Source organism: Pleurodeles waltl, chromosome 5 (assembly GCF_031143425.1).
Source record: "Pleurodeles waltl isolate 20211129_DDA chromosome 5, aPleWal1.hap1.20221129, whole genome shotgun sequence".
Taxonomy (NCBI): domain Eukaryota; kingdom Metazoa; phylum Chordata; class Amphibia; order Caudata; family Salamandridae; genus Pleurodeles; species Pleurodeles waltl.
In genome coordinates this window covers 1,101,546,852-1,101,835,209 of record NC_090444.1, presented here as the reverse complement: position 1 = coordinate 1,101,835,209, position 288,358 = coordinate 1,101,546,852, and the positions used below count along the sequence as shown (strand labels likewise).

Here is a 288,358-nt window from a genome sequence, read left to right as displayed (position 1 = left end):
GAAACAGTCCAGCCTGGAATACGAATGACCCTCCATACCTGTTTCCATCACTATTGTCACACACATAGCCTGGCATCAACGTGTACCCAGCCAGGAGGACATCCCTCCCCCTTACACAAAACCTTCACACACACCTCCATGCATTCATGCCTCATGCATTGTGCCCACAATGTACTGTTGGTCTGGAGGCCCACACAGCAGTCCATAGTGGGGTAGGACCCCATCCACCAGTCTCTCCAATTCCTCTGAAGTGAAGGCTGGGGCCCTTTCCCCGGTCACACCGGCCATGGTAGGTTCCAGACACAGGTCACAGCAGCACATGCAGTGAAGGTCCTCTCCTATGGAAAGTCAGAAAACAAGTAAGGAATCAGAAAATGGCGGTCACGTCTGTGGCGGTGCATACCGTCACCACCGGCGTAGAACACCATTGGCCACTGTACCCCATAGGGCCCAATATTAACCAATGAGGAATTGCACGGCAGTTCCTGACCGCCGCCCGCCACGGCACAAACGTCAGTGGCATTACCTCACTTCCACCTGTCCCTCCACACAGGACAGGTGGACGCCATTTCGGGGGGGGGGGAAGCAGGCCTATGGAATAATGCTGCATCACAGGATAAATAGGCACATACTTGACTAATTACACTGTCCCATAACATGTTTACAGATTGCAGACTACTGTTGTGGCTCCATTGTTCAATTTGTGACAGCCTCTTCACTCTTGTGTCCCTTAGATACCTACCACTGCGGATGAATAGGAGATGGGGACATACCCCCGTGTACAGTCCCCTGGTGGACTTGGCTACACTGAAGGACAGGCACATTATGCTCACCTACAGACTGGACAGGGCCAGAGTCACAGAGCTGTGTGCCCAATTGGAGCCTGACCTGATATCTGCTATCCGTCATACCATGGGATCCCCCCTCTTGTGCAAGTACTATCAGTTCTCCATTTCCTGGCAACTGGTTCTTTTCAAGTGACAGTGGGCTTGGCAACAGGAATGTCACAGCCAATGTTCTCAATAGTTCTGACTGCCCTGATAAAACACATGTGCAGGTACATTGCATTCACCCAGGTTGAGGATTTGGCCACTGTGTAGGCCGGGTTTTATGCAATGGGACATATCCCCAATATAATTGGGGCGATTGACGGGACACATATTGCATTTGTCCGTCCCCCTGCCAGAATAAACAAGTGTTCAGGAATCATAAGAGTTTCCACTTTATGAATGTGCAGATGGTGTGCTTGGCGGACCAGTAAAGCTCCCACGTCAATGATAAGTATCCAGGGTCGGTGCATGACGCCTTTGTCCTGAAGCATAGCAGCATCCTGAATGTGATGGACCAACTACAGAGGTGAGCTCTGATTCCCACCCAGTATATGTTGTTGTATGCCTATGTGTAGGAGGCTGGCCTGGCTTGTAGTGGGTACCAAGGGGTACTTACACTCTGTGCCAGGTCCAGTTATCCCTTATTAGTGTAGAAGAGGTGTTTCTAGCAGCTTAGGCTGATAGAAGGTAGCTATAGCAGAGCAGCTTAGGCTGAACTAGGAGACATGCAAAGCTCCTACTATACCACTGGTGTCATATGCACAATATCATAAGAAAACACAGTACGCAGATATACTAAAAATAAAGGTACTTTATTTTTATGACAATATGCCAAAAGTATCTCAGTGAGTACCCTCAGTATGAGGATGCCAAATATATACAAGATATATGTACACAATACCAAAAATATGCAGTAATAGCAAAAGGAAGTAATGCAAGCAGTGTAAAGTTACAATGTGTTGCAATAGGAGCACATAGGTATAGGGACAACACAAACCATATAGTCCAAAAGTGGAATGCGAATAACGTATGGACCCCAAACCTATGTGAGCTTGAAGAGGGTCGCTGGGACTGTAAGAAAACAGTGAGGGTTAGAAATATAGCCCGCCCCAAGACCCTGAAAAGTAGGTGTAAAGTGCACCTATATTCCCCAGAGAGCACAGAAGTCGTGATAGGGGAATTCTGCAAGGAAGACCAACACCAGCAATGCAACCAAAGTGGATTTCCGGACGAGAGTACCTATGGAACAAGGGGACCAAGTCCAAGAGTCGCGACCAAGTCGAGAGTGGGCAGATGCCCAGGAAATGCCAGCTGAGGGTGCAATGGAGCTGCCACTGGATGGTAGAAGCTGTGGATTCTGCAAGAACGAAGAGGGCTAGAAACTTCCCCTTCGGAAGCTGGATGTCCCACGTCGTGTAGAAGCTTGCAGAGGTGTTCCCATGCAGAAAGATCGCAAACAAGCCTTGCTAGCTGCAAGGGTCGCGGTTAGGGTTTTTGGATGCTGCTGTGGCCCAGGAGGGACCAGGATATCGCCACTTGGATGAGGAGACAGAGGGGGTGCCCAGCAAGTCAGGGAGCCCTCACAGAAGCAGGCAGCATCCGCAGAAGTACTGGAACAGGCACTTGGAAGAGGAGTGAACCGGAGCTCACCCGAAGACACAAAAGGGAGTCCCACGACGCCGGAGGACAACTCAGGAGGTTGTGCACTGCAGGTTAGAGTGTCGTGGACCCAGGCTTGGCTGTGCATGAAGGAAATCCTGGAAGAGTGCACAGGAGCCGGAGCAGCTGCAAATCACGCGGTACCCAGCAATGCAGTCTAGCGTGGGGAGGCAAGGACTTACCTCCACCAAACTTGGACTGAAGAGTCACTGGACTGTGGGAGTCACTTGGACAGAATTGCTGAGTTCCAGGGACCACGCTCGTTGTGCTGAGAGGGGACCCAGAGGACCGGTGATGCAGTCTTTTGTTGCCTGCGGTTGCAGGGGGAGGATTCCGTCATCCCACGGGAGATTTCTTCAGAGCTCCTGGTGCAAGAAGGAGGCAGGCTACCCCCAGAGCATGCACCACCAGGAAACAGGCTAGAAAGCGGCAGGATCAGCGATACAAGGTTGCAGTAGTCGTCTTTGCTACTTTGTTGTGGTTTTGCAGGCGTCCTGAGCAGTCAGCGGTCGATCCTTTGGCAGAAGGTGAAAAGAGAGATGCAGAGGAACTCTGATGAGCACTTGCATTAGTTATCTAAAGAATTCCCCAAAGCAGAGACCCTAAATAGCCAGAAAAGGAGGTTTGCCTACCTAGGAAGGAGGATAGGCTAGCAACACAGGTAAGAGCCTATCAGAAGGAGTCTCTGACGTCACCTGCTGGCACTGGCCACTCAGAGCAGTCCAGTGTGCCAGCAGCACCTCTGTTTCCAAGATGGCAGAGGTCTGGAGCACACTGGAGGAGCTCTGGGCACCTCCCCTGGGAGGTGCAGGTCAGGGGAGTGGTCACTCCCCTTTCCTTTGTCCAGTTTCGCGCCAGAGCAGGGCTGGGGGATCCCTGAACCGGTGTAGACTGGCTTATGCAGAGATGGGCACCATCTGTGCCCATCAAAGCATTTCCAGAGGCTGGGGGAGGCTACTCCTCCTCAGCCCTGACACCTTTTTCCAAAGGGAGAGGGTGTAACACCCTCTCTCTGAGGAAGTCCTTTGTTCTGCCTTCCTGGGCCAGGCCTGGCTGGACCCCAGGAAGGTAGAAACCTGTCTGAGGGGTTGGCAGCAGCAGCAGCTGCAGTGAAACCCCGGGAAAGGTAGTTTGGCAGTACCCGGGTCTGTGCTACAGACTTGGGGGATCATGGAATTGTCTCCCCACTGGCATTGGGGAGACAATTCCATGATCTTAGACATGTTACATGGCCATGTTCGGAGTTACCATTGTGACGCTATACATAGGTAGTGACCTATGTATAGTGCATGCTTGTAATGGTGTCCCCGCACTCACAAAGTCCGGGGAATTTGCCCTGAACGATGTGGGGGCACCTTGGCTAGTGCCAGGGTGCCCACACACTAAGTAACTTTGCACCCAACCTTCACTAGGTGAAGGTTAGACATATAGGTGACTTATAAGTTACTTAAGTGCAGTGGTAAATGGCTGTGAAATAACGTGGACGTTATTTCACTCAGGCTGCAGTGGCAGGCCTGTGTAAGAATTGTCAGAGCTCCCTATGGGTGGTAAAAGAAATGCTGCAGCCCATAGAGATCTCCTGGAACCCCAATACCCTGGGTACCTTAGTACCATATACTAGGGAATTATAAGGGTGTTCCAGTATGCCAATGTGAATTGGTGAAATTGGTCACTAGCCTGTTAGTGACAATTTAGAAAGCAGAGAGAGCATAACCACTGAGGTTCTGGTCAGCAGAGCCTCAGTGAGACAGTTAGTCATTACACAGGGAACACATACAGGGCACACTTATGAGCACTGGAGCCCTGGCTGGCAGGGTCCCAGTGACACATACACTAAAACAACATATATACAGTGAAATATGGGGGTAACATGCCAGGCAAGATGGTACTTTCCTACACTATGGTGTTGGCCACATAGGATAGTGTGTGGCTAAATGTTGTCCCTCAATATTTGCAGGTGACTCTGGTTACCCAAACCTATCATGGATGCTGACCCCGGGGAGGAATGCAAGGACAAGGGCAGAAGAACGTGATAATGAGGCACATGGGTGAACCAGAAGGATCATTGTAAGGACCTTTGGCCTCCTGAAGGTGCCTCCATCTGACAGGTGGATCCCTGTGCTACTCACCCAAGAAGGTCTGCCAGATAGTGGTGGCATGCTGCATGTTACACAACCTGGCCCTCAGACGCCATGTCCCTTTTCTGCAGGAGGAGGAGAGTGGAGATGGCTTCTGTCAGTGTGGCGGTAAGCGGAATTTACCTCCAGGGTCACAATGAGGGCCTAATTCTTTAAAAATTCACACCTCTGGTTCCCCTTATCCGATTTGATTCGTTTTGGTGTCAAATTAAAGATAAAAATATTTCTTATTTCTATAAATTGGGTTTGGATTTTTAAACTGTTTCCTGCATTTTATTTATTTACTGTTCTGTGATACTTAAATGCTTTACACACTTTGGCCCTCATTATGAAATTGGTGGTAAATCCCACTTACCGCCATGGTGACGGCCACCAACATACCGCTGCGGTGGCGAATATCCGTTTGCCATATTATGACATACACACACCAATCCGAAGAATACTGCCACATACACACATTCACCAGTCCAAAGGTCAGTGCTAAAGTGGTGGTACCAACACCCATACTGTTACGCCAACAAAACAACGCCCACTACATCATTTCCCACGAATCACCTCAGTGGATATTCAACTGCGGTAAACCATTGGCGCTACACACTGGCGGGCTCAGAATGGACAAAATTCTAAACTGCACAACATTGGCCAATACCAAAAACACAAACCTGACACTCATACACACACCACACCCACACACCCACAGCACTATAAAACACACACCCACATCACCCAAAACCCTTTACAAATACAAATCATTGCCACCAGACTGACACCAAGACCACTGCAACAACTAGATACACACACCACATACACCCATACATTCCTCATGCGCACTACTCGCACACCCAACCACTGTACTCAACACCCACACACTTACACACACCACACAATACCCATGTCCCTACAAAGGCACCCCCATTTCACAGATGAGGATTTTAGGGTCATGGTGGAGGAAATTGTCAGGGTAGAGTAACAGCTTTTGGAGCACAGGTACAGCAAATATCCATTGCAAGGAAGATGGAGCTATGGCGGAGAATCGTGGACAGGGTGAAAGCCGTGGGACAGCATCCAAGAACAAGGGACAACATCAGGAACAGGTGGAATGACCTTTGGGGGAAGGTACGTTCCATAGCAGCAAAGCACCAGCTCACCATACAGAGAACTGACGGTGGACCCCAACGTCCTCCCCCACAGCTCACAGCATGGGAGGAAGAAGTCTTGGCATTACTACATCCTGAGGGACTCACTGAAGTTGCCAGAGGACTGAACACTAGTGAGTCAATATTTATTACTTATCACCCCCAATACCTGCATGCCATCACACACCCTCTCCCTCACTCCCTCACATTTCATTATGCAGCTCGCTACTGTAGCAATGACTGAGAACTTTTTCGAATATGAGGACCTCCTTTTCCATCAGATAAGGGGTACTTCAATGGGAAATACGTTTGCTCCTAGTCTGGCCTGCCTCGACATGTTTGATTTTGAAAAACAATATATACTTCCTACTGCCAATCCTTTCAATGCCAATATCAAGTTATGGCGACGCTACATTGACGATATCTTGATTGCATGGCAGGGCTCTTCTGCAGTGGTTGATTCCTTCACCAACTGGGTCAACAGTCTCGACCCTTTTCTGAGGTTCACCTCCACTGTCTCTTTAACACACATTCCTTTCCTTGATTTGATGATCACCATTGACAAGGGTAAATTGATAACATGCACGTATCATAAAACCACAGATCGCAACAGTTTGCTTCTTTTTGACAGCCTAGAGCATTACGTGAAAATTTACCCTATGGACAATTTCTACGGTTACGACTTAACTGTAGTAGTACTCAACTGTTTGAGAATCAGGCAAATGACCTTGTAATCAAACTACGGAAAATACACTATCCTGGCCAGGTTGTAAACATTGCCCGCAAGAGGGCCAGGAACAACAGAGACGCACTTTTGACAACCATCCCGAGGGAACCTGATACCCGATTGGCATGTGTGACTACGTTTATTCCATTGTCCAGCAATATTGAGAAATTGATCAATAAGAGATGGTCGGTTCTAGAGAGTGGAGGTACATCCATTCCAAAACCTCTGTTTGCTTTTAAAAGAACTAGCAACATCAGAGACATAGTGGTGCATACTCGCCCACCCACACAATCTGTAGACACGAAACAGAAGACCTTGTGGAATCTTCCCCCCGTTTCAGGCCACTTCCCCTGTGGTAATTGTAATGTCTGTCCATTGACCCGACATTTGGATACTTTAGATCTGGATCCGTTAGGTACATGGCGACTTGTCAAACACACCAATTGTAACACAAGTAACTGTATTTATATGATTATGTGCCCTTGTGGCTTACGTTACATTGGCATGACCACAAGGTCGGTCAAGATAAGGATTAATGAACACCGTAGTCACATCACATGTGGTCGCATTACCACTAAGCTGAGTGCACATTTTTTGGAATTGCTCCACAGTCCAGATGACATGTGGTGGGTAGTCCTATACTCCCCGAGACACGTCAGTAGCGATTCGAGTTCCCTTTTCGAAACTGCGCAACGTTGGGTATTTAAATTGGGGAATCATATCCATGGGCTTAATGATGACATCTCCTGGTTGCATTTTGCCCGTTGATAACCTTCCTGCCCTCTAACACTGACGGTGTAAGAAGAGGTGACTGACACCTCCTAAGCTGGTTAAGGTTTTTGACTCAAGGGCAGCACTCACCTTTGGAGTTCTAGTAAAACTCTTTTTCATCCTCCACCCTTGCCATTTGTTTTAATTTAAACTTTTTGATTCCTGATACTTCCTTCTACATATTCTCTTTGTATCGGGGCAACCTTATTTAAGTCACGAGTGATTCCTGTGGGGCGTCTGTTAGCACTTTGTTAAACTTTAGTGAGAACGTGGGCCTTTTCACATGAAAACCGGCATCCACCTATTATGATGGTATCAACTAATGCACGAGGACAACCCCTAGTAATTGTCACCCTCTACCCGTGACATAGGCTTTAATTAAAACTTTTTGATTGCCTTATACTTACCTTCTATATATATCTATATATTCTTCTGGTGTCAGGGCAATTTTATTTAATACATTAGTGACTGCTGTGGGGTTCTGATGGCATTTTGTTAACTTTAACGAGAACAAGGGCTTCCTCACATTAAATCGGCATCTACCTAAGATGATTCTATCGACCTAAGCAAAGTACAACCCCATTGTTTGTTTTTGCAGTGGGGCACATGTGACCTTGAATGTCCAATCGGAGTGCGTGTCCCTCCATCGACGTCCGGGTCACACCGGCTTTAATTCCAAGGCCGATTGCGTCCCAGATTGTCTATTCAGGAGCACTGCCACGGGTAGGTCCCGTGCTGGGGAACGCCAACTCTTAAGTAAGTGACTCTGGATTCACAACAAGGATCTGAGCACTTGCCGTTCCGCTTGTGATCAGCATCCATGGGTTGCGCCTACTAGGGCTCCCTTTGATACGTTTTACTTCTTTATCTATGCATTGCCAGATTTGGAGATTAGGCTCATGATATATCATCCCTCTTGGCTTGTTTCTGTGGTTTATAAAACTTTATGTGTCCATTTGCATTACATAGTTGGTCGAGGGGTGTCTCCCCACACGCATAGATTAGAGTGTAAGACACTTCCCAGATTTGTTCAACATCTTGACTTGTGGTGCCAGTACAGTTTATTCTCAGGTTCCTTGTTTTCTCTGAGCGCATGGGGGTCTACACTGAGGTGGCCTGATTGATTACCTGTGCATATATCAAGAATGTTATACATCTTTAACAATGTGTTAAACAATTGTAGTGACTATGCTTTCCCCTTGGCTCGTGATTACCTATGGAGCCGGATCCTAGATGTGGGACAGTAAGCCAATGTACCTCTGTTCCGGACACTACCACTAAGCATGACAACACTGTTTGTCCACTGTGTGCCACCTTCATTACATGTGTGCACTTATAGATATGACATACAATTGATTCTAGACTAGCCTGACGTGCAGTTTATTTGTAGTAAGTGACTGAAGTTTAATTAGATTGACAGTTTGTGACACATTGAGGTCTTGAGATTGAATCAATAGGAGAAGTGTTGAGTATAGTTTTTTGGTCCTGATGAAGTGTTGATCGATCCATATGGACCGTTGAGACACGAAACATGTTGACCATGTCTTCAGGTGTTTAAGATAGTTCCTTACCCCCTGCCTTCACTTGTATTATGAGAGTGTCTGAGCATTATCTCATTCCTCACTCTCCTTTCTAGGTTTTTATTGCCTTTGCCATCACCCTTTCTTGATCATTTTGGTGTCCTGTTCTGGTTCTGAGCCAATTTTAATTCCTTTTTGTCTCTCTCCTACTTTCTGTAGTGCCTGTAGGTGGGCATTGATCTCTCTACGTTTGTTTCATCACGGCACAGTGCTACTGAGAAAAGATCTCCGGCAAAGAGCCCCCTTACAGGGGTGCCCATCAGACATTGCAGTGCTGGTCTGACGAGGAGCTTGCCCGATGATAAAGCATGACATCCAATTGGATGTGTGAGGGCACTTGCTTCTACCATAAGGGTTGCCCTGTGTTCTGGTTATTTTTTCTGGGGAACAATGTATTTGTATTAAGTAGACATACACTGACATACAGTGGGTGGGGACTCTGGCTCACCTATTAGCCACACCCTGTGAATTGGCAGTTGGCCCATCACATTTGGGATGCTGCTATTCCTCCGGACAAAGGCGTCATGCACCGACCCAGGATACTTGGCAGTGACGTGGGAGATGTACTGGTCCGCCAGGCAGACCATTTGCACATTCAGTGAGTGGAAACTCTTACGATTCTGGAACACCTGTTCATTCTGGATGGGGGGGAACTAACGCAATATGTGTCCCATCAATGGCCCCAACAATATTGGGTATATGTCCCATTGCATAGAATCCGGCCTTCACAGTGGCCAGATCTTCTACCTGGGGAAAAGCTATGTAGCTGCACATGTGTTTCACCAGGGCAGACAAAACTCTTGCCAGCACGATTGAGAACATTGGCTATGACATTCCAGTTGCCAAGCCCACTGTCATTTGGAAAGAACCAGTTGCCAGGAAATGGAGCACTGATAGCAGTTGCACAAGAGGGGGGATCCCAGTCGGATGATGGATAGCAGATATCAGGTCAGACTCCAATTGGGCACAAAGCTCTGTGATTGTGGCCCTGTCTAGTCTATAGGTAAGTATAATGGGCCTGTCCTACAGTTTAGCCAAGTCCACAAGGGGTCTGTACACGGGGTATGTCTCCTCCTCCTATTTATCCACAGCGGTAGGTGTTTAAGGGACACAAGAGTGAGTACGCTGTCACAATTTGAACAATGGAACCCAGCCTCAGTGTACATAGTGAATATATGTGATGGGACAGTGGGAATGGTGAGGTATGTGCTAATCTAGGCTGTGAACCAGTTAAGGTTGATATGACCGTTGTCTGCCACAATGAAATGGTGACCGTCTGTCCTGTAAGTAGGGACAGGTGGAAGTGAGGTAACTCCACCGACGTTGGGCGTCGTGGCGGAAAGTGGTCTTGCACCGCCATGCAGTTCCACATTGGATAATATGGGGCTCTATGGAGTACAGTGGCCAATGGGGATCTGTGCCGGCGGTGACGATGTACACCGCCGCGGACGTGACCGCCATTTTCTATATGATTCCTCACTTGTTTCCTGGCCTTCAACAGGAGAACACCTACACTGCATGTGCTGCTGTGACCTGTGTCTGGAATCTACCATGGCCCTTGTGACCGAGGAAAGGACCCCTGCCTTCACTTCGGAGGAGTTGGATTGTTTGGTGGATGGCACCCTACCCCAGTACAGACTGCTGTATGGGCACCCAGACCAACAGGTGAGTACACCTTGGGCACGATGCATGTGGGAAGGATACATGAGATTTGTGTTGGAGCATTGTGTCATCAGAGGGGGAATGTCTTGTGGTGGTGTACATGGTGTGCATCGGGCGATCTGTGTGCCAATGGTGATAAAAACAGGATTGGTGGGCCATATGTGTGACAGGCTTGATTGTATGTGTAAAGCTGTCCTCCTTTCTGTATTACCTCTGCAGGTCAGCGCCCATCAAAAGAAGGGATTATGGCATGCCATCGCCAAGGACGTACGGACCCTGGGGGTCTATGGCAGGCGGAGCACCCACTGTCAGAAACCGTGGGAGGACCTGAGACGGTGGACACAGAAGACCGCAGAGGCCCAGCTGGGGATGGCCTCCCAACGAGGAAGGGGTGCCCGTCGGAACCTGAGCCCCCCTGATGGCCCGCATACTTGTGATGGCCTACCCAGACCTGGATGGGCACTTGAGGGCAAAACAGCAGCCACAAGGGGGTGAGTACAGTGGGCATTACTACAATAATTGATAGGTGGCATGGGATCCGGGTGGTGGCTGTGACTTGGTGGGTGCCCCTAAGGCCAGGCCAGACATTACAACGTGATCCAGCTCAAGGGTAATGGGTGTATGGCAAATGCAGGTAACCTAGCTAGTCAGGGCTTTGTGGGTCCCAGGAGGGGTGCAGTTGGCGGTGTGTGGCCCTCATCTTGCTGTGGCATCTGGCCAAACCAGTGGCAGTGCAATGCAATAGTGCTCAAGCCTGATCCCTGTGTGTGACAGTGCTGTGTGTGCCAAATGTGGTGTTGGTGCAGTAATTGACCCAGTGTTTCCTTTCTCTCTCTCCCCCCTTTTTTCTTCTGTAATCCTGTCCATGTGTGCATTAGCATAATCTGGCGGAGGAGCAGGGGCACCGGTGACAGAGGGAGCTGCATGCCACAGGAGGCAGAGCCCACCAATACCGAGGGAACCAGTGGGACGGAGGGCGAGGCGACCACCACAGCGAAGGAGGTAACAACACAAACTCAGATACCTCCTCCGATGGAAGCTCCCTGGTGATGACGGACACCTCTGTGACCACCCCAGCTGCAGGTACAGCTGCCATCCCCTGTACCAGCACTGATCTCCCAGTAGCCCCTCAGCAGGAGGGTGGGCATCTCTTTTGCCCCAGGCACCTCAGGCCCTGCCCCAGTCAGCCCTGCTGCCCTTAGTGAGGAGGCTATTAACCTCCAGAGATCCATCTCTGTAGGGCAGTCAACCATTTTAAATGCCATCCAGGGGGTGGCATCCCTGATTCAGCAATGCAATGCATTCCTGGAGGGTATTCACGGTGGATTGGTGGCCCAACAGAGATCGATTCAGGCTCTAGCCTCCTCTCTGATGACAGCCATTGTTCCTGTTCCTACCGTCCCCCCTCCAACTACCACTTCCCTGTCCCAGTCTCCTCAACCCCAACCCATCCCATGCACACATACAGATGAGCATGCACACAAGACCACACACAACAGTGGCACAGTCAAACACAGGCATCACACTTCAACACACAAGCACTCACGCAAACACCAGACAGTTGCAGACACAGCCACATCAACTGCCTCCACTGTCTCCCCCTCCTCCTCCTCCTCCACCTCCCTCACAGTATCATCCATAGTCACACCTGATTGCACTGCCTCAACATTCACCACCAGCATCACCACATCAAGCAGCACACACACCTCACTAGCAGACACCTCCACAACATCCATGCACGCATCTCCTGTGTCTGTCCCCCCTCCTAAAGGACACAAATGCAAGCACTCACACACCCAACAGTCATCTACCTTAAATCAGCACACTCCCCGTGCACCTGCACCCACGTCCAGCAGACATACACCTCCTACAACCACTCCCTCAACCTCCACTCCCATCCCTACTCCCTCATCCCGCCCCACCATCCCTAAGAAGCTTTTCCTTGCCCAACCTGGCCTCTTACCTCTCCCTCCCCCATCCTGCCCGTAAGAGCATGATCCCAACGACCCAGCCCAGCACCTCAGCCAAACAGTCCACGCGGACAGTAGAGGCACCACCTAGTTGTGGTGGCAAGTCAGTGAAGGCTCCCACTCCACCAGCCAGGAAGGTTAAGGATCCCACACCTTCCTCCATGAAAGGGGAGGAGCCCGCACCTCCTGCCTTGAAGGGGAAGAAGCCCTCGACTCCTGCCCAGAAGGCTAAGGAACTCGCACATCCTGCCATGAAGGGGGAGAAGCCCTCAACCCCTGCCAGGAAGGGTAAGGATCCAACGCCTCCTGCCAAGAAGGGGAAGAAGCCCTCGACTCCAGCTGAGGCAGTCAGGGTGACACCACCACCAGTGGTCATGGGGCACCACCGCCAGCTGAGGAAGTGCATCCCTCACCTCCAGCAGAGGCTGCTCAGGAGGCACCTCCACCTGCCAACTCGGTGCATCCCTCACCTCCAGCAGAGGCTGCCCAGGAGGCACTTCCACCTGTGAATACAGTTCAGCCCTCACCTCCAGCGGAGGCTGTCAAGGTGACACCACCACCAGCGGTCGCAGGGCCACTACTGCCAGCTGATGAAGTGCATCCCTAACCTCCATCAGAGGCTGCCCAGGAGGCACCTTCACCTGCTGACACTGTGCAGCCCTAACCTCCAGATGACACAGTGCAGCCATCATCACCAGCAGAGAGCCTCCTCCAAGAGCAGTGGGTCTGTTCACCACTTGAGAGACTGTGGCCTTGCACTCCCCAGGACAGAGAAATGGGCATAGAGCCCCTCCAGAACCAGTGGGAAAGACACCCCCTCCAGAGACTGTGGCCTTGCACTCCCTGCAAAGGTAAATGGGCATGGAGCCCCCCCAGAACCAGTCGGAAAGTCACCTACTCCAGAGACTGTGGCCTTGCACTCCCCAGCAAAGGCAAATGGGCATGGAGCCCCCTCCAGAACAGGTGGGAAAGTCACCCACTCCAGAGACTGTGGCCTTACACACCCCAGGACAGAGAAATGGGCATGGAGCCCCCTCCAGAACCAGTGGGATTGTTCTCGTATTTGGCTGAGGTGCCCCCACCCCCCATTCCCATGAGGTGCCTGCCCACTTGCAAACTGATGCCCCTGCAGTGTTCTATCTGGATGAAGTCAGGATTCGAGTTGGGCCTTGGACTGTGCCCTGTAGCCATGTGGGCCCTTAGTACCTTGGAATGGGCATTGGCCCTTTGTGTACATTTGTACATATCTGTTTTTCATACAATGGGTTCATTTGTAGCTGTTTATATCAATACATTCTCATTACTGTATTCTTGTCCTTTATTCAGCCATGTATTGTGTGCCATTGTTTTTCGTCTGCAGCTGGTTTTGTGTATGGTGTGTGTGTGTCAGGTGTGTGTTGTGCGTGTGTGTGTCCCTCTTGTTTTCCTCCCTCCCTCCCTTGTGTTTAGGCGGCTGTACTCACTGTCGTCGTCTTTGTCGGCGTTGGTGTTCCAGGTGGTCCAGGTAGAGCATGACGTAGATGAGCATCGGGAAGCCTTGTAGTTCCGGTTCCATGGTGGCGTTATTATTCCCTGTGTTTCAGATGGTGAGTCTCTGCTTTTCTGTGATGTTTTTCCGCCAGGCTTTTGATGGCGTCGGTACCTCCCCTGAAATTGTGGGGGATTGAAGGGTCAAAATATGGTGGGCGGTACTTTGTCTTCCACCTGCCTGTTGTTGGCTACCGCCATGGTCAGTGGTGTTAACGCCCTGGCGGTTGGTGTGGTACATTGGCTGTCTATGGGAGTTTTCTCTGCCATGGTCATAATTTGACGGTAATTACCGCCAGCCTGTTGATGGTACTACCGTCACTTTATCACTCACAGCCAGGGTCATAATGAGGGCTTGAATCTCTTCAAGAAATTACTTGTGCTTTGAAAATCGATGCAACGCCTGCAGAAATTGATGCAAAGCCTGCATTGCAGCTGAGAAATCGGCGCACAGCCGAACGGAATTATGCAGCACCGACTTCCCAACTGGAAATTTGATGCAGCGTCTACCTTGCGATGGAAAATTCGACACATCGCCTACCAGATCAACGTATCTCCTTTTTCCAGCGCATCAAGGATTTTCAACGCATTGTCACTTGAGCATCAAAATATCCCCACATCGCAGTGAGGAACCAAGACTGCGTGCTGAAAAACAATGCAAACCCCATGCAGCATAGAAAGAAACAACACATCATCTGTGCCGCATCGGAAAATCCAATGCAACACCTTATTTTTCCACGCTTCGCCTCCTCTGCGATCTCCATGTGTCGCTATTTTTGATGTATACCAGGTACTTTGTGTAACAAAGAGACAACTGTTCATTTCTAAGGATAAAGACTCTTCTACACGTTTTACAAGTGATATTTCAACTTGTGCTTATTGGATCTTTGTCATTTTGACCTTATTTTATTCAGATAAATATTATCTAATTTTCTAAACCTGTGTGGTGTATTTTTGTGGTGTTTTCACTGTGTTACTGTATGATTTATTGCACAAATACTTTACACATTGCCTCCTAAGTTAAGCCTGACTGCTCAGTGCCAAGGTACCAGAGGATGGGCTCAGGATAATTTGGATTTTGTTGTGACTTACCCTGACTAGGATTGTGGTCCCTACTTACACAAGGGTGTATACCTCTGACAACTAGAGACCCCATTTCTAACAGTAGGGATAGAATGAAAGGAGTAGATTTGAGCAGATGAAGTAATGATTGTTTTTCTAAGGAATGGTTATGTGTGCTTGTTAGTTGGGTGGCATGGTTTAAAACGAGGGGTGAAAGACTGAGAAGGATGTTTGAGAGATCAAAGCAGTTAAACGACAGGGATGCTTTAGAGGGAGAAGGGGTAGGTACGGCAGATTTTTATTTTTTTATTACAGCAAAATGTCAATAATTTTCATATATTTATCTAAATTGTTAGGTTCAGATTTTACACACCCAAAACCATAGAACTTCACCTGTTAAGGAATGAGTTATTTCAAGTAATGATGGGCCTGATTTAAAGTTTGGCAGGCAGGTCACTTCATCACAAACATGATGGATATCCCATCTGCCATATTATGCAAACATGATGGATATCCCTTCTGCCTTATTAAGATTCCTAGAGGATTTAATGGGATCGTAATATGGCGGACGGGAATGATTGCTGTAACTTTTGTTTTTTTAGTGAATTTCTAAGATTTTGTTTTTTTTAGAAATTAAGTAAGATGCCCATTGCAACCCCAGGTGAGGTGGGAGGGAATTGGGCACAGGGCCTGGCCCCCCCGTTACGTGCCATCCATTGTCCAAGTACATGACCCTGCTCCCTTGTTATAGCTCTGTGTGGCTGTTGTTCTGTCACTGCCTTTCCCAACTGCCCTGAACAGTTAGCTTGCTGCCCCATCCATCTCCTCCCTCCCTCTGTCCGAGTCCATGCACCAGCCTCCTCCTTTCAGCCCTGCACCATCTGATTTGCTGCCACTACCCTCCATTTAGCTTGATGTCCCTGAAATCTGTCCTCTTGCCCTCCGTAGCCCAATTCTATGCACCATCATTGCCTTCCTGCTTAGTCTATGTGCTTAGCTTGCTGCCCCTGCCCTCTTTTCCCCGGTCCTACAATGTCTATGTCCATGCCCCTCCTCCCTCCTTTTTGCCCACCAGGTTCCATGGACCTATCACTGCCCATCCTATCTACTCTGAGTGTTCTGTTGAGCTGCCACTGTCCCTCCCACCTGCCTAGTATGGTCAGATGGCAGCTGCCTGTCCCTGCCACCTCCATTTTGCCTGTCCGAGTTCCATGTCCCTATCCCCTCCTTCTTGGCTTCCATAGTCCATTTTGCTGCCACTCTCTTCTGCCCTCCTTGCCCAGTTGTGCTGCAACTGCTCCTCCTGCCTGACCAGCATGGTCTGTTGCAAGGCCCCTTCCCTTGACCTCTCTTGTCTGTGTCCAGCACCTAACCCTCCCTTCTGTCTTCCATGGTCGTTTTTGTATGCCTCCGCCCCCTCCCTTCTGCCCACCATGGCTGTTGTGCTGCCACTGACCTTCCCTCTTGCTATGCATGGTCTTCTGTGCTGCCACAGCACCTCCCACCTGCCATGTGTGGTCATTTTGCTGCACCTAACCTCCTCCCACCTTCCTTCTGTTGTCTGTGTGTTGTCCATGATAGTCTCAGTGTTGCCCTCCATGGTGTGTTGTGCTTCCAGTGTCCATCCTGCTTCCCTCTGTGGTCAGCTTGCTGCTCCTGCTCTGCCTCCTTGCCCCCTGCCCTCTGTTTTCCATGAGTAGGCTCATATCCCCTGCCTCCTGCCTTGTTTGGTCCGTTGTTGTGCTCCTGCCCCCTCACTCCTTCCCTTCATGGTCGACTATGCTGCAACTGTCCTTCCCGTCTGTCCGGTATGGTCAGCTTGCTGCCCTTGCCTCTTTCTCCTCTGCTCTCTTTCCTCTTTGTGCATGGCTCTGTCCCCTTCCTATTGCTTTCCATGGTCTGTTATGCTGCACTGCTGTCCCGCATGCCCTGTGGTGTATTGTGCTGATGCCTACCCTGTAATGTGCCCATGCCCATCTCCCTCCTGCCCTCTGTTATCCTAGTCCATGTGTCTACCCCATTCCTCCTGCCCTTCTTGATCCAATGTACCATACTTGCCAACATTTTGAACTTAGTAAGAGGGAGATTTTGAAAAAAAGAACCTGGGGAATCGATTTTCCCTATTGACTTCCATTGAAAAAGAGGAGATTTTGTGCTGGATACAGATTAAATAAAGCCCCTTTTGGCTTAAAAACATCAGAATCATCCTGCCTGAATTGGGTCTGTTAGCATGTATGGTTGTATTGCCACTGCCCCTTCCTTCTGCCCTCAATGGTCTGTTATATTGCCACAGCCTCCTCCTGTCTGTCCTGCAATGCTGGTTTGTTGCACCTCTCCCCTTTCCCCTGCCTGTCATGGTCAGTTGTGCTGCCACTGCCCCACCCGCCTGCACAGCGTGGTCAACTTGTTGCTTCTGCACCCTCCTCGCTACCCTCAATTATCCCAGTCTGTGCCCCTGTCCTCTGCCTCCCTACAGTATTCTAATGAACAACTAGATTGCTAACATACTATATTTATTACAAAAGCGTGGCATGACTGATGTCATCTTGATGTAATCAAAACTGTAATATCTATCTAAAGCATTTCCTTTAGAAATGATAAAAATGAGAGGGGCTTTGTTAGAAATGGGGTTTTTGGTTGGCAGTCAGGTTGCCCTCTGTCCAAGCAAGAACCCTCACTCTAGTCAGGGTAAGTCACACACAATCCAAAATCAGCCTGTGCTCACCCTCCGGTAGCTTGGCACGAGCAGTCAGGCTTAACTTAGAAGGCAATGTGTAAAGCATTTGTGCAATAAGTCATACAACACCATAGCATAACACCAAAAAAATACACCACACAGTGTTTAGAAAAATATATAATATTTATCTGTTTATCTTCAGGTCAAAACGATCAAAGTTGCAATACAAATTTGTAAAGATATCACTGAAAAGTGATATAAAGTGTCTTAAGTCTTTAGAAAGTAAACAGAGTCTCTTTCAAACACAAAGTACCTGGTTTCTGGTGGAAAATCTCCTCAGAGGGCCACAGGAGAAGAGGTACGTGGAAAACTGGTGTGTGCGTCGATTTCTCCTCAGCACACACGGACTTGCGTCGTTATTTTCCACGCGGGGAGTCGTGCGTCATTTTCCGGCACGCGGACAGTCTCTTACTGTGGTTTGCGGGGAGTACCAGATGTCCCGGGTCTGTGCGTGGATTTTCCTGCTTGTTTTCCGGCTGCGCGTCGTTCTGCGGGGCTGCGCGTCGAAGTTTCGATCTCACGGCAGGCGTCGCGTCGATTTCTCCTGCGGAGTCAGGCGGCGTTGTCCTTGCGAGGCCGTGCGTCAAAGTTTTGATCTCACGGCAGGCGTCGCGTCGATTTCTCCTGGGAAGTCGGGCGGCGTTGTCCTTGCGAGGCCGTGCGTCAAAGTTTCGATCTCACGGCAGGCGTCGCGTCGATTTCTCCCGGGAAGTCGGGCGGCGTTGTCCTTGCGAGGCCGTGCGTCAAAGTTTCGGTCGTCCCGAAGGCGTCGCGTCGATCAGCGCCGGTGTGCGGCGTTTTTCTTGTCGCAGAACAAGCTGTGCGTCGAAAAGTTCGGCGCACGGAGCGTCCAAGAGGAAGAGAGAAGTCTTTTTGGTCCTGAGACTTCAGGGAACAGGAGGCAAGCTCTATCCAAGCCCTTGGAGAGCACTTTTACAGCCAGACAAGAGTTCAGCAAGGCAGCAGGCCAACAGCAAGGCAGCAGTCCTTTGTAGAAAAGCAGACAGGTGAGTCCTTTGAGCAGCCAGGCAGTTCAGCAAGGCAGCAGGCCAACAGCAAGGCAGCAGTCCTTTGTAGAAAAGCAGACAGGTGAGTCCTTTGAGCAGCCAGGCAGTTCCTCTTGGCAGGATGTAGTTTCTGGTTAAGGTTTCTTCTCCAGCAAGTGTCTGATGAGGTAGGGCAGAGGCCCTGTTTTATACTAAGTTGTGCCTTTGAAGTGGGGGTGACTTCAAAGAGTGTCTAAGAAATGCACCAAGCCCCCTTTCAGTTCAATCCTGTCTGCCAGAGTCCCAGTAGGGGGTGTGGCAGTCATTTGTGTGAGGGCAGGCCCTCCACCCTCCCAGCCCAGGAAGACCCATTCAAAATGCAGATGTATGCAACTGAGGTTGAGTACCCTGTGTTTGGGGTGTGTCTGAGTGAATGCACAAGGAGCTGTCAACTAAACCTAGCCAGACGTGTATTGAAGGGCACAACAAGGTTTTAGTGCAAAGAAATGCCCACTTTCTAAAAGTGGCATTTCTAGAATAGTAATATTAAATCCGACTTCACCAGTCAGCAGGATTTTATATTACCATTCTGGCCATACTAAATATGACCTTCCTGCTCCTTTCAGATTAGCAGCTGCCACTTTAACAATGTATGAGAGCAGCCCCAATGTTAGCCTATGAAGGGAGCAGGCCTCACAGTAGTGTAAAAACAAATTTAGGAGTTTTACACTACCAGGACATATAACCACACAAGTACATGTCCTGCCTTTTACCCACACAGCACCCTGCTCTAGGGGTTACCTAGGGCACACATTAGGGGTGACTTATGTATAGAAAAAGGGGAGTTCTAGGCTTGGCAAGTACCTTTAAATGCCAAGTCGAAGTGGCAGTGAAACTGCACACACAGGCCTTGCAATGGCAGGCCTGAGACAAGGTTAAGGGGCTACTGAGGTGGGTGGCACAACTAGTGCTGCAGGCCCACTAGTAGCATTTAATCTTCCTGCCCTAGGCACATGTAGTAAATTAAATAGTCAATCATGGATAAACCAATCAGTAGTACAATTTACACAGAGAGCATATGCACTTTAGCACTGGTTAGCAGTGGTAAAGTGCCCAGAGGTCAAAAGCCAACAACAACAGGTCAGAAAAAATAGGAGGAAGGAGGCAAAAAGTTTGGGGATGTCCCTGTCAAAAAGCCAGGTCCAACATGACCCCCTACCAGCCTAAAGCCAGGGGAGAACAATCACTATCCTGATGTACTTCCCTGTTTGAGGCGACAGAACAAGGACCCAGGCCCACAACAGCAGGGGCATGCTCCAGTTCTTCGCCTTCCTGACTCCCATTGGATCCCTCTGTCCATACTCTCAGGGCCCACTAAGCCAACCCATGGGGAACCTTTCTCCTTACCTGCGGATCCCATCTGTGCAGCACCTAACCTTACTTTGCTCACAGATGTATCCCAGGAGCAGGATAGTACCACCATGACCAACACAGTGGTGTTGCCCACTCTACCCCCGGGGTGTGACACTTGTCCCCTCCCCAGGGATAACTCTGTCCACCCGGACAGCAAGCCACAGTGATTACTGACAGCTGCCAGGGATGAGAGCCAGGCCCCAGGCCTCTCAAAGCTCTCCAACCACTGTGGCTGTGGAGAGTGGGGGGCGGTAGCCCCAGGTGCTGGGCACCCTTTAACCACTCTCCCTTCCACCAGGTCAGGGATGACAGCCTGAACCTGGTCCTCCCCTCTGGGGCTCTGTACCCTCCCTCCTGGAGCGGTACCCCCAGAGTCCAACATGGTCAGGGTGCTTACAGAAGTCGCCCTGTACCATTCCTCCACCAGTGCAGGGCTGTTAACCTGCAACTGGCCCTCCAACCTGGGGTCTGTACCTTCAGGTTGGACTAGGGCACGGGGTGAGGCTTCCCTCCCCCTGCCCTCCCTTCTGGGGTCCAGCACCCTCCAACTAGGAGTGGCCTCCTCAGAAGACAACATGGTAGGGGCACTGTTATCAGTAGCCCCTCCCTCCAGGTCTGGGGGGACACCCTGAACCTGGTCTTCCAGCCCAGGGTCTGTACCCTCAGACTGGATCACTGCCTGGCAAACCAGGACTTTCTGGGAGGCACACCTACCCCCCACCAGGTCAGAGTTTAACCTCTGCACCTGACCATTCAACTCAGAGTCACCACCCTGAAGTTGAACAATTGCTTGGCACATCAGGACTTCCTGGAGGGCACAATGACCCTCCACCAGGTCAGAGTTTAACCTCTGAACTTGGCCATTCAACTCAGAGTCACCACCCTGAAGTTGAACAATTGCCTGGCACGCCAGGACTTCCTGGAGGGCACACTGACCCTCCACCAGGTCAGAGTTTAACCTCTGAACCTGGTTCTCCAACCTAGGGTCACCACCCTGAGGTTGGGCAACTACCTGGCACACCAGGACTTTCTGGGAGGCACACCTACCTCCCACCAGGTCGGAGGTTAACCTCTGAACCTGGTTCTCCAACCCAGGGTCACCACCCTGAGGTTGAACAATTGCCTGGCACGCCAGGACTTTCTGGGGGGCACACCTACCCCCCACCAGGTCAGAGTTTAACCTCTGAACCTGGTCATCCAACCCAGAGTCAACACCCTGAGGTTGGACAATTGCCTGGCACAGCAGGACTTCTTGGGAGGCACATCTACCTCCCACCAGGTCAGAGTTTAACCTCTGAACCTGGGTATCCAACCCAGAGTCACCACCCTGAGGTTGAATCTTTGCCTGGCATGCCAGGACTTCCTGGGGGGCACTCTCACCCCCCACAAGGGACACACCGTCCCCAAGGGCCACACAAGAGTCTGGTTGGCGCAGGTCTCCCGACCTCTGCCCATCCGGCAGAGTCTGAGTTTCCCCCAAACCAGAAACGGTTTCACCTGGGTCATTCCTGGGGGGCTCTGCTCTCAGAGCTGTCCCCTGACTCTCAAGGTCCTCCACTGGGGTCTGCAACCCCCTCTCAACCCTATGTCTGGACTTCTGCACCCCCTCACTAGGAGGGGTACTGCCAGACACCAGAACTGTTGGGATGCTGGCTACAGTCATTCCCCCAAGTTCTTCTGACACTGCGGGGCTTCCCTCAAAAGGTGGCCCTACGGTACATGCTAGGCTTCCCTCCTGGTGTTCCCTCAAGGAACCCTCTAGGACCTGGGACCTACCTGGGACACTACAATCCTTTCCCACCTCACTCGGTTGGGAACCACCTAGACCACTCCCTTCAGGAGCACCCCCAAATGCCTCTTCAGACTCTCTGGTACTCACCCAGAAGTCTGCCTCCATTGTAAGTTCCCTGGGGTCAGAGAACTCACACTCCACCTGGTGTTGGCGTAGCTCTGGAAAATAAGGACCAGACATATGCTCTCCAGCAATTACATCATTCTGCCCTTCACATGTATTAACCACAGTACCCTTCACCCAACCACCCAGTAACTCAACCTTGGAAAAGCACTCTACCTCACCCTCCTGAGACTGGTGAGACAGTATCTGTCTGTCCCTGACACTCAACCCATACTCTTCTGGGATGTCTCTACACTCTATATCCAGGACGTCCACCGGGGGGAACCCTTTTCTCTGTCACTCTCTGCTAGAGTCAGTAAAGTGTCCCTCCCCCCAGTAGGAATATGACTCCCTGTGCCAGTTCCCCAATCCTTCTCAGGGACCCTGTGCATAACGGGAACTACCTCATACCCTTGAACCGCCTGGGGTGTGTCAACTCCCTTCTTCAAGTTGGGCACCACATCTCTGGGCTTGTGCCCTTCTTCAGCAGTACTAGATGCCAGATTTTTGCTGCCACCATCTGAACTGGACTCAGCCCTTCCGGCCTCCAGTTTCAGCTCTTTACAGCTCAGCTCTTGAGCTGCAATCTTTTCTTCTTCCAGGGCTAAGAGTCTTTTTGCCTCAACCTCTGCAAGATACTCCTCTAATTGTTGCTCCTGTCGCCTTTGACTTCGGAGCCATTCATCTATCTCTGGGTCTCTTTCCTCATCTGAGTAGTCTTCCTCCTCATGTGAGCAGTCTTCCTCCTCATGTGCGTGGTCCTCCTCCTCATCTGAGGGGTACTTAGTCATTTGGTTTCTTGCTGCCTCTCTCTCTGCCCATCTTTCCTCCTCCCAGACTATGTAGTTATGTAGCATCTCCGCCTTAGTAGATCTCCTTCCTACAGGAAGGCCCCATTTTCTGCAAAGCTTCCTTAGGTCAGCCTTAGTGAGGTGGTCAGTACGAACAAAGAATGAGTAGGTAAGCAATCCCATTCTGATAAGATCTTACCAGCAAAAACCAAAATCCAAAGTCCAAAATATCAATAGTATATCCAGGAGGACATCAGAGAATCAAAAGCCAAAAAAGATGAAAAATCAAGTTGACCTTCAACTGTGGGTAGGTAGTGAAATACTTAGCTACTGTATGTCACTGCACAAACACAAGTCCTATCCTCACCGCTGATCACCAATGTTAGAAATGGGGTTTTTGGTTGGCAGTCAGGTTGCCCTCTGTCCAAGCAAGAACCCTCACTCTAGTCAGGGTAAGTCACACACAATCCAAAATCAGCCTGTGCTCACCCTCCGGTATCTTGGCACGAGCAGTCAGGCTTAACTTAGAAGGCAATGTGTAAAGCATTTGTGCAATAAATCATACAACACCATAGCATAACACCACAAAAATACACCACACAGTGTTTAGAAAAATATATAATATTTATCTGGGTATCTTCAGGTCAAAACGATCAAAGTTGCAATACGAATTTGTAAAGATATCACTGAAAAGTCATATAAAGTGTCTTAAGTCTTTAGAAAGTAAACAGAGTCTCTTTCAAACACAAAGTACCTGGTTTCTGGTGGAAAATCTCCTCAGAGGGCCACAGGAGAAGAGGTACGTGGAAAACTGGTGTGTGCGCCGATTTCTCCTCAGCACACACGGACTTGCGTCGTTATTTTCCACGCGGGGAGTCGTGCATCGTTTTCCGGCGCGCGGACAGTCTCTTACTGTGGTTTGCGGGGAGTACCAGATGTCCCGGGTCTGTGCGTGGATTTTCCTGCTTGTTTTCCGGCTGCGCGTCGTTCTGCGGGGCTGCGCGTCGAAGTTTCGATCTCACGGCAGGCGACGCGTCGATTTCTCCTGCGGAGTCAGGCGGCGTTGTCCTTGCGAGGCCGTGCGTCAAAGTTTTGATCTCACGGCAGGCGTCGCGTCGATTTCTCCTGGGAAGTCAGGCGGCGTTGTCCTTGCGAGGCCGTGTGTCAAAGTTTCGATCTCACGGCAGGCGTCGCGTCGATTTCTCCCGGGAAGTCTGGCGGCTTTGTCCTTGCGAGGCCATGCGTCAAAGTTTCGGTCGTCCCGAAGGCGTCGCGTCGATCAGTGTCGGTGTGCGGCGTTTTTCTTGCCGCGGAACAAGCTGTGCGTCGAAAAGTTCGGCGCACGGAGCGTCCAAGAGGAAGAGAGAAGTCTTTTTGGTCCTGAGACTTCAGGGAACAGGAGGCAAGCTCTATCCAAGCCCTTGGAGAGCACTTTTACAGCCAGACAAGAGTTCAGCAAGGCAGCAGGCCAACAGCAAGGCAGCAGTCCTTTGTAGAAAAGCAGACAGGTGAGTCCTTTGAGCAGCCAGGCAGTTCAGCAAGGCAGCAGGCCAACAGCAAGGCAGCAGTCCTTTGTAGAAAAGCAGACAGATGAGTCCTTTGAGCAGCCAGGCAGTTCCTCTTGGCATGATGCAGTTTCTGGTTCAGGTTTCTTCTCCAGCAAGTGTCTGATGAGGTAGGGCAGAGGCCCTGTTTTATACTAAGTTGTGCCTTTGAAGTGGGGGTGACTTCAAAGAGTGTCTAAGAAATGCACCAAGCCCCCTTTCAGTTCAATCCTGTCTGCCAGAGTCCCAGTAGGGGGTGTGGCAGTCCTTTGTGTGAGGGCAGGCCCTCCACCCTCCCAGCCCAGGAAGACCCATTCAAAATACAGATGTATGCAAGTGAGGCTGAGTACCCTGTGTTTGGGGTGTGTCTGAGTGAATGCACAAGGAGCTGTCAACTAAACCTAGCCAGACGTGGATTGAAGGGCACAACAAGGTTTTAGTGCAAAGAAATGCTCACTTTCTAAAAGTGGCATTTCAAGAATAGTAATATTTAATCCGACTTCACCAGTCAGCAGGATTTTATATTACCATTCTGGCCATACTAAATATGACCTTCCTGCTCCTTTCAGATCAGCAGCTGCCACTTCAACAATGTATGAGAGCAGCCCCAATGTTAGCCTATGAAGGGAGCAGGCCTCACAGTAGTGTAAAAACGAATTTAGGAGTTTTACACTACCAGGACATATAACCACACAAGTACATAACCTGCCTTTTACCCACACAGCACCCTGCTCTAGGGGTTACCTAGGGCACACATTAGGGGGGACTTATGTATAGAAAAAGGGGAGTTCTAGGCTTGGCAAGTACCTTTAAATGCCAAGTCGAAGTGGCAGTGAAACTGCACACACAGGCCTTGCAATGGCAGGCCTGAGACAAGGTTAAGGGGCTACTGAGGTGGGTGGCACAACCAGTGCTGCAGGCCCACTAGTAGCATTTAATCTACCTGCCCTAGGCACATGTAGTGCACTCTACCAGGGACTTACAAGTAAATTAAATAGTCAATCATGGATAAACCAATCAGTAGTACAATTTACACAGAGAGCATATGCACTTTAGCACTGGTTAGCAGTGGTAAAGTGCCCAGAGGTCAAAAGCCAACAACAACAGGTCAGAAAAAAATAGGAGGAAGGAGGCAAAAAGTTTGGGGATGTCCCTGTCAAAAAGCCAGGTCCAACAGGCTTATTGCCATAGAAATTATGTTTAGCGCTCTATACAACTAAGATCTTTTTCAGAGTTCTCAAATAGTGACAAAGCACTTTTAAATTATTTGCTATCCTGATTTTTTTATCCACATGATCATTTGATTATATGTTACTCTTATGGGAGATAATAGCTTATGCGTTATGGCCAGATCTGCAGACTTTGCAACTGTGGAACCAGGTTCAAGTTTCAGCGTCAGCTCAACATCCTGTAATTCTGGGCAAATCACTTAGGGCCATATGTACGAACAGTTTTTCCCATAGACACAGAATGGGTAAAAACCTTTGCTACATCTGGCCCTTAATCTCCCCACGCCTTAAACCAAAATGCATGTGTCCTTGTGTAATGTAATTGGTGCTCTTGTAAAGCACTTCAGTACCTTTGGGTCAAGTCTGTACTATGTAAAACTCCAAAAAACAACAATCAGTGTTTTGTACTCTTCTGTCATTGGGATATACTTGGGTTGGACTTGGGATATATTTGTGCTACATTTGAGCTCTTTTTTCTCTAGTGACCATCTTGGGAGATTTATTTGTTATGAGTCTTCCTAATCCCCTCATTTACTGCAGTAGCCTCAATAGAAAATGCTTTCAGTTTTCCACTTTGATTCCACCAAGATGGTGTTCAGATGTGCCAAACTTTGAGGATAACTTCAGAATGTTAGCTGCTCATTGGAACACTGCAGTAAAGCTGCTGAGCACAAGTGAGCTAACTGACAGTCTGCTGTTGGTGTTGAAAGTGCATGTTTAATCTGCATGTCTGAATGCTTTAATAAAACAGAACAGGAAGATATTTGAGAACTCACTTAACACTGAAAGGCTCTTCCTGTTGGATGTACATGTTTTACTGAGAATGTCAGACTTCATTCTCATACAGCTGAGAAATATAGTGAAACTTACAGAAAACATACTCTTGCTTTAGCTTCTGGAGCACCTTCCATAACTTCTATGGGAAAATCATGAAAAAACAGTTTTCAAACATGATTCATGATCCCCAGCAGAAAGCTTTTTCACAGGGTAAAAATCACGTTAGAACACATCACATTTCCTAAAATTAGTATGGTACCATCAAATTATTTGATAATTTCATATCATCTTTTATATGTCCTCCTTTTGTGACCCTCAAAACCAAACCTGCTGCTCACTACAATACATTTCAATAGGGACCAAGCCACCCACAGAGTCCTGTAAGTGATACCACTGAATCTTATCCATGTGGCCTGACAATGAGGTGGTGGGCATTTGGAACTCCCATGTTTGCCCTTGGGGGTCAGGGAATGCTCACCCTGTCCACTTACATAATTTTTTTAATTCATTTTCAGGACACAGAGACCACTTCCCTGAGTCTTGTAATGGCTGCCAAAACATATTGTTCAGGTTGTCACCAGCCAATCAGGTCTGACTACTTTAAATTGGCCAATCAGAAACAATCTGAAAACCAACTGTCCAGATATATGAATTTCTTTTTACTTTAATATCTCAAAAATAATAAACACATTTACACCAAATCACACGAAGAGCTCTTTCTGCACCAAAAGCTACCTTTCTGCCAAATTTTGTGTAATTCCATCCAGCAGTTCGGGCTGTAGTCATGTCTGAAAATCCCCATGTAAATTGCATGGGTAAAAAGAGTTTCAGGACCTCTCCTTTTTCTCAGACCACGCTTAACGAATCACCCTAAAACCTTCAACACAGCAGCTGAACCAACTGTCGTACAGTTTTGACAGATCCATCAAACTGCGCCAATGTTATTGGCAAAACAAAAACGCTTTTCCTATGGAACCTAGATTCTAACTATTTTTCTATCTACTGAAACCGCTAGTAGGTAACATATATATATATATATATATATATATATATATAGTTAGGACCAACTTTCTATAGAAAGAGTGTTTTTAGTTTTGATAATAACTTTGGCCGTTTGATGAATCTTCACGAGATTTTCCAAGAAAATATGACGCTCACTTCAGCTGCTGTCTGGGTGATCCATCAGGCGTGGCTGAGAAAAGGGGGGGCCCAAAACACGTTTTCCCCACTCGTTTTCCATAGGGATTTTAAGCAGCAATAGCGCCAACACCACTGGACCGAATTACACCAAATTTGGAAGAAAGGTAGTTCTTGGTCCAGAAAGAACCATTTTTGTTATTTGGTGTAAACTATACCTTGTGCCCGGGCCATGCACTGCTAATTACCTCACACATTTTGGCACTCATGAAACCTTTGCTAACATCATTGATAATATCAATGTAATATTTGCAGTAGAAGCTTTGATGAAAAAACTGTGCATTGCGGGGGCGCAAATTATAGTCACCTTAGAGCACGAGCTATAGTTATTGAAGTAACTAACCATAACTGGTGAAATTCTATGATTTTGTACATTTAAAATGTGAGCCTAACTGTAACGTCTCTGTAACCTTTGGTTTTTTAAGTGAATTGTTTTTATTTATTTTTTTAAATTCTATTTCTTAACTATAACGCCCCTGTAATCTTTGTTTTTTTTCAGGCTGCATTTAAAGAAGCCCAGGGGTTTTTATTTTGGATTTTAAGTGGATCAGCGGATCTGTTGTGTCTCCCACCAAAAATAAAAAATAAATGCTTTTTTGCTCTGGGGAGGGGGGGAGGTCCCTCTGGGACCCCAGCAGCAGATCTGAGGGGTCAGGGTGTCCGTACCCTGGCCCCTTTTCTTTTTTTAAATCTTCTTTTCTGGGACTTGACTGAAGCTGAGTCCCAACATGGCTGCCAACACTTCCTTGTTGAAGTGTTGGCAGGCAATCAAATCTCAGCATGGGACCTTCATGTCCCTACATATACAAATGTGTTTTTCCTTTAATTACTCAAAAAGTAGTGAACAGATTTACACCAAATAACAAAAGGGTCACTATTTTAGACCAAAAGCTACCTTTATGCCAAATTTGGTGTAATTTCATCAAGTGGTTTAAATGCTATTCCTGTTCAAAATCCCTATGGAAAACTGCATGGGGAAAAAGCATTTTTGCACCCCTCCTTTTTCTCAGCCCCCCCTTGACGGAGTACCCAAAATTTTTCCAGACAGCTGCAGAAGTTAGCATAATTTTTTGGGGGAAATTTTCATGAAGATTCATCAAACGGCAGCCCCAACATACACTATGTTTATTGCCACAGGAAGGTGGTGTTCCCCAGGTTCTGAGGGGTCCATGATGCCCCCTCAAAAATGGACTATTCCTTGCCCCAGGGAGGAGGTGGTCCCTGGGGCAGCCGGGGACCCACGCAGCCCCTCTGCACACTTTATGTTTATAGCCGCACAAGGTGATTGTCCCCAGGGCCCAGGGGACCCCCCATTATATTTCTTCACATCTTTGCTCCTGGGATATGGTGGTTCCAGGGGCATGGGGGGATCCATAGGACCCCTGTTATATTTTTTACAACTTTGCCCGGGGGAGGTGGCGGTCCCCAAACCTTCAGTAAGCCCTAGGAGGGGGGCCTCAGTTCCCCCCTCCTTAAAATATTATGCCCCGGGACTTAGCCCACTCGGGGACAAAATAAAAAGCAAGTGCAGAAGACCATGCTTGCTTTTTTGCAGTGAAATTCATCAATATTTGTGATTTTTGCCACTTTTTTAATGCTTTTTAGCCCTGTGGGGTGCCTAGGGAACCCCTGCACCAAGGCTAGCGGGGTAAGTTAAAGGTACACTTCCCTTTTTTTTTTTTTTACATTTATTTTTGAGACTTGGCTGAAGCTGAGTCTCAAAATGGCTGGCAACACTTCCTGGTTGAAGTGTTGGCAGACAATCAGATCTCTGCACGAGATCATCAGTATTCACAAATTCGTTGCAATCCTAGATATACAAATTTGAATTTCCTTTAATTCCTCCTTAGATACTGAAAGGATTTACACCAAATAACAAAAAAAACACTCTTTATAGACCAAGAGCTACCTTCCTGCCAAATGTGGTGTAAATCCTTCCAGCAGTTCGGGCATTAGTTTTTCCAAAATCTCTATGTGAATTGAAATGGGAAATGCACTTTTTCCGCCCCGCCCCCATATTTTTCTTTGCCCCTGCTTCACTGATCACCTCAAAACATTCCATGTACCACAATATTCGAGGGGCACTTTTTGGGGAAAATTTGGTCAAGCAGTGCCAAAAAACTAGGAAACTAGTTCCTTTCTATTAGTACCTCATGGCGACCACCAGTTGGTTTTATATATCTATATCTATATGTATGGATATATATATATATATATATGTGTATATATATATATATATATACCCATATACATATTCACTGAAAATGCAAAGGTACAGGGGCGTTATGGTTAGCAAACAGAGAAATGCAGCTGTTATAGTTAGTTATTTTAAGTAACTATAACTTGCTCCCTAAGGGAGCTGTAACTTGTGCACTCGCCATGCCCTGATAACTATCCCAGATATTACATCACTCACAACATCTTCTATAACATCACTGATAATAACACTGCCACATCTGCAGTAAAATTATTGATGAGAAAACTGTGTATGGTGAGGGCCCGAGTTATAGTTTCAGTTATAGTTCTACTAAGCTGTCCTGATATAAGGTGGGAAGAAGGTGTATATCACTAATGTTTATCTTGCGGGGCCAAGGTCCTGCCACAATTGCTCCTGCATGCAGGGAGAAGCTAAAAATGTTGCTCCGTGCGATGGGGAGCAACCCTTTCATCTGTTTAACAAATCTTCTCCCAGCATTTTTTCTGCTCCCGCCCGCTGGGAGCAGACTTACAGTTTGCTCTAACTTAGTGGGAGCTGTCAAAGCTCCCACCAAGCAAAAGTAAACTGCTTTATCACTAGGGTTGGCACCTGAGGAGATAGGGAGAAGGCCCTGGGGTGTGGGGGCCTCCCTGAGCCATTAGTGGCTCTAGGAGGGGGGCCACGCGGCCCCACTCCTACTTTGCATTTAACCATGCCCCGGGGAGGTTGTGGTCCCTGTGGCAAAATGTGGCCTGGGAAGGGGGTCACATGGCCCCCACCCCTTTTATGAGTACTTTTGTGCCCATGGGAGGTGGCTATCCCCGGTGCAATTAGGAAGTAGGGGGGTCCATGAAGCCCCACTCTGTTTTTAATTCACAAGCCCCAGGGTGTGGTGGGCCCTGGAACCTTCATAGGCCTGAGGAGGGAGAGGGAAAGATGTGCCCATGTGCCCCTCCTATTATAAAAAAAAACCTTGTTTTTGGGATTCAGCTGAGTCATGTCCCAAAATGGTTGTCAATGCTTCCTGATTGAAGTGTTGGCAGGCAATCAGATTTCAGAATGAGTCCTCTTGGATCCGAAGAGGCTCAGCTTCCCTAGATATATAAATTTGCTTTTACTTTAATTACTCTAAATCTACTGAACACATTAAATGTAAATTAGCACTTGTATAGCGCACTACTCACCCGTTAGGGTCTCAAGGCGCTGTACTCATACCGCTATGGAACCCCTCCTGGCTTTTCCCTGTGAGGCACCCACTCCTGAGCACCCCCAGGGTGAAGGCAGGCATCCAAGCGCTGTTGGGGCCGTTGTGGAGATTAAGCAAGCTATTGCCTAGAGTTGCAGAGTGGGACCCATGAATTAGATTAGGCACCGAGGCGAGAATTATCTGGTCAAGGGGAATTGAGCCCAAGACCTGCCGAAGCGGGACTTGAACCCTGGTCTTGAGCCAGGTCTCTGCTTCAGGGCATGCCGCTCTAACCATTGAGCCACACTTCTCCACATTTACATCAAATTACAAAAAAGGGCTCTTTCTAGACCAAGATTTAGACCTTTCTGCTAAATTTGGTGTAATTCCGTACATCGTTCCGTCTGTAGTTGTGTGTAAAAATCCATATAGGAAATTGCATGGGGGAAAAAGTGTTTTGAGACTCCCCTTTTTCACAGCCCCAACTTGACGAATCACCCTGAAACTTTCAAAACAGCTGCTGTGCTGACTGTAATACAAATTTTGAAAAGTTTGTGAAGATCCGTCCTACGGCAAAACAAAAAATGGACTTCCTATGCAAAGTAGGTCCTAAGTATTACTACCTGCTAGTGACCGCCAGAAGGTTTTGTTTATATATATATATATATATATATATATATATATATATATATATATATATTACACACACACATACATCAATTTCTAAACTAGTTTGCCACTCACTTCTGCTGCTGTTTGGAAAGTTTTGGGGTGATTCGCTAAGCTGGGGGCTAGAAAAAGGGGAGGTCCTAAAATGCATTTTCATCATTTTCCCCATGCAATTTCACATAGGGATTTTGGACACAAATACAGACTGAATCGCTGAACAGAATTACACCAAATTTGGCAGGAAGCTAGATTTTGGTCAACAAATAGAGTTTTTGGGAATTATATGTAAATCTGTTCAGTAGTTTCAATGTTATTGAAGGGAAAAACTATAGATATCTAGGGATGAGGATCAGAGCCAAAAGCAAGCCCCTGATTGGCTGGCCGCATCATGAAAGAAAAGTTGCGGCCACCGTTTTGTTTCTTGGCTGGGCCCTTGGGGAGAAAACATAAATAAAAACACATATTGGGAGTCAGGCTAGAGGTGTCTTGACCCCATAGAACACATGGAGGGGTCTCTAAGGCGTCCCTCATGGGCAAAGAATTGTGCAATATTAATTTTTTTTGGCCAATCCATGGATCCACTGCAGCACACGGTGTGACTCCCAGTGTAAATCCATGATAGATCAGTGGATCCTAAGCCCAATTATAAAAAATATCACCCTCTCACTCACCATAACCCCCGTACATGGGCTTCAAGTGTGTGCAGCATGGGGTTGGGTGTATGCGGGGAGTTGCACGGCCATATATATATGGGGTCTCTGGTTGGCAGTCAGTTAGCATTCTGTCGAAGCAGGGACCTTTCACTGCTAAGATAACCCCTGCTCACCTCCTTGGTAGCTTGGCACCGTATATAGTATTTGCACCAATGCACACAAAAACACAGTGAAAACACCACAAAAGGACTTAACACAAGTTTAAAACATAGCCAATATTTATCTGATTAATACAAGAGCAACATGACAAAAATCCAACATACTCAAGCAAAGTTATGAATTTTCAAAGCTTAAACTTCAATATAAAGCTTAGAAACATAAATGTTTCAATTTGATGTTATCACGGCGTCATGATAGAGTCATTCCCAACATTCTGACACCAATGGCGCCAATCATGGAGCTGCACGGACCCCCAGGTACAGTACCTTGTGAAACTGAGGAAACAAGCCAGTGCACAGAGTCGGGATTCGAGGCGTAGCTGGATCCAGTGCGGCATCGGTCGCGGTGCTGTGGAGCAGAGGAGTGGAGGCATCGGTGCGAGTTGTTGGGTCCTTGCTGTGGAGCAGTGGAGATGAGGTGACATTGGTGCAAAGCATTGGTTCCTTACGCTCTGGAGGTCAAGACGCGTTGGGGTGCCCTCACAGGGTCCCAATCATGCCACAAGGCTACAGGTGCCGCAGCAGAGTCAGGTGTCAGGGACATCGATGACACATCGCTCAGGACGAAGTCACGGGACGTCAGTGGCTGCTGGGACTACAGTTCTGGGATGTCGGTTGGGGTGGTCACACTCCAGCGGGGAGCACGGCTTCAGTTGCAGACAGTGTCACGGGATCAGGCAGCGGCATCAGTCCGGGCATCATCCGAAGTTGGTGCACATGGTTTTTCTTGGTTTTTCACCAGCCTTCACTCCCAAGGGCCCAGAAACTGGAGTAGGCACCACCTGGTTAGTTAGAGTCCACAGCAAGTGAACCGAGAGGCTGGTAGGTGGCGCCTTTGATGTCCCTGAGACTTCTTAACAGGAAGCAAGCTCAATCCAAACCCTTGGAGAATATTCACAAGCAGGATACACAGCAAAGTCCAGCCTTTGCCCCCTCTAAGGCAGAAGCAGCAACTGCAAGTTAGCCCAGCAAAGCACACACAGCAAAGGGGCAGTACTCCTCCTCCAGCTCTTCAGCTCTTCTCCTTGGCAGAGGTTCCTCCTGATCCAGAAGTTTTCGGAAAATCAGGGGTTTTGGGTCCACTACTTATACTCATTTCTGCCTTTGAAGTATGCAAATGTCAATGGAAAGTCTCTTTTGTTCACAAGATCCTGCCTTGCCTAGGCTTGGCCACAGGCACACACCAGGGGGTTGGAGACTGCATTGTGTGAGGACAGGCACAGCCCTTTCAGGTGTAAGTATCAGCTCCTCCCTCCAGACTCTAGCCCAGGAAACTCATCAGGATATTCAGGCTGCACCCTAGCTCCCTTTGTGTCACTGTCTAGAGGGAATTCACAAACAGGCCAACTATCAGGCTGATCAGGCTGACCCAGACATGGATTCCACAAGCAGGCAGAGGCATAGAATGGTTATGCAAGAAAAAGATCACTATCTAAAAGTAGCATTTTCAAACTGACAATCGAAAAACCAACTTTACTCAAAGATGTATTTTTAAATTGTGAATTCAGAGACTCCAAACTCCAAATCTCTATCTGCTCCCAATGGGAAACTGCACTTAAAAGGTATTTAAAGGCAGTCCCCATGTTAACCTATGAGAGAGATAGGCCTTGCAACAGTAAAAACTGAATTTGGCAGTATTTTACTGTCAGGACATGTAAAACACATCAGTACATGTCCTGCCTTTAACATGCACTGTACTCTGCCTACGGGGCTACCGAGGGCCCACCTTAGTGGTGCCTTACATGTACAAAAAGGTAAGGTCTGCGCCTGGCAAATGGGTACCCTGGCCAAGTTGAAATGACATTTTGAAACTGCACACACAGATATTGCAGTGACAGGTTTGAGCCATGTTTTCCGGGGTACACGTGTTGGTGGCACAATCAGTGTTGCAGGCCCACTAGTAGCATTTGATTTACATTTCCTGGGGACCTCCAATGCACTTTACCAGGGACTTACTAGTAAATCAAATATGCAAGTCATGGAAAAGCCAACTACAAATACAGTTTACAAAGAGAGCACTTGCACTTTAGCACTGGTCAGCTGTGATAAAGTGCCCAGAGTATCAAAACCAGCAAAGACAAAGTCCAGCACAAGTAAAAAACACAGGAAGCAAAGGCAAAAAGATAGGGAAAACCACGCAAAGGATGGCAAGTCTAACATATTGTCGTGCCGCGGCCCGAGAAGGAAGATTGTCACGGGATGCGGTTGGGGCTGCGGTTTGTTTTTCAGGCCGCAGGGCTTGCCGCAGCCCCTTTTTCCAGCCTTATCTCGCATGAGGCCCTAGATTGTGTATCGGGCCTTGGCGAGTACAGGGCCCGGCCTGCCCTCGAAATTAGAAGTGGGCGCCCCCCCACTCCTCACTTACCTGGTGTTTACCTGTTCTTTCTCTCTGTCTACTATTCTCTTCTTTTTTCCTTTTCTTCTATTTCGTTCCTCCAGATAGGAGCCATCTTCTTCTTTCTCCCAGCATGCTTTTCTTCTACCTCTTTCCCTGCATGGATTAGGTTCCTTTTCTAAATTGGCATCTTCATCTTTTTTCTCCTGTAGTCCTTTCCCAATCCAACTTTGCGAATTTACCTTCCTGTATGTCACTTCCTTTTTTAGGGAATTTAAGGAGTGGGATTCTTGTTCTCCTTGCGCTACAACACTTCCTTTGGTGGTGATCACACTCCAGTTGTTTTACCTCCAGCTTTTTTTTCCCTTGCTTGTTCCAGTTTCTTCCAGTTATTATTGTCTTTTTATTGGAAGACTTACCTTTTTCTTGTGCTTATCCACTGATCCAGGGAGTTCCAGTCATGGAGGTTTTTTTTCCCTTTGGGGTTTTTTCCTCAGGGACTCCTTCTGGAGGGCACAGACTGCTTTTTGACGTCCCATTGTCAGCAGCACCATGGCTACCAGAAACGGCCGCCCTTACTTTGGTCAAAGCAGGACCTACAAGGATCAAGACCATCCGACAGTTCCAGTTGGATCAAGCCGTAAGCGACGAGTAAACCGTGACACATATATACACACACATACAAATATATAAACCTATATGTACACACATATGTATACATTTATATATATATATATATATATATACATATAGATAGATAGAAAGATAGATAGATAGATAGATAGATAGATAGATAGATAGATAGATAGATAGATAGATAGATAGATAGATAGATAGATAGATAGATAGATCACTGAAAAAACAAAGGTTACATGGACGTTATAGTTAGGCTCATACTTTAAACATACAAGACCATAGAAATTCACTTGTTATATTTAGAGTTATCTCAAGTAACTATAACTTGTGCCCTAAGGTAACTATAACTCACACCTGTGGCCAGGCCTTGACACCAACCCCATATAAGCACCCAACCTTACACCGTGCACAGGCTTGGCCAGTGTGCAGCAGGGGTTGCCCGCAAGGCCTGGCCTGCAACTAGACCCTGAGGCCCACCTCCCCTAACCACTCAAACCTATACTGTGCACAGCCCTCTGGCCATGCAGGGCAGGAGTTGGCCGCAGCCTTTCTCTCTGGGTGTGAGAATAGGTGTGAGAGGGTGTATCTGGGGATAAGAGTGGCTGTGAGAGTCTCTAACTGAGTGTGTGCATCAGTGTCTTAGTGGGTGTGTCAGTGTCTGCGCAGGTCTTTAAATGGGTGCATGAAGGTGTCAGTGGGTCTGTGAGCGGTTGTGTGAGTGTCTGAGTGGGTCTGTGAGTGGGTGCTTGAGGGTCTAAGTGGGTTTGTGAGTGGGAGAAAGAGATTGAAAGAGAGAAAGAGAGTGAAAGGGAGAGAGATAAGGAGGGTTTTTTAGGCTTCTATTGATAAAAAACCTATAATAAGTTATTTCTGGGCAAAATGAAAAGAAACATTTATTTCACAGACAGGACCTCAATTAAAAAAGTAAGATCAACTTTCAGTATGAACTTTTAAACTTTTGAAGTTTAAAAAATTAAAGGAGGGAAATATTCACGGACACACCTGGAGTAGAACCCTCAAGTGTCAGTGAGAGAGAGAAAGGGTGACAGGACCTCAGGGAGAGCCTCAAGGCCCGCAGTTCTAGCCAGCTTCCCGACATTGCTCCCCCAAGCAGAGCACTGCTTTTAATAGTAGCTCCCTGCTCGCAGGAGCAATGTTTTCATCTGTGTTCCCTGCATGCATATTTGCATGCAGGGAAGACAAATGAAAACTCTGCTTTCTGACAGCGGGAGCTGTTTGACAGCTCCCCTGTCGGAAAGGGGACATTGTTTGCTTTTGCTTGGTAGGAGCTGTGACCTCTCACCAAGCAAAATGCTATGTCACAGGGTGGGCACTCCAGGACATAGCAGGAGCCGACCCTAGGGGGTGGCAGTCACCAGGGGCATCATTGGCTCCTAAATGGGGGTAGCGCAGCCCTCCTCCAATGTTACACAGCCGGGGGAGGTGGTGATCCCCGGGGCTGTGGGGGGACGCGTGCCCCCCTGCACCATATTTCTGTAATGTCCCAGTGAGGTAATGGTCCCTGGGGCTGTGGGAGGGCCACAAGCCCCCGCATATTGTGTCTGCAAAGCCCTGGGGAGGTGGTGGTCCTTGGGGCTGTTCGGGGGCGGCTAGCCCCCGCATTAAATTAGCGATGCTCCTGGGACTTGGCCCACTCGGGGGCTTCAGAATAAAGAAGCATGGGAGCCCGCGATTTGTTTTTTTTAAAAAAGTTCCTGGACCCGCGGATGCGCTGCAAATCATGGCAAAAATTCAAAAGAAAATGCTTTTTAGCTCTGGAGGGTTCCCTGTGGGATCCCAGCACCAGAGCTAAGGGGTCAGGGTTACTCCACATTGGCCTGTTATTTTTTAAAAAACTTTTTTAGTGGGACTCAGCTGAGGCCGTGTCCCAAGATGGCTGCAAAACTCTTCCTAGTTTGAAGTGTTGGCAGCCATTCAGAGCTGTGCATTTTCCTGGACAAGCTTTTCTTTGTTCACAACGTCATCGCAGCAAGAGATATACAAATGTATTTGCCTTTTAATATCTCCAAAACTACTGAACGGATTTACACCAAATAATTGAAGCACAATCTGTGTACTGAAAGCTAGCTATCTGCCAAATATGGTGTAATTCTGTCCAGTGGGTCAGGCTGTGGTCGTGTCTAAAGTTCCTAGGGGAATTAACATGGGAAACACAACTTTTTTGACCACACCCTTTTTCTCTGCCCCCGCTTGGCAGATTACCACAAAACTTTCCATGCACAACTAGAATCACTTGCACACTTTTTTGTGAAAATTTTGTGAAGATTTGTCAAAAGATGCCAAAGATATAGGCAATTCAAAAAACACGTTCTCTATAGAAACATGGTACTAGCTATAACTACCTACTGGTGACTTCTACTAGATAATATACATGATGCTTGGCAAAGTTTTGATTGCTTGATTAAAACCTTCTATAATGAAAGGGTAGTCCTCCCATTGGACAGATGGCCCAGGTCGACATTAGAGGCACATCGCTACTGCGACTGGTGTGCCATCCTTCCAACTTTGGCAAATGCCGGCAGACACCACAGGGCTAGATACGGTCAGTATGCCATTTTCATACATAGGAGTAGTGAGGCTTCCTTATCAAGAGTAGTGTTTGCCCATCCTGGGTGGTCACCCCGCACTTCATCAAAGGCTGATGACCTCAGGTAATGCATCTGGGGCTATGCATCTCATCAGCGAGTGTAGTTGGCATGCTAGATAGTACAGCTGGTAGTTCGATGCCCACAGAGCCCCAGTGACGATTGGGAACAAGGTTTCTCCAAGGCCAAGAATCCACAAGAAGGTAGACCCATGAAATACTGTTGAAAGTCCTCTCCATGTCCACCAAAACCACCACTGCTCAATGGAGTTGCGCCAGCAGACCATCCATTAGTTGAAAAAATCCTCTGTATGTTTGTGGTGGTACTCCTTCCTCTGGTCGGAGTGGATGAGGGACAGCAAGTGAGGCTAGAGAGGTTTGCAATGATTTTCTCAGGATCGTACAATATCACCCACCTAACTTAACCATTAGGACACCTCTCCCCAAAGGCAACCCACGCTGCACAAGGAACCCTCCTGGTTCTATGTCAGATGCATATTGGACACTAAGGCCCTCATTACAATATTGTTGCACCACGCTGGCGGTAGCGGTAACACCGCCAATGGCGTGGCAGTGCTGGACTGCCAGATTATGCCCATGGCAGTGAACTGCCAGCAAAGCAGTCAGTTTACCGTCTGTACCACCAGGGCGATCGGATCGCTGGGGCGAAGGTGGAACACCTTCGCCCCAGCGGTCCACCATAGACCGCCAACGGTATTGGGAGCCTCCTTTCCGCCAGGTATTCCCTGGCGGCAACCCAGCTAGGAAATCCCTGGCGGAAAGGATACTGGCAACATGAATCTACATTCCTGTCGCCAGTATGTGATTCCTCCACCCCCCCACAGAGCCACAGTCCCCCCTCAGCCCCTAGGTACCCCCCATCCCCACCCCATCCATGCATGCACCACACACACATGCAATCACGCATTCACACACTCATAAAGACACACACATGCACTCACACACACCCCCACCACCCAGCATCCATTTACACACTCACACACTCATGTTCACACACATACACGCACACAAACCTCACCCCCCTCCAATCACACAAATGCACACCCCCATGCACACACACACCACTCATCACCCCTTCCCATTTCAGACAGGCACTTACCTTTACATGGTGGATGTCCGGGAGGGGACGGGATCCTGGGGCCTGTTCTGCCGGCACTGCCCCATCGCCACAACACCGCCACAACTATTACCAACTCGTAATAGGCGTGGCGGTGTTGTGATGATGTGGCGGTGCAAGCGGAGCAGCCGCCACTGCACCGCCAACCACCAGTATGGCTGCTGGAGGCTCTCCGCCCAAATTCTGGTGGAGAGCCACCAGCAGTCATAATATGGCGGTCGGATGACCACCATCCCTGGCTGTCTTGTGACTGGAGGGACTTTGGTGGTCTAGGTTTTAGACCACCGAAGTCATAACGAGGGCCTACGTGCCTAAATGGCCTGAGCAGGTTTAGGCCAACCTCTGACCTGAGGCACTCAACTCCGTGCTCACCACAATGTTCCTGCTGAGGGTTCAGTGCCCTCAGCAAAATTTGACAGTTCACACGTAGGCACATACTAGCACCTTCCACCTCACTCAGGTGAGGGTCTGCCCCCACTGGTTGAATCCTTGCTGGCAAACCAAGACTTCCAATGGAACTTATGGTCCTACTCCAAGGCTGGAAAACCTGAAGCACACCAGGCAGAAGTATGCTAAGGCAGAGGCCGCTGCAGCATACCCTTGCTACAGCTCAGTTCAAAAATCCCTAATAGATGTAGTTTCCTCCCCTCATGCACACGCTGAGGGTCCTCTTCATCTCAAGCAGGCACCACCCGGCCACCTAGATGAGTTATGGCAGGCTTACCCACCTCCTGCACCTCCATCTACAGAGTCTGCCCCTTATCCATAAGGTCTGATCCCAAAAGACACCAGGTTGAGCATCACCACAGTTGCCACCTCAGGATTTGGTGACAAAGGCTCTAGGATGACATCCTTCACTGTACTGAGGCTGTTGCCTGCCCTACCCTGCAATGAGAGTTCACCAATAACCCATCTAGGGAGCTCAAAACCCTCCGATCACTTTCTGGACCTAGGGAAGAACAGAAGAAAGACTGCACTTGCTATTTGAGATCTGTGAGGGGGGAAATTTGTGCTACGTAAAAATGCAAAAAAATATACTGCACACCAACTAAACTCAAAACAAAGCAAACTGAGCGCTGTGGCTACGTGGAGGCTGATTTTCTCCACTTAGCATGGCACTGTCACGAATAATGGAGTACTGGCTACAGACAGGCTTTTAAGGATTTATCAACAATGACTAAAACACAACTATTGCCGGACCCTTTATGCGCACTCCTGAGTTACGTGAGTGACCTCGTAAATGTATACCACATTGGCACTGTTAATGGCAAAAGTCTTCCTGTAACAAAAAAGGCATGCCACAAAGACTTCATATACTCTAGTGAAAACTGTGAACTCTAAGTACAACTGCTGTCTCATAGTTTGTAGCCGAAGGGCTTTTGGCAACCCTTACGCAATTTCTTAGCAGCTCAGATTTTCTAGTATACAATATAAGCCATGTTGTTTGTTGGCAAAAGTAAGATGAGTTTCATGCCTCTCTGGTGACAACACAAGAGGGCAGGGAGGTAACGCACCTATAGTTGTGCGCTTCAACAGGCCTGTTTTGTTTCCACTGGGCATTTCTCCAGTGAGCTGGAGGACTTGAAGGTTGGTTTTGAAAGCCCAGTGATGTTCCTGGTGCCTAGGGCACTTCCCACAGGTCCTAAGGATTCACTTACGCAGGCACAGGGAAGCTTCAGGAGAGGAAGAGAGGGAAGGAGGGGAATGGTAGAGAGAAAGTGATCAGAGAGAGAGAGAACAATTTGCTGAATTCCTTCATGCACAGCCTGGCCCAGGTCCCCAGCACTCCATCCTGCGACGCTCAACTCGTTGAGTTGTTCTCCGGCGGCGTGGGACCTTCCTTTGTTGTGTTGCACCAACTGCATTTTGCACCTCCTTTGTCCCCGTGTCCTGGGACTCCCGTGGGTGCTGCCTGGCATCCTGAGGGCTCTCTAAAGTGCTGAGATCCCCCTCTTCCTTCTCACACAGAGTTGAAGCCCCCAGGTCCCTCCTGGGTCCAGCCAGTGCCATTTTGATGCAAAACGCATATTTGTCGGTACGAAGGCTTGTAGGTAACTTCTAACACAAAATCATGTCTGCATCCATCTTCACATCGTGGGACATCTTCTGCATCATGCAGGAACCCGCTGGCATCTTCCTAGGGTGCATTCCTTCAGTCTTCGTCCTACCGCAGACTCTTGTTTTGCACCCACTTCTGGGTTGGCAGGGGCTCCTGCCCTTCTTGGAACTTCTTTCGACTTCTGGACTTGGTCCCCTTCTTTTGCAGGTCTTCAGGTCCAGGAATCCAGCAGTTGTTGTTTGCAGACTTGGTTTGTTACTGCAAAATCCCAATCATGAGGTGTAGTGTGTCCTAAGGAAACTTGCAGTACTTTACTCCTGCTTTTCTGGGCTCTAGGTTGGGGTAATTTACTTACCTTTACTGTATTCTTACTCTCCCAGTGATTCTGCATACACTACACTTGTCTAGGGGGAATTTGTGATTCACATTCCATTTTCTTAGTATATGGTTTGTGTTGCCCCTAGACCTATTTTCTCCCATTGCATTCTATAGCATTTCCTATTGTTTGCACCATCCTATGACTAATTACTTGTCTAATTTTGGTGTCTAGTGTATATATTGTGCATAATACTTACCTCCAGAAGGAGTATTTCCTCTAAGATATTTTTGGTACTGTGCCACCTAAATAAATACCTTTATTTTTGGTAACACATTAGTATTGTCTTTACTTGTGTATAAGTACTGTGTAACTATAAGTGGTATTGCAGGAGCTTTGCATGTCTCCTAGTTCAGCCTAAGCTGCTCTGCTATAGCTACCTCTATCAGCCTAAGCTGCTAGAACACTACTACATTTCACTGATAAGGGATAACTGAACCTGGTATAAGGTGTAAGTACCCAAGGTACTCACTACAAACCAGGCTAGACTCCTACAATGCATACACTTCTTAATGTTAGAATAACTAGCTCAACCTGCGTCCCTAGACCCCTCTCTTGCGTAAGATGACTTGGGTGTCTGCTTGACTGCGGTAATCAGAAAACATAGGGCCTGATTTATACTTTTTTAGCTCCGCATTTGCGTCATTTTTTTATGCAAAAGCGGCGCAAACTTACAAAATTTGATTATACTTTGTAAGTTTGCGCCACTTTTGTGTAAAAAAAGTAACGCAAATGCGGCGCTAAAAAAGTGTAAATCAGACTCTTAGTACATTAGTAACATCCTGTGATTCTTACAGTTACACAAGTATAAGTGAACTGGAATTCTAATACCTTATACAATTGGAAATGTATGACAATGCTCTTTAATGGCAGTATTGGTCCAACACAGGAACTTTAGCAGAACATATAAAAATCAGTATCTAGTGTTTAAACAAATGAGAAAAAGTAGCTCAAACTTTGAGTCCTAATCAAACAATTCTTCAGTATACTTCTTTAAGAGCCACAAAGTCTATAAGGTAATCCCTAAATATCTAGATGCACTGAGGTATGAAATCCAGCACCCATGAAGTGATGTCTGGCTTCCAGCAATATGGTAGCAGAAACTGCTTAGCAATAATGCCAAGCACCAAGAGGAAAATTCTTCATGAAGATCAAAGATGGCCACTATTTATTTAGTCACAAAAGAGGCCTTTGCTTATTGGGACATATAGTTGACTGCACTGCACTGCACAGAGCATTCAAATTGATTATGTAGCTTGAATCCTGTCAGCTCCTACACTTTGCACTGACCGTAGGCCCTTCATTTGCTGGAAGGCCTCAAGTGTAGATAACCTCTGAGACTTGGTTCCTCACAAACAAGCCTAACATGAAAGTAAGTGGCATTTCCAAACTCACATCCTGAGAATGTATTTATGCAAGTCACATTAGAATCCATCTTTTGGATATTGCTGAGGCATTTCTACATGCGCAATTGCACAACTTGGCAAAAATTCCTCTGCCTTTCTTCAATGGTATATGTATTTGTTACCTCCAGTGAAAAATATTGTCCCTTTGAAGAAACCCCTTCATTTAAAACTGCTGATGTTGGGAGGCATTTCTCTATGGATATCTCAGTGAAAATGGGCTTTTCTTTTCCCATGGTAGTAAAAGACCTTGTCACAAGTATATTTATGACCTTTTCCAATGTCGAAATGGGTCAAAGTGTAAGCTCATGAACACACATAAATGTGTACATGTGTAGTAGTGCACGATCTTACAGGGGCTATGTGTCACAATATTGGGGTTTTAATATTAATCTATATTGCATCCATGATATAGACTACTTTCAAATTGGGTGAATCAGGTCACTTCCTGTGTGCTAGACAATATGTGGAATCTAAATCCATAATAAAAACACCAGCTATAGAATTCTTAGACTGCAATTCCTTTACCATGCATCACAGACAGGACCTCAAAGATGTAAATTAGGTAGTAAAACGCTTTTTCACACAGCAGCAAAACAATGCAAAATATTAGCGTCCATGTCTTTAATAAAATGATGATTGTCCTACTATCAGGACTGTGGAAAGTCACAATTTATAGCAAGGCACTGAGGCCAACATTATGCAAATATAAAGCTTTGCCATCACATTTTTCACAGTGTAATCAATCGTTTTAAAATTTAGTTTTTAGATACAGAATCACCAGCCTAACCCCAGACTTGAGGATATCATTCAAATTGCCATCGTGCCTTACATGTGTACTTGACAAAGCACCCCGAGCAGAATGAGCTCCAAACTGTCCTATAACCTCTCCTGAATTCTTCATCACATTCTTAACCCATCTTGCTAATGTGGGTGTAGAAAACGATCAGTAGCTTTAAAATAATAGTGAGGCTCTTTTGTCCTAAGATTTTAATTCTGCTTTCATACTTGTTCAAACATCAAATAACAATTCAATTTTTATGATCTTTCAAACTTGGATAAAAATGTTTTTGACATAGTCTTAGTTCTCTCCTGGATATAAAAACATACACAATCTGGTTCACAACAGCAATAAGATACCTCCAGTCGTCTGATGTCTGACATGCCTCTAATTGGAATCAAATATAGCTAACTTTAAAGAGAGGGATTTCAAAGGTAAAGTCTAATTTCTACCCCATTTCAGAATCTTTCTTAACACTACATACACATCCCATAAGTGTTTTTATTAGAGCAGTCTGACAAGTAGATATTCCATCCTGAAAAGCGTAACTCACCGAAATAGCTGATCTATACAAGTTCACTGTACTATAAGAGCCATATCCTTCAGAACGTTCAGTTAAAACATGTACCATGGCTGAAATAGAATCCAAATCCCACTGAAAACAGCAACATACTCATCACTGCATGACAATTTATACACCTTTGTTGTTCCATGCGCCCTAGCCCATCTGATGAGCTCTCAAGATAATACTGGCATCTGCCAGACTCCCCCAAAATCTTCCAAGCCATGAATTGCATCTGCCGTTCACAACCAACTCATGCTACTGTCCCGCTACATTCTGTAAAATGACAACAGAGGATTTTACGTCAATGTATTTATAACTTACAGGAACCATGCCTGATACCGTCAAAATGATGCTACTAGATCTAGCGTTACTCTCTCTCTTCTTACTTTATTCAAACCGCATAGAATGTTAATGAATGGTTGAAATGCATAAACATGGTTGAAGTTTCAAGGTTGCAGGAATGTAATCACTCCTTTTACCTCTAGATCCAGTCCCCAACTGAAAAAGTCTGGAAATTGAGCATTCATCCTGTTTGCAAATAGTTCTATCCTGAAAGGACCCCATCGCCTCTATAATACCTTCAATATTGCCTTGTTCAGCAACCAGTCTCTTGAATCCCTCAAAGAATTATGAGTTGAGCCCTCTTTTACATTCCTTATTCCTGGAAATTACTGTGACTGAATCATAATGTTATCTTCTCCCTCACCAGATACGCCAGGGCCCTTAAACAAGCCTCCTCATCTTGTTCACACATCTTACTGCTGATATGTATGTCCATCCTCTGGAAAATACAACATTTCACTCAGTCCCTTGCTAAACTACTTATTGCAGTGGCCTGCGCATTGACCCCACATTCTCCTGGCCCCAACAAAAACCCTGCTGCCAAACATCTTTTTAAATATCTCTTTGAATCTTCTGTGTTGAATTAAAGGTTCTCACATAACTAGACATATCCCTCCTAAAGACCTTACCAAATAACATGCCATGACAAGAAGCCTATACTTCTTTGTTAGCCAATTCACACACCTCAAGGTCAGTATTCATTAAAAGACTCTTACGTCCCTTCAACCATAACGCAGCATTCACACTGCCCAAAAAATAAACTGCTCTTTAAACCCACTGGCATAATTCTCCAAAATCCAAAGTTGAATTGTTCATGGAAGCTTCTGCAATCCTATCAAAGATCTTTGTCAATGGGGCTAATATGTCTAGGGATCTATCCTGATAAACTGTAAATGTCCTATCTAGTCCCTTTGTTGAATCCCTTTCAAACTTATTTACGAAAATTATCATCTTAGGATCCAGTACCAGGGTAGAAACTACTTTGTTAGATAATGTAGCTCTTAGACACTCAAACCTCATACATGTCAGAACCTCCTTAGGCATTTCTTTCCTAATCCTATGCTCCACATATTGTGCTACATGATGGGCCTGCGCCCTTTGAATGGACAGAGGGTGCTTTATCAATAGTGGGTCAAACATGTAATCCCCACAAGGATCGTTGAGAATCTTCTTATTCTCTTTTCTATTAGTCTTCACTTTGACTCTTCCCAATCAGAGTTGGAATCAGTATCTGAAAAACAACTCAATCCTACATCTCCACTGCTCATAAATATATCATATGCCACAACCTTGTGGCCCCTTTTTTTTTTACTTTTATAGCCTTTTCCTAATTTCTTTGATCATCCATTTCCTTAACAACCTTCTTATTTGTGTAAACCTTACCAACCTGTGCCACAGATCCCCCTGCTGTCCAAAAACTCTCTTTCTGTGTACATTTACCAATATTTATAGATATTGGCTCATTTATATGAATTATTTTCTTCACACAGTCTTCCATTATTTTTCCCAGGGTCTCTGCTAAAGTCACAAAAGCTTTGTCAATCATTGAATATAACATTTCCTCAATTACTCAATTCTCCTTAGAAATTTTCTTCATGCCACCTTCCATACTGTAAAATATTTAAGTCTCTTATTAATTATAAGACTGCCTGAAATGGCAAACTCACATTCAGCCCAGCTAATGATGGGCAGGTAATAGGTAAATCTATCAGAAAGATTGTATTTTGTTCCAGAAGAACATTATTTGAATGCCTAAAATATGGCTGCTCTGCAGCATAATAGCTGAACTCAAGGTTTCCCAAACAGTCAAAATGGCCACCCGAACACCACGTCACTACACATGTGGCGGCCAAGTCAGGAAATAAATACCTAACTGAAGCACAAGCAGTTAAAGGCATGCTGTGCGGCTCTAGCACTAGGTCAAGCAAGTCAGAGCCTGCCTCGTTCTCAAGCTCTTTACTCCTGGTGTGTGCAGTTGGAACTGAAGCTATATACCCAGTTCATTACCACCATGCGCGCATTGTGTAATAGTCCCTTGACTATGAAAAAAGTGATAAAAAAGGAATTTGGGGAATAGGGGATCAGCACAGACCACTGACACCTTGTGTGAAAAAAGCTTCTTTACTGAAACAGGTGCACATCACATCATTTAACTGGCCTCAAGCCTTACAAAACTTAAGCCTCACTATACACTTGATTAGCCAGTTCCCCCTTCCCCTCTACAAATGTCCCTCCCCCCAAAACTTAAACTGCAAAGCTGTACCCCCTGCATTCGGTTAAAGTTCCTCCTTTGAGGCGTTCATCCTTCCATCCTGTTTAACTGTAACAATTAAATCTGTAACTAATTAAACATGTTACTGGACCTTAAACTGTGTGCCTCACCCAGGCATGCTCCTGCCTAAGAGTTCCCTTTCTGTTTGGATTACCGCTGCCAACAACAATAAACTTGCCTAACCCATGCCAACTTCTCGGCCAAAACACCACATAGAAAAAGTGAAGCTTTGCTTCCCCTTTTTCTTCCCCCAACACCGCTGTCACTTGCCTGAAGGATGTATAGAGTCTGTAATTTTCTTCACCTACATGTAACCTCCCCAGGGTATGTTCCACGTCTGAGGCACCACATCCCGAGTCCCAAATGTGCAAGAGGTTCAAGTCCATCCCCATAAATGATAGATGTACTCCATCAACCTGAAAAAAACGTCACTGTATCAAATGACAAATCCTTGTGTACTATTCTGCCTACATTGTTCCTCCTACAAAAAGTCCTCATCTCTTTATTTAAAGAACATCCAAACCATCAATGTGGAAAATAAACTCATCTCATCCTCATTATGACATGTCGCAGGCAAACCTTTCAGTACTGCACAAAATAACTCCCATGTAAATGATTTCCATTTCAGACCTTGGTACCCCGTCCCCGAGAACACCCCTCCAATAAGCATGCTCTGAGTTTGCCCACTGATGGAACATATCCCCTAAGTAGCTTGCCCATGAATGCAACCCGAGACTAACCCTTCTCAATTAACGTCAGGAAAAACTGGACTACATCCTCCGTTCTGTCCCACACTCCCCCCTCCATTAAGCCCCACTCTCCAAAAACTCCTGCCAAGCCTGACTGTACGCTTGTCTTGTCGACCCCGCCAAGGAATCTAGGACTAGTTGTAGCATCCTCGGTCCATCCACAGCTCGAGTGGCATCCTGGTCCTCACTTTCTCTGTAGCTGTGTCCAAACCATGGAGTCTCTCCCACTGTGAACGATACAAAGCATCTGCGATGTCATTGTCTACACCCTCTATGTGCCGTGCCCTAAATGTAATGTAATGTTTCAGGCATTGCCACACAAAAATACTCATTAATATTAAGACCTGCGGATCCCTGGCAGATTGTCTTGACTACTTGTACAACTGCCATGTTGTCAATATGAAACAGCACCCTCTTATGTGCTAGCCGATGTCCCCACAGTGTCACCACCACTACCAAAGGAAAGAATTCCAGAAAGGCAATCCTCCTCCCTCCTCACTTCCATGCCCTGGGCCACTCTTTTGCACACCATTGAACCTGCCAGTAGAGCTCAAAACCTGCCCCCAGCCGCATTCAAGTACACTTGCGGGTCCCAGGTGATCTCCATTAAAGACAATAGTGGTATTCCATTGAAAGATCCCAAAAAGACCCCCATATTCATAAATCCTCCCTAGTTCCTGCTGACAGTCGAATATGGTGGTGTGGCAAAGTCTTGCCCAACAGTGCCAACCCCAGCCTCCTTCAAAATGTCCTCTCAGCTCTGACCACCAACATTCAAAACTGAGATGCCCTAGTAGTACTTGAACTTCTTTTACCATCACCTTGTCTTTGCTCAACATGGAGTCTGGTAGCAACTGCATTGTCAGTTTTTCCTCCATCTTAAATAGAGCTTCCATAGCCTCTGAATCAACCTCAACACCCAGGAAGGACAGCACTGTGCTGGGTACTACTGTTTTCTCTGGTGCTAAAACTACTCCCAGATCCCCATTGCTATCTTGGAAGTTAGCCAACATGCCTTTCCATTCGATCATCCCTGTCTTCCCCACAAAGAAAAAGTCATCCAGATAGTTTGTCATTTGTGTCTGTCTCGTCTCCCATGTAGAGGCCCACTGCAAGAATGTGCTAAAATGTTCGAACAAACCACAAGATATAGACCATCCCACCAGAAGAACCTTATCTACGTACCACTGACCATCAAATTGTTTACCGAGCAAATTAAAATCCTCACTCTGCACTGGCAAGAGTCGAAAGGCAGACTCAATGTCACTTTTTGCCATCAAGGCACCCCTTTCAACACTCTCCACCATGGTCAATGTCACGTCAAACGAAGGATAGTTGACCGACGATAACTCCTATGCAATATAATCATTGACTGATTACCCTTCGGGCCAAGAGAGGTGTTGAATTAGGCAGAATGACCCTTTTTTCTTAGTTACCATCCCTAGGGAAGTCTGGCATTGGCCAATCATCAATCTTATCTTGCCTGACCTTCTTCATTAGTTTTTCCGTTACAACCTCCTTCAAGGGCTCTACAGACTTCAAATTATTAGCCCACCTCCTTGTTATGGGCCCCTCATGCCCCAAGTGAAAACCCCAAGTGAACCCCTGCTCCAAAATCCTACTGTCCTCAGTCCTGTCATAGTAAGCTAGCCAGATCCTCAATCTGTCCCAATTTAATGAGTGTAGGTGCTTTTTCCAGTAGTCCCCTGTGACTTCCCCAGAAACCAGAGGGTTGCTGAGACTGATGATGCATGGATGGACCCTGTGCTGGTGCCCAGTTTCCCACAGCTGTGGAATGGCATACCCCTGCTTCATAGCAGTGCACCAAGGCATGTCTACCCACGCACTTAGAGCATTTGTGCCAAAACTTGCAGTATTCCTTTGTGCAGAGACCTTTATTGAAGTCCCAGCAAGCCTTCCTTTGTCCCGCTTGACCTTTTGCTGTGTTCTCCACCCCTACCCGAGTGGGGTGCCCCTGAAAGGGTTGATATACAATGGACAACCCGCTGGCCATGAAAATGGTTTTCCTGAACTTGGCCGGATCCCTTGTGTGGTGCCAAAAATCTGAATCCATCTCCCCTCATTACAGTGGTCTCCAAACTTTCTAATGCCACGCCCCCCCAGTTGCAAAAATAAAAATCATTGGGCCCCCATCAGGATTTTTTGCAATTATCTTATAAAGATGGCAATGTTTAAATATGTCTAGACCTATTTAAACATTGCAGTTCAGTACTGTTACCTTTTAAAAAATGCAATAACTTGCTTCTGCTTAAAACAAAGGCCTGTTATCTGTGTAATGTTGCTTTTGCCCTGTCTGGCGCCCCCCCTAGGATCACTTGAAGCCCCCCAAGGGGGGCTCGTCCCCCAGTGTGAAAACCTTTGCCTCAATGTATGTCAAGATCTACCGCTATTCGCGCACGAAACTCGTCGTCATCGTCGGGCATATCCCCCATAATTAATCAGAGCTTTCCTAATAGTGTCTATCTATTTCCAAATTTCAACACACTTCTCTGGATGTTTTTTGCAATATACGCTTGCATAAATCAGAAAGGCTGCCATCCAATTATCAATCGTCAAGGGAACCTTCGGATGCTTGGTCAATTCATATTCTTCCTCCTTTGATCCTTCTTTTGCCTTAAATTCCCTGTGGAGACGTTTTAACATCTCAGCGTCTGGCCCGTTCCAGATTTTTGACTTTTGTTGCCTGCATGAGATGTGCCCCCAATGGTTTTGATACCCCCCATAAATGGCAGCTTTTTACCCTTGAGCTCTTTGTTTTCTTTAGTTGCTACCAGTTCACTCTTTCGTTCCTGCCCTCCATCGCTCTTAGCCACCTTCTCATCCGGTTTCGTTTGTCACGTCTGTGACATGTCCTTCATCTCCTTGTCCTTCGCCCCGGTCTCCCCCATCATTGGCCCTCCATCTGTTTTGTCCTCCTGCCCCTTGACCTCTTTTACTGTCTCCTGATTGCCCTGTGCCTCCGTTCCTATCCCCGTGTCTGTCACATACTTTCCACTATACAACCTCAACTTTCTTTTAGTACGACTCTGTCACATCCACCCCGATTGAGACCATGTCTGCCCTTTGGTGCACCTCTGCACCGACCTTACCTGGCATCAGACTCAGCACCCGTTCTGGAGCCCTCATCTTCACCATCTGGTTCTCTCTAGCGTTCCGTATGTGCTCCTGTGTGGATACTTCTGTCACCTGGCGATCCTGCAACATAGGAACTGAAGATCCATGAGAGTAGCCACCCCTCCCTTGTGCTCCCTGGGCCCACCGTTCTTCTTCCTCCCCTTCCTGTCCTTTATCCTCAACCAATTTACCCTCTTCCAGACTGTCTTTTTCGTAATCTAACATGATCCCTTCTCCCTCATTCTCATAAGCTGTTACTGTGGCAGTGTGTGCCGCCTGCCACTGTGGCCTTGGATATAACACACCTTCTGTACTGCCCACCTCCCGATGGGAGTGGGCCATACCATACCCTCCCTCCCTATCCCCTGACCCCTGCCAGGATCCACCGTGGTGGTCCTTGCCAGGAGCTGTATGCGCTGCCAAGGTCATGCTAGGAAAATGCTCTCCCATCCCTGCTCTGCTGTCTCCTGCATATCCCCTTGAAGGTCCTCATCCCATGTGCCTACATCCTCCCTTTCTCCTGATGTGGCAACCCCCCGCCTGCTCACTACCTATGCCTTCCTGCATGAAGCCCTCCTCCTCACTAAATATACATTTTCCCCCCTCCCTTGACCACCATCCTGGAGGCCCCTGCCATCACCCTGCCTCTGGGGGCCAAGTCCCTAATGTTACTGGTGTTCCTCCCGGCCCCTTCAGTCATGCATACGCTCTATTTCAGTGGGCAGTGAGGTATCGGCGCTGCTTGCTGCCTTTTGATGCTCTTTTCGGCAAGGAGCCATCCCAGCTGTACTGATGTCACTTGGCGCCACCCCCAAAGCCTCCATTCGCTTGCCTGCTCATCCGCTAGGCACAGAGAGGCCCAATGCATAGCGCCCAACTTTCCCTGTGGACTTCCGACCACCTCTATGCTTCATTGCTCGCATCGCCGAGGCTGATCTAAGAGCACTTACCTCCCCCCAGAGCATGAGGGCGGTGCAGCAGTGCACACACCTGCAGCGCCGCTGCTACCCCCACAGACGCCGTCCTCATCGGAAGGCCTGCATCACCGTCACCCCCAACCAACAGATCAAGACGCCTAGCCTCACGCAGCAACTCCACGGCCTGTGCCACCCGATCGTCGCCTATCAAGGCCATTGCGGTGAGTAATGCTATTCCTTTCTCCACTTTCTCTAACTGAGCTAAATTATGTCTTATAAGGAGAGCTTAAGCCTCGCAATGACAACTAAATTGATCAAAGAAAAACAGGTCCTACCGCTACAGCCAGCCTCCAAAACACTTACCCTAAAATGGCGGCTGGCACCTTAAAATGGCTAACTCCATACTACCTAGGCCAGCTTTTACCCAAATCCAGCCCAAATGCCCAAAGTGCAGCCCCGGGCTGCTCCATTCCCCAAACTAACCCAGAGGGAGACCTCCTGGTGGTCGGCTGCCCCCAAGTCCCTCTTATGAACAGTGCTGGACCCTGCAAACTGAGCACACTTTACTGTAAAGTTTAAGTGCAAAATAACACTATTTAGGTACAAATTCCTCTTAAATAAACAATATTGACAATCAAATAACTATTTTGAACAACTAAAATGTTATCTAACAAAGTAACTAAGAATAATTTTTACCTTAAAAGCTGCAGTGTGTGTGAGTGCCCGAGAATTACGAGAGAAGTGGGCAGGATACATCAGAGATTGGGAGACTTAGCAGAAAAGCACGATATTGAAATTGGAAAGACAAAACATTTGAACACAGGTTACAGGTTAGCTTTTGAGGCAAAGGATTTTGAACACATGAGGTCAGCCGGAAGAAAGCGCATATTAAAGAATTATATGGGGAGCTTTGGAAAAGTTGGAAGGCAGATGGGATAAGAAGAAGGATAAACGGAAACAGGATTCACAAGAAGAGTCCGAAAGTGTTCAGAAAGAAAATTATCCAGTGAAAATTTTACCAATGAGGGAGATTCCAGGAGGGTAGCTTGCTCACGTTCCTTGGCACAGGATGATATTCTGTCATTCACAAATGATTATCCAAAGCTGAGGGAGAAACCGGTTGAATGGTACCAGCAAACAGACAGGCTTGTGAAGCTTTCAAAATGTTTGTGGGAAGACCTGAATACTTTACTAGCAATAGTGGTTCCAGCTGATTTGTAAGTGGAATGCAAAAGAACTGTAGATTGGCCGACAAGCGAACCAGAAAGGGATAGGACTACAGGTGCACCATCTCCTGAAGTAATGAAGCATTCTTATAAGATGATTGAGTTCCTGAAGATGAGAATTTCGCCTAAAAATATTGATTGGCAAAGGATTGACAGGACAGTAAAGGAGGTAAAGAAGTCAATACACGCATAATATGAGAGATTGTTAAAGGCATTCAAGGAGTACAGTGGCAAGGAAGCGATCGAGCCAAAAGACATGTTGCATTTAGTGTTCAGGTTTGTGGAGGGATTGAGACCTGAAATAGGTCAGATGATTAAGAGTCACTTGAATTGCTGGCAAGTGAAGCCGATCGATGAGGTGTTGCAGTATTTAAAATACTGTAGTGATGAGATTGAGTGGAAGTAGAAAAAGCTGAAGGAGAAAGCAATGGTGATGCAGATTAAGGCAGCACAAACAGGAGTGCAAGGGACTTTTGTTCAGCAGATACCACAGCAGCAGGGAACTATCATGTTCCAGCCTCAGATGAAAGGTAGGGGTTGTGGAGTCAATATAAATCATGGTCCGGATTTGAGTACTGTAGTGGTTCAAAATGATGTGCAAGGGATGAAGAAGATGTTACTGTGTCACATTTGCGGAGCCGTGGGACACTGGAAGCGGGAGTGTCCGACAATGGTGCAGGAAGGTGTTGTTCAGCAAAATGGTGACATCAATACATTTCAAAATGTACGAATGCCAAAAATGAGGGGTCTTATTCCAAATTTTCAGAATAATGTGAATCAGATGCAGAATTTTCAACCCATGCAGCAGGTGCAAATGCCACATGCATAGTTGACCCAGTTGCAACCAGTGCAGCAGCAGGTTCCCATTGTACCTAGACAGCAAATGCAAATACTTCAAGCCCCGATGGAGCAGCAACAGGTGATGCTTACTCAACAGGTCACGGCTCAGACAAGACAGAAGTAATAACACCGTATATCAATTTCCATTACATAGTGAGAATTAAATAAACGGTGATTGGTTGAGTGATAGTTTGGATGAGGAGCCATGCATGCTTGCAGGGTCCCTAGAGGTAGATCAGAGAGGACCTTTCGTGAAGGGAAAAGTAATGGGTCATAAGGTACCATTTCTGGTGGACACAGGAGCTACACGTTCCACAGTGATGAGTGTGGAAGTTCCAAATTTACCTCTTTCAGGGAGAACAGTCCAGGTTGTGGGGGTAGCGAATAAGCATTTGACAAATCGATCACAGACCCAGTACAAGTTGCGATTTGCAACTTCCAGGGACTGCATGAGTTTATAGTCTGCGATTCCAGTCCAGTATCCCTACTGGGAAGGGACTTAGGGCCAGATGTAGGAAGGCATTAGCGCCTCGCAAACAGCGAAAAACGCAGTTTGCGAGGCGCTAATGCCCTCACGCGATGCTGAAACACATATTGCGAGTCGGAACCGACTCGCAAAATGTGTTTCAGACTTACAAATAGGAAGGGGCGTTCCCTACCTATTTGCGAGTCGCACTGCGATGTAGGGTTGATTTGTGACCGCGAAAGCGGTCGCAAATCAACCCGCAGTTACCATCCACTTCAAGTGGATGGTAACTCATTCGCAAACGGGAAGGGGTCCCGATGGGACCCCTTCCCCTTTGTGAATGCTCACAATAATGTTTTTTCAGAGCAGGCAGTGGTCCTATGAAACAAAAAGGTTTCGGTATTTTTTTCTATTTGCAGCTCGTTTTCCTTTAAGGAAAACGGGCTGCAAAGAGAAAAAAAAAACTGCTTTATTTAAAAGCAGTCACGGACATGGTGGTCTGCTGTCTCCAGCAGGCCACCATCCCTGTGAGTGCCTAGACTCGCTATGGGGTCGCAAACTGCGACCCACCTCATAAATATTTATGAGGTGGGTCTTTGCGACCCTATAGCGAGTCGCAGAAGGTGTCTGAGACACCTTTCTGCATACCAAATTGCGAGTCGGAAGGACTCGCAATTTGCAACTCGCGAATTGGTTTCTACCTACATCTGGCCCTTATTGTGCAAAACTAAATGTTCCATCTCTTGCTCAACTGCTGGGTTAGAGATTCAGACAACTAGTGATGATGAAGAAGAACTAACTCTAGGAAATGAAAATGACAATACCACTGAAGAGTACCCATTGATTGAGCTTTTTCCAATGTTTACAGTAAAAGAGCTTCATTCAGATTTGCAGGGAACAGTACAGGAAAATGTGTGGGATCTAACAGGCAAAGAAGTGGGTTTGATCAAGGGAGTGGAGACGATTAAGGTTACCTTGAAGCCGAATGTAGTGTTTCCGCAGCTTCCACAGTACAACATGACACAAGATGTCTTGATGAAAATAGCACAGACAATTTGAGATTTTGTGAAGCAGGGAGTCTTGAAAGATGTGCTAAGCAGCCCATGTAATTCACCGGTAATGGGTTTGAAAAAGCCGTGTGGAAAGGTGCGAATTGTGCAGAATCTGAGAAAGATAAATGACATAGTGGTCAAGTGTTGTCCCATGGTGCCAAATCCAGCAGTAATAATGTTCCAGATTCCATGTGATGCAGAATGGTTTACAGTGGTTGACTTGTCACAAGCTTTATTTTCTGTGCCTCTTCATGAGGATAGTCAGTTTCTCTTTAGTTTCAAATTCCTAGACAGAGTCTACAGCTGGTGCAGGCTTCCTCAAGGGTACACAGAGTCACCATCCTTGTTTAACAAATCCTGAAAAAGAACCTGGAGTCATTGGAATTGCCATATCAATCGACTCTGGTACAATACATTGATGACTTATTCATTGCCTCCAAAACAAGGGACGAGTGTAAGTACGACTCGATTGCCCTATTGAATCATTTGGGGAAATTTGGTCATAAAGGCCCTCATTACAACATTGGCGGTAAATCCCACTTACCGCCGTGCAGAAGACCGCCAACACACCGCCGCGGCTGCGGAATTCCACCACAGCTATTACAACCCACAGCTCGCAATCCGCCAAAATCTAGACACCCACACAAGTCCGCCACACCAAAGGTCAGTGATATACTGGCGATAACAAAACCTCCACCGTCACGCCAACAGGTATATGCCCACACTATCACGACCCACGAATCCACACAGCAGTCTTTCAACCTCAGTATTCCATTGGTGGTACACATCGCCGCGCTCAAAATACACACACATTTACAAAACACTACCACATTGGACAATTCCAAATACATACACCTGATACACATAAACACACCACTCCCACACACCCAATACAATATAAAACACCCGCCCACATCACCCACAAACCCTTACTACCAAATATTTTGATGAAGGCCAGAGAGACAGCACAGCAAAGACAACACCAGCATACAGAGGCACACAACACCATCACACATACACATCCACGCACAAAACACCACACACCCCTAAACATCACCCCACACATCACAACACACACCACCTCACACATCACCCAACCACCTCATGGCACCACAAAGACACCCCAGGTTTTCTGAGGAGGAGCTCAGGGTCATGGTGGAGGAAATCATCCAGGTAGAGCCACAGCTATTCGGATCACAGGTGCAGCACACCACCATAGCTAGGAAGATGGAGCTATGGTGCAGAATCGTGGAGAGGGTCAACGCAGTGGGACAGCACCCAAGAACACGGGATGACATCAGGAAGAGGTGGAACGACCTACGGGTAAAGGTGCGTTCCGTGGTCTCAAGACACCACATTGTGGTTCAGAGGACTGGCGGCGGCCCCCCACCTCCTCCTCCACAAGTAACAACATGGGAGGAGCAGGTCTTGGCTAAACTGCATCCTGAGGGCCTCGCAGGAGTAGCAGTAGGAATGGACTCTGGTAAGTCAAATCTTAACTATTACATCCCCCACCCTACCTGCATGCTATCACATACCCCCACCCTCGCCCTCACCCCCATCACTCAAACTCCTCATATATGTCCCACTATCACAAACCACACATCCCAACACCAAGCCCTGCATGCAACAACAAAGCATGGACACCCATCACCAATGCATGTCCACTACACATACCCACACAGACCCCTAAACAATTAGCACACAAGGTCCTACACAGAATGCAAGCACTGGGATACAGGGTCACCCACCTATTGCACACCATGGCACACACAGATGCAATAATCATGCCTTTATACCCCTGCAGGACCCCTACCCAACGTCACCGGACAGGAGGTTCCAGACATGTCCACTCCACCCACAGAAGAGGCCCACAGAGATGACAGCAGCTCTGTCCCACTGGATCTAGATGACCAGCCTGGCCCATCTGGGACCTCGGGACAGTCAGTCCCCTCACACTGGCACAAGCCACCACAGAGCCTCCCCCCTCAGGAAACACCAGCACAGCACCCACCCAGCGGGCCCATACCTCTGTCCCCCGGACACGTCAAGCAGCAGTGTGTCCACCACTACAGGGAACCCAGGCTAACCCACAAACCCAAGAACAGCAGGGACCTGGGGGCAGTGGTAGTGGGCACACGGTTCAGGGGACAGAGGCCCAGGAACACAGGGGAACTGGGAGGGCTGCTGTGCGACAGCGGGAGGACAGGCCCAGGGAACCCACTCTCCACGAGGCCCTCTCCAACATCATGGGAGCCTACCATCATTCCCAGGAGACGATGGCAACGGTGCTGGCCAACTTTTAGGAGACCCAGCGGCTGCAGGAGGACCAGTATTTGGGGTTCAGGGAGGAACTCAAATCCATCAATACCACCCTGGGCACCATTGTAGGGGTGCTGAAGGAACTCGTGAACACCAGGAGGGACACTGTGGCACAACAAGGAGCCCCTGACACTAGCCTGGACAATGAACTGCCCACCACCTCCGCCGGCGCTAGTGGACAGGAGGCACCGCCACAGGACCACTACACCAGCACCCCACCCCCTGCAGATGGAGAACCACCCCGCAAGCGGTCCCTGAGATGCAGGACAAAGATAGAGAACAATCCAAGACCCCCGCCAAGAAATGAGACCACCCTGATTGTCATCCTTCTGTCCCACTTTGTCACCCTGTCGATCCATAAACTGCCCCAGCTCCACTTCCTATGCCCCTTTGGACAATGCACCTGTGAGACTAATAGACTGGACTCTGCCATGGACATTCCTCCACCATCACCCCTGACCATTTTAGAACCCCCCCACTATTTAGCACTTAAATAAACACCCTTAAATCACAAAACAATCTGGAGTCAGTCTGTGCTTTCACAAATGTGTATTTGCAGTAACTGAGGGAAATAGCAATGTCCATTGTATTGTCAACATACCTATGTCACACAGTTCTAGTCCATGAGGAAACATAGCAGAGGTCACACAGTGGGACCCACATCTGTGAAATCGAAAGGGAAAGTGACAAATCAGGGTCCATACACTGGGTGAAAGTGACAGACAGATGAGAGGTAGAACAAGTGTATCAGATGTAAGAGCAAGTGATGTCTTCTTACATGTGTCTCACTGGAAGTATTGATGAATCACAGTGTTTCTGTTGTCAATGTCCTCTTCTTCTGCCTCCTCTTCTTCACTGTCCACAGGCTCCACAGCTGCCACAACACCTCCTTCAGGACCATCCTCCTGCAGAAAAGGCACCTGTCATCGCAAAGCCAGGTTGTGCAGCATACAGCAGGCCACGATGATCTGGCACACCTTCTTTGGAGAGTAGAATAGGGAACCACCTGTCATATGGAGGCACCTGAACCTGGCCTTCTGGAGGCCGAAGGTCCTCTCTATAACCCTCCTAGTTCGCCCATGTGCCTCATTGTAGCGTTCCTCTGCCCTTGTCCTGGGATTCCTCACTGGGGTCAGTAGCCATGACAGGTTGGGGTAGCCAGAGTCACCTGCAAATGTCGTGGGACAACTGTTAGACACACACTAACCCTTAGGGACAACCCCAGACCCAGACAAATATCCACACTGTATAGGATCCATGTCCTCACATAATAGCCACACACAGTGCCTCTGGAGTTGCCCCATCACATAAGGGATGCTGCTATTCCTCAGAATGTAAGCGTCATGCACTGAGCCAGGAAACTTGGCGTTCACATGGGAGACGTACTGGTCGGCCAAACACACCATCTGCACATTCATAGAATGGTAACTCTTCCAGTTTCTGTACACCTGTTCACTCCTGCGGGGGGACCAAGGCCACATGTGTCCCATCAATGGCACCTATGATGTTGGGGATATGTCCCAAAGTATTGAAGTCACCTTTCACTGTAGGCAAATCCTCCACCTGAGGGAAAACGATGTAGCTGCACATGTGTTTCAGCAGGGCCGACAACACTCTGGACAACACGTTGGAGAACATAGGCTGGGACATCCCTGATGCTATGGTCACTGTAGTTTGAAAAGAACCACTTGCCAGGAAATGGAGTACTGACAGGACCTGCACTGGAGGGGGGATACCTGTGGGATGGGGGATAGCTGACATCGGGTCTGGCTCCAACTGGGCACACAGTTCATGGATTGTGGCACGGTGAAGTCTGTAGGTGACAATCACATGTCGCTCTTCCATTGTCGACAAGTCCACCAGCTGTCTGTACACCAGAGGATGCCGCCATCTCCTCACCTGCCCCAGCGGACGTGCTCTATGGATGAGAACAGCGAGCAGAGGGTCAGCCAACACTGAGGTATGAAAACACAACTTTATTCCACACATTTGTCAATCTGCTATGTGCCTGTCTTAGTGTGTATGCAAGGCCTAGATATGTGTGACGCATTTAAAATTAATGCCATGTGGCCCCCTGAAATGGCCGCTGGCTGACCTGTAAGGTGGTACAATGGTTTATGAGGTAACTGCGCTGGCGTTGTACACCGTCACGGTAGGCGGTCGAAGACCGCGGTGCAATCCTGCATTGGTTAACACTGGACCCTATGGGTCCCAGGAGCCAATGACGATGTACGCCGGTGGTGACAGTACGCACCGCCGCGGACATGACCGACATTTTCTGTCTGTTCACTCACTTGATACCTGATCTTCGACAGGAGAGGTCCTACACTGCAAGTGCTGCTGTGACCTCAGTCTGGAAGCGACAATGGCTACAGTGTTTGGGAAAAGGGCCCCTGCCTTCACATCGGAGGAGTTGGACAAACTAGTGGATGGGGACCTCCCCCAGTACACTCTACTCTACGATCCTACAGACAAACAGGTGAGTACACTGTGAGCATGCTGTTTGGGGAATGCCTCTTTGGAGTGGTGTGGATGGGAGATAGGTGGGGGGGAATGAGGCGTTCATGAAACGACAGTGAGTGTATGTGCGTCAGGGCAAGGGTGGGAACGTGGGCCAATGACTGTGACGGTCAGGACGGTTATATTTTCTCCTTTTCCCCTGTACTATTCCTCTAGGTCAGCACACACCAGAAGAAGGATATTTGGCGTGCCATCGTAAAGGAAGTCCGGACCTTGGGGGTCCACCACAGACGGAGCATCCACTGCCAGAAAAGATGGGAGGACATTCGCCGCTGGAGCAAGAAGACGGCGGAGGCCCAGCTGGGGATGGCCTCCCAACGTGGGAGGAGTGCCCATCGTACCATGACCCCCCTGATGTTCCGGATCCTGGCGGTGGCGTATCCGGAGTTGGATGGGCGCTTGAGGGCATCACAGCAGCCACAAGGAGGTGAGTACACTCTCATTCAGCTGATTCAGCACGCATGGGAGGTGTCTGGGTGGGGGAGGTGGGCAGTGGGTTACCCTAGGCCAGGGCAAGTTTTGCAGGCAAGGATCCTTTGTGAGGCAGGCTCAGTGGCACCCCATCTCCACCAGTGGTAAGAGCCATCTACCCCTAGTCAGGCTCCTGTGACTTCCATATGTGCAGCAATCTGGCATAGGCCTTGTACCCCATGGCCCTGTGATTAATTGGGAACTCTAAGTGCATGGCGTAGTGCAGAGGGCTGCTGTGTCTGTAGTGTCCGCCAACGGTAGCGGTATTGCATGCACTGAACATGTCTTTCTACTTTCTTTCCCCCCCCCCCTTTTTGTGGTCTCCCTGTTCTTTTGTGCAATAGCATCATCAGGCGGAGGAGCAGTGCCACCAGAGCAGGAGGGAGCTGCATCCCACATGGCCCTGGAGGGTGAGACTACAGACTCCGAATTCACCAGTGGGACGGAGGGCGCAGAGAGCTCCATGGCGGGGACAGGAGCTGAGACCAGCGACACCGACTCCTCCTCTGATGGGAGCTCCCTTGCGGTGGCGGGCCCCTCTGTACCCACCGCATCTACAGGTACAGCCGCCACCCCCCCTACCACCACCGCCCTCCCAGCAGCCCCTCAGCGTGTGTCCCGTGGCTGCTCACCCAGGAGGGTGGGCATCTCCTTCGCCCCAGGCAACTCAGCCCCTGCACCTGTCAGCCCTGCTGCCCTCAGTGACCAGACCATTGGCCTCCTCAGATCCCTCACTGTTGGGCAGTCTACTATTCTGAATGCCATCCAGGGTGTAGAGAGGCAGTTGCAACAGACAAATGCATACCTGGCGGGCATTCATTCTGGTCAGGCAGCCCAACAGCGAGCTTTTCAGACTCTGGCCTCAGCACTGTTGGCAGCCATTGTCCCTGTGTCCAGCCTCCCCCCTCCAACTTCCTCCACCCAGATCCAAACCCCAGTACCTCAGCCTATTCCAAGCACACCATCAGACCAGCATGCACACACCTCAACACACAAGGGTAGCTCTGGCAAACATAAGCACCTCACATCCCACAGGCACTCACACAAGCATCATACCCATGCACACATGCCAAAATCCACTGCCTCCACTGTATCACATCTCCACTCACACCTGCATGCACTACATCTTCAGCCACTACGTCCATCACCAGCACGCCCATCACCACACACCGCTCACGTGCACTCACCACCCCACTACCATTCACACATCCCCTGTGTCCTCTACCAGTGTGTCTGTGAGCCCTCCTCCCAAACTACACAAACGCAGTCACACACCCTCCCAACAGCCATCCACCTCACGACAGCCTCCCACCCATGCACCTTCACCCAAAGTCAGCAAACGTACACCTCCTACAACCACTACCTCTTCCTCTACTCCCAAACCCCCTCCATCTACCCGTCCCAGTGTGTCTAAAAAACGTTTCCTATCAAACTTTGACCTCTTCCCTACACCTCCCCCACCCCTTCCATCCCCTAGGGCCCGCCTGTCCAGGTCCCTAACCCTGCACCTCAGCCACCACATCACCGGGAACAGTCGTGCCAGCAGTACCCGGCTTCTGGAGTGCGCCAAACAGCAGGGCAGCCAATGTGCCAAGGAGCCAGGCCAAGGACATTCCCCCACCTCAAAAACTAAAGAAGTTGGCCACAGCCTGGAGGGAGAAGGCCAAAACACCTGTCACCAAGGGCTCTCCCAGGACTACAGTTGTGAGTGGCAAGACAGCTGTGCCACTATCCAAGGTGGGGAAGGGCCAGAGGAAGAAAGGGAAGTCGAAGCCAACCTGCACGGCGGACAAGACCGCCACCGGCACCGCCACGGGCACCGCTGCCCAGGACACCGCCGCCAGCAACACGCTCACTGAACCACCCACCAGCACCGCTGCCCGGGACACCACCGCCAGCAACACGCTCACTGAGCCACCCACCAGCACTGCTGCCCAATGAGCGCCGCAAGCACCGCCGCCACTGAGGCCGCCACCACCACCGCCAGCGGCCACGCCACATCCTGTGCCAGTGGCACCACCGCAGACATGGCTGCCATCCCCAGTGGTCAGTCGTACGTGGCTGGTGGTCAGTTCCAGGGGCCTGGACAGCTTCCATGTTGGCCCACCATCAGTGGAGAATAACATCCACTACCTCTGTCCTTGGCGGGATAAAGCACTCTGGGCACAAAGCCCCCTCCAGAACCAGTGGGGAATGACATCCACTACCTCTGTCCTTGGCAGGATGAAGCACTCTGGGCACAAAGCCCCCTTCAGAACCAGTGGAGAATGACATCCACTACCTCTGTCCTTGGCAGGATGAAGCACTCTGAGCACAAAGCCCCCTCCAGAACCAGTGGAGAATGACATCCACTACCTCTGTCCTTGGCAGGATGAAGCACTCTTGGCACAAAGCCCCCTCCAGAACCAGTGGAGTATCACATCCACTACCTCTGTCCTAGGCAGGATGAAGCACTATGGGCACAAAGCCCCCCCCAGAACCAGTGGAGACTGACATCCACTTGACAGACTGTGGCTTTGCAGTCCCCAGGATAAAGCAGTGGGCAAACCACCCACTGGAGAGACCTGAGAGACTGTGGCTTTGCACTCCCCAGGGTAAAGCAGTGAGCAAACCACCCACTGGATGGACTTGAGAGACTGTGGCTTTGCACTCCCCAGGATAAAGCAGTGGGCAAACCACTCACTGGAAAGACTTGAGAGACTGTGGCTTTGCACTCCCCAGGATAACTCAATGGGCATGGAGCCCCCTCGTGGAGCTGGTGTCATGCACTCATCCAGCTGAGGTGCCCCCTCTTCACTTCCCCCTGAGGTGCCTGTTTTATTTTGATCTGATGCCCCAGCAGTGTTCTCTCTGTTTGGATCGGGTATCTTGTGTGGGCCTCGCCCATGCATTTTGGGCCCAGTGGTCCACAGACTATGTAGGTGCAGTAAATGGACTTGAAATCTTGGTGTACATATTTGTTAATAGTGTATATATATATTTTTGATTCATGGATTTTTACTCATTACAATCTTTCAAATCATTTCCTTTTGTCCTTGGGTTCTTCCCGGGGGGGTTGGGGGGTGTAAATGTAATGTTTCAACATGTATTTGTGTGTATGGTGTTGTGGGTGGGGGTGTCGCGTATTGCGTGTGTGTCACTCTCTTTTCCCTCCCCCCTCCCCTGTGTCGTAGGTGCAGTACTCACCGTGGTGGTCGCTGCCATCGGTCGTGCTCCTGGTCGAAGACCAGGAAGAGAATAGCAGGTAGAATTTGGGGTTCCGGCTCCATGGCGTCCTGGTTCTCCGTGGGGTGTGTAGTGGTGAGCGTTTTCCCTTCCAAGCCCTGTTTCTGCCATGTTTTTATTCGCGTTGAATCCGCCCCGGAAAAGGTGGCGGATTGGCCTCTCATAATGGTGTGGGCGGTACATTGTCTTCCGCCTGTCTTTTGACGGTGACCGCCATGCTGTTTGTTTGTACCGCCGTGGCGGTCGGAGTGTTAAAGGTGCTGTCTATGTTGGCGGTTTACTCCACGGTCATAATTCAATTTTGTTTACCGTTGGCCTGTTGGCGGTCTTACCGCTGCTTTAACACCGACCGCCTGGGTTGTAATGAGGTCCTGTATTTGACTGGTGCCAGACTGACAAGGTATGAGACGAGCACCTTAGGTGCTCCAAAAGTCACATTGAAAAGATGTACAGTGCTGAACTCGGCAACCTTACTTCCAAGGGATACTGTTGAAATTGAAAAGGAAGAAGACATTAAGCATGATTGTCTTGAGGTAACTGAGTTGTGCACAAAACCAAGACCTGACATCAGAGATGCTCGATTGGAAGAAAATGATCAAACTCTTTTTGTTGATGGTTCATGTCTCAGAGATCAGAGATGGTACTGGGACGTTGAGAGCAGGCTAGGCCATGTGCACAATTACAGGTACTTTAGAAGCTTCTTGGCTTCGAGGCGTATATTCTGCACAAGTGGCAGAACTAGTTGCTCTTACTTGAGCATGCTATGTGTCTGCAAGATTAAGAGTCCCTATCTATACAGATACCCAATACGGATTTGGAATTGTTCATGATTTTGGTCAATTGTGGTCACAAAGTGGTTTCCTGACCTCTACTGGTTCACCAGGGAGAAATGGTGAAAGAATAAAAGAGTTGTTGAATTCAATACAATTTCCTGAAGAAATTGCAGTGGTAAAATGCAGTGCACACCTGAAACCACAGGATTCTGGGAAATGGATATGTGGATCAAGTCGCAAGGATTTGTGCATTGAACTGTATACCGTTCAAAGACAAATGGTAACTGATGTCTGAAGAAGACACCACATGTACAAGTTATGCATTAAAAGCGATTGACACAATGGAAGAATTGAAACCTTTGCAGAGTAATGTTGACAATGAGGAGAAAAGAGGGCGGTTAAAGATGAAATGCACGCAGAGACAGGACGAGCTATGGGTATCAGAAGAGGGTCAAATGGTTCTGTCAAATAGTTTGTTATCAATAATAGCAAGATATTACCATGGTCAGACACACACTGGAAGGGATGCCATGGTTTGTTTGTTCAAAATCAATTGATTTAACCCTAAGTTTAGACAAGGCGCAGAAGCAGTATGTCATCGCTGTGTTGTCAGCAGTTAAATGTGGGAAAAGGGACAGTGGTAAATTTGAGCCACATTGGAAGAGCAGGAGGTCCATTCAGCAGAATGCAATTGGATTTCTCAGAGATGCCTGCGTGTGGAGGCTTGAAATACGTGTTGGTGATTTCGTGCATTTTTAGTCATTGGATTGAAGCACACCCTACAAGAAGAAATGAAAGCCTCACAGTAGCGTAGTGAGTTGATACCACGGTTCGGATTTCCGATCTCTTTAGAGTCAGATAGGGGAACGCACTTCAATAACAAGGTGATTAAACTTTTGTGTGCAGCACTAAACGTTGAGCAGAAATTGCATTGCAGCTATCGCCCTGAAGCATCAGGACTAGTGGAGCTAATGAATAGTACTCTGAAATCAAGAATTGCCAAGATGTGTGCAGTTACGAATTTGAAATGGCCAGATACATTGCCTTTGGTGTTGATGTCAATGAGAAATACACAGACAGGAAGACAGGACTGTCGGCCCACGAGATTCTTATGGGCAGGGCAATGAGATTACCAGCAGTTACAGCCAATGCACTTGTCAATATTACAGATGATATGGTGTTGGACTACTGCAAGGGTCTTGCTGATGTGGTACGCTCTTTTACTCAGCAGGTGGAGGCCGCCACACTGCCACCAACTCACAATCCTGGGCACAACCTGAGAGCTGATGATTGGGTTGTCGTCCTCAAGCATGTGCTCAAGACGTGTTTGGAGCCTCGTTGGTGGGGACCCTACCAGGTGATTCTGACAACTGCAACAGCTGTAAAGTATGCAGGACGTCCGAACAGGATTCACGCCAGTCACATGAAGAAGGTGACATGTCCACTGGATCATGAAGAAGCATTGTTGAGAGCACCTACAATTGTGAGACAAGCTGCAGCACCTGAACCAGAAAAAGAACAAAGAGAGTCTGAAATTGAACAAGAACTTGTGGAAGATGGTTCTATTACCCCTGTAAGAGACGAAAGTGTTACAGGAGGGTGCTGGAGAATCAATCTCGACGGCTACAGCAGAAGGGCCTAGCTCAGCAGGGGTTCTCCCAGAAGCAGACGGTTCTGAGAGACAAACAGAGCAAGTGCAAGACCAAGAAGGGGAGGGAGTGGAGTTGGATCAAAGTCAAGGTGATTTAACTCCTCCTGAGCCTGTTGCAGGTCCAGCAAGAGAAAACACCATAGAAAAAGAAAAGGAGAAAAGTCCAATCCGGAGAAAAATATTGACAGAAGGTTCGAGGGAAGGAGATAATTGGCCTGAGTCACGAATAGAGAAAAGAAAGGAAGTGGTCATAAATGAAACAATATAGGAAGAAGTAGATACCACAAGAAAATAAGAATTAAGTGAAGGAGAGTTGAGTGGTGATCGAAAGTTGAAAAGAAAGAGAATAGCAAGTCGAAGATACGCAGGTCCTGAATGGGCATACGCAGCTACAAACGAATGGCAGCACACGTTTATGTCTTTTTGTTTTGATAGAGAGGTTCCGAGTCAGTATTTTGATGTAACCTGAAGGTGATCAAGGACCTGAACTGTTGAACCAATCTGAAAACATTTTGAGAAAAGAGACTGTTGAAATATAACTGGAAAATACATTGATGACCTGATTTGACATTGAAAACCCGATGTGACAAACTGCTAATCGATATTGACAAGGATAAGGGTTCCTGGATGTGAATATGAACTGTTGAAGGAAGAATATTTTTATTTTTGCAGCACTTTTCTAAGTTACTTCTGCTTTCTGATTCTTTACAGATCATGGCTGAGTTCAATAATCAAGTTAGGGATGCTAAGCACTGTAAATATAAGAGCATTGGATTGGCAATTGTGTGTGGGATTTTGTTTATTGTAGTGATTGTGGGTATGTCTGTTCCTGATGGGAGCCATCCATACTACTGCTTTTGAAACTACTACACTAACATGATGTAGGAAGAATAGGAATACATCACATACAAACATAAGTTCCCAAATCCCAATACAAACATTTTAGGCTAGAGATAGTTGTAAACCAATGTAAGTAGTGAAAGGCTTAATACATGACATGTTACAAAAAGACAGACTGTGGGTTCAATAGAAAAGGCAGGTCATATTTAGGACAAACAAACACTTATTACTTAGGAAACTTATACAAATGCTGCATTGTTAAGTTAGCTGTGCTGAAACACACAAGAGGCCCAACCCACATTAGAATGAGAGTTTTTCTTTAAAGCTGCACCAACTGTTGCTTTCAAAATGTTCACTTACCACGAACAGGGTGGAACAAAAGGGTGTATCCTTCCTTAGCACAGGGGTCCTAAAAACCACAAGTCATTCATATTGTGGTAAGGGGAACTGTGTAAGGGTTAGATAAGTATTTGCAAGGCAGGGCTACCATGAGCAGCACGCAACATATAATCTCTTGTTGTGCAGAAAGATAGATATGGTGAATGACGTCAGTGTAACTTACCTACCCATGAGGCCAACAAGTGCACGTGCTTCTTTCCAGAGGCACCTCATTATCTTATCTGTTCTGCTTGTAGTTGCTTACGTCAATGGTGAACTCTTGACCACAGTTTTTTGTGGTTTTTACAGTAGAAATGCTACTGGTGTTTGTTGAGACTGCCTGTTGTTCCCAGCTGAAAATCGATTAAACCTATATTATTGTGTCAAATTGATCTGTCTTATTTTATTAACACATTTCCCTCTAACAAACAGCTTTGGAGAAGTTTAAGTCTGATGAGAAATATTTGCACAATTATACTAATGCTCAAAGAGAACTTTCTTCTAATGTCTTCTATTGGTTGTTTTGAGAGTATGTTGAGACAATGGATGCAAAGGATTGTCTCGTTTGTACACAAATTCCTTTGTCGGTAGCGGAAGGAGTTATATACCATAGTCATCCACTAACCTACGGGATAAGTAGTAGTCTGCTACTAACAAGGTTTTATGACCAATAGTCTATCCAGTATTTTTACTCTAACTATGATGTAGGGTTTTCTTTTGTTCCTATTATTAGGTATTTGAGTAGAATAGCTAAGGCTCATAACATAGTACTGGTTAGAGGATACTTTGAGCCCACATTAATGTTTGGGACGGCATATGCACATAAAAACAATCTTACATGCTTGCTTACACCTTTAGAGAAAAGCTTTTTAGGACATACTGACGATAGGAGAAAAGCATTAAAGAAGAAATTTTTAAAAAAAGCTTAGAGAAAAGGACTTACAAGAATGATTATGCTTACACTGCAATTAAGACACAAGGAAAATTAGCTTTAGATGCATTACATGTAGGGAAGCTTTGTATATATAGGCCAAAGTTGCGCACTGACACTTTATTTGTGGGAACGAGTGAATGTAGGCATGTGTTTTTGTTTCAGAGTAAATGGACTTTTATGTTGAATGGTCAGGACCCTGCAATTCCAGGTATTTACTATATTTGTGGACTTAATGCTTATTACCATCTTCAAAGAGGATGGTATGGGACATGTTATTTGGGAATGGTGTTCCCAAAGATTTACCAGATAGAGGACTTGAAAAAGTTTCAGAAATTGATTGAATTACATCATAAGAGACAGAGGAGGGAATCCTCTTCTGTGATAGTGGGAAATATAGCAGGTGCGGTGATTCCTTCATTGGGAGCCATCCTGAATTCGATCAAGATTAGAAAGTTGTCTACTATTGTGGATAACATGCTGACAAATTTTACAGGGGCAATACTCCTGATAGATACTGAATTGGCTGCAGATAGAGCTATGACTCTTTGAAATCATCTTGCTTTAGACATCCTTCAAACGAAGGACGGCAGAGTCTGTAAAATGATTAACTCTAGGCATTGCTGTTCATGCATCCCTAACAATAGTAAGGACATAAGTGACTTACTTACTAAACTGACTAACTCAAGTAGTGAATTGAAGGAATTGAAAGAACCAGGTGTGTGGGAAATGGGAGGGAAAGGATTTGCTTCAGTGAGGAACTGGCTTAGTAACATTTGGAATAGGGTATTACTAAATATCATGCAGGGAATATTGATTGTACTTGCTTGCATATTAGGAATATGGGGATTCTGTAAATTGTGCCAAAAGATTAAATTGAAAAGGTCTAAAAATAATCAGAGGAGGGAATAACGGAATAGAGAAAGAATCTATAGGGAAGATATAAGGAGAAGACAAATGCTGAAGAAACAGAATTGCGAATGATAAAAAGAAAAAGTAGTGTAATGACATATTCAGGGGGTCATTCCAACCCTGGCGGTCAGTGTTAAAGCGGCGGCCAACCCGCCAACAGGCAGGCGGTAAAAAAAATGGAATTCTGACCCTGGCGGGAACCGCCAACACAGCCCGCCACTTTAACACTCCGACCGCCACGGCGGGACAAACAAACAGCGCGGCGGTCACCGCCAACAGACAGGCGGCAGACAATGTACCGCCCACACTATCACAAACCACCAATCTGCCACCTTTTCCGGTGCGGGAGCCCCGCCGATAAAAACACGGCGGAAACAGACTACGAACAGGAAAACGCTCACCTCTATACACTCCATGAGGAATCTGGACAGCATGGAACCCGAATTAAACATCCTACCAGCTATTGTCTACCTGCTCCTCTACCAGGAGCACGAACGCCAGCGCAGACGACAACGGTGAGTACTGCACCTACGACACAGGGGAGGGGGAGGAGAAAAGGTTACGGGCACACACATACGCGACACACCCACCCCCCCACCCCCCCCCCCAAATCCCTACACACCAATGCAGAGCAACAAGTCAGAGTGACACCCCCCAAACCCCCCGGAAGAATGCAAAGACAAAATAAATTGATCCTTAAAATTGAAGTATATTATAGCATATTTGAAGTTAAGTGAAATATGAACTATCTAAATAAAATATATTACAACATGAACAATATATACATAGCCCAAAAGTCCGGCACATATTGGCTACCTTCCATTGTTCGTGGGCCAATGTGCATAAACACATGGGCAAAGCCCACACACGAGACCCGATTCCATTGGAGAGAACACTGCTGGGGCATCAGATAATAAAACTACAGGCACCTTAGACGGGAAGGGAAGGGGGGGCACCTCAGCCATATGAGTCCACGACGCCAGATCCACGAGGGTCCTCCATGCCCACTGTACCATCCTGGGGAGTGCAAAGCCACAGTCTCTCAAGTCTCTACAGTGGGTGGATTGCCCACTGTACCATCCTGGGGAGTGCAAAGCCACAGTCTCTCAAGTCTCTACAGTGGGTGGGTTGACCACTGTCACATCCTGGGAAGTGCAAAGCCACAGTCCATCAGGTGGATTACAGACTCCACTGGTTATGGAGGAGGAATGTTGGCCAGAGTGCTTCGTGAAGCCCTGCCCAACACAGATCCGGCCCTGCCAATGGGGCAGCGGTGCTTGAGATGAAGGGCCCAGCGGAGCGGTGCTTGACAGGAAGGGCCCAGCGGAGCAGTTCAGAGACGGCGGTGCCCAGCGGAGCGGTGCTTGGGATGAAGGGCCCAGCGGAGCGGTGCTTGACAGGAAGGGCCCAGCGGAGCAGTTCAGAGACGGCGGTGCCCAGCGGAGCGGTGCTTGGGATGAAGGGCCCAGCGGAGCGGTGCTTGACAGGAAGGGCCCAGCGGAGCAGTTCAGAGACGGCAGTGCCCAGCGGAGCGGTGCTTGGGATGAAGGGCCCAGCGGAGCGGTGCTTGACAGGAAGGGCCCTGTTCAGCGGTGCTTGTCACGGCGGGGCCCTGTTTCAGCGGTGCTTGTCACGGCAGGACCCTGTTCAGCGGTGCTTGTCACGACGGGGCCCTGTTCAGCAGTGCTTGTCACGGCGGGGCCCTGTTCAGCTGTGCTTGTCTTGTGTTCCTGGGGAACCGGATCTGGCCAATAATTCCCGCTCAGTCGCCATCCGACCTTTCGCTAGCGGGGCCCTCCTGTGCTGGAGTCCTGGGCCCGTGGGTGTCCTCCGCCCTGCTGCCCTTGCCCTCCTTCGCCGAATCTCTGGGGCCCTTGCCTCCCTTTGTGGATGTGCCAGGTGACGGTGCAAGGGTAGTGTCCTTGGGGGCAGCCGTCTCAGGCCTGTCGCGCCGGCCCTTCCCTTTTTTGGTTCTTTTCCCAGGAGGTGGGCTGGCTGTCCCCTTGCTGCTGGCCGATGTTCCGGCCCTAGGAGCTGGTGGACTCCAATAGCCCTGAACTATGGTCCTAGTAGGTGCAGGGCTTGTGGTGGCTGAGGTGCTGTTTGGACTCTTACGAGATGGAGGGGGTGGGTCAGGTGATGCAAAGAGGTTAAGTTTGGAGAGGAAAAACTTTTTAGGAGCAATGGGAAGGGTAGGTTCAGTGGGTATGGGAGTGGAGGAAGAGGATGTGGTTGTAGGAGAGTCAAGTGTGGTGTCTTTGGGTGCAGGTGCTTGTGACGGAGGCTGTCGTGAGGTGGATGGCTGTTGGGTGTGGTTTGGAAGAGGGGGTGACAGACACACTGGGAGAGGACACAGGGGACGTGTAAATGGCAGTGGGGGTGGTGACTGCACGTGTGCAGAGTGTTCTGGTGGGTGTGCTGGTGATGGACGTAGTGGCTGATGATGTTGTGCATGCATGTGTGAGTGGAGACGTCACAGGGAGGGAGGAGGGAGACGAGGAGGAGGGGGACACAGAGGAGGCAGTGGCTGTTGGCATGTCTGCATGTGGATGTTGCTTGTGTGAATGCTTGTGTGATCTGTGGTGCTTATGTCTGGATGAGCTGCCCTTGGGTGTTGATGTGTGTGCAGGCTGGTCTGTAGGTGTGTCTGGGATAGGCAGAGGAACAGGGGAGTGGGACTGGGTGGAGGGAGTTGGAGGAGGGAGGTTGGAGACAGGGACAATGGCTGCCATCAGTGCTGAGGCCAGAGCGTTGAACGATCGCTGATGGGCAGCCTGACCCGAATGAATGCCCTCCAGGTATGCATTGCTCCGATGCACCTCCCTTTCCACCCCCTGGATGGCATTCAAAAGGGTAGACTGCCCAACAATGAGCGTCTGGAGGAGGTCAATGATCTCCGCACTGAGGGCAGCAGGGGTAACTGGGGCAGGGCCTGAGGTGCCTGGGGCGAAGGAGATGCCCGGCTTCCTGGCCGAGCGGGCACGGGGCGAACGCTGAGGGGCTGCTGGGAGGGCGGAGCTGGTGCGCTGGGTGGCGGCTGTACCTGTTGTTGCGGTGGGCACGGATGTTGCCGCCACCACAAGGGAGCTCCCTTCCGAGGATGTGTCGGTGTCGCTGACGTCTCCACGGGGCCCCGTTGTGGTGCTCCCCTCGCCCTCCGTCTCACTGGTGAACTCGGAGTCGGTTGCAGGGCCCTCCTGGGCCATGTGAGATGCAGCTCCCTCGTGCGCCGATGCCACTTCTCCTCCGCCTGATGATGCTAATGCACACATGAACAGGAAAAACAAAAAAAAGGGGGGGAGAAGAAAGAAAGACACGTTGAGTGCATGCATTGGCGGCACCGTTGGCGGAGAGGACAGACACAGAAGCCCCCTGCACTACGCCGCGCACTCGGGGTACACTACTCAATTATTGTGACTTGGCCTACAAGTCTATGGAGGACAACTGCACACATAGGTGAGCCCGGGCCATGGATAGCTGTACTTAGCACCCTACAGAGGTGGGGGGCGGGGGCACAGGGCCATGCCTAACGGAGGGGCCTAGCCTACAGAAACTGCCCTGGCCTAGAGATAGCCACAGCCCTCCTCCACCACCCAGACACCTCCACTGTGCGCTGATATAGCAGAATGTGCTGAGACTCACCCCCTTGTGTCTGCTGTGATGTCCTCACGTGCCCATCCAAATCGGGGTAGGCCACCGCCAGGATCCGGGACATCAGGGGGGTCAATTGCCGTGTGGCACCCCTCCTAGGTTGGGAGGCCATCCCCAGCAGAGCCTCGGCGGTCTTTCTGCTCCCGCGGCGGATGTCCTCCCACCTCTTGCGGCAGTGGGTGCCCCGTCTGTTGTGGACCCCCAGGGCCCGGACGTCCTTGGCGATGGCACGCCAAATGTCGATCTTCTGATGGGCGCTGACCTATGTGACATGGACAGGGTGGGAAAAGAAATATCATCACTTTTCTGCATGGTCGATGTGAGTGGCCCCCCCTACCCAACCTTGCCATGTGGCACATGCTCTCATCTGTCGTGCGTTGCATTCCTCATTCGCTCCCCTCCCCACCATCTTACATCCACCCCACTCAACACAGGCATAGCCCATACAACGTGCTCCCTGTGTACTTACCTGTTGGTCTGGAGGACCGTAGAGTAGCGAATACTGGGGGAGGACCCCATCAACAAGTTTCTCCAATTCCTCCGATGTGAAGGCAGGGGCCCTTTCCCCAGTCGCAGCAGCCATTGTCTCTTCCAGACCCAGGTCACAGCAGCACTTGCAGTATAGGTCCTCTCCTGTGGATGATCAGGTCTCGAGTGATTAAGCAGATAGAAAATGGCGGTCACGCCCGCGGCGGTGCGTACCGCGTCCGCCGGCGCACATCGTCATTGGCTCCTGAGACCCATAGGGTTCAATCTTAACCAATGCTGCTTTGCGCCGCGGTCTTTGACCGCCTACCGCCACGGTGTGCCACGCCAGCGCATTGACCTCACATCCCATTGTCACACTTCACAGGTCAGGCAGCCGCCATTTCAAGGGCCCACATGGCTTAATTTCTACAGCGTCACACAGGCCTAGGCCTTGCATTGCCAATCATACAAGCCATTCAATGCATAGCGAATCGTGTACTGTGCAAGCTGTGGTTACGTACCTGTGGGTTGCTTGACTCTGTGCTCCATGTTGTCCTTCCTAGGCACCGTCCGCTGGGACTTGCGAGGAGATGGAGGAATCCTCCCGTGTACAGACCGCTGGTGGACCTGTCGACAATGGAAGAAAGACATGTCATACTGACATACAGACTTGACAGAGCCACTATACAGGAACTGTGTGCCCAGCTGGAGCCAGACCTGATGTCCCCCATTCGCCAACCCACAGGTGCAGGTTCTGTCAGTACTCCATTTTTTGGCAAGTGGATCATTCCAAACAACAGTGGCCATATCATCAGGGATGTCTCAGCCTATGTTTTCTAAGGTTTTGTCCAGAGTGTTGTCTGCCCTGATGAAATACATGCGGAACTACATTGTTTTCCCTGAGGTGGGCGATTTGGCTACAGTGAAGGGTGATTTCTATGCCCTTGGACATATCCCCAACATCATTGGTGCCATTGATGGGACTCATGTGGCTTTGGTTCCCCCCCAGTGAAAGTGAGCAGGTGTACAGGAACAGAAAAAGTTATAATTCGATGAATGTCCAGGTGGTCTGTTTGGCTGACCAGTACATCTCCCATGTAAATGCCAAGTTCCCTGGGTCAGTGCATGACGCGTACATCATGCGAAATAGCAGCATCCCTTATGTGATGGAACAGCTACAGAGACACCGTGTGTGGCTAATAGGTGACTCTGGTTACCCCAACCTGTCGTGGCTACTTACCCCAGTGAGGAATCCCAGGACAAGGGCAGAGGAACGCTACAATGAGGCCCATGGGTGAACTAGGAGGATTATAGAAAGAACCTTCGGCCTCCTGAAGGCCAGGTTTAGGTGCCTGCATATGACAGGTGGATCCCTAATGTACTCACCAAAGAAGGTGTGCCATATCATCGTGGCCTGCTGTATGCTTCACAACCTGGCTTTGCGACGCCAGGTGCCTTTCCTGCAGGAGGATGGTCCAGATTGTGGTGTTGTAGCAGCTGTGGAGCCTGTGGAGAGTGAAGAGGAGGAAGATGACGGGGACGACACAGACAACAGGGACACAGTGATACAACAGTATTTTCAGTAGCACACAGGTACGAATCAACCACGCCATTTTACATTTACTTAAAGTCTCCTGCCTCTCTACTGTCTGAGTTTCCCCCCAGTTCCTGTTAACTGAGTTGTGACTTTCCCTTCCGTTTTCAGAGCTGTGGGCCCCACTGCGTGACCTCTGCTTTGTTTGCCCATGGACTACAGCTGTGTGACAGTGGTATGTTGTCATCACAATGTGACTGAACATTATTGCACCGTTATGTCTAATACATTTGTTCAAAATACAAGCAGACTCCAGATTTTTTAAGTGCAATAAGTGATTTTATTAAAGTGCTACATTTAGGAACATGATTGTAAAACGGTGATGGGTGATGGTGGAGTAATGTCCATGGCAGAGTCCAGTTTTCAGTCCCACAGGTGCATTGTCCATATGCCTGTGGAAGGATGGAGCAGGGGCAGTTCAAGGTTGGACAGGGTGACAATGTGGGACAGTGGGATGACATCAGGGGGTATCCTTTGCTGGCGGGGGTCTTGGCATCCTACTCTGTCTTCTTGTGAGATCTCAGGTGCCGCTTGCGGGGTGGTTCTTCTTCTGCAGGAGGTGGGGTTCTGGTGGTCTGTCGTTGTGTGGGGGCCTCCTGTCCACTAGCGCCGGCGGAGGTGGTAGGCTGTTCCTGGTCCAGGCTAGTGACAGGGGCCCTTTGTGGTGCCACATGGTCCAGCAATGTGGTGACTATCTGGTTAAGGGCCACGACGATGGTCCCCATTGCGGAACTAATGTTCCTCAGTTCCTCTCTGAACCCCATGTACTGTTCCTCCTGCAGTACCTGGATCTCCTGGAACCTGGCCAGTACCGTAGCCATCGTCTCCTGGGAGCGGTGGTATGCTCCCATGATGGAGGAGAGGGCCTCTTGGAGAGTCGGTTCCCTGGGCCTGTCCCCCCCCTGTCGCACAGCAGCCCTCCCAGTTCCCCTGTTTCCCTGGGCCTCTGTCCCCTGGACGGTGTGCCCACTACCTCTGCCCCCAGGTCCCTGTTGTTGTTGGGGTGGGTGGTCAACCTGGGTGCCCTGTAGTGGTGGACACACTGCTGATTGACGTGTCCTGGAGACAGAGGCATGGGCCCGCTGGGTGGGAGCTGTGCTGGTGTTCCCAGAGGGGGTTAGGTCTGGTGTAGCCTGTGGCTGTCTGTGGGGAACCGACTGTCCCGAGGTCCCCGATGGGCCAGGCTGGTCATCTGGGTCCAGGGAGACAGAGCTGCTGTCATCACTGGGGGCCTCTTCTGGGGGTGGGATGGACATCTCTGGACCCTCCGTGGCGGTGTGGTGGCGTTCGGGTCCTGCAGGGGTATAAGAGTATGGTTATTGCTTCTGTGTGTGGCATTTCGTGTAATGGGTGGGTGGCCGTGTACCCCAGTGCTGGCATTCCCTTGTGGGGGCTTTTGTGACGGTGGCTTGTGGGGGTGAAGGGTGTGTGCTGTGGGCATGCTTTGGTGATGGGTGTCCATGCTTTGGGGACGCATGCAGGGCTAGATTTTGGGATGGGTGGGTTGTGATGGTGAGCCATTTGCAAGGAGTTGGTGTGTTGGGGGTGGGGGTGAGGGTGGGGTTTTATGATTTGGCATGCAGGTGGGGTGGGGGGAATGAAGTAGTGGAGATTTGCCTTACCAGAGTCCATTCCTCCGCCTACTCCTGCGAGGCCCTCAGGATGCAGGATGTGCAAGACTTCCTCCTCCCATGCTGTGAATTCTGGGGGTGTAGGTGGGGGTCCGCCGCCAGTCCGCTGTACCGCGATGTTGTGCCTTGATACCATGGAACGCACCTTCCCCCGTAGGTCGTTCCACCGCTTCCTGATGTCGTCCCGATTGCGTGGATGCTGTCCTACAGCGTTGACCCTGTCCACTATTCTGCTCCATAGCTCCATCTTCCTGGCAATGGTGGTGTGCTGCACCTGTGCACTGAAGAACTGGGGCTCTACCCGAACTATTTCCTCCACCATGACCCTGAGTTCTGCATCAGAGAACCTGGGGTGTCTTTGGGGTGCCATGGGGTGGTGTGGATGAGGTGAGGGGTGGTGTATGTGTTGTAGAGTGTGGTGAGTGTGGTGGTGTATGGTGTTTTGTGCGTGGAAATTGTGTGGGTGATGTTGTGATTTGCCTCTGTGTGATGGTCTACTCTATGCTGTGCTGTCTCTCTCTGTCCTTCAGTCGCAATTGTGGTCGTAAGGGTTTGTGGGTGATGTGGGTGTGTGTTTTATATTTAATTGGGTGTGTGGGAGTGGTGTGTGTATGTGTCTCAGGTGTGTGTATTTTGATTTGTCCAATGTGGTAGTGTTTTGTAAAGGTGTGTGTATTTTGACCGCGGCGGTGTGTACCGCCAATGGAATACCGCGGTTGAAAGACCGCTGCAGGGATTTGTGGGTCGGAATGGCATAGGCGTATTTCTGTTGGCGTGACAGTGGAGGTTTGGTCATCGCCTGTTTTGCGCTGTCTTTGGTGTGGCGGACTTTTGTGGATGTCGGGTTTTTGGCGGTTTGCCAGTTGCGGGTCAGAATGACCGTGGCGGTTTACCGCGACCGCGGTGGTGTTATGGCGGTCTTCTGACCGGCGGTAAGTGCCTTTTACCGCCGAGGTCAGAATGACCCCCTTAGTCATCAGAGGAGGGATTGTTAACGCAAATGTCTTAATTATAAATTATTAATGAATTTTTACGTATTTTGAATAATGAAAAATGTAGAAAATGACCAACGTAGAAAAATAATGTGCACGTTTGAAATTATGACCTCGGAGAGCGGTCGCCAAGATTACCGAATTATATTAAAAGAACAACTAACATATGTGAAATATTGAAAATGTATTAGAATAACTTAGTAGTATGTCATATTGAGAGATATAATTTATGTTTTGCAATATATTGTAGATCTTAACTTAGCCAAAGTCGTGGCCTAGTTTTGCCAGGCCTCGTGCAGAAGCTGAATATTAACGTTCAATGAAAAGATGCTGATAAATCAAACTAACCGTGAACTGCTCATTGTCTAATAAAATTTGCTTAGCAGAAACCTTTGCATGAACAGACAGACAGGAGAAGATGGAACTAGAATGTAGCAAATAGTGTGTAAAGTGCTCTGAGTGTACTTTCCGACGACTCGCACCATAGAGACACTGACTGGAGAAGAAAATGCAACATTTTCGATACCTGACGAGCCGGATGATGAGGACATCATACAGTGAACCAATCAACAACCTGAGAACTGTGTAATATTAGAATTAGTAGATTTGAATTATGAAAATTATCGGACAAAGTAAAATCATGTGATTAATTGACCAGTCAGGAATTGGGATATAGTCTGGGTGACTTTGATATAATGCAATGACAAAGGGAGAAAACTTCAGAGAGAGGTGAAAGATGGATGGAGACAGATGCTAGGTGCAGATGTTAGGGACCAGGAGCACAAGCATCTCTATGTTTTTCACTTACGTCAGTGCTAAACATCACTCCAGACACCGAGATTACACTACTGACGCGTGGTGTGTTTAGTTATAAATTGGATAACGTCAGTGCTAAACACCACTCCCGAAAACCACTGATGACTCGTGGTAAATTTTGTTAATACATGCGTAGCAAATACCTCTGTGTTGTAAAACCTTTCGCTGAAATGTCTTACCCATTGTTAAGACTTCGTGGTTAAAAGCATTTCGTTGTTCAGCCGTTGAGGTTAAAGATGTTTCCCATTCTGAACATACAAAAAATCAGTTCCTTCATTCATAGTACTTATCTGTGTGTGGCCAGCAACAAAAGAAACAAAAATGGCTGAGAGTTCTGTGGTTTTAGATAGGTTGGAGAATGGTCAAATAGTTTTATCGTTCTAAAGTTCTATCCTTGTTGCTGCTGTGATTTAGCAATGAAGGAGGATTGCATAAAATTGGCCTTCGTGCCTTGCCATAACAATCCAACTAAAATTACAGGGAGGCTTCTGGAAAAACCACTGACATCTTTCAGCATACAATTTGAGAATGTAAGTCACTGAGCAAAATACGATAAAACAGTAAATATGACAGAAAAATTAGGAGGGCAAGGAGAATTTTTTTTTCAGATTCCTGTGGATGAAGCACACTTTAGACGGGCACAAATGGTTCCCATCAATGCAGATTTGGAACATATGGAAAGGTGACTTTTCTATATGGCACAGCTTTGCATATGAACGGATCAGCAGCTACATCTTTTGTATTTTGGTGTGGATGACAAAAATATTCAAGAAATATACCCCTGCATATGAAAGCCTGGTTGGTCTGGAAGATGTAGCATAAGCATCATGAAGTGCCTTGTAGGGGTTTAGACTATCCAAATGTATCTGTAGTTAGTGCAGCATCTTAAGGGCTGGATTGATTGGGTCCTAGCGCCGCAGACCGAATAAAAGAAGAGTGCCCGGATCATTGTAGCACCTGGGCATATAATGGCTGTGCCGCTGGCCTAAGCTTACCTCTAATGCATCAAGGCAATATACAGTTGATAACGAAACTGCTCTGTAAGCTCCTTTTGTAACATTTTTTTTTTTTGCCAGTCTTACAGTTATTATATGTATCACTTCTTCTGACGCCACCAGGAACAAAGAACATATGCCATCACATCTGTTGGTTTTGGCAACGTTCACGTGAAGCCACATACAATACGCGGGTATTTTTGGTGAATTGAGTTACATGAATGAGTCAATACTTTGAAGTCCGAGTTCTACAACCCTAGTGATTCGTGGGTTAAATAAAGTCATGTTACATAATTGGAATCCCTATAAAGCCACAAGGAAGTGCAACATGTTTTCCTGCAGCCAATGCACTTTCACATTGCCAGAAGTGAAAATGATCCAGGAACTGCACATTTTTCATAAAGAAACGCCCAAGAAGTAAGTATTGCTAGTCAAAATATTATCACTTTCCTAATGTCACCCCTTTCATTTGTGCAAATAGGAAAATACTCCGCCCCCCACACACACATGCCCAGTTTGGGAGAAAAACAAAGCCATAATTTGGGCCCAGCGGGTCCTGCACCCATGTGGGCTCTGGGGCCCCCACACCTCTGGGGCCCCACACCTCCTGCGCTAGTGATAGCAATGTTTCACAGACCCTGATAATTTCTCTGCTTCAGCCCAATGCATTTAATCGAAGTTTTAGGGTTAGACCGGCAAATTAAAGTCAGTTTACCTTAACTTCGAAAGGTTGAGCTCTACCACTGTTTAGATATTTACCTCTCAAAATGGGTTTGGCATGGCTAATGCAATGTCTTTAAATGCTTCCATTTTGAAGAGCAAAACGCTTCTCTTAATTTGAACCCACAGCCTGTCATTTTAAGCCTTCTGCTTTCAAGAATCTGTGGTTTTCGTCTTCTTGGAGCTGTCTCATCCTCTCTGCTGTAGGTTTCTGGCTCTGTTGAAATTCAGAACACGTGTACTAGTTCCGTGATGTTGTACAACCTGTTCTTCAGCTTATGTGTAACAGGTTCCAGGTGAAGTAAAGCTTGGCTTCCCCACACCCTAGCCTCCAGCATGGCAGCGCACAAAAGAAGCTTTGGTTATCTTTGGCAAGAAGTCAATTTTCTTCCTGGGACAGCAAAGCACTATGGCCGAGATTTAAGAGGGCCTAGTCCTTTCCAACGCCACATGAGCGTCATTTTTTACGCTAATGTGGCAATGGAAGGCTCAAAACAAACCCTGTGCCATATTTACAAAGTGGCACAATGCTTACCTTGCGCCACTTTGTATCCCCTTGTGCCACATTATGCCTGTCCCAGGTATTATGTATGCAAGGGAGGCATTCCGGCACAAAGGGGGCATTAAAAATGACGCAAAGAAATCTATGAGATTTCTTTATGTCATTTGTATTGGCATTTTTAATGCCTGCTAAGAGCAGGCGTTAAAGGGAAGCTCCCATTGTTTTCAGTGGGCCTCTGAGTGCTTTGCACGATTAACGTCAACATTTTTGACACTAACCCTGTAAGGAGCCGGACTAGCGTAAAAACTATGACGCTAGTACTCCTTACTACTGTCACGGTGTGCCATATTTTAAATACATCACACACATGGTGGCATTAGGGGTACGCTAAGGGACGCAAGAAAAGTGGCGCAGCACTAAGTGCAGCGCCACTTTTCATAAATCTGCCCCCTCACCTCCTAGCGATTTTAAATGTGATTTTGTTTTCTGAAGACCTAAGGAACTAATTATTTCAAAAGTGCGTTACCAATTGATTGGAAATGTACAATAGACACTGGAATCAATAAATGTCAGTGTTGGTGCTTTTTTTGGGACATGTAGCCACAATAAAAAAAAAAGGTGGGGGCCACAGAATTGCCTTAAGGCTCAGGCAAGGGTGTGCTTACTCAATCTCTCCTACCTACATTCCACCTTGTGCTTGATGAGTGAACATGCTCATGCAAAAAGCCAATGTGCCTAACCAGCGAACTACTCACAAATGTTGATTTTCTTCAGCCTAACGGGCAGATTTGTTTGAAAGACACGGGCACTAATATTATGCATAAATCCGTTATTGCCACCAAACAAAGAAAACCCTTTAAAACACAAGAACACTGAATTCACAAACATTGCATAGCTCCACATATGTCAAGGTGACTTCTTATACTTGTACTGAAAGAAACACACATATGCAATTAAAGGACTGATATAACAAAGTGAGATAAAATCAGCCTCTGTGTCTTTAATAAAATCCAGATTTTCTGCACACCAGGCTGAGAAACATGTGCACTTTATGTCAAGTCCCAGAGGCCAATATTATACAAGTCCAAAGTCTAGCAATCAAACAACTTGCAGCAATCTCAACAGGCTTAAAATAAAAATGTCTAAACACAGAGTCTGATGACCAATCAGCAAAGAGCAAAATGTACTACAAACTTTCTCCCATCATATATGCTTTTGACACCACCCCGCCAAATGCGTATTAACCACACTGATATTCATACCAGAAAACCTCAGAACCTCCTTAACCAATCTCGCCAAAGTACAAAGAGATACAGGGCTATCTAAAAGAAATAAGCAACTACATTGCACCAAAAGTTCTTTAAAAAAAGTATTCTCTGCTCATGCTCCTTAACACATCGAACCACACACATAACCTCATTATCATCATAAAAAGGATAAAAGATAGAAGAAGAAGTTGGCACAGCTCTTTGACTTAAATGAATGCATGCAGCCTCATGAGTATAAGCTCTTCATGACACCCCCAGAGCTCAAACATCAGACACTCTATGAAAGAACACCAGGCACAAAGAAAGAACCTAATTTCTACCCCAAACATCCGGAAGTCTCAATACTCGGTTTACATCGCAAAAATAAATATATTTAGAAGAGGGAGGTTCAGAATTTCAAATATTCCTCAGCAATCTCCTAATCATCACATCTTGGCTAATGGACAAACCATTTACCAACATACGACCAGCAGAGAAAGCAGATCAGTACAAATGAATTGTTCTATATGCTAACCTCTTTTCAAACAGTTCTGAAAGGAAATTATCCACCTGCACCACATCACCTAAATTGGGATCCTGATCCCTCTCCAAACACCAGAGTGACCATTTGTCATTCTGTATGCTTTCTTAGTTCCTGGCGCCGACGATTCCTCAATATGTCTAGAAGCCTCTCTAGGAAGACCTGGTTTTCCCCAAGCCTTCCTGAAAGCTCCCATGCCACCACTCTCATGTGTCCTGGAATCCCAGCTCGTGAACCTCTTCTTGAGGTCCCCAGGACCTCCTGAAATATGGGGAGAAAAACTTGGAAATCCACGTACAGCTTCAATATTATTGGCTAATTAGTCTGTGATCTCCAAAGACAAGTTACCACTGCTACTATAGTATATTCCCATCTGCGAACTATGAATGCCACACATACTATCATTGCAAAGGATGGAAACGTGTAAGGACGAAGACCCCCTCCAATACTAAAGAAAAGTATTCACCCTCAAAGTTTCCAGACGTGGAGGCCATCATTTCTTCCAGACTGAGGGTTTCTTCCCTCAGAGACAGAGAGCTCACGGTAAAGGCACTTGCGGTGAAACACGTTCCAGCGTCTCTTCAGATAAGTGTAGACCCTTTTGCTATTCCTTCAAAAAATGGGCTGCAGACTTGCATAGTTTTGGAATTGGGTTCAGATAACAAGAGATACATGGGTTAAAGAGAAGGTTCAGGGCTCACAAGATCCACCAGTTTCAAAATTGATCTTTAGCAAAATGCTCTTCCAATACGTAATGGATAATGCTGTCTTAGCATTTCACAACAAGAATATTACCCGTTGAAACCATTGACGTAATTCCTCAACAAAAACCCTTTTATTAAAAACATATGTTACTTCAGCCATGTCAAATATTGTTGCCAATGGGCCTATCACATCTAGTAACTTAGTCCAACCTCATCTAATAACCAATCCTGGCACATTCTGAGGCCATTATCCAAACTCTTCCTCACATCACAACTTATTCTTACATCCATTGGAATCTCCAGGCTAGTCCAGTATTCCACATACTCCTCAACATACTTCAAAGGAGTGCACTTTGGAAAAAAAGGATGTGTAATAAGCAAGGAAACATATTCTGGCCCAAAGGATCGGTCAAAGCATCCTTACCCTTACCACTGTCAGATATCTTCTGAGCAATCTTCCCTGTGATATCTTCATCCTAATCAAAATCCAAGGAACAGCTGATCTCAATTCCAGTACTTTCTGATGACTCATCACAAACAACCATTTTGTGCTTTAGCCCCATCTCTTTAATCCGCTTCCTTCTCCTTGGGCCTCTATCTTTCCCACCTTGTGTGCCGTCAGCACAATCTTAGTCTGGGCAATCATCCATATCATGAGCTGCCCATGCAGATTTCTTTCTCTTCACAAAGCCACAAGAGTCATCTATCCACTTTCTTTTACGACTCCTTTTGTCCCCTTTCATCTTATTAGAATCAGCTTAATTTGCTGACCAAACGACTTCCTCTTGATCGGCTACCAATTTACTCAGTGACAAATCCAATTTCCTATCCATCCTACATGAGATGTCAGCCAAAATCTTCTCAATTGTTTTATTAAATTTAGATTCTATATCAGATTCCTGTGGGCCTACTACTGACTCCATCATTGAATGTTTTTCTAAAGATTACATTTGATGAAAATAAAATTGTATCAAAAATTCACCTTAAACACCCAATAAATCATTGAGTGTTGAAAACTGACCCAAACTTCACTGAATCAAATGCGCAATTAACAAAATGCCCGCTGATAACGTTCAAGATGTCTGCGGCAAGCCCAGACCATCAGACAAAACATCCCCAAACCAAAATGGCCACTCAAAATGCCTTATACATGTAAAATAAATTCTTCTTGAGGCTCCCTAAAATGGCTGTTCAGCTACAGTAGGTGAGGAAAACCTACTCTGTGCACGCAGATGACTCCCTCTAGTCCTTTCCACAAGTGCGAACGTAGGTTTCATCCCATGCGTGCATCAGATCAACCTCCAGCATATGTGAAGGACTGCCCCTGCCACTATGCCTCAAATGTCTGCTGTATACAAATTCCAAAACAAAATTTGATGTGCCCAAACTTCCTGTGATACTCAACAAGTCCACCCAGGGATGAACCAAAACACCAGCATAACACAGAATGCACTTCTAAATAAAGATTATAAAACTTAATACCAAACCAGTCAGCACAAGACACAATCCTCAGGTTGCAAATACCACTCTCAGATCAAACAGTTTCTATAATTAGAAAACTCAGGGAACAAATAGAAAACACTACTTTTCTGCATGATCAGCATCAACAAAAGAAGGAAGAGGACTGGTGATGCTTGGTTTTATTGTTTATTGAATGTTTCTGAATTCTATGTTCTCGAGCTTTAAAGGAGCTGCTCTTTGTGGCAGCAGTAAAGAATTCATGCATAATATTGGCCACAAGGTCTTGACATAAAATTTTCAATTTCCATTTTAAACTGTTTTGTGAGTAATGCACAATTCAATGTCCCCATAATCCACCCAAATGGCCAGGCAAGTAACCATCAGAAAGAAGGTGGACTAGCTGCACATAAGGAAATGAGGGAAGGAAGTGAACTGTATGTACCACGCTGCAGGACCTGCAGCTCCCTATACTTATGTGAAAAGAATCACTCTACTTTAGAGACCTTAGGGTCCGTTCAGTGCTTTGTCATTTGAACGGTGCCCTGACCAAACCAATAAGGGTAGTTTTACTACAGCTGGCATTTGCCCTTCCTGCAGGCAGGGTTGACAGACGGGGCTCTATATCCTGGCCCGGTGCTTTTACACAGCCCCGCTTGCATGTGGCATTCTTTTTTTAGTCTTAAAGATAGACTGTCCTGTTTATTACTAATGGCATAGCTAATGACACAAGCTTGCGACAGATGTGTCCTCTTTTTCCTGCAGGGCCCTTGTTGTTTAATCTTAGAAACAGGTATTCATCCTGCGTGAGGCCCTGCTAAAGGTATTTACCTCAGCCATGCAAAAAAACCTATGACATCCTTGCCTGCACGGGCTCTGGTTTGAAGGTCCAACATTATGAAAGTCCATTATCACCTCTTAACAACCCAACTTTATGCTTTAGAGTAAAAAAGGCCTTTATATCAGCATTAGGTCAAAGTAGTAAGTACCAGTAGAAACATCCTTTGAGAAAGCAGTTGCACAGAGAGACACAATCTTCCTTCCTTCTGTTTTTTTAGGGAGTTAGTGTCCCACCAAGAAAATTGTGGGTGATCAACAATCATGTCAATTCATTAGTATCTTTCTTCATATTTGGTTCCAGAAATGCATCACATTCTCTATTGTGGCCTTAATACAAAAATGCGGATGAGTCCTTTTTACTGCAGTGTAATTTGTAACATTCTTTGCGAGCTGAAATAATCTAAGCTATGAGCTACAGTGGACCTGTCCCCAAGAATGCACCCTGGCAAGAGCTGCAGTGAATCTGGTTGGCAAATGACAACGCTGGAAAAAACAGACGTTAGTATTTGTAAATGTTTTTTCAACAATGTTTATGCTGTTCTGCTATAACTTTGTAACCGTCTGGGGATCACTTGTATAATTGCCATGATTGAAGAAGCAGATCCCAATTTTAAAATTCTTAAAACGATACTCCTCTTCATCCCCCCATGACATGGAGATCCATGAACTTACATGATTAACTTGGTCTCTCTCATGAAACTCTGCAGTGCATGATTACAAGGCTTGGGGTCTGATATAAAGGATCATGAAATGGTTTCACCACTTTAACTACTAGGACTAGAACAGTGAAAGACAAACCTTCACCTCTATTTTGTAGGCAACATCTGGATTTGAGCCGGAACTAGGCAATACATACATCAAGGTTACCAAACAGGGACATTTCAAGTATTTCTGGAGCCCTGACTAAGACACACATCAGGGCCTACTAACTTGATCACTTTGCATTCATGAGTAAGAAATTATACAGACATAGAAGACAGACCGGAGTGTTAGCCCGCACAGATAGAAGACAGACTACAATGTCACATATGCAGGGGATTTGTTTAAATGCAATTTAATTCATTTAAGCACAACATAAGATATATTTGTGGCCATTAGAAGTATGTGAGCCCACACCTCATATGGAATTTTGTGCAGCTCCTGATACTCTGCAAAAGTGAAATGACCAACTTTTAAGTGTTGATTGTTGTAATTAAGAATCAAATATCTGGGGATTATGTCCGGCTAGTGGGAGTATAACCAATTGATGGGCAAGAGCAATATCTGTTGTCTGTAGCATTAAACAAATCCCTAAACATTTACATGTAAAGTGAACAGGGTAAAAAATGATGAATTTTTTGTATATAGTATACTTTGTTTCCATAGTATTACAAATGCATGTTTACATCGCATTGTTCTCATGGCAGCAGTTATTTCAGGGGCACAATCAGAGTTAAGAAGATTCCCATATTTTTCATATCTTTTTACCATCTGCTATACTGAATGTAAGGTATCTGCTACGAGACAGTTTCATACAAAATATACAATGTTTAGTAATACACTGCAAGGCCTTTTGTTTGTTGAAAGAGAAGATTCCATTGGGCTTAGAGTATCAGTCTATGTCTCTGGCCTCTGGTAACAGTGGCCAACTGTTTGAAGGTTCTGCCACATTTACTAGAAAAATCAGTCAATGGAAAATGTCAGTGGAAGATGACTTTTTGATCCAGTATTACTAAGAGAATTACGGCTTTACGTATGTACCAGTGTGTGCATGATGTTCTTCTCAAGGAGTGGGAGGAGAATCCCATGCCTGCGTTACCCTAAAGTATGAATAAAATTATACTCCGAGTGGATCTGAGGCATAATTTACTCGAATATTCTGGTTACTTCATGATCATAGGACTCTTCTCCTAGACATCAGGGCATTGCTGCAGTTCAGTGGAAGGGGAATGTGTCAACCAGTTCGGAGTCATGGAGTAGCAGGTCCGCTTCCTCTCATATTTGGTACTTGATGGGTTGTGTGCTTCTACTCCTGTTTCTGGTTTGCAAAAAGGATCAGGTTCTGAAAGACCAATACAGCATCTTCCTGAGTTACAAGACATTCAGTGCACTTCAGTCAATTGGAGGAAACAATGAAAAGGATGTTGGAAACAAGAAGGCCCTGCACTTCACAGGCCTACAATCAGGAGGGTGATTGATCTTGTTTTAAGAATGAAACATTCACAACTTGTTCTGTTTCAAAGCACTTAACAGCTTTTTTGATTAAACATATCTTTTTGTGAGCCCCTTCTCATCAGCCTCAGCCTCCTTATGTTCCTCCCTTTACCAAAGGATAACTATGCTTCCAGATTTCACACTACCTCTTCTCCAAACGGAGGGTGACTGCGCTTTTGAGTGTGGGAGTACTCAGCCTCCATTTTTTTCTCAACACAGCAGCCTATTACCAATGGTTGCTGCTTGGAAATCAAACTTCTTCAAGGACCCAGAGCTCATCCTATCCCACTACTGAGGTAACATGTCCAGGGGTATGTGCTACAGGATGGAATCTAAGCCTTGTTGTCGAAATATACAATTGAACAAGTGCTACAGGAAACATTAGATGACAGAGAATAGTCTATTCTTTTCCATGTATAGAAACCATGCACGAGCTTTGTACAGTCTTTGAGTTAAAGCAGTGAGCATGTTTGATCTGAGCAAAACAAAGAAAATAAACTTGGGATGTTCCCAATTCAAGCAGAGAGCATTTACAATAAAGTACAATTGTCACAAGCAATAGTCTAGAGACCTGCTCTAATGTCTATTGTCTGAATAAGTCTCCTGCCAAGCAAGCAATGGTTGGGATATTTGTACTATTACTTGAAAGTGACACACGTTTTTCATTATGTAGATGGCTTGTTGATTGAATTTCTATTTCTTCTCTCTAAAGAACAAAAGGACATCAGGGAAGTGTGGAATCTGCAAAAGCAGTGTTCCTGTCAACTGGTAGAAATTACATCTGAAGAGGGTATAGATGAACATCACAGCAACTTACTGCAGTACAGATGTGGGGCAGTTGTCCACATCTCCCTAAGCCAACTGCTCCTATCACAGGCTCAGTCTCTCTAGTATCTTTCCCTCACGGCCTAGATGTTGAAAGGCTAGGGCTGCAAATGACTGGCTATTCTACTGAGATTGCACTCTGTAGACTGCTGTCGTATTGATAAACAACTCCATGCCTTGGCATAAGAAACATTTTTCTTCTTCATGCTTCTGAAATGACTCTAAGTCAGGTCTTGCACTCCTTAAAAATTTAAAATTATGTAGAAAGGGTTTTCTATTGATATCATCAATGTTATCTCCATCTGGGAGGCTCTCAGCGACTTTCTGAAAACCTGTGAAGATCTGTCACAGATGGAACTGTTTTGTGCTCATTGCAGTGAAGCGTCAAGAACTGGCAGTTGGATGTCCATTTTCCAGTTACCGCCTCCTCCTCTGAACTCTAAAGAATTAGTGAAGAAACATGAATCTACTGGTGCTTGACTCAGTAAGTTCACCACACCAATCCTATTGAAGAATTGTTTTAGCAGGCAAACCAATGATGATAAAAACAAAGTCAGTTCTGGAGAAAGTAAAATGAACCTGATAAATAAAGGAATACAGTCTTGTAGAGGGATAGACCCTTTTTAAAAAATATCTATTAAGCCTAATTAATTTGTCAAAATAAGCTATGCAGATTTATCCATTTCATCTCTAAATCAGATTATAATGGGTTTATCTATCTGATGCTCAAAAGCTGTACTGTAATGTCCTCCAATGGCAACATTTTTACAGGCTTTCAACAATATTTCTTTACTCAGGTTGGACCATCTATAACTTGGTGTGAAGGATGTATAACTGACCATTTACTTTTCATGCTTTTTCTTTTCTGCCCTACCTTGGCACTTCGGTATTTATGATCTGGTGTACGAATGCCTGAGGAATTCATTGAATCCCTGATTTTTCCCAGGTTTCAATGTTTCCTCTTCCTTAAAAGGAAATGCCTTAAGTGTAGCAATGTTACACCATTTTTAATTAGTTAGTGTCTATAAGAAATTGGGTTATTGTTTAAGGGAGGGTGTTAATCTTCCTCAAGCAATAACCACAATCCTTGTCATGGTGAAACATTAAAGTCACTAAATTAACCTGTGCTTAACCCTTTGGTAGCTTGGCAGAAAAGGGGTCAGGCTTAATTTAGATGCAATGTTTTAAGTAGTTATACTGCACACAAACAGTAACAAAGTGAAACCAATTTAGAAAAATAGAGAAACAATAATTAGCATGACACCTAAACAAATTCTATCCAATCAGTAGAAACAGAGTTATGAGTTTTTGAAGTTTTAAGTGTAAAATAGCACATTTAAGATCAAAGTGCCGAACACAGGTATCTGGTCACATGAGACAATGGCAAAGTAAAAAGGTAAGGCCAATCGAGATGGAATAATGGGGGTCGGGCCCGCTTGGCTTACCTTTGGACATTTAAAGAATTTATGAGAAAAACTTCCTGCAAAGGTAAAGCTCAGTGGGGCAAGGCAGCCAGTGGTGTCCAAGGAGGAGGTGTCATGTTGGGGAGCTGCTGGATGAAGTCATGGTGAAGATTTCTACCTTCAGACTTTGTCACTTTTTTGGAAGTCAAGGATCTCGAGTGAGAGGAAGCTGCAGGCTGTAGCTGACAAGGGCTCCAGGAGGCCGGATACTGTTTTTTGGGAGTTCCCGCTGAGCCAGATTTTCTGCTGAGGATAAAACTGTAGACAGAGCTACCAGGGTGTCAGGCCGACCAAGGATGCAGTTCGAGCAGATCAGCAGGCAGGTAGGTCTCATTCTTCTGTTGATTCTCAGGCCATGTTTTGATGAAAAAGTTTCTAAGTCCCAACTTTTAGGTTGAGTCATGGCAGCATCTTTAGCACCACCAGGACTGGATGGGTACCAGTTGGGGGGTCAGGACTCGCTCCAGGACAGACCAGGTACAAGGTTCAAGGTCTCAGGAGTATGTTAGGTCACGGTACCTCAGAACAGAAGGACAGCCAACTAGCCCTTGAAGTCACTCTGGTAGTCCTGGGTTCAAGGAGTAAGGTAAGCCTCAAGCAGCAGGGCAGCCTTCTAGAGAACAATGCAGGCTTCAAGCAGCAGGGCAATCCTCTAGTAGCAGCACTGCAGTCCTCTGAGGTACAAAGCAGGCCTTAAGCAGCAGGGAAGGCCGTCCTCCTGGTGTCATCCACATGTCCAGGAGTGTACTAAAGAGCTCATCTGAGGGTCTAATATTCATACTTGGTGCCAGCATTTGAAGTGGGGAAAACATCTACAATATCCCCACACTTATTTGGAAAGCTTCTTGCTTCCCCTGACAAGGGTCTTGGAAATGTATGGTGAAGAAAGACTGGAGTTAGGTTTCTTTGTGTTTGCTGGAGGCAGCCCTAATAAAAGCGCAAGTAGGACAGGATACATCTCTGCCACGCCTATCCTGCCAGGATGGCTTAGCATGCCCATGCCTAAGCCCTATTGTCTCACTGTCTGGTAGGAATACACAAAGCCTAAAAACAGGGCAAGGATACTGGCAGCAGGCACCAAATGGTTAGGGCAAGAGAATGCCAACTTCCCAAAAGTGGCAATTTCTGAATTGTGACTTAAAATCCACCTTTGATATTAAAGAGGAGTTCACATCACAATTCATTTCAGAGATAACATGAGATTTCAACTTGTTCCCAATCAAAGGTTAACAGTTATACTTTAGAGGGTGGCACAGTAAGTGCTGACAGCCCACTAGTAGCATTTAATTACAATCTTTGTGTACATGTAGTACAACTTTACTATAAGCAAATTAAATGTGACTACTTGGTGTAAACCAGTTTTACCTTGTTTCAAGGAGATTGCACATGCAATTTAGCTTTGGATAGCAGTGGTAAATTGCACAGAGCCCTACTGCCCACAAAAACAAATTTCAGATAACAGCAGGAGAGAGTGCAACATGTTTGTGGAAAGACCACATCAAGGATTTGAGGTCTAACAGTGTTATACCCAGGTATCCCTGTGATGTTTCTTCCCTCATACAGTAACGATTTTCCAATAAGGAAGGTGTCTTGTACTCTGCAATGCACTTTATTTTGCATGCTCTGCTGAGTGTTTGAATTGAAAGGCATGCTATATACTTTAGTTTGTGTGTACTGTTAAAGATGCCTTTAACAAAGTGCAAATGCATGGATTTTTTATTTGAACAAATATGTAGCGCTGATTCCTGCTATCCTCAAGGTTGCCTGATATGCTTGCTTGTTGCTTGTTTGTTCAACTGCCCTGACACCTAATAAAAGGCCTCTATTTCCGGCAGACCTTCTTTCCAGCTGGAATGCTTAATTAATTTACTCAATCATCCATTTTCTGCCGAAATGTCCTTCCTTCTAATTGACAGGAAATACTCAGTAATCTCCAAAAAAGATTTAGGGCCTGATTACAACTTTGGAGGCGGTGTTAATCCGTCCCAAAAGTGACGGTAAAGTGACAGATTTACCACCAGCCGTATTACGAGTCCATTATATCCTATGGAACTCGTAATACGGCTGGTGGTATATCCGTCACATTTGGGGCAGATTAACACCTCCTCCAAAGTTGTAATCAGGCCCTTAGTGCCTAATGTGTTTGTTCACTCCCCTTTCAGTTTCTGCTCCAGTTTCCCACTGGAGGCAGCCTTTTATTCACATGAAGTATTCAGTAGTCTTCAAGAAGCCTCTAGATAAATACCTAAATAACAAGCTATGAACGCAGCTTTCAATGAAGCCCTTCGCCTGGTTTCCTTGATCTGTCTGAAGAGAGCACTGAGTCTCCCATCAGCATCGTCCTTGGGTTCTGAGTCCCATGGCCTGCGACAAGAGGAACCAGGAAACCGTTTCCTGGAGGCTGTGGGCCACTTGGAACACCATCCCTTTGAGACAGCTTTCAACAATATGGCACCTGGCCGTTCAAACGGCCCCATGGTGTCCAGATAACCTTGGATATGGCCATCTTTCTCTCACAGCCTCTTCACACTCAAGCTATTCCAACCCATTACACTGTTAGTGCACTAACTGGGTGCTCCCTGTTTTGGTATCCCCTTTTCTTCAACAATATACTAGCAATTTGAGTTTGAATAAAAAAAGCCTTGGCTAAAGGAAAAGGACTATGTGAAGTGACACAATGTTATTATTATTATTTAATTTATAAAGTGCATAGCTACCAAAATGTTTTCCCTGCGCTAACAAGAAATACAGATTACAACACTCCAGGCAACTTAAAAATGATCAGACCAGATAATTGGAACAACCAAGTTTTCAGAATGTAAAGAGAAAGTCATAGTATCTCAGATAATTCCAGAGTTTTTGCCCTAAAAAAAAAAGGCATGATTACCTTGTTGAGACTTCCTGATTGTAGGAATTACAGCCAGCTTCTGATGGGTAGATCTCAGTGGATTTCTAGGAGAATAACGGGAGACTAGTGATCTCAAATAAGTAGGTGTTACATAGGTATTTAGCAAATAGCAATATGCCTTAAATTGCACCCTCCGCTCAATGGGCATCCAGTGGAGGAACCATAACATGCTGGCAGAACTGTTGAACTTAAGGAGCCAAAGCAGAAGGTGTGCAGAAGAGTTTTTAACAATTTGGAAGTGATGATGTAGCCATCCTCAAATATAAAATATTCCCATAATCCAGCCTGGAAGTCAGTAATGCTTGGACTACTGTCCTCTGAGCCACTATTGGAAGGCAATGAAGGATCATCTTAAGCCATTTCAATATGCCAAAGCAGGTGGCAGCTATCTTAGTGATCTATTGATTCATAGTAAGTTCATGGTCTAGCCAAACTTCCAAGATTTTTTTTACAACCGGTACAGGATTGGGGGAGTTACACATAGAATCATGCCACAGATGTGCACCCCAGGGTGTAAAAGGAATGCGCACCAACAATACAAGATGTCCTTAGATGAGAGAGATACCACGATTTGTTTATCATCTGAAAATGAACAAAATGTAATGCCCCAGTTCTCCACAATATCTGCCCCCCCCCCCGGGGAGGGGGGCAGAAACCACTAGGCACGGGGATGGGGTTTTTGTGCCACTTTCACGCAAGGGGAGCGACCCCCTTAGGCAAGGGTCGCTCCCATGGATGGGCAAATTTATTTGAGGCAATTTCTGCTCCTCTTGGGGGCCAATCGGGCTATTTCTATTAGGCCGATCTGCCCCAGGGGGGCAGAAACCACTTATGCACCAGGGATTGGTGTGTATGTATGTGTGTGTTTTGTTTGGGGTGCAGCCCCTTGGGAAAGGGTCACTCCCCATGGGGGCCCATTACTGTTGGCCATACCTGCCCCCCTTGGGGGCAAATCGGCCTATTTTTGGACAGCTCACCAGAGACCAGGGAAGATTTTTTTTTCAAAATAAGAGGGTGAGGGTGAGGGTATGGCCATACCCCCACCCCAAATAAATGGGGCCAAAGTTGTTCTGCCCACCAGTGGGCAGATGGGGCAATTACCCCCGATCCACAACCCGGGGGGCAGAAAGTCTAGTAGATGCCAGGGGATTAAAAAAAACAAAAAATAGTGGGGTGGTGGCTACCAACCAGTATGGGCCTGGTTATGCCCCCACCCCAACTGAAGGGGGTAACAGTCTTTCAGCTCTCCCCCGCACACTAAACCATCTTATCCCACGGCAAGCAAGAGGGCATTTGATTATTTTGGGTTTTGGTTTTACATTTGGGCCATGAGAGCTTGGCTAACTTTCAAAATCATCCCACTAGGAATGTTGAGGGCTGCACTTTTGGACTTTGGGATGCTGCCATGTAGAAAAATCCACAAGACCTAGACACATCTGAAAAATAAACATCTGGGTGAGTCCAGGGTGGTGTGCTGCACATGCACCCTGCACCATTTTCTTACCCACAATGCCCTGCAAACCTCCAACTTTGCTGGAAATCACACATTTTTTGCACATTTTTTGTGATGGAACCCTCCGCAATCTGCAGGAATCCACAAAATTCCTACCACCCAGCATTGTCTCATCTATACCGATAAAAATTCTGCCCACTTGTCAGCCTAAGAATGTTTTTTTTCAAACTCGCCTTTTGGATCTGCTTTGGTTCCCCCTCAATTTCGACATGTTTTTGGCTCTTCCCTGTCACAGGCACTTGGCCCACCTACACAAGTGAGGTATCATTTTTACCAGGAGACTGAGGGGAACATTGGGTGGTAGGAACTTTGTCCTGGTGCAGGGATCTCACACAGAAATGTGGAGAAAATGTGATTTTTTTTTAGCTAAATTTAAGGATTGCTGAGGATTCTGGGTAAGAAAACATTGGGGGATCCACGCAAGTCACACCTCCCTGGATTCCCTCAAGTATCTAGTTTTCAGGAATGTCTGGGTTTTGTAGGTTCCCCTAGATGGCTGCTGAGCCCAGGACCAAAAACGCAGGTGCCCCCCCCTTCTGCAAATACAGGAAGTTTTGTATTTGATCATTTTGTCCAGATAGTGTTTTAGGTCATTTCCTGTTGCGAACACTAGACCTACCCACACAAGTGAGGTAACATTTTTATCGTGAGACTTGAGGGAACGCTGGATGGAAGGAAATTTGTGGCTCCTCTCAGATTCAAGAACTTTCTGGCACTGAAATGTGAGGAAAAAGTGTTTTTTTTGGCCAAATTTTGAGGTTTGCAAAGAATTCTGTGTAACAGAATCTGGTGAGAGCCCCACAAGTCACCCCATCTTAGATTCCTCGAGGTGTCTAGTTTTAAAAAATGCACAGGTTTGGTAGGTTTCCCTAGGTGCCAGCTGAGCTAGAGGCCAAAGTCCACAGGTAGGCACTTTGCAAAAACCAACTCTGTTTTCTTTGGGAAAATGTGATGTGTCCACGTTGTGTTTTGGGGCATTTCCTGTCAAGGGTACTAGGCCTACCCACACAAGTGAGGTACCATTTTTATCTGGAGACTTGGGGGAACGCAGGGTGGAAGGAAATTTGTGGCGCCTCTCAGATTCCACAACTTTCGGTCACCGAAATGTGAGGAAAAAGTGTTTTTTGGGCCAAATGTTGAGGTTTGCAAAGGATTCTGGGTAACAGAACCTGGTGAGAGCCCCACAAGTCACCCCATCTTGGATTCCTCGAGGTGTCTAATTTTCAAAAATGCGCAGGTTTGGTAGGTTTCCCTAGGTGCCGGCTGAGATAGAGGCCAAAATCCACAGGTAGGCACTTTGCAAAAACAAACTCTGTTTTCTTTGGGAAAATGTGATGTGTTCACGTTGTGTTTTGGGGCATTTCCTGTCACAGGCACTAGGGCTACCCACACAAGTGAGGTACCATTTTTATCTGGAGACTTGGGGGAACGCTGGGTGGAAAGAAATTTGTAGCTCCTCTCAGATTCCACAACTTTCTGTCACTGAAATGTGAGGAGGAAAAAGTGTTTTTTTTGGCCACATTTTGAGGTTTGCAAAGGATTCTGGGTAACAGAACCTGGTGAGAGCCCCATGAGTAACCCCATCTTGGATTCCCCTAGGTGTCTAGTTTTAAAAAATGTGCTGGTTTGGTAGGTTTCCCTAGGTGCCGGCTGAGCTAGAGGCCAAAATCCACAGCTAGGCACTTTGCAAAAAACACGTCAGATTTCAATGTAAAAATGTGATGTGTCCATGTTGTGTTTCCTGTCGCAAGCATTAGGCCTACCCATGCAAGTAAGGTACCATTTTTATCGGGAGACTTGGGGGAACACAGAATAGCAAAACAAGTGTTATTGCCCCTTGTCTTTCTCTAAAATTTTTCCTTCCAAATGAAAGACAGTGTGTAAAAAAGACGTCTATTTGAGAAATGCCATGTAATTCACATGCTAGTATGGGCACCCCGGAATTCAGAGATGTGCAAATAACCACTGCTTCTCAACACCTTATCTTGTGCCCATTTTGGAAATACAAAGGTTTTCTTGATAACTATTTTTCACTCTTTGGCCCATATTTATACTTTTTGACGCAAAACTGCGCTAACGCAGTTTTGCGCCCAAAAAATTAGCGCCGGCTAGCGCCATTCTGAAGCGACATGTGGGCGCCGTATTTATTGAATGGCGTTTGCCGGCGTTAGCCGACCGGCGCTGCCTGGTGTGCGTGAAAAAAAAACACGTACACCAGGCAGCGCCGGCATAGGGAAAAATGGCGTTAGGGCGTCTAAAAATGGGGCAAGTCAGGCTGAGGCAAAAAAAACGTCTTAACCCGATTTGCGCCATTTTTTTACGACGCCCATCCCCCATTGAAATGACTCCTGTCTTAGCAAAGACAGGAGTCATGCCCCCTTGCCCAATGGCCATGCCCAGGGGACTTCTGTCCCCTGGGCATGGTCATTGGGCATAGTGGCATGTAGGGGGGCACAAATCAGGCCCCCCTATGCCACAAAAAAAAAAAAAAAAAATACTTACCTGGACTTACCTTAATGTCCCTGGGGTGGGTCCCTCCATCCTTGGGTGTCCTCCTGGGGTGGGCAAGGGTGGCAGGGGGTGTCCCTGGGGGCAGGGGAGGGCACCTCTGGGCTCATTCTGAGCCCACAGGTCCCTTAACGCCTGCCCTGACCCAGGCGCTAAAATCCGGCGCAAATGCGGGTTTTTTAGACCCGCCCACTCTCGGGCGTCATTTTTGCCCGGGAGTATAAATACGACGCAATAGCATCGGAGTCATTTTTTAAGACGGGAACGCCTACCTTGCATATCATTAACGCAAGGAAGGTATTCACGCAAAAAAATGACGCTAATTCCAGGAACTTTGGCGCTAGGCGCGTCTAACGCCAAAGTATAAATATGGAGTTAGTTTTGCGTCGAATTTGCGTCGAAAAAAACGACGCAAATTCGGCGCAAACGGAGTATAAATATGCCCCTTTATATTTCAGCAAATGAATTGCTGTATACCCAGTGTAGAAATGAAAACCCATTGCAAGGTGCAGCTCATTTATTGGCTCTGGGTACCTAGGGTTCTTGATGAACCTACAAGCCCTATATATCCCCGCAACCAGAAGAGTCCAGCAGACGTAACGGTATATTGCTTTAAAAAATCTCACATCGCAGGAAACAGTTACAGAGTAAACCGTGGAGAAAATGGCTGTTTTTTTTTGCCTCAATTACAATATTTTTTTATTTCATCTGTTATTTTCTGTAGGAAACCCTTGTAGGATATACACAAATTACCCTTTGCTGAATTCCGAATTTTGTCTACATTTCAGAAATGTTTAGCTGTCTGGGATCCAGCATTGGTTTCACACCCATTTCTGTCACTAACTGGAAGGAGGCTGAAAGCACAAAAAATTGCAAAAATGATGTATGTCCCAGTAAAATGCCAAAATTGTGCTGAAAATTGGGTTTTCTGATTCAAGTCTGCCTGTTCCTGAAAGCTGGGAAGATGGTGATTTTAGCACCACAAGCCCTTTGTTGATGTCATTGTCAGAGAAAAAACCACAAGCCTTCTTCAGCAGCCCTTTTTTCCAATTTTTTGGGGGTCTTCCCCATATACTCTCACTCACCAACTCTCACACACACACACTCTTACTCCCCCACGCATTCACACATTTAACTTAAGAGCATTTCTTTACTTACACTCAGGTGCCCGAGTATCTAATTTCTGCCCCTCAGGTGTCAGCGCTCCATTTAGACTTTTTGTGTCAAGCATTCAAGCAAACAGCCGGGAGCTGGAGCCTGCTCAGTACATTAACATAGCCTAATGTTGTAGGATCCATGCTGAAGCACTGAGAATAGGGCCGGCTTTTAGGCAGTGCTAGCGGTGCGGCCGCACTGGGCGCTGACCTAGTGCGTTTAGCCTTCAGGATACAATAAAAATGTCAAGATACCTCTTGTGATTAATGTTTCTGCTAGGGAGAGAGATGGGAGTTTTGCCTAGGGGCAGCTTTGACTCAACATGAAGAAGCACAGAGGGTTAAAATGCCTGCTGCAAAATACAGAACTATGGGGCATAAGAAAGGTAGTGCTGCACGTAGTGCAGCGTCACTTTTCTTGCACCCCTTAGCTCCCCACTAACGCCACCATGTGTGCATCATATTTAAATTACAGCGCACCATAGTGGTAGTTAGGGGACTAACATCAGGATTTTTTAAGCTAGTCCTGCGCTTTGAAGGATTAGCGTAAAAAATGTTGACGCTAATCCTGCAAAGCACCTAGAGGCCAATTGTAACCAATGGAAGCCTCCTTTTAATGCCAGCTCCGAGCAGGCGTTAAAAGTGCTGGAAGAAAACGACGATTTTTTGGGCTACCCCTAACACGGGGATGCCCTCTTTGCATACATTATGCCTGGAGCAGGCATAATGTAGCGCAAAGGGTTACAAAGTGGCGCAATGCATGAATTGTGTAGTGAAGACACTGACAAATAAGTGTGAAGCACGACCTTTATTACAGGTAGTCGGTACACATTGGTATGCCTTCCCAGCTAACGGCAATCTGCCATTTACAATCACATTCTCCCCCACGTTCTGCCCCCACAATTCTATTACTAGTCACGTGCAGGTGTCAAGCACGCAACTATAACAAAACACATCCTTTCCCTTTATAAACAACAAATATATGTAACAAACTTAAATTCAGCTCTACAGTTATAGATCATTAAAATTACAAAATTGTCAATTATCAGTCCAACACAAAATCCTGAAATTTCTTTGGCAACTCTACTACTCTTCCACCACGCGTAGCCACTTGAGGCAATTCCTTATGGTTATTAGCACAAGACTGGTTTGGTACTCGTTGTGCAGGTGACAACTCATTTTGGGTTGCTGAGGTTGTGGAACTTGAAGAAAGCCCATATCTATCGTCCCTTCCATGGTGTTCTCGTGCTGATTGCAGGTGTTCATAATTACCCTGATAATTATTTTCCACCTCTGACACAAACAAATCTAAATCAGCACAAGGTTTTTCCCATGCACTCACACTAGAACACTTCATCCTGTCACTACACCTGGCCAATCTACTACAATGCCACATCTTCCCATCACTCAATAATGCTGAATACTTGAACATATTTTTTTACTTAGAGAGGTTCAGAGAATTTGCTGTCTCTTTTCCATGTTTTACACATTAATTTTACTTTGACTCAGTCACCCAGTTTAAGTTTGACTTCCATAGCTTTGTGATTATGATCATAATATTTCCTATTTGCTTCAAGTGCTTTCAAAATATTGCTTTTGACCATGGCAGGGGACCACTTACTCTGAATCTTAAGTTTTAACCACGCTATGTTATCTTTAGTGAACGATTCTCTGCCTCTTAATATTTTGAATGGACTATGGGGGTCATTCCAACCCTGGCGGTCGGTGTTAAAGCGGCGGTCAAACCGCCAACAGGCTGGCGGTAAAAAAAATGCAATTCCGACCCTGGTGGAAACCGCCAACAGAGACCGCCACTTTAACACACCCCCCGCCACGGCGGGACAAACAAACAGCGCGGCGGTCACCGGCAACAGACAGGCGGGAGACAATGTACCGCCCACCCTATCACAACCCACCAATCCGCCACCTTTTCCGGGGCGGTAGCCCCGCTGATAAAAACACGGCGGAAACAGCCATTACAAACGGAAAACGCTCACCTCCATACACCCCACGAGGAATCTGGACAGCATGGAACCCGAACTACACATCCTACCAGCCATTGTCTTACTGCTCCTCTACCAGGAGCACGAACGCCGGCGCAGAAGACAACGGTGAGTACTGCACCTACGACACAGGGGAGGGGGAGGCAAAAAATTACGGGGACACACATATGCGACACACCCACCCTCACCATCAACCACTACTGTACAACACACACATCAATGCATAGCAACACATCACAGTTACACTCCCAAACCCCCCGGAAGAATGCAAAGGCAAAAGGAAATTATTATAAATATAGAATTATATTGTAAGACTGAGTATAAAATATATCAAACATCTATAACTTTATATACATAAATTGTCCAGTCCGATATGTCTATCAGCCATTGTTCGTGGGCCACTGGGCCAAAACACATGGGCAAAGCCCACACAGGATACCTGCCTCCAACGGAGAGAACACTGCAGGGGCATCAGATAGGAAAACTACAGGCACCTCAGGGGGGATGGAAGGGGGGGCACCTCAGCCAGATGAGTCCACGACGCCAGATCCACGAGGGGCCTCCATGGCCACTGTGCCATCCTGGGGAGTGCAAAGCCACAGTCTCACAAGTCTCTACAGTGGGTGGGTTGCCCACTGTGCCATCCTGGGGAGTGCAAAGCCACAGTCTCTCAAGTCTCTACAGTGGGTGGGGTGCCCACTGTGCCATCCTGGGGAGTGCAAAGCCACAGTCTCACAAGTCTCTACAGTGGGTGGGTTGCCCACTGTGCCATCCTGGGGAGTGCAAAGCCACAGTCTCTCAAGTCTCTACAGTGGGTGGGGTGCCCACTGTGCCATCATGGGGAGTGCAAAGCCACAGTCTCTCAAGTGGATAACAGTCTCCACTGGTACTGGAGGGGGACTAGTGCCCAGAGTGCTTCGTGCAGCCCTGCCCGACACAGATGCGGGCCTGCCCCTTCCGCCAATGGGCCAGCCGTGCTTGAGATGAAGGGACCAGTTCAGCGGTGCTTGAGACGGCGGTGCCCAGCGGAGCAGTGCTTGAGATGAAGGGCCCAGCGGAGTGGTGCTTGAGATGAAGTGCCCTGTTCAGCGGTGCTTGAGACGGCGGTGCTCTGTTCAGCGGTGCTTGAGATGAAGGGCCCAGTTCAGCGGTGCTTGAGACGGCGGTGCCCAGCGGAGCGGTGCTTGAGATGAAGGGCCCAGCGGAGCGGTGCTTGAGATGAAGGGCCCTGTTCAGCGGTGCTTGAGACGGCGGTGCCCTGTTCAGCGGTGCTTGAGACGGCGGTGCCCAGTTCAGCGGTGCTTGAGATGAAGTGCCCAGTTCAGCGGTTCCTGAGACGGCGGTGCCCAGCGGAGCGGTGCTTGAGATGAAGGGCCCTGTTCAGCGGTGCTTGAGACGGCGTTGCCCAGCGGAGCGGTGCTTGAGATGAGTGTCCTGGTCAGCGTATCCGGCCCAGGCATGGATGTCACTCGCCACCTGACATGTGGCTGGCGGGGCCTTCCTGCCCATCTGTCTGGTGGCTTGCGGGGCCCTCCTGGGCTGCAGTTCTCGGCCTGTGGGTGTCCTCCTGCCCACCTGGGACGTGGCTTGCGGGGGCCTCCTGGGCTGCAGTACCGGGTCTGTGTGTGTCCTCCTGTACACCTGGGATGGGGCTGGTGGGGCCCTCCTGGCCAGCTGGCCTGCTGCCGGACTTGTCGGGCGTGCTGCCCTTCCCACCCTTCCCTGCACGCTTGTGGCCCTTTCCCACCTTTGGCGGTGTGCCAGGTGGCACCCGACTTCCTGCCGGAGCCAATGTAGGTATTTTTGTCCCTGGGGTCTTTGGTCGCTCGCGCCGGGCACTGGCAATCTTAGGATGCTTTTCCGGTGGTGGGCTGGCCGTGCCTTGGCTCCTAGCTGAACTGGATGCCCTTGAGGGTGGGGGACTCCACAGTCCATGGACAACAGTCTTCACAGGTCCCGGTTTTGTGGTGGCTGAGGTGCTGATTGGAGTCTTATGAGATGGACGGGGTGGGGGAGTTGTTGGAAAGAGGTTAAGGTTGGCAAGGAAAAGCAATTTGGAAAGAGAGGGACGGGTAGGTGTAGTGGGTATGGGAGTGGAGGAAGAGGATGTGGTTGTAGGAGTGTGAAGTCTGGTGTCTTTGGGTGCAGGTGCTTGGGCTGGAGGCTGTCGTGATGTGGATGGCTGTTGGGTGGGTGGCTGCCTGCGTTTGTGTAGTTTGGAAGAGGGGGTGACAGACACACTGGGAGAGGACACAGGGGACGTGTAAATGGTAGTGGGGGTGGTGACTGCACGTGCGCGGAGTGTTCTGGTGGGTGTGCTGGTGATGGACGTAGTGGCTGAAGATGTTGTGCATGCAAGTGTGAGTGGAGACGTGACAGGGAGGGAGGAGGGAGACAAGGAGGAGGGGGACACAGTGGAGGCAGTGGCTGTTGGTATGTCTGCATGTGGATGTTGCTTGTGTGAATGCTTGTGTGATGTGTGGTGCTTATGTCTGGATGAGCTTCCCTTGGGTGTTGAGGTGTGTGCAGGCTGGTCTGATGGTGTGTCTGGGATAGGCAGAGGTACAGGGGATTGGGTCTGGGTGGAGGGAGTTGGAGTGGGGAGGCTAGAGACAGGGACAATTGCTGCCGTCAGTGCTGAGGCCAGAGCGTTGAACGATCGCTGATGGGCAGCCTGACCCGAATGAATGCCCTCCAGGTATGCATTACTCTGGTGCACCTCCCTTTGTACACCCTGGATGGCTTTCAAAAGGGTAGACTGCCCAACAATGATGGTCCTCAGGAGGTCAATGACCTCCTCACTGAGGGCAGCAGGGGCGACAGGGGCAGGGCCTGAGGTGCCTGGGCCGAAGGAGATGCCCACCTTCCTGGGTGAGCGGGCACGGGGCAAACGCTGAGGGGCTGCTGGGAGGGCGGTGCTGGTGCGCTGGGTGGCAGCTGTACCTGTTGTTGCGGGGGGCACGGATGTTGCCGCCACCACAAGGGAGCTCCCTTCAGAGTCGCTGTCATTGACATCAGCATGAGTCCCCGCTGTGGAGCTCTCCTCGCCCCCCGTCTCACTGGTGAAATCCGAGTCAGTTGCATGGCCCGCCATGGCCATGTGAGATGCAGCTCCCTCGTGCTCCGATGCCACTTCTCCTCCGCCTGATAATGCTAATGCACACATGAACAGGAAGACCACAAAAAAGGGGGGGGGGGAGAAATAAAGACATGTTGAGTGCATGGATTACCGCTACCGTTGGCGGACAAGACAGACACAGAAGCCCCCTGCACTACGCTGCGCACTTGGGGTCCACTACGCAATTCGTGGGACATGGCCTACAAGCCTATGGATGACAACTGCACACATAGATGACACAGGGCCATGGATACCTGTACTTGGCACCCTACAGAGGTGGGGGGCGGGGGCACAGGGCCATGCCTTACGGAGGGGCCTAGCCTACAGAAATCGCCCTGGCCTAGGGATACCCACAGCCCTCCTCCCCCACCCAGACACCTCCACTACGCGCAAAGTCAGCAGAATGTATTTGTACTCACCCCCTTGTGTCTGCTGTGATGTCCTCACGCGCCCATCCAAATCGGGGTAGGCCACCGCCAGGATCCGGGACATCAGGAGGGTCAAATGACGACTGGCACCCCTCCTACGTTGGGAGGCCATTCCCAGCTGAGCCTCCACCGTCTTCCTGCTCCAGCGTCGGATGTCCTCCCACCTCTTCCGGCAGTGGGTGCCCTGTCTGTTGTGGACCCCCAGGGTCCGGACGTCCTTGGCGATGGCACGCCAAATCGCGAATTTCTGGTGGGCGCTGACCTATGTGACATGTACAGGGAGAGAAAAATTGTCATCACCTTCTGCATGCTCGATGTGAGTGTCCCCCCATCCCCACCCTTGCCATGTGGCGCATGCTCTCATCTGTCGTTTGATGCATGCCTCAATCGCTCCCCTCCCCACCATCTTTCATCCACCCCACTCAACCCAGGCATTGCCCACTAAGCATGGTCCCAGTGTACTTACTTGTTGGTCTGGAGGACCGTAGAGTAGCGCATACTGGGGGAGGACCCCATCCACAAGTTTCTCCAACTCCCCCGCAGTGAAGACAGGGGCCCTTTCCCCAGTCGCATGAGCCATTGTCTCTTCCAGACTGAGGTCACAGCAGCACTTGCAGTGTAGGTCCTCTCCTGTCGAAGATCAGGTATCGAGTGATTAAGCAGATAGAAAATGGTGGTCACGCCCGCGGCGGTGCGTACCGCGGCGGTGCGTACCGCGACCGCCGGCGCACCTCGTCATTGGCTCCTGAAACCCATAGGGTTCAATGTTAACCAATGCGGCTTAGCGCCGCGGTCTTCGACCGCCTACCGCCGCGGTGTGCCACGCCAGCGCATTGACCTCACATCCCACTATCGCACTTCACAGGTCAGGCAGCCGCCATTTCAAGGGCCCACATGGCCTAATTACCAACTGCGTCACACATACCTAGGCCATGCACCAACACTCATACAAGCCATTCAATGCATTGGGAATCGTGTTATGTGCAAGCTGTGGTTACGTACCTGTGGGTTGCTTGACTCTGTGCTCGCTGTTGTCCTTCATAGGCACCGTCCGCTGGGACATGCGAGGAGATGGAGGAATCTTCCCGTTTACAGACCGCTGGTGGACCTGTCGACAATGGAGGAACGACATGTCATACTGACATACAGGCTTGACCCAGCCACTATACAGGAACTGTGTGCCCAGCTGGAGCCAGACCTGATGTCACCCTTCCGCCAACCCACAGGGATCCCCCCTCTAGTGCAGGTGCTGTCAGTACTCCATTTCTTAGCAAGTGGGTCATTTCAAACAACAGTGGCCATATCATCAGGGATGTCCCAGCCTATGTTTTCCAAGGTGTTGTCCAGAGTGTTGTCTGCCCTGCTGAAACACATGCGGAGCTACATCGTTTTCCCTGAGGTGGGGGATTTGCCTACAGTGAAGAGTGATTTCTATGCCCTTGGACATATCCCCAACATCATAGGTGCCATTGATGGGACACATCTTGCTTTGGTCCCTCCCAGCAGGAGTGAACAGGTGTACAGGAACCGGAAGAGTTATCATTCCATGAATGTACAGATGGTGTGTTTGGCTGACCAGTACATCTCCCATGTTAATGCCAAGTTCCCTGGGTCAGTGCATGACGCCTACATCCTGCGGAATAGCAGCATCCCGTATGTGATGGGTCAACTCCAGAGGCACCGGTGTGGCTATTAGGGGACTCTGGTTACCCCAACATGTCCTGGCTACTGACCCCAGTGAGGAATCCCAGGACAAGGGCAGAGGAACGGTACAATGAGGCCCATGGGCGGACTAGGAGGGTGATCGAGCGAACCTTTGGCCTCCTGAAGGCCAGGTTCAGGTGCCTCCATATGACAGGTGGATCCCTAATGTACTCACCAAAGAAGGTGTGCCAGATCATCGTGGCCTGCTGTATGCTTCACAACCTGGCTTTGCGCCGCCAGGTGCCTTTTCTGCAGGAGGATGGTCCAGATGGTGGTGTTGTAGCAGCTGTGGAGCCTGTGGAGAGTGAAGAGGAGGAAGCCGAAGTGGACGACATAGAGAACAGGAACACAGTAATACAGCAGTATTTTCAGTGACACACAGGTAAGAGTAGACACCGGCATATTACATTTACTTAATGACTCCTACCTCTCTACTGTCTGACTTTTTCCCCCAGTGTATGGTAACTGTGTTGTGACTTTCCCTTCCGTTTTCAGAGATGTGGGCCCCACTGTGTGACATCTGCTTTGTTTCCCCATGGACTACAGCTGTGTGACAGCGGTTTGTTGGCATCACAATGTGAATGAACATTTTGGCACGGTCATGTCTAATACATTTGTTCTAAATCACAGCCAGACTCCAGATTGTTTTGTGCAATAAGTGTTTTTATTCAAGTGCTCTAAATTGGATGGGTGGTTGCAAATCAGTGAGGGGTGATGGTGGAGGATTGTCCATGGCAGAGTCCAGACTATCAGTTTCACAGGTGCATTGTCCAAATGCCTGTGGGAAGTGGAGCAGGGGCTGTTTAAGGTTGGATAGGGTGACAATGTGGGACAGTGAGATGACAATCAGGGCGGTATCCTTTGCTGGCAGGGGTCTTGACATCTTACTCTGTCTTCTTCCTGGATCTCAGGGCCCGCTTGCGGGGTGGTTCTCCTTCTGCAGGGGGTGGGGTTCTGGTGGCCTGTTGGTCTTGTGTCGGGGCCTCCTGTCCACTAGCGCCGGCAGAGGTGATAGGCAGTTCTTGGTGCATGCTAGTGTCAGGGGCCCTTTGAGGTGCCACAGTGTCCAGCAATGTCGTGACTACCTCATTCAGGGCCACTACGATGGTACCCATGGCGGAACTGATGTTTCTTAGTTCCTCCCTGAACCCCATATACTGTTGTTCCTGCAGAAGCTGGATCTCCTGAAACCTGGCCATGACCGTCGCCATCGTCTCCTGGGAGCGGTGGTATGCTCCCATGATGGAGGAGAGGGCCTCGTGGAGAGTGGGTTCCCTGGGCCTGTCCCCCCCCTGTCGCACAGCAGCCTTCCCAGTTCCCCTGTTTCCCTGGGCCTCTGTCCCCTGGACCGTGTGCCCACTACCACTGCCCCCAGGTCCCTGTTGTTGTTGGGGTGGTGGGTTAGCCTGGGTTCCCTGTAGTGGTGGACACACCGCTGATTGACGTGTCCTGGGGACAGAGGTAGGGGCCCGCTGGGTGGGTGCTGTGCTGATGTTCCCAGAGGGGGGAAGGTCTACTGTGGCCTGTGGCTGTGTGAGGGGAACCTACTGTCCCGAGGTCCCCGATGGACCGGGCTGGTCATCTAGATCCAGGGAGACAGAGCTGCTCTCCTCACTGTGGGCCTCTTCTGGGGGTGGAGTGGACATTTGTGGACCCTCCTGCGCGGTGATGTGGCGTTCGGGTCCTGCAGGGGTATAAAAGTATGGTTATTGCTTCTGTGTGTGTCATAGCGTGCAATGGGTGGGTGCCCGTGTACCCCAGTGCTGGCATTCCTTTGTGGGGGCTGTTGTGACGGAGGTTGGGGGGGGGGTTGTATGTGTATGTGTAGTGGGCATGCTTAGGTGATGGGTGTCCATGCTTTGTGGACGCATGCAGGGCTAGGTGTTGGGATGGGTGGGTTGTGATGGTGAGACAGTTGCAAGGAGTAGGATGTGATGGGGGTGAGGGTGAGGGTGGGGGTATGAGTTGGCATGCAGGTGGGGTGGGGGAAGAAGTAGTTAAGATTTGCCTTACCAGAGTCCATTCCTCTGCCTACTCCTGCGAGGCCCTCAGGATGCAGGATGTTCAAGACTTGCTCCTCCTATGTTGTAAATTCTGGGGGAGGAGGTGGGGGTCCGCCGCCAGTCTTCTGCACCGCGATAGTGTGCCTGGATACCATGGAACGCACCTTCCCCCGTAGGTCGTTCCACCTCTTCCTGATGTCGTCCCGATTTCTTGGGTGCTGTCCCACAGCGTTGACCCTGTCCACTATTCTGCTCCATAGCTCCATCTTCCTGGCAATGGTGGTGTGCTGCACCTGTGCCCCGAACAGCTGTGGCTCTACTCGTACAATTTCCTCCACCATGACCCTGAGTTCATCATCAGAGAACCTGGGGTGTCTTTGCGGTGGCATGGGGTGGTGTGGGTGATGTGTAGGGTGGATTGTGTGGTGCTAAGTGTGGTGATGTGTATTGTTGTGTTGTGTGAAGTGCGTGCAAATATTGCTGGGTGACAGTGAATTGGGCGTCTGGGTGCTCGGATGTCTTTTCTCGGTGCGTGTTCACGAATCTCTAGGATTGGAGGTTTGTGGGTGATGTGGGTGTGTATTTTATATTTAATTGGGTGTGTGGGAGTGGTGTGTGTATGTGTCTCAGGTGTGTGTATTTTGAATTGTCCAATGTGGTTGTATTTTGTAAGTGTGTGTGTATTTTGAGCGCGGCGGTGTGTACCGCCAATGGAATACCGCGGTTGAAAGACCGCCGCGTGGATTCGTGTGTCGTGATAGTGTGGGCGTATTTCTGTTGGCGTGACGGTGGAGGTTTGGTCATCGCCAGTTTCTCGCTGCCCTTTGGTGTGGCGGACTTTTGTGGATGTCTGTATTTTGGCGGTTTGCCTGTTGTGGGTCAGAATGACTGTGGCGGTTTACCGCGGCTGCGGCAGTGCTATGGCGGTCTTCTGAACGGCAGTAAGCGCCTTTTACCGCCGAGGTTGGAATGACCACCTATGTGTGTTGCAACCAAAGCTGATGTGTGGCCCTGGGGGGGGGGCATGGTTGTGCAGTGCATGGTAAGAGCTGGCTGAGTAGGTTGAGCTGCCACTTTGTCTAACTGGGGAGACATTGCATAGCAAGGGGGTCAGAACAGATATGTGTAGTGCAAGGTAGCCAGACCAATACACATGTACTGCTATGTCTGACAGTGACTTGTGTTGCAGCTGGGAAGGGATGATAGAGAAGAGCCCATCCGGGTACAGCATCCTACATGTGATGTGGTTCTGGGTGAAGATGTAGCATGTGGCAGGAGGGAGTTGTAGGAGGCTGGCCTGGATTGTCGGTACCTATGGTATTTACACCTTATACCAGGTCCAGTTATCCCTTATTAGTGAAATGTAGGCAGTGTCTAGAAGTCAGGCTCTCTAGAGGTAGCTGTAGCTGAGCAGCCAAGGCTTATCTAGGAGACATGCAAAGCTCATGCAATACCGCTGTAGTCACACAGTACTCACACACATGTAAGAAAATACTGAGGGTTACCAAAATAAAGGTACTTTATTGTAGTGACACAAATGCCAAAAATACCGTAGAGACTATACTCCGTTAGGAGGTAAGTAATACACAAATTATATACACTAGTATGCAGAAATAAGCATAAAAATAGTTAGAAAACAGTGCAATTAGTGAAAGTCACAATAGTTAGAAATTGGCCTGGGGGAACCCAAACCATATACTAAGAAAGTGGAATGTGAATGTTGGTTTCCCGCATAGGCAACTGTAGTGTGTAGAGGGGCGCTGGGAGTCTTAGAAAACACCAAAGGTAAGTAATAGAACCCACCCCTAAGCAAAGGAAAGCAGGACTAAAACACAGTAACCAGAAGAGACTGCAAGACACCAACAGTGGATTCCTGGACCTAAAGACCTGTGGAAGAAGGGGATCAAGTCCAAGAGGCACAGAGGAGTCCATGGACAAGCGGAGCCCCTGCAAACCAGGATGAAGGTGCAAAAGAAGAGCCACCGGTGAAGAACAACAGTCCAAGAAGACAGATTCGGGATCCTGGTTGGTGCAGATGATGTCCCACACCAGAAGGAAGATTGCAGTCTGGTTTGTGTCGCTGGCGTCTGCCAACAAGCCTTGGCACATGCAAAGCTCATGGCAAGCTGATAATGGCGCTGCCTGGGACGAGGAGGGAGATGGTGGATCCACTCTGGAGGGGGAGTCAGAGGGGGCTCTCAGCAACTCAGAGAGCCCACAGAAGACCAGGCAGCATACACAGGAGTCCTACAGCCCGGGGACAAAGAAGGTGCGAAAGGGGGCCCATGCAGCACTACGACAAGGGCTCCCACATCGCCAGAGAAACACTCAGGAAGATGTGCATTGCAGGATAGAGTGTTGGGGGCTGGAGTTGCATGGTGCATGAAGAACTTTGTGGAAGGATGACAACAAGCCTTGGCATCTGCAAAACATGTGATGCATGGGGGTACTGTCTCGCTCGTGATGAAAGCTCTTACCTCCACCAAAGTTGGACAGTAGGATGTCAGAACCATCAGGACCTCTTCAGTCCACCACCCGTGATGCAGGTTCCATGCAGCTTGTCAGGAGAGGGGATCCACGCAACCAGTCGTCAAAGCAGAGAGGTGCCTGCTGAAGCAGGGGAGTGACTACTTCATTCCCAGGCAGATTTCTTTGCTCTTCTGGTGCAGGCGGAAGACAGGCTGTCCTCTGAGGATTCACGACTGAAAAACAGATGCAGTTGCTGGCTGGAGCTGAGGTTGCAGGGTCACAGTAGCCTTTCTGAATACTTTGTTGCAGTTACAGTAGTTCCTGGAGCAGTCTGCGGTTGATCCGATGGAGGAAACTTGCAAGCTGAATGTGAAGAGGAACCCACAGGAGAGACCCTAAATAGCCCTTAGAGGGGGATTGGCTACCTAACCAGGTATGCACCTATCAGGATGGGTCTCTGACGTCACCTGCTGGCACGGGCTACTCAGAGGTCTGCAGAATGTCCCCACACCTTGGCAAACAAGATGGCTAACACCAGGGACACACTGGAGGAGCTCTGGGCACCACCCTTGGGGTGGTGATAGACAGGGGAGTGGTCACTCCCCTTTCCGTTGTCCAGTTTTGTGCCAGAGCAGGGACCGGGGGTCCCTGAACCAGTGTAGACTGGCTTATGCAAGGAGGGCACCATCTGTGCCCTTTAAAGCATTCCCAGAGGCTCTGGGAGGCTACCCCTCCCAAGCAGGTAACACCTATTTACAAAGGGAGAGGGTGTAACACCCTCCTCCCAAGGGAAATGCTTTGTTCTGCCTTCCTGGGACTGAGCTGCTCAAACCCCAGGAGGGCAGAACCCTGTCTGTGAGGTGGCAGCAGCTGTAGCTGCAGTGCAAGCCTCAGAGAGCTGGTTTGGCAGTACTGGGGGTCCATGGTGGAGCCCCCAGGATCCATGATCTTAGACACCTTAAATGGCCATATTCAGAGTTACCATTGTGAAGCTACATTTAGGTATTGACCTATATGTAGTGCACACGTGTAATGGTGTCCCCACACTCATGAAGTCCGGGTCAGGAATTGGCCCTGGACAGTGTGGGGGCACCTTTGCTAGTGCAAGGGTGCCCTCACAATTAGTAACTTTACACCTAGCCTTCAGTAAATGAGGGTTAGACATATAGGTGACTTATGAGTTACTTAAGTGCAGTGAAAATGGCTGTGAAATAGTGTGTGCACTATTTCACGCAGGCTGCAGTGGCAGTCCTGTGAAAGGGTTTGTCTGAGCTCCTTATGGGCTGCAAAAGAAATGCTGCAGCCCATAAGGATCTCCTGGAACCCCAATGCCCTGGGTACCTAGGTATCATATACTAGGGACTTATAAGGGGGGTCCAGTGTGCTAATTGGAATTGGTAAATGGAGTTACTAAACTATAGTGACTAATTTGGAAGCAGAGAGAGCATAAGCACTGAAGTTCTGGTTATCAGGACTTCAGTGGCACAGTTAAGCAGTACTGACAACACACACATTAGGCCACAAACTGTGAGCACTGGGGTCCTGACCCACAGGATCCCAGTGAGACAGGCAAAACATACTGACAAACAGGCAGAATTTGTGGGTAACATGCCAAGAAAGATGGTACTTTCCTACAGTGGATATGTGTATAGGTGTGGTATATGGGGTTTTGTTTTGGTTGATGAGACGTTGCAATCTGTATGAAGTCAGTTTGTGATGCAAGAGTTGGATGTCATTGCTGATAATGTTTGCATGTTGATGGATGTGTAGGGAGTAAAGTCCTTTCTGGTAAATGGAAAACTGGGCAGGATTTCTGGTCCTAGGCCTGACCAGTCCCGAACAGGCCCAAACAGGCAAATGCCCTTGTCCTCTCTGCCCTTAGCCTTGACACCCAGGCTGAAACGACCTGAGCCCTAGGCTTAAATAGCCATATTGGCCAATAGAAACCTAGACCTAACCCTAACCAATCAGATTTTTAACCCTAAAACCAATGGGAGACACAGCCATATTAACCAATCACACCCCTAGTCCTGATAAACAATCACAACACTAACCCTAAAACCACAAACCAATAGGAATCCCAACCCTAGTACCAATCACAACACCAACCCTAAAATCATGACCAATAGGAATCTCCACCCTAGTAACAATCACAACACCAACCCTAATCCCTAAGCCAACAGAAATACTAATCCCTGCAACCAATCACAACAACATATACAACAACCAATAGAAACTTATATAAGGGCCAAGTTAACTGAAACCCAAGCCCCTCTGGGAAGGGAGGAGGGAGCTGCTGCTCTATTCAGAATCTCCTTGAATACAGACAGGCTGAATCCACACTCCCAAGCTACAGAGTCTACTTTCCAGGTAAGGGAGAGATTGTAAAAACACTGAGATACTGCTTATCGCGCACTCAGATATTTGGCTTTTTCAAGGCAAAAACAGGTGATGCAGACACTTTCTAAACACAATTTAAATCACAGAAACAGATTAAACAGTCTCCTAAACACACACTGGTTAGCCTCTGAGGTGTTTGTAGCCTTTTTACTTAAAAACAAGGGGAGGAGGCCTTTATGCAGTCATTTGTCACAAACTAGGAGGAAACATTCAAACAGTCACCGCTAAAAAAACAGCAGTTTAAAAAGGCCAAGCTCCCTGAAACACAGGGAGCCTACAGTAAACAGGCATGAGTAACAGTACAAAACACTTTTGAACAAATAAGATTTCCCAGAGAGTCTGGAGCTCCTTACCTAGGTCTCCTAGGATTCCTTGATCCCTGGGCTGTATTAGGGTGCAGGGAAAAAGCTGGGCTCACAAAATGGAGGTGGCTGTCTTGGGGTTCCCTCGACAAACTTAAAGGCCCAGTGCAGGTGTTAGAGGAGAGCTCAGTATGCCTGGCAGTTAGAGAGCTAATCAGCAAGTCCAAGCCCCTGTGGGAAGAGAGGAGAAGCTGCCACGTATCGTACCACCCCAACCATAAAATGAGCATACCCAGATTAACCAGCGTAGGTGCTCTTTCCCAGGTCCCTGGGAACTCCCCCACCCTTCAGAGTGGAGGTGGGGTTGAATTGGTGGACCCTGATATTGCCTGTTTGTGACTGTACCTGTGGTATTATTCCCCCCATAGCAGTTGATGAGGGCATGTCGGCCTGAGCATTTTGAACACTCATGCCTGAAACAGCAATATTCTCTTGTGCAGAGACCTTTGTTAAAGTCCCAGCATGCTCTGACCTGCGCACTCCTGCTCTCTTGACTAATACTCTGTCCTTTGGCTGCAGAACACCCCCCTCATTGAGACGCTCCAGAAGGGGCCAATAGACTATGGGCAAGCCACTAGCGGTATATACCATATTGCCAAATTTTGCAGGGCCCGTGGTACTTTGCCATAAATCTGTGTCAATTTCTCCCCATTGCACCTCAGGATCCACTGCCATACGGGCCCAAAACTCTTCAGCATATTGTATCCAGGCGTAACCGCCATAATTTAACTCTGCCTTCAGAATCACATCCATGTACTTCAGCGCTACCACTGACCTCTCTGGGTACTTTTTACAGTAAACGCTGGCAAATATCAAGAAAGCCGCATCCAATTTTCTATAGTAACCGGCACTTTGGGATGCTTTGACAGCCCCACTTCTTCTTCCTTAGAACCCTCCTTTGCTCTAAGCTCCCTGTGGAGTAGTTTTAACATTTTGACATACTCCCCCTCCCATATCTTTTCTTTCGTCGATTACATCAAATGTGCCCCCAGTGGCTTTGATTCTCGAATGTATGGAAGCTTCTTAACCTTGACCTCCTTGCTGGCAACTCCCTCTGCTTTGTCCTCCTTCCCGTCCCCGTCCTTTGTCACCTATGCTCCTGCGTCTGTTACCTCGCCATTCCCATCTGTAACCACCCCGTTGTGCTTAACACAGGCTGTCTTTGCCCTGTTCTGTTTTGTCTGTCCCCACCCCCATGTCCACCAAATACTTGCCCTTCCAAAGGCGAACTGCACCATTGCTACTCTGCTCCATGGCCTCCACTGCCACCAAAATCATTGCTTTCTGACTCCCCTGTGTACCCTTACCTGGCCTCAAGGTTGGTGGCCACTCGTGACTGCCACCTTGCCAGTGACTGGGCTTTGTGTACACTCCCCCGACTGACGTTCCATCTGCGCGTGCTTTGTTCCTGAAATACATGACAAACAGCATCAGATGCACCCCTCCCCCACCTTTCCCATGTCACCATGCCACCTGGTCCAACCACTGCAGTGCTTCCTCCTCCCTCACCTCGCCTTCACCTCGTCATAATCCAGCACAGTATGACCACTACACGTACTACTCACAGCCCAAGAAGGGCCGGCTTCTCATCATCCATGCATTGTAAAGTCGCCTGCGGTGGTCCAGCTGGCGTTGGGGGGAGCTGAGAGGCCGTAACCTGCCTACTCTCCCTCCCTGCTGCCGAATGTATGAGATGTACCTGACCTGGGACATTGGAGGCTGCCTCAAATCTGCTTTCTCAAGGACCATCCATTCTTATGCTGTGTGCATACTGCTGTTCGTCCTCCAATGGTCCAGCGAGCCGTCCGGGGCCCCGCCTTCTCTTCAAAAAAGGGGCTGTAAGCCGCTCCAGGCTCCCCCAGGCTGCTCCTGCTGGTATGTGCCGTCTCTTGCAAAACATGACCTAGGTCCGGTATGCTGCCCACACCCTTACTCTCACCTCCTGTACCCTGGAGCTCATGGCCCTTCACCCCTATCCCAACCTCTGCATTGGCCGCTGCCTGTATCTCTCCCACCTGACACTGGGGCTCTTGCACTGTCTTTTAACGAATGGCTCCCTCCCCGTCCTGCTATCAACCTTGCCCTGGGGCCTGCACTGAGAACTTCTTTCTCACCTGGCTCCCCCACCAAAACCACCTGCCTCACCCCCAATTCACGTTGTCCCTCCGCTTTGCTCCACTAAAGCATGGCTGCACAAGTGCTGAAGCTGGGCCCTGTTAGAAATGGGGCCTCTGGTTGGCAGAAGTATACACCTTTGTCCAAGTAGGGACCACAATCCTAGTCAGGGTAAGTCACACACAATCCAAATTATCCTGTGCCCACCCTCTAGTAGCTTGGCACTGAGCAGTCAGGCTTAACTTAGAAGGCACTGTGTAAAGTATTTGTGCAATAAATCATGCAATAACACAGTGAAGACACCATAAAAATACACCACACAGGTTTAGAAAAATATAAGATATTTATCTAGTAAAATAAAGGTCAAAATGATAAAGATTCAATGACCACAAGTTAAAATTAAAATATCACTTTTGCAATGTTAAGCAGAGTCCTAAATCTTAAAAATCAACAGTTGCCGCTTGGGTGCACAAAATACCTGGTTTGTGTCACAATTACACGCACAGAGACCGCAGAGGAGGAGATGTGTGGAAAAATAAGGTGTGTGTTGGATTTTTCGACGTGGCACAGACGATGGGTCGTTACTTCCATGCTGCCAGGGGACTTGCGTCGATTTCCAGCATGCAGTCTTGGGTCCTCACAGCAATGTGGGGTTCTTTTGACGCCCAGGGACAATGCGTGGAAATCCTGGGGGTGGGGGATGAAGGCACAGACTTGCATTGATCTGGTAGGTATTGCGTTGAATTTTCTGTCGCTGCGACGATTCTTCACTCAGGAACTCGGGCTGCATCATTCAGGCTCGGCTGTGCGTCGATCCTGTAGGGCTGTGCACCAAATTTCCAGTTGCAACACAGGCACTGTGTCGATCTTCACATGGGAAGGTGGGCTGCATAGTTCCGGTTCAGCTGTGCAGCGATTGTCTCGTCGCAAAGCAGGCTGTGCGTAATTTCTGGCAGGCTCTGCAGCGATTTTCATCGCACAATGAGTTTCCTTGGAGAGGTGAAGTCTTTTTGGCCCTGAGACTTCAGAAAACAGGAGGCAAGCTCAATTAAAGCCCTTGGAGAACACTTTTCAGCAAAGTTAGAGGCCAGCAAGGCAGCAGTGCAACAACAAGGGAGCAGTCCTTCACAGTAAAGCAGTCCAGGTGAGTCCTTTGGGCAGGCAGGCAGTTTCTCTTGACAGATTGCAGGTTCTGGTCCATAAGAGTCTGAGTTGGTAGGCTCAGGGACCCCGTTTACATACACCAAAATGCCTTTGAAGTGTGGGAGACTTCAAAGAGTGGTTTTGAAGTGCACATGGTCCCCTTTCAGTACAGGTCTGTCTGCCAGGGTCCCTGTAGAGGGTTTGGCAGTCCATTGTGTGAGGGCAGGCCACTAGACTTTGAAATGTAAGTGTCAGGTCCTCCACCCTCCCAGCCCAGGAAGACCTATTCAGTATGCAGTTGAGTGCAGGTGTGATTGAGTATCCTGTGATTGTGGTTGTCTGGGTGAAATGCACAAGGGAGCTATCAACCAGCCCCGCCCAGATGTGGATTGGAGACAGGCTGTAAAGCACAGATGGATTTTAAGTGCAGAGAAATGTTCACTTTCTAAAGTGCCATTTCTAAAATAGTAATATAAAATCCAACTTCACCAATAAGCAGGTTTTTGTATTACCATTCAGGTCATACTAAATATGACCTTGTTATCCCTTTCTGATCAGAACCTATCACTCAAACAGTCTATGAGGGCAGCCCTAATGCTATCTTATGAAAGGGGCAGGCCTCGTAGTGGAAAACCAATTTATGGGTTTTCCACTATCAGGACATGTAAACCATACATGAACATGTCCTGTCTTTTAACTACATAGCACCCTGCCCTATGGGTTACCTAGGGCCTACCTTAGTGGTAACTTATATGTAGAAAAAGTGGAATATAGGGCTTGGAAAGTACTTTTAAATGCCAAGTCGAAGTGGCAGTGAAACTGCACACACAGGCCTAGCAATGACAGGCCTGAGACATGGTTAAGGGGCTACTTATGTGGGGGGCACAACCAGTGCTGCAGGCCCAGTAGCAGCATTAAATTTACAGGCCCTGGGTAATGTAGTGCACTTTACTAGGTACTTACAAGTAAATCAAAAATGCCAATTGGGTATGAACCAATGCTACCATGTTTGTAGGGAGAGAGCATATGCACTTTAGCACCTGTTAGCAGCGGTAAAGCATGCAGAGCCCTAAAACCAGCAAAAGCAGTGTCAGAAAAGAGGAGGGACCAGGCAAAAAGTTGGGGGATGACCATCCCAAGGCTGCCAGGTCTAACATGTGTCCCCACCAGCTGAAAGTGGGGAGAGCTACCTAACCCCTTGGGAGCTCTCATCGCTAAAGTGGATGTATCTGGAGGGACCATCAGCATTTGCGTGGTCAGTCCCCGGGCGATGCGCCACTGTTAAGTCCATCCCCGTAGGGAAATGGACCACCTCAAGAGTTTAGGATTTTCACCCCTCATCTGCATGAGCCATCTGAGGGGCATATGGTCTGTCTGAACCTGGAAGTGAGTTCCAAACAGGTATGGTCTCAGCTTCTTCAGTGCCCAGACCACAGCAAATGTTTCTCTTTCAATAGCACTCCACCTCTGTTCTCGTGGTAATAGTCTTCTGCTAATAAACACTATTGGTTGGTCTAGGCCCTCCTCATTCAGCTGTGCTAGGACCACCCCCATACCATGCTCTGAAGCGTCTGTCTGCACAATGAATTCCTTGGAGTAGTCAGGGGCCCTGAGTACAGGTGCCATGCACATGGCTTCCTTTAGAGAGTCAAAGGCTTTCTGGCAAGCCTCTGTCCGATTTACCAACCTAGGTAGTTTCTTAGATGTGAGTTTTGTTAAAGGGGCTACTATGGTGCCATAGCCCTTAACAAATCTGCGGTAGTACCCGGTCAGACCCAGGAAGGCCCTCACCTCAGTTTGGGTTCTAGGTGGTTGCCAGGCCTTGACTGTCTCAATCTTGGCCTGGAGGGGCTACACATTGCCACCACCCACTAGGTGTCCCAAGTACACCACGGAACCCTGCCCAATATGGCACTTACTGTCCTTGATGGTCAGGCCTGCCTGCTGCTGAGCCTGAAGCACCTCTTTGAGGTGGAGCAGGTGTTCCTTCCAGCTGGAACTGTAGAAGGCAATGTCGTTTAAGTAGGCTGCGCAGAACACCACCTTGCCAGCCAGGATTCCCTCAACCAACCGTTGGATGGTAGCGGGTCATTTTTAGATCAAAAGGGCATTACTCTGAACTGGTAATGTCCCTCAGGAGTAGAAAAAGCAGATTTCTCTTTAGCCCCCTCAGTCAAGGAGATCTGACAGTACCCTGATGTGAGATCAAAGGTACGGAGGAATTTGGCAGCGCCTAGCCTGTCTACGAGCTCATTAGCTTGGGGGATGGGGAGAGCATCTGTCTTTGTGACAGAGTTGAGACCCCAGTAGTCCACGCAGAACCTAAATTCTGACTTGGCCCTGGGAGCAACAGCCTTGGGAACCTGCAACACCGGGCTGGACCAGGGACTGCTGTACTTCTCAATCACCCCAAGAGCCAGCATCTTGGCAACTTGCTCCTTGATGCTAGCCCTCACCTTCTCTAGCACTCTGTAAATGTTATTCTTTACAGGGGGATTGTCCCCTGTGTCAATGTCATGGACACACAAGTGTGTGAGTCCAGGGGTGAGGGAAAACAGGGAGGAGTACTGTTCCAGTAACTGATAGCAATCCCCTCTCTGATCCAGGGTCAGAGAGTCAGAGAGGTTGACACCCTCCACTGACCCATCACCTTCCTTGGCAGAGAGGAGGTCGGGGACAGGTTCACTCTCCTATTCCATATCCTTATCTGTCACCAGAAGCATGTTTACCTCAGACCTCTCAAAATGAGGCTTCAGTCGGTTCTGATGGAGCACCCTTAGGGGGTTTCTAGGGATCTTGAGGTCCACTAAGTAACCTGCCTCCTCTTTTGCTCCTTGATTTCAAATGGGCCAATACAGTGGTCCTGGAGAGCCTTAGGCTCTACTGGCTCCATCACCCAAACTTTGTTGCCAGGATGAAATTCTACCAGGGTGGCCTTCTGGTCATACCATTGTTTCATAACCTCTTGCTTGGCCTCAAGGTTGCTCTTGGCCTTTTTCCAGAAGTGTTGCATCTGGTTGCGGAGGGCCAGCATGTAACTGACCACACCCTGTGGGGTTTCCTGGGAGCTTTCTCCCACCCCTCTTTCACTATGCTTATGGGGTCCCCTGACATGGTACCCATAAAAAAGCTCAAAGGGACTAAACCCTACCCCCTTCTGGGGCAACTCTCTATAAGCAAAGAGAAGGCATGGCAAGAGGACGTCCCACTTACGCCTCATGGCTTCAGGGAGGCCTGTGAGCATGCCTTTCAAGTTCTTGTTGAATCTCTCCACAAGAACATTCGATTAAGGATGGTAAGGGGTAGTGAAACGGTAGGTCACCCCACACGCATCTCACATGGACTTCATGTACGCAGACATGAAGTTTGTGCCTCTGTCAGACTCAATCTCCTATGGGATTCCAACATGGGTAAATATCCCCATCAGAGTTCTGGTCACCACCGGTGCAGTCACTGTCCTCACAGGGATTGCCTCTGGGCAGCGGGTGGCATGGTCCACCAAAACAAGGAAAAACTGTAGGAAAGTACCATCTTGCCTGGCATGTTACCCCCATATTTCACTGTATATATGTTGTTTTAGTGTATGTGTCACTGGGACCCTGCCAGCCAGGGCCCCAGTGCTCATAAGTGTGCCCTGTATGTGTTCCCTGTGTGATGACTAACTGTCTCACTGAGGCTCTGCTAACCAGAACCTCAGTGGTTATGCTCTCTCTGCTTTCCAAATTGTCACTAACAGGCTAGTGACCAATTTCACCAATTCACATTGGCATACTGGAACACCATTATAATTCCCTAGTATATGGTACTGAGGTACCCAGGGTATTGGGGTTCCAGGAGATCCCTATGGGCTGCAGCATTTCTTTTGCCACCCATAGGGAGCTCTGACAATTCTTACACAGGCCTGCCACTGCAGCCTGAGTAAAATAACGTCGACATTATTTCACAGCCATTTACCACTGCACTTAAGTAACTTATAAGTCACCTATATGTCTAACCTTTACCTGGTAAAGGTTGGGTGCTAAGTTACTTAGTGTGTGGGCACCCTGGCACTAGCCAAGGTGCCCCCACATCGTTCAGGGCAAATTCCCTGGACTTTGTGAGTGTGGGGACACCATTACACGCGTGCACTGTACATAGGTCACTACCTATGTACAGCGTCACAATGGTAACTCCGAACATGGCCATGTAACATGTCTAAGATCATGGAATTGTCACCCCAATGCCATTCTGGCATTGGGGAGACAATTCCATGATCCCCCGAGTCTCTAGCACAGACCCGGGTACTGCCAAACTGCCTTTCCCAGGGTTTCCCTGCAGCTGCTGCTGCTGCCAACCCCTCAGACAGGTTTCTGCCCTCCTGGGATCCAGCCAGGAAGGCAGAACAAAGGACTTCCTCAGAGAGAGGGTGTTACACCCTCTCCCTTTGGAAAAAGGGGCAGGGCTGGGGAGGAGTAGCCTCCCCCAGCCTCTGGAAATGCTTTGATGGGCACAGATGGTGCCCATCTCTGCATAAGCCAGTCTACACCGGTTCAGGGATCCCCCAGCCCTGCTCTGGCACGAAACTGGACAAAGGAAAGGGGAGTGACCACTCCCCTGACCTGCACCTCCCAGGGGAGGTGCCCAGAGCTCCTCCAGTGTGCTCCAGACCTCTGCCATCTTGGAAACAGAGGTGCTGCTGGCACACTGGACTGCTCTGAGTGGCCAGTGCCAGCAGGTGACGTCAGAGACTCCTTCTGATAGGCTCTTACCTGTGTTGCTAGCCTATTCTCCTTCCTAGGTAGCCAAACCTCCTTTTCTGGCTATTTAGGGTCTCTGCTTTGGGGAATTCTTTAGATAACGAATGCAAGTGCTCATCAGAGTTCCTCTGCATCTCTCTCTTCACCTTCTGCCAAAGGATCGACCGCTGACTGCTCAGGACGCCTGCAAAACCGCAACAAAGTAGCAAAGACGACTACTGCAACCTTGTATCGCTTCTCCTGCCGCTTTCTCGCCTGTTTCCTGGTGGTGCATGCTCTGGGGGTAGCCTGCCTCCTTCTTGCACCAGGAGCTCTGAAGAAATCTCCCGTGGGTCGACGGAATCTTCCCCCTGCAACTGCAGGCAACAAAAGACTGCATCACCGGTCCTCTGGGTCCCCTCTCAGTACGACCAGCGTGGTCCCTGGAACTCAGCAACTCTGTCCAAGTGACTCCCACAGTCCAGTGACTCTTCAGTCCAAGTTTGGTGGAGGTAAGTCCTTGCCTCCCCACGCTAGACTGCATTGCTGGGTACCGCGTGATTTGCAGCTGCTCCGGCTCCTGTGCACTCCTCCAGGATTTCCTTCGTGCACAGCCAAGCCTGGGTCCCCGACACTCTAACCTGCAGTGCACAACCTCCTGAGTTGTCCTCTGGCGTCGTGGGACTCCCTTTTGTGTCTTCGGGTGAGCTCCGGTTCACTCCTCTTCCAAGTGCCTGTTCCGGTACTTCTGTGGGTGCTGCCTGCTTCTGTGAGGGCTCCCTGACTTGCAGGGCACCCACTCTGTCTCCTCATCCAAGTGGCGACATCCTGGTCCCTCCTGGGCCACAGCAGCATGCAAAAACCCTGATCGCAACTCTTGCAGCTAGCAAGGCTTGTTTGCAGTCTTTCAATGTGGGAACACCTCTGCAAGCTTCTTCGCGACGTGGGACATCCATCCTCCAAAGGGGAAGTTTCTAGCCCTCTTCGTTCTTGCAGAATCCACAGCTTCTACCATCTGGTGGCAGCTTCTTTGCACCCTCAGCTGGCATTTCCTGGGCATCTACCCACTCTCGACTTTGTTGCGACTCTTGGACTTGGTCCCCTTGTTCCACAGGTACTCTCGTCTGGAAATCCACTTTGGTTGCATTGCTCGTGTTGGTCTTCCTTGCAGAATTCCCCTATCACGACTTCTGTGCTCTCTGGGGAATATAGGTGCACTTTACACCTACTTTTCAGGGTCTTGGGGTGGGCTATTTTTCTAACCCTCACTGTTTTCTTACAGTCCCAGCGACCCTCTCCAAGCTCACATTGGTTTGGGGTCCATTTGTGGTTCGCATTCCACTTTTGGAGTATATGGTTTGTGTTGACCCTATACCTATGTGCTCCTATTGCAATCTACTGTAACTTTACATTGCTTGCATTACTTCCTTTTGCTATTACTGCATATTTTTGGTATTGTGTACATATATCTTGTGTATATTTGGCATCCTCATACTGAGGGTACTCACTGAGATACTTTTGGCATATTGTCATAAAAATAAAGTACCTTTATTTTTAGTATATCTGTGTATTATGTTCTCTTGTGATATTGTGCATATGACACCAGTGGTATAGTAGGAGCTTTGCATGTCTCCTAGTTCAGCCTAAGCTGCTGTGCTATAGCTACCTTCTATCAGCCTAAGCTGCTAGAAACACCTCTGCTACACTAATAAGGGATAACTGGACCTGGTACAGAGTGTAAGTACCCCTTGGTACCCACTACAAGCAAGGCCAGCCTCCTACATAAACCTGTTGCCTAAGGCAGTTTTGGGGTCCAAGGGAGTGGGACTAGGGAGGCCTTGAACCTTTTCCCTGTTTTCCCACTAGACTGGCAGGTTGGACAGGACCTACAGGATGCATCTGAGGACATCCGCATTTGGGGCCAATAAAAGTGGGTGACAAGCCTGGTGAAGGTCTTGTCTTGCACCAAATGTCCCGCCAGGGGGATGTCGTGTGCCAGACCCACTAGGAAGGCCTGGTAGCACTGGGGGACCACCAGCACATGTTCTGCCCCAGCCTCTGACTCCTTAGGCTCACTGTAGAGGAGATCATTCTCCCAATATATAACAGGATTGCAAGAGGCTTCACCTGCTGCTTGGGCTGAGGCCTGTTGCCTCAGACCCTCAAGAATGGGGCATTCCTTCTGTGCCTTTCAGAATTCCTCCCTGGCTGGCCCAACCTCAACTTGCCAGCCAGCATGCTCATGCGGGTTACCCAGGGCAGCAATGTCCTCCCCAGTTGGCGCAGGGGCCTCCTCTCAGGGACCCCGTCAACCATTGTGGGAACTTCTGGGACTGGTTTCCTATGCCCTTTGCCCCTCTCTTTGGCAGCTGTCTGGGCCTTTGTTCTAGGCTCCAGACACTGTTGACACCCTTCCCTGGCAGCCATGGACCTTGTGGTCATGCAGACCCACTCAGGCAAACCTAACATCTCCAAGTGAGACCTGAGCTCTACCTCCTTCCAGGTAGTGTGCTCAAGGTCTTTGCCTAACAGATAATCTACAAGCATGGCAGGACTCACAGCCACTTTTAGAGGATCAGAGAACCCCCTCACTCAAAGGAAACCAGAGCTACCGGTAGGTGGCTCTCGCGATTGTCAGCGACTATGACATGGTGAATGTATTGGGGATGGCCTGCTCTGCTGACACTAGCTGACCCTGACAGTATTCATCCTGGCTCCTGTGTCACGCAGAGCCTCCACCCTTTGCCCATAAATGGTGACCCACTGCCTATACTTGGAAGTATTGGTAGACATATGGATTTTTGGAACCATTTCCTCATCTTCCAGGGATACTAGGGTTACCTCTGCCCACTCGCCAAAGCTAACTGGGACTACCTCCTCCCCAAGTGCTACACTAGCCAACCCAGGTGTCTGCTCTCCAGTGGGGGGGGGTGCCTTCTTGGGACACTTGGAGTCACTCTTACGGTAAACAATATCCTAGTTTCTTTGCAAAATCAGATTAGGACTGGGTACCATTATCCCCTTGGGAATTATTTTGTGGGCCTCTTGAGAACTCCTTATTTTTAAGTTTTTCTCCACCTTTGTGGGTGTCCCCCCCAGATACCTTTTTGGACACTAAGGTGCTAGCCCAGAGGTCCGCCTCCTCAGCAAGCTTCCTGGGATCAGTCAGCTTACTGTCAATCAAGTGCTGGTGCAACTCTGTAAAGCAAACACTGAGCATATGCTCTGTCAAATTAGATTATACAACCCCACATATTAATTTACTTCACTACCCTGCATCCATCCATTCAGTGCCTTGCTGGAAGAATCATAAAAGTCCATCCAAGTTTGGTTGGAGAGTTTGGTACAGCCCCTGAATTTCTGGTGATTCTTTTCAGGGGTCAGTCCAAACTTGGCAACAAAAATGGCTTTTATAGGGGCATACTTGTTCAGATCTCCAACCTCTAGAGTAAGAAGTGTGCCCCTCCCAAGTATTGGAACGTGTTTCCACAAGCCTGACTCCCCATAGCTCTTCAGGAACTCCATGAGCCCTTAGTGCAACTTCATATGCGGCAAACCATTTATCATTGTTATCTCCCACCACAGAACTTGGCACCACATCTTTGGGTATACAAACCTTTTTGTCTCCAGCATGTCCAGTATGTATACTGCCGCCATAACTGCTGGACTCAGACTGCCTAGACTTGAACTCCAGCTCCTTCAGACTCAGTTCATGAGCCAATATGAGTTTCTTTTCTGCCAAGGCCCTCTTAGCCTCAGCTTGTTTGGCTTCTCTCTCTGCCTTCCTCTCCTCTACCTCCATGTTTAATCTGGCCTATTGCAGTTGAAATTCTCTCTACTCCCTTCTTTCCTCTGCAGTCAGACAGTGGCTTGAGACACTGCTCCCTGGCTTAGCAGGGGTCAAAAATCCAGGGGTGTCAACCCCCACTGCTATTGGCGAATCTTCTGGGGAGCCATCCTCTGAATCCTTCACCTCAACATCCTCTTGTGTACTGGCTTATGCCCAGGCCCTCAGCGCCTTTTGGTACTCCTCCTTCCTGGAGACACCCCAAGTAGGTACTCCCATCCCCTTGCAGAACCCTTTTAGCTGGCTGACAGTGTACGTCTCCAGCTTGGCTAGGTCAAACTCTCCAGCTCCTCCTTGAGACCCATCCAGAGACATGTTGTTTAGGATTGGATTAAAAATTCAAGCAGGAAGAAATTGCAGCAAAAAGAAAAAAATCTAATTGACCTTTAACTGTGAGTAGGTACACATAGCTATTGTATGTCACTGCACAAACACAAGTCCTATCCTCACTGCTGATCATCAATGTTAGAAATCAGGTCTCTGGTTGGCAGAGGTATACACCTTTGTCCAAGGAGGGACCACAATCCTAGTCAAGGTAAGTCACACACAATCCAAACTATCCTGTACCCACCCTCTGGTAGCTTGACACTGAGCAGTAAGGTAACTTAGAAGGCAATGTGTAAAGTATTTGTGCAATAAATCATGCAATAACACAGTGAAGACAAAATAAAAATATACCACATAGGTTTTAGAAAAATATAAGATATTTATCTAGTTAAATTAAGGTGTAAATTTAGGACGCTGGCCTAGTTTGTAGTGGGTATCGAAAGTACACACACCTTATACCAGGTCCAGTTATCCCTTATTAGTGAAATGTAGGCAGTGTCTAGCAGCTTAGGCTATCTAGAGGTAGCTGTAGGCAGAGCAGCCAAGGCTGAACTAGGAGTAATTCAAAGCTCTTGCAATATCACTGTAGTCACACAGTACTTACACACATGAAAGACAATACTCAGTGTTACAAAAATAAAGGTACTTTATTTTAGTCATACAATGTCAAAAATACTTTGGAGACTATACTCCCTTAGGAGGTAAGTAAATCACACAATATATACACTAGTAACCTGAAAAAGGTAAGTACATAGTCAGAAAATAGTTCAAACTGAAAATTACAATAGGTTGCAATGGGCCTGGGGGGAATACAAACCATATACTAAAATAGTGGAATTCGAAAGTCGGTTTCCTACCTAGGCAAGTGTAATGTGTAGAGGGGCGCTGGGAGTGTGAGAAAACACCAAAGGTAAGTAAAATACCCCACCCTAGAGCCCAGGAAAGCAGGAGTAAAACACAGCAAGTTTCCTAACACACACTAGAAGTCGTGATAGAAGATATTGCAAGAACCAGAAGAGACTGCAAGACAAAAACGAAGAAGAGGACCAAGTAAAAAGAGCACTGAAGAGTCCTGGGAGAACAGGAGCCCCTGCTAACCCGGATGAAGGTGCAAAAGAAGAACCACCGGTGAGAAGACAAAGTCAGTATTGCACCAAGGCAGACAGATGCGGGTTCCTAGTTGGTGCAGAAGATGTCACACGCCGTATGGATGAATGCAGTCTGGTTTGCATCATTAGATTCCTCAAACAAGCCTCGGCACATGCAAAGCTCATGGTTAGTGGAAAATAGCAAGGCCTGGGACCAGGAGGGACCTGGTGGCCTCTACCCAGTAGGGGGAGACAGAGGGGGCTCTCAGCATTTCAGAGATCCCTCAGAAGACCAGGCAGCGTGTACAAGAGTCCAACAGCACAGGGACAAAGGAGATGCAAATGGAGGTAGACACAGCACGACTGTCAACATCAGGGCAGTGCACGCTCTACAGGTGATGTAAATGCAAAAACCCAGTCCTTATGCAAAGGCATATTTCAAGCATTGTGTTTCTATGCAGTATGTTAACCTTTTGCATCGCAGAGCTTTTACCTTGAAAAGTCATTAATGCTGTTTGTAATACATTGTTCATTTGCAAGGCTTGTTTGCAGGATTACAGGGTGTGGTCCTCATTCTAAGACATTCTAGAAGCCTTTCCTGCAGCATGGTTGGGTGTGGCTCATGGGCGGCGCTTGGCTCTATATAAGCCCAGCTCCATGTGCTCACTATTCAGAGGTCCCGGTGCAGAGCAGCAGCATTTTCCTGAGTTCCTGTCCCGGAGGCCTATCAAGTCATTCCCATACCTGCCCTCATTTATTTGGTGATCCTCAAGCAGGGCGATAAGGCGGAGGTCGGGTTAGGCCCCCGACTCCGTTTCCAGTGACATTCGAGTTTTGGGCCTAAACATAAAATTGCGTGTGCAATTGTTTTCCTGGCATTTGGCTCTTGGCATTCAGGTCGGCAGTGAGCGCGATTATTTTATGGCAATTGCATTGTGATGTTCGAAACGGCAACAGTGTGCACAATTCATTCCTGGCATTTGGCTCTAGGCATTCAGGTTGGCAGTGTGCGCGATCATTTCATGGCAATTGCATTGTGATGTTCGAATCAGCAACAGTGTGCGCAATTCATTCCTGGCATTAGATTCTTACCATTCAGATCCGCAGTGTGCGCAATCATTTCATGGTATTTGCATCGTGATGTGCGAATCAGCAACAGTGTGCGCGATTCATTCCTGGCAGTTAATTCTTGGCATACAGATAGGCAGTGTGCGTGATCATTTCATGGTATTTGCATCGTGAATTTCGAATCGGCAACAGTGTGCGCGATTCATTCCTGGCAGATAATTCTTAGCATTCAGATGGCAGTGTGTGCGATCATTCCTTGGCATTTGCATTGTGAAGTTTGAATCGGCAACAGTGTGCGCGATTCATTCATGGCATTTAACTCTTGAATTACAGATCGCCAGTGTGCGCGATCATTTCCTGGCCTTTGGTTCTTGATGTTCGAATCGGCAACAGTGTGCGCAATTCATTTCTGGCATTTAACTTTTGAAATGCAGATCAGCAGTGTTTGCGATCATTTTCATGGCATTTGGTTCTCGATGTTCTAATCGACAACAGAGTGCGTGCTTCATTCCAGGCATTTAACTCTTGAATTACAGATCAGCAGTGCACACGATCGTTTCATTGCATTTGAATCTAGATGTGCGAATCAGCAACAGTGTGCGTCATTCATTCCTGGCGCTTTAACTTTTGAAATACAGATCGGCAGAGTGCGCGATCATTTCTAGACATTGAAATCTTAATGTGCAGTTTGATTAATGTGCATAATAATTCCTGAACATTTGAGTCTTGGAACTCTTAATCAGAGTGTGACGTAGCAGTGTTATTCATGATTCTAGTACAGTTCATTCATGCAGAGAAAATCCAGGTGCTCTTTGATTTTTGTTGTAATTCAGTGATTATTCCAAGAACAATTTGGAGAGCGTTCATTATTCAAAATATGATATGTTAATTCAGGAATGTTCATATGAAACTTTGCATTACCTTTCTTGATTTCCAGGTATCTAGATTCCTGAGGCCTAGTTATACTGTTTTCAGTATAAGTGTTATTTGAAACAAAGCTTATTGAAAGTCATTGTGATTAATCTTGCAATTGTGTTGTTTAACTTTTGCTTTCACAGGTCTTCTTCCCTGCTGTTCCCAACCCAAAACCCATTCCCCCACTTGGCCATTCTTTAACTCTGTGTTATAATAACTAGTGGAGTTTGGAGCTGCCAAGAGGTGGCCATGTTGGGAACATGCGCATGCCCCGAGGACCTGGTCTCCTTGACAACGACACAAATGATTCCCACGCCACCGAGCAACCACTCAGGAATCTGTGCATCGCAGCATGGAGTGCTGGGGGCTTAAGCTGTGCTGTGCACGAAGAACTTCTTGGAAGGTCGCACACAAGCCTTAGTAACTGCAAGTCATGCGGTGCAGGGGGGTACTGTCTTGGACGGGGAGGCAAGCTCTTAACTCCACCAAAATGGGATAGCTGAAGGTTGGGCCTGCCGGAGTCACTTTAGTCCACCACCTGTGTTGCTGGATCCATGCCTGTAGTCTGGAGAGGGGACCCAAGCCACCGGTTGTCGCTGCGGAGAGGTGCCTGCTGAAGCAGGGAAGTGACTCTATCACTCCACGGGAGATTCCTTCAGTTCTTCTAGTGGAGGCTGAAGACAGGCAGTCCTCAGAGGATGCACAACCTGGAAACTGTTGCAGTTGCTGGCAGGAGCTGAAGATACAATGTTGCAGAAGTCATCTTAGCTTCTTTGTTGCAGTTTTGTAGAGTTCCTGGAGCAGTCAGCGGTTGATACATTGGTAGAAGATGAAGTAAAAGATGCAGAGGATTCCTGCTGGAGTCTTGCAATCCGAATCTGAAGAAACACCCAGAGAGATCCTAAATAGCCCTGAGAGGGGGATTGGTCACCTAACTAGGTAAGCACCTATCAGGAGGGGTCTCTGACGGCACCCGCTGGCACTGGCCACTCAGATGCTTCCAGAGTTCCCTGACCATCCTGAAAACAAGATGGTTAAACCCAGGGACACTCTGGAGGAGCTCTAGGCCCCCTTCCGCCGGGGTGGTGATGGACAGGGGTGTGGTCACTCCCCTTTCCTTTGTCCAGATTCGTGCCAAAACAGGGGCTGGGGGTCCCTGAAACAGTGTAGACTGGATTATGCAAGGAGGGCACCATCTGTGCCCTTCAAAGCATTTCCAAAGGCTCTGGGAGGATACCCCTTTCAAGCCTGTAACACCTATTTCCAAAGGGAGAGGGTGTAACACCCCTTTCCTAAAGGAACTGCATTGTTCTGCCTTCCTGGGATTGAGCTGCTCAAGCCCCAGGAGGGCAGAAGCCTATCTGTGAGGTGGCAGCAGCTGGGGTTGCACTGAAAACTTCAGAAGGCTGGTATGGCAGTACTGCGGGTCCATTGTGGAGCCGCCAGGGTGCATGGGATTGTGCACCCAATACTGGAATAAGTATTGGGGTAAAATTCCCAGCTGTTAGACACCTTACATGGCCATGTTCGGGGTAACCATTGTGAAGCTGTACATAGGAATTGACCTATGTACAGTGCACACTTAAAATGGCGTCCCCGCACTCACAAAGTCTGGGAAAATAGGCCTGGACATAGTGGGGGCACCGCTGCTACTGCAGGGGTGCCCTCACACATGGGTACTTTGCAACCAGCCTTCGGTGTCTAAAGGCCTGACATATAGGTGACTTATAAGTGACCTGGTGTAGTGAATATGGCTGTGAAAAAGTGCGTGTACTATTTCACACAGGTTGCAATGGCAGTCCTGTAGAAGCCTTTGTATGGGCTCCGTATGGGAGGTAAAAGAAATGCTGCAGTCCATATGGATCCCTGGAACCCCAATGCCCTGGGTACCTAGTTACCATATACTAGGGACTTATAATGGGGGTCCAGTATGCCAATCTGGAGTGAAATACTGGGTTACCAGTATGTAGTGACAAATTTGAGAGGAGAGAGAGCATAAGCACTGGGGTCCTAGTTAGCAGGAATCCAGTGGCACAGTTAAGCATACTGACAAAAACAATGAAACCGACTGACAAGTAGGCCACAAACCATGAGCACTGGGGTCCTGACTAGCAGGATCCCAGTGACACAGTTAAAACACACTGTCAAACAGGCCAAAAATGGGGGTAGCCATGCTAGAAAGAGGCCTAGAGATTCTATCTGCTATGTTCATCATCAAGTTAATGGTTCCTGCATTTTTTATACAAAAACCCAGACATTGATGTAAGGAAGCAGACTTGTTTTTCTGTTTTAATATCATCAGTGAGCCCGAGTCCAAATTTTGAAAATCCACTGGCCTGCACGTTTCAGGTGCAGCAAGGACGCTGACTTAGGTACCGTAAACTAGTCCTTATTTACTGATTACACCTCACATAGGAAAAGCGTCGGTTGTATAATTAGTTTAACATCTCTGGTTGAATGGCACAATTCCCGTTGTTCGCACCAGTACACAGTCACCGCTTTTGCCTTGAACCCACCACGCCCAGCATCCACCAACGCAAACCCGAGCATTGTGAGCTGATACGCCTCCCTGCGAGGCGGGCACACAGGGGGCGGGTCGGGAGGCATGCTAAGCTGGTATGCGGCTCTTACTTCCGCGTCGGTGTCAGGCTCCTCCCCGAAAAGGAGGGCGGTGTGGACTCTGAGCAGAAGTAGTAGATTTGGTGTCGCAGTGTCTTCCGAGGCTACCGAATATGGCTCCCCCTCCAAAGCTGCTGTGTGGCGGGCTTCTGTCGGGGTTGGCTCTGCTAGCCGCTCTGTGGTTCCGACCGGCTCCCGAGGACACCCTGCAGATCCGCATGGACATCGTTCTCTCCTCTCTGCTGCGCGCCGAAGGCAAGGTGGAGCTGGGTGGCCTGCCCCCACCACGGGTGGCTATAGGTAAGCTGAGGACGATGGGGGTGCACCAGAGGTGCAGTGGGTAGACGGGGTCGCTTCCATTAGTCAATGGATGCGAGGGTTATCACTTCATCTGGGAAGGGAAGAGGAGGAGCGGACATCTATCTGGATTGGCAACTCCAGGGCAGAGGTGGACGAACCAATAGAGAGAGCAGAACCCCTCTAAGAGTCTGCCTCGGCGCTTAGAATTCGTGGACGAGCGGAGCCCTGAAAATGTTTTCCATGCAAATTATACATACCACGTTACATGTGATAAAGTCTCTTCAAAACTCAAAAAACTCTTATTTTCTTTAACGTGTGGAAGCTTTGACATTAATGGGTCACATTATAGTTCCGCACTGCAAAGTACTTATTTTTAAACATGAACAATTAGTGAACTAAGAGGCAAGACAGTTCTAATGTAAACCCTATAGTGACCCAGATTACTATAGACCAATATTATTGTCTGTTAAATCAAACACAACGGGTTTTTGTACAGCTGTTATTGTGAACTCACATGTTTGAAAGTGCTTTTTAATAATGAGGAAAAAAGAGTTTTAATAAAATAACATATTTGCCCAAGACCAGTGCTTTAAATGGGTCTGTACTGTCCTGCCCTTTTTTTATTTTGAGAGAGAGAGTACCTGCACTCCTCAAGAAAAACGTAATACTTTTCATTGGAGAGTACCGGCACTTCTCAGAAACAAGCAGGTATTCCGATACAGAGTACCTGCACTTCTATTTTTCCATTTCAAGCACTGCCTAAGACCACACAGTTTAAGATAGGATGCAGCGATTTATCCAGGTTTTCTGGTTTCACTTTATAAGAATGAGCCAGTAAATGGGTATTTGTGTTTTCTTAGCCTCGTCAGGGTTAGTAGGTGCTATATAAATGTAAATAAAATCACAATTACATATAACGCTTTGTTTTTACCTCTGCATTTTTATGCATAGCGCAAATTTGACCCAAACATGGCCACCACTTACATTACACATGATCACATTCGTATATTTTTTTTTAGGCACAGAGAGAATAAGTGCTTTGCCCAGAATCACAGGGTGTTGAGCAGACACATATACTCAAACCTGGCAGAAACCACATTAAAACTTGGCTCGTTATGGGCTAGAGATTCCAGCAGGACTTAGCGCTGGGCCACACTTCAGGCTAGAGCCTAGCTTGAGCTTTCAGGGTCTCACCCACCTCTATTAAGAGATATAACTATGTTGCTATCAAAGTCCACCTTATTCTAGATGTTTTACATACTTTGTAATGTTTCAGCACAACTCTCAGGAAAACACAAATTGATTAGTTTGCAGCTAGATAAAAGCTTTTATAGGTCGAAAGAACCTTGTGCTATTGTCCACGCCTCAAACTGCTCACCCTTTTATTGCCCGAGTAGATCCGTATTTCTTCTGGACCAGGAGATCCATGTCACAAGTTTCTTGAGCAGTGTTGCATATGATTATGGCATGTTGCTCAGTGGTATAACTCTGGGCTCGGGTAGAGTCCTTGGGGACCACCCAGAGTGACACTACTTTTAAAATTGGTGACTACTGTTCCACTCACCAGACCATAACACTATCAACAGTTGGTGATACTGACTATAAAAGTGGGGCACGTAACATTTTATCAGAGATTTCCCCTTCCTGGCAAATATGTGTAGTATATCATGACTGGGTGCCCTCATTTCCCTCGACAGTGTGCTTATCTGTGTGTGTGTGAGTAATGTGAGGTGGGGTAGCTATGTTGAGGTCAGGTAGCATCTAAAGTTTTTGGGGGCTCCATAAAGTTATTGTCAGTCAGTCTGCTGCCTCTCTGCTCATCCCTCTGCACTGCTCCATAGATTGACCCCCTTCTTGAATCTTCATCCAAAGGAGTTGCATTGCAGTTAAAGTCGAGCCACTTCACCAGGGTAAGGTGTGATCTGAACATAGAACAACATTTGGAAAACAACTGTGGCCTTGAAGTGTGTCCTGTGCTGCCTGACCATCTTTCTCCTTATGGTGTGATTCATGATGAAAGCAGAAAAGGCGAATCTGACACTCACAAAAGAAAGGTGTCGGTCTCACCTATAGGTGGGGTCCCTGGAGCTATGACCAACTTAAAATGAAAATTCACTTTGTTGTGTCCTCCCAAATGATTGGGGCTATTTGTGAATTTAAGTGGCTAGCTGATCTTGTGTGTTGGCACACTGACATAATTTCACTGAAAACTAAAGTGAAATGAGCCAATCGGCTCATTTCACTTTCATTGTCTAGGTGCTTGCGGGTCTATCTCAACCCAGAGCAAGTAGGCTTGAGAGGTATCATTGGAAAGGTGAGAATATCCCCTTTCCAATGGTATCCTTCCGTACTGGATCCTTGCTTAGGGATCGTGCAGGAGGGCGATCTCCAAGGAAGTTTCCACTCCACTAGACACCAGGGAAGGGGGAGCGGTCCCTTGGGCGAGGGCTTTTACTCCCTTCCATTTCTTTTGGCCAATTAAGTTTTTCTGCCCCCCCCCTCACCCCCTCCCACCCTCAGGTGGCAGGTGTGGGAAAGCCCACTAGGCACCAGGGATTTATTTCATATGTGGGGGTGGGGGCTGCTCAAAATGGGCATTTCAGTGCTCCCACCCATTTCTAAACATAAATGGGAACAGTCTTTCTTCCTCCTCTGGGGGGGCAGATATGGTTTATTACCCATAGTCTGCACTAGACAGCAGGGTTTTTTTTAATACAAGAGGGGTGGGGGCTGCCCACATTGGGCAAGGCCATGCCCCTACCTTAAATAATTGGGGACCAAAGTCTTTCTGCCACCCCCCGGTGCGGATGGGGGGGCAATGGCATCAGTAGCCCCCACTCTGCCTCCTCCCCCTGGGGGGAAGTCCACTAGGCATGGGTGGGAGCTGCCCAACATGGACATGCCAGTGCCCTCAAACACAAATGGGCACAGACTTTCTGCCCCCATGGGGGCAGTTGGGGGTTATTACCCCCGATCAGCCCCCCAGGGGACCAGAAAGCCCACTAGACACCAGGGACTATAATTTTTGTTAGTGTAGGAGCGGGTCTGCCCAGAATGGGCAGGACAGTGCCTTCCCCCCTACCCCCCCCCAAAGAAATGGGGACAAAGTCTTTCTGCCCTCTGTATGCCGATGGGGGTAATTAATTACCCCTGATCTTCCCCCTCAGGGGGGGAGGGAGCAGACATCAGGTGATTTAAAAAAACAACAAAAAAAAACAGATGGGAGGGCTGCCCACCACCAACCATGGCCATGGTTCAGTTGTGTGGAATTTTATAAAATATTTACATGTCCATGGGTCAGGTTACTTCATAAATCTACTTGTCCTGTGAAAAAATCCGCTTGTCCCGTTGGTGCCATGTAGTGCAGTGGCAAATTATGGCAGCAATCTCGTTATATAAGAGCTCGGATAATAGTCTCTCTGATTATTCCAGGGCTCATACTATAGTAGGGCTTGAATACTTGCAATTTCAATCCCTACTATAGCAATTTCCTTATTTTGCCACCTTTCCACAGATCTACATACTAGGGCTAGAGGAAGCAGTAAGCAATAGTCTGCAAACCAACTAACTTGCATGTTTTAAGGATTCTTACCAGCTCTTCTTAAATCGTTTCCCATAATGAGAAAGGTTGGAAATTTACTCCCAACAATGGCAGAAGTAGAAATTATTCAAGGGTTTGGGGAAAAAAGTGGTTGGAGGGAATGTGAACTTGTAACCGCTCAACAGATTTTCACATTAGCAAATCTACGCATACATATTTGCTCGTGCTAAAATACAGTTCACAAATATTTTCTAGGAGTACGATTTCCTGGTCTACTTCTGTGAGTTCTTGTGAATTCATGAAAGCCACTAATTCAAAGACACATACCACATGGTGCACTTTTGTGACTTTCTTTACGAACTGGGTCCCTAGTTAGATCTGGCGTTAACAAAGACATTTTGTTTTTATTAAACTTTTTCTCTATATATACATCGGCTGGCTTTATTGTGAGTGATTACATTCTGCTCTTCCACAAGGTGCATATTGGAACACAAAGTAGTTTTGTTCAGTGGCAGGAACTACTGTGGCAATCAGTGGCGTAACAAAACTGGAGGGGCCACTGCAAAGAACATAGAGCCCCCCGACTCACTCGGGGCAGGTGCTGTGCTGAGGGCCCCCCCCAGAGGGAGTCTACAGGGCCAAAACCTTTCGGTCTTTTTGCCAGTGTTTGTTACAATGGTGAGGGCCTGGTAGATCCCACAACAATAAAGTGTTACGAAAGCTGTGTCAAAACAAAACACGCTTTGAGGAAACCAAAAAACTTACAAATAAATGTCAGATCGGTTGGCTTTGCCAGTGCTTGTGTATTTTCATGCTTCATATAATCATGTTGAAAATGGTTACACTGATTTTCCATTAGGAGTATGTTTTGGAAATACTAGCATGCTTCAACACGTTTTACTGAATGACTCTAAAGAAACAAGCTTCTGCAAACATTTGCATCTAATCGGAGAGCATTCTGGGAGCATTATACTTAGCCTTATATTGTTAAACGTCTACACACTTTTATTTTTTTTCTGGAACCATTGTCAATGGTGCAGTGTGACCTTTAAAACTTTTATTTACAGCAGTCACCCTAATAGTGAAGGCTTTTCGTTAATGAACCATAAATACAAGTTCAAACAGCATTAAGATATGGACACACACATATTACCTCAACTGCAGACAGTTCCATTCTCTGTAAACTGGCAGCCAAAGGGTTTGTGCTGCAGGGAGTTGGGCCTATTTGTCCCAAGGACAAAATAAACATAAAAACTTGTTGTCCTTGACCCCAAACAATATGTCCTGGGCGATAGGAATTCCATATCCCTGATGGTTATTCCCCCACCACAACTGAAGGGGGAAACAGTCTTTCTGCTCCCCCTTTGCACTACAGCATCTCATCCTAATGGCAAGCAAGAGGACATTTGACTCTTTTGGGTGTTGATTTTACATATGGGCCAGGAGAGCTTGGCTAACTCACAATATTTTTCCACTTACAATGATGAAATGCTGCACTTTTTGGGCTTGTGTAGGCTGCCACCTGGAAAAACCTACCAGACCCAGACACTTCTGAAAACTAGACGTCTGGGGGAGTCCAGGTTGATGTGCTTCACATGCACTGTTTAATATTTTTCTACCCACAATGTCCTGCAAACCTCCGACTTTGCATGGTCACTCATTTTCCCTACATGTCTATGATGGAAACTTCTGAATCCACAAAATTCCCACGGCCCAGCATTGCCTCACCTGTGCTGATAAAATCTCTGCCCCACTTGTGTGGCTGGGCTTTGCGCCAGTGACGGGAACGGATCCAACTGTGGTGAATAGGAGTCCTTGGTTTGATCCATTCCTATTGTGGTACTAGGCACAGCCAACCCAGTGGGGCAGTGGTGTTATCGGCACAGGTGGGGCAATGCTGGGTGGTAGGAATTTTGTGGATTCTTCTGGATTCCAGGAGTTTCCATCCCAAAAGTGTAAGGACAATGTGTGATTGCAGGCAAAGTTGGAGGTTTGCGGGGCATTGTGGGTTAAAAAACCTAATGGGATCCATGCAAGTCATGCCATTATGCATTCTGCAGGTGTATGTTTTTAAAAAAATGTACAGGTTGGCTAGGTTTCCCCTAGGTGCTGGCTGGCTAGCGCACAAAACCTAGAGCTACCTACATCGGAAAAATAGGGTCAGTTTTTGGTGGAAAAATGCGCTGTGTCCATGTTGTGTATTGGGACAGCTTTCTGTCACAGGCACTAGGTCTGCTCACACAAGTGAGGTATCCTTTTTATCTGTAGATTTGGGGGAATGCCGGGTGGAAGGACATCTGTGGCTCCCTGCATATTTCAGAACTTTCTATCACTGAAATGTGAGGGGGAAAAAGTGTTGTTTTAGTCAATGTTTGAGGTTTGCAGGGGATTTTGGGTAAAAATGTGGTGAGAGCCATGCAGGTTTGCCCACCCTGGATATCCCTAGGTTTCTAGTTTTCAAAAATGCACAGGTTGGCTAGGTAGTCCTAGGTGCTGGCTGAGCTAAGGTCGAAACCCTAGAGCTACCCACATCGGAAAAAGAGGGTCAGTTTTCGGTAGAAAAATGTGCTGCGTCCATGTTGTTGTTTGGGCTATTTTCTGTTGTGGGCACTAGGTATACTCACACAAGTGAGGTACCATTTGTATCGGGAGACTTGTAGGAGCATAGAATAGTAGAACATTTGTTATTATCAATTGGATTTTGCTGCAGTTTTGCCTTTAAAATTTAAGGCAGTGTATAAGAAAGATGACATTTTGAAAAATACCTTCCAAATCATACACTAGTATGGGTACCCACAAATAAAGTGCTGTAGAAATAACCACTACTCCTAAACTCTGTCTTATTCCTGTTTCAGAAATACAAGAGTATCCTTGCTACCCATTTTTCACTCTGCCTATTTTACTATAATGTTTGGTTTATACTTGGTACTTAATGAATAACCATTGTACAGTGCAGCTCAGTTTGCAATGGGTACCTTGGGTTTTTGGAGAACCTACAAACCCTATGTATCCTCACAGCCAGACGGGTCTAGTGGACATAATTGTATATCACTTTTGTCAGTGTGTATCATGATAAGAAATCTTCAGATGAAAATGTTGTCACAAATGCAAGTCTTTTTCCTACTCGTTTTCAATATTTCTTTTTTCAACAGTTATTTTCCTTGAGGAAGCTTTGAGGGAATCTACACATATGACCCATTGCTGAATTCTTAATTTTATCAACCTTTCAGAAACCCATAGCTTTTTGGGATCAGCAGTGGTTTCCACACTAGTTTCCCCTACAAACTGGAAGTAGGTTAAGAACATAAAAATAGGGAAAATAGGCTACCTCTTACAAAAATGTTGAAACTATGGTACAGATTTTGTTTTGTTTCAGCTCTGGATGTTCTTGAAAGCTGGGAAGATGGCTACTTTAGTATAGCAAACCATTAGTGGATTCCATTTTTAGGGGAAAAAACAGACACTTTTATCTGGAGCACTTTTTCCCTACTTGTCTGGAAAAAAAAGGAAAACATTTTTTTTTGCCTATTTTCTCAGTCCCCTCCAGGGGAACCCAGAAACCCTGGGCACCTTTAGAATCCCCAGGATGGTGGAAAAAAGGACACAAATTTGGCGCGGCTCTCTTATGTGCACAAAAAGGTATGGAGTCCTAGGAGGGGGGTGGGGGTGTTTATGAGTGGAAGGCCTAGCATGGAAAGGGTTACTTTATCAATATATTTAATTATATTCCAATTTGTTATTTCTGTTTTTTCTTTGATTGACTCTTCCTTCTGCATGTTTAATGATGGTTTACTTTTTATAGTGACATTTAGGTCACCAATACTTTGTTCTGTATTTGTTTTGTAAGCTTGTTGGCCCTTTCAAAGCAACAGAAAAGTTTGTAAAAGTCATGAAACACGTGTTTTCCCTTTTCCTTGTAATCATTCGACCGGAGGCTTTTTTCCATAAAATTTCACTGTCATTCCTTTTGAATTGAAGAACAAAAATATATCATGAATTTTTAGAAACAAAACTAGCCTTGTGGTGTTTCTAACATTGTGTTTAATCATTCACATTAAAGAAAGAAATCTATGGAAGCAACCGTCACCGTAATCAGTACCCTACCTTTTGGCCTCAAATATTGTCATTTTATCGTTAGTGATGCAAAAATGATAAATTAATGGTTAAGAAGCCAGGAATAGTGAAGAAAGAACACCAGGTTAGCTGCGACCTCTTTTTTTTTTTTTTTTAGAGATGAGAAGGAACTTTGTGGTAGCAGAATTGGGTAGGGTGTGGAGTACGTCATGGTTAGTGAAATTTAATAATCTTGATGCTCTAGATAGAGATGGGGAGTGAAGTCAACAGGATAGGTGAAGTTTTCTTTTTCTTATGATTAGAAGCAATAGGGCTACAACTAAATTGTATTGAATGAAAGATTTTGTAACTTGGTTAGTAGCTTAAATTACAGAGAGCCCAGAGTTTAGTAGGAGTTTGCACAGAATGGATAAAAAAATGAAAAAACACAATTGTTAAAGGGACATTATGGTTAAGTTCACATTTTACCAACATAAAACCATAGAAAATCAGCAGTTATAGTTATACTTAGGTTAAGAAATTATAACTTGTGGCCTAAAGTCTCTTTACGGGTAAAATGTGAACCTAACTATATCCTCCCTGTAACCGTAGTTTTTTTTTCATGAATTTTATGTTTTTATTTTTATTTTTTTAAGCAAAATAATATGTTATTACTTTGAGTTAATACAACCGCACATGGCCTTTGGCGTTGCGCAGTGGGGGGTGGCCAGAGCGTGCCCCACGCTGCACCCGGTCTTTGTCCATGCGTTGGGGTTGGTGGTGTGTGACTGTTTTTTTTTCCCAGTGGGTTTCAGATCCACGGATCCATCACAGATGTACTGTAGGGGTCGCAATTTATTGCCTGTGAGGGATCCCTCAGAGACCCCTCAATATGCCCTATGGGGTCAGGTTACCTCTATCCTGACCCATTATGTATGTTTTTTTTATGTTTTCTCCCGGGGATCCAGCCGAGAAACAAACTGGCAGCCACAGCTTCCTTTTACGTTGCGGCCAGTCAATCAGACCCGTGCTTTTGGATTGGGATCCGTAGGTGCCCTGCAAGTGGATCCACAAAGGTTCCTAGATAAAAACATTTTTATTTCTGTAATAACCCCAAAACTACTGACCAGATTTGCACCAAATAACAAAAAAGAGATCTTTCTGGACCAAGATCTAGCTTTCTGCCAAATTGGGTATAAAACTCCTTTCAGCAGTTCGGGCTGTAGTCGTGTTCAAAAAATGCAAAATCCCCATAGGCACTGCATGAAGGAAAGCGTTTTCAAAACTAGTACGACACTCAGTTCAGCTGCTGTCTTGAAAGTTTTTGGGGTGATTTGTGAAGGGAGGCCAAGAAAAAAGGGGGACCCAAACCACATTTCCCCCATACAAATTTGCATAGGAATGTTGACCCTTACAGCCTGAACCACTGAACAGAATTACACTAAATTTGGCAGAAAGATAGCTTTTGGTCCAGAAAGCTTGCTTTTTTTATTTGTTGTAAATCCGTTCAGTAGTTTTAGAGATTAGATGAAAAAGAAACATAGATATCTAGGGACGCAGAGGCTCCTCGGATCCCAGAGATCTCATGCTGAGATCTGATTGGCTGCCAACACTTCAACCAGGAAGTGTTGCAGCCATTTTGGGACTCTGATTCAGCCGAGTCCCCACTCCCCTAAAAGAAGAACCTTAAAAAAAATGGAAGGAATACACTGACCACCTAGCCCTTTTGCTGGGGTCCCCAGGTCAAAAAGCATTTCTCATGCGCTGGTTTACAGTTTAACCCCCCGGGGGGACCAGGTCCCAGGGGCGAGCCCCATATGGTTGTGTATTTTTATTATTGTAATTGGTGGAGTGGGGTGTGCGCGGCACCACACTGGCAATTTGACAGCCTGTATACAATGTCAGTGGCATGCAGTGCCATCTTGAGAGACTTTGTAAGTACCCGGGCATACAAGGGCAAACGCTTAAGCGGAATCTCCTGTTAGTAAACTTGAGACTGTGCCATCCGTTAGGAAAAGGGGATTGAGGGGGACGATTATTCAATACCATCATTCCATTACAGCTCAATTCCCCCCCAGTTACCAGATCTAAAGACTGATTAAATTGTACCCAATCAGGTAACAGAATCAATATTTGTAGGAGATGATGAGGAAAGTGACTGTACCTCATCACTGGCACATTTCAGCAGATGTAGCTAAATGCTATGAGTACTGTGGGTCAGTTTGGACAGGGTCGGATGCTGGTAGAGCGCAGCCCCGAATCCCCCTTCGCTTGCCATGTTCCTTTCAGGGAAGCGCGAGTAGGAATAGACTGATGTACAAAGTTATTCCCTGGTTCAATACAGTCTTTGTACTGTGGCTGAATTAAGTGCTGATCGCTGACTCTTTGCAGGCCATGAGCTTGATTTGAGGCCAGATCAGCCTGCCTTTTATCCTTCCAGTGCGAATGCTGCTTACAGCGCTTAGAAAACACAGAGGTGTGAAATGAAGCACTTTATAAAACAAAATGTTGTTAAGACTAGAAATACCCTTTTGAGATTCAGGAACGATATTTTAACAACTATTTCCATCAGGAGAGGCAGTTTTAAAACTATTTTAATTTAGGGAAAAGCCTTGAGTAAAACAGGTCCTCCTTATATACATTCAAATAGCTATAATACTATCTTAACATAGAAAACACCCTAGTAAATCAGGCCTAGTCCTAATTAAACTGTCTAATGGAATATGGGAAAACTCACCTAGGTAGCCCCTCACCATATACTTAGCCACATACTAAGCCATTGTAAAGGGCGTGAATTTTAACTTAATCTACGTTCATGCTTGTGTAATCGTACATCCATAGTAGTTTATTAACACAACTTGTGACTTCAACGTTGGATGGTGTCAAAGGGACACATGTATGCGCAACATTATGATAATAGTAGCATCTGTATAGCACACTCTCATTGAGGCAGTTTTTTATACCTTGGGTAAAAACCTTGAGTAAAACCGGTCCTTCTTTTATACATTAAAATAGCCATAAGACTGTCTTAATATGGAAAACACCCTAGTAAATTGGGCCTACTCCTTATGAGGCTGTCTATAGGAATATATCTGGAAGCTCACCTGGGTACCCCCTCACCATATACTTAACCATATAGTAAGTCATTGTAAAGGACAGGGAATTTTAACCATCTGCATTTGTGCTTGTGTAATTGTGCATGCATAGTCATTCATTAAACAACTTGTGTCTTTGACTTCAGACGGTTTGTCAAAGGGACACATGTATGCGCAACATTTATGATAATAGTGGCTTTTGCATAGCACATATGTTGAACTGAACCATCACTCTCGGTGTCGAAGGGGCACATGTATGCGCAACAGTATGATAATAGTGGCTTTTATACAGCATCCATGTCGAACTGAACTATCACTCTTGGTGTTGGTGGGACACATGTATGTGCAACATCATGATAATAGTGGCTTTTGTATAGCACACACATCAAACTGATCTATCACTCTCACTGCAGACACACTCTGTGTTATTACCGTTGCAAGCTTGCCCATTGTGTTCACACACTCATAATGGCCTTCATGGCTGCACAGATGCACGTCTGCAGGGGAAACAGCCTTTACCAAGCAGTCATTACTGTGCAATACCTTTACCATGTACCAATGCCAGACATATGCCTTCACCACACATTTTTACCACGCGTATACATTTACTGCACATGTCTTTACAATGAAAATGTAAATATATCGCAGGTAAGCGTGTGTGTGTATATTTTCACTGAAAAATCCAAAGGTTATAGGGGCGTTATAGTTTGGAAATAGAATTTTGAAAAAACTTAGAAATTTACTGAAAAAAAACGAAGTTACAGGGACATTATAGTTAGGCTCACATCTTAAACGCACAAAAACTTTGAAAATCAGCAGTTGTAGTTACCTCACTTAACTACAACTTACGCCATCGCAATGCACTGCTTATGCCCTCACGTTTCATCACTCATGACATGGTTAGTGTCCTTATTATTAAGGTTTTGTCTATTTATCTATCTAGACACACTCACAGTTTTTGCTTTCTTATTGTCTTTTGCATCTCCTTTTCAATTTTTTCTCTCTGTATCTGTAAGTCATTTTGTGCTATCATATTGATCATATTTTGTTATCTGTATTGTACATCCTCAGAAAGTGTAACGTGGGTTTTTGTGGTTGTACATAGTTCTTTATTTGTTATTAGAATTAAATTCATGTATGTCGTTCAGAATGTTACATTGAAACTCCTGAGGTACTCTTGGCTGTTGCTGGTTAGCTAATGGTGTTGTGTTTGGGTAGCTCTGTTTGGATGGTGTATCATCTGCTCTGTCCAATAAATGACACCGAACGTAGAACGTCACTAGAGCAGTAAACCACCCTTTCAAAAACAGGTGGCTATTTTTGAAAGTTTGTGTGGCTCTTATCTGCCACAGGTATAGTCAATAATTTAGAATATAACTTTAGAAAACCAATACATACCCATCCTGAACTAACAAATCTGGATGACTTACTCCCCTCTCCATCTCAACATGGAACCCGAGGATACAGTCTGTACACTGTGTTGCATATTTAATGACTAGCAACATGTCATTTCAGGCAACCTTTAGTGAATTGCTTATAGCCCCTAAATGTGTAGAATGCCAACGATTAGTCTGTCTGCCATGTAATAGAAAATCAGACAGAGAGTACCCACGTGTGTCCCATTGCTGTTTGAGTAGGTTTGAATGTATAATTGATTCTGAAATGTCGTCATTATTACACATTTACTTGCTTCAGCATCATACCACGGTGAAATAATTAATTCAATTGCTACTTGTGAAACCTGCAATCCAAATATAACCTGCTTTGAATATTTATCTTGGGCGTAGCATCACATCAGTTGTGCGGTGGGAAAAAATGCAGTGGTTGTTTATATAAGTTTATCAAGTTTGAAATGTAAGTCTACAAATGGAAAGCATAAGATTAATACGCTCTTGGTGTTTGTATTTCGTGCAAATGATTAACAATACTTAGTGTCTGTTTAGAAAGGAATATGTGGCATTAGCTGGACACTTAAGGGGATGGTAGAGAAAAGTTTGTAGGCATCCTTGGATGCCAACAACATGGCAAGCTAGAGGTACAATCTGTCTTTAATACACATCTGCCCCTTTCCTGTTTGGTTAAGTTGAGCCTTTAGCCCCGATTAATTGATTGAAATTGCACACTACTTTGATTATTGTTCATAGGCTTGACCTTGTAGTCAGCTTGAAGGCTGCTGTTCTGTGGTTTAAATGACAACTAAGAAGTCTAGAATAAGTTGTTCAGGCGTGGGATCCTTGATAGTAATTGGAGTTCATAAAGTGGGGTGTTTTAAATCCCTTTTACCCTGCTTTCCTTTCCTTCCACTGAACTGCCTGTGATTAGACCTGCTGAGACAAAGACTTTTGGTATCAAGATCCCATTAACCACAAACTGTTTTGTCACAGCTTTCAAGGACTTGAACAGGTGGATGCTCGCCCAGAACTAGCTAAATAGAAAGCGAACATCCCGCAGGGTAAACAGCGGGGATGAAAGGAGTTTATGTCAATGGGGAAAAGAATGGACGAATTTCAGGTAGTGTCCTGGGATTTGGAAACTTGGCAGGTGCCCATGGAAAATGGGAACAATGAAAGACCCTACACACAAGATGGAAGAGGAAGGTGCAGGAAATACTCTTGATTTAAAAAAAAAAAAAAAAAAAAAAACTTTTTATTTTGAAGTATACCAGCAGTACAGTCAATCAATCAACCAGTCAAGGAATTTGTAAAGCGCACTACTCACCTGTGAGGGTCTCAAGGCGCTGAGGGGGGTGGGGCGGGGTGCTGCTACTGCTTGAACAGCCAGGTCCCGAGAAGTCTCCTGAAGGTAAGGAGGTCCTTGGTCTGATGCAGGTGGTGGGAAGAGTGTTCCACATCTTGGCGGCGAGGTGCGAAAATGATCTGCCGCCGGTTGTAGTTCTGCGGATGCGTGGGACGGTTCCGAGGTCGGCGGAGCTGTCGGTTCGGGGTGTAGAAGGAGAGCTGTCTGTTGAGGTATTCTGGTCCGGTGTTGTGTAGTGCTTTGTGAATGTGGGTGAGGAGTTTGAAGGTGATTCTCTAATTGACTGGGAGCCAGTGCAGGTCTCTCAGGTGGCCTGTGTGTGGCAGTGGCGGGGGATGTCCGGGATGAGGCGTGCAGAGGCGTTCTGCAGAAAAACAGAAATCACAGAACACTAGTTCAGGACAATACACAATGCGTAATGTTGGGGAAATAGAAAAATGAGCGAACAGAAATCTGACCTCATGCTATAATGTCACTTCCCTTTCTAGTTATACTTTGTTTGCTACCCGTTCTGATTATTGCTTGGTACTGAAATGTGTGCTGGAATCAATGTACGTTTTTATTTTTCCAATAAAAAACTACAACACAAAATAGAGAATAAAAGACCCCCATGTCCGCCTTCATGCTTTTCATATACTGAGTAAGATCACTGATTTTCTCATCCATGTTAGAAGGGCAGGCCTCTATGGAAGTGTATTCTCTGAGGATAGCCGCCAGGGTCACATCAGAGGTGGGAGCAGCTGGCAGCGGTCTAGAAGGTTACTCGTTGCCCCAATTACTTCAGTTGAAAAGTTGTCTGGGTTGTTTTCCCGAAGCCATTTTGGGTCTGCATCAGGGTGACCAGGAGAGTACCTATGTCCGTCAGGGGGGACCAGGGAGACAGTACAGATTTGCCAGGAAAAGGTGGTTGGCCAAAGACATGGGACAGCAGGAGTGTGGTATGAGAAGCAGCGCGAAGACGGTCATATGGCACCGGCTGTGGTCAAAGTACAATGGATGTGCTTGCAGTGGCAGGCAAGCGGCAGACGAGATAGCTATCCGTAGTCCAACCAGGCTTGGGCTTAGGCAGCAGAGGCACCTAGCACTGGGAGCAAGCTGGAGGAGGAGGGCAGTGAGGCTCAAGCGCCCAGGATCAAGGCAGCCACAGGTCGCTGGCTCTATGGGAAGGAAGTTGATATGTCCAGAATGAGAAAAAGTGTGAAGTACCTCAAGCCTGCAGCCCAGCCATCCACATCATCTGACAGGTGCAAGGGAAGAGGCCCAGCAGGGGCTTAATGGAGGGGCTGTGCTCCTCAGCCCCATTTGAACCCACCTCAAGGGCCCATAGCAGTGCCAAAGCATAAGCCCAAAATTGTGCATTGCTGCTGTCGAAGGCATCTAGTGCAGCCCTGTTGGCAGCAGGTGCTGTGGGCCACATACCCAAGTCAAGGGAGCTGAACCGGGCCTATGAGGTGGGCCAGCATCCTGGTCTGTGAGGGGCAACTCAGGTCGGCGCAAAAGCCATCCTCAGCCACCAACAGAGCTGCAGGGGTTAGATGGAGCAGGGTGGGCTCCCCAGTCTGACTGGTACCCCCTCAGGAGTTGCCGAGGCACTGATGCATAGGCCCCAAAAATGTGCGCTCCAGCCACTGAAGGAAGGCAGCCAAGTGCAGGTTTTGTAGGCCCCATGAGTTGTGGGCCACCCACTCGATGGGGCAAGACAGGACCACTGTAGGGGCGTAGTGGGCTAGCAAACTGACTGCAGTGTCGCTGTGCTGCCCGGTAGAGGTCACAGTGTACTGGACTTGGGGTGGCAGGAGTGCTGCAGTGAGGATGGTACAGCTTCGCGGGTGCGGCCCTCAGCCTTATGTTGGAGGGGCAGGTGCTGCATGAAGAAACTGGAGTCACCAAAACTGAGCCTGTGGCGCTAAGGAACAAGACCGCCTAGATCTTGTTACCCCCTCACAACTGTGGCAGCGCAGCGCTTCTATGGGATTGGCATCACTGTTCCACCAGTGGCTGTGGAGCTTAGAGGAGAGCAGCCATCTTGAGCAGTGGCATGACTCCACCCCTCTGTATTTGTCTTTAGCAGAATAGAATTTGGTGCCAAGTGGCCAAAACAAGATAACAGTTGGTTGTGCATCTACTGATTTAGTGACCAAAGTGTTCTATAGTGTATCAGAAGCAAATTGCTCACAGCCTTTAACTTGTGCATTGATGGGAACAGTGCTGCTAGATCCCTCCACACTATTCATATGAGAGCTCCCTTAAAGAGAGAGAGTCATAACTAAAATCAAATGGCACTTGGGTATTTTCTAAAAGTGAATGCAGGTATGTGGAATTTCCGAGGCTCTGGACATATTTTTTGGGGCCAAGGGCAACACGTTTTCATGTTTATTTTGTCCTTGGGACAAGTAGGCCCAATCCCCTGCATGCACAAACCTTTTGGCTGCCAGTTTACAGAGAAGGGAACTATCTGCAGTTGAGGTAATGTGTGTGTCCATATGTTAATGCTGTTCTATCTTGTATTAATGGTTCACTAATAAAGAACGTTGTACTAAAGTGGTATCCTTTCACCCAGAATATCTGCCATTTATTGACCCAGCCATAAAACAGCATAGGGCTTAGAAGTAGATTAACAGGGAGAACTTATTGCTCTGGTTTTGTAACAGGTTATATTCCAGTTTATCAGAAATGGTAATATTATCAAGTAGTATTCTTTCAAATAAGGCTGCTGGGATAACTGGTTGACCTATTGCTTTATAAGTTGTTATAATTTCTCTTACAAGAAATAAAGGTGCAGGCTTTGAGTCATTTGAGAGAACTTCTGATAGAAACTCAGGAACTGCCCAAAGAAGAGACAGATTGTGAGGGATTTGTTATATTGTAGGGAGACTTCAATGCACAGTTAACTTGCAGTTGATGTTTGTATGAAGCAATTGAAGTTAAAGATGAAGCTCCGGAGTACCCCGCTTATATCTAGAGTTGGCTAGAAATGTCATATGACCGTCACAAACTTAGACAGAGTCAAGCCAGAGAAAACATTTCTGTTTTTCCTGTTATATTGAACCCAGTCTAGGGGATTATTACAGGTGCATCGTTCCACCTCTGGTGGCGCTGTACATGGACCATCTGCCGCCTGGGAACCAATAAGACGCATCAAGTCCGTTTCTGCCTGCTTTCCCATTTTAGTCTTCAGACACTTTAGGCAACACGTTTGCTTTCATGGACTGTGGATCCCAGAATGCCTAGCCAAGAATTCACTGTGTGATGCTATATATGGGATTAATCTTGCTGTTCCTAAGTACTGAATTCTCTATTCCAGGAATTGAGAGATAGGAATTGAACACACCTGTGAGTAGTCTAGTGTACCCGAGTATTTGACTCTTCCCTCGGTGTGCTGCTGGCTGGAACTGCTTAAAATCTTTCATCACCTGAAGCTCCACATATCTGTGTTGAAGTCTGAACCTCTGTGTACCGGAACTCTTGTTGCCTGCTTCCCTGACCAATTCCTGCTTTGCTTCAGCCACAGCATGTGTGCTGTTTCTGTGCAGCTTGCTGTAGATTTTCTCCAAGCCTTGCTTTGCTTTTTGCTTACTCCTTTTTCTGACTTTTGGCTACAATCTGCTGCAGCCCCTGGGCTGCTCCCTTTGCAATTATTCCTAGTTTGTTCCTGCTATTGATAAACATCAGTGTAGTGGTGAACCAACAAAGTACATAAATATAAAAGTCCAATCAAACTGCAGACTGTTCCATATCTTCTTTGTTTCAAAAGCAGGTGTTAAAATGTAATGCCTCCACAATGTTACAGTCAAACACACAGCCAATGTTCACCACCATGAACTTCTTCAGGGCAGCCACATTTGTTACAGACGGTAAGTCATTCATTTAGGATCATGATTGTACGTTCCCTTATCCTGGAGTATTGCCATCGACACTGTGGGTCCCAGTTGTATTCCAACCCAGTGCCCCACTTGTATTTCCAGCGAAGTGGACCCAACAGAAGACACCCGATTAGTATTGGAGCGTTACGCTCACAACTGCCAATGCCACAGTAATAATAAACCAACATTTATTGTTCCTGTTATTTACCTTTTCTTATTTTGTTTTTGTTTGCCATTTTTCTTCCACCAGAAAATCGCTACCATCCACAACAGCTTCAACACCGGCCCACCGCCAGATCCCCCCCCGACGTCTCCAACCACGACTGCCGCCTCACCGCCTGGACCCACGTGGACGACGCAGAAACCATGGCAACCATGAACACCATCCACTCAGGCTCCCCCACGGACCCATGCCCTCATCATGTTTTCAACACAGCCAACGCCACCATCGCCCCCAAACTCCGCAAGATCATCAACCTCTCCTTCACTTCCGCCACCTTCCCGGACAGCTGGAAACACGCTGAAATCCAACCCCTCCTCAAGAAACCCAAGGCCGACCCCAACGATCTCAAAAACTTCCGCCCGATCTCTCTCCTCCCTTTTCCAGCAAAAGTCATCGAAAAGATCGTCAACACACAACTCACCCACTTCCTCGAAGACAACTCCATCCTGGACCCCTCACAATCCGGATTCAGACGAAACCACAGCACGGAGACTGCTCTCCTCGCCGCCACAGATGACATCCGACATCAAATGGACAACGGCGAAACCTCGGCCCTCATCCTTCTCGACCTATCAGCCGCTTTTGACACAGTCTGCCACCGCACCCTACTGACCCGCCTCCAGGAAGCCGGCATCCAAGACAAAGCCCTCCACTGGATCTCATCCTTTCTCTCCGACAGAACTCAGAGAGTCCGACTCTCCCCCTTTCGCTCCAAAGCCACCAACCTCATCTGCGGCGTCCCCCAAGGATCCTCCCTCAGCCCTACTTTGTTCAACGTCTACATGGCCCCCCTCGCAAAACTGGCCCGCCAGCATCACCTCAGCATCATCTCCTACGCCGACGACACCCAGCTCGTCCTCTCCCTGACCAAAGACCCACTCACCGCCAAAACAAACCTCCACGAAGGACTAAAATCCATCGCCGAATGGATGAACAACAGTCGCCTGAAACTCAACTCCGACAAGACGGAAATCCTCATCCTCGGGCGCTCTCCTTCGGCCTGGAACGACTCATGGTGGCCCGCCGGCCTCGGACCCCCACCCACCCCTGCCAGCCACGCAAGAAACCTCGGCTTCATCCTGGACTCTGCACTCACCATGTCCAAACAGGTCAGCACCGTCTCCTCCTCCTGTTTCAACACCCTCCGCATGCTCCGCAGAATCTTCAAGTGGATTCCAACAGAGACCAGAAAGATGGTGACCCAAGCCCTCGTCAGCAGCAGACTTGACTACGGCAACGCACTCTACACAGGCATCCCAACCAAAGACATCAAACGACTCCAGCGTATCCAAAATGCCTCCGCCCGACTGATCCTCGACATACCCCGCCGATGTCACATCTCCCCTCACCTGAGGGAACTCCACTGGCTCCCGGTGGAGAAGAGGATCACCTTTAAACTCCTCACCCACGCTCACAAGGCACTTCACAACGCCGGACCCTCCTACTTCAACTCCAGACTCAATTTCTACGCTCCAACACGTCAACTTCGATCCGCCAACCTCGCCCTCGCCGTCGTCCCCCGAATCCAGCGCAAGACCTGCGACGGCAGATCCTTCTCCTTCCTCGCCGCCAAGTCCTGGAACTCTCTCCCCACATCTCTACGCCAGACCCAGGACCTCCTCACCTTCAGGAGACTCCTCAAAACCTGGCTCTTCGACCGCTAACTGCAGCACACCTCCACCCCCCCCCCCTTTCCCCCCAGCGCCTCGAAACCCTGACGGGTACATAGCGCGCTTTACAAATATCGTGATTGATTGATTGATTGATTGATTCATAGCACTTGTATTTTCTCCCCAGGCTCTTAGATTTTGCTCTTTGTTTATGTTCTTTTTTTGTGTTTCTCGTGTAGTCTCTAGTTTCCTTTCTATTGCACTCTCTTGCTTGCTAGAGTTCCTTGAATTCTTGTACTTGTCTTACCTTTTGTGTTCTCCAGTTTTTCCATGATTCCTTGCTCTACTATCACCCTTTTGTATTGTTAGTCCCATGCTTGCTTTACAGTCTAATGTGCTTGTATGTCCTTCTTTATGTACAGCAGTTTTCTCTCTGCTGTTCACCTTGTACTCCTCTTAGGCTCTTGGTGTCTGATAAGTGTGCTATTTTGCCATCACCTCTGTATAAGTGTATTCCTTTTGTGCGAAGTCTGACTGGTTTTAGGAGGCAATTCTTTCCCCATCTTTTGCCACGTGCTTATAGGTAGTGTTAAGTGCTTTAACTGTGACATTGTGACATTTTCGTTTTTCACTGTATCTTCAGCTGGACCCATAGGGACTTGACCTGTGTATGCACATACAATCTTTGATTATGCCCTAAGCTCCAGGTACAGCATAATTTTTGCTGCCTAGTGTTAACCCACTGTTTTTATCCATTATTGGTTCCATTCCCTATTTGTTCACATTAGGCTTGCCTTTCCTTTCCTTCTACAGTGTGTTCCTGTCCTTTACCCTGTTTTGTCTGTTGTTTCCTGGTGTATGCCTTTGCCTCCTCCTCTGCATAGGTAAACTGTCTCCATAGTCCGGTATTTATTGACCCTAAGGGGTACTCCCCTGAGCCTCATAGCAGGGATTGAATTGCAAATGAGACAGCCCCAGAGGCCATGGAGAATAGTAAAAATAGGAAGGATATTTTCTCTTTCAGGGTGAGAAAGCATAAATGAATGCACTGTAAAAAATGTAAAGTGGTTTGATAAAGAATGTAGAGACATCTGGAAGTAATTGAGCAGACAGAGTAATAAAGGCACAACTACTAGCGCGAGAAATGCTTTAAAGAGCTACTTAGTCAAAAACAGAGAGGGGCAAGATTAAAATATTACAAACCTGAAGTTGATGGGAAAGAAGCTACAAAATACATTTTGGCAGATTTTAGTGAACAGAGGTACTGGTTATCATGCTAATGAGTTCCACTTGGAGTTCAAATAAAATAAAAGAAACATTTAGAGTGACGGGGGCATGCCGTTGGTGACCAAATTAAGTCTGTCAGATATTCAGGGCCTTAAACCTATAGTTCCACCTTCACTTTATCTTGGCCTTAAAGTCTCAAAAATAGGAAAGGTCTCCGGTCCACATCAGATTACTGCAAAAATGTCTAAGTTAGACCAAAATAACTGACCACCCATCCTCAATATGGTTTCCAGAGCCATCATTACTTCGGTATCAATATCGGACACACTCCGTGGAAGAAAGACGTTGTGGTACCACTCCTTCTAGAAATGGAGTTTGTTGAGATCCTTCTTGCAATCTTATATCGTTATGGTAATCGCGCCATGTTAATCGGGGTGGTGATTCACAAAAGCCAGTACTGATTTCTGACTGAATCCATTACAATTGGCCAGCGCATAACATGTGTTTCTCATTGCAGCAAAAACAATAGGAGCCCCAAAACGAAGTATCTAAGCAGCAGTTATGAATTTCAAACCCACATTTGATGCAGTGGCTAGGCAATTTCGTTGGGGAATTTCAGTAGATCTTAACATTAAAGCTTGATTCTGAGGATGGGTTATTAAGATATGTTATAGCTCTACATGGGGATAGCAAAGCCATTGTTAGACATTCTTGTAGGTCACCTTGTAAAAGAGAAGAGAAAGAAGGAGGTGCAGCAAGTACATGCCCATGCCCCACTAATCTTCATTTTATGCATAAATAACTTTGTCAAATATTTACAAAAGTCTGGTACTAGTAAAAACCTATTCCCGGAGAGTAAGCACCACTCAGCACTGTGTTATATTCTCCTGTGCTTGTGATGCATTCTGTGCACACCTCCATTGTTCTCTGCTCTGGCAGTGTGTGGTGCCATAGAATGTTAGAGTGTGACTGGAGGTTGGTTGGGAGTAAGAGTGGGCTGAGCAGAGAGAATACTGCTCCTGGTGGGGCACTTTATTATGTACCTTGTAACTCCATCACACACCTCCCACCTTTTAACGTGAACTGGCTACCTGACTTCTGCTTAAATTGAGAGAGCATTTAATTACAACACACTTATATTGATGTAGTTTTGTAGTGACAGAAGGTTGAATATGAATGGTCAAAAGTCTAGGATAATGGTATTTGGCAAAAAAGAAAAAGCCTCGGCACACTGCAGTTGACAGATGGCCCAATGGCTACTTAAAGGTAAGATTCCCATTAATGTTATGGGAAAGGGGGTCATCTGTTGGTAATCTGACCTAATGTAATCATCTTGTGTTATAAGCATAGGGGTGGCTTCTCAATACTGACTGCAGTGAAGGAATTGTAGCCTAGTCTTTGAGGCAAAAAATGATCCTAACATGGGTATAATGCACTAAACCTCGAACATCATTTTTTAAAGCTATAGGTGTATACTGCTGAGTGCATCCAGTTAAGGTGTAAATAACAAACTTATTACAATTCTTATGAGTTAAATATTTTCCTCATGAAATACCGAATAAAATACAGAGAAAAGACACCTTCCTCACCGTTATCTGTGAAGTTGCTGGGAGAAACCATAATTCTATGTAGTTCTGTAAATTTCCCTGGCTAGCTTCATCTGCAGAAATAATTTGCTGATTTGGGCATAGGAGAGAGGTGTTAAAATTGAGTGAAATTGCCTGAAGATGCCCGGACAAAGTTGTGAAACTTTATATGGGATATAGGTCCATGCAAAGACTTACCAAAGTAAAGCTTTTGTGGAGTACTACACTCCGTTAAAGAAAACTCCCTGGATATCTATTAACAGTGGGATCATTCAGCTATTAATTGCTCTGCTTAAGAGTAAGATTGTGGAAGCTGCTCAATTGTTGCGTGCATGGCACTATGGAAAGGTATACCAATAAAAGAGTACCCATTTGCCTATTACCTTGCAGCCATAAAGAAGGCGTGACTCATTTCGACCCTGAAAGTTTTTTTTTTTTTACCACTACTACTAAAGAATTATGGGCCTGATGTACTGATATTTCTAGTAAGACAATTTAAATTGCATCAATAATGATTGAAAATTTGTGGTTTTGTACTGGGAATCTGCTAAAATCGATTTGGTCAATTTGAGTTAATTTGTATATCAATTGAGTGTTGCAGCATCCTCCAGGCACCAAATTTATGTCACTTTAATGACCACTTTGGGTGTTACTGGTGACTGCTGGTCTAGTACAAAAGCTATTTTCCAAACAAAGTAATGCATATTTTATTAAACTAAAAAATCAACTACATTAATGGTCTTTTTTTTAGCTAGTCGTACTTTCAAAGGTGCTTGCCCTCACCACTTACATGTTCACATACTCCCAGGAGATCAGTGGTCTTCAAGAAAGGAAATTAGGAAACTCGCCTTCAGACTATAGTGGCGGCATTCCTTATATTCGAGGACTGCCCTGATTTCCTGAAACGTTTAGCACTATAGAGGGTTATGTGCCGGAATCAGCATATTTTTCCTTTAATGCTTGTGTACATCTGTTAAGAAGTCCTGATTTACTGTGATGTGGTGACTGAATTAAATTTAATATCTTGGGATCCTTTTTTCCATGCAATATTAATTCATTCGCTAAATTAAGCAGTGAAATATTTCTTGCTAGGGCCATCCTTTGAATGATATCTCAGTAGGTCTCAAATTCCCAGCTGACATCACAAAACAATAGAGCATTCTAGAATGCCTGCTGTTGATGACAATAACAGATGCAAATAAAACTCCCTTTTTACCTCTCCACTGGATGGCCCCTTTAAAGGGATGACTGTAAAATGCCCTTGCAGGCATCCATATTGGTGTAGTAGGCTCGAAACAGTTAACATAATGATTTCTCAGCAGGTAGTAGGTCTTTTAAGCAGCCTTCCCCCTACCTGTGTCCAGCTCGATTTCTTTACATAAACTCCTAAAAAAAATTCCCGTGATTTGAGATACACACATCAGTGTGTGATAAAGGGCCTGATTTGGAGTTTGGTGAGCAAGTTACTCTGTCACAACGGTGATGGATATCCCATCCGCTGAAATATAAATTCCCTTTATATCCTATGGGACTTATATTTCTGCGAACAGGATATTCATCACTGTTGTTGATGAAGTAACCCCTCTGCTAATATCTAAATCAGGCTCAAAGTCTTTTTTTTAACAAATGACAAGAATTGACAAAGATAATAGGCCTAGCTTTAATGTACCAAAATCATACGGGTATCATTTGTGTGTGCCTGTTTGCATGGTTCTGCACTTTAAAGCCATACCTATTGACTTTAACAGTGCTTATTTACTTAAGCGTCCTGCTAAAATCACAGGGTAATTACCTACACACCTAGTTAACATCTTTAGTGCTGAGGACGACCTGTTAACATTCCCCAAACACAGAGATAGTCAACAGGTTGTACTGGCCACTGAGAAATAAAATCCTTCTATTTTTAAATTCAGAAGCACTTTCTGTTTCAAAATTAAAGTTGGGATGTGAGGAGTAGCTTTCCTCACATCTATAGTTTGATTTTTTTTTTTTTTTTTCTGAAACTCCAGTGTAGACCACTCTGATGTAGCAGCAAAACAAAAGTAAAAACAGACCGTGCTATGGCTCAGCCTACTTTCACTTTTGATCAGTGCTGCGGGCATAACTCTTCCCGCCCCAAAATGCTGATTGACACAGGATAGGCAGCTTTGGAAAGAGGACAGTTTCCTCTTTTCAGGGCAGTCTCTAGCTAGTGGATCCCTGCTTGGAAACCATGCTTGGACATGCAATTTCCCCAAGCACGGATCCACTTAACTATACACCAGGGGCCAGACCATTGGGGGAGGGGTTGGGGGGGTACCTCTGGGCATTTGTTTGTGCCCCCTCCCTACCGTGTACTACAGTCTTCTGGACTCCCAAGAGGGGCGGATAGAGGATATTTACCCCCAGTCTGCCACCCAAGTGGTAGAAAACCCAGGAGATACGAAGGAATTGTGTTTTGAACTTTTTTGGGGTTGGGGGGGCACATGGACCTGTGGCCGGTGGATTGACAGGGAAAGATTAGCCCCAGTATGCAACCCAGCAGTGAAAGCGCCCACTAGACATCAGTGAATCATGTTTTTACTTTATTTGTGGGTGGGGGGGGCACCCCCCACAAGCCTAGATAGGCCTGTTCTCCACACCTGAGCATGTCAGTCTTTCTGCTCCCCTGGGAACGCAGAAGAGTTACTCCCCCCAGTCTACCACTGGTTTTAGGGGTGAAAAGGGAGGTTTCTACCTCCTGAAAGACTAACATTGTTCCTAGTTTCACCCATTCCTGTAGACTCAGCCACACAAGTGGGAAAGCTTTTTTAGTGGGATAAGTGTGAGAACACCAATATTATAACATTTGTTCATTCATTATTGGCTTCCAATAATAAGCTAGTGCGAATGAAAGACTGCATTTTGCAAATTGTCTTTTGAACCACATGATAGTATGGGTAACCCCAAAATCAGAGGTGTTCAAATACTCGCTATTCCTAAACCCAGCATCTTGTGCACATTTAAAAAATGCATACGTTTCCTCCAAACCCATTTTCCATTCAATAGATATGAATTGAATATGAATTGTTGCATTATAGGTACATGGTGAAAACTCATTACAAGCTGCTGTTCATGTGTTCAGCCAAACACTTTATAATTCACAGCCACCAGCAGAGTCTGACCAACTTAATTGCATGATACTTTTGTAAATCGGTCATCGGGATAAATTACAGATGAAAACGTCACCAGTTAATATTTTTCCTATTTATTTTTGTTATTTTTTTATTTCATTGATTGTTCATGGTTTTCATAAATAAATTAATCTACTGAAAATACCTCCTGCTGAATTCAGAATATTGTCTATTTGTCAGATATATATGGGTTTCTGAGTTCAAACTTGGGTTTCACACACAAACTGCAAGTAGTTTGAAACTGCAAAAAATATGAATGTTGTAGTAGGTAAACTTCAAAGAGTAGGAAAGTGGTCTGCTAGTTAGAAAAATGCCAACAAATGTGGTAAATAAAATAGTTTTCTTTTACAACTCTGTTCTTGTTCATGAAAGCAAGGAAGATGGTGATATTAGCACAACAAACCTTTTGTTGATACCATTTTAGGTAAAAAAACAAACACATATGCTTTCTTGCCCAGCACTTTTGTCCCATTTTTTTCCAACAGAACAACAAAATGTTGCTATTTATTAGCTGCTTTCTCAGTTTTTCCCCAGAGGAATCCACAAACCATGGAAGCATTTCAAGTCCTCAAAATGTGGGGGAAAATGTTACGAAGGCTTAAGTTCAGGTCCATCCAAACATAAAAAAGGGATTCAGGACTGGGAAAAGATTCAGCAGCTAAGACGTTAAAGCAGTGCACTGTGAACTGACGTTCAGATGTTTGCAACAAATAGACATTTAGCAAGTAATATCCCCCCCTAAACAGTTGATGTCTCAGATGGGGGCCTTTAATGTAGAGTGTAATATTTCTATTTTGTGTTCTTCTTCCAGGATTTGGGGGGTGTCTGGATATTATTGTAAATGGGGTGGAACTTTTGGATGAAGCTGGCATCGAACACAGCTGCAACCCTGTCCATCATGATGTCATCCAAACGGAGAAGCAGCTGGCAGAGAGCTTTGCCTATTTCTTCCCTCCTGGTGCCGCGTCAGAGTAAATACCTTACAACATTTTCAACTTTTTTGTTTGTGTAAATGTGGAATGTCTGATTGACTCTAAAGGTGTTTGCCTTTAGGTAAAGAAATGCTAGATTGGGGTGACCTGATCCAAGTGCAGTTTGCATGGTTGCCTGTTTGATCGACAGTGCACACACATTTTGTTGCTTTTTTAAATCAAAATGTAATGGTGAAATTATTAGACAATGCAATATACTCGCAAGTTTACAAATGAAGTTAACAAGTTAGCAAATGTGTAGGGCAGGCTGAGTCAAGGATTCTAACTTGGCCCCTAAGATCCTTTAATATCACCTAGACTAGGGAAAGAATTGTCATTTAAACAACACACATATATTTATTTAACCTTTTGACCAGTGCCCCCTGTCCCCATATTGTAAAAAGTTTAATTTGGAATATAAGATTGTATTACTACATTGAATGACGCCTGCAGAGAAGGGGAGGTGTGAGTGTTGAAGGGGGAAGTGTAGGACATGGGCATTAAGAAGTTGGAGAATAAAATGAGACTTTGGCAGGTGGTACTATGGGACGCTGGCTTGAGGATGTTTGAGAGGCTAACCAGGACCCGGTAAAAGGATAAATGTGGCTATATGACTTAACACATGCGCAAGATAGTGGAATGCAGCATGGTGTGGTGCGTGAGAGGTGGCAAACACCGTGGGAGAAGTAGGCATTAAAGAAACATAAATGGCGGACGGGGCCACTGGTTTACTGTAACTGACATTTGGCATGTGGATTATCGTCTGTTCCCAGGGCACAGCCATTTAATTGGTACACAAGTTGTTTGAGTCTGCATAGGGAGGCTAATTTCCATTTAGAGTATTGTTTGAGATTAAAATCATTGTTCATACTCAGTGGAGGTCTTCAGTCCATTGATGATAGTGAGCAGGATCCTCTTGTGGTTGCGTGGTAGCCTTAATGTGGCAGGACTCTGTCACAGCTTCAGTTGCATCATTCTGCTCCAGGTACTAGCAGGCCTTTACTCAACTCACAAGTGAATATAGCCTCTTTGGCACTGCCTCCCAAGCTCCCCAGAACCCATCGGCAGTTTGTGATTGCCTCTGGGGAGGGAAAGGCTAAGGCCTATATAACTGGGTGGTGTGATGAAGGTATATGCTGGTGCCTGTGTATGCTGGTTTACCATACAACCTGGCAGTATGCAACACAGTGACCACTGATCTAACCCTAATGTCAGATCACATAAGCATTTCTAACAAGTCCCATTTGTCCACAAACCCAAACATCTTGTCTTCGACCTACCAAGTTATCACTCAGGATTCATTAGTTAACTCAACCATTCATGAAGATGTATTCATGTACCTGTGCACTAATTTCCACCTATTAATATAATCGTTCCATCCATCCATACACTTAATCTCTCAAGCTCTCACTTTCTTCTACCTATTGTCTACCTTTTGCGTTAACCCAATAGAACTTCCACAATCGTCAGTAAAGGAAGAAGCGTTTTCAGCTAAAACAAAAAGCCAGAATCATTGGCCTTGCCTGTAGTTGTTTTTTGTGTGTTCAGTTAGCGCAAGTAACTGTAGCAATTAGACTTTTCCTCCCTTTAGTCACTAACTGTATCACTGCAGAACTGGCTTTCAGTTCAAGGATGCGGCACGAGAATTTAAGTCCCTAGTGTTGCAGGGAGCGCAGACCACTAGCGGTGACTGCGAGACACCAGACGGAAGGTGACCCAGTTCCAAAGCTGTGTGCTATGATGCAAGTTACATACTCGCACTAACCAATCAACGTGCTTTCACAGTGTGCTCGTAAGGGAGGCTACAGAGTTGCCTTCCTCGGAGCACTGACACTTTATTTTAAAACAAATGTGCCGGGGGATGTTTACAGTAGCACACAAACTTGATTAAGCAATCTTAGTCATTGATTGCATTACATACGCGTGTGTAACATCGTGACAATAAAACTACATATTTTCCTTCTGTACATAATTTTTCTAAATACATTTTTGTGTGCTTTTAGAGATTCTTACTTCTTATTTATAAAAGGAAACCTTGTTCTTAAAATGGTTTATCAAGACTCTTGAGTCTTTAGAACATAAAAAGTGTTGGTATGTTATTGCAAAGTTTCGTCAGTAGATTTTAATTTAAGCGTCCTACCTAAGTTTCACTGTGGTTCTCATCCTATAATGCTTCATGTAACCTCTCATAAAAAAAAAAAAAAATGGTTCTGCCCCAGGGAGACATGCATCCCCTGCTGAATGAAGGGATGTTCGTACTGGGCGTTAAAGGAGAACTGGATTTCAGGCAAAGGCATTTATTGTCTTGTTTTTAGGTCGAGTGCGCAATCGCTTTGGCCTGTTGTAAGCATTGCAGGCTTTTAACCACACCCACCTCATGCCCATCAATTTTATTCATTCGTGTATTTACCTTTCAAAAATCACTTGATGGCATTGGTAATTGATTTATGTTTGTTCCGCCTTGGGGTGGTTTGGTTACCGCCTTGGACACCGACCCTGTTACAGGGATAATTGCACGATTACTGATATACTTCAGCGTGGGTGAACTACTTTTTAGGTTGAGTGGACAAGCGCTTTGACCTGTTGAAAGTACTTTGAGCTTTTAACCATGCTCACCTCACGACCATCACTTTCATTTGTTAGTTGGCTTGCCTTTCAAAAATCATGTTATGTCATTGGAAAATGCTTTACCTTTGTCCCACCTTCGGGCGGTTTGGTTAACGCCTTGGACACTGACCCTGTTACAGGGATAATTGCATGATTGCGGATATACTTCAGCATGGCCAAACTACTTTTTCTTTTGTCTACGCTTCGTGGCTTCCATGGTTCTCAGAGCGCAAACTTGATCGGCAGTATAATTTTTACATTGTATGCACTCTGATCCGCTTAGTACACATTCTTTGCAGCAGGCATACTAACCCTCTGCGCTACCTTATGTTGACTTCAAGCTTCCACTAGGCAAACGTACGGTCTCTTTCCAGAAAGAACATAAATCGCCAGTTATTTTGACATTTTTACATTACATGCACTTTGTAATTTGCCTAGTACACATTCTTTGCAGTAGGCACATTAACCCTGTGCACTACCTTATGATGACTCCAAGCTTCCACCAGACAAAAATATGTTCTCTCGGCTACCATGGTGCTCACAGCACTCAGAGCACAAACTTGATTGGGGGTATAATGTTTACATTATATGCCCTCTAATCTGCTTTGTACGCATGCTTTGCTGCAGGCATATCATCACCCTGTGTATTACTTTATGATGACTTCATGCTTCCACTAGACAAAAGTAGGTTCTCTCTCTAGAAAGAACATAAATCTCCAGAGTTATTTTGACATTTACATTACGTGCACTTTGTGATTTGCCTAGTACACGTTCTTTGCAGCAGGCAAATTAACCCCGTGCGCTACCTTATGATGACTTCAAGCTTCCACTAGAAAAAAGTACGTTCTCTCTCCAAAAAATCATTAATTGCCAGAGTTAGTTTGAGGTTTTGACATTACATGCACTTTGTAATCTGCCTAGTACACTTTCTTTGCAGCAGGCACATTAACTCTGTGTGCTACCTTATGATGAATCCAAGCTTCCACTAGAGAAAAGTAAGTTCTGTTTTAATTTTAGATTCAGTTGTTTTTGGATTCATTTCTCCCATGTTCTCTCGGTAGTCAGAACATGTAACTTATCTCCTTCAGTGCAGAGGGCGGCTCTGTACCATCTTCCATTCCAGTGCTCCTGTGCTGAGGACGGTTCCAGGCTGTCCTCGCACACAAGACAGGAAATGCCTCTGGTGGGAACACCAGGGGTATTTATTTTTTATTTATTTTTATTTCAGTCTTGCAAACTCGAGAAGAGCTTCCCAAGGAGCCTGAGGTGTTAATGTTTTTGTATATAATGACGATAGGCGCGCATGGCGCACTCGCATCATTGGATTGAAAGTGAAATGAGTCGATTAGCTTATTTCATTTTCACTACATCTGTGCTTGGGGGCATATCTCAGCCCTCCGAGCACCGATTCAGACAGGGAAGGTGTCATTGAAAAGGGGAATAATCTCCCTCCTTTTTTAATATAGTCTTTCTGCCCCCACCAGCATGTATGGGGGCAGTTGCCCCATCTGTCCCCTTTCCGCCCCCTCTCCTTCCCCCCAGTCGGTAGAAAACCCAGTAGACACTAGGGCTTACTTTTTGTTTTATTATTGTAGAGGTGGGGGCTGCCCAGCGTTGTCATGGCCATGTCCCCACTCCCACAAAAATAAGATAACTGTCATTCTGCCACCACCACACCCATGGGGCCAGAAAGCCCACAAGGCACCAGGGATTTTTTTGTTTTAATTGTAGGGGTTGAGACTGCCCAGCATGGCTTTCCCCCACTCCCATTAAAATGGGGAAACAGTCTTGCTGTCACGGAGGGGGCATTTAACCCATATGCCTTCACTGGGGGCGGAAAGTCCACTAGACACCAGAGATGACTTTTTATTTTTAATTGTAAGGTTGGGGGCTGCCCTTCATCAGCATGGCCATGCCCCACCACCATAAAATTGGGGAAACAGTCTTTCCGCCATGCCTGGGGGCAGATAGGATACTTTTTCCTGATCTGCCCCCCAGGGACAGACAGCCCACTGTATGGCAGCAATATATATTTTTAATCAAATAAAATAATGGGATGGGTCTTTCCCAGCATAACTACATGCCCGACACTCACCCCAAAACCTCAACTGTCTTTCTGCTCCCCGGTGGACTAAAACATCCCATCCCAGTGGCAAGCAGTAGGACATTGGATTATTTTGGTTGGTGTTTTTATTGTTTTCACAAATTGGGCAGGAGAGTTTGGCTAACTGCCAGTACCATCCCAGTTCCAAAGGTGAATGGCTGCACTTTTTGGGCTTCAGTACTTTGCCACCTAGAAAAACATACCAGATCCAGGCAGTTCTGAAAACTAGACACCTAGGGGAGTCCAGGGTGGTGTGCTTCTCATGCATCCCACACCATTGTCTTACCCACAATGCTCAGCAAACCTCAAATGTTGACTTAAAACACACATTTTCTTCACATTTCTATGAGGAAAACCTCTGGAACCTGTGGGGAGCCACAAATTACCTACCACACAGCATTCCCCCAAGTCTCCTGATAAAAATAGTACCTCAGTTGTGTAGGTGGGCCAAGAGACCTTGACACAAAAGGCCTTAAAGTGCTACATTGAAAGATCAGCAGTACGGGTAGCTGCGGGATTTGGGACCATGCTCGGCTGCCACCCATCGAAACCTACCAACCACAGAATTTTTTTTAAAACTAGATAACCATGTGATTCCAGGGTGGTGTGCCTTGTTTGAATCCCTTTACGGTTTCTTACCCTCAATGCCCTGCAAACCTCAAACTCTGCCTTTCCCATTTATACATTTCTGTGATGGAAACTTCCGGAAGCCGCAGGAATCCCCAACATTTCTACCACCTAGCATTGCCCCACTTGTGCCGATAAAAATGCTGCAATAATTGTGTGGTTGGGCCTAGTTCTAGCGTTGGGAACAGATCCAACCTAGGTCAATAGGAGTTCCCACGCAAGGGCTCCAGTTGTTCTTGGTTTGATCTGTTGCTGTAGCGGGCTATAGGCCCAGATACACAAGGAGTGAGACATCCTCCTGGAGGATGTGATGACAACAAAAAAAATAATCAGTTTATATGAAAAATGGGAAATATCTGCCTAATCCATAGGGTAAAAATATTTTTTTGTAAGTTTTCCAAGACTAAGGACAAATCCCAAGAGGGGGCCTAAAAGGCCTGAGATGCTCAGAGGCTAGGGGGAGAATATCTGACAAACTGTCTGAATGACTCCTACGTGATGTTATTGCTGCACACTGAGTTTGCTCTGGTTGAGGAAGCTAAGTCCAAAGAAAAACCTTCTCTCAAAAAATACAACATTTTAAATTGGTCAGAAGTAGTTGGATCATAGTGTAACTCCCAACCCCACCAGCAAAAAGTGGTCCAGTGTCCAGATTAGGCCTTAAGGGTGGAAGTTTTTTTAGATTATTGGATATTGCATGCTACTTCTCTTGAACATCCTGGCTGCTGTAGTCAAACCCTTTCAACTTCCATGCCATCAGTCTCAATTGACAAAATTCTTTGTGTGTCAAAAGTGGAAACTCAAGGGCCTGGAATGAAGTGGAAGAGGCAGATGGGGACCTGTTGCCAGCTGCGTTAAGAGAGAAACCATGGCATCCTTGGCCACTAAGGAGCTACCACCTTCTATCTCTGAATAATGCAGCCTCTGCAGCAGGAGAATTGGAAGAAAGTTGTACAGGAGTTCCTCAGGTCAGGGAGTTGTTAAAGCATCCACCACCATGTGCGCTACTTCAGAGCAGAAGTGTGGGAGAAGAGTGTTGTTTGGGAATGCGTAGAGATTCAGGAAGGAGAGTCCCATTTGATCTGTTTTATACTGGAATGCTTCCCAGTTGAGATTGTAATCTATTGAAGGCAAATTCCATCCTAAACTGTCTGCTTGCTGATTGTCCCTCTCTGGAATGACTTTACCCTCAGAACAGATTCTCCTCTGTCCAAGAAAAAACCTCATTGGTAAAGCTGGCTAGAGTTGAAGATTTTGTTCTTCCCTGTATGTTCACATAAGATCTCACAACCTGGTTGTCTGTCTTTATAACCGCAGGGGAACAAGAACTGTGCAAGAAGCCATGAGACCCTGAACTCTCAGCCACTGACTGGCCAACACAGACAGTGAGTGGATCAATTGTGGAAGGAGTGCCTGCTGCTTTAATTGCCTCGCCTTCAGAAGAGAGGCTTTTGCTTTGATTGTGTTGCGAAGAGTACACATGAAGGTTTTATGTGGAGTTGGTAGAAGGAGTGATTTATTTTTTCTGTTAACAAGGAAGCCCAATGATCCCAGTGTTGCACACATCAGCTTTGTTTGACCCTCTGTCTTGTAAAAAGAAGAAGCAGTGATTAGCCAAACGCCCAGGTAAGGATATAATTGCACACCAAGAGTATGCAGATTAGCCATTACTGCAGCCAATATCTTTGTGAAGACCCTTTGTGATGAAGAGAGGCCAAAGGGAAGAACTGTGATCTGGTAGTGGCAGCTTCTGACTATGAAACGTAGGAATGTCTGAGATTCCGGATGAACGGGTATATGGGAATATGCATCTTTTATGTCCAGTTTCACAAGAGGACCCCCATTCGAGATCAGAGGAATTACATTCTGGAGCTGTATCATTTTGAATCACAAGTACTTCACAAATTTGTTAAGATTCTTTAAATCCAAAATAGAGTGCAATGTCCAACAAGACTTGAGTACCAAAACCAGGGTCGAGTAAAATGCTTTTCCATGGTCTTTCTTCGGAACTGGGATCTCTGCTCCTTTATGTAACAAGGTTTGGACCCCTCAAATCAAGGCTAGTCATCTTAATTCCTCTTTCAGCAGAGGGGTTTGTTGAAAATGAGGTTTGAGAGAAGGGAGTTGAAAGTCTATTGCATACCCATTCTGTACAATGTTTACCAGCCATTTATCTGTCATTAACTCTCGTAATTTTTTTCAAATAGAGTGTTCTTCTTCCTCTCACCATAGGATATTGATTGTCATTGTTTTTGTTGACCCTGCTGCTACGGTTGGGATTTGGCTTCTGCCGCAGCTCCCAGACCTCGTGTCCGGCCTCAAAACTGACATTTGTCTTGAAACCATTGAGTTTCCTTTTTCTAAATAAACAATTTCTTCTGTGAAAAAAGCTCCACAGCTGCTTTTTTCACTGTCTTCCAGCTAAGGGGAAAGTAAAGAATCCACAGGAAAGGGTAGACCTAGGACTAGAGTCCTCTCAGAATGTTCCAGAGTCCTCAGCTGTAGCTGGAGAGCACAGTGAATTGAAGGAAATGTTCAAGAGAAACTGGAAAAAAGTTCAATATTCTTTAGAATTTCTCTATTGTCTTTCTTTTCCTGGAAGCAGTCATACAGCAGCTGAAGATCTTTTAAGAGATTTGGAGTTGCATAAGCTGCGTAGGTTGCAGCTCACATAGATAGATTGGATGTAGCGAAAGTCCTTTTGAGAGATCTATTGATTTTCTTGTCTGTAGCATCTGATAAAGAGGCTTCATTTGATACCAAAGTAGAAGAAGATGTGTTTTCTCTAAAGTTCTCTAGAGCAACTACTAGGAAAACTAGTCTTGTCACTTCTTTCCACTCCTTGTGAAAAATTGTCTCTATTACCTCATGAATCGGAATATCATCTGAGGGAGGGGTATTCTTCTTGGAGAAAAATTGAGGAGAGAACTCCCTTTGTTGAAAAGATAACATTTCTGTAATATGTTTCAGAAGCTCCTGTAGTTGAGCTGCATGAACATAGATTCCACTGGAGGGAGACTCAAAATCGTTGTCCTCGTCATGCAGTGTCTTTAGACACTTGATGTTTGACTCGGATAATGGGGAGCTGACTGCCTAATCTATTATGATCTGTAAATCAGACCTAGAGCCTATCAACATCTCTTCCAGTGTCTGAGGCCAGGTTGAGATGCTCTGCGAGGGCTCCATTATGAAATACTAGTCACACTAGAAGCAAACACTTAATGTATTTATGGGTTGCTAAGCTACCTCAATCTTGTTGCTAATGAGATTAGGGAAGTTACCCTACCTAGGCTTCTCAACTGTCACTTGGCTCGAGTCTCCCTCTTGAAATCATAGTCCAAATTTGCACAAAAGAAAAACAACCTCTATTGCTAGTCGGGAAATAACACTTACCGTACATCTCCTTTCCATGTCACCGTATACAAAATCTGGCAGACAGGAATGGAATGGAACCAGCAAGTGAGAAGGGTGAGAGGGTCTATTAAGCGCGTAGCACGTCTACTTTTATTTTCACATTTGCTTGTACCTGCGATCCCTGTCAGAGGTTGGATTGCCTCAAAGGTAATAAGTATGACGAGGAGGATCAAACATGGTTTAATAGTAGCCAAGATAGGAAAATTGTATGTTGAACTAAAGAACTATGTCCATTTTGGTGCTTTTTGACTTTTTTTTTTTATTATCACCACAAGCAGCTTGTTCTGGCTCAGACCTGCACACACAGGCCTCAGTACATATACACAAGACACGTCTCCCAAACTAGTGTGCACAAATCTCCTACACTTCTAGTAGTTCTAGACAAAACCTGAATTTCCGGCAAAGAATCCACCCACTCTCAAGCCACCCCTGTGAGGCCTGCTCTGGCATTCCAGAAATGTGCAAATCCAATTCAGGAAAGTCGCACAGACTTACCACATTAAGGTTCCACACATAAGGTGGTAAGATTTCCCTTAACTCAGCGGGCTGCCTGCGAGCATCGCGGATTGTCTTTTAAGATGGAATTTTGCTCCAAATACAGTGTATTGACATTTCAATGTTGGCCATGCTGCACTATTCATTCACTCCATTACTGAATTGTAAATTAGTTTAAACAGACTGTGTGAGAAAACTATGCAACAAAGTAACATATGTTTGAACAGCAGCCTATGAGTTTTCAGTTGTTGCCATTGTATACTCAGCAGCTTCCTTCAGGCCTCCACACAACCCAGACTGATTTAAGGAATATTAAAAGCCTGAATGGACTGCAGCTGTGTTAATCCTGATTACTGATTGTGAGACTGTTGACCCAGGAAAAAAGTGTTGGCAAAGCGGGTCTCTGCTGTAGAAGGTCGAGCTGTTAGCTTTGCCAGTGCTTATTTGAATTGGCATTACCTAACATCACAGTAGTCACCAGGAAGCTATTAAATCAGAAGCAATTAGAGAGACAGCTAGGGGATACAACCATAAATAAGGGATTGACACAAATCTCACTGTAAATATAAGGCATGTACCTATGTGCCATGTAAATATCTTGTAAGGGCACAATAATAAAAAAGGAAAAAAGGCTGCGGATAATTAAAAGTGATGTTGACTAAAGCACAATATTCCGTGATAAAGGTCTTGTAGACCGAAATGCTTCGGAAATACTGACAACCGATTTCACTTTTTCATTAAATGAGATAAATGCCAATTGGGAGTGTGTTTTCACCGGTCCCTCGTGGGGTAGACTAAGGTGGGGGAAAAAAAATCCCTGCAAAAACCAAAGGTTACAGGGAACATTGAAATTCAGCAGATATAGGGGGTCATTCTGACCTCGGCGGTAAAAGGCGCCTACCGCCGGTCAGAAATCCTCCATAATTCTGCCGCGGTCGCGGTAACCCGCCACGGTCATTCTGACCCGCAGCAGCCAAACCTCTGAAAATCCGACAGCCACAACAGACCGCCAGACCAGCGGTCGGCGGAAAAGTGGAGGTGACCAAACCTCCACCGTCACGCCAACAGAAATACGCCCATGCCATTACGACCCACGAATCCACGCGGCGGTCTTTCAAACGCGGTTTTCCATTGGCGGTACACACCGCCGCGGTCAGAATACACACAAACGAACAAAACTCAGCCACATTGGCCGATTTGAATTCCACACACCTGATACACATACACACACCACTCCCACACACACAATACAATATAAAACACACACCCACATCACCCACAAACCCCTACGACCAAAAATTCAGAAAGAAGCACTGAGAGACACATCAGCGATCACAGAATACCATCACACAGAGGCACACTACACCATCACCCACACAATATCCACACACAAAACAACACACACCACCACACTCAACACACTTAACTACACATACTCCACCCCACACATCATACACACCACTCCATGGCACCCCAAAGACACCCCCGCTTCTCAGACGAAGAACTCAGGGTCATGGTGGAGGAAATCGTTCGGGTAGAGCCCCAGCTCTTCGGCACACAGGTCCAATACACCAGCATTGCCCGGAGGACGGAGCTATGGCAGAGGATTGTCGACAGGGTCAACGCTGTGGGACAGCACCCCAGAAATCGGGAAGACATCAGGAAGCGATGGAACGACCTACGGGGGAAGGTGCGTTCCATGGTATCCAGGCACAACATCGCCGTGCAGAAGACTGGCGGAGGACCCCCACCTCAACCCCCACAATTTACAACATGGGAGGAGGAAGTCTTGAACATCCTGCATCCTGACGGCCTCGCAGGGGTCGGCGGAGGAATGGATACTGGTAAGTTGAAGCTTCAATACTGCTTCCCCCCCACCTGCATGCCAAATCATACCCCAACCCTCACCCCCATCCTCGAACCCCACCCTCACCCCCACCCCCATCCTCACCCCCACCCTCACCCCCACCACCATCCTCACCCCCACCACCATCCTCACCCCCAGCACACCTATTCCCTGCCAATGTCTCACCATCACAACCCACACATCCCAAAACCTAGGCCTGCATGCGTCCACTAAGCATGGACACCCATCACCAAAGCATGCCCAATGCATATACACATCCCCCCCACAAGCCACCCTCACCAAAGCCCCCACACACGAATGCCAACACTTGGGGACACGGGAACCCACAGATACACCCATATGCCACACATTGAAACTATAACCATACCTCTATACCCCTGCAGGACCCGACCGTCAACACACCGCCACGGAGGGCCCAGAATTCTCCACACCCCCCATCCAAGAGGCCGTCAGCGATGACAGCAGCTCTGTCGACCTGGACACTGATGACCAGCCCGGACCATCGGGGACCTCTGGACAGTCGGTTCCCCTCACACAGGCACAGGCCACTACAGACCCAAACCCCTCTGGGAACACCAGCACAGCTCCCACCCAGCGGGCCCATGCCTCTGTCTCCAGGGCGCGTCAATCTGCGGTGTGTCTACCACTACAGGGCACCCAGGATAACCCACCATCCCAACAACAACAGTGACCTGGGGGCAGTGGGCACACCGGCCAGGGGGCAGAGGCCCAGGGAAACAGGGCAACTCGGAGGGCAGCTGTGCGACGGGAGGGGACGGGCCCAGGGAACCCACTCTCCACGAGGCCCTCACCACCATCATGGGAGCATACAACCGCTCCCAGGAGACGATGGCGACGGTACTGGCCCGGTTCCAGGAGATCCAGGTACTGCAGGAGGAACACTATCGGGGGTACAGGGAGGACATCAGAGCCCTCACCTCCACCCTGGTTACCATGGTAGGGCTGCTGCAGGACCTCATCAACACCAGGACGGACACTCAACAACAACAAAGGGCCCCTGCCACTAGCCTGGACCAAGAACAGCCAACCACCTCCGCCAGCGCTAGTGGACAGGAGGCCCCCGCACAACAGCAGCCCACCAGACCCCCACCTCCTGCAGGAGAAGAACCACCCCGCAAGAGGGCCCTGAGATCTCGCAAGAAGACAGAGTAGGATGTCAAGACCCCCGCCAGAAAAGGATACCACCTGATGTCAGCCCACTGTCCCACATTGTCACCCTGTCCATCCTTGAACTGCCCATGCTCCATCTCTCCACAGGCCTCTGGACAATGCACCTGTGTGACTGTTACTCTGGACTCTGCCATGGACATTCCTTCACCATAGCCCACACCCACTTGAAACCACCCATCCCATTTTGAGCACTGAAATAAACACCTATTTTGCACAAAACTATCTGGAGTCTGGCTGTGATTTCAAAATATTGTAATTGACATGACATTGCAAATATGTCCTTGTACATAGTGAAGTCAACAAACAGCTGCCACAAAGCTGTAGTCCATGGGGAAACGAAGCACAGGACTCGTAGTGGGGACCCCAGATCTGAAATAGGGAGGGAAAAGCCACAACTCAGTCATCATACACTGGGGCAAATAGACAGGCAGCAGAGATGCAGGAGAGTAGTTCACATTTACTAAATTATGTTTGAATTGTTACCTGTGTCCTATTGGAAGTACTGTTCAATGATTCTGTCCCTGTTGTCTGTTTCAGCCCCGTCGTCTTCCTCCTCGTCACTCTCCACAGGTTCCACAGCTGCCACAACACCACCGTCTTGACCATCCTCCTGCAGGAAAGGCACCTGGCGGCGCAAAGCCAGGTTGTGAAGCATGCAGCAGGCCACGATGATGTGACACACCTTCTTAGGTGAGTACATTAGGGATCCCCCTGTCATATGCAGGCACCGAAACCTGGCCTTTAGGAGGCCAAAGGTGCGTTCGATCACCCTCCTAGTACGCCCATGGGCCTCATTGTACCGTTCCTCTGCCCTGGTCCGGGGATTCCTTACTGGGGTCAGTAGCCACGACAGGTTGGGGTACCCAGAGTCCCCCAATAGCCATACACGGTGTCTCTCTAGCTGTTCCATCACGTAAGGGATGCTGCTATTCCTCAGGATGTAGGCGTCATGCACTGACCCTGGGAATTTGGCATTTACATGCGAGATGTACTGGTCAGCCAAACACACCACCTGGATGTTCATGGAATGGTAACTTTTTCTGTTCCTGTACACCTGCTCCCTGTCTCTTGGGGGAACCAAAGCCACATGGGTCCCATCAATGGCACCAATGACGTTGGGAATATGTCCAAGGGCATAGAAATCACCCTTCACTGTAGCCAATTCGCCCACCTCAGGGAAAATGATGTAGCTCCTCACGTATTTCATCAGGGCAGACAACATTCTGGATAACACCTTCGAAAACATGGGCTGAGACATCCCAAAAGCAATTCCCACTGTTGTCTGAAATGACCCACTTGCCAAGAAATGGAGTACTGACAGGACCTGCACCAGAGGGGGAATCCCTGTGGGTTGGCGGATGGGGGACATCAGGTCGGGCTCCAGCTGGGCACACAGTTCATGTATAGTGGCACGGTCAAGCCGGTAGGTCAGGATAATGTGGCGTTCTTCCATTGTCGACAGGTCCACCAGCGGTCGGTACACGCGAGGATTCATCCGTCTCCTCGCCAAACCCAGCGGACGGTGCCTAGGAAGGACAACATGGAGCACAGAGTCAAGCAACCCACAGGTACGTACTCACAGCTTGCACAGTAAACGATTCTCTTTGCAGTGAATGGCGTGTCTGAGTGGCTATGCAAGGCCTAGGCCTGTGTGACGCAGTTGAAATTGAGCCATGTGGACCCTCGAAATGGCGGCTGCCTGACCTGTGAAGTGTGACAATGGGATGTGAGGTCAATGCGCTGGCGTGGCACACCGCGGCGGTCGAAGACCGCGGCGCGAAGCCGCATTGGTTAACATTGAAGCCTATGGGTTTCAGGAGCCAATGGCGAAGGGCGCCGGCGGTGGCGGTACGCACCGCCGCGGTACGCACCGCCGCGGACGTGACCGCCATTTCCTATCTACTTATCCACTTGCGACTTGAACTTTCACAGGAGAGGACCTATACTGCAAGTGTTGCTGTGACCTCGGTCTGGAAGGGACAATGGCTGCTGCGACTGGGGAAAGGGCCCCTGCCTTCACTAGAGAGGAGTTGGAGAAACTTGTGGATGGGGTCCTCCCCCAGTATGCGCTACTCTACGGTCCTCCAGACCAACAAGTGAGTTTAATTCTATATGGATTTGGGGCCACTGGCTGGCTTGGGGGCGGGGGGCCTGGCGGGGATGGGGGGCATGTTGGGCCTGGCGGGGGGCCTGGCGGGGATGGGGGGCATGTTGGGGCTGGCGGGGGGCCTGGCGGGGATGGGGGGCATGTTGGGGCTGGCGGGGGGCCTGGCGGGGATGGGGGGCATGAGGACCTGGCGGGGGGCCTGGCGGGGATGGGGGGCATGTTGGGCCTGGCGGGGGGCCTGGCGGGGATGGGGGGCATGTTGGGGCTGGCGGGGATGGGGGGCGTTGGGCCACTGGCAACGAAAATGCAGACAAACTTGAACGTGGTATTTCTCCCTCCCTGTACGTGTCACATAGGTCCGCGCCCATGAGAAGATCGGGATTTGGCGTGCCATCGCCAAGGAAGTCCGGACCCTGGGGGTCCACCATCGACGGGGCACCCACTGCCGCAAGAGGTGGGAGGACATCCGCCGCGGGACCAAGAAGACCGCCGAGTCTCTGCTGGGGATGGCCTCCCAACGTAGGCGGGGTGCCTGCCGTCAACTGACCCCCCTGATGTTCCGGATCCTGGCGGTGGCCTACCCTGATTTGGATGGGCGCGTGAGGGCAGCACAGCAGACACAAGGGGGTGAGTACAAGCATTATCTACTCTGTTGTCGCGCAGTGGAGGTGTCTGGGTGGGGGAGGAGGGCTGTGGGTCCCCCTAGGCCAGGGCGATATCTGTAGGCTCGGCACCCCCGTAAGCCCCTGTGTCCCCAGCCACCACCCTCAGTAGTGTGTCAGTACAGCCATCCCTGGGCCGTGTCATCCATGGGTGCAGTTGTCAACTCTAGGCGTGTAGGGCATGTTCCACGGAATGCGTAGCGGACCCCAAGTGCGCAACTTAGTGCAGGGGGCATCTGTGTCTGTCATGTCCGCTAACTGTACCGGTGATCCATGTACTCAAAATCTCTTTATTTCTCTCTCCCCCCCCCCTTTTTGTTTGTCTTTCTGTGCTTGTGTGCATCAGCATCATCAGGCGGAGGAGAAGTGGCATCGGGGCAGGAGGGAGCTGCATCTCACATGGCCCAGGAGGGCCATGCCACAGAGTCTGACTGGACCAGTGAGACGGAGGGCGAGGGGAGCTCCACAACGGGGACGACTGGACCCTGCAGCGACACAGACACGTCCTCGGAAGGGAGCTCCCTTGCGGGGGTGGCACCATCCGTGCCCCCCGCCATTACAGGTACAGCCGCCACCCAGCGCACCATCTCCGCCCTCCCAGCAGCCCCTCAGCGTTCGCCCCGTGCCCGCTCTGCCAGGAAGCCGGGCATCTCCTTCGCCCCAGGCACCTCAGGCCCTGCCCCTGTTACCCCCGCTGCCCTCAGTGAGGAGGTCATTGACCTCCTCCGAACGCTCATTGTTGGGCAGACTACCCTTTTGAATGCCATCCAGGGGGTGGAGAGGGAGGTTCATCGCAGCAATGCGTACCTGGAGGGCATTCATTCGGGTCAGGCTGCCCATCAGCGATCGTTCCAGGCTCTGGCCTCCGCACAGACGGCAGCCATTGTCCCTGTCTCCTGCCTCCCTCTACTAACTCCCTCCTCCCAGTCTCCTGTTCCTCTGCCTGTCCCCCCCACACCATCAGACCAGCCTGCACACACCTCAACACCCAAGAGCAGCTCATCCAAACATAAGCACCACAGATCACGCAGACATTCACACAAGCAACATTCCGATGCAGACATGCCAACAGTCACTACCACCTCTGTGACCCCCACCTCCTCGTCTCCCTCCTCCCTCCCTGTGACGTCTACACTCACACCTTCATTCACCTCACCATCAGCCAGTGTTTCCATCACCAGCATACCCTCCACTCCGCACACGTGCAGTCACCACCCCCACTGCCATTTACACGTCCCCTGTGTCCTCTCCCACTGTGTCTGTCACCCCCTCTTCCACACCACACAAACGCAGCCACCCACCCACCCAACAGCCATCCACCTCACGACAGCCTCCCGCTCCTGCACCTGCACCCAAAGACAGCAAACTTGTCTCGCCTACAACCACATCCTCTCCCTCCACTCCCATACCCACTGTACCTACCACTCTCCATTGTCCCAAGAAAATCTATCTCTCTACTGCTACCTTCTTTCCTGACCCTGAGCCCCCCCCCTCCTTCTCGTCGGGGTAAAAAGAGCACCTCAGCCACCACCAGCCCTGCAGCCCCCTTGACAAGGGTGCAGGGGTATTGGAGCCCACCAGCCCGCAGGTCTGGATCTTCGCCCAGCAGCAAGGGGACAGCCAGCCCACCCCCTGGGAAGAGGAGCAGAAGGCGGAAGGGCTGCCGCCGGAGCCCGGATTCGATATCCCCCCAGGACACTAGCCAGCCACCGTCAACAGCCACAGCTCCAAAGGGAGGAAAGGGCCACAGACTCCCGACTAAGGAGGGCAAGGGCAGCAAGGCGGAGAAGTCAGGCAGCAGGCCTGCTGCCCATGGAGGACCCGTCACAGCTGCCCAGGAGGAGCCCGCAACCCCCATAGCCGCTGCCCCGGGAGGAACCGGCACAGCTGCCCCGGGAGAGCCCACCACCCCCATAGCCGCTGCCCAGGGAGGACCCAGCCCAGCTGGCCAGGAGGGCCCCACCACCCACAGCCCAGGTGGGCATTGAAGGAGCACCATCCCCGCTGCCCAGGAGGGCACCACCAGGCAATGAGCAGTTGGCCATAGAATGGCCGCCGTCTCCAGCACCGCTCCGCTGGGGACCGCCGTCTCAAGAACTGCTGAACTGGGCCCTTCAAGGCAAGAACTGCTGAACTGGGCCCCGCCGTCTCCAGCACCGCTCCGCTGGGGACCGCCGTCTCAAGAACCGCTGAACTGGGCCCTTCAAGGCAAGAACCGCTGAACTGGGCCCTTCAAGGCAAGAACCGCTGAACTGGGCCCTTCAAGGCAAGAACCGCTGAACTGGGCCCGCCGTCTCCAGCACCGCTCCGCTGGGGACCGCCGTCTCAAGAACCGCTGAACTGGGCCCTTCAAGGCAAGAACCGCTGAACTGGGCCCTTCAAGGCAAGAACCGCTGAACTGGGCCCCGCCGTCTCCAGCACCGCTCTGCTGGGGACCGCCGTCTCAAGAACCGCTGAACTGGGCCCTTCAAGGCAAGAACAGCTGAACTGGGCCCTTCAAGGCAAGAACCGCTGAACTGGGCCCTTCAAGGCAAGAACCGCTGAACTGGGCCCGCCGTCTCCAGCACCGCTCCGCTGGGGACCGCCGTCTCAAGAACCGCTGAACTGGGCCCTTCAAGGCAAGAACCGCTGAACTGGGCCCTTCAAGGCAAGAACCGCTGAACTGGGCCCTTCAAGGCAAGAACCGCTGAACTGGGCCCCGCCGTCTCCAGCACCGCTCCGCTGGGGACCGCCGTCTCAAGAACCGCTGAACTGGGCCCTTCAAGGCAAGAACCGCTGAACTGGGCCCTTCAAGGCAAGAACCGCTGAACTGGGCCCTTCAAGGCAAGAACCGCTGAACTGGGCCCCGCCGTCTCCAGCACCGCTCCGCTGGGGACCGCCGTCTCCAGCACCGCTCCGCTGGGGACCGCCGTCTCCAGCACCGCTCCGCTGGGGACCGCCGTCTCAAGAACCGCTGAACTGGGCCCTTCAAGGCAAGAACCGCTGAACTGGGCCCCGCCGTCTCCAGCACCGCTCCGCTGGGGACCGCCGTCTCAAGAACCGCTGAACTGGGCCCTTCAAGGCAAGAACCGCTGAACTGGGCCCTTCCAGGCAGGAACCGCTGGCCCTTTGGCAGACGTGGCAGGGCAGGATCTGTCTCGGGCAGGGCTGCAGGATGTCCTCTGGCCAACATGCCTCCTCCAGTGGCAGTGGAGTCTGTTATGGACTGTTTGGACTGTGGCTTTGCTCTCCCCAGGATGGCCCAGTGGGCAGGTCACCCACTGTATGGACTGTTTGGACTGTGGCTTTGCTCTCCCAGGATGGCCAATGGTCATGGAGTCCCCTCGTGGATCTGGCGTCGTGTACTCAAGTGGCTGAGGTGCCCCCCCTTCCCTTCCCCCTGAGGTGCCTGTCCTTTTTTCTTTCTGATGCCCCTGCAGTGTTCTCTCCGTGGAGTTCTTGTCGTGGGACTGGGCCTTGCCCCTTTGCTCAGGACCCCTGTGGTCCACGGACAGTGGTTGGACTACATTTAGTAGCTGTATATATTTTGTACATAGTTTATTTATTTATTTGGATTACTGCTGTCCATTTTTCAATATATCTGCCCGTTTGAGATCTCTTCTTTTGGTCTTTGCATTATTTCGGAAGGGGGGGGTTTGTGGGTTGTGACAGTGATCTGTGGGAATGCATTGATGTGTGTGTTGTAGTGGGTGTGGGTGGGTGGGTGTGTGCCGGTAATCTTTTCCCTCCCCTGTGTCGTAGGTGCAGTACTCACCGATGTCTTCCGCGCCGCCGGGCGTGCTCCTGGTACAGGAGCAGGTATAGGAGTGCGGGGATGACCTGCAACTCTGGTTCCATACTGCCGGAATCTCGCGTGGAGTATGTGGAGGTGAGCGTTTTCCCGTTCGTAGTCTGTTTCCGCCGTGTTTTTATCGGCGGTGCTCCCGCCCCGGAAAAGGTGGCGGATTGGTGGGTCGTGATAGGGTGGGCGGTACATTGTCTGCCGCCTGGCTGTTGGCGGGGACCGCCGCGCTGTTTGTTTGTTCCGCCGTGGCGGGCGGAGTGTTAATGCGGCGGGCTGTGTTGGCGGTTCCCGCCAGGGTCAGAATTGCATATTTTGGACCGCCGGCCTGTTGGCGGGTTGGCCGCCGCTTTAGCACCGACCGCCAGGGTCAGAATGAGGGCCATAGTTATGGTTAACTGGATTAACTATTACTTGCGACCTGGGGTAACTATAACACGCCCCTGCTATGCACAGTTTTCTCATCAATAATTTTATTGAAAATGTTGCGATAATAATATCAGTGATACCATGGAAGGTGTCATCAATGATGTAATATGTGGAGTAGTTAGCTGCGCATAGCGAAGGCGCAAGTTATAGTTACCTTAGGGCGCGAGTTATAGTTACTTGAGTTAACCATAAATATAACTTCTGAATTTCTGTGGTTTTGTGTGAGGAAATTCAGAACCGTCCCTGTAAGCTTTGTTTTTTTTAGTGAATTTTTATGAGTTTTTTATTATTTGGTGTAACTCCGTTCAGTAGTTTAGGAGATATTTAAGGTTAAATAAATTTGTAAATCTCTGTCCGCGAATAATTTGCAAAATTCACAAATTTTCACAAATACGCGAGTGAAAAGAAGCGTTGCAATTGGCTGACCGCAACTTGACTAGAAAGTTGCGATTGTCATTTTATTTCACGAGACAAGGTCCCTGGGGGTGAACACTCAAATTGAAAGTGCCACAAGGGGTCACGGTGAAAGAACCCTGACCCCAGCGGTGTGGTATAGGTGTGTTTTATAGGCAAATTATAGGTTTAATATAATTCTGTGTCGCAGCATGCAATAGTAGTGACAATTTGTGAATTTACGCAAATTTCCACAAATTATTAACTTAATATTCACGATTATGGAAATTTTTTAAAGAAAAACCACAAACTCATGCACCCAGAGGTTCATGCGCCCATTCACGTACCCACTCAGACACTCATGCACCCACTCATAGACTCACACCCCCACTTTCAGACCCACTCGGACACTCATGCACCCACTTACACATCCACTGACAGAGACAGGCCCTATGGACAACCTGCACTGTGTACGAACAAAGGCCTTGCGTGACACGGGGTTGGGTGGTTATAAAGGTTTGGCTGCAAAGCCAGGCCTTTCGACCAAGCCCTGCGGCCGTGCGTGGTGGGGGTTGGAATAACATATAGTAATTAAAATTACTTTATGGTAAAAAAAACATAGAAATTCACTGAAAATAACAAAGGTTACAGGGATGTAATAGTTAGGTTCTGAATTTACTCGTACAAAACCATAGAAATTCAGCAGTTCTAGTTAGAGTTCTTTCAAGTAACTATAACTTGCGACATAAGTTAACTGTAACTCGCACGTCCGCCATGCAAAGCTAAATACTCCACATATTATGTCATTGATGAGATCTTGTATGGCATCTTTGATATCACTTCAATGTTTGCAGTAACATTATTGATAGGAAAACTGTGCATGGCAAGGATGTGAGTTATAGTTACTTGAAAGAACTGTAACCGCTGAATTTCTATGGTTTTGAACAAGTAAATTCAGTACCTAACTACTATAACTATCCTTTTAATTCTTTCTTTTTTTCAGTGAATATATATATATATATATGTTCGGTGGCATGTGTAGCTGCAGATACACATGCTGTGCACATCCCGCCATCTGGTGTTGGGCTCGGAGTGTTACAAGTTGTTTTTCTTCAAAGAAGTCTTTTCGAGTCACGAGATCGAGGGACTCCTCCCATTTCGGCTCAATTGCGCATGGGTGTCGACTCCATCTTAGATTGTTTTTTTTCCGCCATCGGGTTCGGACGTGTTCCTTTTCGCTCCGTATTTCGGGTCGGAAAGTTAGTTAGAATCTCAGAAAAATCGTCGGTATTGTTTGCGTTCGGTATCGGGTTAGTTATAACAGATCGACACCGACTTTTGAAGAGCTCCGGTGGCCCTTCGGGGTTTTTTCGATCCCCCCGTCGGGGCCTGGTCGGCCCGGCCACGTGTTTCTTCAAGGCTGATGGAACGGACCCCATTCCGCTTCTGCCCAAAATGTCATAACAAGTATCCATATACAGATCAGCATCTGGTCTGTAACTTGTGTCTGTCTCCAGAGCACAAGGAGGATACCTGTGAAGCCTGTCGAGCGTTTCTGTCGAGGAAGACATTAAGAGAACGAAGAGCAAGAAGACTGCAGATGGCGTCGGCACCGACAGAACAAGGGCGTTTCGAAGAGGAAGAAGAAAGCTTCTCCATCTATGAATCGGACTCGGACGAGCTCGATCCCGAATAAAAACGGCGAAAACCGTGAGTAAGACGTCGAAAGATAAAACTCACGAGAAGACAACAAAAGCCCAGGGGACGCCACCGCCAACAGGCCATGGCTTAACCCGAAAAATAGGTGACCGATCATCGGCACCGAAAAAGGGCATGCATGTGGCGAAGTCATCTGACTCCGGTCGAGATACCTCCACACAGCTATCTCGGGCCCGAGACAGCGGCTCCGAACAGATTCGGCACCGAGACAGTGGCACCGAAATGGTTCGGCACCGAGACACAACGACGCCGAAAATAAAGAAGGTTGCTTCAGAGCCCAAAAAGGCGACCGAAAAGATTTCGACTCCGAAACATCCAGCCTCGGAACCGAAAACAGGTTCCTACACAGAGGAACAGGGATTGTCCTCCCAGATGCAAGGACATAAGTTCGGAGAGGAACTTCAATCTGTTGAGCCAGACTACACTCAAAGAAGGCCCAACATTCAAAAAGACACAGGGAAGATAAGCACTCTTCCCCCAATTAAGATGAAAAGAAGACTTGCCTTTCAAGAAAAGGACAAGCAGCCACAGGCAAAGGTGGCAAGACAAACAACTCCACCACCATCTCCACCACCATCAATGCACACATCACCGGTAGCCACTCCACCACTGATGCAATCCCCGACTCATACTGCAATGAGTCAAGATGATCCTGATGCATGGGACCTTTATGATGCTCCTGTATCAGATAACAGCCCAGACTGTTACCCTACAAGGCCGTCGCCACCTGAAGACAGTACATCCTACACGCAGGTGGTCTCAAGGGCAGCTGCGTTTCATAACGTCACCTTGCATTCAGAACCAATTGAGGATGACGTTTTATTTAATACACTCTCCTCCACTCATAGCCAATACCAAAGCTTACCTATGCTCCCGGGAATGCTAAAACATTCAAAACAAATATTTCAGGATCCTGTTAAAGGCAGAGCCATAACTCCAAGGGTGGAAAAAAAGTACAAGCCACCACCAACAGACCCTGTTTATATTACACAGCAATTAACACCAGATTCTGTGGTTGTTGGGGCAGCACGCAAGAGAGCAAACTCTCATACCTCGGGAGATGCACCACCTCCAGACAAGGAGAGTCGCAAATTCGATGCTGCGGGTAAAAGAGTTGCAGCACAAGCAGCAAACCAATGGCGTATTGCCAATTCACAAGCACTTTTGGCAAGATACGATAGAGCTCATTGGGACGAAATGCAGCATTTCATAGAACACTTACCCAAAGAGTTCCAGAAAAGGGCACAACAAGTGGTAGAAGAAGGACTAAGTATCTCCAATAATCAGATACGGTCATCAATGGACGCAGCAGATACAGCTGCAAGGACAAAAAATACTGCAATAACAATAAGGAGACACGCATGGTTGCGTACGTCAGGATTCAAGCCGGAAATACAACAAGCCGTGCTGAATATGCCCTTTAATGAACAGCAGTTGTTTGGGCCGGAAGTCGACACTGCTATTGAAAAACTCAAAAAAGATACTGATACCGCAAAAGCCATGGGCGCACTCTACTCCCCACAAAGCATAGGCACATTTCGCAAGACACCATTTAGGGGAGCATTTCGAGGTCAACCTACAGAGGCCACAACCTCACAAGCAAGGCCCACTTATCAAAGCCAATACCAGCGGGGAAGTTTTCGGGGGCAATATAGAGGGGCACAATTCCAAAAAAATAGAGGGAAGTTCCAAAGCCCCAAAACCCCTCAAAACAAACAGTGACTTCCAAGTCACACATCCCCAACACATAACACCTGTGGGGGGGGAGACTAAGACTATTTTACAAACATTGGGAGGAGATAACAACAGACACTTGGGTACTGGCAATTATCCAGCATGGTTATTGCATAGAATTTCTCAAATTCCCTCCAAACGTACCACCGAAAACACACAATATGTCAAAAGAACATATAGATCTTCTAGGACTAGAAGTTCAGGCATTACTACTAAAAGAAGCAATAGAATTAGTACCAGAACACCAGAAAGGAACAGGAGTTTACTCTCTGTACTTTCTCATACCCAAAAAAGACAAAACTCTGAGACCTATATTAGATCTCCGAACATTAAATACCTACATCAAATCAGATCATTTTCACATGGTGACATTACAAGACGTAATCCCACTACTCAAACAACAAGACTACATGACAACACTAGACCTAAAGGATGCATATTTCCATATACCGATACATCCTTCACACAGAAAGTACTTAAGGTTTGTATTCCAAGGGATACATTACCAATTCAAGGTGTTGCCATTCGGAATAACAACTGCGCCAAGAGTTTTTACAAAGTGCCTAGCAGTCGTAGCTGCACATATCAGAATGCAGCAAATACATGTGTTCCCGTACCTAGACGATTGGTTAATCAAAACCAACACGCTAGAAAAGGGTTCACAACACACAGAGTATGTCATAGAAACCCTCCACAAACTAGGTTTCACAATCAACTACACAAAGTCTCACCTTCTGCCGTGTCAAACACAGCAATACTTAGGGGCGACAATCAACACAGCAAAAGGGATTGCCACTCCAAGTCCACAAAGAGTTCAGGCATTTCACAATGTAATACAGGCCATGTATCCAAATCAAAAAATACTAGTCAAAATGGTGATGAAACTCTTAGGCATGATGTCCTCATGCATAGCCATTGTCCCAAACGCAAGGTTGCACATGCGGCCCTTACAACAGTGCCTAGCATCACAGTGGTCACAGGCACAGGGTCAAATTCTAGATCTGGTGTTGGTAGACCGCCAAACATACACCTCGCTTCAATGGTGGAACAGTATAAATTTAAACCAAGGGCGGCCTTTCCAAGACCCAGTGCCACAATATGTAATAACAACAGATGCCTCCATGATAGGGTGGGGAGCACACCTCAATCAATACACCATCCAAGGACAATGGGACACTCACCAAAAACAGTTTCACATAAATCACTTAGAACTATTGGCAGTATTTCTAGCGCTGAAAGCATTTCAACCCATAATAAGCTACAAGCACATTCTTGTCAAAACAGACAACATGACAACAATGTATTACCTAAACAAATAGGGAGGCACACACTCAACACAGTTGTGTCTCCTAGCACAGAAAATATGGCATTGGGCGATTCACAACCACATTCGCCTAATAGCACAATTTATTCCAGGAATTCAGAACCAGCTAGCAGACAATCTTTCTCGGGATCACCAACAGATCCACGAATGGGAGATTCACCCCCAAATACTGAATACTTACTTCCAGAGTTGGGGAACACCACAAATAGATCTATTTGCAACAAAGGAAAACGCAAAATGCCAAAAGTTCGCATCCAGGTACCCACAAGATCAGTCTCGGGGCAATGCGTTATGGATGAGTTGGTCAGGGATATTTGCTTACGCTTTTCCCCCTCTCCCACTCCTTCCATATCTAGTAAACAAGCCGAGTCAAAACAAACTCAAACTCATACTAATAGCACCAACATGGGCAAGGCAACCTTGGTACACAACACTACTAGACCTCTCAGTAGTGCCTCATGTCAAACTACCAAACATACCAGATCTGTTAACGCAACACAAACAACAGATCAGACACCCAAATCCAGCATCGCTGAATCTAGCAATCTGGCTCCTGAAGTCCTAGAGTTCGGACATTTAGACCTTACACAGGAATGTATGGAGGTCATAAAACAAGCTAGGAAACCTACCACTAGACATTGCTATGCAAATAAGTGGAAAAGATTTGTTTATTACTGCCATAATAATCAAATTCAACCCTTACAAGCATCTGCCAAAGACATCGTAGGATACTTACTACATTTGCAAAAATCAAAGCTAGCTTTTTCTTCCATTAAAATACATCTTGCAGCAATTTCAGCTTACCTGCAAATTACGCACTCAACTTCTCTATTTAGAATACCAGTCATAAAAGCATTTATGGAAGGTCTAAAGAGAATTATTCCACCAAGAACACCACCAGTTCCTTCATGGAACCTCAACATTGTCTTAACACGACTTATGGGTCCACCTTTTGAGCCCATGCACTCTTGTGAAATGCAATACTTAACATGGAAAGTTGCATTTTTAATTGCCATCACATCTTTAAGAAGAGTAAGTGAGATTCAAGCATTTACCATACAAGAACCATTTATTCAGATACACAAGCATAAAGTAGTTCTACGAACAAATGCTAAATTTTTACCAAAAGTCATATCACCGTTCCACTTAAATCAAACAGTAGAATTACCAGACTCTGTAGCTGAAAGAGCACTACATACATTAGACATCAAAAGAGCGTTAATGTACTACATTGACAGAACAAAACTAATTCGCAAAACAAAACAATTATTTATTGCTTTCCAAAAACCTCATACAGGAAATCCAATTTCTAAGCAAGGCATTGCTAGATGGATAGTTAAGTACATTCAAACCTGTTATCTTAAAGCAAAAAGAGAACTGCCTATTACACTAAAGGCACACTCAACTAGAAAGAAAGGTGCTACCATGGCCTTTCTAGGAAATATTCCAATGACAGAAATATGTAAGGCAGCTACATGGTCTACGCCTCATACATTTACCAAACACTACTGTGTAGATGTGCTAACAACACAGCAAGCCACATTAGGCCAAGCAGTACTACGAACATTGTTTCAGACAACTTCAACTCCTACAGGCTGAACCACCGCTTTTGGGGAGATAACTGCTTACTAGTCTATGCACAGCATGTGTATCTGCAGCTACACATGCCACCGAACGGAAAATGTCACTTACCCAGTGTACATCTGTTCGTGGCATTAGTCGCTGCAGATTCACATGCACCCACCCGCCTCCCCGGGAGCCTGTAGCTGTTTAGAATTTGATCTTGAACATCTGTATATTTGTAAATATGTATATTACTTTAAACTACATTATGTACATACGTATTCACTCCATTGCATGGGCACTATTACTAGCATATACAACTCCTACCTCACCCTCTGCGGGGGAAAACAATCTAAGATGGAGTCGACGCCCATGCGCAATGGAGCCGAAATGGGAGGAGTCCCTCGATCTCGTGACTCGAAAAGACTTCTTCGAAGAAAAACAACTTGTAACACTCCGAGCCCAACACCAGATGGCGGGATGTGCACAGCATGTGAATCTGCAGCGACTAATGCCACGAACAGATGTACACTGGGTAAGTGACATTTTCCATATATATATATATATATATAAATCCCTCCGAGCGTTGTCTTCACAGCAAAGACTCCAGCGCTTCAAGTTCTGTTGGTTGCAAATATATTTATTAAAACGCCAACATATCACCAGTAACATGTTTCGACTCTCGAGCATTGATCCCACATGGGGGGGCGCCATTTTCAAATTCCGTTTGCACCAAAATGTCATACTCCATGTCACTATGCACACAATCAACATGGAAGAAACACTTTAAATTAATTACAGTGCAAGTTTTTCAAAATCAACATCAGAACAGTTCAATTCATGTCTGATTTTCAAAATCACCAATTTATAAAGTGCTCCAGTACCAAAAAATGTATATATGTATACTGCGAAATATCTAGTTTGCGTGAATAAAGTATAACACTAAATTCAAAAGCCAACAAGTTTATCCAAGGCTCATTGCGTGCACCAGCAGCAAGCCCGAGTGGACAAATCACTAATTGCTGCTTTACACAGAGTCATAAGTAAGTCAGAAATGAAGTAGCAAAATAAAGCCCAAGTGGGCATTCTCCATTTTAGACAACCCTTACTGGCACACTGCACTTCACTAATTACTGTACATCTCACAGAAATAAACAGTAAGCATATTCTGCCTATTGCTAAAAGTTGAAACAGTGGCATATCATTTATTCAAACACTTGTGTGACAAACATGGTTTCCCAAATTGCAATATTACACATTTATCAAGAAAAATTGAAAATAAACCCCCCATACCCTTGCAGTCTAGAGAGTGGAGGAAGAGAAAAGAAATATCTCTAAACTAAACAATCATGACTAATAATACAATGTGGAGAAATTATTCGTGGTTGTCCTTGATCAAGAGTTCTTAAACAACCATATTCATAGATGTGTGTAAACTCTTCATCAAGGTTGAGCCGCCCATGGACTTTTACTATCTAATCTCATAATGTAGATCGATTTCAGTTTTTAAGATCTTTTTCTCTATTACCTCCCCAAATTGTTCTAGGCACTGCATCAATAACAAACTGCTTAAGTTTTCTATTGTCGTTGTCATGTACTGAGGCAAAGTGCCTTGCATGCTGCAGTATTCGTTTGTGAACTTGAAGTTTGGTACTCCCCACTTACTACAGCCCACAAGGGCATTCTAGAACATAAATTGCATGATCTGTTTTACAGTCGTATGGGCCCTTAGTGGGTTGTGGGGATTTTTCCAGTGGTGTAATAAAGTGAGTTCTATTTACACTATACTCACAGGCTCTAAACTTAATGCATTTTCAAAAACTCTTACTGCTTTTGAGCCAGATGCTCTTCTGGGGTTCAACTTGATAACTCTTCACCAGGTCATCATGCATCGACCTTGCTTCCTGAATGTGCCTCCCACCCTAGTAAGAACCATGGGGCCTATCACTGGTTCACTCTAGACCAGATGCTAGTACTGATTCATGATTTTTCTAAGAATGTTATGTTTGATTCTGTATTGTGTGATTAACTTGTGCTGTGTCACTTGTTGCTGTCTGTGTTTATGGGGTCTGAATAGAACAGTCTTCCTGGTCAGTTAACTTGTCTTCTTATTAGCATTGCATAACACTCCTTCAGTGTATCCTCTTTCCCTGAATTTTTCCTTCATGTCTTTAATGGCCTTCACAAATTCAACATCTTCACTACAATTCCTGTGCAGGTGTAGTCCAAATTACATGGATGGAAACTACTTGCATATAAAAGAGTGTTTCCTGCGGTCGGTTTTCTATAAATTTTCATTTCTAACCTCTGGTTCTTTACTTATACAAGTAAATCTAAAAACACCTCTTCCAATCTGCTGATTGCGCTGGTGAAGTGGAGGTGGATATTATTATCATTTATGCCTTTCACAAACTCACTGGCACTTATTTCAGAACCCCTTGATAAAAATAAACAGATTGTCTATAAACCAACACCACAAGACAACATTTTATCTCCATTCCTTACTGCATTGCTGCAGGAGCACCTGCTCCTCCCACCAGCCCATATACAAATTAGCATAGCTGGGGGAGCAGCAGGTGCCAGTAGCTGTACCTCTTAATTGCTTGTGCATTTGATTGTTGAACATGAAGTTGCTTTCAAGGCACCATTTTGCCATGCTAACTAACATTCCTTTGTGTCTTAGTAATGCCATTGGTCTTACACTAGGAAAATTTTGCTTGGCATTCAAAACATCTTCGTGCTTTATGCTCATGTACAGCGAAGTTACATCCATCGAAATCAAAAAATGTTGTGAAGTATTCTCTAGTAAGCTTCCTATTGCTGCTTTTACAGGCCTTCCCAGAGGTTGTTCTGGGTTTTTGTGAACCTTCCTTATTAGACAGAAGATTGTATCTTAGGGTTATCTTTCTTTAACCCCTTCTGTGCCGTGGACGTAATGGTTACGTCCACCGGCACAGTGCTCCTCTGTGGGCTTCCCTCCCACCCCACAAGGCAGGAATGGAAGGGGAAGCCCTTACCCTTCCACTCCTCCCCCTCCCCCCCCCCCCAGTGATGTCTGATGATGTCAGCGTGCATTTGCACGCTGACCTCATCAGAGGCCACTTCCCCGTGCAATCGGAAGAGAAATGCTTTACATTTCTCTTCCGATCATGTGATAGGGCCTGAGAGGCTTCAAAGGGAAGGAAAGGAATTTCCTTCCCTTTGAAATCTCTCAGAGCATTTCAGAAGTCTGAAATGCCCACTAGACACCAGAGATTTTTCTGTAACTAGAAATTGGCATAAGGTGAGCAACCCTTTGGCAAGGGTCGCTCCCCAGGGGGTAAAAAATTGTCAAGGCCTTTTTGCCCTATTGTTATTAGGCCGATCTGCCCCCGGGTGGGGGGCAGAAACCACTAGGCACCAGGGATCTTTTTTTTTTTTTTTTAAAGAGTTGGGGAGCGACCCCTTAGGCAAGTGTCCCTCCCCTAGGGGGGCACATTATATTTAGGCCATTTCTGCCCCCCTTGGGGGCAGATTGGCCTATTTTTATAAGGCCAGTCTGCCCCCAATGGGGGCAGAAACCACTAGACACCAGGGAGGTTTTTTTTAAATGGCGAATTCACGGAAGGGGAGCGACCCCTTAGGCAAGGGCCGCTCCGGGGGGTGGGGGGATTTATTTGAGGCCATTTCTGCCCCCCCGGGGGGCAGATTGGCCTATTGTTATCAGGCTGATCTACCCCGGGGGGGGCAGAAACCTCTAGGCGCGAGGGATAATTTTTTTGTTTGTTTTGTTTTTTAGAGGTGGGGAGCGACCCCCTTAGGCAAGGGTCACTCCTCTGGGGGGCAAGTTGTATTTAGACCATTTTGGCCGATTTTTGTTACGCCAATCTGCCCCCGAATGGGGCAGAAACCACTAAGCACCAGGGATTTTTTATTTTTTTTGCGCCAATTTCACGCAAGGGGATCGAACCCTTAGGCAAGGGTCACTCCCCGGGGGGGTGAATTTATTTTAGGTAGATTGGCCTATTGTTATTAGGCCAATCTGCCCTTGCGGGAGGGGGCAGAAACCTCTAGGCGCCAGGGATCACTTTTTTTTTTTGTTTGTTTTTTGGAGGTGGGGAGCGACCCCTTAGGCAAGGGTCGCTCCCCTGGGGGGCAGGTTGTATTTAGACCATTTCTGCCTCCAGTGGGGGCAGATCGGCCGATTTTTGTAAGGCCAATCTGCAAGGGGGGGCAGAAACCACTAGGCACTGGGGATTTTATTTTTTTTGTGCCAATTTCACTCAAGGGGAGTGACCCCTTAGGCAAGGATTGCTCCCCTGGGGGGGGCAAATTTATTTTAGGCCAGATCTGCCTCGGGGGGGGGGCAGAAACCACTTAGGCACCAGGGATTGGTGTATGTGTGTGTGTTCTTTAGGGGGGCAGCCCTTTGGGTAAGAGTCGCTCCCCATGGGGGCACATTACTGTTGGCCATATCTGCCCCCCTTGGGGGCAGATTGGCCTATTTTTGGAAGGCCCATCTGTTCCCAAGGGGGGGGGGGGGCAGAAAGCCCACCAGAGACCAGGGAAGTTTTTTCCCCCAAAATAAGAGGGTGGGGGTATGGCCTTACCCCCTCCCCAAATAAATGGGGTTAAAGTTGTTCTGCCCACCAGTGGGCAGATGGGGCAGTTACCCCTGATCCACACCCCATGACCCGGGGGGGGGGCAGAAAGTCTACTAGATGCCAGGGAATAAAAAAATAAAATAAAAAAAACAGTGGGGTATTGGCTACCAATCAGTATGGGCCTGGTTATGCCCCAACCCCAACTGAAGGGGGTAACAGTCTTTCAGCTCTCCCCTGCACTCTAAAACATCTTATCCCACAGTAAGCAAGAAGACATTTGATTATTTTGGGTTTTGGTTTCACATTTAGGCCACAAGAACTTGGCTAACTCTCAAAATCGTCCCACTTGGAATGGTGAGGGCTACACTTTATGGACTTTGGGACGCTGCCATGTAGAAAAATCCACAAGACCTAGACGCATCTGAAAACTAAACATCTGGGTGATTCCAGGGTGGTGTGTTTCACATGCACCCTGCATCGTTTTCTTACCCACAATGCCCTGCAAACCTCCAGCTTTGCTGGAAATCACAATTTTTTCCCACATTTTTGTGATGGAACCTTTCGGAATCTGCAGGAATCCACAAAATCCCTACCACCTATCTTTGTCTCATCTATACCGTTAAAAATTCTGCTGAACGTGTCAGCCTAAAAATGTTTTGTTTTTTTAAACTGTCCTTTTGGACCCGCTTTGCTTCCCCCTCAATTTCGGACATGTTTTTGACTCTTCCCTGTCACAAGCACTTGGCCCACTTACACAAATGAGGTATCATTTTTACAGGGAGACTGAGGGGAACGTTGGGTGGTATGAAATTTGTCCCGGTGCGGTGATCCCACACAGAAATGTGGGAAAAATGAGATTTTTTTTTTTTTTAGCTAAATTTGAGGTTTGCTGAGGATTCTGGGTAAGAAAACATTGGGGGATCCACGCAAGTCACACTATGTCTGGGTTTGGTAGGTTTCCCTAGATGGCTGCTGAGCCCAGGACCAAAAAAGCAGGTGCCCCCCCCCCCCCGGTGCAAAAACAGTTACTTTTGTATTTGATAATTCTGATGTGTCCAGATAGTGTTTTAGGGCATTTCCTTTCGCGGGCAGTAGGCCTACCCCCATAAGTGAGGTACCATTTTTATCGGGAGACTTGGGGGAACGCTGGGTGGAAGGAAATTTGTGGCTCCTCTCTGATTCCAGAACATTCTGTCACCGAAATGAGAGGAAAAAGTGTTTTTTGGCCAAATTTTGAGGTTTGCAAAGGATTCTGGGTAACAGAACCTGGTCAGAGCCCCACAAGTCATCCCATCATGGATTCCCCTAGGTGTCTAGTTTTCATTAATGCACAGGTTTGCTAGGTTTCCCTAGGTTCCGGCTGAGCTAGAGGCCAAAATCCACAGCTATGCACTTTGCAAAAAACAGCTCTGTTTTCTTTGTGAAATGTGTCCACGTTGTGTTTTGGGGCATTTCCTGTCGAGGGCACTAGGCCTACCCACGCAAGTGAGGTACCATTTTTATCAGGTGACTTGGGGGAACACAGAATAGCAAAACAAGTGTTATTTATTGCCCCTTGTCTTTCTCTACATTTTTTCCTTCCAAATGTAAGACCGTGTGTAAAAAGACGTCTATTTAAGAAATACCCTGTAATTCACATGCTAGTATGGGCACCCTGGAATTCAGAGATGTGCAAATAACCACTGCCTCTCAACACCTTATCTTGTGGCCATTTTGGAAATACAAAGGTTTTCTTGGTACCTATTTTTCACTTTTTATATTTCAGCAAATGAATTGCTGTATACAGGATATAGAATGAAAACCCATTGCAAGGTGCAGCTCATTTATTGGCTCTGGGCACCTAGGGTTCTTGATGAACCTACAAGCGCTATATATTCCTGCAACCAGAAGAGTCCAGCTGATGTAACGGTTTATTGCTTTAAAACATCTGACAGCGCAGGAAAATGTTAGAGTAAAACGTGGAGAAAAATTGCTGTTTTTTTCACCTCAATTTCAATATTCTTTTATTTCAGCTGTTATTTTCTGTAGGAAACACTTGTACGATCTACACAAATGACCCCTTGCGGAATTCAGAATTTTGTCTCCTTTTCAGAAATGTTTAGTTGTCTGGGATACAGCATTGGTTTCTCGCCCATTTCTGTCACTAACTGGAAGGAGCCTGAAAGCACCAAAAATAGTAAAAATGGGGCATGTCCCAGTAAAATGTCAAAATTGTGTTGAAAAGTTGGGTTTTCTAATTCAAGTCTGCCTGTTCCTGAAAGATGGGAAGATGGTGATTTTACCACCGCAAACCCTTTGTTGGTGCCATTTTCAGGGAAAGAAACACAAGCCTTCTTCTGCAGCCCATTTTTCCCCATTGTGTGTGTTTTTTTATTTTTTTTATTTATTTTTTAAACCTAAATTTTCGCTGTATTTTTGCCAAATTTTGGTCTCCTTCAGGGGAACACACAAAGTCTGGGTACCTCTAGAATCCCTAGAATGTTGGAAAAAAGAATGAAAATTTGGCATGGGTAGCTTATGTGGAGAAAAAGTTATGAGGGCCTAAGCGCGAACTGCCCCAAATAGCCAAAAAAAGGCTTGTTACAGGAGGGGAAAAGCCCTGTCAGCGAAGGGGTTAAAAACTCAAATTCTAACTGAATCAATAGGCAATTGTTTTGCCACTCTATAATTTCATTGTGAAATTTCACCTTAACTTCTTTCACTTCGAAAAAGTGGTCTTAGCGTAACATTCTGTATCATTCAACTGGCAGGTTGCTTCCTGCATGTTTAATTCTGACAGCCATAGTACAATGATGCTGCATTTGTCAGCACTTCTTATCACAAAATTGGCATCTGCATGCAGTTTCTTAATCAGTTTATTGTAAGCAACTCTATGTGCATTAAATTTCAACTCTTGACTGCTTTTAGACCTTTGCAGGTTTTTTAGTTCCTGGGTTACCAATTCAGAGAAAATGTCTAAGCCAGTGGTTACCAACCTTTTGGCTTCTGTGGACCCCCACCTTATCATTACTGGAGCCCTGGGACCCCCACTGACTCTTTATTGGAATCCGGGCACCCCCCACTGAGCCATTACTGAAAGCGGGGGACCTAATCAATTCATATTATTAAATTTTTTAAGCAGCCACGGACCCCCTGAGTAGGCTTCGTGGACCCCCAGGGGTCCCCGGACCACAGGTTGGGAACCACTGGTCTAAGCCATCCCTAGGTAGATTTGGAACAAAACTTGGTGGTGCTTTGAATGGTGTTGTAGCTTCACCATACACTTCCAAGTTTTCTGAGGAAATTATCTCCTCCTTTGTAATATCCTCTTGTATTCCTATCGCGAGTTGTTTTAATTCCATCAATAATTTAAAATCTGGCACATGCAAATTTTGATTACTGTCTGATGCTTTATCAGTTTGCTGAGGTTTTTGCTATAAGTGCATAGCATAACATTTCTGGAGTTTACATTTTCATATAAACATTCATAAATCTACCTGCTTTTTTGCATAATTGAAGGTCTTTTCACAATAGAAGGACAGACCTAATTTCAGAATTTTTTCCACCCCTTGACTTAAAGTTGTATTAGACAGATTGATGATTGAAGTGAAGTCACCACTCATTTGTGGTTGTTTTGTTTCCTTTGTTGTTCTGTTTTTTCTTTTTCGTCTTCCTTTCTTTGTGCATCTTTCTTTCTGGATCTTAAATTGCGGATTCTGTCCAACTGTAAAAAATGCAGTTCATCTACTACTGTGGGGACATCTTTAATTTGATCCCTGGATAAAGAGTCATCCGTATCTGTTTCAACCTCCGAGCTTACCAGTGCTGGTGTATCGCTGTGTTTCTCTTGCCTTTGTCGATTACGTTCGGATAACCTCTGTTTTCTCATTGTAGCGAACCGACAGCAAAAGTGAAAATGTGTCCAGACTTGTAATCAATTTAGTCTCTTGAATTTTTCTGTTGATTGTAATCTGTTTCTGCTGTGACATGTAAAGACTTGAGCAGCGTTTCAGCAACCCCATATGACTCTTCCCTGGTATTTATTGCTTCTGCTCTCTACTGATGAACCCAGAAACACACGTCTAGAGATAATGGCACAATCTGCACCCACTTTGGTGAAAAATTACAGCAACTTTGAAGTAAGCGTTCTGAGTTTACCAGAATGCAGTGTGGTAAACTGTGCTGGGATGAGGGGCAGTGTGAGAGATATATATATATATATATATATATATATATATATATATATATATATATATATATATATATATATATATATATATCGATATCCCCTGGAAAAACAAAGGTTACAGGGACTACTTCAAACCAACAAAACCAGTGAATAACTGAGCTAACTATAACTTGCGCCCCCCATAATGCACAGCTTATGACCTCACATATTACATCACTCATGACATGGTCCGTGACATAACTGATGGCATTAAGAGGTAGCTGTTTGCCTTTGCTTGCTGGGAGCTGTGACAGCGCCCGCCATAATAAAGCAAGCATAACTCCGCTACCAAGAAGCAGAATCTTTAAATCTGCTCCCGCTCGCTAGAAGCGGCGTTTTCATCTTTTTTTCCTTCCTGCTGTCATGCGGGCTGAGAAAGAGATGAAACGATTGCTCCTGCATTCAGGGAGCTGTATTTACAGCAGCTCAGCGTGTGGGAGCAATACCGGCTCAGCAAGAGGCGGTCCCTTGCAGTAGACAAAAAACTCTTTTATAAATTACAAATCATCCAACTGTGTTTTTGCTGCAGTTCCACCTTGTAAAGTCATCTGATGGAGATTCTCGAGGAACAGTCACGTTGCAAAGTTACAAAAACACAAGGTCACTGGAGACATTTAGGTAGCTGTAGTGTAGAAGATGCACTATACATTTAGTCAACGAGGTAGCACTTACTAATTAGCCAGTAGAAAGTACCCAGTTGGGTTGACATGCTGCACAAAATGCTGGCCTCTTCTTGGATAAGTACGCAAGGCAGGATTAATTCTGGCACAATGCTCATTTCACAGAAATTTAACCTCAAAAGAAGGCATTTACACATATAAACAAAGCGGCCCAACTTGAAACTCGACTTCTGTAAAGTACTAATCACCCAAAGTTCTTGTGCATTGTGAAGGCAAAGCAAGTGTTTTTTTTGTCTGCATTTTCACCTTGAAAAGTTATCTATAATCCTTGATGGAGGTTTTGGGTAGTTGTAGGGTGTTGGTTTTGTACATTTAAAATGTGAACTTGAGTATAGAGTCCCTGTACCCTTTCCTTTTTGTTTATTTTTTAAGTGAATATATATATATATATGGCTCTTTAAAACTTGGGAAAGCTCCAGACCCAGATAAAATTCCGGGGGATCTCTACTCGTCAGAACCAATAGTCTGGACTTGGTATATCAATACACTCTCAAATAGAATTGCCGAAGGGGGGCAGATCCCCACGACATGGAAGGGTGCAGAAATTATCCCCATCCACAAAAAGGGTGACGTAAACCTTCCAACAAATTACAGACCAATCAGTTTAATTGATAACATCCAAAAAATATTTGCCAAGCAACTCCTAGGTAGATTAACCAATTGGGCCAAAGATCAGAATATTCTTTCCCCCCTTCAAGCTGGATTTTGACCAAGGACCAGTACAGTAGACCAGGTCTTTAGACTGGCCATTCTGTACTGTAAGTATACAGCCTTGGCTAAACAACCATTAAACATCGCCTTTGTCGATTTGAGATCAGCATTTGATCTGGTCCCGAGGGAAAAGTTGTGGGAAGTGTTACAAAAAATAGGAACTCCGGCCAATCTAATCCAACTCTTAAAGCGGTTGCACGAGGACACATATGCGCAGGTGAGATGGGGGAACCTAGGCGAACTAACGGACAAAATCCCCATAAATAGGGGTGTTCGCCAGGGTTGTGTGTTGGCACCATTTTTATTCTCTATCTTTATTAACGAGGTTGTACAGATCTTAATGACGTGTCAGAATGATGCCCCCACCCTATGCGCTCAAAAAATTCCAATCCTTCTTTTTGCTGATGATTCTCTTCTTATTTCTAAATCTCCCATGGGCCTCCAAACTCTTATCTTTAGATTTAACTCCTTTTGTCGAGATTACGGCCTAGAGCTGAACCATAAAAAGACCAAGCTAATGGCGTTCCGCTCAGGAGTGCGGAAGAAATGCACTATCCACCTAGAAGGGGATCTCCTGGATAAGGTTTCTTCCATTGATTATTTGGGCGTAAGGATTGCTGATAATTTGAACTGGGGAGAACAGATCAATAAAAGCGTGGGCCGTCTGCAGCATGGTGCGGCATCAATCCTGCGCTTCTATAGGGGTACGACAGCAAAAACGGTCTCCCCGGCAATTAAGATCTACATCGCCAGAGCACAGGGTGCCGCCGCATATGGAGCGAGGTCCTTGTGTGCTTGTCCTCCTAGTACTCCATTGATACCACTGTACTTAGACTTGGGCCTGAGACGCATAGCCGATCTAATTACCTTAAGACCATTATTATATTGGATACGACTATGGACCAACCCCGAATTAGACGTCTATAAGACCTCACTCCACGACCTGCTAATGTGTCCTAACTCAACCTCCATTCCCTGGCTCAAACATGTATCCAGTTGGTTTAACAAACTCGGCCTTAGTCACTTTTGGGAGGAACCCCATAAACTAGAAAAGGCTCACTCCATTGCGCTGAAACGCATATATTGGTCCTATGTATGCAATGATTATATTACCCACAGAACTTATGGCACTTTAACAAATCGCTTCATAGATTTTAAGTGGTATCCACTATTTGAACCATACTTAGACAATATTCCTGACATCCTCGGCAAAAGCTTATATGCTAGATTCCGTTTCGGGTTGCTGCCGTTGAAGTCACTGATGTGCAGATGGGGTACAAAAACAGATACAAGTGCATGCCCAGTCTGTGGTGCAAAATCGGAAACGGTTGAACATTTTATGTTTTTCTGCCCTGCTTACTCCCTTCCCAGGTCCAAGTGGATCTGTCATATTTGCCGCGAAATGGGGATAAGAGATTGTGCCTCTGCTTTGAGGATTCTAAAAAGTCACCATTCTACGGTTTTAATACTTGTTGTCAGTAAATATTTATTAGTAGCATGGCGAATACGTAATTCCATTACAAAGACTGTGTTTTAATCTAGAGCCTTACTTTTATTCTCTTACTCTTACAAGAACTGTAGGAAGGGGGTTGAAACCGTATTATGTGTACTGAGAATTTTTAATTGGACTATGCTTTTAGGAATTCATGTTCCATAACAATTTCTACCTATGTTTTATATTATTATTATCATTATTGGTTATCTATATTCTTATTATTATTGTATATTCGCTTTGATGATTGACTGATCGAATAAAGCATGTGTTTATGAAGATATATTAACTATGACTACCTAGTTTATATATATATATATATATACTTGGTGTTTATAGTTAGGACTTTTTTCACCCTAGATGGAGCGTTTTTTTTGTTTTTTTTACCAAAAACGTTCATGCCACTTGATGAATCTTGACGAATTTTTCAAAAACGTATACTTTGGTCAGTTCAGCTGCTTTCTAGAAAGTTTCGGGTTGATCTGTCAAGTGGGGGCTGAGAAAAAGGGGGTCCCAAAATACTTTTTTGCCCGTTCTATGTCAAAGGGATTTCTGAACATTTTGAAAACAACTACAGCTCGAACCGCTGAACGGAATGACACCAAATTAGGCAGAAAGCTAGATCTTTGTCCCGAAAGCACACTGTTTGTGATTTGGTGTAAATATATATATATATATATATATATATATATATATATATATATATATATAATATATACAGATATCTGATTGGCTGTCAACACTTCAACTAGGAAGTGTTGGCAGCCATCTTGGGACTCCCGCCTTTTTCATGAAATCCCCAGGTAGGCAAGTCCCAGGGGCATGCAAAAAAAAAAAGGAGGGAGATGCATGGGGCCCCAACTCCAAGGCTTGCCAAAGCCCCAGAGACTGCCACCTACATGGGGTTAAGATTTAGATGTGTGAAAAGGGGCCGTGCGCCCCTCCCGCAGCCCCTGGAACTACCACCTCCCTGGAGCTATCTTCGCTGAGCCACTGATGGCTCTGAGGTGCCCACAGTAATGTAAATTTACGTTAAAAAGAAACAGAGAAATTCACTGAAAAAGCAAAAGTTACTGGGACGTTATAGTTACGAAATAGAATTACAAAAACACTGAAATTCAATAAAAAAACCTAAGGTTACAGGGACGTTATAGTTAGGCTCACAGTTTAAACGTACAAAACCATAAAAAAATTCACATGTTATTGTTAGGTATTTCAAGTAACTATAACTTGCACCCTTTGATAATGATAACTCGCGCCCTCGCCATACACTGCTAATTACCCCACAAATTACAGCACTCATGACCTCTTTGTTGACATCATTGATAATGTCACTGTAATATCTACAGTAAATTATTGATCACATAAATGTGCATGGCGGGCGAGAGTTATAAGTACTTGAAATAACTCTAGCTGCAACAGTTGAATTTCTATGGTTTTGTTCTTTTAAAATGTGAGTTTAACTATAACGTCTTTGTAACCTTTGTTTTTTGATGGAATGTATTATTATAATAATATTTATTATTAAACTATGTATAATGTTATCGAAGATGTCATAAGTGATGGTAATATGTGGGGTAGTTAACAGTGCATGGCGAGGGGTGAGATATAGTTGCCTTAGGGCCCGAGTTATAGTTACTTCACCTAACCATAACTATAACTACTAAGTTTCTATGGTTTCATGTGAGTAAATTGGGAACCTAACTATAACGCCCCTGTAATCTTCGTTTTTTTGTGAGTGAATTTTTTTTTTTTAATTCTATTTCGTAACTATAACTTCTTTAACCTCTAGTTATTCAGTGAAAACATATACATATATTACATATATATATGTGTGTGTGTACAGGGAGTGCAGAATTATTAGGCAAGTTGTATTTTTGAGGATTAATTGTATTATTGAACAACAACCATGTTCTCAATGAACCCAAAAACTCATTAATATCAAAGCTGAATATTTTTGGAAGTAGTTTTTAGTTTGTTTTTAGTTTTAGCTATGTTAGGGGGATATCTGTGTGTGCAGGTGACTATTACTGTGCATAATTATTAGGCAACTTAACAAAAAACAAATATATACCCATTTCAATTATTTATTATTACCAGTGAAACCAATATAACATCTCAACATTCACAAATATACATTTCTGACATTCAAAAACAAAACAAAAACAAATCAGTGACCAATATAGCCACCTTTCTTTGCAAGGACACTCAAAAGCCTGCCATCCATGGATTCTGTCAGTGTTTTGATCTGTTCACCATCAACATTGCGTGCAGCAGCAACCACAGCCTCCCAGACACTGTTCAGAGAGGTGTACTGTTTTCCCTCCTTGTAAATCTCACATTTGATGATGGACCACAGGTTCTCAATGGGGTTCAGATCAGGTGAACAAGGAGGCCATGTCATTAGATTTCCTTCTTTTATACCCTTTCTTGCCAGTCACGCTGTGGAGTACTTGGACGCGTGTGATGGAGCATTGCCCTGCATGAAAATCATGTTTTTCTTGAAGGATGCAGGCTTCTTCCTGTACCACTGCTTGAAGAAGGTGTCTTCCAGGAACTGGCAGTAGGACTGGGAGTTGAGCTTGACTCCATCCTCAACCCGAAAAGGCCCCACAAGCTCATCTTTGATGATACCAGCCCAAACCAGTACTCCACCTCCACCTTGCTGGCGTCTGAGTCGGACTGGAGCTCTCTGCCCTTTACCAATCCAGCCACGGGCCCATCCATCTGGCCCATCAAGACTCACTCTCATTTCATCAGTCCATAAAACCTTAGAAAAATCAGTCTTGAGATATTTCTTGGCCCAGTCTTGACGTTTCAGCTTGTGTGTCTTGTTCAGTGGTGGTCGTCTTTCAGCCTTTCTTACCTTGGCCATGTCTCTGAGTATTGCACACCTTGTGCTTTTGGGCACTCCAGTGATGTTGCAGCTCTGAAATATGGCCAAACTGGTGGCAAGTGGCATCGTGGCAGCTGCACGCTTGACTTTTCTCAGTTCATGGGCAGTTATTTTGCGCCTTGGTTTTTCCACACGCTTCTTGCGACCCTGTTGACTATTTTGAATGAAACGCTTGATTGTTCGATGATCACGCTTCAGAAGCTTTGCAATTTTAAGAGTGCTGCATCCCTCTGCAAGATATCTCACTATTTTTGACTTTTCTGAGCCTGTCAAGTCCTTCTTTTGACCCATTTTGCCAAAGGAAAGGAAGTTGCCTAATAATTATGCACACCTGATATATGGTGTTGATGTCATTAGACCACACCCCTTCTCATTACAGAGATGCACATCACCTAATATGCTTAATTGCTAGTAGGCTTTCGAGCCTATACAGCTTGGAGTAAGACAACATGCATAAAGAGGATGATGTGGTCAAAATACTCATTTGCCTAATAATTCTGCACTCCCTGTATATATATGTGTGTGTGTGTGTGTGTGTGTATATATATATATATATATATATATATAATATACACACACATATATTACCTAGTGGCAGTCGCCACCAGGTAGTTATAGTTAGGACCTAGTTTCTATAGAAAAAGCTGTTTTTTACTTGCCTATATCTTAGGCACCGCTTGACAGACCTTCGCCAAATTTATCTGGAAAGTTTCAGGGTGATCAGTGTGTTGGGATAAAAAAAAAAAAAAATGGTGACAGACATGCACCCCTGCCCAGAGTGCCCCATCTGCAAAGATATTGATGAACATAGATTATGCATGTGTGCCCATGACCTAGGCCTGTGTCACGTATTAGTGTCATGCTCTACCCGGAGGGGCCCATAAAGCACTACCTTCTTAGTGGTAAAGGGCTACTGCCCTGACCAAGAGTTAAGTAGCAGGAGCACGGTGGTGGCAACATACTGTTTTTGTAATATTGGTTAGTAGTGTGCACTGGCCATTTTTCTAGATTCACTGGTGTGGGGCCTACTAGTCCACTTATATAAGGTTCTGCTGGTATGTACTCAAATTTCCCTTTGTAGTGCTGTGCTGTGCATGTGGTTGTGTGTGTGCTTTAATGTGTGCCAGTGCATTGTACAGTACATAGAGGCATGTGGTTTGCATGTTAGAAACAGAGGTATTTGGAAAGGCATCTTGGGGTCGAAGAGCCACCCAGACAGATTTGTGAATTGCCTGCATTCCTGAGAGCTGGATGGGAGGGACACACTGGAAGAAGGGAGAGCAAGGCTTTCCTGTGCACTTCAAAAGGACTCTTGAATCTGATCAGTGAGGCCTATGCACATTGTTAAAGAGATAATGGGGCTGATAAAATAAATACTGTAGAGACAGGAAATCCTAAAGAGCAGGGGCTGGGGCTTTTGTAACCTATTGTCAGGCATATATCAGTGAAGCTGACATCCAGATGTGATCCTCCCATGGTCCGATGACAAAGCCATCTTTGCCATCAGAAGGGGTTTGTCATTCTGTATCCAATGATACTAAACGTCATTAGTCAGCTCCCCTGAAATCGACCCTTGCAGTCCGACTTAATAAGACTAATTCTCCCATGTTGACTTATGGGCAGAGCAGCTCTTATAGGTAGTGCAAACATACAAGTATTTAGCGCTCCCTGGGGCACATATGCCCTGGTACACACCCATGTCTGCCAGAACATTTGGGACACTTTCATTAAAGCCAACACAAAGGTGCAAGTGTGCCAATACTGGCCGGCTCTGTCAGGCTCAGTTTCTATATTAGAATACCTGTGCGCAAATTTGCACACCCTGGCACGTGATGCCAGTTCCCGTATCTATATAGGAAAACCACCTGGGTTCAAGTATACACACACAAGCGAGTTATACTTCCAGATGGATGGAAGGATGGCGCCAGGACTTCACGCTGTACTTCCAGTGGGAAAGTGGCAAAGACCAGTAGGTCCTTTTGCGAGAACCAGCATAAAACATCCTAGAGATAAGGGAAAAACTTTAGGGGAACCACTACCTCTGCTTGCCAGGTCTAACATAGGCTGCTTTCTGGACAAAAGTCAGGACGGAGGAGTGGGCACTTCAAAGGTAGCCACACCCACAAGATATGTTTCTGAGACTCTAAATGACATATGTGCCTGGAAATGGATTATTAAAAGTGGAGCTGCAGTCTTCCTCATGACAGACTAGTCAAATTGAGGCTGTACATTAATGTGGCCAAACTCAGCATAACTTCTGCCTGTTGTGACCAGGACTGGGGACCAAGATCTGCTAGTCTCCCTGCCGGGTGAGGAGACATAAAGACTACTTGCCCTGGAGCATGGAACACCAGTCTCTGCCTGCCTGCCTGCCAAGACCAGAAGAGCAGGAGGAGAGCAGATGGAGGTAGCGAGGTCTAGGAGGAATCCAGCCAGGTGGGCACCAAAGCAAATTGTGAGTTTCACAGTTACGACTGCAGCACAAATTGGCCATCTATCTGTGTGCTGCTCAAGTGGACCATTTCACCAATCGGGGCATCTGCCCATGTGCTGCTTAATTTGATCACCCTGTATACCAGGTTGGGAGCCACAGTGAAGATTAAGGGCCATCCCATTGGTGGATTACTATGTCAAAGGAGGGCCTGTAGGAGGCTGGACTGGCTTGTAGTGAGTACCAAGGGGTACTTGCACCTTGCACCAGGCCCAGTTATCCCTTATTAGTGTATAGGGTGTCTAGCAGCTTAGTCTGATAGATAATGATAGCTTAGCAGAGCAGCTTAGGCTGAACTAGGAGACGTGTGAAGCTACTACAGTACCACTTAGTGTCATATGCACAATATCATAAGAAAACACAGTACACAGTTATACTAAAAATAAAGGTACTTTATTTTTATGACAATATGCCAAAGTATCTTAGAGTGTACCCTCAGTGAGAGGATAGGAAATATACACAAGATATATATACACAATAGCAAAAATATGCAGTATAGTCTTAGAAAACAGTGCAAACAATGTATAGTTACAATAGGATGCAATGGGGAAACATAGGGATAGGGGCAACACAAACCATATACTCCAAAAGTGGAATGCGAACCACGAATGGACCCCAAACCTATGTGACCTGGTAGAGGGTCGCTGGGACTATTAGAAAATAGTGAGAGTTAGAAAAATAACCCTCCCCAAGACCCTGAAAAGTGAGTGCAAAGTGCACTAAAGTTCCCCTAAGGACAAAGAAGTCGTGTTAGAGGAATAATGCAGGAAAGACACAAACCAACAATGCCACAACTGTGGATTTCCAATCTAGGGTACCTGTGGAACAAGGGGACCAAGTCCAAAAGTCACAAGCAAGTCGGAGATGGGCAGATGCCCAGGAAATGCCAGCTGCGGGTGCAAAGAAGCTTCTACTGGGCAGAAGAAGCTGAGGTTTCTGCAGGAACGAAAAGGGCTAGGGACTTCCCCTTTGGTGGACGGATCCCTCTCGCCGTGGAGAGTCGTGCAGAAGTGTTTTCCCGCCGAAAGAACGCCAACAAGCCTTGCTAGCTGCAAATCGTGCGGTTAGCGTTTTTGGACGCTGCTGTGGCCCTGGAGGGACCAGGAGGTCGCAAATTGGACCAGGAGAGAGAGGGGACGTCGAGCAAGACAAGGAGCCCTCTCAGCAGCAGGTAGCACCCGGAGAAGTGCCAGAAACAGGCACTACAAGGATGCGTGAAACGGTGCTCACCCGAAGTCGCACAAAGAAGTCCCACGTCGCCGGAGAACAACTTAGGAGGTCGTGCAATGCAGGTTAGAGTGCTGTGGACCCAGGCTGGACTGTGCACAAAGGATTTCCGCCGGAAGTGCACAGAGGCTGGAGTAGCTGCAAAAGTCGCGGTTCCCAGCAATGCAGTCTAGCGAGGTGAGGCAAGGACTTACCTCCACCAAACTTGGACTGAAGAGTCACTGGACTGTGGGGGTCACTTGGACAGAGTCGCTGGATTCGAGGGACCTCGCTCGTCGTGCTGAGAGGAGACCCAAGGGACCGGTAATGCAGCTTTTTGGTGCCTGCGGTTGCAGGGGGAAGATTCCGTCGACCCACAGGAGATTTCTTCGGAGCTTCTGGTGCAGAGAGGAGGCAGACTACCCCCACAGCCTGCACAAGCAGGAAAACAGTCGAGAAGGCGCGTTTGGCTATTTAGGAGAGAGGATAGGCTAGCAACACCTGAAGGAGCCTATCACAAGGAGTCTCTGACGTCACCTGGTGGCACTGGCCACTCAGAGCAGTCCAGTGTGCCAGCAGCACCTCTGTTTCCAAGATGGCAGAGGTCTGGAGCACACTGGAGGAGCTCTGGACACCTCCCAGGGGAGGTGCAAGTCAGGGGAGTGGTCACTCCCCTTTCCTTTGTCCAGTTTCGCGCCAGAGCAGGGCTAAGGGGTCCCCTGAACCGGTGTAGACTGGCTTATGCAGAATTGGGCACATCTGTGCCCAAGAAAGCATTTCCAGAGGCTGGGGGAGGCTACTCCTCCCCTGCCTTCACACCATTTTCCAAAGGGAGAGGGTGTCACACCCTCTCTCAGAGGAAGTTCTTTGTTCTGCCATCCTGGGCCAGGCCTGGCTGGACCCCGGGAGGGCAGATGCCTGTCTGAGGGGTTGGCAGCAGCAGCAGCTGCAGTGAAACCCCAGGAAGGGCAGTTTGGCAGTACCAGGGTCTGTGCTACAGACCACTGGGATCATGGGATTGTGCCAACTATGCCAGGATGGCATAGAGGGGGCAATTCCATGATCATAGACATGTTACATGGCCATATTCGGAGTTACCATTGTGAAGCTACATATAGGTAGTGGCCTATATGTAGTGCACGCGTGTAATGGTGTCCCCGCACTCACAAAGTTCAGGGAATTGGCTCTGAACAATGTGGGGGCACCTTGGCTAGTGCCAGGGTGCCCTCACACTAAGTAACTTTGCACCTAACCTTTACCAGGTAAAGGTTAGACATATAGGTGACTTATAAGTTACTTAAGTGCAGTGTAAAATGGCTGTGAAATAACGTGGACGTTATTTCACTCAGGCTGCAGTGGCAGGCCTGTGTAAGAATTGTCAGAGCTCCCTATGGGTGGCAAAAGAAATGCTGCAGCCCATAGGGATCTCCTGGAACCCCAATACCCTGGGTACCTCAGTACCATATACTAGGGAATTATAAGGGTGTTCCAGTAAGCCAATGTAAATTGGTAAAATTGGTCACTAGCCTGTTAGTGACAATTTGAAAGAAATGAGAGAGCATAACCACTGAGGTTCTGGTTAGCAGAGCCTCAGTGAGACAGTTCGGCACCACACAGGGAACACATACATATAGGCCACAAACTTATGAGCACTGGGGTCCTGACTAGCAGGGTCCCAGTGACACATAACAAACATTCTGAAAACATAGGGTTTTCACTATGAGCACTGGGCCCTGGCAAGCAGGATACCAGTGAGACAGTGAAAACACCCTGACATACACTCACAAACAGGCCCAAAGTGGGGGTAACAAGGCTAGAAAGAGGCTACTTTCTCACAGGACCGTTTCCTGGTGCAGCACTGTGACCTGACGGGCCTTTGTCCTGTGTGCTGCTGTTCACAACTCTCAAGTGCAGAGGGTTGCGACCTGTGTCGCCAGAACATCTGCTTTGCCACTGGAGACAAAAACGTGTTCAAAACCTACAGCCTAGATCAGGTGGACCTAGTTTCCTTCCAGAGAAGTGTGATGGACATCCAACCGCCTTCCTTGCAACAACAAGACTATCACTCTTCACTAGCACCTGCTTACGTCCATGCTGCTGATGAGCTCCTTGGCCTTCCGTATTGCAACACTAGTGTGAGCGGGTACGACTGATAACTTAGCAATAGAGCCCCTGAGGAAACTTGCAATGACCAGAGTGCTACAGCACTGAGACACTGTGACTTTAATAGCCATTGTCGTACTTACAAAACTTGTAATTTCTAAAGGGACCTAGCCTGAACATGATTGGGAGTAACCACACTTAGCAACCTGTTCAATTAAGGATATTTCCTGGACAACGCTAGAGTGCCGGAGTTAGGAAGACTGTGTGTATTATTTGTTGTGTGCCTCATTTCACTTTGTGTTTGTATATAAATACTACCTTTTGGCTGGACATTCATTTTTTACTGTTGGTTGTTGAGCATATTTTGAGGCTTGTGCCTTTGTCGGCATTGCACCTGCCTCCCTCTGAGAAGCCATGACCTCTCGGCCCGAGAGTCAAGTGCAGAAGAGGTAGTACCTGGCCCAGTTACTCAGAGCCCATAGTATGCGAGGCCTGGGACACTAGGGGTGAGAGGCCTCAATCCTTTCCTTCTCATGCCTCCAAGTTGAACTCTATAACTGGCCTTTGATGTTTCAGAGGAAATCATTTTTTTCCCTTTCTTATTGTCAATATACGTTTTTGGACATTTGAAAGCTGACTGAGTTTTTATATATTTTCTGCTGCCTGTCCAATTAAAAAAAAATCTTGTGTTTTTTGTTTATTTCAGGAGGTACGTTTCCAACGTAACTTTATTCAGGAAATTAGTGAATGCTTCTAAGAAACTGTCTGAAATGCGCTGGTCGTTGGGAGGAAATGCTGCGGTAATGGCCAACCGACTAGCCAGAGAAGGCTGTGATGTTCTCCTAGGAGGGCGATTTAGTCGTGAGCAGAGCAAATCGCTTTCTCAAAATGTAACCGGTAAGTATGTTCATGATCACATTAAGACATGAGTCCATGGCAATTTACTGATCCTTGTACAGATCTGATGTAAGCAGTAGGTTGGAGTTGGAGGGTAATTAACTTTATGTTTTAGTTTCCTCCATTAGTGACCCTTGCTGAAAACTTCTGATGAATGCTGAATTACATGTGGCTTACTGGGCTAGTTTTTCTGATGCTGTAAACAAGAACCCTCTTATGGCCACATCAAAGGAGGCGATCTTCATAAAATCTTGACATGGATTGCTGCTCTTCTAAAACTCAATTTCATAGATTCCAGTATATTTCAGTAAAAATGCAGTTTGACATGGTTCTTTCAGGAATGATTTAGGCCATAAGTGACCAATAAGTGACCAATCAGTCAAGTGCTACAGGTTATTTTTTAATTTGACCACCAGCGTAAGTAGATGAAGACCTAGAACTCTTTGGCAGTCAAGGGCCAAATTTGTTCATAGACTGGGAAATGATCCTTCTTCTTTGTGCTTAATGCTCTATATCCCAGCATTGATTTCCATTAGTGGTAGGTGTAAGAAATCTAAGATTGCATATGATTTTTAATCTTGGAGACATTCACCCATTGAGAATATTCCTTTTTTTTATAAACACAGTTTTTGGAATTTTCAGATATAATGCATGATAAGAGTAAGTGATCAATAAACATACATTTCCATTATAACTTAGCAACGTAAGAGTTGGCTGTCAAATATGAAAAAGTATGGTACACAATAGCATGCTAGTTGTGGTGATAAAGAAAAAAGTATAGTCACTCAAACTCTGGCAAGTAGTTCCCTCTATTAGGTGATACAGTATTGTGGTATGACATCCAGGATTCCCATATTTTCTCATGTCTCGCCTGGTATCCCTCTGCATGGTAAACAGGCACATACTTCAACATACATCTGTCTTCACTAGGAGTCCACCCTCCAATACCAAGCACTTATTAGTGCATCAGTGTTTTGCAGTGTATTGGGGGAAGGTATTAAGCTTTGGTCCGCTTAAGAGTTAAGGAGAGTTCTGGGTCTTATTAAGTCAATAAGAAATTTGAAGAACTGACTGTCTATCTGAACTGTGTTTTAATCATTTAAGGAGAACCAAACATCTTTGTGAGAGCAAAGTCTGACCTTAATGATTTTATATCAACATGTGGAAAAAGGCTCCTGGAATGCTGGCGCAAAAACTTCATTGATTCTACTGCAATACCCAAGAAATTCCAGTTTATAGATGTATCTCAGTGACTTAAAATCATTAGGTAAAATAAATATATAATTTCCAATAATAATTTCCACTTCAAAATCAAATGAGGGGATAGCTGTAGGGATATGGCATACTGGGGTGGTAAATTGTTAGAGCCCAAAACAAGGTGTATGTTAATGAGAGCATGAATTTAATTAATGGAAATAATAACATAACGTGTATGTTCGATGGCATCTGTCGCTGTAGATACACATGTTGTGCATAGCCCGCCATCTGGTGTTGGGTCGGAGTGTTACAAGTTGTTTTTCTTCGAAGAAGTCTTTCGAGTCACGGGACCGAGGGACTCCTCCTCTTTGTCTCCATTGCGCATGGGCGTCGACTCCATCTTCGATTGTTTTCTTTCCGCCATCGGGTTCGGACGTGTTCCTTTCGCTCCGGGTTTCGGAACGGAAAGTTAGCTAAATATCGGAAAATTACGTCGGTATTGTTGCGTTCGGGATCGGCTTAGTTAGAATCAACACCGAATCGAAGAGTGAAGAGCTCCGGTACCCTTCGGGGTAGTTTTCGATCCCCGTCGGGGCCTGGTCGGCCCGACCGCGTGTGAAACAACGCTGATGGAACGGACCCCGTTCCGTTTCTGTCCTAAATGCCACAACAAATACCCGTATACAGACCAACATTTGGTCTGTAACCTGTGCCTGTCGCCTGAGCACAGTGAAGAGACTTGCGAGGCCTGTCGTGCGTTCCGGTCCCGAAAAACACTCCGTGACCGTCGAGCCAGAAGACTGCAGATGGCGTCCACGCCGACAGCTCACCGAGAGTTCGAGGAACAAGAGGAAGAAGGAACCTTCTCGATCCATGACTCGGACTCCGAGGAATTCGACGAACAAAGAACTGTGAGTAAGACGTCGAAGCCAGCACACAAGAAAAGTGGCAAGGCCCAGGGGACGCCACTGCCACCAGGCCATGGCTCGACCCATAAATTCGGTGACCGACCATCGGCACCGAAAAAGGCCGAAATGGTGCCGAGATCGTCCGACTCCGGTCGAGACACCGGCACGCAGCCTTCTCGGGACCGAGAAAGTGCTGCTGAAAACGTCGACGCCGAGATAGCGGAGCCGAAACTGCTCGACACAGAGACAGCGGCACCGAGGAAGATCGACGCCGAGAGGGTTCGACTCCGAAAAAAAAGAATGTCACCTCGGAGCCGAAAAAGAGTACAGACAGGGTTTCGGTGCCAAAACGACCCGCAACCGACCCAACTACCGGTACCTATTCAGAGGAGCAATCACTGTCCTCTCAGCTGCGAAAGCATAGATTTGAGGAAGAGTTGCAATCCAGCGAAGTGGACCACACTCAGAAACGTATTTTTATACAGGAAGGAACAGGGAAAATAAGCACCCTTCCCCCTATTAGGAGAAAAAGGAGACTGGAGTTTCAGTCAGACCAAGCACCACAAACAAAAGTGGTGAAAAAGGTAACTCCGCCACCCTCTCCTCCACCTGTAACTAACGTTTCACCGGCACAAACTCCATCACATTCCCCGGCTCACACCACCATGAGCCAAGGTGACCAGGACCAAGACGCTTGGGACTTATACGACGCCCCAGTGTCGGACAACAGTCCAGAGGCGTATCCTACAAAGCCCTCACCACCGGAAGATAGCACAGCATACTCACAAGTGGTGGCTAGAGCAGCAGAGTTCCACAACGTGTCCCTACACTCGGAACCAGTCGAGGATGATTTCTTATTCAACACCCTCTCCTCCACCCATAGCTCCTACCAAAGCCTGCCTATGCTCCCAGGAATGCTTCGGCACGCAAAGGAAATCTTCAAGGAGCCGGTCAAGAGTAGAGCAATAACACCAAGAGTGGATAAGAAATATAAAGCACCTCCCACAGACCCTGTTTTCATCACCTCACAGCTGCCACCAGATTCCGTCGTAGTAGGAGCAGCTCGCAAAAGAGCCAACTCCCACACATCTGGGGATGCACCACCCCCAGATAAAGAGAGCCGCAAGTTCGATGCAGCCGGAAAGAGAGTCGCAATACAAGCTGCAAACCAGTGGCGCATCGCTAACTCTCAAGCACTACTTGCGCGCTATGACAGAGCCCATTGGGACGAGATGCCATACCTCATTGAGCATCTACCCAAAGAGCTACAAAAAAGGGCGAAACAAGTGGTTGAGGAAGGACAGAACATATCTAATAATCGGATACGCTCCTCTATGGATGCACCGGACACAGCTGCAAGAACAATTAACACATCTGTGACTATAAGAAGGCACGCATGGCTTCGAACGTCTGGTTTTAAACCAGAGATACAGCAGGCAGTGCTCAATATGCCATTCAATGAGAAACAACTGTTCGGACCAGAAGTGGACACGGCAATTGAGAAACTCAAAAAGGACACTGACACTGCTAAAGCCATGGGCGCACTCTACTCCCCGCAGAGCAGAGGCACTTACAGCACCTTCCGCAAAACAACCTTTAGAGGGGGGTTTCGGGGTCAGGCCACACAAGCCAGCACCTCACAGGCAACACCGTCCAGCTACCAGGGACAGTACCAAAGGGGAGGCTTTCGGGGCCAATACAGAGGACAATTCCCTAGGAATAGGGGAAAATTTCAAAGCCCCAAAACCCCTACAACCAAACAGTGACTCACATGTCACTCATCCCCTCCACACAACACCAGTGGGGGGAAGAATAGGTCAGTATTACCAAGCATGGGAGGAAATAACTACAGACGCTTGGGTCTTAGCAATTATCCAACATGGTTATTGCATAGAATTTCTACAAATCCCTCCAAACATACCACCAAAAGCACAGAATTTGTCAATACAACATTCAGACCTTCTGGAAATAGAAGTTCAAGCATTATTGCAAAAGAACGCAATAGAACTAGTACCAAAGACACAAATAAACACAGGAGTTTATTCACTGTACTTCCTAATACCAAAAAAGGACAAAACACTGAGACCAATCCTAGACCTCAGAACACTAAACACCTACATCAAATCAGAACACTTTCACATGGTCACGCTACAAGAAGTGTTACCATTGCTAAAGCAACAGGACTACATGACAACCTTAGATCTCAAAGACGCGTATTTCCACATACCAATACATCTGTCGCACAGGAAATACCTAAGGTTCGTATTCAAAGGAATACATTACCAATTCAAAGTATTGCCCTTCGGTTTAACAACTGCACCAAGAGTCTTCACAAAGTGCCTAGCAGTAGTGGCTGCACACATCAGAAGGCAGCAAATACACGTATTCCCGTATCTAGACGACTGGCTAATCAAGACCGACTCACTGACAAGGTGCTCACACCACACAGGTCAGGTCATACAAACCCTCTACAAACTCGGTTTCACCATCAACTATGCAAAATCACACATTCTGCCGTGCAAGGTACAACAATACCTAGGAGCCACAATAGATACAACAAAGGGAATAGCCACTCCAAGTCCACAAAGGGTTCAAAATTTCCAAAAGATTATACAACGCATGTATCCAACACAAAAAATACAGGCGAAGATGATATTACAACTACTAGGCATGATGTCCTCATGCATAGCCATTGTCCCACACGCACGGTTGCACATGCGGCCCTTACAACAGTGCCTAGCATCACAATGGTCTCAAGCACAGGGTCAGCTTCTAGATCTGGTGTTGATAGACCGCCTAACATACCTCTTGCTTCTATGGTGGAACAACATAAATTTAAACAAAGGGCGGCCTTTCCAAGACCCAGTGCCACAATACGTGATAACAACAGATGCTTCCATGACAGGGTGGGGAGCACACCTCAATCACCACAGCATACAAGGACAATGGGACGTACATCAAAGAAAGCTGCATATAAATCACCTCGAACTACTAGCAGTTTTCCAAGCATTAAAACCATTTCAACCAATCATAACTCACAAATACATTCTCGTCAAAACAGACAACATGACAACAATGTATTATCTAAACAAACAGGGGGGGACACACTCAACACAGCTGTGCCTGCTGGCACAAAAAATATGGCAATGGGCAATTCACAACCACATTCGCCTAATAGCACAGTTTATTCCAGGGATCCAGAATCAACTTGCAGACAATCTCTCTCGAGATCACCAACAGGTCCACGAGTGGGAAATTCACCCCCAAATTCTAAACACTTACTTCAAACATTGGGGAACACCTCAAATAGACTTATTTGCAACAAAGGAGAACGCAAAATGCCAAAACTTCGCATCCAGATACCCACACAGGCAGTCTCAAGGCAATGCCCTATGGATGAACTGGTCAGGGATATTTGCGTACGCTTTTCCCCCTCTCCCTCTCCTTCCATATCTAGTAAACAAATTGAGTCAAAACAAACTCAAACTCATACTGATAGCACCAACGTGGGCAAGGCAACCATGGTATACAACACTGCTAGACCTATCAGTAGTACCCCACGTCAAGTTGCCCAACAGGCCAGATCTGTTAACGCAACACAAACAACAGATCAGGCATCCAAACCCAGCATCGCTGAATCTAGCAATCTGGCTCCTGAAATCCTAGAATTCGGACACTTAAACCTCACACAAGAATGTATGGAAGTCATAAAGCAAGCCAGAAGACCATCCACTAGACACTGCTATGCAAGCAAATGGAAAAGATTTGTTTGCTACTGCCATCATAATCAAATTCAACCGTTACACGCATCTCCAAAAGATGTGGTGGGTTACTTACTACACTTACAAAAATCGAACCTGGCCTTCTCTTCCATTAAGATACACCTAGCAGCAATATCTGCATACCTGCAGATTACCCATTCAACTTCACTATTTAGGATACCTGTCATTAAAGCGTTTATGGAAGGCCTCAAAAGAATTATACCACCAAGGACACCACCCGTTCCTTCATGGAACCTCAACATCGTCTTAACAATACTCATGGGTCCACCCTTTGAACCTATGCACTCTTGCGAAATACAATTCCTAACATGGAAAGTTGCATTTCTCATCGCCATCACATCTCTAAGAAGAGTAAGTGAAATTCAGGCGTTTACAATACAAGAACCTTTTATCCAAATACACAAAGATAAAGTAGTCCTAAGGACCAATCCTAAATTTTTGCCAAAGGTTATTTCACCGTTCCACCTAAATCAAACGGTAGAGCTACCAGTGTTCTTCCCACAGCCAGATTCCATAGCTGAAAGGGCACTACATACATTAGACGTCAAAAGAGCACTAATGTACTACATCGACAGAACTAAAAACATCAGGAAAACTAAACAACTGTTTATTGCATTTCAAAAACCTCACGCAGGTAACCCAATATCTAAACAAGGTATAGCCAGATGGATAGTTAAGTGCATCCAAATCTGCTACCTTAAAGCAAAAAGACAACTGCCCATTACACCAAGGGCACACTCAACCAGAAAGAAAGGCGCTACCATGGCCTTCCTGGGGAATATTCCAATGCACGAAATATGTAAGGCAGCCACATGGTCTACGCCTCACACATTTACAAAGCACTACTGTGTAGACGTGCTATCAGCACAACAAGCCACAGTAGGTCAAGCCGTACTAAGAACCTTATTTCAGACTACTTCCACTCCTACAGGCTGAGCCACCGCTTTTGGGAAGATAACTGCTTACTAGTCTATGCACAACATGTGTATCTACAGCGACAGATACCATTGAACTGAAAATGTCACTTACCCAGTGTACATCTGTTCGTGGCATCAGTCGCTGAAGATTCACATGTGCCCACCCACCTCCCCGGGAGCCTGTAGCCGTTTGGAAGTTAGCTTCAACTTTGTACCTTTGTAAATATATTAAATATTAGATACGTACATACTTATTCACTCCATTACATGGGCACTATTACTAACAAACAACTCCTACCTCACCCTCTGCGGGGAAAACAATCGAAGATGGAGTCGACGCCCATGCGCAATGGAGACAAAGAGGAGGAGTCCCTCGGTCCCGTGACTCGAAAGACTTCTTCGAAGAAAAACAACTTGTAACACTCCGACCCAACACCAGATGGCGGGCTATGCACAACATGTGAATCTTCAGCGACTGATGCCACGAACAGATGTACACTGGGTAAGTGACATTTTCATTGTAAAGCGCACATTCACTCGTAGGCATCTTGGTGGTGAATAACAGATGTTTATTGTTACCCAACTCAATGGTACTCACTTTATCGACCTCAGAACTTTGATGAAAGGTTGAGTGGACCCACTGGGATTTGAACCTGTGACCATGAGGTAAAACACAGGCTCCTTCAGTGGACACATTAGCCACCAGACCCGTCTTTTTGTGGTGCATGTGGAGGGTACATAGACTGGTATTCCCAAATTAAACAGGTCGTGCTGGAAACTAAGTGAGAGATAGTAGCAGATGTTTTAATCTGCTGTGTACATTGGGCTCTGCATGTGTTTCTTTTTGATCCCTTGTTAAGAATGTGAGTTACTGGTATGACGAGGGGAATGGTAAAATCTGAAAGCTTCATAATTGTGGATAATGTTCAGGGCAGTTGTGACACTAACAAGTGTTAGAAATGGGGTCTCTAGTTGGCAGTGGTTTGCACCCTGTCCAAGTAGGAACCCTCCCTCTAGTCAAGGTAAGGGAGTCATACAGCTAAGATAACCCCTGCTCACCCCCTTGGTAGCTCGGCTCAAGCGGTCAGGCTTATCTCAATAGGCAATGTGTAAAGTATTTGTACATACACACAGTAATACAGTGAAAACACCACAAAAGCACCCCACACCTGTTTAGAACAATAGCTAATATTTATCTGAGTAAAACAAGACCAAAACAACAAAAATTCAACATACACAAGTACAAATACGAATTTTCAAAAATTAAGTGTAGTATAGCACTTTGAAACACAATAGCTGCAAACGGGGCTATCAAAATGGCTTGATGGAGTAGTTTCCAACAGTCCGTCGCCACCCGCGAGGGAGCGCGGTCGGCAATGGAGTCATACAGGCCCCGGTTACAGTACCTTGGAAAACGATGAGGAAACAAAGACTTTGCACGGAGTCAGGGAGGTGAGGTGTCGCTGGAGCCGGTGCGGCTTTGGTTCCTTACTGCCATTGGGGAGGTGAGGCATTGGTTCCTTACTGCTGTGCAGGGGAAGTGACGTGTTGATTCCTTACGGTTGCAGTAGAGGTGATGCAGCGTTTGCGGCAGTTTGTTACGACAAGGCAGGGTCGTTGAATCCAGCAGGCCAAGACTTCAGGCATCACTGTCGTGAATCACAGCACTGGGCCACAGATGCAGTGGTGAAGTCAGAGTCACGTGCCACGGATGTCAGTGACACGCTACTCTAGACTCATGCTGTGGCTGGACTTCAGAGGCGCTGCGGCAGTGTTGAGCCTGCATTTTAGGTCATGGTCGTGGCACTCAGTGGGGGACCATGGCTCTGGTTCAGCCAGCGGCACAGAGTCTGAAAGCGGCGCTGGTTCTGAAGTTGTTGTGGAAGTCAATGCACTAGTTTCTTCCTTGTTGCACTGGAACTCACTTCCATGGGCCCAGGAACTAGATTTAGCACCACTTGGCAAGTCAGGACTCTCATCAAGGGAGCCCAGGTGCTGGCAAGTGAAGTCTTTGATGTCCCTTGGGACTTCTTTAACAGGAGGCAAGCTCAGTCCAAGCCCTTGGAGAACCTTTGGAAGCAGATGTAGAAAGCAAAGCCCAGTCCTTTCACTCCCAGGACAGAAGCAGCAAGCAGCAGGCCAGCACAACAAAGCAACAGGCCGAGTGGCAGTCACTCCTACAGCATTCAGCACTTCTTCCTGGCAGAATTTCCTCAGTCCAGAAGGATTCTACCCATGTGGTGTCAGAGGTCCAATACTTATACTCATTTCTGTCTTTGAAGTAGGCAAAGTTTAATAAGTCTTTGTAGTGCACAAGGTCCTGCCTTCCATGTCCTGGCTCCAGACATACTCCAGGGGGTGGAGACTGCTTTGAATGAGGACAGACACAGCTCTATGCAGATGCAAGTGTCGGCTCCTCCCACCACTCTAGCGCAGGAAGACCCATCAGCCTGGTGATGTACCATCAGGATGTGCAGGGCACACCTCAGCTCCCTTTGTGTGACTGTGTAGAGTGAATGTTCAAACAGCCCAACTGCCATCCTACCCTAGACATGTATTCAGCAGGTAAGCAGAGGCATAGAATGGTTAAGCAAGAAAATGCCCACTTTCTAAAAGTGGCATTTACAAGCTTACAATTCAAAAACCAACTTCACCAAAAGATGTATTTTTAAATTGTGAGTTCAGAGACCCCTAAACCTTCATATCTGTATCTCCTGCCAATGAGAAACTACATTTAAAAAATATTTCAAGGTAATTCCCATGTTACCGTGTGGGAGAGAAGTCCTTGCAATAGTGAAAAAACTAATTTAGCAGTATTTCACAATCAGAACATGTAAAACACACCAGTACATGTCCTAACTTTTAAATACTCTGTAACCTGTCCATGGGGCTTCCTTGCCCTACTTTAGCTGTGACTTACTTGTACTAAAAGGGAAGGTTTCAGCCTGGCAAGTGGGTGCAGTTGTCAGGTCGAAATGGCAATTTAAAACTGCACACGCTGACACTGCAATGGCAAGCCCAAGACATGTTTGAAGGGCTACTCATGTGGTGGCACAATTAGTGTTGCAGGCCCACTTGTAGCATTTGGTTTGTGGGCCCTGGGCACACCTGCTGCACTGTACTAGGGACTTATCAGTGAATCAGATATGCCAATCATGGATAGACTAAACACCCATGCAATAACGAGTGTTTAGATTGTTTAGACAAGTACATTTGGTAACTAGTGCAGTTTAATTTTTAATGGTGGCTTGCTTCCATGTTGGCCATGGTATATTCCTTCATGTTTCTCTTGCAAGGAAGCTTATAAGACTGTGCCTTATTTTTTAAATTTATAGATATTATACTTCAGAAACAAGCATAACATACAAATGCATCACCTCTGATCTGATGGGAAAACATTCTTTTTTCTCCTGAGCAATGAGGTTATCTATCAATATAACGATCGGCTACAGCCAGTTCACTGAGCTTTGCCCAGATGATATGGGCCAGACAACACACTTGCTTACAGCCAGCAATTGCCTTCCGTACCTTTTAAGATAAAGGCTCAGTTTTGTCCCAATCCTTCAGTTGAATTCTCTCTAAATGTTGTCCAAGGAGAAGCACTTTTAAGGAAACCCAAACCTTGTACCCTGCTCTCAACTGAGACCATAGGGTCAGAAAGGCTTTCCTATGCATTGAGCATCCTATGACCTCCCACCCTAGTAATGCTGGGCCTAAACATGAAGTAAGGCCTCCCACTTTAAGCCACCAATGAGTACTGATCCCTCGGATGCCTCGAGGGTCCTCAATTGTTTATCTGGAGGTTTAGAAGATTCTCTTTTTAGATGCCACCTACCATGGTGCAGATAAGGAGTTTTTACTACCTTCCAATGATGTTTTTGGCATTGGTTTTCTCAAATTGTAGACCAAAATGATCTTAATCACTTTCTCTCCATATTCCCCCCTTCGAGGTTTAAAATGGTAACTTGCGTTGGCAGAAATTCAGCAGAGGCTTGTCATGATCATGGACTTATGAAATACACATTGCCACATCCAGTGCATCAGGGCCACAATCAATACATATGATTTGTTGTAGGGTATGAGCACTTCATTTGATGATGCTCTCTTTTTGTCTCATACTGCTTCACAAATGTTCCCTAAACGTCTAGCATATTTGGCCATGGTTAACCTTATTTAACTATTTGTTGGGGCATGGTCTTACTTGCCCATTCAGCACTTTTCAATGTAGGTTTCAGCCTAAACTTACCCAAATCACCTCCTGCTACACCTAGAAGGGTACAGTTCATATAGTCAATTTTTAATGTTCAACCCGGGAAGGATATCCTTTCCCCAGAGTGAATTATGGTCTTCAAGGACTCATTCAGCCCATTTATAAATTGTGTGGGATGGAATTACACTCTGCACAACTGAAAGGGGCCAGTGTTGCTGCACCTGGATTTTCATTGTAAGGGAAGACTGGACCAGATTTTATAAGGTGGAAAATCTTGCCAGTAAAATTGTATAAGGAAAGGGTTGCATTGCAGCCTAGACCAGTTTTCTTCTCCTCCCTTGCCCCCCCCCCCCCCTCCCCTTTTACTCGTGTCGTCCCCACAGAGAAACTTACCTCTTCCTCAGAGCAGGTCATAAATATTTGTGTTAAACCCCTTGGAATAGGGAAAACTGTGCAGAATTATGTTTGGTAATTCTAGGTTCACACAGTTGCCCCCATTTCTGAGGGGTTTAACTCACAATTATGGGAATTCAATATGGAGTTTCCAGCAGGTATTTGTAAGTTCGATGGCATCTGTCGCTGTAGATACGCATGTTCTGCAATAGCTCGCCATCTGGTGTTGGGCCGGAGTGTTACAAGTTGTTTTTCTTCGAAGAAGTCTTTCGAGTCACGGGACCGAGTGACTCCTCCTTTTGTCTCCATTGCGCATGGGCGTCGACTCCATCTTCGATTGTTTTTTTTCCGCCATGGGGGTTCGGACGTGTTCCTGTCGCTCCGAGTTTCGGAACGGAAAATTAGCTAATTTCGGAAGATTTTCGTCGGTATTGTTGCGTTCGGGATCGGCGTACTTAGATTCCACACCGCATCGAAGATCGAAGAGCTCCGGTGCCCTTCGGGGTAGTTTTTCGATCCTCCGTCGGGGCCTGGTCGGCCCGACCGCGTGCTGAAGAACGCCGATGGAACGGACCCCGTTCCGTTTCTGCCCCAAATGCCACAATAAGTACCCTTACACAGACCAACACTTGGTCTCTAACCTGTGCCTGTCACCTGAGCACAGCGAAGACACCTGCGAGGCCTGTCGTGCGTTCCGGTCCCGAAAAACACTCCGAGACCGTCGAGCCAGAAGACTTCAGATGGCGTCCGCACCGACAGCCCAACGGGAGTTCGAGGAACAGGAAGAAGAAGGTACCTTCTCGATCCAAGACTCAGACTCCGAAGGATTCGACGATACACAAACCGTGAGTAAGACGTCGAAATCCACTCAGAAGAACATTTACAAGGCCCAGGGGACGCCACTGCCACCAGGCCATGGCTCGATCATAAATTCGGTGACCGCCTGTCGGCACCGAAAAAGGCCCAAACAGTGCCGAGATCGTCCGACTCCGGTCGAGACACCGGCACGCAGCCTTCTCGGGACCGAGAAAGTGCTGGAGACAAGCCTCGACACCGAGATGCCGGTGCCGACACGGCTCGACGCCGAGACAGCGGCACCGAAACAGATCGACGCCGAGAGGTTTCGGCCCCGAAAAAGAAAAGAGTCACCTCGGAGCCGAAAAAACACGCAGACAGGGTTTCGATGCCGAAACAAACTGCAAGCGACCCAGCTTCAGGCTCTTATACAGAAGAGCACTCGCTAACCTCCCAAATGCAGAAGCATAGGTTTGAGGAAGAGCTGCAAGCAACTGATGTGGACCATACGCAAAAGCGTATCTTCATACAGCAGGGGACAGGAAAAATAAGCACCCTTCCCCCCATTAGGAGAAAGAGAAGGTTGGAGTTCCAGACGGAACAGACACCACAACCAAAAGTGGTAAAAAGACTTACCCCACCACCCTCTCCTCCGCCTGTGATTAACGTCTCACCAGCACAAACTCCATCACACTCCCCAGCTCACACCACCATGAGCCAGGGTGACCAAGATCAGGACGCATGGGACCTATACGACGCCCCAGTGTCAGATAACAGTCCGGAGGCATACCCTACCAAGCCATCTCCACCAGAAGACAGCACCGCGTATTCTCAAGTGGTGGCTAGAGCAGCACAATTTCACAACGTAAGCCTCCACTCAGAACAGGTCGAGGATGATTTCTTATTCAACACCCTCTCCTCCACCCACAGCTCCTACCAAAGCCTGCCTATGCTCCCTGGTATGCTCCGGCACGCAAAGACATCTTTAAGGAGCCGGTCAAAAGTAGGGCAATCACACCAAGGGTGGAAAAAAAGTATAAGGCGCCTCCTACAGACCCGGCTTTCATCACTACACAGCTGCCACCAGACTCTGTCGTTGTAGGAGCAGCTAGGAAAAGGGCCAACTCACACATCTGGAGATGCACCACCCCCAGATAAAGAAAGCCGCAAGTTCGATGCAGCTGGTAAAAGAGTCGCAGCACAAGCTGCAAACCAGTGGCGCATCGCGAACTCACAGGCACTACTTGCGCGCTATGACAGAGCCCACTGGGACGAGATGCAACATCTCATTGAACATCTGCCCAAGGACTTACAAAATAGGGCAAAACAAGTGGTTGAGGAGGGACAGACCATTTCCAACAACCAGATCCGCTCCTCCATGGACGCTGCAGATACAGCTGCACGGACAATTAATACATCTGTAACTATCAGAAGGCATGCATGGCTCCGAACGTCTGGATTTAAACCAGAGATTCAACAAGCAGTTCTCAATATGCCTTTTAATGAAAAAGAACTGTTCGTTCCAGAAGTGGACACAGCGATTGAGAAACTCAAAAAAGATACGGACACTGCCAAAGCCATGGGCGCACTCTACTCCCCGCAGAGCAGAGGGAATTACAGCACATTCCGTAAAACGCCCTTTCGAGGGGGGTTTCGAGGTCAAAGCACACAAGCCAGCACCTCACAAGCCACACCGTCCAGTTACCAGGGACAGTATAGAGGAGGTTTTCGGGGACAATATAGAGGAGGGCAATTCCCTAGAAATAGAGGAAGATTTCAAAGCCCCAAAGCCCCTACTACTAAACAGTGACTCACAGGTCACTCACCCCCTCCACACAACACCAGTGGGGGGAAGAATAGGTCATTATTACAAAGCATGGGAGGAAATCACTACAGACACTTGGGTTCTAGCAATTATCCAACATGGTTATTGCATAGAATTTCTACAATTCCCTCCAAACATACCACCAAAAGCACAAAATTTAACAACACACCATTCCAATCTCCTGGAGATAGAAGTGCAGGCACTATTGCAAAAGAATGCAATCGAATTAGTGCCAAACACACAAATAAACACAGGAGTTTACTCACTGTACTTTCTGATACCAAAGAAGGACAAAACACTGAGACCAATCCTAGACCTCAGAGTAGTGAACACTTTCATCAAATCAGACCACTTCCACATGGTCACACTACAAGAAGTATTGCCATTGCTAAAACTGCACGACTACATGGCAACTTTAGACCTCAAGGATGCTTATTTCCATATACCAATACACCCATCGCACAGGAAATACCTAAGGTTTGTATTCAAAGGAATACATTACCAATTCAAGGTACTGCCTTTCGGATTAACAACCGCACCAAGAGTCTTTACCAAATGTCTAGCGGTAGTCGCTGCACACATAAGACGGCAGCAAATACATGTGTTCCCATATTTGGACGACTGGCTAATCAAGGCCCATTCGTTCATACAGTGCTCAAATCACACAAATCAGATCATACAAACCCTCTTCAAACTCGGGTTCACCGTCAACTTTACAAAATCCAACATTCTGCCGCGCAAGGTACAACAATACCTAGGAGCCATAATAGACACATCAAAGGGAGTAGCCACTCCAAGTCCACAAAGAATTCTAAATTTCAACACCATCATACAACGCATGTATCCAACACAAAAGATACAGGCAAGGATGGTATTACAACTCCTAGGCATGATGTCATCATGCATAGCCATTGTCCCAAACGCAAGACTGCACATGAGGCCCTTACAACAATGCCTAGCATCACAGTGGTCTCAAGCACAGGGTCACCTTCTAGATCTGGTGTTAATAGACCGCCAAACTTACCTCTCGCTTCTGTGGTGGAACAACATAAATTTAAACAAGGGGCGGCCTTTCCAAGACCCAGTGCCACAATACGTAATAACAACAGATGCTTCCATGACAGGGTGGGGAGCACACCTCGATCAACACAGCATACAAGGACAATGGAACGTACATCAAACAAAACTGCATATCAATCACCTAGAACTTCTAGCAGTTTTTCAAGCACTAAAAGCTTTCCAACCAATAATAGTTCACAAATACATTCTCGTCAAAACAGACAACATGACAACAATGTATTATCTAAACAAGCAGGGGGGGACGCACTCCACGCAGTTAAGCCTGCTAGCACAAAAAATTTGGCATTGGGCAATTCACAACCAAATTCGCCTAATTGCACAGTTTATACCAGGGATACAAAATCAACTCGCAGACAATCTCTCTCGAGATCACCAACAGGTCCACGAATGGGAAATTCACCCCCAAATTCTGAACACTTATTTCAAACTCTGGGGAACACCTCAGATAGACTTGTTTGCAACAAGGGAGAACGCAAAATGCCAAAACTTCGCATCCAGATACCCACACAAACAATCCCAAGGCAATGCCCTATGGATGAACTGGTCAGGGATATTTGCTTACGCTTTTCCTCCTCTCCCTCTCCTTCCTTACCTGGTAAACAAACTCAGTCAAAGCAAACTCAAACTCATATTGATAGCACCAACTTGGGCAAGGCAACCCTGGTACACAACGCTGCTAGACCTATCAGTGGTACCCTGCATCAAATTGCCCAACAGGCCAGATCTGTTGACACAGCACAACCAAAAGATCAGACACCCAGATCCAGCATCGCTGAATCTAGCAATCTGGCTCCTGAAATCCTAGAATTCGGGCACTTACAACTTACCCAAGAATGTATGGAAGTCATAAAACAAGCAAGAAGGCCATCCACCAGGCACTGCTATGCAAGTAAATGGAAGAGGTTTGTTTGCTACTGCCATATTAATCAAATACAACCATTACACACAACTCCAGAACATGTAGTGGGTTACTTGCTTCACTTACAAAAATCTAACCTAGCTTTCTCTTCCATTAAGATTCACCTTGCAGCAATATCTGCATACCTGCAGACTACCTATTCAACTTCCCTATATAAAATACCAGTCATTAAAGCATTCATGGAGGGCCTTAGGAGAATTATACCACCAAGAACACTACCTGTTCCTTCATGGAACCTAAATGTTGTCCTAACTAGACTTATGGGTCCACCTTTCGAACCCATGCACTCCTGCGACATACAGTTCCTAACCTGGAAGGTGGCATTTCTCATCGCCATTACTTCCCTGAGAAGAGTAAGCGAGATTCAGGCGTTTACTATACAGGAACCTTTTATACAACTACACAAAAATAAAGTCGTCCTAAGGACCAATCCTAAGTTTTTGCCAAAGGTTATTTCACCGTTCCATCTAAATCAAACAGTGGAACTTCCAGTGTTCTTTCCACAGCCAGATACCGTAGCTGAAAGGGCACTACATACATTAGATGTCAAAAGAGCATTAATGTATTACATTCACAGAACAAAAAACATCAGAAAGACTAAACAACTCTTTATTGCATTTCAAAAACCTCATGCAGGAAACCCAATTTCAAAACAAGGTATAGCCAGATGGATAGTTAAATGCATCCAAATCTGCTACCTTAAAGCTAAACGACAGCTGCCCATTACACCAAGGGCACACTCAACCAGAAAGAAAGGTGCTACCATGGCCTTTCTAGGAAACATCCCAATGCAAGAAATATGTAAGGCAGCCACATGGTCTACGCCTCACACATTCACCAAGCACTACTGTGTAGACGTGTTATCCGCACAACAAGCCACAGTAGGTCAAGCCGTATTAAGGACATTATTTCAGACTACTTCCACTCCTACAGGCTGATCCACCGCTTTTGGGGAAATAACTGCTTACTAGTCTATGCAGAACATGCGTATCTACAGCGACAGATGCCATCGAACTGAAAATGTCACTTACCCAGTGTACATCTGTTCGTGGCATCAGTCGCAGTAGATTCGCATGTGCCCACCCGCCTCCCCGGGAGCCTGTAGCAGTTTGGAAGTTACCTTCAATTATTTATATATGTATCATCTCAACCTTAAATACGTGCATACTTAGTCACTCCATTGCATGGGCACTATTACTACAATTCAACTCCTACCTCACCCTCTGCGGGGAAAAACAATCGAAGATGGAGTCGACGCCCATGCGCAATGGAGACAAAAGGAGGAGTCACTCGGTCCCGTGACTCGAAAGACTTCTTCGAAGAAAAACAACTTGTAACACTCCGGCCCAACACCAGATGGCGAGCTATTGCAGAACATGCGAATCTACTGCGACTGATGCCACGAACAGATGTACACTGGGTAAGTGACATTTTCATTCTGGCTTCCCAAAATCTCTGCGCAGACTTGTACTGGACAGTTGTATCTTTTCCCTCCTCTGAGCTCAGTGACGTCATTATGTTTTGAGAGACACCTAGCCCATCATGTAGTCTATTTTAAAGTTGTGCCCATGCCACCTTTATCTGGTGAATTACTCAGACCATTTGTTTCCCCACCATTCTAACTTTATGCGAGTTCATCTATCCATTCAACTTCAGGTGATATTCCCAGGCTGCTACCCTCTGTGCAGATTGCCTCTTATGTCTCTTGAGACTCCATTTCCTAATAACTGATTCCTCTGATTTTGGTTGAGGGGCGCTTTTTACGAATATCTCTTTAAAAAAATTATGGAGCTGTTCAGCTATATCCAACCAACTAAACTTGTTGGATTTGAACGCAGCCTTCAAGGCCCTAAATGCACTGATACTCTTGGTCATGTCCACATTATTCAAAATCTCCCCCACTGACTGGCTAACAGTGAAGAAGGAAGTGGAGCATTTCTTGTAATGTCTTCTGGTAAGCTGCATATAAAGGGTTCTCAGTATGAGGGTGTGCAGTCTAAGCAGATTTCTACACACAGCCTTAGCGTCAACTCAACCAGATAGTCCCTCTTCTACCTTTGTGGCCTGGGGTTACCCAGCAGTGGTTCTCTGAGACCCCAGATAGGTTGAACTAGTCTCTCAGAGACAGTCTTGTGATCAACTGGTCAGTCAGTCTCATCTGTTCTTTTCCTGCAACTCAAATGATACATCATTCTCCACATTTTCCTGGACACAATGGGATTTGAATCATCCTTTTAACCCCAGCCTTTCCACTTCCTTTCTGGTTCTCAGACCACTTTTATCAAAGAAAGCTCTCTGGCTCCCTGTAAAGCACGTTCTAACACACTGTTCTTTAGCTTGTGGTTATGGTTCATGAGGAGTTGACCTTCCCTCACCTCCGTTTTCCCTCTGAAAATCTACATTTTAATGGCAGTTGCCAGAAAGGCAATCCCTGTGCAAAGGCACATCTCTGATATCGGCTTAGTGATACCTAAAGGAACAAAAGCATTTCTTGCTCAATCCAAGTTGCTCTCTATGCCAATTTTACTTTGTCACAATAATGTTTACTGAATTCTCTGTCACTAAGGACATAGTTCTCCATTATTTCTTTCAGTAGTCTCGTGGCTCCTAGAGCACCTTGATTTTTTTTTTTTTTTACTTGGAACTTTGATTCGCTGCTTGTCACAGCTGATAAAGGGTAGAGACTGTTTCAAATTTGGGAACATTGTTTATTAAACCTTGCTACTGTTTGCACCGTCATCACTTCCTGGACATATCTGTGCTTAAGGCGGCATCATTTGTGTTTTACAGACCTGTGTCTGTCTGAAATATCTTGAAAGGGCTACACAAGCTACCGTGCATGTATTATGCAATTCAGCCAAAAGATTATGCTAAATATATTTGCGTAGACATAGGCCGCCCATTGTTGCCTTTTTTTCTCCAATATTTTGGTGGTCGTTCCTCTTGCTGGGGAGTAGAACAAACCTAACACACACAAATAGGATTAAATTATGCTTATGACAATTGAGTTACATCTAATCTGAGGCTTTCTTCTATCCTCTAAACCCTCCAGTGAATACCTTTGCTATCAATCAGATAATTGCCCTTTCTTTGATGGAATTGGTGTTTGTTTGACTGTGCTGGAAATGAGTGTCTACAGGGTTTGCCTATGTGTGGAATTGCATGGTTCAGACTGGACAGGATTTTTAAAAGCACCTCTAGGCTCTAGATCAGTGGTTCTTGACCTGTGGTCTGGTGACCCCAGGGGGTCTGCGACTCCTACTCAGAGGCTCCACGACTTCATAGAAAGTCTAAAAAAGATGAACAGACTAATAAAGTGTATATCACTAAAGAAGTAAAATGTAAAATTCTAAAATGTTTTGTAAATGTGAAGGAATTTGAAATTGGAGGCTAAAAGTTAGTAAATTAGTATTCTCCAATTGATTTGTAGAAGCGGTTCAAGTGTATCAAACAGAATATAGTAAGGACGATGAGTGACCACTGCTGAATTTTAAAAAGCTCTGACTCACATTAAAATTTGTGTTTTTAGTTTTTTATTTGTAAATTAAATAAACTATTTCATCATTCATGTATTTGTATGATAAATGCTTGTTACTGTATTTTTTGTGTGTAGTTTTCTAGTTCATATCATTAAAATTCTTAGTCCAGGGTCCCCGGCTCCCAGTAATGAGTCTGTGGTGGGCCCAGGTGTGGTGAAGCATGTTAGGGCCTGTGCTGAGTCTCCATTTTAGATTGCACATTTTAGATTGACACATTTTTTTTGATGGTGACATTTTACCTATTTTTACAATTGTGTAATGCACAGAGAAGACATTGTACATGCTGGTCATTTCTAGTAAGATTTGCTGCAGTGTAAACTGCGATCTGTACACTCTGTCCAAGGCTAGGCACACAGAGCGCAATGCCCTTGTATCATGGTTGTCCTTTGGAGACAACGCCAAAGCTATAGACAGGTCATCGCATCAGCTCTGCACCTCTGACACAGTTCTCTCATTATATAAACTGCCTGTGTTACAATGGGGAGAGGAGCACTTCTGCTGGGATTATCCTGGAACGCAGGCCGAGATGCAGCCCTGCTGCCTCTGACATCCATCCTGCAAAGGACTGTAGCCGGGCACTACATCAGACCGGCTTCCTGGTACATCTTACCCAGGAATAAGGAGTTTGACAATCCAAATGGATCTGTCCGAGTACTCCCACTGTGCTCTCAATAGTGTAGGTCATGGATACTCACATTTTTCCAGGGCCCAAAAAGTATGGTCTGTGATGTAACCAAAGGCCACATTGATGTTAGCGGGATATTGGTTGGTTGGTTGGGCGGGGGCGGGATTGGTGGTAAGATGGATGTAGGGAAAGCGAAGCATATACATCTAGTGATTGAGTTGCACAATATGTCCTTAGAAAAACTGATACTATTCCCGGCTTCCCCACTTTCCCAAATAGTATGGTCCTAGGAAATTGTGTTATTTCAGTTTCCCTCCTTTTTTCTTTTTTATCACATATACGAAAACCTTGAAATACATAACTTCAGGCTGTGCGCTGTACAAAACCTTCCCGTGTTTGATTTAATACATATAATGTTATTCCTGTATAAAAGGAACCAAGGCCACCCAAAGAGTGCAGATAACAACTGACTTGCCTCTTTAGTTCACTATTGGGATTGTTGTCTGGGTGGGGGGAGAATATATGTTTATAAATTTGTGTTTGAAAACTATCGCTTTTAAAATAATACATTTCAGTGCACTGATATAATTTAATGTACTAAGGCGAAAATATTCTGCATGTTAAGAGACCTTATCAGATTTTACACTTTTGCTGCAAGATGTCTTTAAAAATTAAGGTGTTTCTAATGTTACGTGTGCAGGCCTCCCTAGCTACTTCCTTTATTTAATGCAAGTTAATCTTTAAGTGCTTGCCTGTTTCTTCAATGTCTTCTTGTTTGCTGAATCACATGAACAGCAGCCCAGTGCTGCTGTTGACCTGGGGGTCGCATGTAATGGTCCAGAGGGCTGCATGCGGCCCCCAAGCCATGCTTTGAGTATCGATGGTGTAGGTAGTGGCAGATAGGAGTGTAACAGTGTAGTAACTTTTATCATGGTTGAATTGTTTTATCATTTTTCAACATTCTCATAATGCTGGTTTGGTAATCATAGCTCGTGCTTTCTATACAAGAATACGATTTAAAAAAAAAAAAAATGGCTCAAAAAAGCATTTTTCTTATCTTTCTCGTTGTCTTCCTTGGGCATTCAATGTAACCAACGAATGGGTAGATCTGTTTTCACGACTTTCTTGAGAGTCAGAGTGGTTATGTTCATGGTTGCTGACATCATCTGGTACACTGGTAAGGTTAGGGGTTCAAGCCGGGCACTGAGCACTAGCTAAAAAAGCATGTCAGCATGTACTGAAGAAATACGTGGACTGAGTCCCTATACTCTGAAGTCCATGCTGACCACGTGCGCAGTCCTGTTCAATTCGTAGGAAGCCTATAACAACGGATTCCAAAAATGACTCCGTGGGATTCTGACTTGAACTGGCTTTGTTATTAGGCGTATGAATGGGTACTCTTATTATCACTGACATTGTAACAAATGCTTTTGTCCAAAAAGTCAAAGCTTGTAGAAGTCTCCTATAAGCGTAATTTCTTCGAAGGAGCCAGTTACCAGCTGTCTTAGTGCCAGGTGGTGATTTTTCAAAGTGGTGGGGTGTAATACCTCCCAGGAGTTTACCCCCATTTTATTCAACATTTGCCTCATTCACTCACTCCCTGACACAATTACTCTCTTCCCCCATACTCACGCTTGCTCACATTCTCTCGTTAATCATTCTGATTTATACTCCCCTCAGTGTTAAACACAAACATACTCATTTGTTCTTATTCTCACTTGGAAATTCAGTTACACACATTCACTCTTTTACCGTCACTGGCACTGGGCCCTGGTGCAATTGCTTCTGCTGCACCTTTGATAATGATGAACTTCCACTCCATCTCACACTCTCCAGTCACTCACTCCTTTTAATGCTCTCACACTCATTCACCCACTCTCTCATACTCACTGTCACTTATTCATACACATTCTCAAACCCTAATATTCTCAATCACTCTCACTGTCATTGACATTCCCAAACACATACACACTAATTTAACTTTGTCCAATTCACTTTCAGTCACTCACAAAAACACTCACCATACATGAACAGAGAAACTTTTTTTGTACTTACCTTGCTTCCTTTCCTGGCTACTCCGAGACTCGATGGCAGCAGCAGAATAGGACTCTCTGGCTGGACACTGGAACCAGCAAGCAAAGATTCCCAAAACCAGACAGAGCAGCAGGGGTAGGTTTGAAAAGGGACAACTCCACCTCAGTCCCTCTGCCAGCTTCATGATAGGACTGTGCCACAGCCGTATAAGAAGCTAGGACAGAGCTTGGGGCCTTACCCCTGCTGCTCTGTGTTACATCTCACCTTTTTTCACTTTGGGAGCAGCACAAAGTACTGTGTTATTACGCTATGTCCTGTTTATCTCTTCTGTAAGGGACTTTTTTTGGCATTTGCCTCTTTCACCTCAACAGTGTGGGTGCTTGTTCAGTTACTCCTCCCCACCATCTCCCTCTGTAAACATAAACCAACAGCAGAGGGGGGCTTTTCCAGGGCCAACTCACCCTCGCTCTCTTCCTTTTGTTATTTTAAGTCTATGTGGCAATAAAAGTCCAGTCTGTAATTTACAACGCTGTGAGCTCTAACTCGAGCAAACATGAGACTATGGCATTCCAAATGCTTGTTTTCCTGTTGATGTTTTGTTCTATGTGCACACTTCATTTGTAGCTCCTGTGTTTTTAGCTCCCGTTTGCTTTGTTAAAGGTGTGTATGTTTTGTTTGTCGGCTTATTCTATGTGTACCATGTTAATGCTGTTGTAATGTAATAGCCAGAGTTCTAGGTTCGCTTTATTCTAATTATTTAGGGCATTTAAAATCATGCTTCTTTGCTGTTTGTTTGATGTGCCAAAAGTATTTTTTGTAATTGCCTCTGTTGTTGAAGTTGCTGTAATTTTATGTGCTTATATTACGTTGTATTGTAATTTTTGGGGGGTTTAAAGTTACGCTTGTTTGCTGTTTATTCGATGAAGCCCCCGTTTTTTTTGGGGGGGGAATTGCCTTTTTTGATAAAGTGGCTGTAATTTTATGTGTGATTATTTGTTGTGAAAAGTTTGTTAACGAAATTAGGAAGGTTGTGTGTGTTTTTGTGTAATGTCTTTTGTATGGGTGCAGCAGGGTGAAAGATAGACTGTACTTATAGGTATGTTTATATGGTGTTAAATGTGTGGCTTTCTGTTTAATTTATTTATGGCATAATTTGTTATGTTTAGCTTTGGATCAAATTTTGACGTAAATAAATACATTTGAAAAAAATCATGCAAGCTTTCGAAGACTAAGGTTGTTGAACATTAAAAAAACGAGTTCATCTTTAATCCTGCTATAAGGCAAATACATTATTGACTGTTAAACGTGCCGCTCTATAACTTCCAGCAGATACTCCCCTTTACACGGCAGGGGAGACATTGATACTTGGAGCTTACAGCTATATAAAAGACTACCTGAGTCTCACTCCCAACAGGACAAAACTTTAATTGGATGCTTACAAATATTTGCTTTGTAGAAGGTTTCAGGGGAGCTGATGAGAGTTCTTCTTCTGTAATGTATTTAGTGTCCAGTGGCTAGGAGCATGAGGAACTTCATCTATAGCTGAACAGTATATACAAGTTTAATTGCAATAAGTTTACATATATGTATTTGCTTGATATGTATAGTATTTCGAAACAGGACAAACAAAAATGGCTTTTATAAAAGTTGGCATCTAAATTTAAGTCCTGGGCACGGCCAGCCATTATAACTAACTAGGTGGTATATTAAGTACTTGGGAAAGTGTAATGTAGGCACTACAGGGAAAAACAATGAGCGCAGTTATGCTTGGCTTTGAGGAGCTGCAATCTCTTGTCTCCGTGCTTCCCCAGTAGCTGGCGGCTTATACTCCCTGGTGAGTTAGGCTTGTCAGGAGCTAACTTTCACTCTCCATCCTCAACTTGGGCTGCCCACTGCATGAATATTGCCATAATGCTTTGCAGGGCATTCCTTTGCAAAATATGTTCTCCCATAACTCATCACACAATGTGCTCTTTGTGTATATAATATCTCTGGGTCCCCCGACTATAGTAAGAGAGACTCCAAAATAATAATATAAAACAATAAAATAAATATTAGCAACATTTTCAATTTGTACTTCAGATAGAGGAAAAAGGTAAATTGAAATGCTTTAGTTATATAGAAGGCCATTAACTTTGTATGGCAAAAGGACCTAATTAAGCAGCAGAGTTGACCAATTTATATGTCAAGAAAAGTCCACTTATGCACTTACAACACCAGTAGCTCTAACTCGAAAAAAATGCTAGACCTATTGCATTGCAGATGCTTGTTACTCCTTTATATTTGATTCATATCTTTTTCTCAAATTCTCTGACTGGTTTGGTTAGGCTGCACTTGCTGCACTGCAGTTCTAAGCATTTATCAACCATAATGTGCATAGCTCGTTTCAGTTTGTTACTCCAGATTTTCCCCGAGAAGCGTTAGCTCTTGACCACTTGTTCTGAAGCCACACCTCTGCTGGAATTTGTTCAATATTCAAGTTGATTTAGGTAATACAGGCATTTTATTATGTGAAAAGGAGAACAGAACAACTTTTTCCAAAAGTAGGCTCCCAAATTCCCCAATTATGGTAACTCTAGCCTCTAGGAATACTTAAAATTAATTTTCCCTTAAGCGAGAAGATGTCAGCATTTAACGTAGGAAACTTACCAATTACGCAACTTTCAGAGTACTTTATTAAGTAGGAAATCTTAACAATCTGATCATTGGTTTGATCTGTCCGCTTTAAAGTTCTCAAAATATGGCATATGCTAATGCCAAACACCTAAAGAGGTTGTGATAAACACAATGCGCAGACATTGGTGATGAGCATTTTGTTTTTACTCCTGGTAGTGGTGGAGGAGGGGAGGTTCAATGATTTTCAACACCAATTGTTCATACGGGCCATGTTGCGCTTAGCATGAAAATCAATGAAGCTAAATACTCAGCAAACAGACATCCTGTCAGTGTTGTGCCACCAGCTAAAACTTTTGTTATTTAATCTTGTGGTACATATAAACAATTGTTACCATATTTGGAAAAGTAACTGAATTTATAGTTCTCTGCGGTTGATCTAGTTATAAAACTGTTGTGCTAGCATGCAGTAACACAAGTACACCTCATTCCCGCCTCTCCTGACATAAGATGTTTGCTTGTCTCCACTTACTGTTAGCTAGGCAACTCTACAGGAAAAAAAATCATCTCCCCTATCAACCTCTACTAAAAAGTTTTTTTTTAATAGCTCAGAATGAATATGTAGATGGTGCTGGCAGTTATGCAATGATGCTCAATATAATCGTGTCATGCTAAGAATCATTTGGTCAACTATTTTTTAGATCTGGATTCCTCAAGGTCAAGGAGTGTACAGTGGTGGGAAACACCGACTCCACCAGCTTTGCAGTGCAAGTGAATTTTTCTTGTTGGCTGAAGGTCTTCTCAAATTAGTTGGTCGTAAAAGTGGAGGGCAAATTATATATATATATATATATATATATATATATATATATATATACATATACATACTATTTAACCACGTTTCCAATGTTTTTATCCTACGAATTCTTAATTTGAGTCTGATTCCATGCATACTTTAGGTCTGATAAACACCTACATTTACATCCTACTAAAAAAACTCCCACAAAAGCCTGGAACATCAGAGAGAACAGTCTCCTCAAAAGAACGATACCTGAATGAATAGCTACTAAGACTGCCATGAATGGACTATCTACCAAGAATCGTAAGGTGACTGTATATGTGGCTCATTTGCATTGAAATGTACTAATCCTCTGGCATGGTCAGTAAAGGAAGTTAGACCCACGTTTTTGAGGTAGTGGTAGAAAATACCGACACTTATTATAGAGAACACTGCAGACTGAATTATCATCATACAATGTTTGAGTTGGACCTGCGTAGTATCAAACATGTGACCTAAATAATGCATGCAGTTCCCACCAGCATTGTCATTGTTATGGTTTTTATTAACTAAACAATACAATTGACAAACATTTGCTAAAAGAAACATAAAAACTGAAATACATTGTGTTCAAGCTGGTTAAGATAACAATTGGACCTACCGCCTCAAGATAGGGGAGTCGGGCTTAGTCTCCCAAGTGCTGCACCAGTAGTTACTGCAGTACAGAATTTTTACAAAGGGATATGGCCATAAGCTAGTCCGTGGTCAGTGTCTAAAGTGCTGTATGCAGTAATCCACGCCTGAGTCAAGCGAATGAATTGGATCTTAGAGTCAGATAGATCTTTAAAAAAATTATCTGTTATGAGTTTCTGACTGTAGTTGATAGATTTAAGACTCTTTATAGAAGGACACAAGAAGACCCTGAGTTCCTTCACATATTTAGCACATCTCGCAAGTGATGTTGTATCAAGTTCGGAGAAGCAGAGCGAGGAGGCCCCCTGCATGTATGCGCCCCACATGCTAGGAAAATCGGTTTCAACAGAGACTTCCATCTGGTGTCCAGAGAGGGGCAGCAAAACAGAAAATGCAGCCATGATTTCTATTTGAAATTGCACAGCCTGCAAGCCCATCCCTGTCCTGCGCTGGCCCACACGGGGTTGAAGTCTGTTATGGGTAGCCTGAGAAGTCTCATGCGCAGGATGTCAGTGCGCACCAGGCTGTTGATGGAGTCCACAAGGTAAGGTTGAAATCCCCCTACCAGGTATGATGAGTTCAAAGAAAGTAGGTTGTCCTAGGAGTGTAATGATGTGATGTTTGGCTGAAAAGAAGTTAGACGCAGCTGCTGGTGGATCACCTTTTTCCAGGGCTCCAGGGTCTGCAATTTAGAACATTGCCAAGGCCTTCAGGAGGTGTTTGGACCATGGATTCCCCCGATTTTCAAAGATTCCCTTCAAGTGAGCCTTCAGTGAGTTCCCAGGAATCATCAGAACCCAAAGATAATATTTCAAAGTCAGCTTTGCAGGTTAACCCTTGGTTAGTCAGGCTAAATTCTAACCAAATGCGGAATCTACGCAAGTACCTCTGTAGATGAAACAAACTTCCATGGCCTGAAGACTGAGGCAGATCCAAGGTGAATGAATAGGGCCCGGGGGAAAGCCAAGTGCCTATAACGAAGGGCAGGGATTGCCTTGGTAACTTTAAGTATCAGACCAGCGGTTGGACTTTTTAATTTTCTTTTAAGACAGACAAGACTGTATGTAATCGCAGATGCTTTCTTCTTTAGAGAGGCTATTTGGCCTAGGGGTTTGGCAGTGTCAGAGAACCAGACCCCCTGATAGTTTCACTTTGATATTGATTTGACTGTCAGTGGGCCCTAATGCCAGGTGAACAGTTTCCTGGTCCTTTGGCACCGAAAGATTAAAACTTTGGTCATGTCCTGGTTTACCGTCAGGTAGATTTTATCATTGTATTTGTGAAGGCCACAAAGAGCTTGCTGCATTTCACTTCTTGTGTGGTCCATCATCACAGTGTCATCAGCATATGGCAAAATGTAGACTTGTGACTGGCCTAGGCGAGGAGGAGCCAGGCAGGTATTCGCCAGTGCATTGCCCAAGTCTGCAGTATACAGGTCGAACAGCAGGGGGTAATGACACAGCCTTGCTTCAAGCACCTTGGGTGGAATTTTTTTTAGAAACAATAAGTAGCCCTGTTTTTATCCTTACCTGTGTATTTGAGTAAAGCAAGATGATGGCACGCAAGAGGTTTGGAGGGATCCTCCACATTGGTAGCTTTCTCCATAACATGGGGCAGTCCACTTTATCAAAGGTGGCACTGTAGTCAGCAAAGCATGGTAGGTGCTTGCAAAAGGTAGCTCGCTGGCTGAAAACTGTCAATGAGATGATGTTATCTATGGTTGATGCTGCAGCATGGACTTTGCAGCCCTGACAAAGGCCAAATGCCTCATAAACAGGTGAGGCTTATTTTGTTCTGACAGAGGGTAATTGGAGGTAACTAGCAGTGTAACAGGCGTCAGTGTGTCATGCAGCACAGCCATGCCCTAAATTTAATTGGACCTGCTTCTTGGAGGTCCTGTGGTTAATGTTTCTGGTGTCTAGAAGCGCATACCTTCTATTCAGATGTCCCTGTAAGTGAGCCAACCATGGATGAAAACGCTGCATTATCTTGGGGCACCTTGCAGTCTTGAAGCAACAACCCTTCAAGAGTATTCATAGGGACCTACATGAGTCTAAGATCTCTACCTGTTCAGTTTTGGTGATTGTGAGAGGCAGGTGAGTTTCTAACAGATTGCTAGATCAGGAATCACTGGTGCTGTTGAGGCAACAACACGTGCCCTGATACTCTGAGAATTTGGCATTGTAGATGTCTGGATTTTTCTGCATTGCCAGCATTTGGACATCGTAGAATGGGCATTGAGGTAGATTAACTTGTATATTATGAGAGAAAAGACCTGACAAAGCCTTCTATTGGACCATTTTCTACACATTTTACTTCTTCTTGCGACTGAACCGAGCACAATCAACTTGCTGACATTATTAGCGAGCTAGCTGCTCCTTTGTGTGTGTGACTTTTTCTCACTGGTCTGATTCTTTGACTGCTATGCTAGCCACAGCCATTAAGCAAAGCAATTGTATCACTGATGTGCTTACAGGCATACAGGTTAAGGCCTAGTTCTGGCCTCATCTTTTAAAGTTATTAACAATTTCTTATTGTTTACTTCTCTTTTATCTGCTTAGGTTGTTATTTCCTTGGTTAATTGGTTTTCATTTATCAGTTGCTACTTCAAATGGTTGATAAATTAACTACCTCATAAGAGATGTTGGCTTTGAAATCATGAATATTAAAGGGTGAGAATAAACTGCTGGTTTAAAGATGGACACACCCTCTGAGTTCTTACAGTTCTGAAGGAATACTCCTTGGATTGAATAATATTTGTGAGTAAGCATTTTTTTTAAATAAAACTGTGAGGAAACGTTTGCCAGTATCTTGAGAACACAGCTAATGGCCACCTTGTTCTGGATATACCCTCTTTTAGTGACTCCCTGTTTAACTAAATATTCTCTAATTTAGTGCTATGGGTCATTTTGTACAATCCTTACTCCCTGCTCTAAAGATTATTTACAAGTTAATTTGATCATGATTAACCCTAGTGATAACAAGTGTTAAGAATCCCTTGATCCAGGGTCGGGCTTTGACAAAAAATAGGCCCAGCACCAACATAAAAGTGGCCCCCATTGGTGAATCAGAAATGACTCACAATTATCGAATCTGGGCACTATTGAACTTCTAAAGACATGTTGTATAGGTGTATGGAAGACTGCGAGTATTTGTGCTTTCAGCAGGCAAGGTTTATGGTTATATCAGGAAAATCAACAGTAGAATCTGGCCCACCAGACCGTAAAACAGACCCACAAACAGCCAAAAACTCGGTCGACACACTGTTCTGTGAGACCAGCCCTTCTGGCATTGCCAGATTACCCAATAGGCCAGTTCGACCCTGCCTTGATCACTTGAATAAGTGAAAGGTTTCATGAAGCTTCGATTCCTGCTGATATTCGTCATGTCTCTGTTGTGAATACTAACAAACCAGCTATCAGTGCAAAAACCTTATGTCTGAGGTGAATTAAAACAGGTAAAATGCAGACTTTATAGCTTCACTCTAAAGGGAGCATCGAGTAGATCTCAAACCCCAGCTGACATCATCAAACAAACATTCTAGAATGCCTATGGTTGATATATTCCACACTCCGTTTCGGCTCATGCAGAGTTAAACACACTCGCACACAGACAAATCTGCACGGAAAGAGCACACCAACAAGAAACAGAATGCACACAACTTGGCAAACATTTTGGTGAATAAATATGAAATATTAACAGCATTCCTCTCCCCCCTCTTTATTCTTTTTTTATTTGTTTCTCTATCCTTGTATCTTGTCTCAGTTACTGTACAGTAGTTGACAATTTAGGTGGGCATTTGATGATTTAGAGAAGAATGGCCAAAATGTCCCCGTCTGACTAAACCGCTCATTAATGAGATTTCAGTTTAAAGGGCTATGCATTGAATTGTCCACAATTAAAGAACCCAGAATTGCCCCATTATTTTATTGTTCCCCATGTTGCTTCAGCCATTTTTTCCCAATTTTACAAATGAAGGTTGGCACTTGTCAGCCGTCTTTATCCTCGTTACCACCAACATATTTCATATGTAAAACAGGGACATTATACTTGATTATTTTATGTACTGCTTTCCTATTGAGTAAAATAATCGGATCGCTAGGTTCTGTACATTATGAGTGGGTGCAGAAAAGAACAGTTGTTTCAGAGAAGCAGCATACTCCTTCAGATATTTTTTACTTAAGAGAAATGAGCCAGTTTTAATAAAAGGTATTACTACACAGATTCACTTTCACATAAAACACAATGGCACATAGATGCATGCATTGGGACACATAAAGACTACAGTAAGAGTCTTCTTAAGGATATTAAATCTATATGCAGTCAAAAAGGCAAAGAACTAATGGAACTCTAGATAGGTTATAGCACAGTGTTGACCATTTTCCTGCCCTTATGATCGCAGTAATACCCTAGAATGCTGGCATTCAGAACATAGTTCATGAGGTCGAGCTAAAATACGTTTTCCGTTCTGTTGCTTCTTAAGCCATCTTCCAAGCCCCTGGTCCAGAAAATGAGAGCATATGTACCTATCTGATAGAGAGTTCTAGCTGCAGATTCCTTACCCTAGAATTATCCCCTAGTGTCAGAGCAGTGCCCCTGCCCACCAGTAGGTGGTGATGTTTGTCTCCGTGTGGTAACATCCGTGCCGGAAGTGACGTTAGCGGTATTTATATAGGTGTGCTGACGTCAGTTCTTTTCTTTCCACGCCAGCCAGCACACATTTGGAAAAGAGCTACCCTTTAGTCACTTTTTGACTGGTGTGGCAGGGATGTTTTTCTAGGAAGGGCAGCTTCAAGCCCTCTGGAGCATGGCCATCGATCTTCCTATCAGTCTGCCCACTCTGGAGGATCTTCTGTTGAAGCAAAAGTGGAAGGTCCTTCACCTAAACATTTCAAGTCTTTTCTTCTTGCTTGGAGATTGAGTGCTGACCGTTGACAGTTTTCAACCTTTCTCCCAAAGCCTGTGTTTCATCTTGGCAGCCAGGGGTCTCGCCACCAAGACAGTATACACCTGGCATGGTGTGCAGAAAAACAAATTGATCCCCTTTCTGCTCCTCTTTCTCAAGTCCTTCTTTTCATTCTCTCTCTTGCGCAGCAGGGATCTGCTCTGGGCACTCTTAAGGGCTATCACTACTTTTTTGAGGTTGCCTGATCAGCTATCCCTTTTGAACGCCCCTGTTGTACATAGGTTCTTGAAAGATTTACCGCATCTTTTCTCTCCTTTTCCATTTATCATGCCTCCGTGGGACCTTAATCTTTTGATTTTTCTGATGTGTATTCTCTTTGAGCCACTACATAATTGCCCTCCCAGGCTACTGAATATCAAGACTGTTTTCCTCATGGCAATAGTGTCTGCCCAGAGGGTAAGGGACCTTCAGGCTTTATCATCCAAGCATCCTTATCTCACCATCTATCCTGATAAACTGGTACTTGGCACATGGGCCTCATTTCTCCTGAAAGTGGTCACTCCTTTTCATATAGGCTAATGTTTACGCTCCACCTCTTCCCTCCAAGGAAGAGGAGCGACTCCCCTGTCTCAACACAAAAAAGCATTGTCGTTCTACTTTGACCTCACATAATAGTTATGGGTGGGCAACCAACTCTGATATATTTTAGCGAAGAAAGGACGGGCTATGCAAAAGCAAGACCAATGAATTGTACTCTACATAGGGATCTGCTACGTATTGGCCAAGAAGTAACCCCCTGAGGATTTGTGAGCACATTTCCCAGAGTTAAAGCTGCGACCACTGTGTTAGCACACAGTGTTCCAATCCTGGACATCTGCCAGGCAGCAACTTGGGACTCATTGCACATTACTGTCTGGACAGTCAGGTCCGTCGGGATTGGCTCTTTGCCCATTTGGTACTGCAGGACTTTCTCATCTGAATTTGGTCTGCAGACCCACCTCCGTAGATGGTATTGCTTGGGGATCTATTCTAAGATAATAATTTGCAGCTAGAAGTCTCTATCAGATGAACAAGTTACTGACCTTCGGTAACGCCTTATCTAACCTCAGATTCCTTACTGACTCACCCATCGTCCCCACTCTGCCAGCGTATTGCTTGGGATAGAGCTTATTCCCCTTCAGGGCCCTACTTTACTACACCAGTGGTCCGTATTCTTTGTGGCTCCGTGCTTCTGGCTCCTGGCAGGAAAAGAAACTGATGTCACTGTGCCTGGGTGGCATCTATTTAGGCACCACAGACAATGCCATGAAGAGCCAAGCGTCTTCACCTACCAGCACGCAGGGGTACTGCTCATGAAAAAAAAATCCGGATCCAGTCTGACAACTGGGGATAATTCTAAGGTAAGGAATTTGCGGCTAGATATAGTCTGTACCAGATAAGTCATTATCAAAGGTAAGTAACTTGTTCCTTAAATACGTAGGCGTGTTATGGGCTCTTCTTCAACACTTCCCTAGCTGGAGTGCTAAATACCCAGTTTTCCCACGTTCCTCCCAGGCAAGTATTACAAAGCAAAAGGTTTTGCCGCGTAAGCGTTTGACCAAACTATTACCTTTTTACATTGCTGTCTATACATTTATAGAATTGCAGCGACAAGGCATTACAAATAAATATTTCCATGTCCAATTGTGAAATGCCTACTTTAGGGATGAAAGAATAGGATGGAAGTGTTGCCTTGCATAATAAGTGTTTCTTCTCATTCTAGTTGCTGGGGATTTGGTAGAGGATGCTGATATCCATTTGATTCTGGAATATGCAACTGGATCCAGATGGGGGGACTATACTTCACGTCGAGCCAACAGGTTTGTTATAAGATCATCATTTCTGTAAATAGTGTGTCGGTCATTTATCAAACAGGGACACATGACTAAATCCTTAATCACAAATTCCCATACTTATGCGAGGTCGATTAAATGTTTTTCCTCCAGGAAATAGATAACAAATTCACATTTTGCTTGCTGTAAGCTTCTTCCTAATGTACGTTTTAGTGTTAGTCACACTTCTTTCCTTGCTTTTTCCGTTTTTCAAGGAGTACTGTGAGGAAACCTATTTCATTGTGTGACACGCTCCCATTATTTGCTGGTGTGCTCATTCATTTGATTCTTCGGCTTCAACCCATTCCTTGCATTACAAGTAATGTCCAGTCCCTGCAGACAGTCACCCCATTGGCATTTAAAACATTTTAAACTCTTCTGCTTCTTCTGCATTCATCCAAATGCCTGAGATGACAAGTAAAGGAGCCTAACAAACTGTAATTGAAGCACAATATTGTAAGGAATGTAACAAGAAAAAAATAATTTGGTCACAGGTTAGTAATTGAAACATTACCTCCTTATCACTTCCTAATCACAGACCTTACATCATGAGGATCTACCAAAGCAGGTGTGACTGCCCTCCCGCAATGTCATTCAAACAGAAAGGGCAAAGTCAGAACACAAAAGATGAAGGACCACACCAGCGCTAAAGTAAACTGACAAGCACAGGATGCCTAAAAGACAGAAGGTATAACTAATATACTCAGAAGAGGAAGTCCCCAATCAAGCAAATGCTGTCAAGAGCCAACCTCACATGGCCACAGGAGAGCCACAGAACCCAGATACAGACACTGACTAAGGAATCTATCCCGCTAGACCATTGACATGGGTGGGGGAGTGCAGAAGGGATCCCAAGGTAGTAGCTCTGTGACTACTATTCAAGGATAACTGTGCCTTTCATCAAAGCAGGCACAATCTACCACAAACAAAAATGATAAGCAACGGGAGAACCCTCTTTCATCAACCCCACACCACAGGAGTGTGAAGGACAGAAACACTAAACAAGATGGCCATAAATCATCCCAAGACATGACATTAAGGCCCCCAGTCCACGCAAGGACCCAGTAATTTTGTGAAGCACAAGATGAGGATCACAAACGTACTATGCTCAGTGCAAAACCTAAGGAAACCGGGGCACCAACCAGTCCAAACCATGTAACAGAGGCTCACCAAAGGGAATAACAAGTAGAAAAGACAATCAATAACCACAATTCAGCAAATGGCACATAATCCCACAAAAGACTGAGCCTAGTGGATCAGGTACATCAGAGAAATTTTGTTGAAAGACCACAGGGAAAAATCACACATCCATTCAAAGGTCAGGACCTAATAAGATATGGAAGGACACAAGCCCAGTTGGCAACAGACATCCATGCCACCAACCAGGCCACTCTTAGCTACACCAAAGTGCACCGGGTATGCCCAGATATGGGTCCTGTGCTCACTGTGCCACTGGATTCAAGCTAGCCTGGCTGATGAGGAGTGATACCCTGGAACCGGTCCCAGTATGCAACTTTCTGATCCAGGGAGAACCTGGCCTGGCAATTCGGGGTGGACTGTTCCCATGGGAACAGGGTCGAGACTGATTTGTATATAGCTGGGTCGAAACTAGGGCGAGAAGGTGGGCAAAAAAAACAATGGATTGGGATGCGTCCCGAGCGATTGCCAGTGGCTGAGATTAATTCAAGCATTCCATGGATCACCTTGTTGCATTTGCCGCCCTAAGTGCACTGGGTATGCCCAGATGTGGGTCCAGGGCTCTCTGAGCCAATGGATTGAAGCTAGCCTGGCTGTTGAGGGGTATACCCCGAAACCAAACCAGGGATGCTTGTTTCTGGTCCAGGGAGGACCTCTCCTGGCAGTTAGGGATGGACTGTTCCCATGGAGAGCGGGGTCAAGACTGATTTGCTTAGGTGCTGATATGGCTGGGTCCAAACTAGGATGGCATGGTGGGCAAAAAAACTATGGATTGGGATTCAGCCTGAACGATTGCCAGTGGCTGAGATTAATTCAAGCATTCCATCCACCACTTTGTTGTTTCAGCAAAGAAGTGGAGGCACGAAATAGGTTACAAGACATGGACTCAAGGCACATATCTCATGAGTCCCAAGTCCAGCAGAGACCAAAGTGGAAAATAAGTGCCCAGCAGGGAACATGGGGAGTCCAAACGCAGTAGTCTGCCAGGAAGACAAGGGAGAGAGCATTCACCTTCCTTCAGCAAAGGAGCTCCAGACATTTTGCATGCACAACCCTGGCCCTAGTCCAGTATAGTGTAAGTCAGTGTTTCCCAACCTGTGGTCCGGGAACCTCTGGGGCCCCACGAAGCCTCCTCAGGGGGTCCGCTACTGCTTAGAAAATTAAATAATGTTAATAGATTAATAAAGTGTATACACTTAGATTTCTGGGGCTGATATGGCACACGGGGCTCTCAACCCCCTCTCCTTCTTTTACTGTTTTGATCCCTGGGGCTGGGGACCTCACTCATACCTACCCATCCCCAAAATAAAAACATCCCTGGGTCCTGGCCCACTTTGAGGTTCTCTTTTAAGTCTATTAAATACACTGGGCCTAGGGGGCAGGGTTTCCTTACTTTTTTGTATTATTCCTTTTATTTAACTTCAGGACAGGGGAATAAATCCCCAAGTCCTGTAATGACTTTCCCGTAACATTTTTCTTCATGTTGCAGTCAGCCAATCAGCTTCACCAAAGGGGGCGCCAGATGTGCCAAGAGTTTAAAAAAAAAAAAAAATAAGCAACACAAAAAAAACCTGGGACAATCAAAAGGCCTGCAAGAGTCCCCCGAACCCAACCATCCTGATATACAAATACTTTTGTCCCTTAATTTCTTAAAAACTAATGAACGAATTTTCATCAAATCACAAAAAGAAGCTCTTTCTTGACCAAGATGTAGATTACTGCCAAATGTTTTGGAATTACGTTCAGCAGTTTTTGTATTAGCACTGTCTAAAAAAAAGTGTATGTAAAATGCATGGAGATTTTGCATTTTGGGAGTCCTCTGTTGACGGATCACCCTAAAACTTTGCATAAACTGGGCAAAAAAACAGAACTTTTTTTGTGAAAGTTTCGTAGAAATGGGTCAAATGACGCCCAAGTTATTAGCAAGACGAACATTTCCTATGGAGACACTGACCTAAGTAAAACTACCTGCTGCCAATCGCTGGTAGTATATACAGGGAGTGCAGAATTATTAGGCAAATGAGTATTTTGACCACATCATCCTCTTTATGCATGTTGTCTTACTCCAAGCTGTACAGGCTCGAAAGCCTACTACCAATTAAGCATATTAGGTGATGTGCATCTCTGTAATGAGAAGGGGTGTGGTCTAATGACATCAACACCCTATATCAGGTGTGCATAATTATTAGGCAACTTCCTTTCCTTTGGCAAAATGGGTCAAAAGAAGGACTTGACAGGCTCAGAAAAGTCAAAAATAGTGAGATATCTTGCAGAGGGATGCAGCACTCTTAAAATTGCAAAGCTTCTGAAGCGTGATCATCGAACAATCAAGCGTTTCATTCAAAATAGTCAACAGGGTCGCAAGAAGCGTGTGGAAAAACCAAGGCGCAAAATAACTGCCCATGAACTGAGAAAAGTCAAGCGTGCAGCTGCCACGATGCCACTTGCCACCAGTTTGGCCATATTTCAGAGCTGCAACATCACTGGAGTGCCCAAAAGCACAAGGTGTGCAATACTCAGAGACATGGCCAAGGTAAGAAAGGCTGAAAGACGACCACCACTGAACAAGACACACAAGCTGAAACGTCAAGACTGGGCCAAGAAATATCTCAAGACTGATATTTCTAAGGTTTTATGGACTGATGAAATGAGAGTGAGTCTTGATGGGCCAGATGGATGGGCCCGTGGCTGGATTGGTAAAGGGCAGAGAGCTCCAGTCCAACTCAGACGCCAGCAAGGTGGAGGTGGAGTACTGGTTTGGGCTGGTATCATCAAAGATGAGCTTGTGGGGCCTTTTCGGGTTGAGGATGTAGTCAAGCTCAACTCCCAGTCCTACTGCCAGTTCCTGGAAGACACCTTCTTCAAGCAGTGGTACAGGAAGAAGTCTGCATCCTTCAAGAAAAACATGATTTTCATGCAGGACAATGCTCCATCACACGCGTCCAAGTACTCCACAGCGTGGCTGGCAAGAAAGGGTATAAAAGAAGGAAATCTAATGACATGGCCTCCTTGTTCACCTGATCTGAACCCCATTGAGAACCTGTGGTCCATCATCAAATGTGAGATTTACAAGGAGGGAAAACAGTACAACTCTCTGAACAGTGTCTGGGAGGCTGTGGTTGCTGCTGCACGCAATGTTGATGGTGAACAGATCAAAACACTGACAGAATCCATGGATGGCAGGCTTTTGAGTGTCCTTGCAAAGAAAGGTGGCTATATTGGTCACTGATTTTTTGTTGTTTTGTTTTTGAATGTCAGAAATGTATATTTGTGAATGTTGAGATGTTATATTGGTTTCACTGGTAATAATAAATAATTGAAATGGGTATATATTTTTTTTTGTTGAGTTGCCTAATAATTATGCACAGTAATAGTCACCTGCACACACAGATATCCCCCTAACATAGCTAAAACTAAAAACAAACTAAAAACTACTTCCAAAAATATTCAGCTTTGATATTAATGAGTTTTTTGGGTTCAATGAGAACATGGTTGTTGTTCAATAATAAAATTAATCCTCAAAAATACAACTTGCCTAATAATTCTGCACTCCCTGTATATATATATATATATATATATATATATATATATATATTTATATACACACACACGTATATAGATTACTCTTTATAAATTATTTATTTTTAAACTCACATTTATTAAAGTTACTCCTATTTTTACCACTACTCACCCCTAAATCCTAAAATTGCCCTTACCTCAACACACCCCTAAACCCCAGAATTATTCTTTATCACTACACATCCCTGTCTGACAAAGGGTGGTAAGATAATTTCAGGTTTTAGGGGTGGGTAGTGGTAAAGAGAGGTAAGGGTAAATTTAGACTTTAGGTGTAGGTAATGGTAAATGGTGTTAAAAGTAATTTTAGGGTTTGGGTGTGTAGTGGTAAATGGAGGTAAGGGTGATTTTAAGGTTCAGGGATGAATAGAGGTAAAGGGGAAGTAAGGGTGATTTTAGGGTTCAGGGGTGGGTAGAAGTAAAGGGACGTAAGGTTAATTTTATGGTTTAGGGACGGGTAGAGATAAAGGGAGGTGTGGAGTTAGGGTTCAGGGGTACGTAGAAGTGAAAGGAAGTAAGCATGATTTTATGTTTCAGATTGGGTAAAGGAAAAGGGTTGATTTTAGGGATCAGGGGTAGGTAGAGAGAAGTTTGATTTTAGGGTTCAGGGATGGGTAGAGATAATGGGGGGTAACGGGGTGGGTAGAGGTAAGAGGTGTTAAGGATGATTTTACAGTTATGGGGTAGGTAAAGATAAAGCAAGGTAGGGTAATTTTAGGGTTCAGGCGTGGGTAGAGATAAAAGAAGGTAAGGTTGATTTTAGGGTTCAGGGGTGGGAAGTGGTATAACAGATGGGCTGATTTTTAGGTTCAGTGTTGGTATAAATAAAGGGAGGTAAGAGTGATGTTTCTGTTCACAGATGGATAGAGATAATGGGAAGTAAGGGTGATTTTAGGGTTCAGGGATGGGTGAAGTCAAGGGAGGTTTTAGGGTTCTGGAGTGGGTAGAGGTAAAGGGAAGAAGCAATGAGAGGTAAGGGTGACTTTTGGGTCCGTGTGGTTAGAAGTAAGGTTGATTAATAGCGTTCTGTGTTGGATAGAGGTAAAGTGTAGTAAGGGTGATTTAATTGTACAAGTTGGGTAGAGGTAAAGTGAGATAATGATGATATCAGTTTTCTGGAGTGAGTAGAGATTAAGGGAGGTAAGGGTGCTTTTGGAATTCAGGGGTGGGTAGAAGTAGAGTAAGGCAAGGGTAAACTTTAGGGTTTCAGGGCTGGGGAGAGGTAAAGGAAAGTAAAGGTGATTTTACGGTGTGTAAACTAAACGGAGGTAAGTGTGATTTTACAGGTGGGTAGAAGTAAAGAAAGGTAGAGATGTTTTTTGTGTTTAGGGGTGCGTAAATGTAAAGGGAAGTAAGAATAATTTTAGGGATTGGGGCTGGTAGAGGTAAAGAAGATAAGGATGATTTGGGGGTTTAGGGTAGGTAGAGTTAAAGGGAGTTAGTGGTGATTTTAGGGTTCAGGGCTGGATAGAAGAAAATGGGCATAAGTGATTTTAGGGTTCAGGGGTGGGTTGAAGTAAACTGAAGTAAGATTAATTTTATTGTGAAGGGGTGGGTAGAGGTGAAGGGATGTAATGAGATTAGTGTTCAGGGGTTGATAGAAGTAAAGGAAGGTAAGGGAGAATTTAGGGTTTAGGCATGGTAAAAGTAAAAGTAGATAAGGTTGATTTGAGGTTCGGGTTGGATATACACAAATAGAGGTAACTGTCATTTTACGGTGGGTAGGGCTAAAGGGAGGTAGTGGTGATTTTAGGTTTCAGGGTGGGTAGTAGTAAAGGGAGCAAAGGGTGAAACATAAACCTTTTGAAACCACCACATGTTACATGATGACTAAATAAACCTGTAAATTATCATTTCCAAATAAGGAAATGTGACACAACTGCAAACGTTAATTCATAAATACACATTTTGTATGGCAGCAGTCTTAAATGAAGGGAGTATGTATACAGCTTCATCATTTATGAAAGCAAGAGGTGGCTAAAAACATGTTTCGGGAATTGGTCACATTCCTCAAAGTTTTAATATTGCTAGTTGATTGCATTCAGCTCTTGGAAATACCAGGAAGTGCAAGCTTCGTCTCTAATGGTGTCAAGTTGTCCTGCAAACAACAGCAAAAACATGTACCACAATTCAAGCAGCAAGAAAGCACACTAATCAAGAAATTAATCAGTGCTTTGTCCATGATTCAGGGCGTAAAACAAACACACAAAATCAAAGCGAGGCTGACATGCGTTTTTATGTACTCACCAATGAAAAGGAAGAAAATAAGAATAACAGTAAAGCCAACCAATTGTAAGTAAAGGGCAGGCCAAAAGCTCATTTTAAGAGAAACAACATATTATTTTAAAGCAACAGTGCAAGCCCTCTGTCTCACGCAAGACCAAAAAATAACCCTGGTCTTCTATTTACTAATGTTTTAAATAAGGCAACTCATAATAGCTTGCCACCATCTTGGTTCCAATCCACTATTATTCCAATTTTTAAGAAAGACTATAAGGGAGAACCTAGTTGCTTTCAATCCATTTTGTTACTTAACTCAGTGGTCAAGGTACTAAGCAGAGTTCTTATGGCAAGATTACCATTTTGAGCAAATGAAAAAACAATACTTGATGTTTAATTGGGATTCAGGCCGGGGCTTTTATCAGTAGAATAATGTGTAAAAAAGACATAACTGTAAAGCGAGGCTCCATTCAACTGGCATTCATGGAATAAATCTCAGTCTTCAGTGAAGTTAATTGTTCCAAACTATGATCAATGATGCTTTCCATGAGGATGAGGACGTCATTGTCAGTTTCATGAGGCAGTTGCATATTAATCTGTCTGCACAGGTTAGATACAGGGCAGATGGTTATTTTACCGCATCTGTTAGCATATGAAGACAGGTTTGCTAAGGTTGCTTTCTGGAATCTTTTTCTCTTTATTATTTATATTAATCAGCTAGCAAACATCCTGACCAACCATGATGGGATCCCAGGCTATTCCAGTAGTAATGTATAGCAACGCCGTACATAAATTATGTTCTGCCTAAGGAGACTAATACACTCTTTTCTTTCATTTTTGGGTCAACTTTACACTAGTACCAATCTCCCAAAAAACATGTGTAATAGTAATAGGCCCCAAAATCACTAAACAGATAATTTATGATCAAAGATAAAGCACTTACTATGGTGCAATGTTTTCATTCCTGGAGGTCCTTTTCGCTCATCCTGGGAGACGGCATCATGTTCTGTCTATCAGGAGGCAACACTTTCCCAAATATTTGGGGTCTGTTTTTGTCTCCTGAAATAGATTGGAATCTAAACTACTAAAATTGATGCATATCATCTATAGATGCAAGTGTGGATCCAATGCCAGAAATGGGCTGGAATTTGGGGCGCCCAACCAACAGTTGGTAGAAAAGAGGCTTTGTAGACATCTGCTTGCTCTTCCCATGAGCACTCCTTATATATGTCATGAACTTGGCATGACTTGTCAAGAAGATATTAAATCTGCCCTCTCTCTCTAGGGATTTATAATTGATCCAAGCCCAAGACTTTTTTAATAGGATCGTCCCTGCTATCTATCATTAGATCATGTTTTTTATGATTCTGAGGCCTATGAGAACTATATTAAATCACTGTATCTTGAACTTGCTATGTCAGATATATTTTAGAGCCCATCATCCTTAGTAAATCAACATAAGTTGTCGGCAAAGACTGCGTTTTGTTCTGTGTGGTAAGAGGGAAGATTGCAAGCTTCAAAAACTTCCAGTAAGAGCTTGCATACTTGTACAAACTGTCTAGCATTAAACCATATCTTTGCTTTGTATCCAGATTCCAATGTTGATATTTGTTGGCATGTTTCAGGCTCTCTACTGTTCACTTCTTCTTGAGCATAACTAAGGAATGGGTTCAATCAAATCCCCTTCAACCATGTCTTGGAGACCAAGTCGCATCCCAGTAAATTTTGTGGGGTTTTTTGCACATTTTCTGTATATTTAACCCAAATATATTTTATCACATTGTTCAAACCCTTTCATTTCAAACAATCCAGACCAGTCATGCTGTATGTGCAATTGCTGCCTTCCAAGTCCACTTGCTTAGCAGTTGTCAGGTTCCATAACTGTGCTATTCAACACAGAAACTGTATGTGGCCTTAAGGATTGACATCATGTACTGTAAGTTTTAGTTTGTTGACTATTTTTAGAATGATTTACTTATCCTTTCTTACTATGCGTCAAGGTTAAATTGTTCTCTTTATTGCTCATTTTTTGTATAATGAAATTTATGTACAAAGGATTTTATAATGATGTACTTTATTTAGCTTTGATTTGGCCAAATAAAGATTAATTGATGAGATGCTTACATTGGCTCAGATTCTATCTCTCTGGGACATAGGTGACTGTATTGTTTCCCCTGGACTTGCAGTACACCTATTTTCATATACCTGCTCTTCAGTCCCATGGGTGTTAACTGCTGTTCAAAGTGGGCCTGGAAAGCTTTCAGTTTTCTGTGCTGCCTTTCAGCCTCACTTTCTCTTTGAGATGTTCACTAAGATGTCACTGCCTTTCTTCACTTGATGCCATTGGGTTTGCCATAAACAGGCTGCAATCCCACCTGATTCCCATACTTAAGCTTCCTTTCATTGAGGAGATCCTTGCCACAGTGAAGAAGTCCTTTCCTCCACCACAGCGAATGTGAGACATTTAGGCTATTACCCAAATGTTTTAGGTTTAGTCCAGGGTATCAGGGAGGAGGGCTTTGAGGCTTCTTGGTCTGTATCCCTCATGCGTTCTCCTCATTAATAATGGCAGTTGGCACATCCAGGTCCTATGGTGGAACCTGAAATCCCAATAGACCCATCATCAAGGCTTCCTCTTCGACTCCATCATGGTCTAAAGGGAGATGAGTCCAAGATCTGCAGTGGCAGCTTACTGATGGCTGTTGTCTTGCCTCAGGTCACTTTTTCCCACCTTGAGATCACAGCTTTGATGGATGCATCACTAATGGGGGGTTTGGTAGGGTCATCTGTCGATATTAGCTGATAGCCATTAATATGGCCCAGAAGGCCTTTGTGACAAGTATTGGGGAAGTCTAGTGCAGGATTACAAGGACAAGACCACCACCATCAGGTACTATGGTAAGCAGAGTGAGTGTGGTTTTGGTCCTGTGGTAAGAGGCTTTATGTACCTGGAGGTGGCCGGAGTGAAAAAACATCTTTCTAGTAGCCAACCACCTGGCGAGGTTCCTGCTGGACCAAACAAACTGAGACTACATCGCCTGGCAGGTCACGAGAGGTGTCTGGATCTGGAGGTGGAGCACTGCAAATTCGATCAGTGGGGAGATCCCTGAATAGAACTATTTGCCACCATCAAACGTACAGTGTCAACGATTTTGCACACTGGAGTTCCATAGAGACTCTTTCTGGGTGGGATAGAATGAAGGACTCCTGAATGCCTTCCTGCCACTACTTCGCCTGCCCAGAGCTGTAAAGATGATCAAAACCGACTGGACTCAAGTCACCCTAATTGCACCAGACAGGGCCTGGGGAGTGTGAACTCCCACGAATGATAATCTGTCCTCCGATCAGGTTACCATTTTGAGAGGGCCTCCTGTCGCAGCGCAGGGCTTTCAACTGAACCTCTGCAACTTGCACTTATGGAAGATTGAGCGACTGATTTACTGCACTGAGTTGCCTTCTTCGTTGCCAGACACCCATCCACACAATCATCATCTATTCTGGGATACATTTGTTGCCTGGAGTAGTGCACAAAACACTGACACCTTGCAGGCTAAGTGTTCAAACCGTCTGTTGTTTGTTCTTTCTTTAGCCGAGCAAGACCTTGCAGTGGGCACTGTAGAAGGTAATTTATTAGCCTTTCTACGTTTGTTGCACTTCGCCATCCTTGTTTAAATCTCAAGTTGTGATGTAGTTTATTAAAAGTCGGACACACGTTCTTTCCCTGACCATTTGTGATGCCCTAATAGGACCTTAACTTACTCTTCACATTTCTTAGGTTTACATCGTTTGAACCTGTGCATAATTGCTGGCTTAGCCTTTTGACCTTGAAAACTATCTTCCTCCTTGCCATTACTTCAGCTTGTACCATGAGTGAAATGCAGGCACTTTTAGTGCATCTACCCTACACCATCTTCTTTTTGGCAAATTGGTGCTGGCCACTTGGGTGACTTTCTTAGCAGAGACTGTGGCCTAAACTCACCCTTCGAAAGAGGGGGAAAGGGTCTATTGGTTGGACCATAAAATGGCTTACATTTTTTTTTTTTTTATATTGATTGTACCAAGGCCCATCGAGTGGATGATCTACTCTTTGTGGGGTGTTACGGGGTGATGAAAGGTAAGGCTGTGCAAAAGTGAATCTTGTTGAGGTGGATAGTCCTCTGCATCAAGATCTGATATGCACTGGCCAGGAAGCAGCCCCTGAATCCATTCCACCAGGGCCAAGGCCACTATGAAAGCATTAACGCAATGGGTGTTTGTCAGTCTGTGACGTGGGTGTCAAAGTGCCCACAAATCACTACTGTCTTTGCAGAAATGTCCAGAAGGAGGACACTCCACCTGTTCAGTTCTGCAGGACTTTTTTGATTTGCATCCAGCTCATAGGCCCTCCTTGTTTGGAATGTACCATTTTGGTATCTATACTGAAGGTGAGGAATCTACACTTAGAAGTATCCATCAGACGAAAAACAAACATTCTTAACTTCTGTAATGCTGTTTCTTGTGGGTACACTATCCAGCTACAGATTCCTTACTGCGGTCCACCCTTTCTATTCTGTGGAGTGGTCTTTTTAACATTTAAATATGTCCCAAGATAAAAATTTATGTCAACGTGTAGAGTTACTATTTATATCTGATTCCACTTATATGTGGTTGCGCTTTATCACTTCCAGTGTGGCATGAAACCAGCATTCAGCTTCACAGAGCCAAATATCGACATACAGTAATACTGCTGGAAAAGTTCTCCAGGTCTAGTATGACACCTGGTGATAGTCTGAAGATGAGGTATTTGTAGTTAAAGTATCCAGCAGAAATAGCATTACTGAAGGTAAGTAACTTTTTCTTTTTGTTCCCTGTGCTACTCTAACTAGAGACAATCCTGATGCAATTCGGACTTGAACCTGCTCCAGTTAGAACAGTGCAGCCAAACTGCCAGGTCCGATCTCCTTTAGATGGGATATAGTATAAACCTATATTTACTGTGTGCCTTGTACATTAGGGGACAGCGATGTTTGATTTTTGTCAACTATGATTTCTAATGAAGATTGCTCAGTCTGGAGATAAAAGCTAGTAAGTATCTTTGCCAAAAGGATTGTGTACTACTATGTCATTGCAAATCGTGACCAATAGGCTATTGAGGTAAACTTCCTGTTAATGAAATGTGTAGTTAAAGAATGTATCCAGTGAGTCTTAAGGAATATGACAGGTTTTGTATCAGAGTAGTAGCTCTAAACATTGCCTTATGGTCATTTTTCACAATCGGTTACATTATACCTATTCCTTCTTTCAGATACATAGTGCACAACGATGTTCATAATCCCTTGATCGATTCGTTGGAAGATTTTAGGTTACAGTTGTCCAGTTTTAGACCAAATGTGCTAGTGATTGGTGGCCTTCAGATGATGGACAGTTTCCCTTTTGAAGCTGGTGAGTATTGCATTATAGTGCTATGTGCATAACTTTCCTGTTAAAAAAAAAAAAAGTTCTTATCTCCAACTACAGGTAAACTCACACCTACAGTTTTCGAATTTACTTGTTAGAAAAGAGATGTATTTATGAAAACTGGGTTCTCTGTTGAAAGTTGATGAATGAGAAAATAAGGTAATGCACACAACCAGTAATACTTCTCAACTGGCTAGATTTGCCAGCCAGCTAGATTGGTGTATGTAAGTGTACACAGCACTCATCCCATGCATTTTTGACACTGCCTGTATACAACATTACACCAAACTGCTTCAGATATTGTATTACCCCAGCAAGTTTGGATGTGAAGCAGATTTGTGTAGTTGTTTCTATAAATGCTGTTGGGTGTGCAACGGTTTTCTTCCCTCCTTACGCTATTCATTATGCCAAATTATTTCTACTAAAGGCATTGCTTGCAAATTGTGTGCATCTTGTACTCTTTCCCCTCGGTTGGAAGCTTACAGTGTTAAAAGTGAAACTCTAGTCACAGAATGCAATGTGCTGTTTGTTAAATAGTCATGACTGGCTAAAAGTGCCAAACATGACATGGGCCACTTGGCAGGAAATGCTTCCCATGCTGGTGACCTGGGAAAACAATGTGCTCATCCATTCATAACCAATTGAATAGTAAATCATCTAATAACATTGAGTGCAGGGCGCGGGCTCGAGAGGAGAAAGGGAGGGACTCAATGCTGCGAAGAGGACGAAGGTGCGCACCACAATGAGCTGCTTAGTGAGGACCGAGAGATGCAGAGGCGCAACTGATGTTAGAGGATGCCACAGATGCGGAAGGGTTTGCGCCTCGGAACTCGGAGCGCAAGGAGATGGGTCTCGCAACTGCGGTCCGAGAGCCAAGAACTTTCCCCACTTTGTCTCCATTATTTTCTTCATTGACCCCCGATTTTATGATCCCTGAGAACTCTCCAAATTATCCTACAGATCAACACACAGTAATCTCAGAGACCATTAAATGCTTAGAGAGAATATTATTGTTGAATATTTGGAAAACTCAATAAATAGTTTCAATCATACTTAAGATATTCTCCTGGTAATACTGAAAGCTTTGATGGACAAAAAGAAGGATGGGCCAATCCTGGATGAGAAAGTCTTGCCAGTCACAAAGGAAGTTCACAAAAAAGTGGGGTGCCGAGGCTCTAGTATACCGTTGTGTGCCCTGGACACATGTTTGAATGTGAACTTTTCTAAACACCCTGATCACACAAATAAGGGAACCCAGGCAGGTAAACCCCAAGCGTTCTTTAAATCGCTGAACTTCAAGGAAACCCTCCATCAAGATAGTGTTGAGTATTCTCTGTAAAACTATTTTCAAGTCTCCTCCTTCATTCGAAAACTTTGATGCCTGCAAACTTGGAAAAAAGTCGACTTCCCCAGTTACGCCTTTCCCTATTTTTCTACCGCTTTCTAAAATACGCTCTAACTCTTCGACTGCTGACCACAACAGGAACGCAACCACTAAGCAAGTAGATAAAGAGAGGAAAACGGTAAAGACAAAAAAAAAGGGGGAAAAGACGGGAAGAAAGGGTAAACGGCAAATTTCCCCCAAAAAAACAAGAAAAGTAAAGTTTGATGACTTGGGACCTGCAGGAACTCCCTTTTCCAAGGAAAAACATGAATAGGATCCAAGGAAGGATAGGTTTAAAGACTTGGAAGATCTAGGATCCTTTCCGCCTCGGGAAGAATTCGATCTGGTCCCCTTGCGGAGTCCTCCACTGGACAATCAAGATAACCCACCTATTGTAAAGAGGGTTTTGTCTCCCTTAAATCCATGCGCTGATTCATTTTGCAATGTGAAATCAAACTCAGTGACTCAGATCTTAAGATCTGACACTTTAAGTGACGGGGATGCCAATTGTAAGGTGGCGGATATTTCTCTGAGACGACTGTATGCCTTGAGTTTTCTGCTTTATTTGATTTGAACTTTAATTCTGAACTGCTCTTTTAAATTCCTGCTTCATAGATATAGATGAGTTAAAATTAATTGAAAAGTAGTGATATCTCCCGCTTGTACCTAGAGCAAGGTCTAGGAACAATAAAGACAAAGGCCTGTTTTCATTCCAAAACCATTGTAAAATTAACTCTGAGCAATTGCAGCGTAGAGGCATAGATGTGGTTCCAGTTTGGGGCAAAGACTCCTATTTGTTTAGACAGCAGTCCCCCTCTATTCCATACTTGAACAGAAGTAATTTTCTCCACAGGTGAGATCCTAGCTCTTCCTCCCTGGAAAATGTTAAGGTTTCTCTCTTCCTTGGAGAAAGAGCAGGGAAGCTTGTGGAAGATGTCCCTTTTCCACTTTCAGTCCTAAGCATGATAGTTGGAGTTGGTTGGCAGGGCCCCAAACAGTACTCGGGTAAAGGGGAAGTTACTACAACCAGGCCTTAAACTGTAAATTTCATGTGGTCTCTTGAAATGCTGCGGGAATAGAGAATCATATCAGAAAATTAGATTACATCTGCTCCCTTCAGGCTGATCTAATCTGCATCCAAAAGACCTGGAGTGTTAAAATCCAAGCATTTAATAGCATTTCTGAGCAGCAAGACAAAAAATCCTGACGCGTTTCGGCAACAGCATGCCTTGTTCACAGGTAAGTAAGAGCAGGTGTGAGTGAGCCAGTGCTTTTTAAATACACAGTCATGTGACTTCAATAACCAAACTCCAACTCCCATAATGCACAGTTCCATATAAATAACTTCCTGAACTGGAGCGCTTAATTTCCATATAGCTGTGCATTAGGGGATTACTTACCTGTGAACAAGGCATGCTGTTGCTGTTGCCGAAACGCGTCAGGATTTTTTGTCTTGCTGCTCAGAAATGCTATTAAATGCTTGGATTTTAACATGGACTGGTGCCTGGGCTTTTTGTTTTTTGGAGATATATATATATATATATTCCATTAAAAAGAAAAACTTACCTTAAAATTCGTTGTTCAGGCAATTGTCAGGGGTGTAGAATTTATTAAAATATCTACTTGTCCATGGGACAGGCTGCTTTTTAAATCTACTTGTCCTGTAAAAATATCTACTTGTCCCTTTGGTGCCATGAAGTGCAGTGACAAATTATGGCAGCAATCTCATTATGCAAGAGCTCTGATTATAGCCTCTCTGAATATGCCAGGGGTATTACCATAGTAGGACTTGAATAATTGCAATTTCAATCCCTACTGTAGCAATTTCCTTATTTTGACACCTTTCTGCAGATCTACATACTGGGGCTGGAGGAAGCAGTAAGCAATAGTTCCAGGGCTGGAATGCCTTTGAGTCTGCAAATACTAACTTGCATGTTTTAAGAATTTTCACCAGCTTTTCTCTAATCTTTTCCCACAATAAGAAAGGTTGGAAATGTACTCCTGACAATGGCAGAAGTAGAACTTCTTCCAGGGTTGGGGAAGAATGTGGTTGAAGGGAAAGTGAACTAACTTGCAAACGTTCAGTAGATTTTCACATGAGCAAATCTACGCATGCATATCGTCCCATGCTAAAATACAGTTCACAAATATTTTATAGGGGTACGATTTCCTGGTATACTTCTTGTGAATTCATGAAAGCCACTAATTCAAAGACATATCCCATGGATGCACTTTTGTGATTTTCTTCAAGTATTGGGTCCCTAATTAGGTCTGGTGTTAACAAAGAAATTTTGTTTTTATTGAACTTCTATTTCTCTCTCTCTGTCGGCTGGCTTTACTGTGAGTGATCGCATTCTGCTCTTCCACAAGGAGCATATTGTCACACAAAGTAATTTTCTTCAGTGTCAGGAACTACAGTGGCAATCACTGGTGTAATGAAACTGGAGGGGGCCCTTTTACAAAGAACATGGAGGGGCCCCCTCTCCAGGCTAACTCAGGGCAGGTGCTGTGCTGAAGGGACCACTGGAGGGGGCTGCAGGACCTTGGTTATACCACTGGTGGCAACGTGTGCTTTTAGAGATGAAAAACCTTTTTTTTTTTTTTTTGCCAGTGTTTGTTACAACGGTGAGGGCCTGGCAGCTCCCATATAAGTGTTATAAACGGCATGTCAAAACAAGACACGCAATGATGAAACTAAAAGACCCACAAAAATGTTGGATTGGTTGGCTTTACCAGTGCTTGTTTATTTTCATGCTTCCCATAATCTTGTTGAAAATGGTTACACTGATTTTCCATTAGGAATATTTTTGGAAATACTAGCATGCATCAACACATTTTACTGAATGGCGCTTCAAAGAAATAGCACCTGAAATTTCGTAGTAGCGAAACCTTTTTTCCCTAGTTGCATTTTTTCTGAACGTTTTATTTTAAAGGCTAAGAATCCTTGTTCTTGCTTACAAGCTTCTGCAAACATCTGCATCTAATCAGAGAGCATTCTGGGAGCATTATACTTAGCCTCATATTGTTAAACTTTCTAAAAGTGTGTACGCTTTTTTCTTTTTTTCTTCCACTGGCATCACTGTCAGTAGTGCAGTGTGACCTTAAAACTTTTATTTACAGCTCTCACCCTAATAATGAAGGCTTTGAATTAGTGAACCATAAATACAAGTTCGAACATTAGCATATGGACACACATTACCTCAACTGCAGACATTTCCACCTCTCTGTAAACTAGCAGCCAAAGGGTTTGTGCTGCAGAAGGTTGGGCCTACTTGTCCCAAGGACAAAATAAACATGAAAACCTATAGCCCTTGACCCCAAACAAGATGTCCCAGGCGTCTGGCGATAGGAATTCCACATCTCTGATTGTTATTCAGGCAAAATCGTTGTTTAGACAGTAGTTGTTCAGTACTTCGTTGTAGAGACTTTTTAGTTGTTTAGCAGTAGTGGTGTGGGCAAGTAGTTGTATTGGACCTAGTTGTTCATCACATATTCAAAAGAGGCATGTTCTAGGAGAAGAAGATTTGAACATTGATGGCTTACTTTAATAACAGAGGTTCTAAACTAATATACAATGTACAGCACGGTTCTATAAATAACACAATCAGCCTCTCTGAGTCCATACTATACCACTAGAGAGGAACACAAGGTTATTTACAGGTACCAAATGTTGAATGGCGTGTGTAGCTGTAGATACACATGCTTTGCATAACTCTGCCATCTAGTGTTCGGCTCAAAGTGTTGCGAGTTGTTTTTGTTATAAGAATCTTTTCGAGTCACAAGATCGAGTGACTTCTCTCAGTGATACTATGCATGGGCAATGAGTCCTTTGTTAGATTTTGTTCTCACCGGCAATGGGTTCGGACGTGTTTTCTTCTTGCTCCTGTATTCCTCGGCTTGGTCTATTCTGAACTCTCAACGTATGTCTTTCTTCATCTACAGTATTGTATTTCGATTGTGTTTTCAAATTTAACATACTTGACCCGAATTTCTGCATTGAGGGTCGGTTTACAGCTTTTCAGGGTGCCAACTCCCTCCTCGGGCCTACTCCTTCACGTGGTGTCGGAATATCCAGGGCAGATGGAATGGACTCAATTTCGGTATTGCCCTTGATGCCATTCGAAATCCCATACACCGATCAATGCCTGGTTGTAACTTGTGCTTGTCCCTGGAACATAAAAAGGAGAACTGCGACGCCTGTTGGTCTTTTAGATCCCAAAAGACCCTCTGGGACCGAAGAGCGTGTTGGTTGTAGATGGTGTTGAAGACACCGAACGACACTCCTGATATTTTCGAAAAAGAGCATGTACAGGAGGAGATCGAACACAAGGTAGCCCTCTTTATTCAAGATTCTGAGTCTGACTTTGAATCGGACATCTAAAGTCAGCCGCTAACCTCAGCACAACCTATGAGTACATTAGCACCGGCCTCCCATACAAAGACTCTGAAAAAAACATACAAACTGGCTGTCAAGCCACCACTGCCTTCGGGCCATGGTCTGATCCAAAAATTAATTGCCAAGACTAAGCTGTCTTCGGCATCGACCTTTGGCTCAGCAGCATCCCTCACAGTCGACCCTTCGATCCGAGCATTTCGGCTCCGAGAAATAAGCCTTCCACATCAGCTTCGGAGCCGATACCTACCACTCCAAACAAGGCTTCCACTCCAAACATTTTGGAACCGAATATTCTGTGTTCTAAAGACTTCTCTCATTCCTGGTAGGCAGCTATACCAGTAGAGCCAGTTCTTGAAGTAATGGACGCTCGCCAGCGCCAGCTCCACATACAAAAGGGAACAGGAAAAATACTTGCTTCCCCCCCCCCCCATCCCAGTCAGGAGAAGACTTACTTTTCAAAAGACCTTGGACACTGCTTCTCCTAAAAAGGTGTCGAAGGACAAGTACAAGGCCGACCAACTGGTCATTGCACCGGCAGCTGCTTACCATAAAGTACACATACACACTGACCCTATTCAAGAGGATTTCCTCTTTGATACACTGACTACCACCCATAAAGTAAGTCAGTTCCCACCCATGTTGCCAGGTAGGCTTAGACACGCCACAGACGTTTTTAAAGAATCTGTTAGGTCAAGAGTTATTACTCCAAGGGTAGATTAAAAAGAAATATAAGGCGGCACCCTCAGACCCTTTATTTATTAGATCACAGATACCTCCTGTGTAGGAGGCTGGCCTGGCTTATAGTGGGTACCTGATGATACTTGCACCTTGTGCCAGGTCCAGTTATCCCTTATTAGTAGATTAGTAGTGTTCTAGTAGCTTAGGCTGATAGAGGTAGCTATAGCAGAGCAGCTTATGCTGAACTAGGAGACATACAAAGCTCCTACTATACCACTTATATCATATAGCACTATATCATAAGAAACACAATACTCAGAGTTACTAAAAATAAAGGTACTTTATTTTAGTGACCGTGTGCCAAAAATATCTCAGAGGATATACTCCCTTAGGAGGTAAGTAAAATACACAAAATATACACACAAACCAAAATCAGGTAAGTAAACAGTTAGAAAAGTAGTGCAAACACTGTAGAATACAATAGGATGCAATAGGCCTAGGGGCAACACAAACCATATACTCCAAAAGTGGAATGCGAACCACGAATGGACCCCAGGCCTAGTGTAGTGTGTAGAGGGTTGCTGGGAGTGTAAGAAAACACTAAGGGTGTCCAAGATACCCCACCCCAAGACCCTGAAAAGTAGGAGTAAAGTTACTCTACTACCCCAGAAACACAGTAAAGTCGTGATAAGGACAGCAACTGACTGCAAAGCACTGAAGATGGATTTCTGGACCTGAGGACCTGCAAAGGAAGTGGACCAAGTCCAAGAGTCACGCAAGTGTCCAGGGGGAGGCAGGAGCCCACTAAACCCCTGATGAAGATGCAAAAGGGCTGCCTCCGGGTGGCAGAAGCTGAAGATTCTGCAACAATAGAAGGTGCCAGGAACTTCTCATTTGCACAGAAGATGTCCCACGGCGTGCTGGAGGATGCAGAGTTGTTTCCACGCAGAAAGACCGCAAACAAGCCTTGCTAGCTTGAAGAGTCGCGTTTGAAGAAAATTGGTGCTGTCCGGGCCCAGGCAGGACCAGGAGGTTGCCCCTGGAAGGAGGAGGCAGAGGGGGCACTCAGCAGCACAGAGAGCCCACACAGAAGCAGGCAGCACCCGCAGAAGCACTTGAACAAGCGTTGAAGAAATCTGAGCACGGCTGTCATCTCAAACTACAAAGGAGGGTCCCATGAAGCCGGTGGTCAACTCAGCGAGTTGAGCAATGCAGGACGGAGTGCTGGGGACCCGGGCTATGCTGTGCATGGAGGATTCCTTGCAAAAGTGCACAGAAGCCCTAGCAGCTGCAGTTCACGCAGTACACAGGATTACTGTCGGGCGTGGGAAGGCAAGGACTTAGAGAACCTCCACCAAATTTGGACAGAAGGACCTCTGGACTGTCGGGGTCACTTGGATCCAGCTCCTGTGTTCCAGGGACCACGCTCGTCAAGATGAGAGGGGACCCAGAGGTCCGCTGATGCAGAAGTTTGGTGCCTGCATTAGCAGGGGGAAGATTCCGTTGACCCACAGGAGATTTCTTCTTGGCTTCCAGTGCAGGGTGAAGGCAGACAGCCCTCAGAGCATGCACCACCAGGAAACAGTTGAGAAAGGCTGCAGGATTAGGCGCTACAATGTTGCTGGTAGTCTTCTTGCTACTTAGTTGCGGTTTTGCAGGCGTCCTGGAGCAGTCAGCAGTCGATCCTTGGCAAAAGTCGAAGAGGGAAATGCAGAGGAACTCTGGTGAGCTCTTGCATTCGTTATCTGATGAGAAACTCACAGGAGAGACCCTAAATAGCCCTCAGAGGAGGATTGGCCAACTAACCAGGCAAGCACCTATCAGGAGGGGTCTCTGACGTCACCTGCTGGCACTGGCCACTTAGAGGCCTCCATTGTGCCCTCAGACCTCTGCATTCAAGATGGCAGAGGTCTGGGACACACTGGAGGAGCTCTGGGCACCACCCCTGGGTTGGGGATGGATAGGGGAGTGGTCACTCCCCTTTCCTTTGTCCAGTTTCACGCCAGAGCAGGGGCTGGGGGATCTCTGAACCGGTGTAGACTGGTTTATGCAAGGAGGGCACCATCTGCGCCCTTCAAAGCATTCCCAGAGGCCAGGAGAGGCTACTCCTCTCAGACCCTTAACACCTATTTCCAAAGGGAGCAGGTTTAACACCCTCTCTCAGAGGAAATCCTTTGTTCTGCCTTCCTGGGACTGGGCTGCCCAGACCCCAGGAGGGCAGAAGCCTGTTTGTGGGTTGGCAGCAGCGGTTGGAGCCCCGGGGATGCATGGGATTTGTACCCCAATACCAGATTTGGCATGGGGGAGACAATTCCATGATCTTAGACATGTTACATGGCCATGTTTGGAGTTACCATTGTAAAGCTACATATAGGTATTGACCTATATGTAGTGCACGCGTATAATGGTGTCCCCGCACTCACAAAGTCCGGGGAAATCGCCCTGAACTATGTGGGGGCACCTTGGCTAGTGCCAGGGTGCCCTCACACTTAGTAACTTTGCACCCAACCTTCACTAAGTGAGGGTTAGACATATAGGTGACTTATAAGTTACTTAAGTGCAGTGTAAAATGGCTGTGAAATAAAGTGGACGTTATTTCCCTTAGGCTGCAGTGGCAGTCCTGTGTAAGAATTGTCTGAGCTCCCTATGGGTGGCAAAAGAAATGCTGCAGCCCATAGGGATCTCCTGGAACCCCAATAACCTGGGTACCTAGGTACCATATACTAGGGAATTATGAGGGTGTTCCAGTGTGCCAATCAGAATTGGTAAAAATGATCACTAGGCTGCAGTGACAATTTTAAAAGCAGAGAGAGCATAAACAGTGAGGTTCTGGTTAGCCGAGCCTCAGTGATACAGTTAAGCACCACACAGGGAACACATTCAGGCCACAAACTATGAGCACTGGGGCCCTGGCTAGCAGGGTCCAAGTGAGACATATAAAACACCCTGACATACTCACAAACAGGCCAAAAGTGTGGGTAACAAGGCTAGAAAGAGGCTACCTTCCTACATCCTGACTCTATAGTTTTCAGCACAGCATAGAACTGTCCTACTAGCCAATCAACATGAGATGCTCCTCCTCCTGATAAAGAAAGAAAACAACTTGATGCAGCAGAAAAAAAAGAGTGGCTGCACAGGCTGCTAATCATTGGTGTATTGCCAATTTACTGGTACTTCTGGCAAGATATGAAATTGCCCAGTGCGACGAGATGGAGGATCTTCTCCAGTACCTCGTAGAGGAACATCAAAAAAGGGGACAAGAAATAGTTTCAAAACCGCAAACTATTTCAAACAACTCCATTAGGTGTGCCACTGATGCAGTGGGTACTGCAGCACGTGGTATAAATCCCAGTGTTATTATAAGAAGGCATGCTTGGCCGAGATGCTCAGGCTTCAAGTCAGAAATCCAGCAGGTAGTCCTTAACATGCCTTTTGATAGAGAACACTTGTTTGTCCCAGAGGATGACCCCCAGCATAGAAAACCTCAAAAAGGATTCAGAAACCACAAAAGATATGGGGGCCCTATTCACTGCACCGCATAGAGATCATTTTCGCCGGCCTCAATTTAGGCAGAGGCTTCAAAACATCTTCCACTGAGCCTCCCACCTCTCAAACAGAGCAAGGCACACACTTCCCTCAGAGGTTTCTTCAGAGGTTCCTACAGAGTTGCAAATAATAGAGGTAGAGGTAAGGCGTCCATCTCTAGAGGTTCTGCCTCAAATGCACGCCATTGACTACTTCCACCTTCCACCAGCCCACACCCCTCCAGAAGGGGGAATTCGAAAGCATTTCTGTCCCCAGTGATCCAATATCACCACAGATCAATGGGTTCTATCAATTATCCAACATGGTTACTGTCTACTCACAAACTTTCATACGCCCATCTTACTCTTTTAAGAGAAGCGGTACAATCCTTTCTTCTCAAAGGGGCTATAGAGCCAGTTCCCCTATCACAGCAAGGGTTAGGAGTATATTTCCTATACTTCCTTATACCAAACAAAGATGGGTCACTAAGACCACTTCTAGACCTCAGACCTCTCAATCTATACATTCTCTCAAAGCAGTTCCATATGGTCATTCTCCAAGGTGTTATTCCTGTATTACAGCAAAGAGACTTCATTACCGCTTTAGATCTGAAAGACACATACTTTCCCATTCCCATTCATACAGCACATCGCAAATACCTCAGATTTGTCATTACGGGAAAACAATATCAATTCAAGGTTTTACCAGTCGGGGTAACAACCGCTCCTAATGTATTCACAATATGTCTAGCAGTAGTTGCTGCATTCCTCAGAAGACAACACATCCATGTCTTCCCCTACTTGATGGACTGGCTCATCAAAGCCAGTACCATCCGACAATATCAGAGTCATACTCAGTACACAGTAGACCTTCTCCACACCTTGGGATTCACAATCAGCTTTCTCAGATCCCAACTGCAACCTTCACAGATATAGCCCTAACTACGAACAGTTCTCAATGCACACTCAGGGTTGATATATCCAAGCCCAGCTGGAAGTCAAGCTTTCCGAACTCTTCTTTCTCAATCACAAGAAAAACACTCTTACACACTGCGAATAGTGATGCAGCTACTTGGGATGATGGCTTCCTGCATTACCGTTGTTACTCATACCAAACTACACGAGAGTCCCTTACAGCAGTTTCTATCCTTTCAATGGTCTTAGTCACAGGGTTGTCTCTAGGATCTAGTGTTGTTGGGCCGCCAGACTCACCACTTTCTACAATGTATGAATCCCACCAACCTTTCTAAGGGGCAGTCCTTTAAGTGCCTCCAGTCACTCCGACAGCTGATGCATCACAGATAAGTTGGGGAGCTCACCACAACACCTCACAATACAAGGCATATGTGATCCTATTCAACAACCTTCTCACATCAACTACTTGGAGTTACAAGCAGTCTTTCTAGCACTCAAAGCCTTTCTGCCACAACTCTCTCACAAATTGGTTCTAGTTCGTACAATTAACATGTCAGCCATGCATTATCTACAGAAAAAAGAGCAGACGCATTCATCTCAATTGTCCCTTCTTGCTCTGACAATTTGGAAATGGGTAATTTACCATCACATTCACTTACTGGCAGAATGTCCCCCAGGAATAGACAACCAGTTTGCAGACCTCCTCAGCAGGATGCAGCACCAAGTCCATGAATAAAAACTTCACCCACAAGTACTTCACCAATACTTTCAGCGGTGGGGAACACCACAAATAGATCTCTTCACCACCACAGAAAATTCCAAATTTGAAGACTAAGCGTCCAGATGCCCACACCTTCAGTACAAGGGCAATGCTCTATGGATTAATTGGTCATGGATATTTGGTTTCACCTCTCCCACTCATTCCATCTCTAGTTCACAAAATGAGACAAACATCACTCACAGTGATCCTTGTAGCTCCTACATTGGCATGTCAACCTTGGTTCACAACACTAATGGATCTGTCTGTGGTTCCTCACAAGAAACTCCCCAACAGGCCAGAACTTTTGACTCAAAGGCGTGGTCAAATTAGACATCCAGACCCCAAAAACCCTCAATCTTGTGATATGGCTCCTGAAGTCATAGAGTTTAGTTACTTGAATCTCCCCTCAGAATGTATGGAAATTATTAGAGAGGCACGTAAACCTACAACTAGACAGTGTTATGCTGCAAAATGATAACGTTTTGTTTGCTACTATCAACCTAAACACATTGATCCACTCAAAGCCTCAATGCAAGACATTGTTTGTTATCTGGTACACTTACAAAGAGCAAACATAGCACACTCATATATTAAACTTCATTTAGCAGCTATAGGTGCTTACCTCCAAAATAGGCAACATATTTTTTTATTCAGAATTCCAGTAATCACAGCCTTTATGGAAGGCCTCAAAATAGTCCTTCCACCCAGGGTTCCTCCAGGCCCATTATGGAACCTTAATGTTGTCCTCACTAGACTCACGGATCCACCTTTTGAGTCTGTGCATTCCTGTTTTTTGCAGTTTATTTCATGGAAAGTAGCCTTTTTACAGGCTGTCACTTCCCTAAGATGTGTAAGTGAAATGCAAGCTCTAACTTCAGAAGAATCATTCTTCAGTTACACAAAGTTAGGGTAGTTCTTAGGAAAAACCCTAAATTCCGCTAAAAAGTAGTTTCACCATTTCATATTAACCAAACAATTGAGGTACCTGTTTTTTTTTCTCACAGCCAGACTCAGTCGCTGAAAGAGGTCTTCACACATTAGATGTTAAAAGGGATCTTATGTATTGCATTGATAGGACTAAAAGAAAAGCCAAACGGAAAAATGTTGATGGGCATACAAGTGGATGATAAAAACAGATGTCCACGTTAACTTACAAAGACTTTAACCCGTTTGAGTCTGATTTGTGGCAGTATTAAGAACCGTACAATTGTGAACAAAATGACATTCAAAGGGGTACTGAATGTAAAATAGGTCTGTCTAACAAGTAGGAAGGCACATGTGTTTCTAGGTGAAACATTAGGGGAATTCTACCATTTGGCATCATACACCTCATTTCAATTTCATGCATTTGAATTCTGTGGAAAAGCAGTGCAGTTCCAGATGAGACGATCCCCATGTGCACGCTTTTCCATCCAATCAAACGTCAACTGTCAATGTCTAAACAGAAAATATCATTGGTATTGTTTGTTTATATTCCAAATTTTATAGCAACACGTGCAGAATTGAAGGAAGCACATTGGGCACAGTTGCAACAGACATTAAGTAAAATCTGTGCACACTGTTGGTAAACTATGGTAAGGAGGCACATGGTCTTGAGATACAGCAAAGTCTGAAGAATGAGAAATGACGAGGCAGGGCATGCCCTGTTACATGTCAATGTCAATGTGCAGGTAATGATTTGAAAATGTACTTCTCTAAAAATCTTTGAAGAGTTATAAGAATTGAGCCTTGTGTAATAAAACATATTTAGATATTGATTGTGTAACGAAATTTGTTTTCTCATAGGTCAACGAAGTGCAAGATTGAAGGCTCTGCAAGACCTGTTGATATCCACTGACCCAAGCACAGGGACCCATTTCGAAATGGCGTCCTTTGTGGAAGAGAGCCTCATGAAAGATCTTCTACAGTATGTCATTCCTTACGCAGATTCATTGGGAATGAATGAACAAGAGCTGCCAAACCTGTTGAGTTTGATAAAGGGAGGAAATATCACAGTCCTCTCTGATCCTTATCCAAGAGTAGCCTCCATTCTTGATCAGATGCGTGAACTCTACCGGCTTGTGAACTCCCAAGAGTTGAAGAAAGGTCATCGCAAACTCACTCGGTTGCACATTCACACTCTTGCCTTCCAAGCAATTGCTGTCTCCAAAGGATCCATGTGGAAGAACACCATGTCTGCCACTGCCAAGGCTTCCTTGACTGCCAACCGGCACGTCTGTGGTTCAGCACAGATAGACACCACCAAAGCCAGGCTGATTCTGGATGACTCTTTTTCTGTCAGCCGAGAAATAGGCAGCACCAGGATTCCTGTTAAGGAGACCCGCCCTGTTTCTTGTTGGGAAGAAAGTGACTTTGAGATATGCATAGCTCCCGTGTTGGTGTGCACACAGGTCTACCAAACAGCAGGAGGAGGTGACAATGTCTCTGCGGCAGGCTTAGTCCTACAGATCTAAATTGCCTTTTGCAGATTGGAAACCAAGAATTTCAGTTTCTGAATGAAGGCTGGGTTTTTTTATTTTATTTTATTTTAAATTCTAAGTATCCTTTCTACTTATGAATCATTTAAAACTGCATTAATACGAAAAATGCATATTAAAAATAAGCCACTCCAGAACATTACCCGGAAAAATCACTACTTATTTCTAGAAGAAGGTTGCAGTGCTGAGGATTACACTATATTTCAAGCTTCATTAAGCTTCTTGGATGTACCCAGACACCAGTCTGCTGCTGTTGGTCCATGGTCTTTTGGAAACAGTCTCGGTATTATCTTGACAAATCTCAAACACGGATACCTCAAACGCTGCATATTGACTTTCAAGACCATTTTGTAAATACTTGAAAGGTTTTAAAAATACAAAGCGCACAATACCATTCCCACACAAACCGCAATTTTTAGAATACAGCTGATTTTGCAAATCAGTTTTCTGGGACCAAAATAAAAGGAGTGATAAGTTTCTATTTGCCTACTCCTAAGTGTATCGCTGCTTTAGCGCTGGTTTTTGACAGGGCCAGAAACAATTATTGTTCTAGTTTGCCGCCATGCAAACGGGTTGACACTCATTCCGAAAAACTTTGTAACCGTTCGCAATCAGTTACTTTTTGTAATCATTCCTATACAAAAAATATGCTGAGCTCAAATGTGAACTATGCATCCTTACCTTCCACCCGGGTGACTGACTTGAGTTTACCATAGTCACAGTAGTGGCAGGGAGGTTACATCACTTTTCTGTGTAAAATACACGAGTATTGATTTGTTTCTTCAGTACATGATTACTGATTTTCCTCTTAAGATTGTTTTTGTGTCCCTGCCGAATATGTGAAACCGATGAACAAAGGCTTTTTGTTTTTAAAGCCAAGGGGGAGGGTGATGAGTAAGAAAGAGTGTAAAAGAGCCTTTTGTGTCATTTTCTGAGCCATGTTTTTTGTTTACTGTGAAAAAGTTACGGAAACAGATGGAATTTTTGAAAACTTACGAAGATTTAGTGTTCCCTTTTTAGTCAAGTAAAAGGCTGATGAAAATATTTTAAGAGTGAAATTATGTCTGGGTGCCATTAAAATGTTTGTGTTTTAACAGTTCTTACTAAACTGGTGCCCATGTTACTGTCTGATAGTCTTTTGTTGCTTTCAAAAGCTGGTTCAGTTGTGTCGATGACATGCTTTCTACGAAGATTCAAGGTACAAACATTTTCTATTGTTTCTCACGGCTTTTCCTCTGAGCACGAGTCTGTCTTCCTAAGGCTCTCCTGTGGATGAATTCCCTCATGTTTTGTCTCATCGTCTCCCTAGAGCATTGTCGGCGTAAGCTTCTTCCTTCTTTTACTCTCTATTCATCCATTAACAATCCCAGTACGTTTCTAGTAGTCAGTGATTAACGTGTGTCAAATAAAAAGTACAGGGGCCGAATGTATTCCTTGGGAACTCACGGCCGAATGCCTGCTTTGCTGAATATCAAGTCTGTTGTCTGGATTCCACCTCCTGCCTCTTTGTCCCCCCCAGCCTACACCGCCTGTATCTTTCTTTTTTTTTTTGCAGGTACTTTTCCGTCTCCACTTGTCACTGTTTTCCTGTCTTTATTTTTTCTGTTTTCTACCTTTTCTCCTTTCTCGATCTTCCTCAGCATGAAAACTTGATGATGAAAATAAATCCTGGTCCCCTAAAATGAGCTGCTGCCGACCACCTAAAGAATTTAAGCAGCACAGCTTTTAATAGGAACAACTAACAAAAACTGACAAGTCGGTTAGTGTCTTATCAATATGCACACCATAAATCCAGACCGGCTTACATTTTTCCGCAAATATGTTATTTCATGCATTTGTTGATATCAGTATTCCCATGTATTTGTGCTCATTTGGGGGTTATCATTCACAGCTCGGGATCAACCAGTGATTAAATATTTGGGACTATTTTCGAGATTTGCATTGGTGAGAGGACCATGCTCTATGAAAGCTTATAGAAACATAAATAGAAAACAAAAGAAATACAATGGTTTATTTTCTGTTCTCATGAAATGATTACCAGAAAGAGGTCATTGTTTAAAAAAAAAGGCATATTATCTGAAACTGGCTGTCAACTCTTAATAATCGAGAGAAGGGAATGCAAATAGTGTTCTAGAACCAATGAGCACACATTGGTTTGGGATGATTGTAGAATACATTGTAAAATTAAATGTTTTACTCTCAAAAAATTCATACTGTTTGGGCGTTGGAATTTGTAAGTGAGCACACCTTTGCAAAGTTTTTCTTCCACAAATCTCAAACCTTTCTTTCAAACTTTGCAAGCAACTGAATCTCTTTAAAATTTGTTACATTTATGATAGTTCTCATGCATTTTTAACTTTGTTCACCGCTGTCCGCGACTTTCTTTACAGTGGATGATGCCTGCCTCTCAAGCCAATATGATGCAGTGCAACATTAACATTTTATACTGACTCATAAACTCTCCTTCTTTTCTCTCATCACTGTTTTAGTCATATTTCTTGAAACAACCTACTGTTTACACAGCTTTCATCTAAGCTGTTTTTGAATTGCTGATTTAGGCACACGGGAGTCCCCTCTAGACCATTACTAGTTGCAGTGCAGACTACATAGAACATGAAAGTAGTATAAAGCATTGATTAAAAGGCTTCTTGGTTTAACACCAATCCTCTCAGGGAAAACAAAACCATTCCTTCTAGTAATGCCTTTGCACTTGTTTTTTGCCTTGTTTTCTGAAATCAGAATTGAATTGGACTCTCTCTCACTCGTTCCTATTCTGCCCCTCCTCTACTTTCTCCTCCCCTTCCATGATAAAACATATAAAGAAAATCACTAATGCAAACAATGAGTATTCAAGTTGCTTTCAGTGATCATCCAGTCTTTTTTAGTCTACACCCGACTTGTGGACCTCTTTTTGTAAACCACTTCAAAATAATACATTGGTCTTTCATTGAATATTGATCTGAAAGTAAATAAAAAGCCGTTGATGTTTTGCTTTATTTTACATAAAGTGATAACCTTATGGATACTATTATCTATGCAGAGGGTGATTGGGTGATTTTGTTCTATTTCATAGTATATAGGTGGTACAGCTATAATAAGAGTGTTATGACTTTTTCCTTCAAGTGCAGATGAGAGTTGCTCTCAGGCTAGTCCTTACAAGATTACAGTAACATATGTTAAACTGTCTTTTAAAAAATGAAGCAAAACTGTTTTTTTTTTAAAGCTGTTTCCTCACCAGCACCCTCCAAGTGATCTCTGAATTAGTTTGCACAGAAGCAAGTTCTCATATGTGCAGTTACTATAAAATAAACTCTTTATGTCTATTGCTTAAAATCCAAATATGTGAAGTGGGCAATGCGAGGAATGCAAGGCAGTTTAATGAAATAATTTCCAGGAAAAGCACAATAAACATCTATGTATGTCTTCAGTGTGGTCTACGATTATTTCTTAGCTACCTGATGTGTTTTTTATGTATTGTGATTTTACAAAACATATATAGTGCAACTGTTTGTACAGCTTTCACTAGGTCACCAGATTGGGACATCACAATGCAGTTAGCTTATTGGTAATTGTTAAGAAAATTGGTTCTCTAGTTGGCAGAGGTATACAGCTTGTCCAAGTAGGGACCACAGTCCTAGTCACGTTAAGTCAGAGACACACCCTAAACTAACTTGTGCTCACCGTCTGGTAACTTGGCACAGAGCTTTCAGGATTAATTTAAGAGGCAACGTGTAAAGTATTTGTGCTATATCTATTTGCAGTAACACCGTGAAAGACACCACAAAAAGTCTCAACACCAGTTTAGAAATCTAGATAATTTTTATCTGAGCAAAACGAGACAAAAACCACTAAAATCCAATCAGTAGAAGTTGGGATAGGAATTTTCAAAGATTAAATGTGAAAACAGTGCTTGGAAGTCTATAGCTGTAAAAGGGTTACTTGAGGAAATGAGGTTCCAGTTCAAATCCAAAATCTAGGCCAACTGCAATGGAAGGTAGGACAGCTACAGAACCCACGGAGGGTCCGCTGAACATTATCTTTGTTGGAGCAATACGTCAATATTTGTGCAGCCCTCAGGGCGATGCGTCGCTTTTTGAAGTTTGTAGCTGCACAACCTATTTCTGAGGTTCAGGACTGGAGGGGGGCACCTCAGGCAATGGTAAGGCTCGCGGATAGCAGAGTCCAGCAGCATTGGGAGAGTTGCAAGCAGTCTTTGATGTTCCCGAGACATCAGAAGAACAGGAGGTGAGACAGTAAACCCTTGGAGACTCTTAGGTTCAAGGATGTGAAGAGCAAGTGCAGTCCCTCACTGTGGGACAGAAGCAGCAGACAGCAGAGAAAATGGCTAAGTGGCAGTCCCTCCTACAGCACAGCAGTGGTAGACCAACACAGACATTTAGTTGTAGAGTGGCAGTCCCTCCTGGCAGCACAGCAGTCCTTCTTCTAATCAGACTGTCCTTGATTTAAGTTCAGATCTGCTTTGGTGGGGTTTAGGGGTCCAATATTTATACTTTGATGACCTGGCTCTCGAAGGTGGGAGAAGCTTCCGGAGGTAGGCTTTTGAAATGTACAGGTGCCATTCCTGCCCTGTCCTGGTTCCAAGCTGGCTGGAGTGACAATGCAGGGTTGTTAAGCCCCATTGAGGGTGGAAACGACAAGTCTATTCAGCTAAGCTCGTGCCCCCCCCCTCCCATTAAGCCAGTTAATGGCCCATGAAGCCTCATCAAGTCACACCTACTCTCCTATTATGTGTGGCTGTCTAAAGGAAATGCACAGAGCCCAGCTATTAACCAACCCAGACGTGTATTCAGAAGCAGACAGAGGCATATAGGCCCTCATTACGACTTCGGCAGTCTTGCAAAAAGTCAGCCGAATTCGTGGGCCCCACAATACCACCAGTGTTGGCGGTATTGGTGGCTCCCTATTTTGACATTTCCGCTGGGCCAGCGGAAAAGTCACATCAACATTGAAGCTGGGTCATAATAGAGTCGGCGGCAATGTTGATGTGCAGCGGGTGCAGCAGCACCCGTCGGGCATTTCATGGCCTGAAATTCGGGCAGTGAAATAAGCGATGGGGCTATGCCTGGGGGCCCCTGCACTGCCCATGGCAAGTGCAGGGGCCTCAGGGGCACCCAGAGTCCCCCCTTACCGCAAACACGCCATGGACAAGCTGGCCGTTGGGGACTCATAATCCCCAGGGCAGCACTGCTCTGGGGATTATGACCTACTGGCGGTATAGTGGAGGGGCCGGAGGTATGGCCGTGGCTAATGCTCCACGGTCATTATACACTGGCGGAACACCGCCAGCCTGTTGGTGTTACCGCCAGTGTTCCGCCGGCCGCCAGGGTCGTAATGACCCTCATAATGCTTTAAGTAAGAACATGCTAACTTTCTTAAAGTGGCATTTTCAGACTTACAATTTAAAATCTGACTTTACTGTAAGTTGTGATTTTAAATTGTGAGTCCAGAGACACCAAACTCAATCAATAAATCAGTCGTTTGTAAAGCGCGTTAATGTTACCCCTGGGGGTATCTGGGTGCTGGGGTGCAAAGTGTCTGGCGAAGAGCCATATCTTGAGTCTCTTCCTGAAGTCTGCCACTGAGGGTGCAGTAGAAAGGGAGTATTTCATTCCAGGCCTTGGTGTCGATGTAGGAAAAAGGCACCCGTCGCTCTGGTTGCGCCGGATTCTCAGTGTGTTTGTGAGGACCCTAGAGGAAGAGTGCAGGTGTCCGGTGGGCTGGTGGAAGTGTAGAAGATGGTTAATGTAGTCTGGTCCTTGATCATGTAGGGCTTTGTAGGTGTGTGTGAGGAGCTTGAAATGACATCTCCTCTGGACGGCTAGCCAGTGGAGGTTTCTGAGGTCAGGGTGATGTGGGTGCACGTGCAAGGGTCCAGGATGAGTCTAGCGGAGGAGCTCTGTATTATCTGGAGTATCTTTAGAAGCTCGGAGGATATGCTGACAAAGAGAGCATTGCTGTAGTAGAGGCACCTGGTGGCAAGGTCCTGGGTGACTGTTTTCTTGGTGTTAACTGGGATCCATCTAAAGATTTTGCAGAGCATGCGAAGGGTGCAGAAGCATGAGAAGTGCTTCATGGTCAGCTCACTGTTGAGGATGATGCCAAGGTTGCAAGTGTGGTCTGTATGCATGGGAGTTGGTCAGAGTTCAGCTATCCACCAGCTAAGGACCCAACTGGAGGTGTTTTTCCCAAAGATCAGAACTTCCGTCTTGTTGGAGTTCAGCTTCACGCAATTGGTCTTCATCCAGTCGGCTACAGTGGTCATGGCGTTGCAGAAGTTGGTTCTGGTGGTGTAGGGGTCTTCAGTAAGTGAGAGGATCAGATGAGTATCATCTGTGTAGGAGATGACGTTGAGTCCGTGGGATCCAACGATGTCAGCCAGGGGGATCATGTAGGTATTGAACCAAGTGAGGCTGAGGGATGATCCTTGGAGTACACCGCAAATGAATGCCTATGAACTCCACGTTTCGATCTATTCATAATTGGGAGTTACACTTAAGGTAATCCCAATGTTATCCTATGAGCGAGATAGTCCTTGCAATAGTAAAAAAAACTCATTTAAGAGTTTTTCACTATTTGGACATGTTAAACTTAAAAGTAGATGTCCAACTTTTTAAATACCCTGCACCCTGCCGTTGGGACTAACTAGGGCCTACATTATGGGTGACGTACATGTAATAAAAAGGAAGGTTTACACCTGACAATTGGGTACACTTGCCAGGTTATAATGGCAGTTTTAAACTGCATGCAGTGTCAGCCTGAGCTTGTTTGAAAAGGCTACTGTAGTGGGTGGCCCAATCATTGCTGGAGGCCCACTAGTAGCATTTAGTTTACAGGCCCTGGGCACATATAGTGCACTTTACCAGGGACTTACAAGTAAATTAAATATGTCAATTGTGGATACATAAATGTTACCATGTTATAGAGAACAGAGCACCTGCACTTTAGTACTGGTCAGCAGTGGTAAAGTGCCCAGAATCCTAAAAAACAAAACAAAAATGAGTCCGAAAAACCGGAGGAGGAAGGCAAAACTGGGGATAACCTTGCAGAAAGGGGCATTTCCAACAGTAATCACAGAGCTAATTTAGGTTTTATATATATATATTTTCAACTAACTAAGATTTGTAAATTATGCACTGCAGCCCAGATGTTATTTAGTCATGTGTGTCAGCTAACATCAGGTAATGCTTCATTTTAAGCAGAGAAGTTACCTCTCAACAGCTTTCTGAAAGGATAACAGACTTTTCTCCCAGATGTGTAGTACTATCTCGTTCCAGAATTTGGGTCTGCTCTAAGGTCTTAGGTTATCCTGGGTTATGCATTTAGGTTGAGGACTGGAAGCAACTGATAGTAACTAGAACACAGTTGTATTAGCAATTTACGAATTTTCAGCACTTACTGGTTTGATTTTACATCAATTTTAAAATGCCTCCTTGCTGTCACAGGGAGCCATTATATGGACCTCCCTCTTGTGAAGCGTATATTGTTTGTGGCTCATTGTGCCTACCAAATGGGGTGTTCATATGGTCTGACTTTGAATCAATGAGTTCTCCCATCACAAATTTGTAGGTCTGGAGGAAGGAAATATGTTACGAAGTCGGCATATCTTAAATCTGCAGCCCATAGTGTCACTCGATATGAGATGTAAGGCTTATAGGTGTCCCCTGTGTAACACCAAGAGTTTTTACTTGGCCTCTGAATAATGAAAGGGTCCTAAAAAAGGACTGAGTCAGATGAGGATGCAACAATAGAGAAACATGGATCTGTCTAGTGCCCAGTATTTGAGCATGTGGAGCTTCAACCCATTGGCTCCAAAACAATGCAGAAATCTTATTTAGGGTTAATCAAGACCCATCAGGAATGTCAGCTTGGCAATTCACCCACATATAGAGTAGGTGTAATATGTCTGAGTGGAATTGCAGGCTTTTCCATTGGAACAAAAGGGGCAACACTTGAGCGACATCACAGTCTAAAACTAAAGACACAAATTAACAAAACCATCTGAATACATTGTGATATATGTGCACGTTTTTAGTAATGACTCTGCAGCTCTGACCACAGACTGCAATTATCCCAAAAAGGAACACATGATTGACATGTCAAAATGTGCAGATAAGTAACGTGGTTGGAACGTATCTCTCCGATCAGTACTAGGAAGAATATTCTCTGACATTACCCGTCCGAGGCAATCTTTCTGCCATATATGGACCATACACCAGACTGTTGGGGATCAAGAATCTCAAACTGTTCCTAACTCAAATTATTGTTTAGTACTTGCATGATTTGTTACAGAATTGTCAAACGGATTGCAGCAACCTTACACTAAGTGCATTGTCATAATTATCACCCTTTATGACCTGTGAGATATGATCTGTGCTCCCTGGTAGGTGACATGAAATAATTGTGTGCAAAGCAAATTATATTGTGAAAGTGTTCTATTTATGAGGGTTTTGAACAGGTGCATATACTTCACCTGATATATACATATTAAGTAAAGGAATAGTAAACATAACTTCTCTAATGTCAATGCGTCTAACCTGTCATCTTAATCTGACTCCCCCTAAACAATAGAAAATCCCCACATTGTCAGCAATTGTGTAAACTCCTAGTTGGCTTCAGCTTTTGATGCATTTACTCCTGTTAGGAAGTAGGCCACACACTGTACCAGACTGCCTGCCCCTTTGTAAATCAGCTCTCTAACCGAAGCTAGGTCTGCCTGTGACCTGTTAGAGTGAGCCTGATGTCGAAACAGTGCTATAACATCCATTAATAAATAGAATTACGTTTTTAGAGCCTGGGAGATTGGGTTAAGATGAGCCTGGGCGCATTTGTACTCCTTGGGTTTAGCAGAATCGAGTGATTCCTCTGAGGACATATGTAAATTAATTAAAAGGTTCTGAAACCCCCAAAGTATACTTAAGTCTAGATCTTCTCTGGCCTTCTATGAGCCTTTCACCACCTTTTTAAGACTCTTTTTGCAACTCTGGATTTGAGCTGTTGTTTTGCTTGATCTGTCCGGTTGATGCTTACTGCTATGACCTCTGAAGCAGAGATTCTGTTAACTAAATGTAGGCCTTTATCTTTGGACCGTACCACTCAACTAATTGAGGCAGGTATAGCTAGCTCTTCCTAACCCTTATTCCACTCATAAATTTCACGTGGTAGCTGTCAAGATGCACTATCCTTGCCATCCATATCCATTGGGAGGTATTTCAGCTTCCACACTTCTCTGAACCTACGTCCCATCCGACACCAACAACTATTAGGTTAGATGTACACTTTGTACAGAGAGAAACAGAAGCACCAAGTGTCATCTCAATGGCATATCTACACAGATATGCTTGATTTGTACTGCTTTAAAGACAAGAGAAATCTTTTAGTAACGGCTTGATAACAACTTAAATATATAACGTCTAACAGTGTATATGATATGACAATCTCTGTATTTCTCACTGTTGGTTTCGAAATGAAGATCCATTATTTTTTATTTTTTTCCTGAACATAAATACAATGCAAGTTAATATGATAACTGCAAACAGCATTCCAAATAACTATACTTTGCTCGAGAACTATCATGTGATAACATGCCAAAGCCTTTGATATATTTATTGGAATGCGTCAATAACTGGAATATGCAAATCCTTCATGAATGGCATAACTCATATGCAGTCAGCATTAATATACTTGTTCTAGTGAGCACCTTAATACCGGACGTGCTCTGTAAATGATAAATGGAATGTGCAAATGTGATTCCACCAGCTCCTCTTATAGAACCAATGAAATACATTTTGATTTCTGACTCTAAAGAATAACACTTTACGGGACTATAAGAATGTACATATAGTTTATAATCCTAATGGAGACTCCTTGTGAAATTATCAAAATATGAGTTTGTATCCCTAGTGGAAGAAACTTTATGAAAAATAACCACTTTCTAAATGTGAGTTCATAATCTTATGTTAACCCCTTCTGTGCCGCAGACGTAACCGTTACGTCCCGCGGCACAGTGCTCCTGTGCCGAGGACGTAACCATTACGTCCTTGGCACGGAGCCCGGAGGGAGAGCTATCGCTCCCTCCGTGGGGTTCCCCCCCACCCCCACCAAGGTGGGGATGGAAGGGGAAGACCTTCCCCTTCCACCCAACCCCATAATGACACCAGCGCGCGGACCTCATTACCCACTGCTGGTCGCACTGGAAGCCATGTGCTTCCAGTGCGATCACGGAGACACAGGTAAGTTTCTCCTCCGGCGGGTGGGGGGTTTGGGCCAAAGAGGCACCGAGGGGAAAGGAAAGGCTTTTCCTCTCCCCCAGTGTCTCTGTGAGCATTCCTGCTGCCCGATCGCATTGCGATCGGGCAGCAGGAATGCCCACTAGACGCCAGAGATTTTTTATTTTGTTTGCATTGTTTGTGTGTGGGAGCGGCCCCATGGGCAAGGGTCGCTCCCTTTTGGGGGCATGTTTATGTTGGCCATTTCTGCCCCCTTTGGGGGCAGATCGGCCTATTATTTTTAGGCCGATTTGCCCCCAAGGGGGGCAAAATCCACTAGACACCAGGGATTTTTTTTTTATTTTTTTTTTACTATTTTGAATTTTTTTGTATTTGGGAGCGGCCCCTTGGGCAAGGGTCGCTCCCTTTTGGGGGCATGTTTATAGTGGCCATTTCTGCCCCCCTTGGGGGCAGATCGGCCTATTATTTTTAGGCTGATCTGCCCCCAAGGGGGGCAGAAGCCACTTAGACACCAGGGATAGTGTGTGTGTGTTAGTGGACACTAAGTAGCCACTTAGACACCAGGGATAGTGTGTGTGTTAGTGGATGGGGGGGCAACCCATTGGGCAAGGGTCGCCCCCCTTTGGGAACACGTGTACCAAGGCCATTTCTGCCCCCCTTGGTGACAGATCGGCCTATTATTTTAAGGCTCCGGGCAGAAACCACTAGAACACCAGGGATTTTTTTAAATAGGTTTATTTATGTGGGGGGGGGGGGCGTCCCCTTGGGCAAGGGGGGCATTGAACTGTTGGCCATTTCTGCCCCCCTTGTGGGCAGATGAGCCTATTTTTTTTAGGCCCATCTGCCCCCAGGGGGGCAGAAGCCACTTAGACACCAGGGATAGTGTGTGTGTTAGTGGGGGGGGTGGCCCCTTGGGCAAGGGGGCAGAAACCACTAGAACGCCAGTTTAAAAAAAATATATGTTTATTTATGTGGGAACGTCCCCTTGGGCAAGGGGCACCGCCCCAGGGGGGCATTGAACTGTTGGACATTTCTGCCCCCATTGGGGGCAGATGGGCCCATTTCTTTTAGGCCCATCTGCCCCCAAGCAGAAGTCACGTAGGCAGCAGGGATAGTGTGTGTGTGTGTGTGGTTTGGTTTTTGTTTGGGGGTGGGCCCTTGGGGACACACTACTAAAGGTATTTTCTGCCCTCCTTGGGGCAGATAGGCCTATTTTTTAGTAGACCCATCTGCCCCTATGGCAGAATCCACTTAGGCACCAATTTCTAAATGCTTGATGGTGGGATGTTTGTCAACTGCCGAAGTATTTGCATTTGTGATAATTTTTTTCCTCCTTTTTGTTCTAGTTCAAAGCTTTTGCTTTCTTTGCTGTGGCTCCTTGCGGTTTTGGCGGTGGTTGACCTGCGGTTTGCATAGTTGCATGTTTTAGGTAAGTAAAAACAATTTACTCCAAAGGAGTATTGTTGCCATGCATGAATGACATGTTTGTAGGTGGTGCACTAAATGCAGGTTTGTGTGAAATTGTCCTTAGATTTGTGCACAATGATATTTGTGTTGTCTTATTTCTAATTTGCTTTTCTTTCTTTCTTTTTTAGTGAGATATCATTGGTGATTGCTGTGTCTGTGCAGAGTAGTTGCTGGTGATTCAAGCTTTTTCAGGCAAGTGAGCGGTATAGTTTTTGAGTTTATAACTCTTACTAATAAAGCTACACTTTATTACTTATCTTACACAGTGCTGGTTGTTGGTGGTGCATTTGTCCAGTTAATTTTAGTAGGAAAGATCATGGCTAGCCGCAGGTTGACCGCTCAGCAGGTGGTTGGTATGCTTTTTGAGTCATTGTCTGATCATGATTATGAGACGGACTCTGCATCTGAGTCAGGGGAGGAAGTGAGGGATTCTGGCAGTAAAGTTTCTGCCGGAGAGGAATCTTCTGATGAGGAAGCCACACTCAGTGCAGATGAAGGGCCTGTTTCAGAGGAGGACACTGATGTGTCATTAGTGCAGCAACCTGGGGCTGAAAGGTTTCCCGTTAGAAGACCTGAACTCTGAGTTGCCCCAAACCTGGAGTAGCCAGAGTTGCCTGCCTTTACTGGTCTCCCGGGGTGTAGAGTCAATACTGAGAACTTTTTGCCTGTCAATTTCTTTGAGTTATTTGTGGATGATGTGGTTTTGGAAGAGATTGTTGAGCAGACTAATTTGTATGCGAGCAGTATTTGAGGGACAACGCTGCTAGACTTAGGCCGCACTCTAGAGCTGCCCAGTGGATTCCCACAAATTTGGAGGAGATGAAAAGGTTTTTAGGTTTGACTCTTTTGATGGGGTTGATAAGGAAGCCGTCACTGGCTTCTTATTGGTCTACTAGCCCCTTGATGGCAACAGCTATATTTCCTGCAACAATGAGTCGTAATCGGTATTTGCTTCTTCTTAGGATGCTGCATTTTATTGACAATGCATTAGCCTTGCCACAAGATCACCCTGATTCTGACCGTCTTTTTAAGATTAGGCCTGTCCTTGATCATTTTGTAGATCGGTTATCAGAGGTCTATGTTCCAGGCAAAGAAATAGCTGTGGACGAGTCTTTGGTCCTCTTCAAGGGTCGTTTGGTGTTTAGGCAGTACATTCCTAGCAAGAGCGCACGATGTGGAATTAAATTGTATATGCTGTCTGAAAGTAGTACAGGATATGTGTATAATTTCCATGTCTACACTGGTAGAGATTCCAGTATTGACTCCCCTGGTTGTCCTCCCACTTTTGGAGTTACTGAGAAAATTGTGTGGGAACTTGGTAGACGACTGTTCAACAAAGGTCACCATTTGTATGTAGATAACTTTTACAGTGGAGTACAGTTGCTCAAGGAATTGTTTAGAGTGGACACTGTTGCTTGTGGCACAATTCGTTGTAACCAGAAAGGCTATCCAAGGGAGCTTGTCTGTAAAAAAAACGTGAGAGGGGACAGTTCAGTGTCTTGCGGAATGATGAGCTGCTAGCTTTGAAGTTTTCAGACAGGAGGGATGTCTACATGCTAAGTACCATCCATGATGAGAGTACTTCCCCCGTGGCTGTTTGGGGCCAGGTTGCTGAAGTGCGCAAACCTGTGTGCATTTTAGATTATAATAAGCACATGGGAGGTGTATATAAAGTTGATCAGAGGTTGGAACCTTATTCTGCTATTCGTAAGTCTTACGTTTGGTATAAGAAGCTAGCAATTCACCTCTTCCACTTAGCAACTTTGAATGCTTTTATTGTGTTTAAGGATAGGTCTCCAGAGTCAAAGATGACATTGGTGAAATTTCAGGAGTCAGTGATAGAGAGCCTTATTGTGGTGGAACAGGCCAGAGTTCCTAGAGAAGCAGTGGTGGAGGATGTGGCTAGATTGAAAGATCCCCACGTTGCTGAGCACATTCCTCCCACACCCAAACAAGACTTTACAGCTAAGAAATGTAGAGTGTGTTTTCGAAGAGGCATCCGGAGGGAGACTCGAATGTACTGCCCAGATTGTCCTTCAAAGCCTGGGCTGTGTGAGGGTGGTTGTTTTAAGAATTACCACACCCAGAAGAATTACTGGGAACAACCATGAGTGTAAACTCATGTCTGTTTTGTATTTTCATGTGTTCAGTTTCATGGTTGGCATTTCTGTCATGTACTTAGTTAAAGCTTTTTTGTTTGTAGTTTTGTAATTATTTCTAATTAGTTAGGGGTTTCTTTGTTTAAAAAAAAAAAGAAAAGTGATGCCATTGTGTGTGGAATGGGGCTTGGCTGAGGGTGTACATTATGTACATATTGACTTGCTGTTGGCTACTGCAACACACTGCCAGCCAAACAGCAGTCCACACACTCCCATCAGCTGGTGTGATTGTTGTATCAGGCATGTGGGCGTATGTAAGTGATGGGCCCTTGAGTGGCGCTGTCTGTCGATGTGAGTGTTGTAACGTGCTGGGCCCGTGGCTGGTGGTGTGAATGGTCTTGTGCGTGTCCTGTATGAAAAGGTGTGTGAATGGACTGTAAAGCGGCTGGTGCCTTGTCGCAGCTTTACAGCTCACGAGCTGTGAGTCATTAGTTCAGTTTTTTGCCTTTCAGTTATTAACAGTGCATTTCATTATTGTAAAATCTCTTGTTAATAAAATTTGATCCACTGAACCATCACTCACCCTCATGCCAAATCCAACCGGTATGTGTGGTAAAAATGACAAAACCTTCTCTGCTGTAATTGGGACCCCAATGATGAAGCATGCCACCAACTTGGTTGGTGGGTGAGGGGTCTTTCACATAACCTAAGTGTGTTTCTTTTCACAATTTTAGTGTTTGGCACATCACAGACGTATGTGGACACATCAAAATGATATATTACAAAACTACCTGTGTTTGGGGGGGAGGCACCTATGTTTTTGGTCCTGGGTGCGGCCTTCATCTAGGGAAACCTACCAAACCCAGACATTTTTTTAAACTAGACACCCCAAGGAGTCCAGGGAGGTGTGGCTTGCGTGGATCCCACAACATTGTCTTACCCAGACTCCTCTGCAAACCTCAAAATTTGCTTAAAAAAGCATATTTTCCTGACTTTCGTTTGTACGATCACCGCTCCAGCACAAAATTCCTACTCCCCAGCTTTCCCCTCAGGCTCCCAAGAAAAATGACACCTCACTTGTGTGGGTCCCCAAAGCAGAGTCAGCCTAAAGATGTATAAAAGAAGAATATGTCCTTATCAACTCGCTGTGCTATCCCCTCTATCGCTACAAGTTTTGGGCCTTATTCTATTGCAGGCACCTGGCCCACCCACACAAGTCAGGTATCATTTTTACCGGGAGACTTGGGGGAACGCTGGATGGAAGGAAATTTGTGGCTCCGCTCAGATTCCAGAACTTACTGTCACCGAAATGTGAGGAAAATTTGTTTTTTTAGCCAACTTTTGAAGTTTGCAAAGGATTCTGGGTAACAGAACCTGGTCAGAGCCCCACAAGTCACCCCATCTTGGATTCCCCTAGGTCTCTAGTTTTAAAAAATGCACAGGTTTGGTAGGTTTCCCTAGGTGCCGGCTGAGCTAGAGGTCAAAATCTACAGGTAGGCACTTTGCAAAAAACACCTCTGTTTTCTGTAAAAAAAATGGGATGTGTCCACGTTGTGTTTTGGGGCATTTCCTGTTGCGGGCGCTAGGCCTACCCACACAAGTGAGGTATCATTTTTATCAGGAGACTTGGGGGAACGCTGGGTTGAAGGAAATTTGTGGCTCCTCTCAGATTCCAGAACTTTCTGTCACCGAAATGTGAGGAAAATCTGGGTTTTTTAGCCAAATTATGAGGTTTGCAAAGGATTCTGGGTAACTGAATCTGGTCAGAGCCCCACAAGTCACCCCATCTGGAATTCCCCTAGGTCTCTAGTTTTAAAAAATGCACAGGTTTGGTAGGTTTCCCTAGGTGCTGACTGAGCTAGAGGCCAAAATCTACAGGTAGGCACTTTGCAAAAAACACCTCTGTTTTCTGTCAAAAAATGGGATGTGTCCACGTTGTGTTTTGGGGCATTTCCTGTCACGAGCGCTAGGCCTACCCACACAAGTGAGGTACCATTTTTATCGGGAGACTTGGGGGAACATAGAATAGCAAAACAAGTGTTATTGCCCCTTGTCTTTCTCTACATTTTTTCCTTCCAAATATAAGAGAGTGTGTAAAAAAAGACGTCTAGTTGAGAAATGCCCTGTAATTCACATGCTAGTATGGGCACCCCGGAATTCAGAGATGTCCAAATAACCACTGCTTCTCAACACCTTATCTTGTGCCCATTTTGGAAATATAAAGGTTTTCTTGATAGCTATTTTTTACTCTCTATATTTCAGCAAATGAATTGCTGTATACCCAGTATAGAATGAAAACCCAGTGCAGGGTGCAGCTCATTTATTGGCTCTGGGTACCTAGAGTTCTTGATAAACCTACAAGCCCTATATATCCCTGCAACCAGAAGAGTCCAGCAGACGTAACGGTATATTGCTTTAAACAATCTGACATTGCAGGAAAAAGTTACAGAGTAAAACGTAGAGAAAAATAGCAGTTTTTTTTACCCCAATTTCAATATTGGTTTTCAGTAATTATTTTCTGTAGGAAACCCTTGTAGGATCTACACAAATTACCCCTTGCTGAATTCAGACTTTTGTCTCCTTTTCAGAAATGTTTCGGTTTCTGGGATCCAGCATTGGTTTCATGCCCATTTCTGTCACTGACTGGAAGGAGGCTGAAAGCACAAAAAATCGTAAAAATGGGTTATGTCCCAGTAAAATGCCAAAATTGGGTTGAAAATTTGGGTTTTCTGATTCAAGTCTGCCTGTTCCTGAAAGCTGGTTAGCTGGTGATTTTAGCACTGCAAACCCTTTGTTGATGCCATTTACAGGGAAAGAACCACAAGCCTTCTTCTGCAGCCCATTTTTCCAATTGTTTTGTAAAAAACTAAATTTTCACTGTATTTTGGCTAATTTCCTGGCCTCCTTCTGGGGAACCCACAAAGTCTGGGTACCTCTAGAATCCCTAGGATGTTGGAAAAAAAGGACACAAATTTGGTGTGGGTAGCTTATGTGAACAAAAGGTTATGAGGGTCTAAGCTCAAACTGCCCCAAATAGCCAAAAAAAGGCTCGGCACAGGAGGGGGAAAAGGCCCGGCAGCGAAGGGGTTATTCCTTGTCGAAGTAAACAAACAGAAGTTTTTATTCTTATACAAGTGTGGTACAAGAATACTTATTTAATTCGAATGAAGGGCAAACTTTGAGGGAGGAAGAATAGCAGCCTGGCTGCAGCGTTTTGGACAGCTGGAGTCTTCTTGTGACAGATTTGTTGGGTCCTAGATACAAACTTGCAGTAATCTAATTGGGACAGAATTACCACCTGAATAAAGATTTGTTGGGTGTGTGAGTCAAAAAGGCCCAGGATGGGATTAAGGCATCTCAAGAGCCAAAACTGTTTTAGCTTGAGCCTCAAAGACCAAGGTATTCTCCATCAAGACTCCCAACATTTTTGATGGATGACTTCGGTTTAGGGAAAGGCACTAGAGAGGTAAGCCACTTGTGATCGCCCCAGGAGTGGCCATGTTTGCCTAGTGACAGTATTTCTGTTTTATTTGCGTTCAGAATGAACAGTTGTTGTTCATCTACTCTGCAACAGCAAGCATTCCTTTTTGAAAGTTGGCGATGTCTTGCGTTGAGTTTCCAGAGTGAAAGAATGAGCTGAGTATCATCAGCATATGATACCAGTGCAAGCCCTTTGGGCTTTAATGACCTGTGCCAGCAGTTGAATGTATATATTAAATAGGGTAGGGCTCAATGAAGATCCCTGGAGGGACGCCATAGTGTAGGGCATAAGGTTCGGAGCCATGAGGTAGAGAAATTACCTTGAATGAGTACTCGGATAGGAAAAAGGCAAACCAGGACAGTGCGGACCCATTTATCCCAGTGTCCTGTAAGTGCGGGAGTAAATTTTTTTAGACACTGTTGAATGCGGTGCTTGTTAGACTTGGCATCCTTGGCGTGGTCTCCCCTAACTTTTTGCCTCTGCTTCCTAGGTTGTTCCTGTGCGCTGGACTCTGTTTTTGCTGTTTTGTTTGCTCTGGACACTCCACCACTACTGACCTGTGCTAAAGTGTAAGTGTTCCCCATGTAAATTACATGTGTAATTAGCTTTCCCTGATTGGCATATTTGGTTCAATAGTAAATCCCTAGCAAAAGTGCACTAGAGGTTCCTAGGGCCTGTAAATCAATTACTACTAGGGGGCCTGCAGCACTAGTTGTGCCAACCACATGAGGAGCCCTGTAAACATGGCTCAGACCTGCCACTGCAGGGTCTGTGTGTGCAGTTTTAAACTGCCAATTCGTCCTGGCAAGTGTACCCACTTACCAGGTCTAAACCTTGCCTTTTTCTACATGTAAGGCTAGGCCCTAAGTTAGGCCCTAGATAGCCCCATGGGCAGGGTGCAGTGTATGTTAAGGCTGTGACATGTACTGGTGTGTTTTACATGTCCTCACAGTGAAATACTGCCAAAGACTGTTTTCACAGTTGCAAGGCCTATCTCTCTCATAGATTAACATGGGGGATTCCTTTAAATATAATTAAAGTGCAGATTCCCTTTGGGAGCAAATAGAAATATGGAGTTTACGGCCTCTGTACTCACAATTTAAAAATACATATTTTAGTAAAGTTTTTTTTTTTTAGATTGTCTGGTTGAAAATACCACTTTTAGAAGGTAGGCATTTTCTTGCTTAAACCATTCTGTGACTGCTTGTTTATGTATTACCTGTCTGGGTCAGACTGACAGTTGGGCTGTTTGTGAATCTCCTCTAGACAGTGACACAAAGGGTGTTGGGGTGCAGCCTACATATCTTGATGAGCCATCTAGGCTGGAGGGGATGGGGGGGGAGGAGTGGTCACTCACACCTGAATGCACTGTGCCTGCCCTCCCACAATGCATTCCCTTTGAAATTTGCCAACTTCAAAGGCAGAAAAGGGTATAGGTATTGGACCCAAAACACCTGAAAATGAGATTACTTCTGGAACAAGAGGAACATCTGCAAAGGAGAAAAGCTGTAGAGCTGGAGGAGGAGTACTGCCCCTTTGCCTGTGGCTGTGCTTTGCTGGGTTGGCCTGCAGTAGCTGCTTCTGAGAGGGGACAAAGACTGCCTTGTGTGACTTCCCACTGGTGAAGAATCTCCAAGGGCTTAAACTGAGCTTGCCTCCTGTTGTTGAAGTCTCAGGGACATCAAGGACTCCTCTCTGCCAGCACCTGGACTCTGCTGAGACTCCTGCCCTGCCAAGTGGTTCCCTAACCTGTCTCTGGGCCCTTGAAAGGTGAAGCTGGTGGAAAAGGACAGAAACCCACGCACAGACCGCCGTGTGAGGAAATTTTCGACGCAACATCTGCAACGAGGCTGATAAACGACGCGCTGCCAGCCTCACCGCTGAAATAGACACTCCGCCTGCATCGCTCTTGTGAGGGAGAAAAACGGCTCCTACCAACCGGAGAAAGAAACCACGCATTGCCTCACTTGCGAGTAAGGAATCGACGCATCGCTGACTTTTCTGACGCACGCTTGTGTGGCTTTATTTTTGACTCTTATTATTTTTAAAATTCATATCTTGACTTGTGTATGTTGGATTTTTGTCTTGTTTGATTTAGATACATAGGTGGTCATTACAACCCTGGCGGAGGGTGTTAAAGCTGCGGTAATACCGCAAACAGGCCGGCGGACAAAAAAAGGGAATTAGGACCCTGGCGGAAACCGCCAACTAAGACAGCCACTTTAACACACCGCCCGCCACGGCGGTACAGACAAACAGCGCGGCGGTCACCGCCAACAGACAGGCGGAAGACAATGTACCGCCCACACTATCACAACACACCAATCCGCCACCTTTTCCAGGGCGGACTCACCGTGGATAAAAACACGGCGGAAACAGCCATTTCAATGGGAAAACGCTCACCTCAACACATCCCACGAGGAACGAGGACACCATGGATCCGGAACTACAAATACTCCCTGCCCTTGCATTCCTGCTCATCTATGACCAACAGCGACGTAGGCGCCGAACATACCGGTGAGTACAGCACCTACGACACAGGGGAGGGGGGAGGCAAAAGTTACAGGGACACCCACCTAACACCCCCACCCTCGCATATTACAACATACACACCAATGCATTCACAAAAATCACAGTAACAACCCACAATCCCCCCGGAAGAATGCAAACACAAAGCGAATAGCGGTCAAACTTTGTATTGTGCCAATATACTACTCATTAAAAAATATACGGATATATATATATCACAAAATCTGTCAAAAATAAATGTACAATACAAGAAGTAGTGCAGATATGTACACAACAATGTCCGTGCACCAACAGTCCAAAAATGCATGGGCGACGCCCACAATAGATACCTGACCAAAATCCGAGAGAACACTGTCAGGGCATCAGATAGAAACACTACAGGCACCTCTGGGGGAAGGGAAGGGGGGGCACCTCAGCCAGATGAATGCGATGCCAGATCCACGACGGGGCTCCATGCCCATTGATGTATCCTGGGGAGTGCAAAGCCACAGTCTCTCAAGTCACTTCAGTGGGTGGGTTGCCCACTGTGCCATCCTGGGGAGTGCAAAGCCACAGTCTCTCAAGTCTCTACAATGGGTGGCTTGACCACTGTTACATCCTGGGGAGTGCAAAGCCACAGTCTCTCAAGTCACTTCAGTGGGTGGGTTGCCCACTGTTACATCCTGGGGAGTGCAAAGCCACAGTCTCTCAAGTCTCTACAGTGGGTGGCTTGCCCACTGTGACATCCTGGGGAGTGCAAAGCCACAGTCTCAAGTCTCTACAGTGGGTGGGTTGCCCACTGTACCATCCAGGGGAGTGCAAAGACACATCTTCGCAAGTAGATGCAGTTCTCTACTGGTACTGGGTGGGACTGGTGCCCAGACTGGATGAGTCTCCCCGTGAAAGTACATGTCCTGTCACATTCCCAGCTGCACATGGGAGAACGATGCCTGATGTGCCGGACTATTCATACCCACACGGTCTTTGCCCTGTTCAGCGGTGCTTTGCCATGGCAGTATTTGCCCTGTTCAGCGGTCTTCACCATGGCGGTCTTTGCCCTGTTCAGCGGTCTTCACCATGGCAGTCTTGGCCTTGTTCAGCGGTGCTTTGCCATGGCGGTCTTTGCCCTGTTCAGCGGTCTTCACCATGGTGGTCTTTGCCCTGTTCAGCGGTCTTCACCATGGCAGTCTTGGCCTTGTTCAGCGGTGCTTTGCCATGGCGGTCTTTGCCCTGTTCAGCGGTGCTTTGCCATGGCGGTCTTTGCCCTGTTCAGCAGTCTTCACCATGGCAGTCTTGGCCTTGTTCAGCGGTGCTTTGCCATGGCAGTCTTTGCCCTGTTCAGCGGTCTTCACCATGGCAGTCTTGGCCTTGTTCAGCGGTGCTTTGCCATGGCGGTCTTTGCCCTGTTCAGCGGTCTTCACCATGGCGGTCTTTGCCCTGTTCAGCGGTCTTCACCATGGCAGTCTTGGCCTTGTTCAGTGGTGCTTTGCCTTGGCGGTCTTTGCCCTGTTCAGCGGTCTTCACCATGGCGGTCTTTGCCCTGTTAGCGGTCTTCACCATGGCAGTCTCTGCCTTGTTCAGCGGTGCCTTGCCATGGCGGTCTTTGCCCTGTTCAGCGGTCTTCACCATGGCGGTCTTGGCCTTGTTCAGCGGTGCTTTGCCATGGCGGTTCTGGTACGGATATTGGTGTGTGGCATTACGATCTCCACAATGGACATTGGTGTGTGGCATGACGAACTCCACACTGGACGTTGGTGTGTGGCATGACGAACTCCACACTGGACGTTGGTGTGTGGCATGACGAACTCCACACTGGACGTTGGTGTGTGGCATGACGAACTCCACACTGGACGTTGGTGTGTGGCTTGACGTTCCATCATTGCCCAGCGGGGCTGTGGGATTCTGGACCCTCCTGGGCTATGACTCCGGCGGTGGTCTCCTGACCAGTTACGATACTTGAGCCCTCCTGGGCTGTGACTCCGGCGGTGGTCTCCTGACCAGTAACGATACTTGGGCCCTCCTGGGCTATGACTCTGGCGGTGGCTACTGACCAGTTACGATACTTGAGCCCTCCTGGGCTATGACTCTGGCGGTGGTCTCCAGACCAGTAACAATACTTGGGCCCTCCTGGGCTATGACTCTTGCGGTGGTCTCCGGACCAGTAACGATACTTGAGCCCTCCTGGGTTGTGACTCCGGCGGTGGTCTCCTGACCAGTAACAATACTTGGGCCATCCTGGGCTATGACTCTGGCGGTGGTCTCCTGACCAGTTACGATACTTGAGCCCTCCTGGGCTGTGACTCCAGCGGTGGCGGTGGTCTCCTGACCAGTAACGATACTTGGGCCCCCCTGGGCTATGACTCTGGCGGTGGTCTCCTGACCAGTAACGATACTTGGGCCCTCCTGGGCTATGACTCTGGGGGTGGTCTCCTGACCAGTTACGATACTTGAGCCTTCCTGGGCTGTGACTCCGGCGGTGGCGGTGGTCTCCTGACCAGTAACGATACTTGGGCCCTCCTGGGCTATGACTCTGGCGGTGGTCTCCTGACCAGTAACGATACTTGGGCCCTCCTGGGCTATGACTCTGGCGGTGGTCTCCTGACCAGTTACGATACTTGGGCCCTCCTGGGCTATGACTCTGGCGGTGGTCTCATGACCAGTTACGATACTTGAGCCCTCCTGGGCTGTGACTCCGGCGGTGGTCTCCTGACCAGTAACGATACTTGGACCCTCCTGGGCTATGACTCTGGCGGTGGCTCCTGACCAGTTACGATACTTGAGCCCTCCTGGGCTATGACTCTGGCGGTGGTCTCCGGACCAGTAACAATACTTGGGCCCTCCTGGGCTATGACTCTGGCGGTGGTCTCCGGACCAGTAACGATACTTGAGCCCTCCTGGGCTGTGACTCTGGCGGTGGTCTCCTGACCAGTAACGATACTTGGGCCCTCCTGGGCTATGACTCTGGCGGTGGTCTCCTGACCAGTTACGATACTTGAGCCCTCCTGGGCTGTGACTCCAGCGGTGGCGGTGGTCTCCTGACCAGTAACGATACTTGGGCCCTCCTGGGCTATGACTCTGGCGGTGGTCTCCTGACCAGTAACGATACTTGGGCCCTCCTGGGCTATGACTCTGGCGGTGGTCTCCTGACCAGTTACGATACTTGAGCCTTCCTGGGCTGTGACTCCGGCGGTGGCGGTGGTCTCCTGACCAGTAACGATACTTGGGCCCTCCTGGGCTATGACTCTGGCGGTGGTCTCCTGACCAGTAACGATACTTGGGCCCTGCTATAACTCTGGCGGTGGTCTCATGACCAGTTACGATACTTGAGCCCTCCTGGGCTGTGACTCCGGCGGTGGTCTCCTGACCAGTAACGATAATTGGGCCCTCCTGGGCTATGACTCTGGCGGTGGTCTCCGGACCAGTAACGATACTTGGGCCCTCCTGGGCTATGACTCTGGTGGTGGTCTCTGGACCAGTGACAACGGTGCTGGCGGTTGTGTCTGGACCGCCGGAAATGATGGCGCACTTCTCCGCCGTGACACTCACAACAGGTTGGGGAGACTTCCTCGGGACCTTCCCCACCTTCTTTTGAGTTACAGATGACTCACCAATCGCCTTGGATCCCATTTCACTGTGTGTCCCACCAGGAGTCTTGACACGGTCCCGTCGTCCACTCTCCAATTTCGGAGCCTTTACAGGGGGTGGGCTGACAGTGCCTTGGCTCCGCGTCCTACTGCCTGCCCTGGTGGACGGGGCACTCCAAAAACCTGGTACACGCACCACTGATACTGGAGGCTTTTTGTCTGAGGCGCTACGACGGGACTGATGAATTGGAGGGGGGGGGGCAAAAAGGTCAATTTGACATAGGGACAGTTTCTGACGTACACTGGGATGGGTAGCTGGAGGGGCTCTGCGAGTGGAGGAAGAGGAGGTGGTTGTAGGAGGTGTCACTTTAGCTCTTTTGGGTGCAGGTGCAGGTACTGGAGGCTGTCGGGAGGTGGATGGATGTTGGGTGAGTGATTGCCGGCATTTGTGTACTTTGGGAGGGGGCGTCACAGACACACTGGGAGAGGACACAGGGGACGTGTATATGGCAGTGGAGGTAGTGAGTGCAGGTGAGCGGCTTGTGGTGCTGGGTGTCCTGGTGCGAGTCCTAGTGCCTGTAGATGTGGTGCATGCAGGTGTGTGTGTAGACGACACTGGGAGGGAGGAGGGAGAAGAGGAGGAGGGGGACACAGTGGAGACAGTGGATGTTGCTGTGTCTGTATGGGTCTGATGCTTGTGTGAGTGCCTGTGGTGTGTGTGGTGCCTATGTTTGCTTGAGCTACTAGTGTGTGTTGACTTGTGTGCATGCTGGTCTGTAGGTGTGCTTGGGATGGGCTGGGGTACAGGGGATTGGGTCTGGGTGGAAGAAGTTGGAGGGGGGAGGCTGGACACAGGGACAATGGCTGCCATCAGTGCTGAGGCCAGAGATTGCAGGGTTCGCTGAAGGACAGCCTGACCAGAATGAATGCCTTTCAGGAATGCATTACCGTGTTTCAACTCTCGTTCTACACCCTGGATGGCATTCACAATGGTAGACTGCCCAACAGTGAGTGACCTGAAGAGGTCAAGGGCACGGAGCGAACGCTGAGGGGCTGCTGGGAGGGCGGTGCTGGTAGGGGAGGTGGCGGCTGTACCTGTAGAAGTGGGGCGCACAGATGGTGCCACCACCACAGGGGAGCTCC

The 288,358-nt window shown here is 46.2% G+C and overlaps 1 protein-coding gene across 1 annotated transcript; it reads left to right on the top strand.

Moving 5' to 3' along the window:
• Positions 1 to 130,528: 130,528 nt before the first annotated feature.
• LOC138296305 (ADP-dependent glucokinase-like) lies at positions 130,529 to 267,256 on the top strand. The gene is made up of 6 exons (XM_069235320.1): positions 130,529 to 130,820; positions 156,739 to 156,898; positions 203,991 to 204,181; positions 237,158 to 237,254; positions 249,544 to 249,680; positions 263,138 to 267,256. Exons 1-6 carry the CDS (start codon positions 130,634 to 130,636, stop codon positions 263,803 to 263,805), a joined length of 1,440 nt encoding a protein of 479 aa, XP_069091421.1. The 5' UTR covers positions 130,529 to 130,633; the 3' UTR covers positions 263,806 to 267,256.
• The last annotated feature ends 21,102 nt before the right edge of the window (positions 267,257 to 288,358 follow it).

Coding starts and splice junctions, on each gene's coding strand:
- LOC138296305 (XM_069235320.1), top strand. CDS start 130,634: ATGGCTCCCCCTCCAAAGCTGCTGTGTGGCGGGCTTCTGTCGGGGTTG. Junction 130,821..156,738: donor CCCACCACGGGTGGCTATAG/GTAAGCTGAGGA, acceptor TTCTTCTTCCAG/GATTTGGGGGGTGTCTGGAT. Junction 249,681..263,137: donor CAGTTTCCCTTTTGAAGCTG/GTGAGTATTGCA, acceptor GTTTTCTCATAG/GTCAACGAAGTGCAAGATTG.